General features: G+C 37.7%; 3 protein-coding genes, 1 non-coding gene and 3 pseudogenes across 9 annotated transcripts; 4 read left to right on the forward strand and 3 right to left on the reverse strand.

The window, feature by feature from the left end:
• The window catches only part of LOC132440229 (malate dehydrogenase, cytoplasmic pseudogene), a 1,053-nt pseudogene extending 573 nt beyond the window's left edge, over positions 1 to 480 (forward strand).
• A 10,418-nt stretch (positions 481 to 10,898) lies between these two features.
• Positions 10,899 to 132,432, forward strand: WWP1 (WW domain containing E3 ubiquitin protein ligase 1). 3 transcript variants are annotated; one of them, XM_059994847.1, is made up of 26 exons: positions 10,899 to 11,107; positions 16,842 to 16,992; positions 34,639 to 34,733; positions 43,709 to 43,799; positions 54,224 to 54,362; positions 55,010 to 55,134; positions 64,171 to 64,308; positions 64,405 to 64,471; positions 67,510 to 67,694; positions 72,632 to 72,968; positions 82,116 to 82,211; positions 83,562 to 83,736; positions 93,239 to 93,293; positions 93,378 to 93,462; positions 93,593 to 93,721; positions 98,874 to 98,949; positions 99,058 to 99,129; positions 101,495 to 101,583; positions 105,614 to 105,773; positions 109,333 to 109,466; positions 109,552 to 109,692; positions 110,395 to 110,515; positions 117,019 to 117,123; positions 119,650 to 119,746; positions 120,162 to 120,234; positions 125,973 to 132,432. In XM_059994847.1, exons 4-26 carry the CDS (start codon positions 43,730 to 43,732, stop codon positions 126,070 to 126,072), a joined length of 2,769 nt encoding a protein of 922 aa, XP_059850830.1. In that variant the 5' UTR covers positions 10,899 to 11,107; positions 16,842 to 16,992; positions 34,639 to 34,733; positions 43,709 to 43,729; the 3' UTR covers positions 126,073 to 132,432. The 3 variants fall into 3 exon arrangements, with proteins under 3 accessions (XP_059850830.1, XP_059850829.1, XP_059850831.1); XM_059994846.1 differs by lacking the exon at positions 16,842 to 16,992; XM_059994848.1 differs by lacking the exons at positions 16,842 to 16,992; positions 34,639 to 34,733.
• LOC132440308 (eukaryotic translation initiation factor 4B pseudogene) lies at positions 39,259 to 41,967 on the reverse strand (annotated as a pseudogene).
• Positions 48,156 to 48,265, forward strand: LOC132413427 (U6 spliceosomal RNA). The gene has a single exon (XR_009516725.1). It is a non-coding gene; the product is annotated as a U6 spliceosomal RNA (small nuclear RNA).
• A 520-nt stretch (positions 132,433 to 132,952) lies between the features above and the next one.
• RMDN1 (regulator of microtubule dynamics 1) lies at positions 132,953 to 170,592 on the reverse strand. Of its 2 annotated transcripts, none has more exons than XM_059994850.1 (10): positions 170,365 to 170,592; positions 155,542 to 155,659; positions 150,288 to 150,384; positions 148,501 to 148,660; positions 142,776 to 142,865; positions 138,903 to 138,958; positions 137,463 to 137,550; positions 135,975 to 136,005; positions 133,515 to 133,609; positions 132,953 to 133,078 (listed from the first exon to the last, which is right to left on the reverse strand). In XM_059994850.1, the coding sequence occupies exons 1-10, from the start codon at positions 170,491 to 170,493 to the stop codon at positions 133,028 to 133,030; spliced, it is 915 nt and encodes a 304-aa protein (XP_059850833.1). In that variant the 5' UTR covers positions 170,494 to 170,592; the 3' UTR covers positions 132,953 to 133,027. The 2 variants fall into 2 exon arrangements, with proteins under 2 accessions (XP_059850833.1, XP_059850832.1); XM_059994849.1 differs by having other exon boundaries at positions 133,515 to 133,648; positions 170,365 to 170,591.
• LOC132413099 (L-lactate dehydrogenase A-like 6A) lies at positions 150,393 to 154,327 on the reverse strand (annotated as a pseudogene).
• A 146-nt stretch (positions 170,593 to 170,738) lies between the features above and the next one.
• Positions 170,739 to 222,457, forward strand: CPNE3 (copine 3). Of its 3 annotated transcripts, none has more exons than XM_059994852.1 (17): positions 170,739 to 170,844; positions 176,492 to 176,928; positions 190,628 to 190,767; positions 191,040 to 191,219; positions 192,636 to 192,710; positions 193,946 to 194,017; positions 197,938 to 198,021; positions 200,008 to 200,097; positions 204,089 to 204,187; positions 206,808 to 206,894; positions 207,807 to 207,866; positions 208,417 to 208,550; positions 212,614 to 212,668; positions 212,751 to 212,802; positions 215,556 to 215,689; positions 217,208 to 217,444; positions 219,036 to 222,457. In XM_059994852.1, the coding sequence occupies exons 3-17, from the start codon at positions 190,636 to 190,638 to the stop codon at positions 219,144 to 219,146; spliced, it is 1,602 nt and encodes a 533-aa protein (XP_059850835.1). In that variant the 5' UTR covers positions 170,739 to 170,844; positions 176,492 to 176,928; positions 190,628 to 190,635; the 3' UTR covers positions 219,147 to 222,457. The 3 variants fall into 3 exon arrangements, with proteins under 3 accessions (XP_059850835.1, XP_059850834.1, XP_059850836.1); XM_059994851.1 differs by having other exon boundaries at positions 176,492 to 176,785; XM_059994853.1 differs by lacking the exon at positions 170,739 to 170,844 and adding an exon at positions 171,081 to 171,168 and having other exon boundaries at positions 176,492 to 176,785.
• Positions 222,458 to 253,737: the final 31,280 nt, after the last annotated feature.

The raw sequence follows: 253,737 nt of genomic DNA on the forward strand, positions 1-253,737 counted from the left end.
CATGCCAAGGTGAAACTGCAAGGAAAGGAAGATGGTACTTATGCAGCTCTGGAAGATGACAGCTGGCTCAAGGGAGAATTCATCACGGCTGTGCAGCAGTGTGGTACTGCTGTCATCGAGGCTTGAAACCTAACCAGTGCAATGGCGGCTGCAAAAGCCATCTGTGACCACATCAGAGACACCTGGTTTGGAATCCCAGAGGGAGAATCTGTGTCCATGAGTGTTATCTCTTATGGCAACTTCTATAGTATTACCAGTGGTCTGCTCAATTCATTCCCTGTTATAATCAAGAACAAGACCTGGAAGGTTGTTGAAGTTCTCCCTATTAATGATTTCTCAGGAGAGGAGATGGATCTTTCTGCAAGGGAACTGGCAAAAAGAAAAGAAACTGCATATGAATTTCTTTCCTCTGTCTAACTAGACAATCATTTTGATGTTACTAAGTACCCCAACACTGAAGAATCTAAACGTTGTCTTTGACTCTAGTACCAAATAATAATAATGCTATACTTAAATTACTTATGAAAATGACACATTTTAAAGATTGTGTGTTTCTTGATACAAATCTGTGACAGTTTATCATCATGCTGTTAGTGCTGCATTCTAAATAAAATATGTATTCCAAAAAAATCTAGACAATTATCAAGTAATCTAGCTAACAGAACAAAATTTCAGTTTAGCATTCTTTCAAAAAAAAGATAAAGAAACAAAACCCAGAACTCAGCAAGCTCACACTTATGATGTCCAGCATGCAATTAAAATTTACTAGACATGCAGAGAAGCATGAACATGTTTCTCATCCCAGAAGAATAATGTGACAATAGAAACAAACTAGGAAATGATATAAATGATGGTATTAGCAGACAAGAATGACAAAAGAACTATTGTAAACATGTTCAAGTATTTAAAGGAAAATGTGAATATAAAGAAGAGGAAAAGAGAAGATATTTTTAAAAACACCAAGTGTACTTTTCTAGGGTTGAAAAATACAATATCTGAAATAAGAATTTTACTGGGTGGTCTTAATAGTAGATTAGATACTACAAAAGAAAAAAATCAGTGAAATTCAAGATATAGCAATCAAAAGTATCCAAACTGAAATGCAGACAGGAAAAAAAAAAATCTCTAGAAATAAACAAGTTGAAATATCAACAACAACAAAAACAGAACCTCAGTGGCCTACAGGAAAAAATTAAGTAGTAATTATTTAAATTATGTTATATATGTTTAATTACAATATATGTAATTGGAGTCCCAGGAGGAGCTAGAAAGAGGAGGCAGGAAAAAGCATTGGAAGAAACAACAGCCAAAACTTTTCTAAATAAAACAAAATATAAACCCACAATTCAAGAAGTTTATCAAATCTTATGCAAAGTAAATACATAGTAAATTACACAAAAACACATAATAATCAGGTCGCTCAAAACCACTGATAAAGAAACACATTCTAAAAGAAATAATAACGACAAAAGGTGCATTACTACAAAGAAATAAAAATTACTTCAGGCTCTTCATCAGAAACTATCCAACCCAGAAGACAATGTATGGCATTTTCAGAGAACTGACGTAAAAAAAAAGTGATCAAACTAGAATTCTTTTCCAGCAAAAACATTCCTTTGAAAAATGAAAAGAGAAATAAAACTTTTTGGGCAAATGAAATCAGAGATATTTATTGCCAGTAGAACTTTACTACAAGAAATATTAAAGGAAGTCCTTTAGGATGAAGGAAATTGAAATCAATTTGTAATTCAGATCCACACAAAGCAGTGAATATCACTGGAAATGGTATATAAAAAGTTTTTTCATTTTTTAATTTTTCAAATGATAATTATTTAACACAAAAATGCTAAGAATATATTATAGAGGTTATAATATGTGCTGAACTTAAAATAACTATGACAACAATAGCACTAAGAAGAGAAAGGGAGAAATGGAAGTATACTATTGTAAATTTCTTACATTAAACACAAAGTGGTGTAATATTATCTGGAGTTAGACTGCATAAATTAAAGATGCATACTATAAACCCTAAGACAACCACTAAAAAACTACTAAGAGCTACAGCTAATAACTTAATAATGGAGATAAAATTGAACATTAAAAACTACTTGTCTAATCGAAAATAAGGAGGAAAAGAGGAAAAAGAAACAAGATGGTACAAATAGAAAAGAAAATTTAAAAGGTAAATGGCATATACCCTGAGAAAACCATGATTCAAAATGAGACATGTACCACAATGTTCACTGCAGCACTGTTTACAATAGCCAGGACATGGAAGCAACCTAAATGCCCATCAACAGATGAATGGATAAAGAAGATGTGGCACATATATACAGTAGAATATTACTCAGCCATAAAAAGAAATGAAATTGAGTTATTTATAATGAGGTGGATGGACCTAGGGTCGATCATGCAGAGTGAAGTAAGTCAGAAAGAGAAAAACAAAAGCCGTATACTAATGTATATATATGGAATCTAAAAAAAAAAAAAAAATGGTACTGATGAACCTAGCAGCAGGGCAGGAATAAAGACGTAGACATAGAGAATGGATTTGAGGACATGGGGTGGGGAGGAGGAAGCTGGGGCAAAGTGAGAGTAGCATTGACATATATACACTACAAAATGTAAAATAGATAGCTAGTGGGAAGCAGCAGCATAGCACAGGGAGATCAGCTTGGTGCTTTGCGATGACCTAGAGGGGCGGGATAGGGAGAGTGGGAGGGAGGCTCAAGAGAGAGGGGATATAGGGATATATGTATGCATATGGTGATTCACTTTGTTGTACAACAGAAACTATGGCTAAAATATCGAGGCTCAATTAATGCTGTCTACAAGAAAACTACTTTAAATATGAAGACACTGAATCATTAAAGAAAAAGATGGAAAAAGGTACCACACAAACACTAATCATAAGAAATCTGGAGTGGATATATTAGTATAAGAAAAATTAAATTTCAGAACAAGTAACCCGAACAGAGATTAAGAGGGAAATTATGTAATGATAAAGACTCCATAACAATCTTAATGTGTAAACACCTAATAATAGATCTACAAAATACATGAATTGAGAGCTGAAAGAATTGAAAGGACAAAAAAGTACATCTAGATTTATAGAGATTTCTTTATTCCTCTCAGTAATTGATAGAACAAGTAGACAAAACTCAGTAAAACTATAGAAAGCTTGAACAATACTGTCATCCAACTTGATCTAATAGCCATTTATAGAATAATCTTCACTCTCCCCAACAAGAGAATACACACTATTCATGTGCAAATGAAAAATTCACCAAGAATACTGGGGGATAAAACAAGTATCAATAATTTGAAAAGATAGAAATGCTAGAGTATATACTCTGACCATAATGGAGTTAAATTAGAAAACAATAACAAAAAGATATCTGGGAAATTCCCAAATATTTGGAAAATGTACAACAGATTTCCTAATAACTCATGGGTCAAAGAAGAAATCACAAGGACTATCAGGAAATATTTAGAACTAAATGAAAATTGAGATAAAATATATCTAAATTTTGGAGGTACATCTAAAGCAGTGATCAGAAGGAAATCTGTGCTCTAAATGCTTATGGTAGAAAAGCAATGAGATCCCAAGTGAATAATGTAAGCTTTCACCTTAATGAGCTAGAAAAAGAAGAGCAAATAAGTCCCAAGTAAGTACAAATGTGGCAATAATGATGATAAAAGCTGAAATAAATAAAAGAGGAACAGGCAGTAGAATTAATGATACTGAAGCTTCTTTTTTGAAGAGATCAATCAAATGAAATACCTTTCACTAAGCTTTCAAGTGAAAAAGAGAGAAAACATAAAATACTAACATGAGGAATAAACAATGAGATATCCAATATTAAACAAATGTTAAAGAATAATATATATTATAAATAACTTTAGGCGAATAAATCTGACAACTTAAATGAAATGGAAAAAATCCTTGACAGACACAAATTTCCAAAACTGGCAGAAGAAGAAATCAAAAATTAAATTGTCTTTTATCTAGAAACAAAATTAAATTCATAATTTAAATTTTCTCAAAAAGGAGACTCCTGGCCTGGATAGCTTCATTGATGAAAGCGTTCATGTAAATCAACCATATTTCAATAAAAAATAAGCTAAAAATTGAAAAAACCTTTCAAACCTTTAGGAAATAGATAATAAAAATCTTATACAACTTCTTCAGAAAGTAGATAAGGAGCTTCCAAACTCATTTTATTGGGCCAGACTTACCCTGATAACAAACCTAGAAAAAGACATTACAAGAAAACTACAGACCAGTATTCCCAATGAACTTGGATTTCTTAATATTTTTAAAGTTTAGCTAGTAGAATCCAGCAACCTATAAAAAGTATAATACACCAAGAACAAGTTTGGTTTATCTCAGGAATGTAAGGTTGGTTTAATATTTGAAAATCAATCAATTTAATCCATCATCTCAACAATCTAAAAAGGAAAAAAAAAAACAAAAACATAAGATCATCTCAATAGATGTCCCTTGAAAGCATTTGGTAAAATTTAACACTCATTCATAATAAAAACTCTCAGCAAATTAAGGAAAGGAAGGGAACTTCCTCAACCTGGCAAAGGACATATGCAAAAAATCTAGAGATAACATCATATTTAATGGTACAACACTGAATGCTTTCCCTTAAAATCAGGAACAAGGCAAGGATGCTCTTTCTTACTACTTCTGTTCACATTATACTATGTGTTCTAGTCAGTGGAATAAAATGGGAAAGGTAAATAAAAGCATACAGAATGGAAAGGAAAAAGTAAAACTCTCTTTATTTGCAGAGGTATGATAGTGAACATGAAAACTCCCAAGAAATTTATAAAACACTACTAGAACTAATAAATTCATTAGCAAGTTCTCAACACACTCTGCCAATATTAAATAAAATCAAGTGTATTTAAATATACTATCAATGAACCATTAGAAAATGAAATTAAGAATCCATTTACAATAGCATTAAAAGCATAAAATACTTCAGGATAAGTATATGCAATACCAGTACTATCAAAAATACAAAACATTGCTAAGAGAATTTAGAGGAGACCTGAGTAAACTGAGATCTATACCATATTCATGGATGAGAAGACTCAGTACTGTTAATGTGTCAGTTCTTCCTAAATTGATCTACGTATTAGCAATCCCAAATTCCTGGAGGTATTTTTTCAAAAATAAAAATTAAATAGCTAATTCTAAAATTCATGTGCAAATGCAAAGAACCTGGTAGAGTCAAAATCATTTTGAAAAAGAACAGATTTGGAAGATTTACACTTCCTGGTTTCAACACTTTCTAAAGTTATAGTAATCAATACAGTGTAATAAAGATAGGCTTATAGTTAAATGGAATGGATTAAAGAGTCCAAAAATAGACACTGAGTTTTCACCAGAGTTGCTAAAGCTAGTTCAGGGGGGAAAGGACTGTCTTTTCAACAAATGGTGTTGAAACAATATTATATCCATTTAGAAAAAAATTAACATTGACTCTTTCCTCATACCTTATGCAAAAATTAATTTGAAATGTATTATAGTCTCAAATGAAAAAGTTAAAACTAAATTTCAAGAAGAAAACATATTAAAAAATCTTTTCTCTATAGGAGTAGGTAAACTTTCTTACATATGTCATAAAAAGCATGAGTCACAAGACAAAGAGATGATAAGTTGAACTTTGGCAAAATAAAAACTCTGTTCTTCAAAGGATATTGTTGAGAAAATTAAATGCGAGTTTAACTGTTCCTGTGTAAAAAATTTCTCCAAAGCCTAGTGACTGAAAACTACAATAAAAAATTATTATTTCTCACAGTGTTTATGGATTAGGAATATGTGAATTGCTTGGCTGGCCAGTTCTGGCTTGGAGTGTCACATGAGATTGCAGTCATCTGAAGGCTTGACAGAGGCTGGAGGATTCATTTCTAAGATGCTGCATATGGCTGGTAAGTTGCTGCTGACTGTTTATCAATAGGTCTTAGTTCCTCTCTGTATGGATCCTCCCAAAGACATTCTCTAGAGCAAGCAATCCGAGAGGGCAGGGTGCAAGCTACAATGACTCTTGTGACCTAGTCTTAGAAGTCACATGCCATCACTTTCACAATTCCTCTTGGAAAATCTGATATGGGTCCGCTCTAAAGGGGAGGAGACTGTATAAAAGTATAGACACTGGAAGCCAAGATCAGTGGGGTCCTTCTTGGAGGCTGACCACAGCAAGCCACATTCTGAGAGAAAAGATTCACAACAAATGTATCTGACAAAGGATTGGTATATAGAACACAAACTGAAGAGACAAAAACAATTTGAAATGGACAAAACATTTGAACAAACACTTCACAAAAGAAAATATACAAATGAGCCATAATCACATGAGAAGATGCTCAACATCATTAGTTATCAGAGAAATAGAAATTAAAACACAGTGACTTACTGCTACACACCTACTAGAATGGCTAAAATCAGAAAGGACTGACATTACCAAGTGTTTGAAAGGAAATAGAAAACTGGAACTCCCGTACATTGGTGGTGGGAATGTAAAATGGCACAACCACTTTGGAGAGCAGTTTGGCAATTTCTTATAATTAAATATATACTTACCATGTGACCCAACAATTCCATTCCTTGGCATTATTTACCCAAGAAAAATGAAAACATATGTCATCACAAAGAACTTTAACCCAATGTTCATAGCATCTTCAGTCTTTATAGCCAAAAGCTGGAAACAAATTAAATGTTCAGCAATAAGACAAATATAAAAAAATTTGGCAAATCTATACAATAGAAATAATAGTCAGCAATAAGAAAAGAAGCAACTACTGCTACACAGAACAACAGGAATGAATCTTTAAAATATGCTGAGCTGAAGAAGCCAGACACGAAAAAGTGCACACTGTCTGATTCCATTTACACCAATCCTTTGAAAAAGTAAAGTTATTCTCTAGTGACAGAGAGCAGATTGGTGGTTGCCTAGGACCAGGGGTAAAACACGGTAAAGCAGCAACCAGATGAGCAAAGGATATGAAACAAGTGTATGTGAAAGAAAGAAAATTTAAGGTGCAGGGAAAACAGGTTAGTGAAGGTTTTCTCATCTTCAGTATTATTGCCATTTTGGATCTGATAATTCTTTGCTTGTGTGTGTGTGTGTGTGTGTGTGTGTGTGTGTGTGTGTGTGTGTGCTGGCCTGTGCACTGAAGGATGTTTAGCACTCTCTGGCCTCTACCCACAAAATGCCAGTGGAAATCTCCACCAGCTCCCTAGCTGAGATAATCAAAAATGTCTCACAACATTTACAAATGTCCCCTGGGATACAAGATAGTCCCCAGTTGAGAACCACTGGGTTAGTGTATTTATTATGTATTGCTGCATAACAAATTATCCCCCAAATTTAGTGGCTTAAAACAATGAACATTTATTACCTCACAGTTACTATGGGTCAGGTATTTGAGAATGATTTAGTTGGGGTTTCTGGTTCAAGGTCTCTAACGAGGTTGCAGCCAAGATGTCTGTATTATCCAAAGCCTGACTGAGGCTGGTGGATCCACTTCCAGGATTGCTTCATATACATGGAGATTGGCAGGAGGCCTCATATCCTTGCTGGTTGTTGGCAAGATATTCAGTTCCTTGCTATGTGGGCCTCTGATAAGGCTACTTGATATGTCTTCATGACACGGTAACTGCCTTCTTCAGAGCAAGTGATCTGAGAGAGAGTAGAGAGGAGCCACAATACATTTTTAAGACCTGCTCTTGGAAAGTACATACTGTCACTTTTGCTGTATTGTACTCATTAGAAATAAGTCACTAGCGCACTAATGCCTTTCCTTATATAATCATGTGTGGGAGAAGAGGATGAACTCAGAGTAATGGCACTGCAATCCTGTTTCTACTTGAGAGTAAAATTCTGATGAAAGAAAGAAAAATAAGTTGCTAAGTACAGCCCACATTCATTTGAAAGGGAATTAGACTCCACTTTTTGAAGGGGGGAGTATTGATGAAGTTGTGGGTGTATTTTAAAACCATCATAGTTGGAGAAAGATTCTTTAACAAATGAGCTGGGGGAGACCATGAGAAAGAAAAGGTAGATCATCACACCAAAATAAATCTGAAAGGATTAAATTATTTAATGGATAAAGCAAAATTATCAAACATGTAGAAAAAAGTAAAGGCAGATAAATAACATGATCTCAGGATGGCAATGAAGTTGCAAAGCAAAAAATAATAGAAGAAAACAAAAATGGAAAAGACTAATAATTTTATTTTGGATCAATATCTACATTGTATAAAGCAACTTTTTGTGAATATCCTAGCAAGAAAATGGACAATGGACAAACAATGAGATACCATATTTGCCCTGTGATGAGAATATACCAAGATGAGAATATACCATGATGATTTTGGCACAGTGAAGAAGGACAATCACATATTCTCATATAGTGCTGTGGGACAATTGAGAATGACAATTATAATATCAGTAATTTATTGATCGTGTGCCACATAGTTCTAGGTATTTTATTTGTAGCAACTCATTTTCTTTTAATGACAACATCATATGGTAGCATTATACCTATTTTCTGGTTGAGGCACAGATTAAGGACTTTGGCCAAACCTCATAGCTCATAGGTGGCAGAAGTGTTGACTTACCCAGCTGCCATGATAGGCACAGCGCCTCAGGCTCACCATACTTTTAGAGGCCCATAAAATGTTTTAATTTCTTTTAAAATCAGAAAGAAAAAAATGAATGCTTAGGTCAAAGAAAATGTTTTAATGTACAATATCAGTATGTTGTCTTTATAACAATTCAGTTATAAATATAATTTTAAATATTATTTTATGGAAGAAGAGATCCACAAAGTAAAAGTATCTAGGATCCATGAAAATAGGAATCTGGCCCCAGGTGGCAGAGCTGGGTTTTTATCCCAGGCAGTGTGAACCTAGGCCTAAGTTCTTCCTGGAAGGTAACTTGCCAATATGTTTCAAGAGGGCTAAAATTGTTCACACTTTCTATTACTTTTAAGGATGTAAATTAAGGCAGTAAGTAAGGACATGGGCAATGATGGATGAAAAGATATTTGTAATAGTGTTCATTTGAACACCAAAGAAATATTTAATAATGAAAGGCTGGTCCAATGTTTGCTGTCAACGTAAGGGCCTAGGTGAGTACAAGGAACTGCTGAATGGAGCTCACCTGAGGCAGAAACTGAGGACTTGGGAGAGCTGGAAGTAGAGCGGGAAGTGAGAGGAGGCATGTGTGCACTCTGCAGATGGAGTGCAGACCTCTGCTGGGTATGCATAGGTTATGTCTGAGAGTGCACTTGGGAGCATGTTCTTGAATTTATTTTTAAAGGAGCTGGACAAGCAAAAAGGTGAGGGAAAGGTTAGAGGAAACAGTACCCTTCAAAGTAGAGATGAGTGAGCACAATCAGGAACTCTGAAGAGTTTGTCATAACAGGAGAGACAGAGCATGTGAGCATGAAAGAAGCCTTGAAGACCATGTTAACTTTTGTCTTGAAAGCTCTGATGAGCCAATGAAAGATTTTAAGCAGTGGAGTGATGGGCTCAGATGTATGTTTTAGAATAATCATTGTGGATACAGTATGCATCAGACCCAGGTAGGAAGTCAGAGGGTAGAAGCTGATGGAGTGGAGAGGAAGAGAATGTGCATTTGCATTTATTCAGTCAAGAGATATTTATTGAATCCTACAAATACTCACGAATGCCAATGTTCTTGGTACACAATTCTTTCAAAGGTTTAGTTATGACGGAAGAAGAGAGAGAACTAGAAAGAGGTTTAAAGGCAAGGGAAAGTTTCATACAGAAAAGTCTTAAACATGATTATGCGGAAGAGTTGTACTCAACAGAAAGGATGAGGTTAAAGATATGCCAGGGAGGGCCTTACAGGAGGGAGCAGTCAGTGGAGAGTTTTGGTTGGAGGGGAGCAGGGGCAGCCAGCCTGAGATAGAGGAAAACTAGTAAGCTTGGGTGTGGGTGTAGGTAATTTGTGGGGTTTGGGTGAAGCATCTGGCAAAAATTGTAGAAATCCATGCTGGATGACCTTTTTTATCTCTCTGAAGTAGAGGAACAGGTCATATGATGAGTAACGTGGTCGGTACTGATTTCTATTTGCAGGGTGGCCTTGGTTCTAAAAGCAAGGCACAGAACCAAGAGCTCTTCTCCAGGCTAATTGACTCATTTGTATAAATGGGGATAATAGGCCCTTCTTTATGGAACTGCTGTATTCATTAATTGCACAGACACATGCACTTGCTCAGTATTAGTTCTATCATTGTACTCATGTGGGGTTGGGGTAGTGAACGTTTTGGTTACCCGTAAAAGTGGACTGGAACTCTTCTGGTATGACCATCTGCTAAATGCAATTATTTACTCTTGCAATGGGTTGTAAGTCAAACACTCAGCTAGGTCAAGGAGTATTTCTTAACAGCCTCCTTTTGCCGTAAAGCGTTCAAGAAAAGAACGCCAGTGCCTCAAGGACCTTACTGAAAGTCATGAGCGGGTCTGGCCGCGAACCGGAAAGTCAAGTCAGCGGCAACCACCAAGACTTACTGAAGCCTCTTCCCAAATCTCGGCGACGTCTCCTCCCCTTCCACAGGTTCAGGCCTCGCCCCCTCCCTCCCATTGGCTGGCTCTCCCCCTCCCTCGACCGCTCCGAAGACCCGGAGAAGCGGAGTCTTCCAAAGGCATCCTCGGGTCTCCCTCGCTGCGCATGCTCGCGGGAAGCCGGATTCCGGGTCCGGAGTTGGAGGCTCTGGGAGGCCGCGTCGCTGAACGCGGGGTCGAGCCGGCAGGGAGGCGCGCGCTCCGGGCGCGGCGCGCTCCCGAGGAGGGAGGCGTGGGGTCGGCCGGAGGTGGCGCGTGGCCGGGGTGGGGGTGGGGGGAGGGTCGGGTGTCGGCGAGCGCGGCAAGCGGGTTCCGAGTGGCTGCAGGCGGCCTGGGCTGCCGGGGCCGACGCCTGGGTGGCTGTCGCCGCCGCGCCTGCTGCGAGATGGCGATCTTGGGCACGGAAGGGTGAGGGCGCCCGCCGGTGGAGGAGGCGCCGCTGCCGTGGCCGCCGGGCCGCCGGGCCGCCGGGAGCCGACGGCTTCGCGCCGGGTAAGGACGCCGCGGCGCTGGGCTAGGGGCTGGGGTCGCGGGCGGGGCGGGGGCTCCGGGGGCGCGGGCCGGGAGCCTCTGCGGCGGTGCCCTGAGCCCGGCACGGTCCGCCGCGGGGCGGGACCCTCCGAGGGCAGTCGGGGGCCGTCCGCGTCGCCCTGGCTGCCGACTCCAGCCCGGGGGCTGGGAGTTTTCTGGGGTGGGGTCACGGGTCCTGCCCCGAGTTGGCCCTGGCACAGGCCTGAGCTAATGATACTGGAGCGGAGAAAAGTGTTTCCGTGACTCGGCAGCCGCAGTTCTCAAGCTTCCTTCCCTTCTTTCAACCTTCCTTCCTTTCTCTAACACCTCTCCAAGAAAACCCTAATATATGGACTTACTCCCAGTGCCCTGACTTTCCCCGCAGTCCCACCGTCCCAAACCAAGGACTCCCCGCCTTAGAACGTCTTTTTCTGCCGTGTTTTTATCACTCCTGGTTCTTCACTGACTCTGCAGCCGCCCCCCCTACCCCCCGCCCAACACAACCCCCACCTCCACCTTTGTGACCTGGTAGATCCCAGTGACCTTGCAGTTTTCGCTAGTCCTTATCTAATCTGTGACTTGGACCTTCTCCTTTCATCCTTTAGACATTTAAAAAATTTTGTACTTTACCCGTTGCTTTTACAGGCTTTAAATGATTACTCTTGTGCACAGCCCTTTCTTTGCTCCATCAATACGGAGTTGAGCCCCCTTTGCTCCCGCGATTATATGAAACCTTCATTACCAAAGAAGAGAAGTATCTGTTATTTTGACATTTTTACTCTTCCAGGATAAAATATTTTCCAGGGGCTTGATGTGGCTTTCTTTTTCTGTTTGATTGGTTTTTATCTTTTTGTGTAGTTAGTGTGCAAAATGTGAGTTCCTGCCTTAAAATGTTGTTGGTAATAATAGTGTAAAAGAATAACGTCCAGAGTTATCTTCCCCCTCTTTGGTTTCTTTTGCCTGAAATACCTGGTGTACAGTTGTATGCAGGTTTCTGCAAGAGTTCATGCTTATGTATAAACCCACTTTACCTGTCTAGTTAAGTCTCTGTATGTATTATGCAAGCGAAATGGACCTTTTAAAGAAGAAAAGCATTCTTTTATTTATGTGACTTGTTTTTACTCATAAAATAGATAATTATCGGTGGCTGAAATTATCACTTTTCATAAATGTTTCATAAATATTTCATAAATATCACTTTTTAAAATTGAATACTTAGTGGCCAAGTATTGGAAGCTCTTCAAATTGAGAAGTGTAAAGTATGTGGGGGAACAGATCTTTCTGAAGTGGCTTATTAACACTTTAAAATAGTTCTTCCCTTCAAATGCACTTATATGACCTATAACATAAGGGCTTTGAAAAGCAGTAACTAAAGGTTATGTTTTTGGAAGCCTGGTATGATAGAGGATGTTGCATGTAAGGTCTCTGCTTCAAGAGATAGTAATCTGCTTACCCCGCGAAGGCTGAAATTTCTTCTACTGCCTTACACAATTATTAAGCATCTACTGCATGACTGCGATGGATTTGGGGGAATATAAAGATGAGGGTGATAACAGTTTCTGCCCTCACAGACTAGTTAGGCAGGTAAGACTATACACAAATGCCTCATTTGTCTTTTAAGACATAGTTACGTTTCATACTGAATTCACATTCAGAGGATGTAGGGCTCACATCTCATGGGGGGTTATTTCATAGAGCTTCTGGTTTTTGAAATCTTTGGGTTGAAGTATGACTATAGACTTTCGATAGGCTGGGAAAGGTAATCCAGGCAGAGAGAAGGGACTAAGAGAGCACAGAGTTCATACATTTAGGGAGAGGCAAGTATGTTTGGATGGAATATAACGTATTTGTACCAGTATAATGGGTGGTAAAGCTTAAAGTAAAAATTTGGACCAGTTTATGGATTGCTTTTGGTGCTGGGCTTATGACCTTGGATTTAGTAGGCGATGAGGGTTATACAGATGATTTTTTGAGTTGGGAATGAAACGATTAAACCTTTGTTTTCATAGGATTAATCTGGCAGCAGCTTGTAGTGTGAATTGAAGTAGAGGGAACCTGGAGGTAGAACGACTTCTTTCTTCATTGCTGTGGTCATAGGTGTGAGGGTCTGAACTCTGGAGGCAGTAATAGGAATTGAGGAAGGAATGGAGGAAGGAAGGACAATAGACAGAATTTGATGATGAGAGAGAAAATGAAGAAAGTAAAAATAACTGAGATTCTGGTCCAGGTTGATTGGGAGAATAGTGGTACATTTTGAGCAACATCAATTGGAAGCTTTATCTTCAGCGTATGTGTGGCACTTTACAGCAGTAGTTCTCAGCCTCTGGGGGATTAGTAACTCTTGGTGAAACTAAAGAAATCTGCTGGCCTGGAAAATTTCCATATGCACCTGTGCTTTGTGGATATAATTTTAGGGGAGTCTCTGGACCACCTAAATCTCATCCATGGAACCCAATGGGTTGAAGCAGTGCTTAGAATTACTGGGGGCCTTTTAAAACTATTGAACCTTCAAATGCTTCCATTTACCAATAAGAACCTCTGCTGTAGAGACATATTGTATGTACACCTAGAGACAATATCTCCTTAGACTTGTGTTGTGGTTTACAGCTTACAGAGAATTTTGACTAACTTATCTTATTTGCTATTCTATTACAGAACAGACTAATCCAAGAGGTTAAATGATTTGTCCCAAGCATTTCAGTTAGCAGGTGGGTAAAGTAGAATCAGGAGTTGATTGACAGTGATGGTTTTCTTGTATGGAGACATGTGCAACAGATTTACCATCAATTGGATGTAGTCACTGCCTTTAAGTGACCTCATCAGCAGGGACTAGATGATCCTGGGAGGTTCCCTTCAGTTCTTAACATTTTGTGATTCTTGGGTTTTAGATTTTTATTGGACTATCTGTACCTTTCTTGTTTTCCATGTGCAGGAGAACTGGTGAGGCTGAGGGATGAATTGGGTGTATGGAGAGCGGATAGAAATATCAGAACAGTCATGTTCTCATTTATTTCCTTTGTATCTCAGTTTGGATTGGAGAGGTGGGGCTGGAGGGGAAGTAAGTGAAATAAGAAACTTTAAGAACTTTTATCTTCTCTGTTCAGGTATTCCCTGAAACTACTTCTTCATTCAGGAACGCTTTATCAAGTAAAAAGTAAAACTTTACAGAATAATGAAGTGCAGAGACCTAGTCAGTGAATTTTTTCATTGGATTAAGTAGCTAACTCTGGTTAAATTATTACAGAGGAAGGCTGAGAACTACCGCTGTAAAGTGCCACACATACGCTGAAGATAAAAATTCCAATTGATGTTGCTCAAAATGTACCACTATTCTCCCAATCAACCTGGACCAGAATCTCAGTTATTTTTACTTTCTTCATTTTCTCTTTCATCATCAAATTCTGTCTATTGTCCTTCCTTCCTCCATTCCTTCCTCAATTCCTATTACTGCCTCCAGAGTTCAGACCCTCACACCTATGACCATAGCAATGAAGAAAGAAGTCGTTCTACCTTCAGGTTCCCTCTACTTCAGTTCACACTACAAACTGCTGCCAGATTAATCCTCTGAAAACTAATTATGGTTAAAGCATAATTTGATTAGTAAACAGTTGACTTTTCTGCATCTATAGGATTGTCTTCCTGGTAGGGAACCAGAGCAGGTTATTACATAGTATCTGTTATAGCCCTAGAAAGTTTGATTCTGTAATTATTAGAAAGGCTAGGATCTTTTTTACTCTTTCTGTAAAAATATGATGTACTTATAACAAGCAGTGGAAGGCAATAAATTAGCCTTAATAGTGGTTTTTGAAGTAACCAGTTACTAATACATAGTGGAGAGAAAATGTCTAACAAAAAGCACATACATAGATGATTTTTTACTCTTTGCTGGCGTTAAGAAGAATATTATATTTTATATATTACAGTATATTACACTTTTTCAGCATGGTTGCATATATGTCATCATTTGATTCTCATGAAAATTGATCAGTAGGTGTGTAAGGAGATAATTCCTTTTTAGATGAAGACACTGGAGCTCAAAGAAATTAAAAAATGTAAAATTTCCAGGGTATATGGCTAGCAAGTGGCCAAAATTAGAACTAGAGCTAAAACCTATTTTTTTTGTTCCTGAGTCAGTATTCTTTTCCCACCAACTCTTCATCTAAAATGGGAATTTAACTGAAGGCTCTGTGTGAGAAGTTTGAATTTACCTGTTTGGAATCTGTGTTAAACTTTTTTACGGTGTAGATCTGAGCTTGTTTATTTCCTCCTTTGTGTGAAAATGGTAACCTCATTGTAGTGGCTATCGGTAGGTAAATTTGAAAATTTTAAGTATTTATCACAGTTATCCTCCTATCAAGGAAAAAGCAAAAGGTGATTTCTTGTCTGCAAAAGTACATTGGTGAAATGTAGGGATTAATACCCTTTTGAAAATTTGTTGATTTTTAATTCAGGTGTTTTTACAGATGGAGTTTGTTCGTTTATAAAAGTTTTGTCTATGAAAATTTGTATTTTTGGAGCAATCAGGATCTGATTTTCAAAAGTACATATCATGATATTCCGTGGTTGTTACCAGTACATAAAAAGCTTTATCATTTAAAAAGAAATTTACCTTAAAAAGCTCTTAGTATACATTTTAAATTCATATGTTTAAATGACTTTTTTTGGAGTATGTTTTGTAAAACTATTTGTCAGATAGTTCCTAAGGTATAAGAAAGACCAGCATCTGTCTTGATGTTCCTTAAATCATTTGTTCATAACCCATTGTGGTGTCCCTGCTGCCTGTCATTACACCCCTCCTTTTTTCCTGGATTTTGAACAAATTAGGCAAAAAGACAAGGAACGAGGTGAGCATTGTTTTGGTTATTTATCGCTGTGTGACAAAAAAACCTGAAACTAAGTGACTTAAAACAACCAGGATTTTTGGCTTTTTGTTTTGTTTTGTTTTTGGCTCACAGGTTTGCTTTCCTGGGCTGGGCTCATTTGGGCAGTTCTGCTGGTTTTGCGGGTGGTCACTTTAATAGCTGGCTTTCAGCTGCATGCTAGTCTTCTCTCTCTTTCTTTCTCTCTTTCTCTTTCTCTTTCTCTTTTACCACATAGTCTTGTCTCAAGGTCACTTCTCTCCATGTGGCCTTTCCAGAAGGATTGCTGGCCTTACATGGTGGCTTAGGGCTTCCAGGAGTGCAAAAACAGAGGCAACCAGGCCTTCTTAAGACATAGGCTTGGAACCAGCATAGCCTCATTTCTGCCACATTCTGTTGGTTAAAGCAAGTCATGGGTCTAGCCCAGATTCAAGGGAAAGGGACTAGACAAAATATCTGAATCCCGGGATTACACCACACAGCTGTATTACCCCAAAATGGGGCTTCTGGAAGAACTGTTTTGGAAGCTGAGACTTGAGCTGCCTGGTACTTTTAGTACTTTGAGTCTAGGCCTGTCAGAGGGAAAGCTGAATCTAAAGTGCAAATGATAGCATGTTTGGCTTATTACACAAATAGGAATAGTCAGCACTCCTGGGGTAGAGAAGAGGAGAAAGTTTTGGGTCTCTGGGGTTTGACCCAGTATGTTACCATAATGGGGCAGGATTGACTTGCCGTACTTGAGGGCAAGAAAGTGCAGGACCCAGAGCCCAGGCTGCTCTGAAACGGTTCACTCTGGCCTTAACTTTAACTAGCCTTGAGCAAACTGGTGCCTCACAAATAGTATTTTCTGTTTGCAGTGTCTGGGAAAGTTTGGGATAAGCCACCCTTCCTTGGGGAAGAGTCATTATAGTGGAGAAAATATTCTTTCCTTGTGGAGACTGGAATGGAAATCCTGTCTGCTTAGCGAAATGTAAGGAATGAGGCAATGCTCATCCTTCCCAGGAACAGGTAGGTTAATTGATTGCTAGCTGGTGTTTTCTCACCTTATCGTTATCTCATTATCACTTTATCTCAGCAGTATCTTTTTTTTAGTGCAAGTTATATGCTGAATAATGTTATGGCTAACTGTGGCATGAAGAAAATGTGTGTTTTGTTGTTATTACATTATAGCTTTTGAGTGGAATAATGAATCAGTATATTACATTTAAAGAATTTAGGTGTAGATTTGGAGCACTTTTGAATTTTGAATAGATGAAAAGATGGGCCCCTGCCTCCTAGTGCAAAACTCTTTGCAGATTTCTGAATATAGTAGTATGTTGGCTGTTGTGGGCAGGACTTGGTGATTGAGTGTACTGAGAAACATTATTTATATATATAGGAGAGGCTAGGGCACAAAAAAAGGTGTAGATAGAGTTACCTTAAGGTGTTTCTTCATGGCTCTCCTCCCTGCCCTAAATTACAGGAGTGGTTTAAAAATGTACTAGCATTAACAGAATTGTAGGTGTGATACCTTTTTAACTAAGGAAAACAAGATCTTTTGATAGCTGTTTAGTATACCCATAATTAGGACTACATAGGATGAGTAGAAGCAAACTGACTTGAGTCCTGACTTGACGTGGGATATTCCTGTTAAACCTTAGCTCCAACTTGCCAAGATGAACTGCTCTTTGTGTTTAGTTAGCGTGGGGAGGAGAATTAGTCAAATGAACTTGCTGTGTATAAATTAGGGCATACTTTATCTTAGAAGTAAATAAACTACATCGTTCTGCTCTTAAAGTTTAAGAATTAAAGACGTTCCTGCATGTGGGTCAAGAGCTGTAGCTTTAAAGCCAGGCACAGCTGACTTCTGTCAGTGGTGCTTAATAGCAGTGTTGCCTCAGTTTCTCTTCTGTAAAAGGTAAAGAATATCTTCTGTACTGGATTTTTGTAAGGATTCATTGAAAGAATGTTTTAAAGCAGAAAATGGGATCCCTTGGACATGAACAGCCCTTAAATCATTTTTATTGCTCTTAGTTCATTATTATTAACAAGTTGAAAATTCAAACAAGTAGTCCAGTTCTCTGTGAGCCACTCATTTCTCAAGGACAGTTGTAGTTTAGTTTGGCATGAGCAGAGCTGCATATCAAATCTCACCTCTTAGCTTAAAAAATAGGTTGCCGAAAGGTTAAGAATGTCTCTGAGAAAGATACTGACTCAACATGGCTGCAGTTATCAGCTGGTGATGGTTTGGCCGTACAGTCTGGGAACAAGAAATTGTTAACACCGTCATTGGATGAAATACAGGGTAGATAAGTATTTGTCAAAGTGCAGTCCCTGCATCATGGTCATCTGGGATATTGGTTAAATGTGTAGATTCTTGAGTACTCTTCAAGATCTATGGTATGGTCCTTGATAGTGGAGTTCAGGAGTCTTCATTTTTAGTAAATACCTCAGATGATTTTATACACATTAGTTTGAGAACTGCTGGTATAAACTGAATTGGTAATTTGGGGTTCTGGTGTTCTCTGAGACCATTTTTTAAGCTACACTGTTCAGTAAATACACATGTATAATGTAAATACAAAGGGAGCTTAACATCTGAACCTTTCAGATATTTAAAGAGGCTTAAGATAATTGCCAAGGACTTGATCCAAACTATAGAAACCTGATAGTTGGTGATTACAGTAAGAAGTAGGCAAGAGAAGTAACCCTGCAAGAGGCACCCATCAGGACTCCTTGTTCAAAAAATTACCCTATACTTCTACAAAATACATTTTTATGAGTGAAGATGTTTCTTTTTAAAAAACGCTTTAGCTGAAACAAATTAGATATTGGATTATTTATCTGATAATCTTATGCTTTTCACTTAAGATAAGCTACTCAGAAATTGAGATTTTGATTGAAGTGTGTCTAATTTGGTTGGATGGGGACCATGATCTGTCTCTTGTGGGGAAAAGCCATTGCTTAGAATAAGGATATTGATTTGAGAAGAAAGTCGTAAGAGAAGGTTTAAATTTTAGATCGATCAATCCAAAAGAAAAAAAACAAAACCTTGAAGCTTATTTTCTCTAACTTTTGCTTAGGACAGTGGTAGTGACAGCCTGCATCTACGTCACTTTAACCCTCAGTCCTGTGATCATATCTGTCATTGGAACGGCAGATCTTTAAATTGGGGCTGTACTTGGAAAAACTTAACCTATGTTTGTATCAGCCTTATTTTTATTGTGTTAGTACATTCTGTGGTAAAAAAAAAACAACATGCTAAACCCATGATTCTTTCTAAATTTGAGTAGAAAGGATTAGTTGGCATTTGTTTGAGGAGGCTGTTGTTTTTGTTTGTTTTCCCTGCCTGTGGCCAGTTCTTTGGGAAGAAAAGCAACAATAAACTCATCTCTTTTTGTCCTTCGAGCTGTGAAATATGGTGTTGATGTTTAGGTATGAATACCCAGAATGGAAAGTATACATCATACTCAGGAATTTCATTGTTCTACATTAAAACGTTTGGTAATTATAATTTGTTTTAAAACTTTCTTTGTGATTTAATTTTCCTGTGAACTATTAGCTGTTTAAGAGCTTAGGCCTTCAAGTAAGACAAGCCTAGACTTGATTTCTGGCACTTAACTTATTGGCTAAGTGATCTTGGTAAAGGTAACCTTAGATTAAGCCCTAGTTTTATCATATGTAAAGTGGATATTCACATGTAAAGTGGTAATAATAATACCTATTCATAGATTTATTGCACGGCTTAAACCTAACACTTAGTATTGAGTAAATAGTCACTAGGATGGGTTTATAAGACCTTGTTTTTGGTGTCAGATGTGTTACAGAAATAATTCTTTTTTAAAATTTTAGAAACGTAATACACTCCACATTTTGTGTTACATAAAACCCCAATGAAGTCTTAGGGCAGCACTCTGTACTTTCCTTGGCAATTGTTTAATTATGGATAAATAAGGACAGTAAATAGTCACACATCTGTTCAGATGCTGCTGCCAAATGAGTTCAGGTCAGTTCAGTTTTTGTCACCGTATGAGTTAAGAAGGAGCTTTAAGTTTGTATAGTTTTTGGAGTTTTGGATTTGTGGATTGTGTCCCTGTGTTTTAAACTTGAGAAGAATTACATTCTAGGAATAAAGTCTTAGCTGTTTAACTGATTATCTCATTTTGGAAGGTTTCTGTGTATTTTGGATTCTAATATTTTCCTCTAAGAGTGAGGATATCTGAAAGTTCATACTTAGCAGCCTGCTTTAAAATGCTTAGGAAGAGTATTTGTAAATAGTAAATTAATATTGTGTTCTGTTACTGGAGTAGCTTTAAAATATCTTGAAATTGTGTATTTACAACAAAGAATTTAGCAGTACTATACTCCTCTCAAGTGTTAAAACGTAATTTTTTAACATCTTTATTAGAGTATAATTGCTTTACAGTGGTGTGTTAGTTTCTGCTTTATAACAAAGTGAATCAGCTATACATATACATATATCCCCATATCTCTTCCCTCTTGTGTCTCCCTCCCTCTCACCCTCCCTATCGCACCCCTCTAGGTGGTCACAAAGCACTGAGCTGATCTCCCCGTGCCATCCAGCTGCTTCCCACTAGGTATCTGTTTTACGTTTGGTAGTGTATATATGTCCATGCCACTCTCTCACTTCGTCCCAGCTTACGCTTCCCCCTCCCCACGTCCTCAAGTCCATTCTCTACGTCTGTGTCTTTATTCCTGTCCTGCCCCTAGGTTCTTCAGAACCTTTTTTTTTTTTTTAGGTTCCATATATATGTGTTAGCATATGGTATTTATTTTTCTCTTTCTGACTTACTTCACTCTGTATGACAGTCTCTAGGTCCATCCACCTCACTACAGATAACTCAATTTTGTTTCTTTTTATGGCTGAGTAATATTCCATTGTATACATGTGCCACATCTTCTTTATCCATTCATGTGTTGATGGACACTTAGGTTGCTTCCATGTTCTGACTATTGTAAATAGTGCTGCAGTGAACATTGTGGTACATGACTCTTTTTGAATTATGGTTTTCTCAGGGTATATGCCCAGGAGTGGGATTGCTGGGTCATATGGTAGTTCTATTTTTAGTTTTTTAAGGAACCTCCATACTGTTCTCCATAGTGGCCGGATCAATTTACATTCCCAGCAACTGTGCAAGAGGGTTCCCTTTTCTCCACACCCTCTCCAGCATTTATTATTTGTAGATTTTTTGATGATGGCCATTCTGACTGGTGTGAGGTGATACATCATTGTAGTTTTGATATGCATTTCTCTAATGATTAGTGATGTTGAGCATCCTTTCATGTGTTTGTTGGCAGTCTGTATATCGTCTCTGGAGAAATGTCTATTTAGGTCTTCTGCTCATTTTTGGATTGGGTTGTTTTTTTGATACTGAGCTGCATGAGCTGCTTGTAAATTTTGGAGATTAATCCTTTGTCAGTTGTTTCATTTGCAAATATTTTCTCCCATTCTGAGGGTTGTCTTTTCATCTTGTTTATGGTTTCCTTTGCTGTGCAAAAGATTTAAGTTTCATTACGTCCCATTTGTTTATTTATGTTTTTATTTCCATTTCTCTAGGAGGTGGGTCAAAAAGGATCTTGGTGTGATTTATGTCATAGAGTGTTCTGCCTATGTTTTCTTCTAAGAGTTTTATAGTGTCTGGCCTTACATTTAGGTCTTTAATCCTAAATGTGATTTTCATCTGATTCTTACTGTGGATGTGGAAGTTTGCTTTGTATCACTTTGCAGCATGGGCATGTGATGGAAGTGCTTCTTAACCTGCTGTCCTCTGTATTGTTGTGGAAGTATGGTAGAAAAATGTTGGAGCTTCTCAGAGTAATTGAGAGTGTGACTGGGGTGGTGGCGGTGATGGGAGGGTGTTAGGAAGTTATCAGTTATTGGGCACTTTCTATATTCCATTCTAGAAATAGTTCTGATTTCCTAGAGTTGATGTTAGCACTTCTTTTCCCCTTCACAAAACGGAGTTGGTATTTACATTGCTCAGTAAGAAAACAGACTCAGAGAGGTTAAATACACCTGAATAGCAAAATTGAAGTTTGGACCTAGGTTTGTTCAACTCTCTTACATTACCCAACATGCTCTTCTCACACTAGGGATTGGCACTTTGGAGTTGAAGAGTTAGCAAATCTCCATGGCTACTTAAATGCTGGAAAATTAGAAGCCTTAATATATTTAGAAACAGTCAGAACATGTTTTGAGGCGAATGTAACTTTGGGTCATGCTATCCTAGTGACCAGTGCAGTGTAGAAAAGAGTGCTGGCCTTGTTAGCAGACCCAGGTTTGGCCTGACATTAAGAAGCTTTGTGTCCCTCAGTGAGTCTCGTAATCAGCTCTCAGCCTCATCTTCAGCTCTAATTAATGACTCTGTGCTTTCTGCTCCTTCATGAGATGTAGCAAATACTGTGTATTTGAAGAATACCAAACCTTTAAAATTTTTGGATTTGAAGGAAAAAAGTCTGGTAAGCACATATTATATTAAATACCACACTTTGAAACAAATGACAGGTTATTTATGGAAATGTTTGTGTCATTTTGAAATATGAGATGTTACATGATGTAATTACATGAAATTTGATCTTTGCAGAGTGAGAATGTTATGTTGCCCTGGATGTTTTTCCCAGAATACATGGAAATGATTTATTAAACACAGCCTGAGCAGCCTACCTTCTTCATTGTTAGTGTGTTTATGCTTTTACACATTCGCTGTTTTAGATTACTTTCTCAACCTTCAGGAAAAACGTTTTCAATGACCTAGCTTACAAGCCCCACAAAACCACCCTACTCTGAAGTTGCTTAAGTGATAAAAGAATGGGAACATCAGATTGGTACAGCAAACTGCTTATTTTAAGGTTTGGGTTTAGCTCAGCGTTTCTTTTTTATATTCTGTGTTTGTAGCGCAAATGTAGTGAAAAGAGCATTGGCTTTGAGCCCAGGAGATCTGGATTCAAAATCCTGACTTTCACCAGTTTTGTGACCTTGGGCAATTTACTTACATTCCTGAAACCTCATTTTTCTTACCTGTTAGTAGAAATAATGACTCTGAAGGGTGATTGATAACATTAGAGATAGTTTTTTTGGGCAAATAATAGGAGCCTAATAAATGGTCACTGTGATTTTTACTATTTTTGGAGTCAGAGACCTGATTCAGATTCCAGGTTTAAGATTGGCCATGTTTCTGTGTCACTTAGGCACCATACGTAAGTGCTGCCAGTCCCAGGTAGTTACGCTCTGTCATCTTATTCTTCTGCTTAGGGAGTATTTACGCAGCTCTTTTTACATGTTAACTTAAGTTGATTCTGTAGGTCTGGAGCTCAAGTTTTAAGATGCTGTTATTTGATTTTTCTTTTTAATTGACATTATATAAGCACCACAGGAATGGGAAACCTTCCTTCTACTGATACTTGCTAAGGTATGGGGAAAATGACCAACTGCAAACATTTTCTGAGTGAAAAGCTTTGGTAATTTGCCATTATAAACATAATATTGTACATTATAAGAAATTGAGAAATTATAGCGAATTAGAAAAGAAATGATTTCATTTTCATTTTGCTATAGTTTACTTTTGTTGATGGAAATACATTTGAGTATCAATTCTTTTAAAACAGGGAAATAGGAATTATCTCTCTAAATTAAGAATAATTATGAAAAAGTCAATGAATAAGTGAAAATGTAATTTTTTTTTTTTATGACCTGAGGAAGGAAGGGGATGGAGCAGAGAGGGAAGGAAAGATTCCTGTGATAAAAGACACAGTGATAGTGCCAGAGTCCTGTGTTTTTGTTTTGTTTTTAAGGACCATAACTGTTTAGCTTGAAAATTAGAACAGTTGCTGTTAAATTTGATGAATATATTTTCTTCCTCATTAATGTTTTCTATTAAATAGAGTACAAGCATTTTTTTATATCTTTTACTTGAAGTGGAGGAAAACTATTAATTTCATTTTTTGGAAAGTTGGTATTAAGTTATTCGATTATATTTTTAAAAGGTGCATTTTATGGAGCAACATCACCATCTTGTGGCCTTCTAGAATATTGTTGCCAAAGGTATGTTGTAAAAACTACAAGCGTAAATTAAATTGTTCTCTGATGTTGGCCAAGGGCTCAATCAAATTTGTATTCAGCAGTTCTTACTGTAAATGGGAGGTGGGAGTTAGAAAATAAAATGATTTGTACACTAGGATTTCAACTTTGTAAAAAAAAAATCTGTATTGGAGGAAAATAATGGTACAAAACTGGAAACAGTTGTGAGTTAGGTTGATGCAAAGATTGTGGATGGTTGTTACTCTCACGTTTTCATGAAATATGCAGTGTTTATAGTCAAGCAGTTCTAAGCTAGAAAATATCAATATGTTCTGTCCTCCATTTCTTAATCAATAGGATTACCAAGGCCCAAAGAAGTTTAGATGCCCTGTCTCATTCAGCCATTTAGTGAGACTGTTATCTAGAGCAGTGTTTTCCAAGCTGGTGACTCTTGGAGGAATATTTTCTACCTGAATTTTTACACTTTTTCCTTCATTTTGATGGTAGTTTTAAAAGAAAAAAAAATCAATTTGAGAAGTACCGTAGTTCATTTAAAAGAGCACCTAAAAACTAAATGAGGCTATTTGGTTTTAAGCCTGTGTTTACTTAGTTGTTTTTAAGATTCAAATCGTTGACAACAAGTATCCAAATATAATCATCTAAATAGTATTAAACACTCCTGTGTGCCAGGCTTTGGGGGAGACATGGTGGATACAATGGCCAATGGCCAGGATTTGTCCTGCATGCTTGGAATTTATCGTCTAGAATGCAGTGAGAAAAATAAAGCTATTTTGATGAACACAGAAGTTTGAAATCAGGGATTCTGGGAGAAAACAACTATAACTTACGGCAAATACTCATATTTACCATGTATTAGGCACCATGCAAAGTGCTTTTGGTACTTTTTCTCAGTGTCAACTATTTATTTTGGAATTTTGCTTTCATTTTTGCATATGCACACAAATATGTATTTGTGGAAGGTCTGAAACACCTCTGTGGACAGTACCAGTGGTCTGGCTCTTAATGGGTTTGGTAGGCTTTTGTGCCTTGGTCTTGGTATCTCACCACCATTTATAACATTCCTATTGGGAAAATCTGTACCGTGTTCTAAGTAGCCGTCTTTCCCCCAGACTTTGAGAGTCCAATTGATATATAATTTGGGGATTAATTTAAGACTTCTGAATTATTTTGAATATTTAGTTAGGGACAGAAAGTGTCCAAGTTTAATGAGCTTTTCTCTTGTATATATACTGTTGGACATTTGAGTATTTAATAAGTCAAATGAACATTTTAGGTAACACTTATCCTTTACTTTTGTATTGGACATTTTTGTATTGAGCCTTTACTGTGGGCTGTGGAGATAAAATCACATTGGTAAGGTGGACATGGACTTGGTGCTCAGAATTATCAAAGCAAAGATGGGAGAGTGTATAGATGGTTTATCCCACCTGTATAGGATTTTCTTTATAATATTTTAAAGTTTTAGTTCTGTGCTATATAGGTACATTTTTTTTAACATAACTACTCTAACCATTTCTACAGGTTAAATGTTTTATTGATTGTGAATCTTCATTTAACACATTTTTAAAGTATATAGTAAGGGCTGAGCAATGGGCTAGGGGCTGGAATTATAAAGATGAGTAGTAATAAAGAAATTTCTGGTGTAATGGGGAGATAAAGAAATAACATGGTTATAGTGCTGTGTTTGCTTGAGCTGAATCTTTAGGGATGATTAGAAATTAGGTAGATGAGCAGTGGGAATAACATGTAGGAAGTCATGGGTGCCTAGATGTGTATGTGAGAATCACTTGGGGCCCCTGGTGGAGTCCCCAGGTAATTCTGACATGCAGCCAGGTTGAGGAAAACTGGTAGTGGATTAGAAATATGTGTCATTAGTGAGCTTTGGGTAAAGAGCTTTTTTGGAGAATACCAGTTATTTTATTTTCTCTAGCTGAATTTTAATGAACGAAGGTGGCAGAGAGTGTGTGTGTACGTAATGCATCTGAAGAACCGGAAGTAGTTTGGTAGTAGCTAGAGTATGCCTTTTTCTCTTCTGGATCCTATGTTCTAAACAGCTCTAACATATCTTTGCTTCTAAACGTGAACTATAAAGGTGAGTTGGAAAAAAAAAATCACACATCTGTGGGGATTGGTGCTGCTACTACTGTCCTGGGCCCAAGTCTCTGCTCTGTCTGCCTTGAATTCCTTACCTACCACATCCCTGTTGAAACAGGGAATTTGGTCTGTTTATTGACCATTGTATTCCCAATGCCTCCTTCACCAAAGGAATTGGCAGGTAAAACCTCCTTACCTTTCTTCCCAGACAATGTCAGAGATATCTGCACTTTCACTCATTCTTTTCTCTTTCTAGTCTCAGTGTAAGAACTATGTCTGTACCTCTGCATTAAATCTCAACCAATCCTGACTTCTCAGAGATCTTGTCGTAGTAATCATTGTCTTTTCTGTGACGTCAGCTGCTTGCTGCCTGAAAGCATGTTCAGGGTCTCTTCTGTCTTCAAAAACAAACCTATGTACGCCTCCCTTTAAGGCTATATCTCTTTTCCTATACAATCATACATCTGAACAGAGGTTTCTGGCTGTTAATTTACTTCTGAAGCCTCTGGCCTCTGGGCCCCTACCACTCCATTAAAATTGCTCTTGCTAAAGGCCTGGTAACATCCATACAGTCCAGTAAACAGTTTTCTCTTTTTACTGATCTTGCTGGGGTGCTTGGTGGGTCTAGCCACTCTTCTTTTCCTTGAAATTCTTTCTTGAAGTTTTCTTCAACCCTGTGCATGGTTCTCCTCTACCGTTCAGCCTTTCAGTACTGCTCTTCCCTGCTAATTGTATGCAATAGGCCTTTTCTGGATGAAAGACCACCTGTCGCAGCAGGTGGCTTCAGTTCACTCTTGCAGTTCACTTTTGAACTCTGCTTACGTTTACCTCCAGTATCTATTTTCTGAGGTCTGTTTCAGTCAGTCAGTAATACTTCTGGGGGGCCTTCCCTCGGCCAGGCTTTAGCCTGGGTTCTGGGAATAAATAAGATGGAGTCGCTGCCCTTGGAGGTCGGCGTGGGTTGGAGACAGAAGTAAGAGGTTCAGATAACTGAACGTAAATCATTGAGAATGATAAAATAGGGTGAGGTGGTAGAGTTGATGGAGTGAGGCTTTGGCTGTGCCTGGGCTGACTAGAGATTCTTTCTGAACGGGTCATACTTGAGTGGAGCCCTAAGGCTGAGAAGGTAGCCAAGGGACTGTCAGATGGAGAGTGAAAACAGAGGTCTCTCAGCAGCACAAGGTATTCAGGTTAGGGATGGCAGGAATGCCAGTGAGAGAGAAAAGAGGGGAGGAGAGAGGTAGGAAATGTAGGGGCAGCAGGTCACGTGGGGCCATGTATGAGTTTGGATTTCTTGTAGTTAAAAGGAGAGAACATTGGGTGTGAAACAGTTTTTGTGGCGCGTACTGTTTTGGAAAGCCCACTCCGACCACTGGTAGAGGATGGATGTGGTGTGGGAGCAGGGAGACCATGTGCCTGTAGTTTAGATGAGCATTTACGAAGCTTGAGAAGAGGGTTGTGTTGCGGTTGTTGAGAAGTACTCTCCCTTGCTTTTATCCCTGCTTTTATCTCTGCTTCTCCTGCCCTCCCCTCCCCTGCCCTCCCCTCCCCTCCCTTCCCCTCCCTTCCCATTTCTCGTTTTGTCTTCTTGTTGTTTTTTAATAATACACAAACCCCAAGTCTGTTTGGTGCCCAAAAGAAGAGGGTATAAATGTGGGGAGGGAGTATATCTTAGGAGGTGAAAGTTGTGTAGGTAGTTGGTCACTTTGGAAAGTAGGAGGGTATACTTCATTTTCAGAGACTTATACTAGGACAGGGTTATGTAGTATATTTTTATAAGAATCTCCATCAGAAATTATTTAAAATAAGGTAGATGGCATGAGTGTCTCAGAAGGTTGAAGTGTTAGGTTTCTAAGTAACCTCCGTATTCAGAAAAATTAGCTGATAAAATTGCAATATAGTAAGACTGTGTTTTTCTATAAATGCTTTATTTTTCATTCTCATATTTAATATTGTTTTTTCATGTTATATTCTTAATAATTTAGCATTTATACAGCACTTTATAATTCACAAACTGCTTATATGATACTAATTTCTTCTAAGACATCTGCTGCTGAGAGAGGTTAAGTTACTTGTCCAAGGTCATGTCAATTTATTTATTAAGCATTTGTGTGCCAGGGAGTTTTCTTAGCGATTTGTCAATATTAACTCATTTAATTCTCTTAATAACTCTGTGAGGTAGGTACTGTTGTCTTTGTCTTTTTTTTTTTGCCATACGGGGGCCTCTCACTGTTGTGGCCTGTCCCATTGTGGAGCACAGGCTCTGGACGCACAGGCTTAGTGGCCATGGCTCACGGGCCCAGCCACTCCACGGCATGTGGGATCTTCCTGGACCCGGGCATGAACCCGTGTCCCCTGCATCGGCAGGCAGACTCTCAACCACTGTGCCACCAGGGAAGCCCGTCTTTGTCATTTTATAGATATAAAAACTGAGGCACTGGGACTTCCCTGGTGGCACAGTGCTTAAGAATCCGCCTGCCGATGCAGGGGACACGGGTTCGAGCCCTGGTCCAGGACAATCCCACATGCCACGGAGCAACTAAGCCCGTGTGCGCCACAACTACTGAGCCTGTGTGCTGCAACTACGGAAGCCCATGCACCTAGAGCCCGTGATCTGCAACAAAGAGTAACCCCCTGCTCGCCCAACTAGAGAAAGCCCATGCGCGGCAATGAAGACCCAACGCAGCCAAAAAATAAATAAAATTAGAAAAAAAGCAACAAACAAACAAAAAAAACCTGAGGCACTGTGGGGTAAAGGAGCTTGCCAGTAGTGGAACTGGGATTTGAACCCAGGCAGTCTGGCTGCAGAATTTACTCTCTCAACCACTGTTATGCTGCCTCTTAGTAAATGTGGGAGCAGAAGTTCAAATCCTGATTCACACTGGACTCTGGCACATGATGGTTTCTTCTTTTCAATTATTTGTTTCTACCCCCACCCCACCTGTCAGCCAGGCTGCAGATCTTCTATAAGCAAAAGCTTACTTGTTGACAGGATCTGACTTGGGTTTCTTTAATTTCTAACATTACTAGATATTGAGAGTTTTATATTCACTTTGCAGTAAATTAATTTTTTTAAATCTGCCAACCTCTGACGTGGAAAAGAGCAAAAACCAGTACTTCTGTCAGCTCAGAATAGAAGTATCTTTGATATTTGATCTCCGGACTGGCCTTTACTTTGGTATGTTGTAGTTACTGCTAGCTTAGCCTCCAGTCCTCTGTCCAAAGTCTATTATTAATTATTTATTGCTTTTCTGGGAAGGAATTTGCATTCTGTATGGAAGAAGACCTTGTAAATTTTGCTGGCTTGACGTTCACATGAAACACGTTTTATTTGAAACGGTGCGTTGTTAGTTTTGCTTGGGTAGGTAATTGTAACTATTATTAATTGGGGGCAAACACCTTGATAGGAAAATCAGAGCAAGTTAAGTTGCTCTGATTGTGTTTTGTGCTGTGACTGGAGCCTTACTGTGATGGAAAGCTGTTTTAAGGCAAAGAAGTAGATAGAATTTAAGGTACCCAGAATCAAGAATTACCTTGGTTAGAATTTACGAGAATGAGGAAGAGAACTGAGTAAGTAGTTTGACCAGCTATTGGATGTGAATTTTTAGTGAATAAATAAATTGCAGGAAATAAACTAGGAAATAAATTGCAGGGAATTAATGGGCAGCGGGTATAAGGGTGTGTGCCATGATAATTTGAGGAGGCATAAGGTTAAATTCAGCAAGGCTTTTGACTGTTACAGCAAGGGGCATGCAGTAACAATACAAATGTTTGTAGATTTGAGAAAGGAAAAGAAATTTGTTTTAATTATGTAACTGATAGTTTAAGAGCAGATTGATTACACAGAACAATTTTGAGAGCAAGGTGGTCACATAGTTTGGAAATGGTTAAAATTGGCAGTTAAAAGGAAATCTATAGATGGATCAAGATTTAGTGCTTAAAAAATTAAAATTGTGATGTGTATGGTGCATTTCAGTGTAAAATTATTTTGCTTATTAGCTTGAGGTGGCAGCAGATACATATATATATATATATTTTAATTATTTAATTAATTTATTTATTTTTGGCTGTGTTAGGTCTTCATTTCTGTGCGAGGGCTTTATCTAGTTGTGGCGAGTGGGGGCCAGCCACTCTTTATTGCGATGCACGGGCCTCTCACTATCGCGGCCTCTCTTGTTGTGGAGCACAGGCTGCAGATGCGCAGACTCAGTAGTTGTGGCTCACGGGCCTAGTTGCTCCGCAGCATGTGGGATCTTTCCAGACCAGGGCTCGAACCCGTGTCCCCTGCATTGGCAGGCAGATTCTCAACCACTGCACCACCAGGGAAGCCCAGATACATACATTAATGAGAGGCAAATTTTGAGACAAGTTAACTATAAAGCAGACTTTCTATGTAATTGTTTGAGAGGAATAACACTTAAAAATAAAATAATACGATTGATTATAAACTCATTGGACACAAGAAAGTGAGATAGGTAAAGACTAAGAAGAGAATGAACTTGCAAAAGGGGAGATATGAGATACAGCTGAAAAAGAAAAGTCAAGGAAAGAGGCCTAGATTTGTGTTGCTGGAAAAGTACAGGTAAAAATTGGAAGATGATTGAAAACGGAACCAGAAGGCTTTTGGAAAATTAATATATTTATTTACCTCCTCTGGTTGAAAATCCGAAAATGGGTGGGGATAAATAATAAGAGTTGGATATTAATACTGACAGGAAATTTGGCATTTTGAAGATAAATACATTTTCCTCATAAAAAATACTTCCTGTGTTCTTCCCATAAACTGACATATATTGTGCACTAAAAGGAACTTTGAAATTTACTGAAAGTGCAGAAAGATGGAAGAGAGAAAGTTGTGGTTATTAGATCCTATGATTAGATAGGCATTTTTCATATCATTTTTTTTTTGCTGTACGCGGGCCTCTCACTGTTGTGGCCTCTCCCGTTGCAGAGCACAGGCTCCGGATGCGCAGGCTCAGCGGCCATGGCTCATGGGCCCAGCCGCTCCGCGGCATGTGGGATCTTCCCGGACCGGGGCATGAACCCATGTCCCCTGCATCGGCAGGCGGACTTTCAACCACTGTGCCACCAGGGAAGCCCTAGATAGGCATTTTCACATGAAAATAAACACCCAGACTGTAGTTGGAGGATAAAAAGTACCTGTGGATGCCTGTCTTCATTTGTCCTTTGTCTGGTAGGTAATGCAAGTGCTCTTCAAGTCACTGGAATGGCACAGTTTTAAAGTGTTATTCCTTTTCACCCAGTGGCACTTGTAAATTATCAGGAGGGTAAAATTCCTAGGTTTTGTATTAAGAGGATTAATCAGTGAAGTTTATACAGAGAGGTCAGTGTGGACAAGTAAACTTTTTAAGAAATCACCTAGCTTCTATCCCAAACAATTAAAAGTATGTATTGAGACCTTAACACCAAGTTTATTTGAAGGTAGAGGAAGAGGCACAGTGGTTGAGAGATCCTGGTAAGAAAAGCTCCATGGGAGATAGAGTAGGAATTAAAAATAATGTTAATGTTACAGTATTAAAATTTGAAATGGTTGTACTTGGCCTACTTCCTTGAGATGAGAATGTTAAAATTTGGAACTGTGAAGTGCTGTGCAGGCATAAACTAGGGATGGTATCACCACTAGGTGCTACTAGGACAGAGGAGAGCTGGGGGGACTGAAGGCAGACAGAATCTGAAGAGAGAGCGCAGTGCTGGAGATAACTGCTCGGAGATGCCGAGCAGAGTAGCGCCTGCCAGTCCAGCATGGGGTCATCCCTGCTAGTCAGTGGAATGGAAGTGCGCAAGATACAGTATTGGCACAGAAGCGGAGACTGGAGTGAGGGTGACTGCATGAGGTGAGGAAGAACAGTTGGACTCAGTGTTTGGAGGCTACGCAGGAAGTTGGAAGTGTCTTCAAATCTGTAGGGTACCAGAGTGGTGATTATTTGGAGAGTTTGGTAAAAGTAAACAATTCTGAAGTTTAAAGGCATTGGGTATTGAGAAAGTTTTTGCTCCTTCCTCTTCCCTTCTCCCTACATGTAGTCCCCAGGGTTGTGAAATTGAGGCCTAATGATGAGTAGTCCCTATAAAATTGATTTTTCATTTCTGAATATTTAGGTCATACAGAAATTGTAAAGTCTAACAGAATTATGCTTTATTATAACAGGATTCCACTAGAAAAATACCCTTGAGATACATCCAAAAAGCTGTCTATGTAGTTAGAGCCATTACATCGTTTACTAAGGTTACCCTTAGTAAAAGATCTCAGCGTGCCCAGAAATGAGAGGTTCCCAAGAAGCAGAACTCAAAACCTAGATGGTCCTGTGCAAATCAGGATGAGTTGTTTACTGTCCTGTTCTATAAATTCATTGAAATGATCAACAGTATATTTTTATAAATGATCTCTATATAGAAGTAATATTCTTTTATTGTTTAAAATTAAATCCCCTATTTTGTAGTTTATTTTTTTTCAAGGGGTAAGTTTTTGGTACTTTTTTTTTTTTTTTTGGCTACGTCGGGTCTTAGTTGAGGCACGCGGGATCTTCATTATGGTGAGCAGGCTCTTTGTTGCAGTGCGTGGGCTTCTCTCTAGTTGTGGCACGCGGGCTGCAGAGCGTGGGGGCTCGCTAGTTGTGGCACACGGGCTCTAGAGTGGGCGGGCTCAGTAGTTGTGGCATGCGGGCTTGGTTGCCCCGTAGCATGTGGGATCTTAGTTCCCCGACCAGGGATCAAACCCACGTCCCCTGCATTGGAAGGTGGACTCTTAACCACTGGACCACCAGGGAAGTCCCTAGTTTATGATTTTATGAAATACTTATTTTCTGCTTTAGAGTTGTTGAATCTTGGATATTTTAGGGAGAGAGAGGCTTTGTTCATCTATCTTTATCTTTGCCACACTCACTGAATTTTAAATTTTGTGCTGTTGTCTAAATGGAGGCTTTCTAACCTTTCAAGTTCCACATTCATTGGACTAAACTTCTTTAGCAACTGGTATGTACCATCCTGTCTTGTTACTGAGATGTTACCTGTGTATTAATATCATCTTTAAAACTAGAGTACCCGTATGGAAACGGGGGCTTTGTCTTGTACCATTTTTGTGTCCTTGCCATACCCACTTTACAGACTAGGCAGTCAGTATGTTTATTAATTGATCCAGGCAGATAGATATATGATGATATTTCTCTGTCTTTTCCAGTCTTTAATGCTATGCATAGTATGCAAAATGGATCAGATCTTTTGATATTTTTTTTAAAATTTTGCTTCTGACTTAAGAATGACATCATGAAGTAAGCAGACAATTAAGATGTACCTTCTAAGTGAGGAGTTGGTAGGTCTGTAACCTTGGAGGACTGGAAATGTATTTTATTATCTACATTCAGGACTCTTACTCTGTTCTTTGCAGTTGAATAATAATGAACCCATATTCAACTTTGTGGCATTTTTAAAGGGTTGAGCTGGACATAATCAGCTTACATATAACTGGCCATATCCTCTGGGCATAGGTTATGACCTAAATTCATTTGGATGAATAACCAATTCACTTCAAAGTTTGTTAAAACTCAGGCTTTGTTTTTTCTTTTGTCACACTTGGTCACACAGCTGTTAAGTGGCAGAATTGGAAATGAAATTCAAGTAGTCTAACTGCAGAATTGGCTCTTGAAAACTTTGAGCCATATTGTCTCCTACAATTTGCTTCACTTCTGTTCCCTATCCTGGTTATGGCTCCATCACCCACCCAGATAGTGAAGTGGGAAATTTTGGTTGTTCAGAATCCTTCTTCTTTCTAAGCCTCAGCTATCCCATAATCATCTGTCAGAGATCTTATACATATGCTGAGTTTTTTCCTTCACATTACCAGTGCTCTGGTTCAGATAAACTGAATTTTTTTTTTTTTTTCTGTACGCGGGCCTCTTACTGTTGTGGTCTCTCCCGTTGCGGAGCACAGGCTCCGGATGCGCAGGCTCCGCGGCCATGGCTCACAGGCCCAGCTGCTCCGCAGCATGTGGGATCTTCCCGGACCGGGGCACAAACCCGTGTCCCTTGCATCGGCAGGTGCGCTCTCTACCACTGCGCCACCAGGGAGGCCCTAAACTGATTATTTTAAATCTAGACCCTTGCTACCAAAGTTATTCTTCTAAAATGCGGTTCTTGCTGTGGAAACCTATCAGTGTCTATCAGTTACCTTCAGGATAAGCTTTAAACTACTGTGCTTGGTATACTTTAGATACCATATGAACTATCCCATAGGATCCTATACAGTTTAGATTACCGTTTGCCTGTTGGCCTCATCACTTTGCACCAACCTTACCAACAGTTCTCCAGCGCGCCATACTTTCCATAATTCTTTCTTGAAGAATTATACTTTAAGGCACAGTTCATTCAAATGTTACCTTATCTGTGAACCTTTTCCTGATTCCTGTAGGTTGGATTATCCATTTCTCTTGTGAACCTCAGATGTACTAGTTGACATTTTGCATCTATTTTAGTAACTGTCACACTGAAAGCTGTTTATTTGTTTATAGGTTGTCTCCTCACTAGACTATGAGCTCCTTGAAAGAAGGAATCGTGTCTTACTCATCTTTCTGTCTCCAGTATCTAGAACAGTTCCTGGTACAAAGTAAGTGATTAACAACTTTATTTAACTAAGACTGTATTTAGGAGTTAAACTCCATACATGCTGACAGTTAATTATACCTATGTAGACTGAGAAATACATTGTCATAAAAAATATGGTTATAGATCTTTAACACTTCTGAGCCACAGTTTCCTCATCTATAAGATGGAAATAGTACCTCCCTACTCATATAGTGTTATTATAATGCTCAGATAAAAGAATATATAGATATGGAAGCAACCTAAGTGTCCATCAGCAGATGAGTGGATTAAGAAGATATGGCATAGGGCTTCCCTGGTGGCGCAGTGGTTGAGAGTCCGCCTGCTGATGCACGGGACACGGGTTCGTGCCCTGGTCCGGGAAGATCCCACATGCTGTGGAGTGGCTGAGCCCGTGAGCCTTGGCCGCTGAGCCTGCGCGTCCGGAGCCTGTGCTCCGCAACGGGAGAGGCCACAACAGTGAGAGGCCCATGTACCGCAAAAAAAAAAAAAAAGAAGATATGGCATATAAATACAGTGGAATATTTTATGCAGCTATAAAAAAGAATGAAATTTTGCCATTTGTAGCAGCGGATGGACTTGGAGGGTAATATGCTAAGTGAAATAAGTCAGACAGAGAAAGACATGCTGTATGATATCACTTATATGTGGAATTAAAAAATACAACAAACTAGTGAGTATAACAAAAAAGAAACAGACTCATAGAGAACAAACTAGTGGTTACTGTTGTTAAGAGGGAAGGGGGAGGGGCAATGTAGGGGCAGGGGATTGATTAAGAGGTATAAACTATTATGTATAAAATAAGCTACAAGGATATATTTGTACAAACTGGGAATACAGCCAATATTTTATGATAACTATAAATGGAGTATAATCTTTAAAAATTATAAGTCACTACACTGTACACCTGTAACATATAATATTGTACATCAACTATACTTCAATAAAAAATTATCATATTAAAAAAAGAATGTATGTAACAGTACATTACATGTATTTTAAGTGCCGTAACATCTTTGTTATTAAATGAAGTGTGAGAACTAATTGCATGTTGAAGTAGATGATTTTGTTTGCTGTGTATCTTCCCTTTTAAGGCAAAATAGCACCATTTTTGAAGGATCTTTATCATTTGCAGTTTAAATTTGCAGTTATTGGTGACTGGAGGCATGCACTCTTGAGTCTGAGGGCTGGTTTATATAAGACAAAGGGAGAAGTAGCTTGGAGGTGAGAATCTGGATACAGAAAAAGTTTTAAGCTGTTAGAGCGAACAGTCTTTTGCCTAGTTGGCATTTTCCCAGTCTGCACAGCATTTTAAACTTTACAATTCTTTTTATGTACCTTATTCTCAACCTCAGCAATTACCTTTCTGTCTAATTCACTAATAAAGTCCCTCAATTTTCTTTTAATCTACCTCCAAATGAATTCTTATATTCACTTATCCTTAGGTCCATCATTTACTGTTCAGAGGAAGAAGTGCCTTTTTCGTGGAAGACTAATTACACATCATCTGTATGAAAGCTCTAGCTTTTCTTTCTTTTTCTTAGGCTGCAGACATACTCCCTTACCACCACATTTGATGAATTAGTGCTCTACACTTTCCTGTGTCTACTTCCTTGCCTTCCATGCATTCTTTACATTTTTAAAAATTCTGTAATTTGAACATGCCAATTCCAGATTATATGTAACATATGGAATTTAATAATAGAAACAAACATTTGGGAACCAACCATTCGACTTAGAACTAGGTCAATACTAACACAGTTAAAGAGCTACCTGTGAGTACCTCTGTAACCCCATATTCCTGTCTTTCCCCAGCCCCTGAAGTAACTGCTATTTTGAATTTTTTTTTAAATTTCTTTTTTAAAAATAGTATTACCACAAATACAGTTCTTTGTTTTGAGTTTAATGTTTTGTTTAGAGTCTTTTTAAAGCTTGCACAAATGGTATTTTATTATAGAGAAATGTCTATAAATCTTTATACATTTCAAAGAAAACATTCAACCATCATAAAAGAATAATAGAAAAATCTCAGAATGCATATTCAAATTTATGACAAGAAAATAATCATGGAGACTTATTTTTGTACTGTGTGGGTATTGAATAAGAAAGCTCCTTATTCAGAGTGTAGCAGGTATATTTCCACACACTAATTTCTTGAGTTTGGCAGAAGTGTTTCAGTTAGATTGATGGTGTACTCCTTGGAGGAGTCACAGCTTGTCATTTGGTTGCCCTTTGGACCTCAGCAGTTCTTCAGTGGGCTTCATTCAATTGTTTATTGATAGTATAAGCTTTTGAGACTCAGGATCCACAATCCCCCCATGTTTCTGGATTTTTTTCAATCATGGAATCATGGCATTTTCAAAATAAATGCATAGCAAAAGATGAGGCCATGATAACCGCCAGAAGAATACATTTCTTTCTTCTTTGTCATTAGGAGTTGGAAGCATTTCTTGATGCTCAATGTAGAACGTAGAACGTTAAATCTTGGAGGGTGGGACTAAGTGAGAGGAAGATGTTAATACCTAGAACTCCTGTTTGTCTTTTTTCATTTACTATTGTATTTCTAAGATACATTCATGTTGTTGCTTACAGCTATAGTTCATTCATTCTCACTACTTTTCCATTGTGTGTTAGCCTAATTCTTTTAACCATGGTTCTACCAGTGGACATTTGAGCATTTTTGTTGTTGTTGTTATTATGAAGAATGCTTATACTTGGCACACAAGTACAAAAATTTTTATAGTATGTATCTAGAATTGCTTATTGAAGGACATGCAAATGTTCAACTTTACATAATAATGCCAAATTGTTTTCCAACAATTTTACCAAATTTAACACCTACCAGCAGGACTTTACCAATTTAAACACCTAGTAGCAATGTGTAAGAGCCATTTTTGGAGCCACTGCTCCATTTTTTTTTTTTTTTTTTTGCTGTTATTTGGTACTGTCAAAACTTCTAGTTATTACCATTCTAGTGAGTTTGAAAATAACATCTCATGTGGTCTTAGCTAGTATTTCTCTGATGAATAATGAGATTCTATATCTTTTAAAATACTTATTGGCCAAACAAGTTTCCTGTGTATAAAATTTCTGTTCAGGTTTTTTTGCCCATTTGCTTCCTGTGTTTTTATTTTTTGTGTTTTTTTGAGGTTCTTAAATAGTTTAAATAATAATCTTTAATCAGTTTTAAGTTTTGTAAATATCTCCCAGTTTGTGGCTTGTCTTTTAGGTTTTTTTTTTTTTTAATGATGTTTTATGGTAAACAGAAGTTCTCAGTTTCCACATAGTTAAAATACTTATTCTTTTCTTCTTTGGTTAGTATGCTTGTTTAAGAAATCTTTCCTTCTGGGAGGACACAAAACAACAGTTTTCTGCTGTAATTTCTTAAAGTTTTAAAGTTTGCCTTTCATATAATATCACTAGTCCATCTTGAATTGATTTTGTATGTGAGGTAGAGATCCAGTTTAATTCTTTCCATATTGATAATATTAGGACCATTTAATTGTCCCTCCTTTCCCACAGATCTGCATTGCTACATCTGTTACCTGAGTATGTCCTTAGATACTTGGTCTTTTGGGGAACTCTTTATGTTGTTTCATTTTATTTACCCTTCTTCAGTCTTGCCAGGCATTTATTTGTTTTAGTGTTTTCTAAGAACTATGATTTTGTTGATCCTTTCTGTTACCTTTTTTCTACTTCATTAGTTTCTGTTCTTTATTATCTCCTACATTCTTTGGATTTACTCGTGATTATCTTTCTAACTTAACAGACTGGCCTGTCAACTCATTCATTTTCAACCTTTCTTCTTTTCCTAGTATAAGTCATTAAGGCTATAGATTTGCCTCTAAGTATAACTTTTACTGTATTCCAAAAATGTTTGTATGTGGTATTTTTATCATTTAGTTTTTAGTATTTTTAGAAAAATTTCCAATGTGGTTTCTGATGACTCATGAAATATTTAGAAGTGTTATTATTTTCTATTTGTATTTTAAAAATTTATCTTTCATTATTGATTTTTAACTTAATTGCATTTTGATCAGAGCCTGGGAACAGTATGATACATATTCTTTGAAATTTAGTGACATTTTCATTATCTCCCAGTGTGTGTATTATTTTTCTGTATGTCTCATGTATACTTAGAAGAATGTTTATTTTCTAGTAATTGGATGTAAGGTTCTGTTAATTAAGTCCTGCTTGTTAATCATTTTGTTTTTATTTATTTATTTTTTCAAAAAAATTTTTAAATTGGAGTATAGTTGCTTTACAGTGTTGCGCTAGCTCCTACCGCACAGCAAAGTGAACCAGCCATATGTATACACATATCCCCTCCCTTTTGGATTTCCTTCCCATTCAGGTCACCACAGAGCACTGAGTAGAATTCCCCATGCTATACAGCAGTTCCTCACTAGATAATCTATTTCATACCCAGCGGTTTATATATGTCAATCCCAGTCTCCCAATTCATCCCACCCAGCATTTCCCCCGCTAGTGTCCACGTGTTTATTCTCTTCATCATGTCTCTATTTCTGCTTTGCAAATAGTTTCATCTGTTTTGGTCCACTTGATCCATGGAAAATTAGTGTGTGTTGAAATCGCCCAAGGCAATGGTCAATTTGTCAGTTTCTTTCTGTGGTTCTAACAATCTTTGGAGGCTTTTCTCCCCCCAGGAGATGGTGAATTTTATTTTGCCTTGTATGGATAGAGATTTGATTTGCTTAGAAATGTTCCATGGTAAAGAGAGACCAGGAGAAAGCACAGTATGTAGAATTCTATTTTAATTTTCACTGTCAACTGGGAGAGCAGCATACTCACAGTACTGAACTCAGAAGCTGGATTCTTCAGGGTTCTTTGGCTCAGCTGCAGATTGGAGTTCTTGATCCTTTGTTATGTTTCCTTTCAGACTTCTTCCATTAGTCTTTGTTCCTTCATCTCTTGGTCCATGCTTGAGTTCCCACTTTCACCTTTTGGGACACTCACCAAATCTGTTTTATTTTCATCTTTCCAGGTTTCATCTTTCCTGAGATGTTGAGCTGGAGTGACTTTTCCTTCATCACTTGTAGGGGATTGCTGCTCTATGTTTGAGCTCTGAGATCAAGTAGAAAGATTAGCACTTCACTTCACCCAAGCATTCTCTGTTGATGGAGGGGCCAGCATTACCTTTAGTAGCTAATCAGGTTTGGGAAGCTTAGAAGTTGGAGAGTGACAGTCTTTTGCCTTAGTGAGTATTTCATTTTCCAGAGACATCTCACTCTCCTTCATGCATCCCCATCTGACTTCTGGCAGATGTGGCAAGGTCCCAATCTGAGATGACGCACTTCCTGTCTTTGACCATTACTGTTCTAAATTTTCTTCACTCTGCCAGTTTGGGTGTCTCTCCTGAGGCTGTCATTCTAGTTTTGGTTCATCGAACTGATGCTGCGATTTCTCCCTTTCCTCCTGTAGCTGGTCTTCTACTTGCTGTCTCACAGGTGGGTCAGCAGGCTTTGCTGCTCCAAAGATGGAAGCTGCTTGACTAAACTGGGAAGTACCAGCAGAGGAGTCATCTTCCTTAGGACTACTCTGAGGCTTTAGATTCAGTTTGGGTCTCTGGGAGGGTCCTCTATCATCACACCTGTAATCATCTGGAGAGCAGTTGTCTTTGGTGCTCTACGACTGAATGTCCTGTCTATCCATCTTCACAGTGGTCCTGCTTCCTCTGTAGTCGTCATCCCTATAGTACCCACTACGACTTGCATTTCTGCCATTGTTTATCCTGAAGTCATAGCCTCTACCATGGTCTCTGCTGCCTTAGTCATGATAGCAGTCCTGGCCTCCGTAGTGATCACAGTGTTTGCCTTCAAAGCTCTCTTCACCTCTCCTAGGTGGATAGTCAAATCCAAGCTGTCTATGGCAGGACAGTTCCTCAAGTCTGTATCGATTTTGTGAGAAAGCTGATTTCTTTTTCAGCCCAAAGAATGATCATCCTTGTCTTTTTCCCGTGCTTGATTAGCAGTGTCCCCTGGAATTCTGTTACCTAGAGATTTTTTTATTGAGGTTGAGGACACAGAGCAGGGACTCCAGGTTCTCAAACTCAGCATTATTGAAACCTTTCAACCTCTCTGGATTACTGGGTTCGCATGGTAAATACGCTGCACTGATACTTAATCCTCTAAAGAATTCCTTAATGGAGACTTCTGTCTATCACAAGTTGGGTTCCCCAGAAAAGCAGTGTAGGGTGGCAGATGGGGAAATGGCTCTGGTTCCCAGGCAGCCTGTGGAGCAGTGGGCAGGATGTATTGGTTAGTTGCAGGTGCCTTATACATGTTGTCATCCTAACTGTGCCAAGTGCTTGAAACATCCTCCAGATCATCTGTTCTATCAGTCCAGCTGACTGGTTTGGGGATATAGATGCTGCTTCCACCAGTGTTACTACCATCCTCAGCCTGTAAGCCTGTTAGGGAGATAGGGTTCCCATTCTTCTTGGCTCAGGTCACTTTGCTGGGCTAGGGGAAAGAACCAAAACGAGGCTTTTTTTCTTTTTTTTTTTTTTAAGCATGCAAATTTGGAGTTTTATTTCTACTTACTAGATTGGATCTTGTATCATTTTCTTTGTTCTCCCTAATAATGCTCTTTTTCTGCTATTATAACTAATCCCAGCTTTCTTTTTGTTTATATTTGCCTAATATGTCCTTCTCCATATTTTTGCTTTCATCCAATCAGCATCTTTATTTTGTAGGTGTCTCTTGTCTTACTTTTGAATTTGTCCGTATACATTTATTGTGATTATTTCTATATTTGAACTCTCTTTGTGCTTTCTGATAGTCCGGGTTGCTTTATGCCTTTTTTTTTTCCTTTCCTTTTCTAGCCTTTTTTTGGGAATTGATTTTTTTTTTTTAAATTGTATTCTCTTCTCTACTAGTTTGGAAATTACACTCACTTATTTCTATTCTTTTATGATTACCCTTGAAATTCTGCTGACATACTATTAATATATAGGCTAAAGTTAAACCAGATCATAATCCCTCTGCTGGACAATGCAAGAATTTACATCACCAACTCCTATCCTCTCTCTTCCTACCCTGCTCCTCCATTATATGCTTCTGTTCCTTATTCCATATTTGAACGGTTTATACGGGTTTTATTTAAATACCATAATAAGATGTTGTTATTGTTATTTTATTCAGACAATGTTTATTTAGATTTATTTGTATGCTTACTAATTTCTTTACTCGTCTTTTCCTTCTTGCATCTGAGATCATCCTTGTGTGTAATTTTACTCTTTTATGAAACATGTCCTTTAGATTTTGTTGAAGTAAAGGTCTGCTGCCGGTAAACTCTCTTTTGGTTTATCTGGCAAAGTCTTAATGCCTTCTGTGTCCCAGAGAGAGTTTTAGTGGTTGAATAATTTTTGTCTCAGTTCTTTGCACATAGATGCTTGTTCTACGTTTTGTGCTTCCATTGCTGCTGTTGAGAATTCTGCTATCACTTTACTCTCTTCTTTTATATGTAATCACTTTTCTTTCTGGCTGCTTTTAACATGCTCTCTTTTGGTGTTCTGCAGTTTGACTGCTTTGTGTCCAAATGTGAGTGTCTTTATGTTTATCCTGCCTCTTTTATATATATTGTATTTCTTAGAATTGTGAATAAATGTTTTTCATGACTCCAGAAAATTAAGTCATTTTCTCTCCTGGTATGACCTCCTCTTTCTTCATTTTCTGAGATTATGAGTAGAAATATATTTCAGGTCACGTTTTATCTTTCACGTCTTTTAGCTTCTTTTTCATATTTTCAAGCTGTTTATTTCAGCATTACTTCTAAATGATTTTTTTAGGTTTATGTTCAAGTTTACTGATTCTTAAGTTCTGTCTAATCTGAATAAACTATGGATTTTAATTAATAATATATTGATATTGGTTCATTGATTATGACAAGTGTAGCATACTAATATAAGAAATTAATAGTAGGGGAAACTGGGTATAGGGTATATGAGAACTCTGTTATCTTCACAACTTTTCTGTAAATCTGAAACTATTCTAAAATGAAGAGTTTAAACAAATTCTATATGATTCTTTTTCAGATATGCAATGCCATTTTCATAGTCTCTTTGCTTGACCATGTTTTATTTTATCTTTTATTGCTAAAACTAATTTTTAAAAGTTTGTTTAATAATCATAATATGTAAAGTTCATAAAGGGTAAGAAACATATTTGTTAATATTTCTCAATCTTGCCCTGAATGTTCTACTTTATGTTAGTAGGTTAAAAGTGTATAGAAGGTTAGCCTTAAAATATTTGCCATGCAGAAGAAAGCTGCTTTGTATTTTATTTAAAAACTAAAAATTGGGTGGAGCAGTGAAACAGAACTTGAAAAAAATTATCTATAAAAAGAAACATGCAGGATTTACTGGGGACATGACAACTTAATGTAATATATAAACCTGCTCTAGGTACTGTATTTAAAGATTATGATAAAGGACATTGTTGGGACAGGTGATGAAATTATAGTATATGGACTGTATATTAGATAATAATAATGTACTAGCTAAGTTCCTGAATTCTATTATTGTATTGTATTGTGAGAATATTTTTATTCATAGGAAATACATACTAAAGTATTAAAGAGTAAAGGGACAGTTTACTTAGGTGGTTCAGGTAGTAAATTAATACTGTATAATATTATATAATATGTAAAAATAAACATATAAAAATTATTTGTGTATTTGTTTGATTTATAAATCAACACATGACCCTGGATTCTTAGTACCATCATTTATTTTGTTGCTCAAGTTGACCTAGATATGGTTACTTAGCCATATTCTCTTGTAGTTCTTACAATAATAATAAGTCTTAATTTTAAATGGGGGACAGCTGTGGCTATATCAACATGTGATGGGTTGAAAATATTCTCTTAAGTGTGGTTTCTTAGTTAATTCAAGTAAACAGTGTTAATCATATTGAAAATTATAATCTCTAATATATGAATAAATTAACTTTTTTGTAGGTTTAAGCTGAATTTTGGGACATGGCCACTGCTTCACCAAGGTCTGATACTAGTAATAATGACAGTGGAAGGTTACAGTTACAGGTAACTGGTAAGTTATTTGCACAATAATTTAAAATAGTAGTTCCTTGATGAAACTTTCTTTTTAATACCTAATTCAGCAGACTTATTTCATAAGTATATTTTCTTTTAGATTCATGCCATGGTGTATTTGTTGCAATAGGCCTCAAAGCTAGAAACCCTCTAAAAATATTTTATGTGTTCAGTAAGTGTTTATTGAACCTGTGCTGGATGCAGAGAAGCTATATCCTCTGGTGGTGGGAGAATTTGTGTATTGGAATAAACACCATTGAGCTGGTCCTTAAATGATTATTAGGATGGAGAAGGATGCTAAAAGCCTTTTTTCATCCATTTAAGCTATTCATTTAATCATTGGGCAAATATTTGTTAAGTGGAATTCTATATATGAAAACACAGGCCCTAGTACTCCAGGAACTTACTATATAATGTTGAGACAGATTTGTTTTGCATGGACAGTTACCATGCAAAGTGATCATTAACTGGATGCAGTGAGAACTTAGAGGAAAGTGTCATAGGTCTGCTTGGGATTGGAGATGGCCTATAGATCTAGGAGAATAGGGTAAGAGAAAGACTCACAGAGGGTAACACTTTGACTCTTGTAGGAGGGCTCAGAGTTCATTTCAAATTAGATTGGCAGCTAAAAGCATGAGAGAGAGAGGGAACAGCATATGTAAAAGCATGAAAGAGCCTTTTTTTAGGTGACTTCAGACAATTTATTTTAGCTAGTTGGAATAATGATTCAAGGAGTGGTCCTTAAACCAGCAATTTTACTAGTAGAAATTTATTTTGTAGGTATTTATATTATTTATTAATGCATATAAATAATGTCCATATATAATATATGTATATAGTTTTTTTATATATAAATATCTACAAGATGAATTAGTAGAAGTAACAGAGAGAGAGTGAGAGAGAGTTTTTAATAGCAAAAGACTGACAGTGGAATTCTAGATAAACAATGACATGAAATAAATGAATATGGGTACCAGTAAGAGCCAAGTTCTAAGATAATATTAAGTGAAAGAGCAAGTTGTGGAATAGTGTGTTTAGTATGTGACCATATGGATGTGAAAAAGGAGGGGTGTTTGTATGTGCCTCTATGCTTATAACATTAGAAATAATATTTGCCTTAGGTGGGGCAGGATTGAGCTTAGAATAAGAAGGAGATATTACTGTAATTCCCGTGGTACTCATTACTGTGAGGTCAGTTGTTTCTAGGAGTTTTCAGTGAACGAGAACTAGGAAATGTTTATTGTCTTAGAAAGCAAAAAACAAATCCTGAGTTCATGCTGATATTTGCAATTCAAAATAATAGCTATAGCCTCTAAGTAACCATTTTCCACTAAAAGGAGCAAAAAGTTATTTTTACTTCATTTGACTTTATATTTCTATCTCTTTTCTCTTAACCTCAGAATTTTAATTCTAAATGATGTTAACACAGTTATATCTGTTTTATCCTAACATACACAGAATAGCAAAGTTAAAATTACCGAAAGTAACAGGCCCACTCATCACAGTTTTAAGATTTCTTTGTGAGCTTCCCCTCCTTAGGATGTATAGTCAGAGTACCATGTTTCAAAGTAACTTAATTTTCTATTTGGTTATGCCACCAACTGGACTAGTTAGATTCACTGCTTTTAGTTATTTACTTTTTATTTAATTTTGTTTTATCACCATACAAAACATTTATACAGTTCTGGAGTCAAAATTATTAAATTAAGGTATATTTGGAGAAGTCTGGCTACTTTATCCCATTCCTCCCCCGTCTCTCCCTTGCCCTTTTGGTAAACATTTTTATTTATTTTCATTTATCCTTCCATTTCTTCTTTTTGAAAATATAAGCAGATATGCACAGTGTATGTATTCACATCTCTCCTCCCAACCCTCTAGTTCTTAGCACCTAGTTTCTGCACCTTGCTTTTCTTCATTTAACAGTAATATCCTGGAGTAATATCTGTAGCAGGGTATTCCATACACCTTTTTATCGCTACACAGCACTCTATTGACTAGATATACCAAAATTAATTCAGCTAGCCCCCTATTGATGGACATTGGGTACCATGTTTTGTTATTGCAGATAGTCCTATGCTACAGTAAAGAGCTTCGTGCGAATGTCATTTCTTATTTTTGGTCGTGTCATTAGGATAGAATCCTAGAATGAGATTGCTGGGTCAGAGAGTAAGCACGTGTAATAATGTCAATCACAGTTGATCCCTGAACTGCAGGGTTTATGGGTGCTGACTCCTGTGCAGTTGAAAATCCGTGTATAACTTTACAGTCAGCCCTCAGTGTCCATGGTTGCACACCCATGGATTCAACCAACCGCTGATCGTGTAGTACTGCGATATGTCCTTATTTTAAAAAAACCTGCGTGTAAGCGGATCCACGCAGTTCAAACCCCTGTTGGTCAAAGGCCAACTATGTTGCCAAGTTCCTCTCCATAGGATCTGTACTATTTCTGTGTTCCCACCAGCTGTCTATGAGAATGCCTGTTTTCCTATAGCCTCATCAAGATATGCTGTCAGGCATGTTGACAGGTCAGAAGTGGTATCGTGTCATTTTAAATATCATTTCTCTCATTATAAGTGAGGTTGAGCCATGTTTAAGGGATATTTGTATTTAGTTTTCTGTGAACTGAGAACTTACATGTTTTGAAGCAATTTCCTGGTGATTCTGATGTGTATTGCACTTAAGAACCAGTTATACGTGTAATTTCTAATACTTCTGCTTTTGCTCTGCATAAGCTTAGAGCCGTATATTTGGTTACAGTGTTGCTTGTGCAGGACCTGTGGCCTACATATCTGAGGTGTGACTTTCTTCCTGTTCTTTACCTAATGTATGAGTACTTAATTGAAGTAGCAAAGACCTGATCTAGCTGATTTGAGCCAAAAGGCAACTTACAGAGAAGCTATCAGGTAGCTAATAGAATCACCGGAAGTCTAGAGAACCAATTGGAAAATAGGTATGGACCAAAGGAATGTAATTAGCCAAGATAGTGCCTCCACAGTATTTATCATTTCACATATCAGTTATTATTCTCCTTTGAAATACAGTGATGCTCTTGGGAAACCAAACTTGGACCTGTGCTAAATGGCACCAGGTTTTAGTGCCTTGCTTTTCCTCTCTTTTTTCCTTGCCTTTGCCTTTCTTTCATTTTGTTGATCTGGTTTTTTAAATTACAAAACACCTTAAAATCCACAATCTTATTGATCTAACAGTACCTTATGTAATAAATATGTACTCCAGTTTTACCAAGGAAGGAACTGAGAATCAGATTAAATGCCTTCCATTAGTAATAAGAAACTAACCAAGGTCTTATGTTGTTGCTCCTTTTATTAGGTAACAGTGACCTCTGTATTGATTTTTCTTTAATTTTTTTTTTTTTTTTTGTGGTACGTGGGTCTCTCCCTGTTGTGGCCTCTCCCGTTGCGGAGCACAGGCTCCAGACGTGCAGGCTCGGCGGCCATGGCTCACGGGCCCAGCCACTCCACGGCATGTGGGATCTTCCCGGACCGGGGCATGAACCCATGTCCCCTGCATCGGCAGGCGGACTCTCAACCACTGCGCCCCAGGGAAGCCCTAGCTTATATATTTTTATTCTTATTTCTCTTCGTAACCCATATCTGATTGGCAGCAACAGATAAGAATAAGAATATTGGTCATGAAAGCAGGAAAACTGTAACAGAAAAAAGCCAAAGTGAAAACTACCTACCATAACATGCTATAATGTGTACTATAGAGAAGCAGCTGTACATAAGAGTTAATAGTACACAGAAGTGTTATCATCTTCATTAGTCTAGATTTCAGGCTTTCTACAGGAAAGTGACAGAAACAAAGTGTGCAAGATGGATAAGAAGATAAGATTTGAGATTGAAAAACTAATGGGCTGTTATATTCACATTTATAATTTTTTAACTATAGTGTCTTATAGTACCTTAATAGTTTAATTTTAAAATTAAAAAATGTAACGATACGTATCATATTTTTGTAAGAGTGCTGTGAATTATGGGTTTAACTTTATTCTTTTCAGACGCTTCAGCATTTATGGAATAATCTATCTTTTCCCATTGATTTGAAATGCTACCATTATCATGTACTAACATCTTATTTGTTCTTTTCTTTTCACCTCTGCCCTTATAGCACAGTCAGGCTGTTTTATTTTCATTTTACAGTACTTTTAAGAAATACATTGGGGGAGAAATCTATTATTACTTTACATTTTAAATTATGCCTTTATTATTCTCTAATTTTCTTTACATTTCATTTGAATTTTAGAGTTTTCTTCCCTTCTCCTCTGTCCTCCCCGCCCCCCAAAAATCCCAATATTAGTGTTTTCATTTAGGTCATTTAAAAATAATGTATTAAAGTGCTCGCTTCAGCAGCACATATACTAAAAAAATTGGAACGATGTAAAGAAGATTAGCATGGCCCCTGAACAAGGATGACATGCAAATTCGTGAAGTGTTCCATATTTTTAGTTTATCAGTTGTAACAAAGGTACCACTTTGGTAACAGGGAAGGCTGTGCGTATGTGGGAGCAGAGAGTTTATGAAAAATCCCCCTCAATTTTGCTGCCAACCTAAGCTGCTCAAAAAATAAAGGTTTAAAGTAAAATGAAAAAAAAAAGTATTAAATTGGCGATATTGAAATCTTTCAGTGTTAAAATTTCTAAATCCAGGGATAATCATGTCATTCCCTTCAAGTTTTTTATGTTCATCAGTAAAGTTTTATAGTTATCTTCATGTATGTACATTTCTTATGTTTATTACTAGATTTTAGGGGGGTGGTATTATTATGAATGGGATTGTTATATTAAATTCTAACACATGCACAGAGGACTCTTTTTCTGATAGATTTCCCATATTTATATAACCTTACAATAGAGGATATTCTGGTATAACACCAAAGGAAACTCATGAAATAGGAAAATAAAATCTATCTTATGTATTCCACTAATTAGAATTCTTATTTGAATTAATGCGGTTATCTTTTGGTTATTTAAAATCATAGTATTCTCGTTATTTATTATATATGCACATTTTTGCCAGCATGTTATGAATTCCTTGTGAGATTAAAAATTAGCTTTTAAAAATTACTTTCCTTACCCTGCCAGCATCTGGTATTATTGAAGACTGTGCCAATTAAAAATATACAATGGATATATTTTGAATATGTCTGCAATTAACTCAGAAGAGTTAATACTATACAGTAAGTCATAATAGTTATAGAGTAATAGTCACTATTGTTGGGTGCTAGGCATTCACTGATAAGAATGGTACTTTGGACCCCTTCACTCACCAATCCTAAGAATCAGGTACTGTTTATTGTTCCCCTATTTTTCAGATGAGAAAATTGAGGGTCAGGGAGGTTAATTGACTTACTTAAAGTCAGACGTCTAGCCAAGTGGCAGAGTTAAAATATGAACCCAGATGTGTCCAACACTTTTTTTTTTAAGAGGAGCTTTGGAACCACAGCAAAATTGAGAGGAAAGTACAGAGACTTCCAGATATGCCAACCCCCACACATGCATAGCTTCCCCCATTATCAACATCCCTCACCAGAGTGCTACATTCATTACAAATGATGAACCTACATAGTCACCTAAGTTCATAGTTTACAGTAGGGTGCACACTTGGTGGCGTACATTCTGTGGGTTTGGACAAAAGTCTAATGACATGTATCCATCATTATAGTATTATACGAAGTACTTTCACTGCCCTAAAAATCCTCTGTGCTCCATCTATTCATCCCTCACCCATGCTTCCCCAGTCCCTAGCAACCGCTGATCTTTATACAGTCTTCATAGTTTTGCCTTTTCCAAAATGTTATATAATTGGAATCATGCAAGATACAGCCTTTTCAGATTGGCTTTTTTCACTTAGTATTATGCATTTAAATTTTCTCCGTGTCTCTCCATGACTTGATGACATTTCTTTTTAGCAGTGAATGATATTCCATTGTTTGGATATACCAGTCGTTTATCCATTCACCTACTGAAGAACATGGTGGTTACTTAGAAGTTTTGGCAGTTATATAAATAAAACTGCTATAAATATCCACGTGGAGGTTTTTGTATGGACATAAGTTTTCAACTCCTTTGGGTAAATACCAAGGAGTGCAATTATCGGATCATATGGTAAGCCTATGTTTAATTTTTAAGAAACCGTCAAACTGTCTTCCGAAGTGGCTGAACCATTTTGCATCCCCACCAGCGATGAATAAGAGTTCCTGTTGTTCCACATCCTCCCCAGCATTTGGTGTGGTCAGTGTTCCAGATTTTGACCATTCTAATAGGTGTGTAATGGTATCTCATTGTTGTTTTAGTTTATATTTCCCTGATGACATATGATGTTGAGCTTTTCATATGCATATCTATATATCTTCTTTGGTGAGGTGTCTGTTAGGGTCTTTGGCCCATGGGGTTGTTTTCTTACTGTTGACTTTTAAGAGTTCTTTGTGTTTTTTTGTCAGTAGTTCTTTATCAGATATGTCTTTTGCAAATATTTTCTCCCTGTCTGTGGCTTACGTTTTCACTCTCTTGACATTGTCTTTCATAGCGCAGAAGTTTTGAATTTTAATGAAGTGCACCTTATCTGATATTTCTTTCATGGATCATGCCTTTGGTGTTGTATCTAAAATGGCATCCATTGCCATGCCCAAGGTCATCTAAATTTTCTCCTGTGTTATCTTAGAGTTTTATAGTTTTGTGTTTTGCATTTAGGTCTATGATGCATTTTGAGTTAATTTTTATGAAGGGTATAAGGTCTGTGTTTAGATTTATTTGTTTGCATGTGCATGTCCAGTTGTTCCAGCACCATTTATTGAAAAGATATCCTGTTCTTTTAACACCATCCAGTAGTGCCTTCCCCTTCTTCCCCTTCTTCTAGTGTGTAGATAAGTCCTGCATATACTGAGGAAATGACTTTTATTTGGAGTGAAGAACTTTGATTGGGGGATTTCTTGGGAGAGGTCTGTGCCTTCTGTCACTTCAATGGTGTTGAATTTAATGCAGTTTGGAACAGAGAAGGATGGAAGTGAGTTTTGCCAAGACCCTGAGAGTAACACTTCAGACATAACATTGAACACTCTTTGATTACTTTATGTTGCCAGTACTTAAGTAGAGTATTTCCTTTGAATCTTTTCCTGTTCTTCAAATGTGAATTAAGGACTACTGTATTTCAGATACTCTACTTCTGCTGCAGCGTTTTTCATATCCTATTTTGGTGGTTTATTTGTGCGACTACTGATTTACATTACTGTTCGCTCACAGTAGAATGGAAGCTTACATCAGCTTGTTAATGTTCATATTCTTAACATGGGGTACATGTATGGCATGGAGGGGGCTTTCTCCTTTCTCATCTCAGACCCACAGTGTTCATAGGTAGTTGATTATAGATGTGATCTTGCTAAGTTATTACTACTTGGTAGTCATTACTTTTCCCTGCAAGTATGTATTCCCCATTTGAATTAGTAGTTGTAAAAATTATTTAAAAATCAAATGCTTAGCCTAAATTAAACAAGTCTTCCTCCAAGTCAGGTAAATTCAGTTTAAAATTCACTTTCTGTAAAGGGTTATGATTAACTTCTAGTGACATTTTGATTTTAAAGTTTTTCTTTGAAAAGGCAGATACCTCCTCCTTTTTTTGAAATCAACTTTCTAGGAAGAGCATTTTTTAAAAAATTGCCAAAGTTTATGTAATTTCAGATAGGTAAGTTATGAATTCTACCTGGCAGAGAAGTTCATAGGCAAATTGAATCTGAAGACACTTCCCTTTCTCTTGATGCTTGATGCAGTTCAGTATTAAGTTCAAATGGTTGGCAAGGATGTGGAGAAATCAGAACTCTTATACACTGCTGCTGGGTGTGTAAAATGGTACAGACACTGTGGAAAATAGCCTGGCATTTATTCAACAGAGTTACCATATGACCTAGCAATTCCACTCCTAGGTATATGCCAAGAAAATGAAAACATACGTCCACACAAAAACTTGTACGTGAATGTTTTTTTTTGTTTGTTTGTTTTCCATAACTACTCATTTTATTTATCTCACAACACACACATAGGACAGTCTCATAATAATAGTATTAATACTATCATGATGCATAAGATTATTGAAGACACTTGTGTCTGCCAGGCATCCTGAAAAAACCTGGTTAACTTCTAGGGCTGTTCTTTTTTTCAATTTTTTTTTTTTTTTTTACTCTGCAAAACAGTCATAACATAAAATTTATCGTCTTATCCATTTTTAGTGTACATTCAGTGGTATTAATTACATTCATAATGTTGTGCAACCATCATCACCATCCATCTTCATAACTCTTCATTTGTAAAACTGAAACTCTACATGCATTAAACAATAACTCCCCATGCTCGCCCCCAGCCCTTGGTGGCTACCATTCTACTTTCTGTCTCTGTGATTTTGACTACTCTCAGTATCTCATGTAAGTGGAATCATATAGTGTTTGTCTTTTTGTGACTGGCTTACTTCATTTAGCATAATGTCCTTAAGGTTCATGCATGTTGTAACATATTGCAGAATTTCCTTCCTATTTAAGGCTATGTATATCCCATGTTTTGCTCTTTCATCCTTCTTTTGATGAACAATTGTGTTGCTTCCACATTTTAGCTATTGTGAATAAAGCTCTTATGAACATAGGTGTGCAAACATCTCTTTGGGACCCTGCTTTTGATTCTTTTAGGTCTATACCTAGAAGTGGAATTGCTGGATGATATGGTAATATGTACAGTATACAAAGGTTCTAATTTCTCTACATCCTCACCAGTACTTGTTTCTGTTTTTTCGATAGTAGCCATTCTAATGGATGTGAGGTGGTATCTCATTTTGGTTTTGATTTGCGTTTCCCTAATGATTGGTGACACTGAACATTTTTTTCATGTGCTTACTGGCCATTCATATATCTTCTTTAGAGAAATGTCTGTTCAAGCCCTTGTTTTTGAATCAGGTTGTTTGTCTTTCTGTTGTTATATTTTTGGTGTCCTCTATATATTCTGGATATTAATTTTTTTTTTTTTTCCTACTGAAGGCCCAGCCCTTTCCTCTACTGACCATCTTGTTCCCTCCCTCCTTTTTTTTTTTTTTAACATCTTTATTGGGGTATATTGCTTTACAATGGTGTGTTAGTTTCTGCTTTACAACAAAGTGAATCAGTCATACATAAACATATGTTCCCATATGTCTTCCCTCTTGCGTCTCTCTCCCTCCCACCCTCCCTACCCCACCCCTCCAGGCTGTCACAAAGCACCGAGCCAATATCCCTGTGCCATGCGGCTGCTTCCCACTAGCTATCTCCCTTACTACGTTTGTTAGTGTGTATATGTCCATGACTCTCTCTCGCCCTGTCACAGCTCACCCTTCCCCCTCCTCATAACCTCAAGTCCGTTCTCTAGGAGGTCTGCGTCTTTATTCCTGCCTTACCCCTAGGTTCTTCATGACATTTTTTTTTTTCTTAAATTCCATATATATGTGTTAGCATATGGTATTTGTCTTTTTCTTTCTGACTTACTTCACTCTGTATGACAGACTCTAGGTCTATCCACCTCATTACAAATAGCTCAATTTCGTTTCTTTTTATGGCTGAGTAATATTCCATTGTATATATGTGCCACATCTTCTTTATCCATTCATCTGATGATGGGCACTTAGGTTGTTTCCATCTCCGGGCTATTGTAAATAGAGCTGCAATGAACATTTTGGTACATGACTCTTTTTGAATTTTGGTTTTCTCAGGGTATATGCCCAGTAGTGGGATTGCTGGGTCATATGGTAGTTCTATTTGTACGTGAATGTTTATAGCAGTATTATACACAGTAGCCCAAAAGTGGAAACAACCCAAATGTCTATATCAACTGCTGAGTGGATAAATAAAAAGTGGTATGCCTATACAGTGGAATATTATTTGTCAATAAAATGAATGAAAATACTGGTACATACTACAACATGGATGAACTTTGAAAGTATGCTAAGTGAAAGAAGCCAGTCACAAAAGACCATTTCATTTATATGAATTGTCCAGAATAGGCAAATCTATAGAGACAGAATAGGTTAATAGTTGCCTAGGGCTGGTGGGGAGGAAGTGGGATGGAATAGGAGGGTGACTGCTTAATGATATGGGGTTTCTTTTGGGGGTAATGAATATGTTTTAAAATTACTTACGGTGATGGTTGCACAACTCTGTGAATATATTAAAACTATTGTGCAGTTTAAATGGGTGAATTATATGCTATGTGAATTACTTCAATAAAGCTGTTAAAGTCAAATGGTTCTCAGGCATTAACAGTAGCCCTTTTATATTGTTTCTCCATCCTGCCAGTGAAAATAGTTTGAGTTGCACAAGACGCACAATTCCATTTTTATTGATTTATACTACTTTGTGGCTAAATATATTCACTAGTGATTATCATGTTTCTGTTAGTTTCTAGTGCCAAACTAAAAAGAAAAAAGAACTGGTTTGGAACAGCAATATATACAGAAGTAGTTGTAGATGGAGAAAGTAAGAAAACAGCAAAATCCAGTAGTTCTTCTAATCCAAAATGGGATGAACAGCTAACTGTGTAAGTATCTGGTATATAAAGAATGCAAAATTTTTAAAAGAGAGTGTGCTTCTTGGAATGTTTTTCTTTTGGTGGTATTTTTTGGGTTTTTTTGGTAAGATGACTTCAGAGTAAGGAATGCTATTTTTTAGTGTGACTAGACAATTTTAAGTATGAAAAAAATTTTGGTTTCTTTGATTTTATTTAGAAATGAAGCGTAATAGTCCTTGTTTTTGCTTTACAAACTAATGTTTTCCATATAGCGATATTTTTTCTTATTGTCTTATAAAAATAAATAGGGTAGAAAATCATTTGGCATTTCTGAAATATAATGTTATAAATTTGTGTATAGTAAAAGTGTTATAACCAATGCAATCAACTGTCTTAAATCTTTAGGTATTAGTTCGAGTAGAAATTGTGTTATTTTGAAGTCTTAATAAGACATTTGATGTATTGCTGGTGCTTTGGTTTGTTAATTACAAAAACTTTTAATCTGGGTATTAAAGTCCTAATGTACTTGAAAGTAAATATTTGTTTTTATTTATAATTCATGTGGTTTACTGTTTCATATAATATTTTTTCCTCAAATAAACTGAATTTATGGCTTTTCAGAATTATTGAAGTAAACCGAACTCTCCTGTATATTTGTTATAATTTTACTCTTACAGAAATGTGACCCCACAGACTACATTGGAATTTCGAGTTTGGAGTCATCACACTTTAAAAGCAGATGCTTTATTAGGAAGAGCAACAATAGATTTGAAACAAGCTCTGTTAATACACAATAGAAAATGTAAGTTTTTTGTTCTAGTCTTTGTTTCTTTAAAAGTTTATTTTAGACACTTTGAAAATATTCTGAAGTCCAAAAGCAAAAAAAAAAAAGTTTTGTATTTATAAAGGAGGACTTCGTTTATTGCCTATGATTGCTTTTAAGTTTATAGCATTATATGAAATAGGAAATATTTACCCTGGCATTTCTCTGTCCAACAAATTTATACAAAATAATCCCAGCCATCCATGAGTATACCCAGTTATCAGTGACCATCAGTGATTTATTATATACATAAAGACTTGAAAAAAATGATCATTATCTGAACCTACTCTACTTTGTTTCTTGGCTAATAACAATTTTGTTTGTACAAAATAAATTCTAACTCTTAAAGTTTCTTTTTTTATTATCTAACTAGTTCATTTTAGAAAATATGGAGAATATAGAAAATCACAGAGGAATATAAAAATTATCTGTAATTTTTACTATCCAAGGATAACCCTTCCCAATAATTTGGTCTCTCATTCATAGATGTAAATTTTTTTTCTTCTTTGTATCTACTGGTTTATTCTCTTCTTTTTTTCATTTAAAAATATAATATGAGCGTTATGTTTCCATCATATTAAATTTTTCTAGTGTGAGGATTCTTAAAGTAGTTTAAGCTTCAATTATTTGTAAACTCCCTATCATGGTATGCAAAACCTTGGGGATATATACATGTATTTCTGATTCTGAGGAGAGTTCATTGCTTTTATCAAATTCTCAAAATACTGTGTTATCCAAAGAATATTAAAAACTGGACTCATAGTTTATGATTTAACTAACTTATTATTTGATATTTAGGTTTCTAATAGTTCACTCAAACTAATACCGCTCTAAATCTTTATGTTCATCTTATTTCCTTGGAAGTTTTCTTACTCCTAACAGATGTGCTAGGTTAAGGGTTAAAATGCTAATTTTTAAGATAAGTTAATTTTTTGAAAGTTTTTAACAAAAAAACATTCATGTGTAACTGAAAAATCTGTTTTTGGACATAAAGAGTTATATGAGTCAAGAAAATGTAAAAGCCATACTAGTTTTTATGTACAGTGATTTTTAAAAAAAAATCTTCTTTTAAGCACTGAAAGTTTAATTCCCTGCTATGTCATGGCTTTTGGTCATTCAATTCATCTTGGTTACAGAAATAAGTAGTAGGTCTTGTAAGCATACAGTACCTTGCTTGGTCTGATGGTGGCTGGATTTGTACTTTTTTCCGGGCTCTATGACATTATTGGTATAAATATGTCATACTTCAGTTAACCTATGTTATTTCAGAATTGATTATTTGGTTTCAACTATTTATATGCTATTTCTGCTCTGGATTAAGCTTTTGCATGGGACCTCTTTTCTAGTACAAAAGTTATTTCTCATAATCTCACAACCCAGAGATAATGAGTGCTAATATTTTGATGAATTTTTGTCTACACGTGTATGTGTATAATAATCGAGATCATACTCAGTTTCATGTTCTTCTTAGCTCTCAGTGTTATATCATGTGCATTTCTCTGTGTAATTTAGTGGTATTCTTTGAAAGCTAATTTAGTAGTTTCATAATGTTTTATCACAAACTGTAATTTTTAAACCATGCTCATACTGTTGCCATTTAGATTGTTTCCAAATCTGTTATATTAGACTGTACTGAACCTTCATAACAAAGATTATAATATTTATCTGCCAAAGTAATTTTGTAGGAAGGTTGTAATGTCTATATACTTGGAATTGAAACTCTTATAAATTGTATAAACTTAAAGCTATCTCTCATGATTTAATTGAGCAGAATATGCTCAGAGGAAAAACAAAATTTTATAAACATTCGTACATGTCTGAAGTCAGTGGCTTCAGAAATCGTAGTAGCAGCATCTTATACACCTTAGGCAGTCAGTAATTTTTTTTTCTTTTGAAAATTGAAAAGTGTATTAGTTTTCCAGGGCTGCCATACCAAAATACCACAGACTGGGTCGCCTAAACCAGGGGTCCCCAACCCCTGGGCCACGGACCAGTAGCGGTCCGTGGCCTCTTAGGAACCGGGCCTCACAGCAGGAGGTGAGTGGTGGACGAGCGAACGAAGCTTCATCTGCTGCTCCCCATGGCTCGCATTATTGCCTGGACCATACCCCCACCCCCACCCCCACCCCCCCAGTCTGTGGAAAAATTGTCTTCCATGAAACTGGTCCCTGGTGCCAAAAAGGTTGGGGACCGCTGGCCTAAACAACAGAAATGTACTTTCTCACAGTTCTGGAAGCTAGAAGTCTGAGATCAAGGTGTTGACAGGGTTGGTTTTTTCAGAAGACTCTCTTCTTTGCTGGTAGATAGCCATCTTTGCCTTATATCGTCACATTGTCTTCCCTGTGCGTGTGTGTATCCATATCCAAATTACCTGTTCTTAAAAGGACACCAGTCATATTGGATTAGGGCCACCGTGATGACCTCATTTTAACTTAATTATCTCTTTAAAGATCGTGTTTCCAAATAAAGTCACCTTCTGAGGTACCAGAGGTTAGGACTTAAACATATGATAAACATATGAATGGGATGGGGTTGGGGGGGGACACAATTCAGCCTATAACAAAAGGGAAGTAAATTAATTTCAAAAATTTAAAGCTGTGATAGAATCATAGTGCTTTAAAGGCAGACTTAAATGCCTGTGGGCATTAATCCCAGTCACTTATTTCACTGATTAAATAAATTAATCTAAGTGAATTGCTCAAGCAAGAAGTAATTGCAGTTTTGACTAGAGCACAGGTTTTCTTATTCTTAGTTGCTTAATTTTGAATAGAAGTAATGGGAAGTTAACATGGTTCTAGACAACCTGTAGAATTTATAAACGTACTCATAATTGATAAAATCCTTGGTTGTCTTTGATTCAGCCTCTTGGTTTAGCACTTGAACATGTCTCTCTTCAAATTTATGAGGCTAATTTCTTCCTATACTCAGGGCCTTGACATTTTTTCTCATAAGTTCATGTTTTGATGTATCCCTTCTCCTGATATATTTGGGGTAAGGGCAGAGGATTAATTCATTTGAATAGGTTGTTTTTTTCTGAATATATTTACTTTCAACCTTCATGGTATAGTATGAATTGTTACAGTCATCCATAGCCTTAAATAAAATTCTCAGCTAATCCAATATAAAACCATCTGTATTTTCCCAGTAAAAATCCGACTGCAACTTACTAGGGAAGTTCTTTCACTTCTTCACATTTAAATCCTAGCGAGCCTTCAAGTCCTTAACCTGAATTTGTTTTGTGTAATAAGCCTAGTTGGATGGCGTCCAAACCCATGCAATCCTCTGATACTTTGTCTCAGAACTTCTGTGGATTTAAGCCATCATTTGCACCTCAGCCTTTAGTTAGTTATGTGTTGGGATCACTTGAACACTGTTCTAAATTATGGAAATTATTTCATTGGCTTTGCAGAAATATGTGGTATTTTTAGCTCTTTTTTTTATGTCAGTAGCATTAGATACTGATATATGAGGTATATTTCTTTCTCTCAAATCTACTATTTCTTAAATTGCAAAGGAAAAATCCTTGTGTTGTCAAAGAAAAAGCCAAACACTAGTGGTAAGGACATATTTTAATCAGTAATATACTTTTGCAATAAGGAAGAGGGTCCAGCTTGATCTGAACTCAGCTTCAGTTTATACAGAGGTAATTGGGCCTTTCAAAGGAAGAATGAAGGAGTAGAAAGAGGGGTGAATGGAAGCTAAGTGGAGTTAGGGAAGTGAAAAATTACAAGAGTTGATCAGTGTGAATGCAGTTAGGCCAGCTTTCTCTATTATTGAGAACTTTATTCTCCCACAGAGACTAAGACTGACTAAGATCCATCCTTCCTGATGATTACATTTCAGACAAACAGCTTTCAGGTCCCTGAGTAGGAGACACATATACATCTTAAAGGGACAGAGGAAGGATCCACCATTATAAGCTGTTTTAATAAATGCTTTTAGAAAGGGTGGCCTGTCACAGGTGTTGCCTTGATCAAACAGTAAATTCTTTCAAGGCTGGCTAGGGTCTCCTTGAGTTGTTAGAAGTCTTTTAACTTTGGGGAGAGTAGGGTGGATAAAATCTTTTGTGCTGAGAGTTTGCAGTATTTATGGGCCAAGGTTGAGGCCTAGTGGAGAAGGTGCCTCAGAGGAGCCTGAATTGAATTTGGGCCAGGAGAAAATCTTTGTCATCATATTCATGGGTGAACAGTGTAAGAATAGTGTAGCTAATTCCAAGGTTGAAGTGAATACAGAACTTCATTTTATATTTCAATTTTGAAACTGACAGAGCCACTTTAAACATTCCAGAGAGGAGTCAGATGGCTGCCTTTCAAACACTGGAATTGCACTGTTTTTTTTTTTTTATTTTTTAATTTTTTATGGTGTTAGTAGCTTTTGTCAACAAAAGTATTTTGAAATCCATTAAAATCACTTCAAATTGAATTATGTCCAAAATGATTTTACAGTGAAAATTATCTCTTTACATTAAATGGTAGGGAAACAGAGCAGAGAAATGTGTCATTTATGATAGAAGACAGAGCATAGTCAAATTTAAGTTTATTAAAGCAGTTTCTTTTAGCCTTATTTACTTAGTCAATACTAGTTATTTGTTTAGTTTACTAAGTCTTAAGTTCTCTTTTTAAAATTCACTTAGCATCAGCACAAACTAAGATATTTTAAGCCAAGGTTTTGAACAAACAGTTTTTTCATTACTGGTGATAAATGCATTTCTGTTCTTTAGAAAGATTTTTAGGATTGAAATTACTAGGTGAAAGGGAATGAACAGTTTTAAGCCTCTAGCTATGCATGGCTGTCTAGTTGCTTTCCTGAAAAGTTACAATAATTTGTACACAAAATGTAGCATCTGAGAGTGCCCATTTGGAAATATACGCCCCACTAATAGATTAAAAAAATGTATATTTTTCTTACCAGAGTATTTCTTTAACTATTAATAAAGTCAGATGTTTATTGATCATTCGTATTTCATCATTTGTGATTGTCATGTTCTTTGTACATTTTTTATTGATTTCGTTTTTTCCTCACTGATTTATAAAAGCTCTTAGTTTTTTCTCCCAATCATTTGCCTCTATATTTGTCCCCAGTTTTGATTTATAGAAGTTTAATATTATTTCAGTCATTAAAGTTTATTCATTTTCCCTTGTTATTATTCTCAAAGAATCCTTTCCAGTCCTTATATTTAATAGTTATCTATTTTCTTCCACATTTTTTACTTTATTTTTACTTTAATTTCTTTTATAAATTCTGAAATTTATTTTGTTACATGATAGAAGATGGGAACCTAACACATTGACTCATAGTATGATATAATAGAAAGACTTAGGATTCAGAAGACTTGGTTATTCCTGGGATTGTTACTACAAGCTTTTGTAGCCTAATGTACTCGTTCTTTTCTCAAATTCTGTTATAATACATTCCTATATTATATAATGTATATAATACATTCTGTTATAATACATTCCTATCTTCTGCTATTTCGTACATTTGTGTAGTCCCCTCCCACGTTGAAACAGAGATGGTCTGTATGACCAATAGAATATGCAGAAGTAATGGTATACGACCTCCAAGACTTGGTCAGTGAAGACATTTCAGCTTTGCCCTGGTCTCTTAGATTACTCACTCCGGGAAGAAAGTCACTGCTGTGAAGACTCTCCACAGGTCTGTAGAGGGGCCCAAGTGGAGAGGAACTGAGGCTTCTTCTCAGCAGTCAATCCCAAATTGTCAGCTCTGTGTACGAGCTACCCTTTAGGCAGATTTTCCCACCCCTCCCAAATTCCTGGCCCACAGAAACTGTGAGCAGTATTAAGTGACTCTTGTTATTTTAAGTGACTGAATTTTAGGATAATTTGTTACTTAGCAGTAGATAATACTGTGTGCAAGAAAAAAATAGCTTCAGAATGTGACTCTGAGTTAAATCTAATTCTGTAAAATGTCTTGAAAACCAAGATTTTTGAAGATCTGTTGTTTTCTGTGGGGACAGAGAGAGTGTGTGTTTTTGACAAGTCCGTGATGAAAGAATAAATTGTCTAGTCATATATGTAGCTTCCTAGAAACTCAGGTTCAGACTGTTCTTTTCCCCAATTAAAACTAAGGAAGAATGTCCAGGAGGTAGGAAATAATCAGCTACTGCCTGCCTTGTAAGTTTCCTGAGGATGGCTCTATCTTAATAGTTTATTTTAAATTTTATTAAGCACCTACCTTCTGTCAGATACTGAGGATACATCACTGAATTAGCTGAATAAGATCTCTGCTCTATTGGAGACTGCAGTTTAGTTGGGGAGATGGACCCCGCTGCGCCCCCCCCCCCCAATTCTGGTGGTAAGTCCATTGAAGGAAATAAGTGGAGTAATGGTAGGGAGGAGGTCCACTTTAGGCTGGTCAGGGTTTATCCTGCTTTCCCAGATTGCACTATCCGCCACACACTAGGCAATCACATATTGAATGGATGAATATGTCTGAGTTGGCTTGTTTATACTGTAATAGAATAATACCCTCATATTCCAGCCCCTCTCAACACACACGTAGAGAGAATTATTTATGTGATAAGTCCTCCCAATTTTATGACTCAGAAATGTTATATCCCAATCTTCCATGTTATAATTGTGAAAGGCTAGATGTTATGAACAACCTCCCACTGCAGAACAGTTAGGTCCTGGATAGGACGAGTTTCTGTGGCATTGATGAGTTTTGCAAAGAGGCAGGGGTGGTCTCCAACGGCCCCGTTCTTCTGGAAAAAAAAAAAAAAAAAAAAGACAAAACCTTATGAACTAGAGTTAGTTTAGTGGATGATGCTGTTAGCACTTTTGGCTGACAGCCAGCTAGGGGAGCTGAGCTTAGACTCCTGTAGTCTTGACTCTTGGGGTGCCCTCACACCACTGAAAGAATAAGAAACTGACCCCGCCTGTACTAAAGCCCAAAGATTACCCTTAGATTAATATCAGAAAATGAACTCAGCATCAAAGATCACAAATTGTAAGAAGCCACCCATAAGCAGAAGTTGGCAAACATTTTCTGTAAAGGACCAGATGGTAAATATTTAGGCCTTGCAGGTCATATAATCTCTGTTGCACCTATTCGGCTCTTCCATTGTAGTTGGAAAGCAGCCGTAGAAAATATGTACATGAATGAGCATGGCTGTGTTCAACTAAAACCTTATTTACAAAAACAGGTAATGGGCCAGATTTGGCCTATGGTCTATAGTTTGCTGGCCCCTGGATTCATTGATATCCAAAGAAGGATGATAAAGAGGAGGTCATGCTTTCATCAAAGTGAAATTCATGACACCAAAGACAAAAAAAAGCAGCTATGGAGAAAAACAGGTCATTTGCAAAGATTTGTAAATCAGGCTTACATAATTAGCAGTAATAGGATAAGATGGTGGAAAAATATCTTCAAAGAGTTGAGAGATCATTATCAATACAAAGTCGGCATGTCCAACAAATCTTGCAGGATGAGACTCCAAACATTTACAGATTTTAAAAAAATGAGAGAATTTACTACCAAGAGACCTACTTTAAAGTGATTTTGTAAGGCTATTCTTTTTTTTTTTAAATTTTTATTGGAGTATGGTTGATCTACAATGTAGTGTTAGTTTCAGGTGTACAGCAAAGTGAATACATATATCCACTCTTTTTTAGATTCTTTTCCCATATAGGCCATTCTTTAAGAATCTACTCAAAGCCTATTGAGTAAAAGGCTATTCTTTAAGAATCTACTCAAATAGCTAAATATTTTAGGAACGAGAGCTGAACCTCCAAATTCCAGATACTTTAAATAGAGAAAGGTGACAAAAATGAAATAGAATGGTAGTCAATATAGTTTTCTTCAGACATAGATTATTAGAATCTAGATAAAACTGAAATTCATGGTTTTGTAGGGTTGGGGTTTTTTTTTTTTTTGGTACTTTAATATTAATATGTCCTCTAGTTTCTCTGTTTTTATTAATGTTGATTTTGTGATGTGGAGTGGAAATGAGGTTTATGGTGGTGAAAATGGTTGGGGTAGGTCTTCTACAAGGTTTTCTTTATTACATGGTTTTTAAATTTTTTGCAAAGAATTCCTGTCTAATGGTTAGTTGTTACAGATTTTTTTTTTGTCTTATATTTTCTGTACTTGGGTAATTAGTCAATATGTTTGTGCTAGACATTTGGTAAATGGAAAAAAAACCCCAACAAATTTGTTAAATATAGGAGAGACCAAAGTCAAGGACATAATCTAAGAAGAAATATGTTTCATGATTTCAGAAGTGAAGATCAGATTGAAGTAACTGGCCTCATTTTGGATAATAATGGGATCACTAATACTTTTGATATGTATTCTGTGGGATAGGAGAAGTTGAAGCAAAATGACTTTGAGTTTAAGTAAGAATTAGATATCCTAATAATAGGAAGAAATATTTGGCCTTATATGAAAAAGAAATAATAAACTATTACCATTTATTGAGCACTTACTGTGTGTCAGATGTGGTGCTAAGAACTTTCTCTGTGGCTTTGCATTTGGACCTTATGACAGTTCCTTTAGTTTGATGCTTCTATTATCTCCATTTTGTAATGAGGAAACTGAGGCTTTAGGTAGCTTGACTACTTTGACTACTTACTCAAATACAGCTAGAAGTTCCTGAGCTGGGATTAAGAACCAAACCCCCTGACTCTCCTGCAGAAATTTTGCCTTAACCACAAGTCTTATGTGGTACCTTGGGACAAAGAACAAGTTTAGGCAATTGCTGAGCTTATTATCTAGATATATTTGTATATTCTCAGAGGTTTATGCTGTGCAAAGGGGCAATTAAAGGTGATATTGAAAGTATGTAGTAGAGGGAAAGGAGTTATTCAACTAGGTGAGAAAGGAAGTGATTCTGGTGTAGTATAGAAGGGCCCATAGATAAAAACACATATAATTCTTTCCACATGTAGCCGTCAAGCACTGAATTAGAGTAATTCTTGATATGTAGTTTTGATTTCTAAAACATATTTTTGTATATAACAAAAGTGTTTAAATTAGGGGTTTTTTTCCCCCTAGTGGAAAGAGTGAAAGAACAATTAAAACTTTCCTTGGAAACCAAGAATGGTGTTGTGCAAACTGGTGAATTAACAGTTGTGCTTGATGGACTGGTGATTGAGCAAGAAAATAGAACAAACTGCAGCTCATCCCCAACCAGTAAGCTAATAACTTCATGTGTTTTCAAAATTTGAAGGAAAAAAAAAACAGCAAGAAGTATATAAGAACCTAGTGTCTTTCTTTTTTGTCATTCAGTGGAAATACAGCAAAATGGTGATGCCTTACATGAAAATGGAGACCCTTCGGCAAGGACAACCACCAGGTAGAATGTTTTATTTTAGTATTTGTGACAAAGTAATTAACATTTCCCACATATGAAGTTTTAAACCTTAGTTTAGAGTTTGCCATAGAATTTAAAAGCTTGTATCTAAGCATATCATTTGGTTGAATTCTTATCAAAGTAGTTTTTAGAAAAATAACAGCTTTAATGAGATAATACACATATCATAAGAATAACGTGTATATTTCAGTGGTTTTTAGGTTAACAGAGTTGGGTAACCATCACTGCTGTCTAATTTCAGAACATTCTTACCATCTTCAAAAAGAAACTCTGTACACATGAACATTCTCTCTCCATCCCTCTTTCCTCCCAGCTCCTGCAGCCACTAATCTTCTGTCTCAGTGGATTTGCCTGTTCTGGCCATTTCTTGTAAATGGTATCATATAATATATGATATTTTGTTACTGGCTTCTTTTACTTAGCATAAGGTTCATCCATGTTGTAGCAAGTGTCAGAACTTCATTCTTTTTTATTGGAAATGTATTTTAAAAATCTGTATTTAGGCATATTTTATCAGTAAATAGAGTCAGATAATGTGGGGAAATGGTCATCTTATTGCTGTCTGAATTGGCAGCTTCCTGTAATCACTAGAAGATAGATGGTGCACAGATTGCGGTCTCCCCTCAGAGATCATTCTGCCATCTCTGTGATTCCCATATGTTCACATTTGATGACAGTTAATAGAGACTTCCTGTTTGAAATAATTTGTATTAGAATAAAAGCATGTAATAGCTCAAATATAGTGGAATGAACACCTGAAAATATGAAAATATATTGCTGTAAAATTGACTTGTTGCATTTGAAAAAGCATGCCAGTATATGACAAAGTGTGACTTTCATTAATCTGCAGTTACTAATATTACTCCTAAATTGCCATTAAATGATTTTCATAGAGCACTTGAACAGATCAGTATGTCTTCTGAATATATATTTGGCTTAAATTTATTTAGTATCCACATTATAATTTACACTGAGAAAATTCAGGACTGAAAGGGTACAACAGGTAGATTAAAATGCATTAGCGTGTGTGCATCTATATATATGTACATATATATATCTGTTCTTAATAATTTTTGAAATACAATTTTAGATGGATAAAGGAGCTTGAATCACTACCAAGCTAAAACCTAATATTGTTTATTGTATAGTAACACATTTTGAATCAAAGATTAGTTCTACAAGCACCAGGAGAACTTGAGTTGGGTTCTTTTACTTGGACTGCCAGATCACTGATCCTTACTGGGTGTCTTGGGAGGGGTGTACAAATCAAAATCACTTGGGAAATTTTTCAAAACCTCACCTGCCTGAAGTTCCTCAACACATCTCATTCCAAATATGTAGGTGACAAGGGAAAGTATCGTTTATCGTCCAGATACTTACTGAGTGCCTGTTTGGTGCCAGACACTAGTCTAGGCACTAAGGATACAGTCCTGTTCCTGTGAAATTTTCATTCTGGTGGGATAGAGGTAGTCAGTAAACAAGTGAAGAAATAAATTAGCTAATTGGAGATAGCAATAAGAACTATGAAGTCATTGAAACACAGGACAGGGTGACAGGAATGTAAAGAAGCCTGTTTTAAAGAGAAATGTCAGGGGATCATCTCTGAGGAAGTGCCATTTGAACTAAAATTAAAAGGCCAAAAATGTACCATCCATGGAGAGATTTCAGGGAAGAGCATTCCAGACAGAGGAAATAACAAGTAAAAAGACCCTATTTCTAGTTAATTTATGCTCTGCAGACTCTTATAACTCTAGAATATATTTAACCTTTCTTTGATAATCTTCTAAGTCATTATAATTTTACTCCCTGTGTCTAATAATTTATAATAAACATTTGAAGACTTTTCAGCATGATTTTCATATAAAATTAATTTACTAGTATGTCTCCTGCAAGGTGGGCAAGGAAGAACTTGGAGAGAAATAGATCAGAGAGATAGATGGGGTGGGACAAACAACTGAGATGTGATCTGATTTATATTTTTTTTAAAATTAAGGCTGCTCTCTGGAGAAGAGATACAGGGTGACCTGTGTATATGGAAAAGCTCTCTTGGTCACTTACATGGTATTGCCTAACTCCCTGCCGAAGTGTTTGATTTTGTAGTTGTAGATACATTTATTGCAGTATGAATGCACTGTAAATTCTTCTAACTCTGGGATATAATATTTCGCTTTTTCTGATCATCATGTACTCATTATTTTAGTGCTAGTACATAATAACTTGTGATCAATTTTTTAAGAATTTTTTGGTCTTTCAGTATTCAATAAAGTTCCAATAAACAGTTTGGAATTGATTTTTATAAGTTTCATGACCTTTTTGAAAATACTTTCAGAGCATTTTAAAATAAATATTAATATTCTTCAGGCTATTTAAGTCTATTTAAGACTATTTAAAATGTACAAATTGAACATTGGTTTGAGGGACTGAATTCATTTTGACTTAGTATATTTGTATATCTCAATATATTGATACATTTATCTTATAGTGTGTATACACTTAGAACCGAAAGTAATTTAAACTTTAATATAGCAAAGTATGTAATAAAATGTAAAAAATAACCTGTTAGAAAAGTAATCAGGGTATCTTTTGTTCATTACTCTTTATACCTATCATTTTGCTTCAATGTTAAGAGCTTGGTAAATATTTCTTATGAAACTTCTGATGAAAAGTTATTTAATTGTGGACTTCCCTGGTGGCACAGTGGTTGGGAGTCCGCCTGCCAATGCGGGGGACACAGGTTTGAGCTCTGGTCCAGGAAGATCCCACGTGCCGCAGAGCAACTAAGCCCGTGCGCCACAACTACTGAAGCCTCTGTGCCTAGAGCCTGTGCTCCGCAACAAGAGAAGCCACTGCAATGAGGAGCCCATGCACTGCAACGAAGAGTAACCCCCGCTCGCCGCAACTAGAGAAAGCCCACACGCAGCAATGGAAACCCAACGTGGCCAAAAATAAATAAATAGATAGGTTATTTAATTGTACTTAATTCATTGAAGTAAGGCTTTTTTTCTTTTTTTTTTTTATAGGTTGGCTGCTGAAGGTACTAATGGAATAGATAATCACGTACCTACAAACACTGTAGTACAAAACTCATGCTGTTCATATGTAATTAATGGAGACAACACACCTTCATCTCCATCTCAGGTTGCTGCCAGACCCCAAAACACACCAGCTCCAAAACCACTCACATCTGAGCCTGCCAATGACACTGGTAAGCATGGCTGCTTATGACACATTGTTTAAATGAAAATGAAATTAAATTTTATTATCTATACCTGTACTTTTCTTATCGTACAATCTTTCTCAATCTTCAGTTTTATAAAATGAATGTGAAGATTGCAATACCTGAAATTTTTTCTAGTAATTTGAATTTTTCTAGATTATTTAGGAAGATATTCCAAAAATGTATTAGTTTAGAAATAACCACACATTTCACTAAGCAAGTACTTACTTGATAGCTAGATTCTTAGGCTGTATGCTACAAAAAATACTATTTAATTCATAATATAGAATATATTTCTAAAAGAACTTGAGGGAATTCATTGATTTGTTAGTAATGAATGGTTCCTAACCTTTTACCATACAAATATTTACTTCTTGGCACATAACTTAGTAGTAAAATGTACTGTGAACTGATGTAACTCTCCAAAAGTTTTATATTTTCTAAGAGTAACTGTTATTCTATTATAGAAGGACTGCCTAAGGAAGACTTTTTTCTATAATCCTGTCTTTCGATGGATTCAGCTGTAATATTCATAAATCATTTTTTGTTTGATCTTTATAAATTAACTCAGATGAATTTCTTTCTTTTTTTTTTTTGCGATACTCGGGCCTCTCACTGTTGTGGCCTCCCCCGCAGCGGAGCACAGGCTCCAGACGCGCAGGCTCCGTGGCCATGCCTCACGGGCCCAGCCGCTCCGCGGCATGTGGGACCCTCCCGGACCGGGGCACAAACCCATGTCCCCTGCATGGCAGGCGGACTCTCAACCACTGCGCCACCAGGGAAGCCCCAGATGAATTTCTTGAAACTCAAATCTTAGGACTTGCTTCAGATTACTAGCGTATGTCTTGGGGCTAGAGTTGGAATCCTTTTTTTTTTCATTCCGGAGCCTATATTCTTTCCTTCATCTCTTTATGGGAAAGTATTAAAAAGTAGAAACATGTAAGGAAGTAATTTAGTAATTAAATGAAAATAGATGGGTTTATAGATAAGACTATTGTATATTTATACCCAAGATTGGGGGGATATTTACCATGCATTTGGTGAGTTTTTTGTAAATGTGGGAACTGACATGAATGGTTTTTTGAAAATGTAATTTATTAATGCTGCCCTTTTTATAAAAAAGATAGACTTAAAGATCCTAAGTACCCACAATAAGTAGACTTATTAGTCATTAATTTAAGGTGTCTGGAAAATGCAGAGAAGATAAACACAGATAAACAGGGTGAAATTAGTGAGCAGAATGCATTTATTTTCTGATTCTGGTATCCTTTCTGGTAAGAACATTTGCCTCAGATTTATTAGCAAAAGGGAAAAGGAAACATTTTAGATTATTCAGGATTGTCTCTAAATTAAGAACAGACCAGTTAAAATAGCTCCTATTGGGAATTTCTGGGCGGTCCAGTGGTTAAGATTCGGCGCTCTCACTGCCGGGGCCCTATTTGATCCCTGGTCGGGGAACTAAGATCCCACAAGGCTTGCGGCCAAGAAAAACCAAAAAGCAAAGAAAAAAACCGGCTCCTATTCCTGATATTCCATCTTTTTTTTTTTTTTTTTTTTTTTTTTCCTGTGGTACGCGGGCCTGTCACTGTTGTGGCCTCTCCCGTTGCGGAGCACAGGCTCTGGACGTGCAGGCTTAGCGGCCGTGGCTCACAGGCCCAGCCACTCCGCGGCATGTGGGATCTTCCCGGACCGGGGCATGAACCCATGTCCCCTGCATCGGCAGGCGGACTCTCAACCACTGCGCCACCAATTGGAAGCCCAATTTCCTTATATCGAGCCATCTTTTAATTTATTCAGTTTCAGTTTTAGGGTTATATTACCCTTGCAGAATAAATTAAGGAACTCCTTTTTTCTTTTTCTCTACCAATGTACTATCACACGTCAGACAACATGGGGGTAATCTGTTCATTGAAGGCTTCAAAAAACTAACTGAGCCTGGTGCCCTTTGGAAGGATAGTATTAGATCTTTCATCACCTTTTCCATTTCTACTCTCATCTTTTCAATTTTTCTTTCTCCTGAGTGAGTTTAGTTAATATAGTTTAGACTTGTTGATATAAAGTTGTACATGGTATTCCAAACTATATTTTTCTTTATAAAATTTGGAAACGTTTATTTCATGGTTTCTCCAACTTTTCTGGTAAGAATTCATCTGAAGCATTTGTTAAAAATACAGATTCCCAGCCCCTTCCCTAGAGAATTCCCCTAGAGATTCAGTAATTCTAGAATGGAAACTGAGACCTGTACTTTTTATAAGATCCCAACTGATTCTGATCAGGTAAGTTAGGAAATTCTGATCTATTGTTCCTTTAATTCCTTTCCTTCTACCATTTTCCCCTAGCTCTGGAATTGAATGCTAAGCTCATTTATTGCTATTTGTTCTTATATCCTTGGATACTTCTTTTGCCATGTCAAATATTTGATACAAATATTTTCATTGCCCTTAGTTTCCCTAAAGTTTGTGATTTCATTATTTTTTTTTCTTTAACTTAATAATTAGTTTTCTTTTTAATCTTCTAAGCAAAATTGATTGTGGGTGGGGGAGAACTGTCATTTTTATGGACATATAAGCATCAATTTTCTCACCAGTAAAATGGGAATAATGCTGGTATCTGCCTCATAGCATTGTTCTGTTAAATAAGATAATCCTTAAAAAAATGTTTAACAAACTCTGCCAGACTTTTAGTAAACATTTCAATAAGTTGTATTTTGTTTTGTTTCTAGTTTTATTGAATTATAGTCAGAATGTCACCTTCTGATTATAGAATTGGGATTTTCCTTTGGTCCCTTACATGTCATTTTTTTCTAAGAATTCTTAGATTGTTTGGATGGAATATATATATAATGGAAACTCAAAACTACCTCTCTAACCCTGTAATTTAGAACAGGTGTATTGACTGTGTTATTAAATCCTTCATATACTTAATATTTCTACTAATGCTCTTTTTATCTGCCTAGTTTTGACAGAGGTATGTTCACTTTTTTCTCTGTGATTTGTCTTTATTTAACATTTATTGTTTTAGTATGCCAGGCATGTTGTAACTGTTGAAAATACAAAAGTGAACAAGTCTGACAGTGTTTGCATTCTGAACTCAATAAAAAAGAAATAAAAACAAATAAAATATTTCAGAACGTGAGAAAACAGTCTAATATGTAGCCTGGAGGGACGGTGGGGCAGGTTCAGCATTAAGTAAGATACCCCAGCACTGCCTTTCTGAAGGAGCGGTTGAGTCTGGACTCTGTGTGATAAGAAGCAGCTAGTCAGGAGCTATTCTGAGACGGTGGGAACAGCAAGTGCACGTCCCTGAATGGGAGGGCGTTTGTTCTATTCAAGGAACAGAAAGGAGACCATTTTGAGAAGTCAGGTGTACCTGTGGAGTAGACTGTGTAGAGTCTTTGTCATGAGCTGTGGTAAAGAGTTTGGAATTTATTCTGGTTGTAATGGGTATGTTTAATTACGGCGTGAAAACATCTGTGTATGCTTTTATAAGATTATTTTGGCTGCTGTTTGGAGAATGGATTGGAGTTGGACCGGAGAGGAAGCAGGCAGACCAATTAGGACGCTATTGCAGTAGAGTAAACAAGGAACGGTGGACAGAGGGGTAGTGGTGTAGACGGAGAGAAGAGCTGAGAGCACTTGCAGTTGAATTGTTGTAGGAGAGAAGTTTTTGCCTTGAACAACTGAAAGGTGCTATTTAATAATTAATTTTCTTCCTCTGTTTTTAACAGTTTGTGTAGCATGTGCTATGTTTTAGTAAGCCTAAGAGTTTATGATTCTTTCTTATTGGACTGGATTGTCTTTTGTCAAATATTCCTCTTTTCCCATTTAGTGTTATTTTGCTTTGAAAATACTATTGCTAATCTTTTCTTTTTTTGGAAATTAATTTCTGCATTGTTGAAGAGTGAAAATTAAATAAGTAAATTCACTTTGACTATCATATATCAATTCTGAACATCATGTAAGAGACCCAGAATTTAGTCTCTCTGCACATTCTCTTTTCTTTTCTTCATGTTATCTAACAGTGTTGAGTACCGGTAGCACTATAAACATTTTATTTTTTATATTTTGTTATTGATTTTTTTTCTCCCAAAGCTACTCTCCCCTGTAGTTGGTACAGAACTTCATTGGTTCTGTTGTTTTTTGTGCTTACTGTTTGATTCCTTTAATAGTACTCGTTTCTGTCCTTCCCACTATTTAAATCTCTTTCTTTAAAAATCCACCTGAACGTTCCATTACTCTTAATTATGTCTCCCTTTTCTGTTTCAGTTAAAACTTTGATGTGTGATTTTCTAATAGATTTTGTTCAATAATTTATTCTCTTTCCAGTTTTAATTTGACTCACTTTTATAGTGACACGTAGTTGAAATGGATGAATCACATTTGAAATGAAAATAAAGAAAATTATATCGCTGGATCCCAGTGCTGGGTTATTTCTTTAGCAAGTGTAGAACGAGTTCCTGGATCTTTTTGTAGTCCCCTGTAGTACTTTCTTAAGAATTAATGCCACTTTATATTTGGCAAGAGTTCTTTTGATATTAGCTGCATTTTGCATAGGAAAGGGAGCTTGAATGGGGTCATTTTAAGGTTTTTATATAACCCATGCAGATATTCAGAATTGATTCTTTGGAGGAAAAACGTTTGTTCATGTTGTTTTCTCTTTCTCTAAGTTAGGGTTATTGGTATATACGTATACATATATATATATATATATATATGTATATATACATATATATATATAGTCTTAAGTTTTATTATTTTAACGTTCATCTCTAAAATGTGAACAACAAAAATTATTGTCTGTCTTATTTCTGTCCATACCTGATATGTTGCTCAGTATAAATTAGGCTCTGAATAAATGTAATTGATGGGTTAACTGGTTGCTTTGTCATTCCTTGATAGATCATCTTACTAATTTTCCCCTTTCAGTTAATGGAGAATCATCCTCATCTGCACCAACTGATAATGCTTCCACCACGGGTACTGCAATAGTATCTGGAGAAACCGCCTTGTCTTCAAATTGCACTAGTACTACTGTCGAAGATCCTCCAGTTCAAGAAATACTGACCTCCTCAGAAAACAATGAATGTATTCTTTCTAACAGTGCAGCATTTGGGTCTGAAGCTAGAAGTACATTAGATCCTTCTACCTCCAGTTCTGGAAGTAGCTCTGCCTTCGAAGCAGCCAAATTAAGACAGCCAGATGTTTGTGTGGAACCTGTCCGGCAGCAGTCTGGAAATGCCAACACAGAAACTCTGCCATCCGGGTATGTTAAATTAATGATCGATTGTCTCTGCCTCCAAGAAGCTTGTTTAGTGGCTCAGGTTTTTAAACATACATACAATACAGTTTGAGAATGCTGTGATGAAAGTACGGTGTATACAGTGCTGTCTTGCACAGCTTACAGCAGTTAGAATTTCTACTCTCTAGCTGTGGAAACTGCACCTCTAGAGGTCTCTACCTCATTGCCATCATTTGCTCATCACAGTCACTGTGTCCATACCCTTTCTTACTTTCTGAACTGTTTTTTCTCAGTGCTCTTTACTGGCTCATCTGATTTTGCCTATTGCCTAATCGTGGTTTCAGCCTTTGGTCTTCTCCTGAATGTGCTGCCTCTGTTGAATCTTATACTCTCCCATCATTTTAACTATTAAATCTATATATCCAGACCAGAGCTTTCTCTGGGCTTATTTTTTTCTACTTACTGGAAATCTCCACTGCTTCCTGCAAGCATTTCTTCCCTTTCCTCTCAAAAATCTCTCATTTTCCCTTTGTCTTCTGTCTTTGGCAACTTAGTCATTTATCTTAGTCTCATGTGTCTGCCATTATGACACCAATATATAAGAAGCTCTTCTTACTGTCAAGAACCTCATGATCTGATGTGGGGGTAAAGATAAATAAATAGTCATTGTCTATACAGTTCAATTAAAGCTAAGCAAGAGGTGTGTAAGTTTAGGGTGCTGTGGGAGGGAACATATGTAGAGGGAAGTTAGTGGGGAGTAACCTGCTATACTGAGATAAAGAGTACTTTCTGGAAGAGGTGACCCTTGAGTGGATTTCTGAAAGAGGCGTAGGAGTTAGCACAGCAATAATGGAGGCACAAGTGGTGAAAGGTTTCATTCTTAGTGGCGCCAACTGCACATTCGGATTTCTAACATCCATAAACGAGTAAACTGAACTCAGGAAATGGTATTTTTTTACAGCTTGAGTTGAGCGTTGGAGGAAGCAAGCTATGTAGTACTGAAGAATAAACAGTCCTCTGAAGAATTTTGTATACCTGCTAAAATTTTGGGAGTTTTTTCCTGAAAACCATGAATAAACATTAAAGAATTTTAAGCAGGGGAGTGCCACAGTCATATTTGCATTTTAGTAAAATTATTCTAGGAGTGGTATAGACAGATTAGGAGTTAAGGGACAAGCTAGAATAGCAGCTAGGTTGTTTCATACATGAGAGAAGTGGGCATATTCCTGTTTAAAGTGGTAAGTACATAAACGTAATTCTGTGTGGCCAAGTACATGCTTCAGCATGCCTGTAGCCACTGTATGTGATCTTTGCATTAGGAGAATTTTGTAGGGATCTAGATGAGTGATTTTCAAATTGCAAGTTGCAGCCTATTAATAGATTGTGACCAGCATTTGAAAACATAATAAAGTAAGTCAACATGGACTAGAATAGAAAACTGAAGTGTGTTAGGTAAACACTGTTTTGGGAAAGTTTGTTTTTCTGATGTGTGCTTATGTGTGTAAAATCTGTAGGTAAATAGCAGTCTAGGGTGAACAGAGGCATTTATGTAAAGTGTATTCTTAACTCTGTGAGCTGTTACCTAGAAGGTTGAGATGCTACTAATCCAGGTGAGAAGTAAAAACAGCCTGCACTAAGGTAGATGCTAGTCTCCTGGGGCGACGTTACGATGGGTGTGGTAATTAGCTGTGGGAGGTAGAGTCGGAGGCTGGAGGCAAGGGTGACCCCTCTGGCTTATGCAGCACTTGGCTTGTGTGACCATCTGAGCCAGCAGTTTCCAATCTGCGTCATCTTCCCTCTTTCCGCAACAATCTTCTTAGTTCCCGTGTGTCCGCTCTTGGGTAACTTATGTGGCTAACTACACAGTACAGTCGTAGATGCTAGAATCACGAGTGTTCTGAAGGAAGCGTATTCCAGCCCCAGTGAGTGTTATGCCAAGCGTCGTCTTGCCTAGAGCCCTTTCTTTGCTTGTACTCTGACTGTTGTGCGGAGTGTTATTCCTCAGATAGCTGCGTGTCTCTGCTCAAATGTTACCTTGCTCCAGAGGCCTTTCCTGATTCCCTCTGTCCAAATCAGGTCCCTCTGAACCCCATCCCCTGCCTTATTTTTTCCCAACCTTCTGTTATGAAAATTTACAAACATGCAGAAAAATTTAAAGAATTTTACAGTGAACACCCATATATCTATCTACCACTAGGTTCTGTAGTTGACATTTTACTCTGCCTGCTTTATCACACATCTCTTCATCTCTCCATTTGTCTAATGTTTAAATATAATTTCCTGATAACTAAGTTGCAGATACCAGTACATTTTGCCCCTCAAAACTTCGGCTTGCATATCATTAACTAGAATTCAATATTTGCTTAAAGATTTTTTGGTAAAGTTTACATAGAAGGAAATGCATGAGTCTTAAATGTACCATTTTGATGAGTTTTGACAAATGCTCATTTGTCACTCCTTTATTAAGATTAGAGTATTATCATCACCTCAGAAAGTTCTCTCAAGCTTTCAGTCAGTCCCTGTCCCTACTTGGAGGGGGGCAGCCACTGTTCCTCCTTAAAAGCTTTTTTCCACAATAGATTATAGATTAGTTTTCCCTGTTGTAGAACTTAACATAAATAGAATCAGTATGTACTCTTTTGACTAGGGTTCTTTTAATCAGCATGATGTTATTTGTATTACTTTTCTTTATAACACTTAAATCACCATGAGACATACATTTTTGTGTTTTTGTCAGTTTTCTCTCCACTAGACTGAAAAGGGGGCTTTATTTTGTCCATTTCTGTATTCCTTGTGCCTAAAACTATGCCTGCCATATAGCAGGTACTCAATAAATATTTATAAGTGAATTAGTGCTTGATTAAATGATTTTGAGTGAGTGAGCAATTGGGCAAAGGCCCTGGCTTGTAAATGATTCGGAGGAAATGGTAACAAGGTCAAAAGCTACTGAAAATTCAAGTAAGGTAACTGAAAGGCACCCATTGCATTTAACAACAAAGAGATTATTTATTGTTGATCTCTGACAGAATGATTTCTGGGAAATAGAGCTGTATTCAGACTGCTGTGTGATGGAGTGAATGGAAGGGATGGAAGTGTGATAGAAAACTCTTTGAAAGAGTGAGAACTAATGCATAAAACTTTTTCCCTGTGAACACACAGGGAGAGAGGAGTGTTTGGTAGAGGTGAGCAAGAAAAGATACAGTATTGAGGAGTAGTTTTTTTGTTTTAAAAAATGGCAGTGACCTAATAATGGTGGTCAGTTGCTGATGGGCAGGAGCCAGGAGAGAGATTGGCAAGCCATACAGGAGAGAGGGGCAACTGTTGGTCGTGGTTTATGAGAAGGCAAGTCTTACCACCTACCCCATTATCCAAGTTTGAAACCAGTAGTTACCCACTCAGCAACTAAATTCTATCATTTTTATTGTAATATATTTAACAAAATTCTTCCACATTTATTATTATTTTAACAAGGTCTTTCTTCAGCAGTAGGTTTTGGAAATTTATGAGAAAGGGAAGCTACATCTGAATACTAGGAAGGGAGAGTATTATGGTTGAAGGTGAGGTGTAGCGGTTATAAGTTAGCACTTATCCCTGTGAAATTAAAGAATTCTATTGAGAAGTCTCATCAATCGACCTGGTAATTTGCAACTAGTTGAGGGGTACTCATGAATTTCCACTGCAGGGATAATCTAGTCTCTGGCCAGTTCCAGCTCATCACTTTTATAGTACCCCCGGGTACAGCTCTAGTTGGCTATCACTGTGAGTCTCCCACATCAAGCCTGAGACCACGCCCCTTTATCCCGGTACCCGCCTTTTTCCCCGCCAGCACCTTCCTTCCTCATTGCTGCCCAAGGATTGCTCTGGTCACCACTCACACACTGGGGACTCATTCTTGGCAACCGTCATGCCCCCAAAGGTAGACTCTCTGGGAGTAAAAACTCAGCAAGCTGCCTTCCTGTGAATCGGCTGTCAGGGCAGGGGAGAAAAGCACACTGGGATCCTAGAGTCACTGGGTCAGGTGGTGAAACTGACCAGGCTCCTCCCCTGTGGGCCAGGAGTTCTTTGTCCCAAGAACGTTGTCAGCAGAGGGCAACTGGGTACATGGCATGTCCACGACCTGGGATGCCCTACCCCAGGAAGACAGGGTGGGGCATGACAGGAGTTTGTTTGTTTGCAGCACGCAGGCTTCCCACTGTTGTGGCCTCTCCCGTTGCGGAGCACAGGCTCCAGACGCTCAGGATCAGTGGCCATGGCTCACAGGCCCAGCCGCTCAACGGCATGTGGGATCTTCCCGGACCGGGGCACGAACCCGTGTCCCCTGCATCGGCAGGCGGACTCTCAACCACTGCGCCACCAGGGAAGCCGTCCCCTAATTTAAAATTTGTTTCTGATCACAAAATTAAGACATGACCAAATAAAACATTTAAATGATACAGAAACTTTTAAAATACCCCTTAAGCTTACCACAGAGAGAGTGGTGTCTAAATATTATTCCAGTGGCATATATTTGCGAGCTTCTCTCGGTCATTGTTCCAGGCACTGGGTGTTCAGAGGGGCAAGAGAGCCCAAGACTCTGCTGCTGTGGAGCTAGTGTTACAGCAGGCTGACCAGCAGTGGCCTTGCATTAAAAACCTACTCAATAATGTCAGATAGTGACAGGTTCTATGAGAGGAAGGATAAAAGTAGGTGAAAAGGATAAAGAACAACTATGTGAATTACTATTTTGCAAAGACTTGTAGAATTATTTTAAGAAAATGGAATCACACTCTACATACTATTTTTCAGTTGCTTTTTAAAACTTGGTCATATTTCCATGTCAGTACAAGTAGGTGCACACATTCACCAAATATTAATAAATGTTTAGTAAGCATCTCTTCTGTGGCAGACACTGTGCTATGTGCTATTAGTACACTGATGAGCAATATTGATCAAGGCCCAACCTTCGTGAAGCTTTTCGTCTAAATGTGTAGGCTTAACCCTAATCCTTTTGAATGGGTTTATAGTATTTCCTTTTGTATTAATTATTGCTGTGTAACAAAGTACCCTAAAATTTAGCAATTTACAACAACAAACATAATCTTACACAGTTTCTGAGGCTCAGGAATCTGGAAGTGGTTTAGCTGGGTGCTTTTGTGCAGTGTCGCTCATGAGGTTGCAGTCATCTGGAGGATGACTTTGCAAATCCAAGAGAGCTGAATTCTGGCCTGTCAGTGGGGAAAGCCAGTTCTACGCATTGGAGCCCCTGAAACTCCTTTCAGGCTTCCACCCTGAAGGCCCAGGAATTGGCAGCATCAGATACCTTTGGAAGTGGCTGTGAAGACAGCACTGTAAACAGCAAGATTGTTTGAAAGTCACATTGAGAAATGAATCCCTACTTTTCCTTCCTGCAGCTAGGACTGCTACCTTGCCTAGGGGTTTCTTCTCTGGAGGTTCTCTGCATTTGGAACACCAGGCACAATTGAGGGCAAGGTACTGTACTACACCAGGGGACATAAGTGAACCTTTATGATGTTAATAATTGAATAAAGTTATAAGTGAATTTCCAAGCCCACATTCTTCTTTCATACCCAAATCCCAAAATACTGACAACCAGGATTTTACTATTCCACCCAGGAGACTGGAAGTGTCTTCTGTCAAAGCCCCGCCCACGCCGCTGCCCAAAGACTAAAATACTGATAATCTGTTTGTTCACCAACAAAGTAGCCTCATTATATTGCCCTTCAATTAATTCCACAATCCACAAGCCCCACCTACAAAGCTCCTGGTCAGTTTTTTTGGTGCCCTACTCATTAGACATCTGAGGGAAACCTTTTAATGTGAAGGGTAAAGATCAAAACAAACAACCTAGAAAATGCTCTTGAAGAAAACAGACTATTTTAATATTCTAAGAGGGACAAGAGTAGATGTAACATATTAAGGAAGAATGAGGTTTGTAAAAAGCTCTTGGAAATGTAATTCACTGGAAGATGTGGCTAATAAAGGTAAATGAATTTCCCAGAAAGTAGAACATAAATTTATAAAGTAAAAGAAATAAAATAGAAAAATTAGAGGACCAGTTCAGAAGGTCTGATAAGAGAAGTTCCAGAAAGAGAAAATAGGAGATATTTAACAAAATAACCAAAAATAACCCACCTTTTACAAACAAGAAGGAGGAACTTCTTATGGAAAGGGGTCACCAAAACTCAGGATAATAAGTGAAAATAAATCTATATTAAGATAACTTGTTATGAAAATTTTAGTACATTGGGGCCAAAGGAAAAAATTATAAACATTTCCAGAGATTTAAAAAAAATGGAAAAAAGCAAATCTCATAATCATCAAATCTCATAAAGCATTAGACTTCTCAGAATCAACACAAGAAGCTAGGAGACAATATACCTTAAATGCTGAGGGAAATTATATTCAGCCTAGAATTCTGGATCTAGTCTCACTGTTAGTGTGCACACAGAATAAATACATTTCAGACATCCTGGGTTTCCAAAAGTTTACTTCCCATGTAAGTTTACTCTCTGAGGAGGCTACCAGGATGCCTGTTCCTCCAAATTTAGGTAAATAAAAGTGAAGGACGGGGGATCCAAGTGAAAGGAGTTACCAGCAAGATGATGAAAGGAAAGCTTGATGGCAGGTGTGACTGATAAAATACCCAATGAGCTTGAATTTTTTTTTTTTTTTTTTGTGGTACGCGGGCCTCTCACTGTTGTGGCCTCTCCTGTTGCAGAGCACAGGCTCCGGACGCGCAGGTTCAGCGGCCATGGCTCACGGGCCCAGCCGCTCCGTGGCATGTGGGATCTTCCCGGACCGGGGTACGAACCCGCGTCACCTGCATTGGCAGACGGACTCTCAACCACTGCGCCACCAGGGAAGCCCAGAGCTTGAATATTTTGAGAGGAGATTTATGCAACTAGAAAGTATTTGTAGTTAAATTAATAAGTACGAAGAAAATAAGGAAATGGGAGGAAAGGAGACAAATCATGGTGTGTTCATAGCTCAGCTGTCAGGAGGGTTTACACAGTCATAATAATTATAAGGGAAGGACACAGCATATGTGTGTATTTGGAAGAGTTGGAAGGAGGGTCCAGGTTACAGTGTATATGCGTACATCTGTGCAGGAAAGAGACTTACAGCTTCACCTTTCATAGTGAGAAATCAATAAATTATGCTTGAAATTAAATTAGTAGAGTAAGCTTGTTAATAAGAAAAAAGAGGTAAATACTAAAAGAATTGGCTAAAACAGTTGAAAATGTTGCCTTCGGGGAGTAGAAAATGAGATTAGGGGACAGTAGGCACTATTGTTTTTTTGTAATGAGCCTCATAGACTATCTGATTGTTTAAACTGTGTGGAGGTTACATAATTATATAACTGTGAGATATATATTAAATAGTATGTGAAAGTATATATAATTTTGATAAAAATTAAAGCTAAATTAAAAGTAGTAAAGAGTATTTGTAAAGAAAGTTTGGAAACCAGGAAATTTTGATATAGAATAGCAGTACAAATTCAAGAACTGATTATAGGAATTAATACCTAAAAATAGCAAAAGTACCATTATCAGGAAGTTCTTGAAACGATATATTTTGTAGGTATTTGTTTTTGGCTGTTAAGCTTTCCTACAAATAAGTAACCCACTGGTTTGTGTCCTAGGTATTCCAGAAATGTCTTTAAAATGAAATTACATATTTAAATCCTGCCTTCCCATGAACATTTATTATTATATAAAAACATATGAATTAAATCTGAAATTTCAGGTTATTATTTTTAGTAAAATACTTATGAGGAATATCTAAATTTTTGTAGTTACAGGGTAGCATGAATGTTCCAGTGTAGGATTTTATACCACTGTTTCATAATAGATACTTTTAATAATCTATATGATCCTGAATCGGTTGTGAACTTGGGCATCTTTATTGTTCATGGTTACTGTTTAAGCTTGTTGTGGCTAATGTTTGTCAGATGCAGCTTAAACAAATGATTATTTTTTGCATGCCATTTAAGATATGTATGTATGTGTACACCTTGTTAGGGAATAACTTTAATACGGTCATTGTGTAGGAAAATAATTTAAAAATTAAAGGCCTCTCTAATCAAAAAGAAGTCAAATTAAATTGGATCCTTGTGTTTAAGCGAAAGGAAAATACTTTCCATTTATTCTACTTTCAGGTGAAAACAAGAATATTAAACTCAGAAATACCAGGTTTTTATTTTTTATGTTTAAAATTTTTCTTCTATACCATTTTAAGGAAAGACTGGAAAGGAAGAAACAGGGATCACAGAGGAGAAAATGAGGGTGGGGAAAATCAGAGATTGAGTGTCTTTGAGATAGAACAGAAAAAGATAAAATTGGATGTCCATAAACTCCGAGGCTTACCAAAGACAAGAGAGGGATAGTGTGCACAAAAAGAAGACACTATATGCAGATAGAAGAAAGAATTTTCATGGAGCTGTGTCACAACATACTTTAAGGAGATTTCTGCTAAAATCTTTTAGATGTGTATTTTCTAAATTGCAAAAATGGATATTACTTCATTGACATTTTGTGCTCTGGGCATGATACTAGGCTGAAAGTTCCTCTGCTCTTGATTGAATTTGTGTTTTCTGATGATTTGGAATTCTGTAAATTAGTAACTTTTAAAAACTTTACGTATTATTCTGTCTTCCTCTGCTAACTGTACTTACTGAGTTGCCAGTACTGTTGATGAAAGGTGAATAATTAAGAACTTAAAAGGCAACAATAGGGACTTCCCTGGTGGTGAAGTGGTTGAGACTCCACACTCCCAATGCTGGGGGCTGGAGTTCCATCCCTGGTCAGGGAACTAGATCCCACATGCATGTCTCAACTAAGAGTTCGCATGACACAACTAAGGAGCCTACGTGCCTCAACTAAGGAGCCAGTGAGCCTCAACTGAGGAGCCCTCAAGCCACAACTGAGGAGCCCACCTGCCACAACTAAGACCCAGTGCAACTAAATAAATACATATGTAAATAAATATTTTTTTAAAAAAGATATCTTCTTTAAAAAAAAGCACAATAATTGAAAAAAGAAACAACTTTATTTTATGTATATCTGTGACCTTTTAAAGTAAAACTTATCTGTAATTTTTTGGATTATAAGAAGGAACCATTTTTCAGATTGTCTTAGTTTGTTATCTTTTATTTTTGCTTTTTCATTGAAGGTGGGAACAGAGAAAAGATCCTCATGGTAGAACCTATTATGTGGATCATAACACTCGAACGACCACATGGGAGAGGCCACAACCTTTACCTCCAGGGTAATGTAGCATCTTATGCATCTTCAGTTGTGTTTTATACATGTAATTTTAAAAGTTTATTTAATACATTATAAAATGATTCATTCTACATGTTATGTTTCCTTGATTTACTTTTGTGAGTAATGAATGTTCAGTAGATGAAATTTGTTACATTGTGTCTCTTTTACAGGTAGTCTGAAGGGCTTCCAAGAGATTGTCAAACATTGGCATGAGTTTACTGAGAGTAGTTGTAGAATTTTGATCCAATTTCAGTCCTTGTTATTTTTTAAGGAATGAAAGTCATATTTAGGATAGTTTATATGTATGGTTCTCCATAGATAGGGATCTAAACTATGCTATTGAATGACACTTACGTAATAAATATTAGTATCATTCAAAATTATTATCTAAAAGATTGCTGCAAGTAAAATTGTATTACATTATGACTAAAATAATAGAGGGTTTTAAATGAAAAAGCATTTCTGTTACATACTAAATAAAGTTTATGCTCTTAAGTGGTCATTCAAGGTCATTCACAAACTGTCTTTCCAGATGCAACTCAGGGTCCACCAATATAAAACATATTCAAAGTCCAGAAACTTCAGACAAGAACTATGTTATTTTTGTGAGATTGGTTGCTGAAAGGATACTGAAATCATATAAATTAATGACATAAATTGGCTTAAGGTGAACTAAACTGGAGGATGGGGAGAATTCTGGCTGGTAGAGAAGGGCATTCTGTTCTGAGGGGATATTAAAACAAAGGCATGACAGAATGAAACATATGACACATTTGGGGCCAGCAAGTAATTGATTTGGCTCTCATATGGGTCCCTTGAAAGACCTTAAGGGAGTTAAGGCTGAAATGGCGAATGGGTTCATTTTTATGCCATGCCAGAGAACGGTGATAGGTGGAACAGCATGGCTCGATCTGCACTTTAGTTCAGCAGCAGTGTAACCGTGAAAGGTAGGTTAAAAAGCTATATAAGTTGAGTTAAAACCCTTTACGTGGGCAGGAATGATAGAGGCAGATTGCCAGGTATACAGTAAACACTCAGTAAATGTTTATCAAAAAAAGAGGGAGAAAGTATAGTCATACTGTTACTGTTCAGTCTATGGCCTCTTTTTTAGACAGCCCTTAGAAATCATATAGGGAAGAATGGGAAGGTAGTTTAGCTAAAATAGATAGCAAGTGTTACATGTTCATAATTTTTCTGAGGAGTATCAGTATTTACATTCTTTTAAACTTAGCTCTTGGACTTGATTTTTAAATTATTTAAGTGAAGTATTACCTAACTACTTTCCAGTTTCTTATAGTAAGAGATTATTCTTTATTTTCATTTTTACTATTGCTTATTTTATTTTTGGTAGTTGGGAAAGAAGAGTTGATGATCGGGGAAGAGTTTATTATGTAGATCATAACACCAGGACAACAACCTGGCAGCGGCCTACCATGGAATCTGTGCGGAATTTTGAACAGTGGCAGTCTCAGCGGAACCAACTGCAGGGAGCTATGCAACAGTTCAACCAACGATACCTCTACTCGGTAATTAGGAAATTATAAGATGTTAATACAGCTTTTCCTCCAGGCTTTTCCCTTTTCTATCTTCGTGATTTTTCTTAAATGTTATACATTACAAGGTATTTTTTAGTTGATCTTTAGTAAATAATTAGCATTTCCGATATACATAAGCAGTTTTTTTTTTTTTTTTTTTTTTTTTGCGGTATGCGGGCCTCTCACTGTTGTAGCCTCTCCTGTTGCGGAGCACAGGCTCCGGACGCGCAGGCTCAGCAGCCATGGCTCATGGGCCCAGCCGCTCCGCAGCATGTGGGATCCTCCCGGACCCGGGCACAAACTGTGTCCCTTGCATCGGCAGGCGGACTCTCAACCACTGCGCCACCAGGGAAGCCCATACATAAGCACTTTTAACATTTTTTTTTTAAATTCTAGTTTACTATCATAACTATACAATCAGGTTTTCTCCTTATTAAGTGGTAGTTTCATAAATGCAATTTCTTAATAAAATAACTTGTCGTTACCAGTTCCTAGTCTTCTACTTTTAGTTATAATCATTTGGTTTGCTTTAAACAAAACCAGTTACCTCCTGATTTTACTTAAGGCCAGTTTTGCATATTCCAGCTATTCTGATTCCCATTCCAGATTCTCAGAAATGCTTTCATCTGTTTTGGACCACCAAATATATATTCTTGGGATTGGGGGTAGTTTTGTTCCAAAAAAAATCTAATGCTGTCTGAAACTTTGACCAATTGGTGATCATTTATTGTCATAAGCAAACATCCATAAGAATGGGGGGTGGAGGGGACTTCTGTTAAATAGGTTTGATCGCAAGAAGTAGAAAATATAAATTTTAAATATTGGCATAGATAGTGTTTTGAGGCAACTTGAAACCCCAAAATGTAGAAAGGAATTAGGAAAGATACAAAAAGAAAACTCTTCAGAATCCTACCTCAGGATGGCTCATTCAACTCCACTTTCTTTGGAGGTTAAATAATAAGTTCTCATTTGCAGGTTGATCCACTCTCCTGGTTGTCTATAGCCAGCAGAGAGACAGTGGGCCAACTCAGCTTGCACAGCATCTTGTGCTGTAAATTTCTGGTTCTTTAGCAACTTATACAGAAGTCTGTGGTCAGGTTCCATTGTTAGCTGTATATAGTAAACAAATTATGTACTGTGTGTGTGTTTTGGTTGGACTTTGTTGTATGTATGAAAATCTTAGGGAAACAGGGCAGAATTAGGCAAGCTGTGTATCAGAAGTGTGTTCTACACGTAACAGAACATCTTTAGCCAGATTGAGGTTTATTATCTAAATAATATTGAGTACAATTAAAAGTATCTATTAAAAGGTTATAAAATATTTATCAAGATACATACACTTTATCATTAAGAAATGATTTTTCAGGTAATGATTTTTATATTTGACATTCTTTAAAAATTGATGGTAAAATGTTTATATTTCCTTTTGAATGTATTTCTGGGTTGTAATAATGTATATGCATTACTGTATGTATGAATATATAAAAGCTATTAATACTAAGGTAAAAGTTTACTTATATAAAGACAATTCTAGTGTTTAATATTTATTAATAGGCATTTGTTTTTTTTGTGTTTTTTTAAATTTTTTTTAACATCTTTAAAGCAGTATAATTGCTTTACAATGCTGTGTTAGTTTCTGCTTTATAACAAAGTGAATCAGTTATACATATACATATGTTCCCATATCTCTTCCCATTTGCGTCTCCCTCCCTCCCACCCTCCCTATCCCACTCCTCTAGGTGGTCACAAACCACCTAGCTGATCTCCCTGTGCTATGCGGCTGCTTCCCACTAGCTATCTGTTTTACGTTTGGTAGTGTATATGTCCATGCCACTCTCTCACTTTGTCACAGCTTACCCTTCCTCCTCCCCATATCCTCAAGTCCATGCTCTAGTAGGTCTGTGTCTTTATTCCCATCTTACCGCTAGGTTCTTCATGACATTTTTTTTTTCCCTAAGATTCCATATATATGTATTAGCATACAGTATTTGTTTTTCTCCTTCTGACTTACTTCACTTTGTATGACAGACAGAGGTCTATCCACCTCATTACAAATAACTCAGTTTTGTTTCTTTTTATGGCTGAGTAATATTCCATTGTATATATGTGCCACATCTTCTTTATCCATTTATCTGTTGATGGACACTAAGGTTGCTTCCATGTCCTGGCTATTGTCAATAGAGCTGCAGTGAACATTTTGGTACATGACTCTTTTTGAATTATGGTTTTCTCAGGGTATATGCCCAGTAGTGGGATTGCTGGGCCATATGGTGGTTCTATTTTTAGTTTTTTAAGGAACCTCCGTACTGTTCTCCATAGTGGCTGTATCAATTTACATTCCCACCAACAGTGCAAGAGTGTTCCCTTTACTCCACAGCCTCTCCAGCATTTATTTTTTTCTAGATTTTTTGTTGATGGCCATTCTGACCGGTGTGAGATGATATCTCATTGTAGTTTTGATTTGCATTTCTCTAATGATTAATGATGTTGAACATTCTTTCATGTGTTTGTTGGCAGTCTGTATATCTTCTTTGGAGAAATGTCTATTTAGGTCTTCTGCCTATTTTTGGATTGGGTTGTTTTTTTGTTATTGAGCTGCTTGTAGATTTTGGAGATTAATCCTTTGTCAGTTGTTTCATTTGCAAATACTTTCTCCCATTCTGAGGGTTTTCTTTTCACCTTTTTAATGGTTTCCTTCGCTGTGCAAAAGCTTTGAAGTTTCATTAGGTCCCATTTGTTTATTTTTGTTTCTATTTCCATTTTTCTAGGAGGTGGGTCAAAAAGGATCTTGCTGTGATTTATGTCATAGAGTGTTCTGCCTATGTTTTCCTCTAAGAGTTTGATAGTTTCTGGCCTTACATTTAGGTCTGTAATCCATTTTGAGCTTATTTTTGTGTATGGTGTTAGGGAGTGTTCTAATCTCATACTTTTACATGTACCTGTCCAGTTTTCCCAGCACCACTTATTGAAGAGGCTGTCTTTTCTCTACTATATATTCTTGCCTCCTTTATCAAAGATAAGGTGACCATATATGCGTGGGTTTATCTCTGGGCTTTCTATCCTGTTCCATTGATCTGTCTTTCCATTTTTGTGCCAGTACCATACTGTCTTGATTACTGTAGCTTTGTAGTATAGTCTGAAGTCAGGGAGCCTGATTCCTCCATCTCCATTTTTCGTTCTCAAGGTTTCTTTGACTATTAGGGGTCTTTTGTGTTTCCATACAAATTGTGAAATGTTTTGTTCTAGTTCTGTGAAAAATGCCAGTGGTAGTTTGATAGGGATTGCATTGAATCTGTAGATTGCTTTGGGTAGTAGAGTCATTTTCACAATGTTGATTCTTCCAATCCAAGAACATGGTATATCTCTCCATCTATTTGTATCATCTTTAATTTCTTTCATCAGTGTCTTATAATTTTCTGCATACAGGTCTTTTGTCTCCTTAGGTAGGTTTATTCCTAGATATTTTATTCTTTTTGTTGCAGTGGTAAATGGGAGTGTTTTCTTAATTTCTTTTTCAGATTTTTCATCATTAGTGTATAGGAATGCCAGAGATATCTGTGCATTAATTTTGTATCCTGCTGCTTTACCAAATTCATTGATTAGCTCTAGTAGTTTTCTGGTAGCATCTTTAGGATACTTTATGTAGAGTATCATGTCATCTGCAAACAGTGACAGCTTTACTTCCTTTCCAATTTGGATTCCTTTTATTTCTTTTTCTTCTCGGATTGCTGTGGCTAAAACTTCCAAAACTATGTTGAATAATAGTGGCGAGAGTGGGCAACCTTGTCTTGTTCCTGATCTTAGTGGAAATGCTTTCAGTTTTTCACCATTGAGGATGATGTTTGCTGTGGGCTTGTCATATATGGCCTTTATTATGTTGAGGAAAGTTCCCTCTATGTCTACTTTCTGCAGGGTTTTTATCATAAATGGGTGTTGAATTTTGTCAAAAGCTTTCTCTGCATCTATTGAGATGATCATTTGGTTTTTCTCCTTCAATTTGTTAATATGGTGTATCACGTTGATTGATTTGTGTATATTGAAGAATCCTTGCATTTCTGGAATAAACCCCACTTGATCATGGGGTATGGTTCTTTTAATGTGCTGTTGGATTCTGTTTGCTAGTATTTTGTTGAGGATATTCGCATCTATGTTCATCAGTGATATTGGCCTGTAGTTTTCTTTCTTTGTGACATCTTTGTCTGGTTTTGGTATCAGGGTGATGGTGGCCTCGTAGAATGAGTTTGGGAGTGTTCTTCCCTCTGCTATATTTTGGAAGAGTTTGAGAAGGATAGGTGTTATCTCTTCTCTAAATGTTTGATAGAATTCGCCTGTGAAGCCATCTGGTCCTGAGCTTTTGTTTGTTGAAAGATTTTTAATCACAGTTTCAATTTAGGTGCTTGTGATTGGTGTGTTCATATTTTCTATTTCTTCCTGGTTCAGTCTCGGCAGGTTGTGGAATTCTAAGAATTTGTCCATTTCTTCCAGGTTGTCCGTTTTATTGGCATAGAGTTGCTTGTAGAAATCTCTCATGATCCTTTGTCTTTCTGCAGTGTCATTTGTTACTTCTCCTTTTTCATTTCTAATTCTGTTGATTTGAGTCTTCTCCCTTTTTTTCTTGATGAGTCTGGCTAATGGTTTATCAATTTTGTTTATCTTCTCAAAGAACCAGCTTTTAGTTTTATTGATCTTTGCAATTGTTTCCTTCATTTCTTTTTCATTTATTTCTGATCTGATTTTTATGATTTCTTTCCTTCTGCTAACTTTGGGGTTTTTTTGTTCTTCTTTCTCTGATTGTATCAGGTGCAAGGTTAGGTTGTTTATTTGAGATGTTTCCTGTTTCTTAAGGTAGGATTGTATTGCTATAAACTTCCCTCTTAGAACTGCTTTTGCTGCATTCCATAGGTATTGGGTGGTCGTGTCTCCATTGTCATTTGTTTCTACGTCTTTTTTGATTTCCTCTTTGATTTCTTCAGGGACCACTTCGTTATTAAGTAGTGTATTGTTTAGCCTCCACGTGTTTGTAATTTTTACAGATATTTTCATGTAAGTGATATCTAGTCTCATAGCGTTGTGGTCGGAAAAGATACTTGATACGATTTCAGTTTTCTTAAATTTACCAAGGCTTGACTTGTGACCCAAGATATAATCTATCCTAGAGAATGTTCCATGAGCACTTGAGAAAAATGTGTATTCTGCTGTTTTTGGATGGAATGTCCTATAAATATCAATTAAGTCCATCTTGTTTAATGTATCATTTAGAGCTTGTGTTTCCTTATTTATTTTCATTTTGAATGATCTGTCCATTGGTGAAAGTGGGGTATTAAAGTCCCCTACTATGATTGTGTTACTGTCGATTTCCCCTATTATGGCTGTTAGTATTTGCCTTATGTATTGAGGTGATCCTATGTTGGGTGCATAAATATTTACAATTGTTATATCTTCTTCCATTGATCCCTTGATCATTATGTAGTGTCCTTCTTTGTCTCTTTTAGTAGTCTTTGTTTTAAAGTCTATTTTGTCTGATATGAGAATTGCTACTCCAGCTTTCTTTTTGTTTTTTTTCTGCGGTATGCGGGCCTCTCACTGTTGTGGCCTCTCCCGTTGCAGAGCACAGGCTCTGGACACGCAGGCTCAGCGGCCATGGCTCATGGGCCTAGCTGCTCCGTGGCATGTGGGATCCTCCCGGACCGGGGCACGAACTTGGGTCCCCTGCATCGGCAGGCAGACTCCCAACCACTACCCCACCAGGGAAGCCCTCCAGCTTTCTTTTGATTTCCATTTGCATGGAATATCTTTTTCCATCCCTTCACTTTCAGTCTGTATGTGTCCCTAGGTCTGAAGTGGGTCTCCTGTAGACAGCATATATATGGGTCTTGTTTTTGTATCCAGTCAGCCAGTCTGTGTCTTTTGGTGGGAGCATTTAATTCATTTATATTTAAGGTAATTATCAATATGTATGTTCCTATTCCCATAATACTTAATTGTTTTGGGTTTGTTATTGTAGGTCTTTTCCTTCTCTTGTGTTTCTTGCCTAGAGAAGTTCCTTTAGCATTTGTTGTAAAGCTGGTTTGGTGGTGCTGAACTCTTTCAGCTTTTGCTTGTCTGTAAAGGTTTTAATTTCTTCATCAAATCTGATTGAGAACCTTGCTGGGTAGAGTAATCTTGGTTGTAGGTTTTTCTTCTTCATCACTTTAAATATGTCCTGCCACTCCCTTCTGGCTTGCAGAGTTTCTGCTGAAAGATCATCTGTTAACCTTATGGGGATTCCCTTGTGTGTTATTTGTTGTTTTTCCCTTGCTGCTTTTAATATGTTTTCTTTGTATTTAATTTTTGATAGTTTGATTAATATGTGTCTTGGCATGTTTCTCCTTGGATTTATCCTGTATGGGACTCTCTGTCCTTCCTGGACTTGATTAACTATTTCCTTTCTCATATTAGGGAAGTTTTCAACTATAATCTCTTCAAATATTCTCTCAGTCCCTTTCTTTTTCTCTTCCTCTTCTGGGACCCCTATAATTCGAATGTTGGTGCATTTAATGTTAACCCAGAGGTCTCTGAGACTGTCCTCAATTCTTTTCATTCTTTTTTCTTTATTCTGCTCTGCTGTAGTTATTTCCACTATTTTATCTTCCAGGTCACTTGACCGCTCTTTTGCCTCAGTTTTTCTGCTATTGATCCCTTCTAGAGTATTTTTAATTTCATTTATTGTGTTGTTCATCATTGCTTGTTTCCTCTTTAGTTTTTCTAGGTCCTTGTTAAATGTTTCTTGCATTTTCTGTACTCTATTTCCAAGATTTTGGATCATCTTTACTATCATTATTCTGAATTATTTTTCAGGTAGACTCCCTATTTCCTCTTCATTTGTTAGGTCTGGTGGGTTTTTATCTTGCTCCTTCATCTGCTGTGTGTTTTTCTGTCTTCTCATTTTGCTTATCTTACTGTGTTTGGGGTCTCCTTTTTGCAGGCTGCAGGTTCGTAGTTCCCGTTGATTTTGGTGTCTGTCCCCAGTAAGCTAAAGTGGGTTCAGTGGGTTGTGTAGGCTTCCTGGTGGAGGGGACTAGTGCCTGTGTTCTGGTGGATGAGGCTGGATCTTGTCTTTCTGGCGGGCAAGTCCACGTCTGGTGGTGTGTTTTGGGGTGTCTGTGGTCTTATTATGATTTTAGGCAGCCTCTCTGCTAATGGGTGGGGTTGTGTTCCTGTCTTGCTAGTTGTTTGGCATAGGGTGTCCAGCACTGTAGCTTGCTGGTTGTTGAGTGAAGCTGGGTGCTGGTGTTGAGTTGGAGATCTCTGGGAGATTTTTGCCGTTTGATATTATGTGGAGCTGTGAGGTCTCTTGTGGACCAGTGTCCTGAAGTTGGCTCTCCCACCTCAGAGGCACAGCACTGACTCTTGGCTGGAGCACCACGAGCCTTTCAGCCACATGGCTCAGGATAAAAGGGAGAAAAAGTTGAAAGAAAGAAAGAAAGAAAGAGTGAGAGGGGGAGGGGGAGGGGGAGAGGGAGAGAAAGAAAGAAAGGGGATAAAGTAAAATAAAGTACGATAAAATAAAATAAAGTTACTAAAATAAAAATAAATTATTAAGAAAAAAAAGTTTTTAAGTAAAAAAACAAAGAGAAACAGACGGACAGAACCCTAGGACAAATGGTGAAGGCAAAGCTATACAGACAAAATCTTACATAGAAGCATACACATACCCATTCACAAAAAGAGAAAAAGGGGAAAAAATAATATATCTTGCTCTCAAAGTTCACCTCCTCAGTTTGGGATGATTCGTTGTCTATTCATGTATTCCACAGATGCAGGGTACAGCAAGTTGATTGTGTAGCTTTAATCCGCTGCTTCTGAGGCTGCTGGGAGAGATTTCCCTTTCTCTTCTTTGTTCTCACAGCTCCCGGGGCTCAGCTTTGGATTTGGCCCCGCCTGTGCGTGTAGATCGCCTGAGGGCGTCTGTTCTTTGCTCAGACAGGACGGGGTTAAAGGAGCCGCTGGTTCGGGGGCTCTGGTTCCCTCAGGCCAGGGGGAGGGAGGGGTACGGATGCGGGGCGAGCCTGTGGCGGCAGAGGCCGCCGTGACGTTGCACCAGCTGAGGCCCCGCCGTGCGTTCTCCCGGGGAAGTTGTCCCTGGATCACGGAACCCTGGTGGGCTGCACAGGGTCCCGGCGGGGGAGGTGTGGAGAGTGACCTGTGCTCTCACACAGGCTTCTTGGTGGCGGCAGCAGCAGCCTTAGCGTCTCATGCCCGTCTCTGGGGTCCCCACTTTTAGCTGCGGCTCGTGCCCACCTCTGGAGCTCCTTTAAGCAGCGCCCCTTATCCCCTCTCCTCGCTCACCAGGAAACAAAGAGGGAAGAAAAAGTCCCTTGCCTCTTCGGCAGGTCCAGACTTTTCCCTGGACTCCCTCCCAGCTAGCCGTAGTGCACTAACCCCTTCAGGCTGTGTACACGCAGCCAGTCCTCTCCCTGCCCTCCGACCAAAGTCCGAAGTCCAAGCCTCAGCTCCCAGCCCCCTCCCGCCCCAGCGTGTGAGCAGAGAAGCCTCTGGGGCTGGTGAGTGCCGGTCTGCACGGATCCTCTGTGCGGGAATCTCTCCGCTTTGCCCTCCACACCCCTGTTGCTGTGCCCTCGTCTGTGCCTCCGAAGCTCCCCCCCTCTCCCCCCCACCCCAGTCTCTGCCCACGAATGGGCTTCCTAGTGTGTGGAAACCTTTCCTCCTTCACGGCTCCCTCCCACTGGTGCAGGTCCCGTCCCTATTCTTTTGTCTGTTTATTCTTTTTTCTTTTGCCCTACCCAGGTACGTGGGGGGTTTCTTGCCTTGTGGGAGGTCTGAGGTCTTCTGCCAGCGTTCAGTAGGTGTTCTATAGGAGGAGTTCCACGTGTAGATGTATTTCTGATGTATCTGTGGGGAGGAAGGTGATCTCTGCGTCTTACTCTTCCGCCATCTTCCTCCCAATCTAGGCATTTGTTTTAAAAAGAACTGTGATAATTATTTTATTTTTAAACAAATAATGTTACCTCATTTTAACACTACAGTTTTCTTTCTTTTTTTTTTCTTCCATTTTTAAAGTCTTTATTTAATTCGTTACAGTATTGCTTCTGTTTTATGTTTTGGTTTTTTGGCGGCAAGGCATGTGGGATCCTAGCTCCCCGATCAGGGATCCAACCCACACCCCTTAACACTATAATTTTCTATATGCTCTTTTCTCATGTCATTTCACTCCTGTGGACTATTATGGAAGGGCTAAGAGATTAAAGTACTGATGTCGATATATTATTTCTAAATCATTTTAGAAAAACTATTAATTTTATCACTTAATTGACTCCTCTTAATTCATGACAGTTTTAGGACTTTGTGTCTTGAAATTATTATATTCACATTCCTTTATCGTGTTTTTTAGAAAATTATTATAAAATGTGATTCTGCCAAGTGCTTAAGTTTATGCTTTTATATTAAAAACCTGTTCTTTAAATTTCTCCTCCCAACCCTTTTCTCCAATTAGGCTTCAATGTTAGCTGCAGAAAATGACCCATATGGGCCTTTGCCACCAGGCTGGGGTAAGCTAATATGTTGTTGGTAAAAATACCTGAAATGTATATATAGCAAATAGTTATTAAATGCTACGCTCACTCTGTTTTTAGAAAAAAGAGTGGATTCAACAGACAGAGTTTACTTTGTGAATCATAACACAAAAACAACCCAGTGGGAGGATCCCAGAACTCAAGGGTATGTATATACTGCAGCCTTACTTAAGTGATCTTAACACATGTCTGAAGATGAAATCAAGTAAACCTTGATTCAGACATTTTTAGCACCTAGAAAATGATCACCTTGTGACTGTAACTTTATCTTTTAGCCTACAGAATGAAGAACCCCTGCCAGAAGGCTGGGAAATTAGGTATACCCGGGAAGGCGTTAGGTACTTTGTTGATCATAACACAAGAACAACAACATTCAAAGATCCTCGCAATGGGAAGTCATCTGTGTAAGTGAAGTTCTTAAATGCTGTTTAATGAGTATATAAAGTTTCATTTCTAATTTAGCGTCAAGTTTAGCAACAAATTTTACTTTGTGTATTAAGAAAATCTACACAAGTAATACCCTAGTATACCTGCCTTTGCCCTACTTTATTACAGAATGGATTTGTGGCACATAATTCCTTAATAAGAACAATAGCAAATATTTAGTGATTACTATGTGCCAAGGATTCTTTTAAGCACTTTATATAAATTAGCTTTTTATCTTCCAAAAATTCCTTGAAGTAGATACTGTTATTTTCCAAGTGTAGAAACAGGCTTAGGGAGCATAACTAACTTTTGCAAAATCATAACGGCAAGTAATGGAAGTGGTTTCAGACCAAGGCAGTCTGTCCACAGAGTGTGCTCTTAAGAGATGCAACGTCAGAGAATGAGACATTCAACAAAATTGAATTTTCCAGGTAAAAAATAGCTTAATTATTTGAAAGATCTCTCCTTCATCCTTACTCTTAGGTGTGATATCTTTGCATCACTAAGAAAATAGAAGCAGCCATAAAGTTTTTTACAAATTCCTACCATTACATCTATCTGCCTACCAGTATCTGTTTTCCCTCTTCGTTCTAAAGATGAACTGTCATTGTTCCTATCAAAGGCCAGTCCCTCTGGTGGCACACTAGATCTTCCCCCTCTTTTCCAATTAACTGCTCCATGAGTGATCATATTTCTGTCTTCCATCTTTCTCTGATGAATTATTCTCATCATCTATTAATTCTCTTAGATTGAAAATGAACAAGTAGAAAGCCATAACTCGTCAACTTATAAATCCATTCAGTGAAAATTCATTTTTATTGCCACCCTTTACAAGAAAACTAACTGAATGAGTTGTCTCTATATTGCTATTTCTAATTTCTCTCTCAGACTGACAACAAGGAAGTTTCACTGACCCTGACCTTACTAAGGGTACCAGTGACCTCCACATAGTTGAGGGGTTGTTTTGCAGTTCTGTTTTGACACAATAAGGAGGATTTGACAAAAATTTCTCTCTCCTGGCAAAAGTATCAATAGTACAGGGACTCAACTTTCATGATTTCCTTCTGCCTTTTTGGTCTTACTTCTTCCTCTGTTTTTTGGGGTCCTCCTTTTCTCTTTAGCCTGTTAACATTGAAGTACCCAGAGCTCTGTCCTTAGATCTCTTTCCTTTTTTGTCCGTGCTCATTCTCTTGGTGAATCTTATCCAGTGTCATGCTTTTAAAAAAATTTCTATATGCTGATGACTCACAAATGTTATCTCTAGCTTTTCACTTCTCACTTGAAATTTTGTTTCATATATTCAGCTGCTTACTTGATAACTCTGTTCATAACTTTTTCCTGATAACTGCCGTCAATCAGGCTTGTTCTGCCTGGGCTATTTCCATCTCAGTTGAAGGCAACTCTTAGGTGTGCTTGAGCCAGAAATCTTGGAATTATCCTCGACTGCTCTTTCTCTCTTACCTCACATACAGTCCATCAAGAATTCTAGTTACCACACCTTCAGAAGGTATCCAGGACCAGCTGTGTCTCGCCACATCCACTGCCACCACTTTGGTCCAAGCTACCATGCTCTCTCACTTGGAGTGGTGCCTCTTAAGTATTGCTCTGCTTTCTACCCACACCTCATGTAATACTATTCTCCATAAAGCAGCAAGACTTTTTAATTTTTTTCTTTTAATTTAAGTAAAAAGTTATTCCTTTGCAGAAAACCCTTCAGTGGTTTCCATCTCAATCAGAGTGAAAAGCAAAGTACTTACAGTGGCCTCCAAGCCCTTATGGCATCTGACCCCTATTACCTCTTCAACCTCATCTCTGATATTTCTTCTCATTCACTCTGCTTCAGCTTCCCTGGCCACTTAGCTGTACCTCAGACATCTGAGGCTTCCACATCTCGGCTTTCATTTCCTCTGCTTGGTATGCTCTTTGCCTCAATATTATCTATATGGCTTATGCCCACCATGTTTTTGCTCAAATACTGCTTTATCTGTGAACACTACTCTGTTTACCCTTTTCACAATTTAAAAATTCTTCCCTACTTCACTCCTTGTCCTTTTTTTTTTTGCGGTACGCGGGCCTCTCACTGCCGCGGCCTCTCCCGCCGCGGAGCACAGGCTCCGGTCACGCAGGCTCAGCAGCCATGGCTCACGGGCCCAGCCGCTCCGTGGCAGGTGGGATCTTCCCGGACCGGAGCACGAACCCGTATCCCCTGCATCGGCAGGCGGACTCTCAACCACTGTGCCACCAGGGAAGCCCCACTGCTTGTCCTTTTACACTGCCTTTTCTTCCTTCTTGAGGAGCGGGAGTAGTGAGATATTTATCCCCTTCTAACACTGAATGTATATTGATAGTATACTTATTCATTCTATTTCTTGTCTATCTCCTTCACTAGTACATAGGCTGAACAAAACAGGTATTTTAGTCTGTTTTATTAACCAATAATACTCTCACTATCTAGAATAGTGCCAGATGCATACTGTGCATTCTGTAAATATTTGTTGAATGAATTCACTTGAACCTGACAACAAAAGAGAACATTTTCCATCCATTCCAAAATGTTCCCTAAGACTCTGAAAGTTCTTTATGCTTCTCTCTTGTGACTAGTCTCAATGTGACTAGAACCTATCCCTACGTGCCACCCACCCTGCTTCTTCCCTCGCTGACTAGCTGAACTGGGTGACTGGATATCACTTCTTCCTAGGAACTCAATTTTGCTTTGCTTACTCTCTCCAGCAATATTTGTTTCGATTTCAGATTAGTTTTAAGATGTGGTAGAATTTCGTTTCGTGTCTCTTCTATCTAGAGCCTTTCTCCTCCTTGGATTTAAGGGTTGTCAAGAAGCTTTTTTTGAAATAGTCAGGGGGGCTTCCCTGGTGTCGCAGTGGTTGAGAGTCCGCCTGCCGATTCACGGGACACGGGTTCGTGCCCCGGTCCGGGAAGATCCCACATGCCGCGGAGCGGCTAGGTCCATGAGCCATGGCCACGGGGCCTGTGCTCCGCAACGGGAGAGGCAACAGCAGTGAGAGGCCCACGTACCACAAAAAAAAAAAAAATAGTCAGTAGTAGACTTTAGTATTTTATTTAACTAACTTCTTTTTTTTTTTAAATAACATAGCTTTTTATTTTTGCAATCTAATATATGGTTGAAATCTAAAATGTGGCTGAAACCATGATCTCCCAAAAAGTGTAGAAAAAGCAACATATACCATCCACAGACAATTCCTGTTGCCAGTCCTGGTGTTACAACAAAATTCAATTTTATATTTTTATATTGTAGGTATCATGCCTACATGATGACATGTATCATGCCTGTTGGTTTTTTCCTCCCCCGTAATCTACATTCCTGCAAATCCTAATGTCAGTTTATTTTTGTTTTCTAATAAAAATCTCAATATGTTAGTGAGAATTAACCCTTTTTTTTTAGTCCAAGGCTTTTATTGAGCACATTATTATAATTTTTTAATCATTAAAGATCTAAAACCTATAATATGAGTAAGACTTTAGGAATTTATATTTCAAGTTTTTCCACCTACTTACATGTCCAACAATAAAGAATTGGTCCAATAAGAATTACGCCTTTGAAACATTTTTTTCCCCTACAGTACTCTGTTAGGACTGCTGGATTATTTGAAAATCTGTCAGGTTTTTTTTAATATCCTTTTAAAATTTTTTTAAATTTTATTTTATTTTGCAATATATTTGATGTACAATGTTGTGTTAGTTTCAGGTGTACAGCAAAGTGATTTAGTTATACATATACATGTATCTATTCTTTTTCAGATTCTTTTCCGATATAGGTTATTACAGAGTATTGAGTAGAGTTCCCTGTGCTGTACCCTTGTTGATTATCTATTTTATTTTTTTATATTTTTTTGCCAGGCAAAAGTATTTTTGTGTGGATTTACATTTTCCCCCCCAATGGAAAGGTAGCTTTAATGTGCTAAAAGGATTCTTTTGACCTCTAGCTAAATTTGGGGTGTTACAGAAGATCCCTGAAACATCTCAAAGAGAGAGATTAAACTAATTAGATTTATTTGGTATGTTGAATTACATGGGAAGCATTGTCAAATGAGTGATGATAAACTTTCTTAGGTTATATGGGTAAATGTTATTAATATAAATGTTCTAGAAATTATATGCAGTTCCTAAAATTGGATATGTCCTGGTATAATGTTATGTCATAACTTTAGTTATTATCTTAAGATGTTATATGTTGCATAAATAACCAAATTTCTTGGTCAATTGCATTGTAATCAGGTCTTTAACCATGCCATTTTAAGTCTTTGACATTTATATTACTCTGATGCTTTTACAAAAATGAAGATCTTCAAGAAGGTTCATAGAAAGGACTTTTTTACAAATACAGGTTTCTGATAACTTTTAAATCATACCACCAAACTGGGTAAGAAATTACAGAACTCTAATGGAAAACCTGATGGCTTCATAAACTGCTAACAAGAGATCAGGATCAATAAGAATTAATTACATGGGACTGAATGAACTGATGAGTACAATTGATGTTTTATGACTTTTGTCTGAAACAGTAGTGGCTTTTAATATTTTTTTCCAAATATGAGGAAACCTTTCCTGTTAAGCTAACTATGACTATGTATCATATACATAAATATTGATATTCTATCACATATTATCACTGTTTTATACATTTTTTATTTATTTTGAGTTACCAACATATTTAATTTTGTTGCTGCTTCTCCACTCTGTTATCTGGGATTGTACCCCTTCTCCTTAAAAAATACTTTTTACTATTATCCTTCAGTTTGTTATGCTAATGACAAATCTGTTTTTGATTTTCTATAAATGTTTTCATTTTTTTTCCAAAAGATGCTTTTGCTTGCATACAATTCTTAGGTTTGCTGTTACATCCTTTTGGCACATTAACTAACTTTCTTTACAAAAGATCCATCCATACACATAATCTCCCTCTTTGTGTATGTTGTGTGTCCTCATTGCTCAAGTCTCTGTTGGCCCACTAGATATATCTTTACTTCTCTCCCAACAAGTAACCTTCCTATGGTCATTTGTAGGACCCTGGTACACTCCAATTTCATGCTAAATGTTAAATATCTAGCTTTATTATGAATTAACATATGGTTTGTTTTTGTTTTTCTTTAGAACTAAAGGTGGTCCACAGATTGCTTATGAACGCAGCTTTAGGTGGAAACTTGCTCACTTCCGTTATTTGTGCCAGGTACTACGGTGGTAAATAAATCTTCTGTTCATAATCATTTAGTTTTATCTTTACCCAATACCTGTCCTATAACTTACATGATATTACGATGTTATTTTTTGTTTTTAGTCTAATGCACTACCCAGTCATGTAAAGATCAATGTGTCCCGGCAGACATTGTTCGAAGATTCCTTTCAACAGGTAAGAAAGATGTTATCAGAATAAAATTGTACAGTCAGCCCTCTGTATCGGCAGGTACAGCATCCATGGATTCAGCCAACAGTGGATAGAAAATATTCCAGGCTGGCTTGGAAGGGGGACTCCAGAAAGTTTCGAAAGGCAAAATTTGAACTTTCTGCAGCCAGCAAATTCAGGCATACCTTGCTTTATTGTGCTTTAGTTTATTTCGCTTTGCAGGTACTGTGTTTTTTTACAGATTGAAGGTTTATGACAGCCTTGTGTTGAGCAGGTCTCTTGGCACCATTTTTCCAACAGCATTTGCTCACTTGGTGTCTCTGTGTCACATTTTCATAATTTCTTGAAATATTCCAAACTTTTTCATTACTATTAATTTGTTATGGTGGTCTGTGATCAGTGATCTTTGATTTACTATTGCCAAAAGATTATGACTTGCTCAGATGATAGCATTTTTTTAACAATAAAGAATTTTTAAATTAAGGTATGTACGTTGTCTTTTTAGACAAAATGCTATTGCACAGTTAATAGACTATAATACAGTGTAAACATGACTTTTATATGCACTGGGAAGCCAACAAATTCGTGTAGATTGAGTTATTTTGATATTCTCTTTATTGCAGTGGTCTAGAACCAAACCTGTAATATCTCCAAGGCATGCCTGTATTCATGTAGTGTTTATATTGTATTAAGTATTATAAGTAATTTAGAGACGATTTAAAATATATGGGAAGATATGCATAGGTTGGGCATCCTTAGATTTTGGTACCTGTGGGGGTGTCCTGGAACCAATGTACCTCGGATACTGAGAGAGACTGTACAACTTGAGTCACTGTATTCTGTATATCTAAAGGGAGTTAGGGCTTAGAAATGTTAAACCATTCAGAACACAGCTGTAACAATGACTACCACTTACTGAGTGTCCATTACAATAATAATCATAATAAACCCCATCGTGCATTGAGTGACTGCCATATGCTTAGCACTGGCACCTTAGAGTTATCATTTCATTTACTTCATCCTCACAACGTCCCTTTGAGATGGCTCCTGTTATTATCTCCATTTTGCAGACACAGTACCTAGGCTGAGAGACAAAATCATCCTGCCGTGAATTAGATTACTAAAAGAAAGCTTAAAGAGCTTCTGGAACAAGTTGACACATTTTGACACTTATTTACTTTTCTAAGACTTTATTAACTCAAACAAAAAAGACATGATAATGCTACTAAACTATTTAAAATTAGATTGGTATAGGTACTGTATTCCATTTAAATGTTCCTCTAATAATCCTAGTGTTAATTCTTACCTCCTCTCGGTTTCTGTTTAAGCGTCATGATCTCAGACCTTGTTGGAGCACTCCATTTAAGATGATGAACTAAAATTCCCTTTGTGTACAGGTACATAGGGACTTCTATGTATACAAGCCAAAATGGAATAACAACTCTCTCAAGTCAGTGATGTTCAAACCTTAGCTTCATTTTAATAACTGTTGGAGTTTGGACAAGATACTAATATAGCTGTTTATTATCAAAACTTCTTTTGGTTTGAGTTGATAAATTCTTAGCTAGGCCCAAGCTCTGTGTGAACTTTGTTTTAGTAAGTAAGTGCACATCTAAATTCATGGTAGATTTTACTTTGCTTTGTCCCCTGGCCTGGGGAGAATCGTGCTGTGCAATTCTGAGCCAGTGACTTCCAGTGAAGTGGAGGCCTGCACAGGTGAGCTGTGCCCCAACCCAGACCAGTCTTGGCTTTGGGAAGTAATTCATTTTTATCCAGAATTAAAGCCTATTTACTAGTAACTTTAGTATAAGCCTTTAAGGATTATAAAAATTTGGTATAGATACTATTTTAAGATATACTTTTTTATGCTTAAATTTATAATCTTATAAATAATTCTTCACAATAGCTGAGTTCCTTTCCTACTGAGAAATGGAATGTGTGGTATAAGCAGGACCTCTAATAACTTTTGCTTCTCAGTAAGTGTTGCTAGCCAAAAAAACTTCCAAGTTACCTTTTACAAGATTCTGGTAAAATTTGGAGAGTGACAGAGGAGGGAATATTTTCTAACCTTAAAAACTTTTCTGTGTCAAACTGTTCCTCTCTGCTACTAACCCAAAGTAGGACTACCATTTAATACCAGAAGAGGGGAAAGAGATTTATGAAAATGTATCAGAGAAAGCTTAGGGGAGTAAGATACATCTTTGCTAGTTTGTGGAACAAACCTGTTATCTCTTGAGTTAAAAGCATTGTTGTATAAGGTAAGGAAATGTGTAATTTTTGAAAATACAGATGAAATTAAAATAAAATTGTTTTGGAGGAAACTTGTGTTATACGTGAGTGATTAAATATCCTTGTTTTTGTTTTTAATTAGATTATGGCATTAAAACCCTATGACTTGAGGAGGCGATTATATGTAATATTTAGAGGAGAAGAAGGACTTGATTATGGTGGTCTAGCAAGGTAAAATAAAAACCATATCTGCTTTGAAATAAGTGTATCTCCATTGTATGCAGTGGGTATATTCTTGAAATGATATATTTTTTCAACAGCAATCCAAAATTATTTTTAAAAACAAAAATTGAAATATTCACATAAGTCTAGCAGTAACCATTATTATTATTATGTTGGTTATCCAGTACATTTTCTCTGCCTATTAGGTTGACCCTTGAAAACATGGGGTTTAGGGATGCTGACCCCTACATTGTCAAAAATCTGCATACTGCTGTCTCTGCTTCAGAAACCAAGGAGTATAGGATTAATAGATACAAACTACTATACATAAAATAGATAAGCAACAAGGATTTACTGTATAGCACAGGAAATTATATTCAGTATCTTGTACAAACCTGTAATGGAATATAGTCTGAAAAAAATATAACTGAATCACTTTGCTGTACACCTTAAACTAACACAATATTGTAAATCAACTATATTTCAATTAAAAACAAAACAAAGGAATTGATAAGTGACTCACCCAAGGGCCGGAAGCTGAAGCAGTTTGGACAGAATCTGGACTCGAACCCTAGTTCTTTTGATTCCACACACTGTTATCTCTAATTGAACACAGACATTTCCCCACACGTAAAGATTTGTAAAATGAAAATACAGGTACCATGTTTATTGAAAACAATCCACATAAAAGGGGACCTGCAAAGTTCAAAAGCATGTTTTTCAAGGGTCAACTGTATATAAGTTTGAATATATGTGTGATATCGTACATACTTGCTGTTTTTTAAAACAGAATTGATCATACAATATGCACAATATAGCAGCCTGATTTTGTTATTTTTTTATATCATGGACATCTTTCCATATCATTTATAGAGCTAATACTAATGGTTGCACAGTACTCCATTGTCTGGAGATAGCATAATTAATGGATCAGCATCCATAAGGTTGTTTCTTATTCTTTGCTATTGTATCAGTTTATGCTGGTTTTATGTTTGTGTTTTTAATCCAGTCTGAGTCCTTTTGAGAATAAAGTTTTCCACATTCACTAAGTATATTGTTAACAGGCATTTGTGAAGCAATAAGAATGGGCAATCCTTTTTATTTAATTTTTTCCCCTCAATTGCTTTGCCCAAACCTAATTTGACAGCAATTTATTTTTTAGTAAAACACTTTCATTAAATATTTCCAAAGAATTAAACTTGCTTTTCATAGAAACAACTCTCTTTTTGAACTCATATTTCACAGGTGTACAGAATTACATAATCACAATTTTAGCACAGCTGGCTTTTAAAAAGAGTTGTGGGACTAGGTACAACTGGTGGAGGTATATATGTGGGATTATCAGAGCTGGTTGTATTAACATATTTTCTCATCTAAAACATTAAGTTTTTTCTGAAAAGAAACTACCTGTCACAATGGATATTCATATCACATCTATTGGGATTTGTCTCAATTTCAGAAATGTTCAGACATTAAAAAGAAAGGTACATCTTAGAAATGAAATACGGTATTATTTTTACAGTGTCTGACTTTATAACAGTCACATCCTTATCTGAACCCTTTATTACCTTAACTGTTTGGGTTTTATTTTATATTTTGACAGTTTTAATGCATATAATGTATGTAGTCAGTTACTCCACACCGTGATTTTCTTATTCCCAAATTCTTTATTTTGATTCATGTATTGGTTTTGGTTTAGTCAGGAGTTCACAAGGGTGACATATTCCTGTAGTTTTGCATGCTTGAGAACGTGTTTTCTGTTGCTTTTGTATTTAAACAACAACTTCACTAGATATAAGTTTCTCACACAACACTAGTTCCTCCAGTACTTTGTAGACATTGTTTTCCTGTCTTCTAGTATTGAATGTAAGCACTGTGAAGTGGGAGGCCAGCACCTTGTAGGAAGCTTTTTCCTCTGGGTGCCCACATAGGCCTTTTCTTTGAAGTTCATTAATTTCATTGTTGATTGTTTTATATCTTTTTTTAGAAACATATTAAGATCTTCCTTAATTTAAGGGAAATTTTCTTCTATTATGTCTTTGAATATTTTTTCTGTTCCATTTGTTCCATTTTTCTTCAGGAACATCAATCATGGGTATGTGGAATCTCCTTTGTCAGTCTTATATGTCTGTCATCTTTTCTCTGATCATTTTTATCTTTGTGCTTTTTCATTTTGTTTTGATTTTTCTGAAGCCTATCCTCATGTCACTGTTTGCAGTACTGCCCTACATTTTGCTGCTTCTAATGTGATTTTTCATTGTTAGTGGTTTTACTGTTTTCTTCTCTAGGCTCTGCTAGTTCATTTGTCGTCTAATAATTTTTTCAACCTCTTGTAACTCTTTAGTTCATTTGAGAGTGTGTGGAAGAATATGTTGAAAGGGAACTCTTTGCCTCTTGCTAGTTAGAATTTTTCTTTCTTTTTTCTTACCATTAGAGTATAGGTTAGATGCCATGTGGTAGTCATTCTTTTTTTGAATTTACTCAGTTTTCTCTGGGCTGTTGTTTGCTAAAAGTGATCTGCAACAACTGGGAATTTTATTTCTAGTTTTTGTGTCTAAACACATTCTCACTAGATCTGTTCAGTCCTCTTCCCTGGGTACATGTCTTACTTCTGCCTCATTACAGTGCGAAGTCGACTTGCTTCAGCTACTTATGTTGGGACTGGATTTCGTTTTATAAATTGGTGTTTATCATTTCTCAGTTGATTTAGACTCCCTTCTCTACCCTTCAGTAAGTCTCCAAGATTGTGTTTTAAAAGTTTTGGAAAAACATTTGTAAACAGGCTGCCAGGCCAGATCTAACCTGCACAGTGATGGCCCCCCATTGTGATTTTAAATTTTTCTATGTTACTTAACGACATTAAAGGAAATCACTAGATGCCTGTGAATCAAGATTTCTGGCTTATCTTTAAAATCACTTACCCAACTTCTCACATGGCATCAGTTGACCGAATCAGAGTAGCTTCTTCCCCTGTAGGGTAGCGTATACTCTTTTTCACTTCCTGTCCACCACTGCCAAGTTGTCTAATGACTATGATTATATGCCTGGAAGTAATTCTTCCTTAAGACTGATGATAACTTTTATCAGGGATACAATGAGGAATAGGGGGTTGTGGCTAAGTAGAGAATGTCAGCCCATGCAGAGAAGGAAACCCCTTGTACTCACTTACTGATACCTGTAGACATTTGAGTTTGGAACCCTGCATTAGAAGAAATTGCTGTTGAAGAGAGTCTTTGCAAATTGAGTTTATTTTGTAATATAAATTATTAATCTTTTATCTCGTTGGGTTTTGTATATTGGACTTTTTAAAATGAGGCAAACTAGGTGGTAATAAGTTAGAGAATGCCTTCACATTTAAAGATTTCATCTTTTAAAATTTTAGTTCCTTTTTTAATGCATTGGCAAGAAAAAAATGTAAACTGTTCCATAGCAGCAGTGCTTTGTCTCTCAGTATCACCAGCAAATATTTATTAAAACCTATTGCATATAGGTTGTAGGATGCCTATGAGAGTTAAAGATATAAAAAATATATAGAGGTATGGCTTTTGTTTTTGAGGAGCTTACAGTCTGGTGGATGTAGTGGTCAAGTGGGCCAGTCAAGTGCAGAAAAATGACTACTGTTGTGAGGTTGTTACCACAAAGTAAAGTATTCAGTGACTGAGACACTGAATACACTGAAAATTGCTTCAAAAAATTGCTAAAGTGGAATTGATCTAAGCTGGACTTGAAAGAGAAAGTGGGATCCCCATAGGCTAAGCTGACGTGGAGGATTCATACACAAACAAAAATATGGCATAGGAAGAAGCACGCTATATGTCAGAAACACCAAGTTTATAGTTTGGCAACTCAGGAACTGGCAGGTAACTTGGAATGGAGGGCTACATTGCAGAGAAACTTAAATGGAGGGCTAAGGAATTGGACAGCAGAGTTGTTAAAGGCTGTTGAGCAGAGGTATGATGTATGGATGGATGTATTTAAGATCTGTTTTTAAATTCATACGTATGGGTGCTAAAAATAATGTTGACCTATTTTCTTGTAGAGAATGGTTTTTCTTGCTTTCACATGAAGTTTTGAACCCCATGTATTGCTTGTTTGAGTATGCTGGCAAGAACAACTACTGTCTGCAGATAAATCCAGCATCAACCATTAATCCAGACCATCTTTCATACTTTTGTTTCATTGGTCGCTTTATTGCTATGGTGAGTCCTGACTTTCCATTACCTATTTATTTATTTAAACTTTGCTTATTTCAAAAGTATTTTAGAGAGGACTTTATAAAAAAATTATACACATTATCCTTGATTATGTGTGTTCACAAATTTTCTTACCAAGGAAGTTTGCCCAGAGAGTATCAATATATAGTTTATTTTTTGAGTACCTGTGTGAAATCAAGATTATGAGTATGAAGATTATTGATATAGCCACTTGGTCTTTAAAAGTTCTTTCATTTAAGCCTAATTATAGTATGACCACTTTTCTATAACAGGAAAATCTGAGTTGTATAATAATTGAACTCGATTAATGTTTTTGGAATTTTCAGAGCTTTGCAGAAGGTCTTGTGGGACTATGGCCTTCTTGAGAAGTGTTTGTATTTATTTATTTGCACTTTATTGTCTGTTCATTCACTTAGCAAATATTTATTGAGTGCCTACTGCTATGTGGTATCATAGTATGAGAGGGATGAAACCATGAAAAAAAGACACAGTCCCTGTTCTCAGGGATCTAGATTCTGTTAGAGGGAGGCAAAGAATAAATAAGTAGGTACTGAAGGAAAGGCAGTGTTGCTCTTTTATTTAATATGACTAGAGGAGGCCTCTGATGGGTAACACATGAACAGAAATAAGAAGAAAGTAAGGGGTTGAATCATGCAAATATTTTGGAGAACAATATTCTAGGCATAGGGAACAGCAAGAAAAATGGGTCTTAGGTGGAAGTACATTTCTGAATGAAAAATGTCGTGGCTGGAGCAGAGTATCTGAGAGAGAATGTGGTAGGAGATGAGGTTGAGAGGTAGTGTGTGGAATCTTTGAGAAATTCCCTTAAGCATTTTGAGCAGGGAGTGACATAGTCTAAGTAACATAATGTGACTTAGGTTTTGTTAAGCTGACTTTCCTGCTGTGTAGAAAGAGACTGTAGTTGAGGGCAGAGGAATGCAAGAGGAGGAGCAGGAAGACCACTTGCAGCAACCCAGGTGAGCGGCAGTAGTGGCTTGGACTTGAACGGTGTAGCAGTGGAGGTAGTGAGGCATGCTTTGGATTCTGAATATATTCTGCAGGTAGAGCCAACAGGGTCTCCTGACCATTTAGATGCAGGGTGTGAGGGAGAGTCAAGTACGGCACCAAGCTGTCTGGTTGCAGTTGCCGTTTCCCAGGACAGCAGGGTTGTGGCCAGAGGAAATGTGGGGGGTGGAGGGAGTCCAGAATTGGAATTCGGTTTGTTTAAGATGCCTGCAGACACTCAAGTGGAGATGTAGAATAGGTAGTTGGATATACAAGGCTGGCCATGAGGGGATATCAAGGTAAGGCGTGTGACCATTTAAAGAGTAAGTGTGGACAGAGAAGACATTTAAGGACACGTAAACTGGGGAGATAAGAAGGAACCAGCAAAAGAGCTGAGGCAGAGGAGGAGATAGGAGAATCAAATAAGAACGGTTTCCAGAAGACAGAGGAAGAAGGAAGTGTGTTTCCAGAAGGAAGAAGTGGTCAACTGTGTCCGATGCTGGTAGGCTGAGCAAGTTGAGGTCTGAGAAGTAACCCTTTGACTTGGCCAGGTGATTGATACTCAGGGGCAGTGGAGAGGAACGATTGGAGGGAGTGAAAGGAAGAGAGAATGCAAGGAAAAGTGGAGACAACAAATATAAGCAGATCTTTTTAAAGAAGCTTGCTATAAAGGACTATAGAGAAGTTGGGCAGTAACCAGAAGTACGTAAGGAACCAAGAATAGGAGGAGGATGAAACATCTTCTCTGTTGATGATAAGAGAAGAAAGAATTTGAGGATGTCAGCGAGATAGGGAATATGGGAGCAATGACCTTGAATAGGAGAGCAAGGAGGAGATCTGTTTAGTTGCACAGAGAAGCAATAGAGAGCTTCTCTGTAATAAGAGTACATAGATTCAGACGCTATCAGTGAGCAGATGTGGTGGAACACACAAAAGTTCTCTTACAATGGCTCTGTTTCCTCAGTGAAATAGAAAGCAAGATCATTAGCTCAGAGTGAGGAGGTACTTGAGGAATGAAGTAATCATCTGGGAGAGTGGGAGACTGTGAATGCAGTGGGCTCCCACCTGAGGGCGTTGGTCATGAACCAGTCAGCATGGTTGCATATACACTTCTGGCATGTTCCACTGCCCAGGCATAGGCGTGGAGTGGGTGGACAGTTGTATTTAGCTAGGCTTTGGATTTTGCCAGAAATACAAAGGTATTGATGTATTTTTATACCAGGGAGACAGGATTTGAAGGTACAAGGGAGGAATTTTGATGATTGAAGGTGGACTCTAAACTGAGTAAGGGGAGAGAGAACTTCACAAGGGGGCTGAGAGAGAGAGAGTGATAAGGTAACAGGTTCCCTGATTTGTTTAGATCCCAGTGGAGTCAAACGTTGCTGGTGTTATTACTAAGGGCAGTGAGCTGGAAAATTAGGTGTTTGGAACTGAGTTTATGCAGGATTGCAGCTAGCGCTAATCATAGTGTCTAGGGTATGGTGTTGAGAATGTTTAGCTAAGTTAGACACTAAGATCATGGAAAGGACTATAACTCCAGGGTAGTAAAAGAATCATCAGTGTAGATGTTGAAATCTTCAGAATGATGGTGGTCATGTCAAAAAACACAGCATTGAAGAGTAAAGGGGAGAAACCCGGAGACCTAAGGATGACTGCGGCAAGGAGGTTGGGGGTGGTGAGCCACGAAGGCAGTGAGGTGGCATGGGCTTGAAATTGAAAGCTGGGGCAGGTTAGGGAGGTGACATTAGTAATGAGAAGCAACACACACCCCACTCCTAGGCCTGGTGACATGAGGGAGGATAGGAGAGAAACGGCCATCCCTCTGAGAAGATTTGAAAGGAAGCAGGGTCCTCAGAAAAATGCCAGATTTGTGTTACAACAAGATGCTAAAGGATCTTCAAAGAATGAGTGGAGGATGTGGGGGATTTTGCTAATATGATGGATCATGAGCTTCAGAGGGCAAAACACAGTAGGTGGTTTTGAGAGTTTGGGGAGATGAGAGACATGGAATCAGATATCAAAGTGGACGGGCAGATCGTGGTGAGAGTCAAGGTACTGCAGGTCTGGGACTTCCTGCGTTGACTCTTGTGAATAGGAGTGAAGGCACCACGGGGTTAGTCTTGAAGATCTCTTAGGCAACTGTGAGATAAGAAAGCGGGGGTGGGGTCTTTCCAGGTGCATGCACGGTGGCCCTGAGATGCCTTCATTTCTCCATCCAGTGGGGTTAATGTAATTCGTGAAACATATTAGAAAGAGTGGGGGTTTGATAAAGCTCCATTATCATCCTCTTTTACAGTTTTTGATAGGACATGGTAAGCTAAGTGTTTGACCTCAGTTAAAGAGATGCTGTTTTAACTCTGTAAATTTGTTTTTCATACTTAGCATTTTATATAATATTTACGGTTTCATGATTTATGCTGATTACTTATTACTTTTTTTGTCTGTAAAGCCTCATGATTTCTCTGTTATCATTGTGCTCTGAATAAGAAAATTGTTACTCTGTAATTTTTTAAATAACATTTTTTGTTTTTCTTGGCAGGCACTTTTTCATGGAAAGTTCATTGATACTGGTTTCTCTTTACCCTTCTACAAGCGTATGCTAAGTAAAAAACTGACTATTAAGGATTTGGAATCTATTGATACTGAATTTTATAACTCCCTTATCTGGATAAGGTTTGAAGATTTATCTTTCAATAAGGTATTTTCTTGAAATCAGTTTTACATATTTTGTTAATTAGTGGTTGTATATATCACCCAGAGACAACAATATTGAAGAATGTGGCTTAGAAATGTACTTTTCTGTTGACATGGAGATTTTGGGAAAAGTTACTTCACATGACCTGAAGTTGGGAGGTTCCAATATCCTGGTGACGGAGGAGAATAAAGATGAATATATTGGGTAAGGTGATTACCTGATTGACCTTAATTTCTATAAGTACTAGAGCATGTTAGAACTATCTATACCCTTACCTTTATCCCTTGTTTGTGCCTCTGGGAAGATGTTCCACATTCATTCCCTCTTTCACTTAGCCTTTTTAATCATTTTTCTCTCTACTCAGTCTTCCTCTCAATTTATAAACATGCTCTGACACTGCTCAAAAATCAAATGTAGTAAAAAAAAACAACAACAAAAAACCCAGTTCCCTTGCCTCTGACATACATTTAAGTTCTTCTCAACAGTACCAGTGTTCTTGAAATAAGAGTATGTATGATGACCTTCACTTTCCCACTGCCACCCGCTGTATGCATCCTACTTTTGTCCCAATCAAAAATCAGAGAACATTGGCAGCCTCTTCATTTCTAGATGAGGAGACAGAGGTGCTCTGTTCGATAGTAACAAAACCAAGCCTGGAGCCACGCCTGCCTAAGCACTCTAATGCTCATTTCCTATTCCATCTCACTTTCCCTTTTTAACTGACTCTTAATAGTGCTCACCACAACTTCTGTTGTGAAACTGTGTTCTCTTGAATTCTGTACGATTCATACAGCATACTGATTTTCTTCACTTTCTTTTTTAATGATGGTTAAGAAGTACTCTGTGTTTTTAGCCTTTTACCTCACATACAAATTACCTGTTTTTAAATACCATCTTTATTTTCAGTTTAATGACAGAGTGGCGTTTTTCTCGAGGAGTACAAGAACAGACCAAAGCTTTCCTGGATGGTTTTAATGAGGTTGTTCCCCTTCAGTGGCTGCAGTACTTTGATGAAAAAGAATTGGAGGTTAGGATCTTTTATTATGCTATTATAGGGAATGTTAATGGGAGGAGGGACTGTTGTTACACACTTTTACAAAAGAATGTCCACAAGTTTTAAAATCATGTGGCACAATCTTCAATCCTCTCTCATTCATCCAAATGTTCAGGGGGTACTAAAATCCCAGCATTGGGTAAAGGTCTTAAGTTCTCCAACATGTGCTGATGTCATGAGCACAGAATCATCAATCAGTGCCAACTGTTAGGGCTCCTAAAGAGTGAGTGCAACCTTATTAATAATTTGGGGAACTCCTGGTTTAGTAGTGAGTTACCTCAAAGATTAGATTTCTAAGTCATGAGTTCTTAGTGGTCTTAACTGTACTTCAGAATTGTTAGAAGTACAATGTATCAGAAATGCTTTTTTTCTTTCTTTTCTTTTCTTTCCTTTTTTTTTTGTTTTGGTGATAAAATACACATAACATAAAATTTACCATCTTGAACGTTTTTAAGTGTACAGTTCAGTAATGTTACGTATATTCACAGTATTGTGCAGCCAATCTCCAGAACTTTTTCATTTTGCAAATCTGAAACTCTATACCTATTAAACAACTCCCCATTTCCTCTTCCTCCCTAGCCCCAGGCAGCTACCATTTTACTTTCTGTTTCTGAGTTTGACTAACTCTCATTACCTCATATAAGTGAAATCATACAGTATTTGTCTTATTGTGGCAGGCTTATTTCAGTTACCATAATGTCCTCATGGTTCATCCATATGGTAGCATATGTAAGAATTTCTGTCGTTTTTAAGACTGAGTAATATTCCGTTGTATGTATATACCACATTTTGTTTATCCATTCATCAGTCAATGGATCTTTGGGTTGCTTCCACCTTTTGGCTATCGTGAATAATGCTGCTATGAACATGGGTGTACAAATATCACTTTGAGACCCTGCTTTCAGTTCTTTTGGATATATACCCAGGAGTGGGATTGCTGGATCATATGGTAATTCTCTAGTTAACTTTTTGAGGAACTGCCACACTGTTTTCCATAGCGGCAGCACCATTTTACATTCCCACCAAAAGTATGTGAGGCTTCCAACTTTTCCACATCTTTGCCTATACTTGTTATTTTCTGTTTTTGTTTTTAATAATAGCCATTCTAATGGATGTGAGGTGATAGCTCACTGTGGTTTTGATTTGTATTTCCCTAATGATTAGTTATTGTGAATTCTCCAAGTCTTCTCCACATTAGATTAGAACACAGGCAGGGCGTTAGGAAGGTGCTTGCATTTCCCCCCACCTTCTTTGGGGGGCAGCCATCTTTGGTCCTCTATTAAGAAACTTGGTTTGTTCGTGTAATCAAATGTGCATATGAAATATTAGCATTTTAAATTTTATACAGTAATATCCCTACGTAGGAATTAGCCTTCTAGAAACTCTGACATGGCAAGTATATGAAAATCAGGACTCTGAGCCTGAATTACATGTAGACTCTGTAAACCTGGTTAACATCTCTTAATAGCTTGCTTACACAAATTAGCAGAAATGCATTAGTAGAATGGAAGATACTTTTTAGAGTAGTATTAATCATATTTTAAGTCACCGACTTCATTAAGAATCTGAAGAAAATTTTAAAACTTTGTATACTCAAAATGCGTATACCTAAAACATTCCATACCCCCGATTAAGAACTCCTGCTTTAGAGGCCCACTCAGTGAAGGAGGGATGTTACGGCAAGAGCCTGACATTCGAGCTGAGATGAAACTGAAACAGTAAATCGACAAGGATATTAATAGGTGCATACTTTATATCACCCTTGGCAGCATTTACAGTCTTTACATAGAGGCTTGTGAAATAGCTTGGCCATAAGATAATTTCCTTACACAGAGAAGGAGACTAAAGCCCTTATTGATTACTGATTTACCTTTAGCTCATAGTACAGAGCTGTGAGAAAATGGACATTCGTGTTGTTTTGTTTTGCTTTGCCTCGACTTTTCTCCTCTTGTTCTTTCTTTTACTCCCATTCATTGTCTCTCTTAACCATGAATAATACCACAATAAGGGATATTCACACCATTATCCAAAATAATGGTTATTCATAATCATGCCATGCCCCTTTTTATAGGTTAAAATCTGTTTTAACTTTAAGAAGATAAAACAGTCATTCTTTGTAAAAAAAAAAAAAAAGCTCTCATCACACTAGGAATAGAAGGCAACTTCCTCAGTTTGATAAAGGGCATCAACAAAAAAGATAAACCCTAACATCATTCTTAACGGTGATACCTTGAATATTTCTCATTGAGATTGGGAACAAGGCAAAGTTGTCCACTCTCACCACTTTTGTTCTACATTGTACCAGATTCCTGAGCCAATGCAGTAAGGCAAAAGTAGAAGCAAAAAGATTAAAAAGAAGTAAAACTGCCTTTATTCACAGATGATAACATGATTGTCGACTTAGAAAAATCCTAAGGGACCTACCAAAAAACTACTAGAAATAATAGTGAATTTAGTAAGACTGTAGAGTACAAGGTCAGTGATTTTAAAAATCAATTGTATGTCTTCTATATGCTAGCAGCAAACATTTAGAAATTGAAATTTCAAAGTTTCATTTACAAAGCATAAAAAAAATGAGCAAATTTAGCCAAAGGCCTGTAGGAACTCTACAGTAAAAACTTAAAACATTGCTCAGAAAAATTAAAGAAGATTTTAGTAAGTGGAGAGATATACCATGTTATGTATTGGAAGACTCAATATTGTAAATATGTCAATTTTCTCTAAATTGAGCTGTATATTCAACACAATCCCAGTTAATATCCCAGCAGAATTTTCTATAGAAACTGACAGGCTAGTTCTAAAATTACAAGGAAATGCAAAGGGTCTAGATTAACCAAAACAATTTTGAAAAGGACAAGCTTGTAGGATGTTAACTACCAGATTTCAAGACTTATTATAAAGCCATAGTAATTAAGATAGTGTGGTATTTGTGCAAGGATAGACAAAGAGATCAGTGGAACACTTAGAGAGTCCAGAAGTAGACCCATATGTATATTGTCAATTGGCTTTCATCAGAAGCAATATAGTTTGATGGAGAAAGGGGAAGTCTTTTAAACAAGTGATGCTGGATCAACTTGATATTCATATGGAAGAAAATCTTAACCCCTACTTCAGCTCATAAACAAAGATTAATTTAAAATAAATCATAAACATAAATATGAAAGTGAAAAAGAAAACATAGAAAAATCTTAGTGTGGACAGAAGTGTCTTAGGAAGAACACAGTAAAGCAGTAGACCACACACACCCACAAAGGATGTTGGACTTCATCAAAACTAAAAACTTCCTTTCAAAAGATGCTGTTAAGTAAATGAAAAGGCAACCTACATGCGGCGAGCCGTTTCTGACCGGCAGAATAACGAGCCGCCACACGCAAGATTCTTCTCGTATCACACTTTATTGGAGCACAGCTTGGTTGAAGAAAGATGGAAGGAAGACCCCGCAATCCTATAGCAGTCTGCTTATATAGGGATTAAGAACATGTGTCGCTCTGTGATTGGCTTTCGCCGATGGTGCGATTTGTGAGCCAGCATCGGATAGGTCGCTACTTTAAAACCTCATTAGTATACTTAGCGCAAGCGCAGTGGCCACAGGAAGGATGACTCAACTTATTTCAGCTTCCTGCCGCGTAGCAGTTAGCTGACCGCGCCCTACATCTCCCCCTTTTTTATTTATTAGAACACCAAGCAGAATGTAGCCCGTACAAGTGTTCACCTCATGATGTGCTCACTGTTCGAGGGCAGTTTTCCGTTGGCATGTTTGAGACACCTTCCTGCGTGCAATGCCAACAAGGGCTGCAGGGTGCAAAGGCTGACTCAGAATAATGGCTGATTCCCTATAGAGGTGCAATGGCAACAAGGCCTCTCTGTGCAAGGGCAATCAGGACAATGGCTGACTCCCTATAGAGGTGCGATGGCGACAAGGCCTCTCTGTGCAAGGGCAATCAGGACAATGAATGACTCCCTATAGAGGTGCAATGGCAACAAGGCCTCTCTGTGCAAGGGCTATCATTTCGAATTATTCAGGGCGGAGAGCCAGGCTGCGGGAGAATCTCCTTCATTAATAGCCAGAAGTGCCTGAGTGAGCAGGACCCTATCTCGATGTGCCCTAATGCGCACACGACAGACCAACCAGAGACACAGCATAATCCCAAATACACAGCAGACTCCAAAGATTCCTACCCCCACCCACTCCCCAAAGAAGGAAAAGGCAGAAGAGAGCCAAGAGGCAAAATCTCCAAAGGCAACGGGCTCCAGCCCGGCAGCACTCAGTTGCACAATCTGAATAATCCTTTGTGGAATTCCAACTAATACAAAGACTTCGATTAAGAATCATCAGGAACATCCAGCTCAGCATCTTCTCTGAAGTTTTCTTCAACAATTCTCGTCAGTCTTGATGGCACCCAGATCGGATCTTGATCCGACGGTTACCACTCCGTGTGTCGAGTTCTGAATCGGTCCTCCATGCAGGGCGCGAAGTTCCCGGGTTTCGGCACCACTTGCGGCGGGCCGCTTCCGACCAGCAGAATAACGAGCCGCCACACGCAAGATTCTTCTCGTATCACACTTTATTGGAGCACAGCTTGGTTGAAGAAAGATGGAAGGAAGACCCCGCAATCCTATAGCAGTCTGCTTATATAGGGATTAAGAACATGTGTCGCTCTGTGATTGGCTTTCGCCGATGGTGCGATTTGTGAGCCAGCATCGGATAGGTCGCTACTTTAAAACCTCATTAGTATACTTAGCGCAAGCGCAGTGGCCACAGGAAGGATGACTCAACTTATTTCAGCTTCCTGCCGCGTAGCAGTTAGCTGACCGCGCCCTACACCTACACACTGAGAGAAACTCTTGAGACAAAGGTCTTGTATCCAGAATATATTAAAAACTTGTAACTCAGTAAAAAGACAATTTTTTAAAAGTAAGTAAAGACTCACTTTACAAAAAGAAGCTATGTACTTTTTTTCTTTTTTAAATAAATTTATTTTATTTATTTTTGGCTGTGTTGGGTCTTCGTTGCTGCGTGCGGGCTTTCTCTAGTTGCGGCGAGCAGGAGCTACTCTTCGTTGCGGTGCGCAGGCTTCTTATTGCAGTGGTTTCTCTTGTTGTGGAACACGGGCTCTAGGCGCGCAGGCTTCAGTAGTTGTGGCTCGCAGGCTCTAGAGTGCAGGCTCAGGAGCTGTGGTGCATGGGTTTAGTTGCTCCGTGGCACATGGGATCTTCCCAGACTAGAGCTTGAACCCATGTCCCTTGCATTGGCAGGCGGATTCTTAACCACTGCACCACCAGGGAAGCCCAAGAAGCTATACTGATGGCACGTAAACATTCGATGCTCAGTAGTCATTGGGGAATTGCAAATTCAAACTAAATGAATTACCACTTTGGGATACTGTTGGTAGTTTCGTACAGTGTTAAATATACATCAGCCTTATGCCCTAGTAGTTCCACTAGTAGGTGTTTATTCATGTGGAAATGAAGTATATTTTCACACAAAGACTTTTCCATAAGTGTTTGTCACAACTTTATTCATCAAAATCAAAAATTTGAAGTAACCTAAATGTCCATCAACAAGGGAGAGGATAAATAAATTGTTGTATATTTATATAAGGAAATACCACTCAGCAATATGAAAGAAGTACTGGTACCCACAACAACATGGATGAATCTCATAAACATTGTGCTAAGCGGGAAAAGAAAACAGAAGAGAGAGGGGATATGTGTAGTATTGTCTCATATTCTCAAAAATCTAGTCTATGGTGAAATCGTTGATCACCTAGAGCCAAAGATAAGGATGGTGGTTTTAACTGCGACAAGGGACACGATGGAAATATTCTACCTATTGATTATGGTAGTGGTTACACCGGTGTATACATCTGTCAAAGCATCTAACTCTGTACTTAAAATATGCACATTTTATTGTATGTAAATTATAGATCATAGTTAACTTATGAGAAATAAAGTATTATACTTTTTTATCTTATTATGCCAAAAATAGTTTTCATCCCATATATAATAAACTGGAGTTAATTTGAAAATGTCACGTATGTAGAATATTTTATTCCCAAAGCCTGGATAGATGAATAACAAGAGGTTAGTATATTTTTAATTTTAAATAGATAAGGTAGCATAGATTTAAAAAAAAGAAGAACTAGAAATTTATTTGTAATCTGTATGTCTAATTTGGGATATATTTATAGTAAAAGAGATTGTTCTGGCACACAGCTGTTTTTCTTGATGAATAGTTACTTTAAATGTTTTCAGTTTAAGTTCAGTAAACATGGGTAAGATAAAGTGCCATAGAATTCTGCATGTTAAATTGCCACAGATTTTGTTGGATTTGCTTACTGTGACCTTTATTTGATGTACACATAGCTGTTTACATAATTATGCATGTGCATAGCTGGGCATTAGCAGATTTCAGTCATATGGTTACTCTCTTCACTAAATCTTTACTGTGACCTGATACTGTGCTCCTTTCCCAGGTCATGTTGTGTGGCATGCAGGAGGTTGACTTAGCAGATTGGCAGAGAAACACGGTGTATCGACATTATACCAGAAACAGCAAGCAGATCATCTGGTTTTGGCAGGTATTTGCTTTTATCTTTTTGAATCAAAGTACTCAAAGAAAATGTTTTCTAATGAAATGGGGGTTTGAAAACAGTTCACTTTTAAAGTTGAGACTGCTTTTAGACATGGTATTTAGTCTTTGAATTTTAAGTCGGAAGTGCATAGTGTGAATACTTGTTAAAGGATTTTCCATTGCTTTTTTCCTAAATGAAAGAATAAATGACTATCTTCTTTAAATAATAGCTTAATGGTAATAGTTGTAGGTATAACTTTTTTTTCTAGTAGTATGAAAGTATTCTATAAATTCCACTTAATTCTAGAAGTAAATGAGGAAGTATGTTTTTAATGAGAAAGTCAATGCAGATACTTAATTCCTCTAAAGGTGATAATATGCCAGGGAGTTAGAACAATCTAGAGGATAATGTCCAGGAATGACTTTTCTTTCCTCTCTCTCCTTTCTCTCTCTCTCTCTCTCTCACACACACTCTTTCTCTCTCTTTCCCTCTCCTTTCTTTTGTTTGTGTGTTGTTTGAAATTTAAAATCTCTAGGCCAGGGATATTATCCACATAAATTTACTAATTGAGACTCATTTGAGCAGCTTAGTAACTGAACATCTGGTTGTACTTGTGCTTAACTGTTTCACTTTCAGGTGAAAAGCCTGGGTTTTTCTGTTACTATAGAAAGATTTTCCAAAGGTTGCATCTTTTCATAAGGATATGTCATATGTTTATTGCTCCATACTTTAAAGAAGTGTGGACACTTCTAGAAATTTATCCTATGGATACACTTCACATATGCAAAATGGCTCATACCAGAGTATTTATTGCTACATTATTGGTACACTAGTGAAGACTTGAGACACCTAAATGTCCGTCAGGGGGAACTGAGTAAATAAATTGTAATATATCCATTATGTAATTCTGTACCTTGTCATCATTCTTTTTCTTAATGCAAATTAACAAAAATATTGGAGGATAATATTTTTCAATACAATATTAAGGGGAAAAAGGTGTGTATATTATTTGGTTAAAAGGAAAATATATATTCTGTATAGACAGAGTGTCTGCTAGTGTATGAATACAGCATCTGTAAAGGTAGAGGGCACGGGAGCAGCAGTTGCAGAGAGCTGACATTGAAGCAGAGGTGCATGTGTGGGCTGCTCTTCCTGCTGTGCCCTTCTACTGCCTTTGAGTTCCACACTATGTGCATGTATTATCTATTGTAAAAAAAAAATAAAGAAATAAACAAAAAGGTAAGAATAACTCTATTTTCAAGCCTGAAACATCAGAATTGCATCACATACAGAATGTGTGCAGGTATCTGTAATCTTCCCTTTTAGGCTTATTACCAGCTTCTTACTCCTTTTGTTCCCTGACTTTCCCTTTGGACTTTGTATTTATATACTCGAGGAGCTTAAGCCTTGAGTTATGTAAATCCAAATGAATAGTTGTGTTTTCTGAATTGGGTTTGTTTCGGGGACAGTGGTGAGGTTTATGCCAGACCTGGTAATAAGCTGTATTTCTTTGTCTTGATGAAATATGTTGCCTCAGCACAATTCTGTGCAGAAACATTTTTGGTCATAATTAGCACAACATTTTGTCCTATTGTTACCTAAAGTTTAGTCCCTGTTTTTAAGATACATTTCTACTCTCAGACTGTTCCCTAAGTTCCTTGCCTTCGGTTGTAAGATACTCAGACCAATTCAGATCAGTATTTCACATTACCCATTTATGTCCACTTTGAAAAGAGATAGTCTGTGAACTAGATATATTTTTAGAAGAATGCATACTTTAGATTTTCAAGTATGAAGAAGAGAGTTGGGAAAATGATGTTTAGTGGAAGAAAATACCACAAACTATTGAAAGTGGCAGTTGGGAAGTATTTGTTCATCTTTGGTAGCTTACAGCGGAGAAGGGTAGGTGGCTCGGGTCAGGATAACAGTGGTTTAGAGCTCAGCCAGACCTGAGTTCAAATGTTAGTTCTGCCACTTATTAGCAGTTTGAGAAGGACAAATTATTTCACCTCTCCAGGCCTCCATTTTCTTATATGTATACTGCGGACGCTAATGATAGTAACTATCTCATAATATTGTCGTAAGGGCCAAATACACAAAAAGCATATGGCACAGCACATGGCAGGAGGCCTCAACAGGTGACAGCTGTAATAGTGTAGCCCAGCCACAACATCTGCCCTGGTCAGCGGTCTGACCGTGGACAAATGACAACCTTTCTAGGCCTCCATTTCCTCTCTGTAAGATGGATATAATAATAACAATAGTGGCCAACCTATGGTGTGATTGTGAGGATTAACTGAAGTAAGATTGATAGTGTACCGAGCATAGTGCCTAGCCTGAATAAATGATGAATGCTGCAGCCACTTACCACATATATTTTAAAACTAGTTTGTGTTACATTTCTTCTCCTTCAAGTTAAATTCTTAAGTTTCCAGAAGAAATTTAAGAATAATTTAAGGCTCTGCTATTTTCACTATTGAAGATAATCTAGTATTTATTTTATATTAAAGTAAATTTGATTTTGTTACACAGTTTGTGAAAGAGACAGACAATGAAGTAAGAATGCGACTACTGCAGTTTGTCACTGGAACCTGCCGTTTACCTCTAGGAGGATTTGCTGAGCTCATGGGTAAATGCAGTTTCTCTGTAGATAATTTTGGGATAATAATGGCGTTTAGACATACAACAGACTTGAACCTAAGGATTCTTCTTCTGTGCTTTATGTAGGGCATCTACCAGAAGAAAGACAAATTAATGGTTAATATCGAATACACTTGTAACACAAAAATGAAAGTCTGCTCACAAAGCCTGGTTGGCCATTGCTTTGTGAAGGGAGCAAGATGCTGTAGAAATACTTATCTTTCCACTTTGTAATTCTTATTGCTGGATCTTTGCAGCAATAAGAAGTTTCTCTAGGCAGAAGTAACTTACATTGTAGTTTATTCTGTATCATTCAGGTTGACTATGTGACATGTTCTATTATTTGACTAGTTACCAAAAAGTGTAAAGGACCAGATAAATTTTGTCTTATTTTCCTGATTTAGGAAGTAATGGGCCTCAAAAATTTTGCATTGAAAAAGTCGGCAAAGATACCTGGTTACCAAGAAGCCACACATGGTAAGTTCAAGAATCTTAAATAGGAAGGTGAAAGCCAGAGTCTTTTTTTTTTTAATGTAAGACCCAGTATAATTTCTTATTCATTAAAGTAGTCAGAATTTCAATTTTGAGAACAGGCTGATTAACATAGTATTCTATAACTAAACACATTAGAATGATTGGTTAATATAAATACTTGAGAAATGTATCCATTGATTCAACAAATATTTAGCATACCCACTATGTACAGAATGAGATTGAAGTGCTCTCTGCCTTTTATGAAGTTTGCGCTCAATTGGGGATGGGGACACAAAAGACACACAGGTAAACAACTCTTTGCAAATGCTAGGAGTCCTTCAAAGGAAACCAAGAGAACAACTAGAGGGGACCCTCCTTTGGATTGGGTGGTCAAGGAGGTTTCTTGGAAACTGTGATGTTTAAGTTGAGTTTGATAAATAGCATGCTGTGGGAAGAAACAGGGGAAGTGCACTCTTTGTACAGGGTCGTTTTTCAAGGAAATGAAAGATGCCTTGGTGTGAATGGAACTTAATGAATCGGGGAGGGGATAAAAGAATTTGGAAATGTAGGCAGGGGCTAAATTATGGTGGAGCCTTATCGGCTATTATAAGGAATTTGTTTCTAAGAACAATTAGAAGGCTTTGAAGAGTTTTAAATAGCAGATAATGAGATCCAAGAAAAATCAGTCTGGCAACAGAGGAGAGAGGGAATTGGATGAGTGAGTGCGGGGAGATTAGTTATAGAACTCTTATAGTCATCCAGGCAAAAGATGGTGATGGCTTAAATGTACGTGGTTCTTTCAGGAGATCAAAACTATTTTCACACTAAGTCATTTTTGCCTTTTTATTGTTTTGACATTTGCACTTGTGGTACCAAAGTAATGGTGGGTCAACTGCTGGTGACTTAGCACAAGTCAAGGCAGTGGCACAAAACTGCTATCTCTGCATTTTTCAACACCACACATTTGAAGTTTAAAGCAAAAAAAAAGCCAGGCTTATTGAAGGTTGTTCTTTATGAAGTATTAAAAGCTATTAACTTTATTAAATCTTGTTGCTTGAAGTATGTATGTAGCTTTTTTAACATTCTGTATGACAAAATGGGAAGTCTGCATAAAGCACTTTGGTGGCTGTCTTGAGGGGAAGCTTTTAGGCAGTTGTTGAGTTGTAAGCTGAACAGCTTGCTTTCTTTTTGGAACACTTTTTCTACTTGAAAACATGACAGACAAACTGTTTATTCAGACTTTTTTCCTTGAGAATTAATGAAGTAAAACTTGTCACCTTAAGGAAAACCACTAACAGCATTTGTTGGTGATGATAAAATTGAGGTTTCATGCAAAAATCAGAATTTTGCAAAACCTGTATGTACCATCTTGAGCTTGACAGCTTCCCAAGACTTTTTTTAATATTTGAAAATTCTTTATAACTTGGTGAACCAGTATTTCCAAATGACCAATGCATGATGTTACAAACTCATGCATGGGTAAAACATGCATTCAAAGTGTAAAATAAACCAATGGATTTCATATAACAGAGTACAAAAAGTTATTTGATATGGTTTCAAAACCCATATTAGGCATAACCTTGTCAAATTTAGTATGCTATCAAAGAATAATATCCACAATTATCTGAAAAAAATGACTTGAGTACATCTCTGTTTTCTAACTGCATGTCTGTATGGGGACAGTTTTCATATGCTTAATCTAAAACAATATAGTCCCACAGAATAAATGCCCACATAGGTATCAGAATCCAGATGTCTTCTATTAAAATAGCCAGATATTAAAATGATTTGCAAAAATATGAAACAAGGTCACTCTTTTCACTGCTTTTTTGAAAATAGTCTTTTTTTTCATAAAAATTTTACTTTTATTTCAAAGTAAATTACTTTTAAAATTTGCTTTAACTTATAATATGGTAAATATCAACAGCTATAATTCACATAAACAAAAGCTCTTTGGGTTTCTCAGTATTTTTAGATGTGAAAAGGGATCCTGTGACCAAAAACATTTGAGAACACCAGGTTAGATTAAATTGGTGAATCCAATAGAGGAGAGATTGTTGAGGCAGGGACAGAGAGTTCATAACCAAAGAAGAAAATTCTTTAAGAAAGATGAAAAGAATTGGGATCTTGAGTGTGAGTTAAGGAATTCGCCTTTTATAAAAACAAGAACATTTCCTCTGTTGTAACAGAAGAGGAAGGAAAGTTGGATGTAAACTATAGATAGATTTGAGATTTTGTGAAAGAATAGAGTTTAATCCACCGTTGGTTTGTTTTCTCAGAGTATAAGGTTGAGGTCACTGGCTAACAGTGAAGAAAGGAAAGACTTGAGGAGAAAGAAAGGAGAGCTGTCATAGAGTAGAAATATGGCTGAGAATGCTGGATAACATTAGATTGTCCACTTGGATCTACTAGTTCATCTAAAGTGACAATAATCTACCTAAGCTGTCAGATTTTCCCTGCAGTAATTTTCAACTGTTAAGGTACAAGGAATGAGAAAGTAGAAGGTTGTATTCATTCAGGGTTTGAGTTTGAGTAAGTTCAAAAAGGAGAGAGAGGGTTTTAAAATATTTGCAAGGTAGTGATTATAATGATGGACCATGACCTCTAAAGTAATTATAATGATGGGCTGTGGCTTAAGTAAAAAGTGAAGATAGGAAGAGTCTGAGGACAAGATAGGATGGTGAGAAAGGTTGGCATTTTAATTGAAATAAGTTGGGAAAGACAGATAATCAGAGAATAGAGTGTTTTAATTAGTAACTTCCTTTACTGGTGATGACAAGGTTCAAGGTATGATACTGAAGTAGAGGAACAGGTCACTGAGGAAGGGCAAGAATTGAGAGGCTGTGGCATTGCATGTCACCCATGTGAATGAGAGGACTATGAAGAAGGTGCCAGAGATTTCACTGAGTGAAGGAACATGGTCAGCAGGTGATAGCAAAAAGTGCAGAAAGAAGGCTGCATAGCCAGACTGTGTTTGCCTCAGAGGAGGAAAGTTTGTTTACTGGCTGCAGAGGAAACAGAATATTTCAGACTAGCTGGATTTCAGTTAAGGCAAGAGAGGAGTTGTTAAGACTATAGAAGCCTGCAAATCATAAAATATAAGTCCAAAAGAATGGATTGGAAAGGTCTGACACAGGTGGGGATTTAATTCAGATCAGGGGAAATATGGTTGATCAGTATTGGGATGAGAATTTAGATGAAAATAGATGACCCAGAAAGACTTGAGTCTTCGGTAGTGACTGAGGTAAGCAGTGCCATAATCTATGGTGGAAGCATTCCTGATTATTCTCAGATTGGGTCCTACTGCTTTCATCCCCAGTGCTTTGCTTAGTGAGGTGGCAGCTTTCAGGGCAGGGGTGCTGCAGGCTATATACAGTGTATAGCAAGCCAATAGAGTACTGTTCCCTTAGAGTCCATGAGAAAAGTATTGATGTCTTCCCTTTTTATATATAAGAAAATAGAAGTAGCAAACTTTACTCAAAGCTGAAACTAAAACAAAAGCTAAAATAAAACTTAAAATAGTATTCTGATATTCACATAGTAAGTACTCAATAAAAGATGAATAGATTTTAGTATGTCTTTGTCCTTTTGTAAGCCAGCACAAAACATAATGGCTGATGTCTTAAAACAGAACCCTGTTTTGGATGTTTTAAAGTAATACATTTTCTTATGTGGTTCAACTCAACATTTACGAAATGTCTACTGTATACAGAATGGATCTGTGTTAGGAGAGTAGAGATGACTCTGCCCTTGTGGGTTTTGGAATCTAATGGAAAAAAAACAGTCAGTCATAATACAGAGTAAAGTAAATGCTAAAACAGAAGTAAAAAAAGCTTATGTATTACAAATGCCAACTCTCTACATATATTCACCTTCCATATTATATTCATGGATAAACATGACCATAGTTTGTGTATAATGTTTTAATTTTCACCAAATCCAAGAATTTACAGCATTTGCTAGGTCCTCACATGTGAAAAATAAAATTTTTACTTCGTCCTTCTGAAAAAAAAAAAAAAAGCTTATGGAGAGGGGAATTATTAAGTCTGTATAACATGTTCAAGGAGAATTCTTGGAGGAAGTTGTAGCATTTGGACTGATTCTTAATAATATTTTTATAGGCAGAAAAGGGTATTCCAGAACATAGGAGAGCCATAAGAGCATGGTCATAGAACAGAAAAGTGTGTGGTTTGCTTGGAGAACATTAAATAAGTTGATAGGGGCTATACCAAACAGCATAGGCTTCCTTGCCCACTTCCCCATCCTTAGTCATTAGAAGCAGCAGAGGTTTTTTAAACCATCATGTCTTTTTAAGAAAGTACCCCTGGCAATGATATAAGGCTATATAGGTTGTGAAGAAGTTAAAAAAAAAAAAAGGATGCAAGATCAGTAGGCAGGAAATACTGATGGTCTAGATAAAAGATGATGGGGAAGTATATATAGGAGAATATAGTAGCAATAGAAATGATCAGGAGGGAAAAGATGGGGGATATTTAGTAAATAGAATGACAATTTGACAGAGGCAGGTGACTGGTTAGTATAGGGCTCTATTGAAAAATTTTTTCCTGACCTCAGCTCAGAATCAGACTGTACCTTGAGGCATAGTTTAAAGGTGGGGGTGGGGAGGGGGCACACAATGGGAAGATATATAGTCCTCTTAACTGTTACTGTTAAATTAACAACTTTTCAAACAGAATAACATGGTCTGAGAAGAATACCATTTTAATTGGCTGCCTTGTTTCGAAAGGCTCTTTCTTGATTTACAGGTTTCCTGACTCTTATAAGGGCAGATAACTGGTAGGAGTAGTAGAAGGGAACTGGATAATCTATAGAAACCTTCCACATGAGAAAATGAAAGTACAGAAAGGTTTTGACTTCTCAGAGCTATTTCACTAGACACTAATAGTGGGGACCAAAATCCAAAACTCCTGAATCTTAACCCAGCTACTCAGTGCTGTATCTTAAAAAAATTAAATGTTATTTCACACCTTTGTAAATTGTAAAACAATACATTGATGTTTTAAGCATTTTCAATATTTTCTACATTTCATCAGTTAATCCCAGCAGGGAATCCTTTGAGTCTAGCAAGACTGTAAGCATATTATTTTAGAAACGGTTATACATATGATGAGATTATTTGAAAAGACAAAAATATATATTTGGTTATTGACTGTCTCCACCCTAGAATGTAAGTTCAGTGAGGACAAGCACTTTACTTTTTCATCATTGTATCACCAGCTCCTGGAAAAATACCTGATATATTAAAGATTCTCAATAAATAACTGATGAATGAATTGGTGGGTGAGTGAAAGAAATGGACTCTTTAACCCAAGAGAAGTTAGGGGGACTCATGACACAATGTAACAATAATAGTATAAAAAAGAGAAAAATTAGTGCTTCTTTAAAAAAAATTCCAGCAGTTTTATCCATATTGCTACAATTATTATTTTTAATTCTAGCTTTCTCTGGGAAACGTTAAAATATTTTTGTGACTAGGTCTTAAATTTGAATTGACTGCTGTAAGAAAATTTGTATATTTAATATTATATTTGTTAAGTAATAAATTAGTAAATAATAATAAATAATAAAGTAGTAAATTGTGTGTTAGAATACTTCTGGCAAAATTTTTACATTCTTCCAGTTAGTTTTTCAAATGTGCTTTAAAAAAATATTGTATTAGAAGTCTTTTCAGAGTTTGTTTTATTGAAAACACATCTGATTTTGTTTTTGTTTTTGTTCAGTTTTAATCGCTTGGATCTACCACCATATAAGAGTTATGAACAACTAAAGGAAAAACTTCTTTTTGCAATAGAAGAGACAGAGGGATTTGGACAAGAATGAATGTGGCTTCTTGTCTTGGAGGAGCTCTTGCATTTAAATACCCCAGCCAAGAAAAGTTGCACAGATAGTGTATATAAGCTGTTCATTCTGTACAGTGAATTTTCTGAACCCCTCAAAGTATAAATGTTTTCCGTTCTTCCACAGAAATATGCAAAACAGTTCATCCTTTTCTACTTTATTTATTGTTCCCTTGAAGTGACTGACTAGGAAAAAAATCATCCTTAAATTTTGAAGTTGAAGCAAGCAAGAGACTTTATTAAAAATAAGTATATATCTATATAAGCATATATGATAGTGGCTCTAGTTTTATAGAGCTCAGAGTGTATTAAACATGACAGCCGTTCATTCAAAAATAATATGGATTTGCTTTACCTTGTTTCTGTTATCCAGGGGAAGAAGTACAAATTACTCCATGTTTCTTTTCCCTTTGTAACACCTCTTGAGGGTGTTTTGTTGCATGGCTGTTCAGGAAGGTATTAAGGGCTTAGGCCAAAATCTTACTTTGAATATGTTAAAAAATGCTGCTGGCTTTTCTTAAGATGGGTGCTTGAACCTGTCAGTTTGTTTTAAATAAATACAGTAGTTGAAAATTTTCCCTCTTTGCTACATCTCTAATATAGTCAGAGTCATGAATGAAACCGTAACTTACATGAAAGTCATATACTAGATCTACTACCATTTAGTTTATTCTAGAAATTGGAGAGAATTCACTGAGTAGCATAGAGGTTTGTTTACATGTTACTTTGGGATGCTAGGTATTTGTGGAATTAAAAAGAATCAGGCACTTCTGTACTTTAGTTTTAAAATATGTGATGTTCTTTAAATTCATAATAAATTGATGCAATTTGATACTTAGGAACATATAAAAAGGTAATGTGAACTTTTCTGCTTTTGTTTGTGTTCAAAGTTTTGGTTTCATAAAACCAGATGGATTGAAGACTTACATAAGCATTTGAAAACTCAAGTCTACTGATTTTCTGTTACTGTTTGCATATCTTCATTCCTCTTAAATTCATGAAAATTCCATGTATCTGAATAAGCTTATAAAAAATACTTTGGTCTCCCCCCTCCTTTTTACATAGATTACTATTTTTGTTCCAATAACACTTTTTGTTTTTCATTATCAAGGACATTTACTGAACTACAAAAATGTATAACAAGTTAAAATCTGATGTGAATATTAATGCTGCTTTAGCAAGCTGGGCTTCCCTATTAATATAAAAATTTAAATTTCCACTTGTAGCATTATTTCAGTATGTACTGTAAATTTCATTAACTTAAAATTTTTTTTTTACAACCATGGAACTGACGTCTTAGAATGCTACCTGTAACATATTTCACTACTAAGTACATACAGAAGATACTAGTATACAATTTTAACTTCCCTAAACAGTAGTTTTTGTTTTGCCAAAATTTTATTTTTCTACATATTAATTTAGATGGTCTTCTGCATTTTTATTCAGAATCCATAGTAAAGATGAAATAAAGTCTGTGATCCACTCGCTTGAATAGACTGTTTTCCCAAATCCTCACTATTAATGTTCTAGTTATTTTCATGCCTAATGAATAAAAAACAAACAAAAAAACAAGAAAACTAATGTACAGAACAGACTATGCAATAGAGGGTGACTAGTCTTCAAAAGGGCTGCTTAAATTATACCATGAAAGTACCACAGCTGATGAAGTTTGCTGACAGAAGTTACTGTCATTCAGTAGAGGCATGAGAGAACATCATGTAGCACATTGGAATGAAGACAGGAAGCTTTCAGGGTGCCCATCCCCCCTTCTCACTTAAGGTAAGAAATTACCATACAACAGATGAGGCTACACAGAGCCTACGGAGAGACCAAACCAGCTTTCTGGAGAAGGCTGGTTTGGAGAACTTATCAGGTCCTTCTATCTTTCATATTAATTGTAGAAATCCAGACCTATAGGCAGGATTTATTGTCTTGATATACCTACTCAGTGTCAGTGAGAGAAACCTGAGACTTGTTTTTTCCCCCTCTTCCCATCCCTGTCCTGTGCTGGGCCAGGCAGAGAAATTAGAAGTGCAGGGCTCACTGTGCCTGAACACAGACACTTCATGAGGAAATCAGCAAACGAGGGAGGCTCAGAAACAGGTTCATACTGTCACTTCATTTCAGTGCCACTACCCACCACCACCACCACTAAACAGCCCAGTCAGTGGGTCACAGGCACAACACAGTTTCAGCAATCAGATTAGTTGTTTGTCTTCCAGGAAAAGAAGCTACAAGTGGTGTTTTTGTTTTTAGTACTTCCAGGGCAGTTAAAGTCAAAAGGGTTAACAAAACTCTTTGCCCTCCAGCCTTAGGTCAACCACCTAGCTTTTCCAGTTCTCAAAACTAGATAGGGTGGTATGGGCCAACAATGTCAGGCAATGCTGCTTCTGTTTAAAATGGCCCGACTGGTGTGTTGCATCTGGACTGGGAAAACTCCAGGCACTTAATACGAAACCATAGCTGTGGACTTCCCAGAATGTGGAAACTTGTAACTGTATTTCCCTTTGAGATTCCTGCGCTGTCACCTGGGGAGATGATACTCCTGGGAGCTGCATGGATATGCTGTAAGGTCATCTTTTGAATGTAAGGAGGCCTGACATTGACCTGCTGGGTGAGCTATGGTTTCTGTCCTTCTGAGTAAATTGGGGCCAGATGAAGCCTACTGTGGGCTTTTTGAGTCTTACTATTTGGCTGAACCTAAGATCCTCTAGTGGGCATTACAGAAGTCGAACAGAAATCATCTCCAGTTGAAATAGGCAGATGAGACAATAAAGGTTCTTTTATAAGTCCACTGAACTTAAAAGCCAAACTTGAAGTCTACTGGGGATTTGGTCTGTCTCTCAAGGGAAAAGCCCAGACCTCATCAGAGGAGCCTTTACCTTAATGAGGTTCCTTTGTACCTAGTGTATACTCTTCAGTCACAAGACAGAGAAACATACAGGGCAGTGCAATGGGCCAGAACAGGACATTCGTTAAATAAACTTCATGGCCCTTGCCAAAGTAATCAACCCCTCCTATTTTTTCTTCCCAGTAATGCCCAGGTACAGTCCAAACAGGTTGTATAGTGAACACCACATGAATACAACAAAAAAATAAAAGGGGAAACCCCCCCCCCCAATTAACAAAGAGTAAAAGTCCAAAAGGGCCTCACTTTGGCAGCACGTATACTGAAATTGGAACAGAAGAGGCATCTCCTAAATTCCAAATTTTCTCTCCCCAGTCTTGACCAAGGAGAACACAATCAGATGATAATAGCATTTTTAAATATTTACTGATACTCATGGTAAATACATGTTCTTTAATCCTCACAATTCCATTAGGTTATTGTTTTTTTGTTGTTTGCTCCTTGTAATTATGTTTATTTTAAAAAGTGAGTCTGAGATAAGTCATTTTTACAAAGTCCACAGCTGTTCCACAGTCTATGATTAAACACTCAGATAGGAAAATTTCTGGTAACGAGGAGTTAATTGAGAGCTTTCAGATTATAGTAGGATAACAGCCACATTCCAAATCAGATTTCTTCTCTCATTCTTAAAAGGAAACAGATGCATAAGAGGCAGTTATAATCACCCACAGCCCATGTCTGTAGTATGTTTAAAAGACAGAAAACTACAAACTTCTGTTTACATGTATGTGGAGAAAAAGGCATCTCAAACTAGCAGTCAGCTCTGGAACACTCAAGAACCAAGTCAAGTAGGGACTGCACAGGAAGGAGAATATAATGGGGTCTCAGGGTTCATTCCCAGAAGTAGTAGTTCCCACCCTGAGTGGAGAAATGCGAAGAACCAGTGTGAGAACTGGTAAATCAGACTCCTGGGAACTCAAAAGAAAGAGGTTGAGGAAGCACACATAATCAGAATCTTGGGAAAGTACCACGTTTTGGAGAAGGCAGCTATTGCATTGTAAAGAGAGAAAAAAGATAGCTCTATAAAAGACCCAGCAACCACACTTCTGGATGTTTATCCCACAGAGATTAAAATTTGTTGATATAGTTATATCAGCCTTAAGTTCATAGCAGCCAGACTGGAAACAGCTTAAATGGCCTAAGGTGGATAGTTAAATAAACTGGTACACCCATACAATGAAATATAATCAACAATAAAAAGGAACTACTGACTGAATTTAGATGCTTCTCAAAAAGGAGTTATGCTGAATGAAAAAATTCAATCCCAAAAGGTCACATTCTGTATGATCCATTTATATAATGTTCTTGAAATAACAAAATTATAAAGAACAGATAAGTGGTTGTCAGACCTAGGGATGATGGCAGGGAATGGGTTTGACTATAAAGGCATAGCACTAAGAATTTTTGTGATGGAACAGTTCTGTATCTTGATTGTGGCAGTTACAAAAATTTACACGTGACAAAACTGCACAGAACACACACACAAGTGAGATCACTTAAAAGTGGTAAAATCTGAATAAGGTCTGTGGACTGTACAGTTTCCTGGTTTTGATATTGTACCATAGTTACGTTACCACTGAGGCAAACTGAGGGACGGATACACAGGACCTCTCTGTGTACTATTTTTTGACAACTTCTTATGAATCTATATTTCAAAGCAAAAAAATTTTTTAAAGCCCTATATAATATCAAAGACAGAGCCTCCCCTCCATAAAAGGCTTTACTACTGAAAGATAGATACCTTATTTTACAAAAACTGTGTAGTACAGGATATTTATTACTGAACTAATCCAAACCCCTTACCTCCCCCATTTGATAACCTGGTGTTGCTGGTAACTCAGCACACACAAAAAGTCACACCTCCAAAAAATAACATTCAAAGTCACTCTAAATAAAGTGAAAACTGAAAATGAGGAAATTTCAGATGAAAATGCTCAACACAGAGAAAATTCTTAAGCACAATATACTAGTATGAATTAAATATAAATAAATAACTGCAGACACGAAAAACTCCAAATTAGAAATTCAAAACTGGACAAACAACATGAGGATGTGAAATGCCTGTTAACTGAAGTCAATCAGGAAAAAAAAATTGAAGAAAGACAAAAACATCTCAGAAGTGAAGACAAACAGTATCTAAGGAAGAAAACATAAAAAAAATAAGGGACATGGAAGATAGAAATGAAAGAAGCCAAGAAAATGAAACTGAGAGGTAAAAGAAAAATTAGAGAAGTGATAAATACAAAAGGCAAAGATCTAATATACATATAATTAACTTGAGTCCCTGAAAATAAGATGGAACACTTTTTTTGTGTGTGTGTGGTATGCGGGCCTCTCTGCTGCGGCCTCTCCCGTTGCGGAGCACAGGCTCCAGATGCGCAGGCTCAGCGGCTGTGGCTCACGGGCCCAGCCGCTCCGCAGCACGTGGGATCTTCCCAGACCAGGGCGTGAACTCGCGTCCCCTGCATTGGCAGGCAGACTCTCAACCACTGCGCCACCAGGGAAGCCCGGAACAGTGTTTCCTTAAGTGCTGTCAGTAAGGCCATTCTGGAATGAGGGACAATCTATAAGACAATTGGACTGGCCCCTTCAAAAAAGTCAATGCTGTGAGAAAAAAAAAGATGGGGTTACTGTTCTAGCTTTAAAAAACTAAGGCAGAAAATTAAATGCAATCTATGATCTTTGAATCTTGGTTTTTAGAAGTGTAAGACATTTTGGGACATTTGAGGATATTTGAATATGGTTGGATATTAGATGATGATAAAGAATTACTGTTAACATTCTAGTTGTGATATGGACTTGTATTTATTTAGAAGGATGTCCTTATTCTGAGATGATGAATGCTGAAGTATTTAGGGATGAAATATGTCTGCTATTAACTTTAAAAGTTTAGAAATATATATAAATAAGAATATCACACATAAGTAAAATATAGCAAAAGATTAGCAGTTGCTGAACCAGAGATGGGTTTATAAGAGTCCAATATTTTCAGTTTTCCCTTCTGTTTGAAAATATACATGATAAACTGAAACAGCACATACCCACATTACCTGTGTTTTCCCTTTGAGAAAAATCCACCTACACATACACTCTCAGATTTCTATAGGTGGCATTCAAGATACTACTTTTTACAAAACAAGATTTTTGTAGTGGTGGCATCCCCAGTATCACTGTCCTGCCTATTTAAAACATCTTAATTTCCATTTCCCCCTTGAGTTCTGTGATCCTTTCACCCCATTAGGGAATAGAATTTGAGCTCGCCTAGTGATAAAATCAAACCACTTGTAAGACTACCTCACATTTTAAAAAAGAAACCACTCCATTTTCAGTCCTCTCATGACTTATTTCCTTATGCAGGTTGGCTCCAAGATATATCATTTAACTACTTTATACCAAGAACTCTCATCATCCTAACCTCCTAACATTCACTGTACCTTCTCTGCAAGATCTCAGCTTTGAATCAATCCAGCTAGAAAATGCACTCCCCTCTGTCACCTCTTCCACAGAGCTTTCTTTTTTTTTTTTTTTTTTTGTGGTACGCAGACCTCTCACTGTTGTGGCCTCTCCCGTTGCAGAGCACAGGCTGCGGACGCGCAGGCTCATTGGCCATGGCTCACGAGCCCAGCCGCTCCGCAGCATGTGGGATCTTCCCAGACCGGGGCACGAACCCATGTTCCCTGCATCAGCAGGCGGACTCCCAACCACTGCGCCACCAGGGAAGCCCGAGCTTTCTTTTCTTGATCTCCCATCCTGATGTGATCCAATTCATACCCTTTGTATTGCTGGTGTCTCAGGTGCACAATAATCTCAGCCTCTAAGCCATGGATATCTCTCTACCACTCTTATAGCAATTATTTCTTTTGCCTTGTTATTTGTGAAGAAGTCTAGAATTTTGTATATTTAATTTGTTAAATGGTCCCGACATTAAAAGAACTGAGAAAACAGCCATAGAACAGTATGGTTAATGTATTTATTATCTTTATAATTTGATGAAAAGGCACTGCTTCTTAGATATTTCACTGAAAAATTCTCAGTTCTTGTCACTGAAACCTGTAAGCAACTGAGCAGCTTCTGTCTGTATCTAAAATGGAAGAATACATATTATAAAACAGTACAGCACAGAGATCAACTTGTGAAACAAGTTTATAAAGTAGTTTCTAAGAATTTCCAAAAAACCAGGATAGCACACTGTAAGAATAAAATTTCTTAGAGAACTCAAGAGATGACACTCTTAGAGAACTCGTCCACATTAGTACATGTCCCTTGCCTTTCATGTTTTAGAAATCTTTTTCTATCTGCTATATATATGTCAAACAGGAATAATTCTATATTGCAGCAAGTAATTCATACATGTTTGTTGATAGTAACTAAATATTTGCTATACACATTTGAAATAAACACTGTTATTTAACAATACACATTTGGACAATTACGTTTTTAAAGAAGTTCTTGATTCACCTTTACTTAATGTGCCTCAGTGGAAACCTATCTGCCTTACTTTATTGGAGATGTTTTACCTGTTTATCCTCCTCTGTGTGTGCTGCATAGTCCTTGGCTTTTGATAGCCAGAAAGCAGCAAGCTTTTTGTTGTGTAGCTTCAAATATGTCTTTCCTAGAAGGAGCAAGTTTTTGCTGTAGAAGTTTGGATCCACTGTACATAAGAAAAACAATTTAAATTTATCTCATATGAAATAGTATTGCTCTTATTTTTAAAGGCTTAATTTTTTTCATCTAAATTCCAGTAATATACTTGTGTGGTCAATAAATGATTAGGCTAATTAGAATTCTCTTTTGTTCAACTATACATATCTCAAAAAATTTTATAATTACCATTTATTGTCTACTGTGTGCCAGGCACTATATTACACACATTTCTCATTTTCACAGCAATTTTATAAAATTGGTACTCTATTTAATAGATGGAAAACAGGGTCCTGATAGAATATAAGCTCCAGAAGGATAAGGGGTTTCTTTTTATCATCTCTTTTGCTCCCTGCATCCGAAGTGCCTAGAACAGTGCCTAGAACTGTACTCAATATACATTTGCTGAATGAGTAAATGAAATCATGATGATATGTGTATGTGTGTATACACACACACATTTGGTCAACCTTTACTGAATGTGGGCTGTGTTTAAGCACAGATAAAGTCTCTGCTCTTTTGGAATTTATAATGAAAAGGAAAGACAAGCATGAGCACAACTAAATGTAATAAAGGAATAAAAGGAATGCTTTGATAGGTGTACAAATTTTAAAGTGCTATGAGAAACCAAAGAAAAAGTAACTAACTAAGAGGTTACACCTGGGCTAACGTGGAGGCTGAATAGAATTTTAGCAGGATTCTTGGCTGAAGAAAAAATGTGAACAGAAAGCCTATGAATGAAAGCATGGGACTGTCTCACTAACTTCATTAATTCTTTATACAGTTTCCTCCTGTCAACCTGGGACCCTTCTATATTCAAAGCATAATTCTTCCTGGATATAGTTTATGATTAACTCCATTTGCCCCTTAACCCAAAATTGTTTTATTTCTTTAATGTGAACATATTTGTGAGATGCCATGTTGATGTGCTTAAAGTTTCCTTGGAGTTAAGTAAATTCATTCCTTCATTCATTCGTCTACTTATTCAGCAAATTTGCCAAGCATTATGTGCTAAGCAATGAGGATTCAATTGTGAGCAAGAAGACAGAGTCCCCATCTTCCCTGAATTTAGTTTTAGACATGTAAACAAATATTCATACTATGTAGTGATAAGGGCCATGATGGAGGAAGTAAAAGGTACTAAAAGCATAGGAGGAGCTTCTAAACCAGACATAGGCCATAATAAGGAAAGGGCCCCCCCTAGAGGAAGTGACCTTGAAGGTAAAACCTGGAGGATGACTGGAATTACCAAGGATTATTTTAGTTCCACAAGAGTATGACCATGTTTTTTTCAACAACCCGAATCCTTAAACCTCTAAGGCCCTATTTTAACTTTGCAATTACACTTCTAAGTCTCTGAGGAAACTGCATTCCCAGATCATATCCATGATAGTAAAAGTACCATCTTGAGAGGATATCAATGGAAGGTAGTAACAGTAAATCAGAATTAATGTATTACAGATAGAGTTAAAATTCAGACAAAATTCTTCCTTTAGAAGAAATGCGTTTTAAAGAGTGCTTTGCTATCATGAAAACATTTGAACAAGTCCATATGAGTAGGCTCTAAAATTTAATAAATTGTCTTTAATTTTCTTCTGATTAAGTTTTATAGGAATATATTTGCAATGTTTTTTTCTGGGGGGTGTACTTGGTAACAAAGGCTTATGTCCCTTACTTCTCTAGTTTCTCCTATTAATATTAGGAAGGATAATCTTAGGATAGGCTGATGTTCTCTAGGCTGGCTATTTCTTCAAAGTAAGAGTGCAGGAAACTCTTTGTCACAAAAGACAGTTTTAAAACCAGAGAGTTCTCATTTCAGTGCCATCTGAAATTTGCTGAGAGAGTCCATCTTAAAAAAGTATTTTTCTGTAACTATATGTAAGGTGACAGGCGTTAACTAAATTTGGTGTTGTGATCGTTTCGCAAGGCATACAAAGCTAATACACGAAGCTAATACAATGTTATATGTCAATTATACTTCAATTAAAAAATAATAAAAACTTTAAATGAAAATAAATAAATGCCTCTGATTAGCTGTGTGATCTTACATAAACAGTTAATCTGTCAAAGCCTCCTCTCAAAAAGGAAGGTTGAATTACATCAAATGAAGGACCATTCCAGAATTACAGCTCTAAATTCAGTAGCAGTCTATTTCTTACTCAGGTGATCTTTACTAAATAAGGACTTTAAAAATTATTTGATAATGTCTAGCTCAAAAAGAAGTTTATGAAGTATATCAGAACAAATAACTTATTTCTGTTTAAAAAATTCCTATTATATGTGAAGCATTCATACAATTTTAAGTATATTAGTATGTGAAATAAAAAATTTGTTACCTTGCTCTGCCCTGTGAAAGTAGCCTAAGGCCTGTTAAAAAGACAAAAAAACCAAACTTAATGAAAAGTATTAAAACAGAGTCAATTTAAAATAAAGCATTTTCTCAAAAGATCTATTCCTATATTAAATATAAGACAGGAAGTAAATTAAAACATCTTAAAAAAAATCTTAAAATAATGGTCCCAAATGTAAAATAGACAGCTAATGGGAAGCAGCCACATAACACAGGGAGATCAGCTCGGTGCTTTGTGACCACCTAGAGGGGTGGGATAGGGAGGGTGGGAGGGAGATGCAAGAGGGAGGAGATACAGGGACATATGTATATGTATAGCTGATTCACTTTGTTATAAAGGAGAAACTAACATACCATTGTAAAGCAATTATACTCCAATAAAGATGCTAAAAAATAATAATGGTCAATTCATCAACAGTGAGAGGTTAATATAGCAAAATTGACCATAACACTATTAAAGCATCAGAATACGGATTACAATTATGTGGACCATTTCTAGTAATAACTTGACTACTACTTAGAACTCATACCAAACTGGCATCACATGCAGAGAGGAAAGAACATTATCATGTGCAACTCAGATACTTTGACCTTTCTCTTCTTAAATCATAACAGGGACTACCAATAAAAACTAGATAAAATCAAAAGCTGAGTTTATTCAGTGATACATAAGTCGTGCCAATGAATTTTTTAAGTCCTTTATTACTGAAATTCCTGTATAAAATTTTAAGGTCAGTCTGAAACTCCCTGCTGATCGTGTCTTTTTTTCTTAGAATGCACATTCTTTTTAATAACAAATATTTCCCAACTCTGTTCTAACTATACAACTAAATATTCTTTGCATCAAATTCTGTGCTATAGCTTCACAGAAAACATTATGATCCAAGTATTGGAACAACTTTTTCAACTGTCTGCTTTCTTACTCTGAAAATTTTGTGATGAGTAAACCCAAAATATTTGCCCAGAAATCCCTTTCAAATTTTCTTTTTAACAGGAGAAGCAAAAGGCCTTGGAAATATGAGAGACCATGAGCCTTTCAAACCTGCTGTGAAAAAAAAGTTATAATTACTTTTCATTTATCAATACAAACACGTTTTAATGTCCAGGTAAATGACTGTTATCTTACAGAATGTGTACCTAAAACATGCTAAGAAGCAAATGCTATATTTCTTGTTCTATTTTATGATTTTTATGTGGTATAGATTTCAAGCAGAAAATGAAGGTAGATTTTAGCCATGGGTTATTTTAGCTGACAATATACCAGAATTATCAGCCACTCACCTAAAACGGAAAAAAAAACACTCACCAGTCACAGATAATAATTATTAATAAGGCTTTCTGATAAGATAGTTGCACTGGATCATTAGAAACCTGCTCAAGTCCCTCACTGATCAGAACACCAGATGTGTGGACACTGTAGAGTGACAGAGCAGTTAAGAAATCAGTACTAACTTAACAAAGGACATCACACTACCTCCTCATAGGTGGAACTAGGAGGAGTTGCAAACAGCATTTCAGCAATTCTTCTTTGATACCAAGGCATTTCAGCAAATGTGTAACACCTATGGGGAAATAAAATGACACGTACATTCAAATTAGTTCTTAAAGAGAACTAAGCATCTTAACAGATATAAAAGGAATCTTCTATTATATGTTTAAACAGTCTGTACTTTCCATAATATCCAGTAGGTTAATATTTGTACTGAATTATCTAGGGACTGATTTATGTTGATCCATCAATTACAGTGTATACTGTGACAGTATAAATAGTAATATTTATAACAGTAATGATAATACAGTACATCATTCACCTTTTGAGTGCTCACTTTGTGCCAAGTGCTGAGCTAAGTGATTCTCTCATTACTCCTTACAATAACTAAATGAAATAGAATCGTTACCCCTATATTTTTACATAAAAATTAACTCAGAGAAGTTAAAAAAAATAACAAAACTAAACATGATATACCTAAATAACAATGGCAACCAACAATTTAAAGTCTACATATTTGAAAGGGTGTGGCAAATATTTACCATCCAAAGCTCTTGACAATTTTCTGAAATAAGTAGGAAAAAAAGTGTTGGATCTTTGATTAGGGTCTGAACTCCTTGAGGATGAAACTATTTCATTCATGTTTGCTTGCCAGCATCTTAATTACTGACTGTCCCTCAACTGTCATTAATTCTCAGTAAGTGTTTTCTTAGTTGAATGTGTCCTTTATCCTGAAGGATATTTACTTCTCTTTTAAAAGAGTTTGATATGGGACTTTGCACTGTTACCCCTCATAGAAGACAATAAATACTCAGCTCTGTAGACTACACCCAAAGAAAACAGTGGCAAACCTGTCTCAAGAAAGACTCTCAAAACAGTAAGCATTTAACACATTGGTTTACGCTCATACCAGCAAAATAATGATGTGCTCTGAACAAAGCTTACATAAAAATGGAAAGATACTGAAAGTCAGATTATATTATACCTCAGATGAATCAGACTGTATTTGACACACCTTGAAGATACCAAGACCCTCTTAGGGCATCCTAGTGTATTACTATAGTTAGATTAATCCAATTCCATTTAGTCTGGTAAATAAGAATAGTCTTTCCCAAAAAAAGGAATTTAAAGGTCTAATGAAAAGTTTCAATGCCTTTTTAGTCTTAGTATGTTTCTAAATGATCTGAATAACAATGTTTAACAAGATCACAATCAAATTTAGTTATTTTCTAAATACTAAACACTAAATAACCAGTACAACTGCTAGTTAATATAATGGATTAAACACTCTTGACTGCCAAATAATATTTTTAAACATTTTATATTTTGCTTTTTTATATACTACCAAACAAGATATGTATACATACTACAAAATAAGATCATACTAAAAACCACTGAAATATTTATTTAAAGAAATTTTCTTACCAAATACCCATAAGGTGAATTGCGGTAGCATCTTTAGGGTTGAGTTCAATTGCTTTCTAACAAGAAATGAGAAAATGAATCATATTTGTTTCCTAAACACCAATAAGTACTTTACTATGTTTGCTGAAGAAACCATGATTAAAAACAATTGCAACTCTGCATTTTAATTTTTCTGATAATCAACAGCAACTTTTTTCCTAATTTTTTTAACACCTTTATTGGAGTATAATTGCTTTACAGTGTTGTGTTAGTTTCTGTTGTATAACAAAGTGAATCATATATGTATACATATATCCCCCTAACCCCTCCCTCTTGCATCCCTCCTAATTTTTTAATTAAATTTATTTCAGTACACTATCAATGCCTTATACTAAGGTTACTATTTTATAAGATTCAGAGGGACTTCCCTGGTGGTCCAGTGGTTAAGATTCTGCCTGCCAATGCAGGCGACACAGGTTCAATCCCTGGTCCGGGAAGATCCCACATGCCGCCGGAGCAACTAAGCCCATACGCCACAACTACTGAGCCCATGCATCACAACTCCTGAGCCCACGTGCCTAGAGCCCATGCTCTGCAACAAGAGAAGCCACCGCAATGAGAAGCCCGTGCACTGCAACGAAGAGTAGCACCCCGTTCACCACAACTAGAGAAAGCCCGTGTGCAGCAACAAAGACCCAGCACAGCCAAAAATAATAAAATAAATAAAATTTTTAAAAAATAAAAAAAAGATTCAGAAAATGATAGGATTTATCAAGATGAAGAAAATACAAAATCTGTAAACAAATCTAATTTTGAAAACTAATAATCTATAGCTCTCAATATTTCTTCTAGATTAAAGGAAAAATAAATAAGAAAGTTCCTTTTTGGCAAATCCTGTATCACTATTGAGTAAAAGTATTCTTTGTTAAAAGAACAAAATACAAAATAATTTTAGAAAGTCTCTTCCTATGTGCAAATTTTGTTTAACTTCCCCATCTACACTTAACAAAGGAAAAATAAATACTACTTGTTCAGAGAATTTATTAATTATGTATAATATAAAATATATTGATAAAAGTCTCCCTAATTTCTATTTACTATGTGAAAGTCCTATGTGAACTAATGTAAAGCATAAACTACAGAATAACTTTAAAGAAATGACTCCTCCTTTTACATTATTTTGTTGAAAACCACTCAGGAAATCTCATAGATTAATGTTAATGCTACTAATGATAAAGAAAGTTTTAAAAAAATTAGGACTCCCTAGCTTATGCTTTTCTATAGACACATATTTTCACTTTCAGTTGATAATGTGTGAGATACACATTTTCAAATATCTGTACTGGTTACCAGAGTGGTTCTGAAGCCAGACCACCAAGGTTTAAATCACAGCTCAATGACTTCTTACTTTTTGACCTTGGCAAGTTCTATATTCTTTCCATGCCTGAGTTTGCTCTTGCATAGGATCAAGAAAGCAGTACACCTACCTTATAGGGTTGTGGTGAAAATTAAATGAACAAGTAACAGGAGGTGCTTAACACAGTAATATTTTCTATCATCAGGATCATCATTATTTTTACCTTTCATAAGTTTCAGACTCTTTATTACCACCACTGATCATAATGTTAGTAACGGAAGAGATAATAGCTAAAATAAGGCTAATCAAGTATGACTTAGCAGAAATCCTGTTATCAACAATATGGGTAAGAATCAGCACTGACCTAATTTTTACTTTTCTATAAATAGATATGATTTACATGGCAAAATATATTTTAAAGTATATACAACTTATATTCAAAGCAACCAACCGTTCCACTAGAAAATTAAGCCCTACAAAAAATTATATGAGTAACTACATTTTCCATTCTACCAAGAATGGTACAGAGCTAGTCCATTTTGATGCAAGGAAGAGAAGTTAATTCATCATATACAATCGATGCCTTGGGGCATTACAGTTTAATTTTCTTTTGGGATGGATTGAGAGGGGCTACTCTCAAACAAACCTTTTCTTTTGTAATTCTTTCTGCCATTAAACATCTTCAAAAACAATGCAAAGATAATAATTCCTTATGACTTTAGATGTAATAATGGAATCTGAATAGAAGTAGTATAAATGATCTTTTAGCGTGTAAATACTTAACACTGTCATTTTTAAATAACACATACTCATTTGAAAACTTATGAAAAACATTAGTTATTTTTAAATAATCTATAGCCTTCACTGTTTCTTTAAAGTATACATTAATATACTTTCTGCAGCATTTCATTATTCACATTGGAAGTTATCTGTCAGGTATTTCTACATCCCAAGGTACAAGTAATTTAAATGATTTATCTAATGACACTAAGTAAATTACTGTATTTCACTGAATCTAAGATACCATAAACGTTATGACACATCATTATTTTATATACCACTAAGAAAAAAGCACTGCCAATTATAAGATACCACTGATTATATATAATGCAATCTGATTTCAAAGGTCTTAAAACGTGAAAAATGTATGTTATTAAATTGAAATATATATGTATGTGTATCAATATATACGTATACATGTGTGTTTGTGTGTTTGTGTATATATATACACTACTGATGCCCAAATAAGAAGCTAGGTCTCCTGACTCCTAGTCCAATGTTCTTTTCCACTAGTCATTACATTAACTGGGAATTGAGACTATAATGATAAATATGTTTGTTTTCATCACTTTCTCTTCCTGTGTGTTTTTGAGATGGTCTATAATATCAAAAGACAGGGACTTCCCTGGTAGTGCAATGGTTAAGAATCCAAATGCCAATGCAGGGGACACGGGTTCGAGCCCCGGTCTGGGAAGATCCCACATGCCGCGGAGCAACTAAGCCCATGCGCCACAACTACTGAGCCTGCGCTCTAGAGCCCGCTAGCCACAACTACTGAGCCCATGTGCCACAACTACTGAAGCCTGCGTACCTACAGCCCGTGCTCCACAACAAAGAGAAGCTACCACAATAAGAAGCCCACACACCGCAACAAAGAGTAGCCCCCACTTGCTGCAACTAGAGAAACCCTGTGCATGGCAAGAAAGACCCAACCCAGCCAAAAATGAAAGAGAGAGAGAGAGAGGAAGAGGGAGAGAAAGAGAGAAAGAGAAAGAAAGAAAGAAAAAGAAAGAAAGAAAGAAAGAAAGAAAAAATACACTGCAGTTTTTTAGCTGCAGTTTTTTTGTTGTTTGTTTTTGGACAATGGAATAGTGTGTACGCACATCATGAAATATACAAACTCCTGGAGAATTTCTGGCACCTAAGAAAGAGCTTACTATAAATAAGTAAATTAACTTTGGGGGAAATATTAAAACACACACAGAGATCATAATCGTATACACTACTATTACCTTTGGGAGTGGTATGTCAATTATATTAGATTGTTAGATGAGACTACACCTCCTGGCACTCAGGACTTTGTATAAGCCTCTCCCACATTCTCTAGTCTTGGCCACGTTACTTGTTTAGGTCGACAGGTTATTACCAAGCGTGATGCAAACATCCTTGATAAAAGTTTGCACCATGGAAATTTTCCCTTGGAATGCTCACTCTTGGAAGCCAGCTACCATGCTATAAAGAAGCTTGGGCTACACTACTAAATGATGAGAAGAAAAGTAGAGAGAAACTGTTGTAGATGAGAGTGCATCTTCTATATTCCCATCCCAGCTGAGGGTCCAGGTGAATGTAGCCCTCTAAATGACCTCAGCCACAACAAGCAGAACAGAAGCACCACTGTGCACAGTTAATCCACAGAACTGTGAGAAATAAAGTCATTGTTTTAGGCCACTAAGTTTTAGGTGGTTTATTATACAGCAAGAGATAAGTGAAACAGAAATCAATTCAGAAAACTAATGGCTTTTAAAGTTCATCAGTACCTCAAAATGCTCCTTGATCTTGTAGGCATTTGCAATTTTAGCCCTGATTCCTTCATAATCTCCAACATCGCTAATACAGATTGCATACCACTAAAAATAGAAGGAAAAAAAGGAGTAAGAATAATAATACTCAATAGTATTCCATTCAATACAAGGTAAAACTGAATAACTATTGATATTTATTCCTCAGTAGTCATTTAACAAAAAGCAGAGGACAAAAATTGTATTAAATATACTGGAATATACAAGAAAAAGTAGACATGGCTCTCAAGGAACTTGGACATGTTTTTAGAGAACTATAATACAAGGCAGAGGGTAGTGAATCTCTAAGAAAGTTACCAACACAATGGGGAGATAACAATTCATATTTATGGTATGAATATAAATTTAGAGAAATGTGCAATTTAATAATTATCATTTTATTTTCTTATCCTATTTTATTGGAGCTGCTTCTTCTCCCACACCTGTGTTGTTATAGTAATAACAGCCACATTTGTCAATTGTGACCTTGTCCCCATACCCATAGCTGGATACAGACCCAAACTGAGATAATCTGAGTTTCTTCCCTAAGAACCAAAACCAAAATATCCAAGCTTCATAAACCCAGAAAGTCACAAAACTGAGGATGAGAAAAAAACTAAAGTAAAAAAAGATTTGCAGATAACAGCAAAGAGGAAAGACAATGAAGCCTCAGAGCAATTGAGCCAGTTTCTCCTGAAGCCTAAATGCATCTTGCCTTTGGGTTCTGTGAGATACAATAGTTTCTTATAAACACGCACCATTTCTTTTTGTTTGTGCTTATATCTGTGAAATTTTAATAATTATAACCATAAAAACGTTAATACTTAAATTTCTGTTTAAATCTATTCTCCACCAAAATCTTTTGTATCTTGATATTTTTATTGAAAATAAAAGAGTATAATTTAAAACCCACACTGACTATGCTCATTTAATCTCCATTGACAGTCACCCAGCTGCCCAAATTCAGATGACTAGAGGTGTCATACAGGGTTTCAAATTTGGTGCTCTGATCTCTTCCCACTTATCAGGGCTCTAGATAAAATCACCTTCTCTTATGCATTTAACTATCATCTATATCAAAGCAAACACAAACTTATGGATGAATCCTAAACATTCTGCTTAGATTGGCATTTAGTTACTACATAGGACTGTTAATTAATGATCATACTAGCAAGAGCTGATGGTAGGAGCTGTGATCATGGGTGATTTTTATTTCCATATTGGTACTTTTTTTCAATTTCCAAAATGTCTATTTTCTGTAATAAGTTTACATTATTTTTAAAGAAAACTTTTCTTTTATAACAGATAATCTAGCCAAGAGGGGGTAATAGATACTATACCTACCTTCTTGCCTGAAAGGCTAAAATAAGCAGACAAAATATAAGAAATAAAGACTCTCAAGATACTATACACATCAGACACAGTGACATCTCACAGACGAGAAACAAATGAGATGAGCCCTATGGCTGCCCTGGAGAAATTTCTAGGTTGAAGCCCAGGGAGGCAAAATAGGCCAAGCAGTGTCTCTGCTTTGAAGAGATGGAACTGGGAGTCTGGGGAAGCCCAGGTGTCTGGAGTTCACAGAGCAGAATACTGTAGAAGAAACAGCTGACCGGAGCTAGAACTCCAGATGAAGAACTGCAGAGGGTCACCCTTTTCAGCTGAGTAAAGATCATCGCTTGCATATGAAGAGACTATCCAAGGCTGAGAAAAGAACCACCCAAAAGGTTTGGAAATCAAGAGCTCACAAAGATCTAGGAATATCAGTTGTAAGGAAAACAACAACAACAAAAAAAGCCCTCCAAATTAAATGCTATTCTAGTCCTGCCTAAAAGCCTTCTCTCCTGCTGCTTCGAAGATCCTCTTTGACAGTTACTTGACGCTGAAAAATTACAAAACACTGATGAAAGAAAAAGACCTAAACAAAGGGAAAGAATGCATAAGTTCATGGATTGGAAGATATCGTTAAGATGGTGATAGTCCCCAAATTGATCTACAAATTCAATGAAATCTCTTTGAAAAATCCAACTGGCATCTTTGCAGAACTTTACAAGCTGATCCTAAAGTTCATACGGAAATTCAAGGGACTGAGAATAGTCAAAGAAAGTCAAAACAAAAGAAGAACAAAGTTGGAGGACTCACAATTCCTTGTTTCAAAACTTACTACCAAGCAATAGTAATCAAGACATTGTGGTACTAGCAAAAGGATACACACTGACCAATGGAATAGAACTGAGAGCTCAAAAATATACCCATACAGGGCTTCCCTGGTGGCGCAGTGGTTGAGGGTCTGCCTGCCGATGCAGGGGACGCGGGATCGTGCCCTGGTCTGGGAGGATCCCACGTGCCACAGAGCGGCTGGGCCCGTGAGCCATGGCCGCTGAGCCTGCGCGTCTGGAGCCTGTGCTCCGCAACGGGAGAGGCCACAGCGGTGAGAGGCCCACGTACCGCAAAAAAAAAACAAAAAAAAACCCCATACATTTATGTTGAACTGATTTTCATCAAGGATGCCAAGACCGTTCAGTGGAGAAAGAATAATCTTTTCAACAAATGGTAGTAGGACAACTGGATATATACATGCCAAAGAATGAATTTGGACTCCTACCTCTCACCATGCATAAAAGTTAAGTCCAAATGTACCAAAGACCTAAATGTAAGAACTAAAAAATACAAAACTCTTAGAAAGAAACATAGGTGAAAACGTCTGTAACACTGGATTGGGCAAGTTTTTTAGATATGACATCAAAAGCACAAGCAATCAAAGAACAATAAATATATTGGACCTTATCAAAATTAAAACCTTTTGCAAAGAACACTATTAAGAAAGTGAAGAGACAAGCCACAGGATGGGAGAAAATATTTGCAAGTCATATATCTAACAAGGGACTAGTATACAGAAAATATTCTCTTACAATTCAACAATAAAAAGACAAGTTTAAAAATGGGCAAAGGGCTTCCCTGGTGGCGCAGTGGTTGAGAGTCCGCCTGCCGATGCAGGGGACACAGGTTCGTGCCCTGGTCTGGGAAGATCCCACATGCTGCGGAGTGGCTAGGCCCATGAGCCATAGCCACTGAGCCTGCGCGTCCGGAGCCTGTGCTCCGCAACAGGAGAGGCCACAACAGTGAGAGGCCCGCGTACCGCAAAAAAATAAATAAATAAAAATGGGCAAAGAATTTAAATAGACATTTTCTCCAAGGAATATATACAAACGTCCGATAAGTATATGAAAAGATGTTCAATATCACTATTCATTAGGAAAATGCAAATCAAAACCATGATGAGATACCACTTCACATCTGCTAAGATGGCTATAATTTTTTAAAATGGACAATAACAAGTGTTGGCAAGGATGTGGAAAAACTGGAACCCTCATACACTGCTAGTGGCAATGTAAAATGGTACAGCTACTTTGGAAAATAATTTGACAGTTCCTCAAAAAGAATTACATAGAATGACCACATGAACCAGTAATTCCACTACTAGGTATATACTCAAAATAATTTAAAACAGATATTTAAACAAATACTTGTGCACGAATGTTGATAGCTACACTATAAGCAATAGCCAAAGGTGGAAATAAATGTTCATCAAGTAATGAATGGATAAACAAAATGTGGTATACAATGAAATATTATTCATCCATAAAAAAGAATAAAGTACTGATAAATGCTGCAAGGTGAATGGACTTCAAAAACAAGTGAAAGATGTCAGACACAAATTATCCCATATTGTATGATTCCACTTCTATGAAATATCCAGAGTAGGTAAAGCCATAGGGACAGAAAGCAGATTAGTGGTTGTCAGGAGCTGGGAATAAGAGGGAATAGAGAGTGACTGTTTAATGGGTAGAGGGTTTCCTTTTGAGGTGATGAAAATGTTTTGGAACTAGAGAGAGGTAACTATTGCATAACACTGTTAATGTATAAATGCCAATGGTATAAGAATGCGAAATGTATAAAATGGTTACTCTTATGTTATGTGAATTTACCTTAATTAAAAAAATAAATAAAAGCAGGTGTTCACACAAAAACTTGTAGGGAATTATTTATAGTAGCATTATTCATAATAGCCAAAAAGTGGAAACAACCCAAATGCCCATCAGCTGATAAATGAATAAACAAAAATGGTATTTCCATACAATGGAGTATCATTCAGCCATAAAAAGGAATGAAGTACTGTCATATACTCAGCATGGATGAACGTTGTTCATCCATGGCTAAGTGAAAGAAGCCAGACACACAAAGGCCACATACTGTATGATTTCATTTACATGAAATGTTCAGAATAGGCAAATTAATAGAGACAGAAAGTAGCTCAGTGCTTGCCAGGGGACAGGAGCAGGAGACAACTGGGACTAACTGGTTATAGATATGGGGTTTGTTTTGGGGGTAACTGACGTGTTCCGGAATTAGATAGTGGTGAAGGTTGAACAACATAGTAAAATATGCTACAAACCACTGAAGTGTATACATTACAATGGTGAATTTTATATAATGTGAAGAATATAAAACAAGTAAAAATAAAAGCAAGAATTAGCATCTCCTTACAAGAAGTATATGTTAAATATAAAGGCACAAATAAAAGTAGAAGGACAGAAAAGGATGTAACATGCTAACAATCAAAAGAAAACAAGAGTGGTTACATTAATATCAGACAAAGTAGACTATAAAACCAAGAATATTTCTAGAGATAAAGAAGATCATTTTACAATGATAAAGAGGTCAACACATCAAGAAAATATAACAATACTAAATGTTTATAGTCCTAATAACAGCACTTTAAAATACATGGTGCAAAAACTAAGAAAACTGCAAATAGAAACAGATAAATTTACAATTATACTTGGAGATTTCAGCATCCCTCTGTGAATAATTTATAGAAGTAGACAGAAAATCAGTAAGGATATAGAAGATTCAAACACCACTATCACTATCAACCAACTTGACCTGAATGACAACAGTTGAATAAATATTCTTTTCATGTGCAAAAAGAACATTTACAAATATGGACCATATTCTGGGCCATAAAACAAGTCTCAGCAAATTTAAAGGGTCTGTATGTTTAATCCTTAATATAAACAAGTAGTGGTGGAAGTGGGGGGTGGGGGGGAGACAGAACCATCCCCTAAAGGGAGCATCTGGAAATGCATGGAGACAGAATTTGGTTGTCACAATGACTTGGGGGCTCCACTGAGGACAGTCTACTATGATAAAGTGATGTCCTAATCCAAAATACCAATAATGTCCCCTAGTCTCCCCATAGTATCCACTGAATAACCAGTCAGGAAATCCAGAAGCTAGTGGAGTTACATGTAAAAAGTTATAATAGATCTCAGCTGTCCAGCTGCTATACTCCTAACTCCACATAAAACAAATATAATGTGAGGAAAAAGAGAAAACGTTTGTCCAGTGTTTGTACTACTATAAATAAAGACAGAGGTAATTCATGAAACTACTAACACTTTGGTTTAAAAATAAGCCTTCACAAAAGTAATTTATCAAACATACTAATGAACTTAGAATAAATGTTCAAGAATGCAAAGAACTACTTCTTTTTTAAAAAAAATGTTATAAAAATAAACCTCTTCCCTACTTCTTTAAAAGAGAACTATTTCTTTCCTATGTAAATTAGAGACAATAGATAAGTACAGACCAATGTCGCTCTCAGTACATGGTAACAGTTACAGTACTGTAAGCACCTCACCTTATGAGCTGCAAAACTTGATTCATTTTTTTCTAGTGCCCTTTTTGCATACTCTAGGGCTTCATACACCAAGAGCTTTTTCTCCTCTTCTGAGGTTCCACTGAGTTGAGCTATATCACGTGATGCCCGTGCCAAACGCCACAGTAACTCTGCATCTTCACTGATTTGAAATAATTATAAAACAACCATTTTAGCTCAATTTTAAAATTGTTAAAGGTCATATCACTAATGAATACATACGGTCTTTCAGGTCAGTGAGGATACAGCGAGCAATATGATATCAAAATCCATTTTTCATGTTAAATTTATTATTTTCTACCATACAAAAACTGTATTTGACAAAATTTCCTATAAAATATCCAATATTATACATAAACATTAACTTATAATATCTAAAATACTAACTTCCTTAGAAAATATCTGTATTTGAATTCTCTGAACACTTTCCCTACAAAATTCAACATATAACTTAAAGCTTGACTTCAGTGGCACTGTGCTTCTGACAGCTAACTGGTTCAGACAGTACTATAAAATACATAAATCTATAGACAAGATCATGCTCTATAAACAAAATGCTGTATCCATAGCTCCAAATACAGTACCTGGCACACAAAAAATATATGATAAATATCTGTGAATGAATGAATGATTAAATATAATGTAATCTCAAAATAAATCTTAACTTTGAATGTATCATCCATGCCATGATGCATGAAATATTTACAGCTTTGGACTCCTTGAAAAACTGCCACTTAAATATAGTTATATAAGACTTGAAATGGCTAATAAATAAAACAGAAACCAAGGTTAAAAGTTAGGGATATTTCTTTAAAAACTAACCTTAAATTCCTTTTTATTAAATGTTTGTCTTTAAGCCTACTACATTATACATTTCTTAACAAAAATACTATTCACATAAAGTTGAATGAAACTAAAGGTAGCAATAGTATATCTATAATTCAATGAATATGGAATAACTACCTTGTAGCTTACTTTTCAAGTAATTACTAAAATGACTATAAAATGCCAAGCTAACCACCTCAAGTTACTCAGGGGACAATGGAGAAGGAAAGTTGGATCCTATAGATATTTAGGAGGTAAAATTGATGGGTCTTGGGGGGAAAACTGGTTTGGGGAATATAAGAAAGGTAGTTGAAAATGACTCAATATTTTTAGTTCAGGAGATGAGGTAAATCAGTGATCTGGAAATGCCATCTAGCCTGATTTGACTTATTTTATTGGGCTGAGTCTCCCTCCTTCTCCATCCTTCCCCCAAAAATGAGGTCACATTAATACACCAGACTAAGCATGTAAGCTAATACTAAAAATAGAAAAAGGAGGTATTTTTAGTTCCTCTATGAGACTGTGCTTCACAGTGATAACACAGATATCATTCAATGGTGACAAAAAATCATCCTAGCTCATTCAAATCTTAAACCAATATGAAATTAATTTAGAATAAATGAGAAATATACAATATAGATAAGATAAACATCTATTCAATGACTACCTTGTATTCAAAGCAAAATAACAAAATGAAAAAAAATTTCAACATTCAACTAGAATAGGCAGAACCACCTTTTCTGAATCAATGAGATATATGTAGCACTTTTGAGTCACTTAACATTAAGAAAAAAATCATACTATAAATTAAACTCTAAGAAGTATTATTTTGAAGTAAAAACTTGTAAAAACTATAAAAATTCCAAGCACCAAGAATATTTTAATTGTTAAATAACAAAAAATTTCAGGAAACCGCAAACCCAGGCCTATCATACATAGCCCACCTTTCCTTGTACTGGGATAGCAACTGGTAAAGTTTTTCTGTTTCTCCACTTTCATATAGGTAGTCTGCTTGTTCAAGGATTTCTTCAACTCTGAAGACTATAAAAGAAAAAGGCTCAATAAAGTAGGTCTTCCCAAGCCAGATGGCAATAATTCTAAGAAACATGAACACTTTTATATAGAAGCAAAAGAAATTAGATACAGAAATCACCTATAAAGAAAGATCAGAAATTATGAACAACTGAGATGTAAGTATAGTAGAAATAAGTATGAAGCTATCACACATAATAAGTGATTTATTAAAACCTTGGAAAATAAAAAATTAGAAAACTTACTCTGGTACTAATTTAATATGACACATTTTAAAAAATGAAAAAAGTAATTTTCTGTGAGGAATTTATAGTACCCTTACCCTCCACACAAAGCCTTTGTTATTGTTGCCGCTGTGAAGTAAAAATCCACTGCAGAAAATGATATGATATCCACTTACAGCACGGAAAATTATTAATTTGAGTGGAATGCAACACACTGTTTTACTAGATTCTTTTTATGATCTAACTTATACAGACATTATTATGGGAAAAGAGTCAAATCTGTCATCAAAAAATTTAGATGAAGTTAACTACACAGAGGATCTGAAACTTAAATTAGAGGCACTATGCTCCAACCAACTCATTAATGAGTTTAGATATTACAACAAAAACCATAAAACTTATAGACAGTGTAATGTTCTAGAAAAGTTAACTAGTTACTAAAAAACCCAGTTAGTCTGAATTTCAGATATTCCAATTATTACTAATGAACATACACATTTAATTTTGTCTTCTATAAGGGTGCTGTATTACTTAGTCTTATGTATAAGCCAACATTCCAATATGTTCAGTAAAGTTACTTTATTATTTATCTCAGTATGCTTTAATCATAGTGTATGGGGCTAAAAAATTTTTTTTCATTGAAGTATAGTTGGTGTACAATATTATATGTTACATGTGCACTAAAATTTTTTTTAAGTTTATGAAAAATTAAAATCTAGACCAGCAAAAATAACCTCATAAATATATGACACAACTATGTAAACTGAAGTATTTTTTAAGTTAAAATCATCATGTAATTATACTAATTTAAGAAAAATTAAATAACAGCAAAGAAACCCTAAAGTAAAGATTTTTTTTCCTCTATAATCCTACTTCAGTCTGGTTAGGTGCTATAGTTTAGTAATATTCTCATGGCCGGTTAATTTTCTTAAGTTTGCTTTCATTCTATTCTATATTTTTATCAGTGGCTGATTTTCCATATTTGGGTTATAAAAAGCCAAAGATTCTTAAAGAGTAAGTAGTAGGAAGTAAATAGTCTCAGCATTCTTAGCCGATATTTGTGGTTGGCAAAATAATGGCCCCAGACAAGTCCATATCTCAACCCCTGGACCTGTGAAAACGTACAGGTTACTAGGGCAAAGGGGAATTAAGCTTGTAGATGGAATTAAGGTTGCTAATTAGCTAACCTTAAAATAGTAAATTATCTTAGCCAGGTGGGTCCAGTATAATCACAAGAGTCCTTAAAAGCAGAAGCAGGAAGCAGAAGAAGCAAGTCACAGCCGGTATGAAAATGGAAACAAAGTCAGATACACTTACTTAGGAATAGGAATAGTAAAAACAAAAAAATGTAAGTATCATCCACCATCTGGATGCTAAATAAAAAGCTGGAGGGCTAAATAAACAGGGGAGTCACTATACCCCATTTCCTTTTTCCAACTTTTACGAATTCAGGTTTATTCAAGTTTGTTATACAATCCTATAACTACTATCTCTTCAATAACTTCAGAATGGTAGCTTTAACAACTTTAAAGCATGAGCTCCTTCTGAATTTCCCAAAGTTTTTCTGCACTCTTTTTCAAACGGGCCTCCTCTTCAGAGGTCAGCTTTATCTTTGTAAGGTGTGCAATACCATTCTCTCCCAGAATACAAAGAACACTAAGGAACACTTCATTTATTCCATAGAGGTCCTTACTTACGGTGGAAACTCTCCTGAGACTCTTAAAAATGCTTTCTGTTAAATCAGCTAAAGTTAGGCCAATGGCCCAATTAATATAAACTTTCCTTTTAACCATTTCATAGCCATAGGTAATCACTTCTTTGTGGACATTTTTCCACTGTTCAGGATCTTTATCTGTTCCTATATCTGAGTTTAGATCCTTCAGAGGGACACGGCAATGTTAACTCCACTCCACACAGGTACACTTAAGTTTCCATGTTTACCAATGGTTATAGATCCATCTATAACAACTTTCACAGTGGATAGCAAGCCTTCGCCCAATGAAGAAATGGATATGGGTAGACTTCAGATTACAGCCACTTCCCAAAAACCATGTTGTTCCAGTAACATGGTTTTTGGGAAAGGCACTCAACTTCCAAGCTACGTAATTAAGATACCCACTGGATTGGAAGCAAATATCAGTTTGCAGCCAGGACTACACTGGGTAATACAAGAAATCATTATGCTAAAGATGGGCACATTTTACTTGACTACATCAAAGTGTGTTTCTCTTTTTCTTGGGTATGCACCTGCTGTGATAATCACTAGGTTGGAGTTTACAGTGACAAGGTAATCTTTGCTGGAAACAATATTTGGCATTTTCATGAAAGGGCTGCCATGTTGAAGAGCCAGTGTCTCACCCTTCAGTTTGCCTTCATCAACATCCACAAAGGCAAGTTCATCACTCAAGCCTTTTAATAAGATGCTATTAGCACAGGCCATGACAACTAATCCAGTTCCTACAATGGAGATCTTATTGTGATGAACGGTTTCCTCTGAAGTGAAATTCTTAATAAGTTCACACTTGACAGTAGCCATCTTGGAAACGGGAGTGAAGGGTCAGCCATTGCTCAGCAGGATGTGTGAGTCTGGCTAGGACACAGAGCAATCTCTGGGCAAGGGGGCCTACACATTTGGTGATCCACAGGACTCCTGTAGCCCAGTTCATGGCCATTCACTCAAGAGGTGGAGGAAGAAAATGGAGGAAAGCCACATCAAAGTACCTTGAAGTACAAAGTCAGGAAACAGTTGACGGTTTGACACTCCCCCTTACCCTCTACTACTGTGTCTGTGCAAGGCCACAGCCCAAATCATGCAGGCCTCACAGGGGCCTAGCACCTTACCAAATATGCAGTAATTTTCTGGCATTAGGACACTTCTGAAAAAACCAACTATGATCATTAAGGCTATAAATAATTTTGACTTTGCCTTTCAAAGTGCCATATTTTGTTCCCTAGGGAAGCCCTAAAACTTTGCACTCATTCCTGTAATGGTGCTAAAGCTCACTGAAACTAAGTGTGATAGACATGAAAAGAAATAGGTAAGGTCTCTGCTCTGGTACTTTGAAGAAGTTTAACTTTTTGAGCTCCTTTTCAAAAATTAATATAATGGGGCACACACACAGAAAAATCTTAAAAGTGCAACCACTGGGCACATCTCTCAAGGATGCTTTAAAAAAAATTAATATTGTAATGTGAAAATATGGCTCCTCCTAACTACTTTACAAGGTTGCTGTGAGAGTTAAAGTTATGATGAAAAGTCTAGGGAGCTTTAAAAAGCTGAGTTTTAAGTATTTGCCAAAATATGTCATTAAGCCAGTGATAAAACCAAGTCCTCTACTTTGTCTTTCATGAAAATAAATGATACATTAAACGAAAGAAAAGATAAAACAAAAACGTAGCAATTCAAGCATCTGCTTTTTTAAAAATATAAGAATAATCATGGGCAAATGAAATCAACAAATAACTAGTACTCTTTAGCTATTCTCAAATTCTTCATCTACTAGAACTTTAATAAGAACATCTATTCAAAATCAAGTCTCTTCTTTCCCAAGTACCTTCTTGATAGTTAAAAAGTGAGGACTGCGAAAAACAAAAAGGCTTATTAACTCATAAATTAAAAGTTTCTCTTGGGGCTTCCCTGGCGCAGTGGTTAAAAGTCCACCTGCTGATGCAGGGGACATGGGTTCGTGCCCCGGTCCGGGAAGATCCCACATGCTGCAGAGCGGCTGGGCCCGTGAGCCATAGCCGCTGACCCTGCGCGTCCGGAGCCTGTGCTCCGCAATGGGAGAGGCCACAACAGTGAGAGGCCTGCGTACCGCAAAAAAAAAAAAAAAAGTTTTTCTCTAATAGACTGAATTTTGGCTCTGTCTACACACACAACTGGTTTAACTAAACTTAATTTTTTAAATATGGCAAGTCTTATTTTATGTTTATATATCTATAGTTTTCTAAATTAAAAAATAAAAAATTTGATGGAATTTTTCTATTTTTCAGCCAGTTACTTGATATTTAGTACCAAATTGCATTCTGTTTATAAATAAAATGTTTTTATTTCAAAGTAATTGGACTTTTCTTAACTACATCAAGAAGAATTAACACCTCGGCATTAAGGAAACAAAAGAATCATTGTATCATTAAAAAGTAGGCACAGACAAATAAATACATAATAAATAAATATTAAAAAAAATAGAGGTTGGCAAACTTTTTCTATAAAGATCCAGAGAGTAAATATTTTAAGAGCAAATATTCTTTGTGGGCCAGATATGGTCTCTGTAGTATATTCTTCCCCCCCAGTCCCACAACCCCTCCACCCTTTAAAAATGTAAAAAACATTCTTAGCCCAAGGGTCCTATAAAACTATAAAGTACTGAGTATTTCTCACTGAAGGAGCTCTAGCTGCTGGAAGACATTTTATATATTTGAATAGATAATGCAACTAACATATTAGAGGCTAGATTATTTTCTGCTTTTCTCTAGTTGTCAGTCTGATATATATACATATACATATGTACACATACATATGTGTGTGTATATATATATATATATGTATATATGTCTGTCCACAATAGAGACATATAGACAAGTAGAGACAAGTAGAGAAAAGCAGAAAATAATCTAGCCTCTAACATGTTAGCTGCATTATCTATTCAAAAATAATAAGTTATAGGGCTTCCCTGGTGGTGCAGTGGTTGAGAGTCCGCCTGCCGATGCAGGGGACACGGGTTCGTGCCCCGGTCTGGGAGGATCCCACATGCCGCGGAGCGGCTGGGCCCGTGAGCCATGGCCGCTGAGTCTGCGCGTCCGGAGCCTGTGCTCCGCAACAGGAGAGGCCACAGCAGTGAGACACCCGCGTACCGCAAAAATAATAATAATAATAAGTTATTAACAAAATATAACAAACACAAACAACTCTAAGTGTTCCTGATGTTTACCTTAGGCTTACCTTTGGCTGTGGCGTGAACCACAGCAGCCTGGGAAATGACTTGATAAGTTTCAAAACCCAAATAAGACAAGGCAGAGAATAAAAGACTTCTTTTGAAAGCTCCTGGGTTTCCCATCACCTATGGAAAGAATTATGGTCAGGGTTAACAAACTTAGAAAATTTGAAGAAACTGCTATCCCAAGCAAAGATTACATCAATTTTCTCCTATCCCCAACACAATCAATCCTAAGAGTATTGGAAGCTCAAAATTTACTTTGTCAAATTCTTCAGTGAAACTATTTCACATAATTACTTTATAGGGACAGCATATCCTGCTAAGAAAAGATTCTTAACAACAGCTGATACTGGTAGCTTATGTAACAATCACAGTTATGCTGATAAGTGCTGGACTGGAATATCTACATTTTATTTGAGGAAGCATGGATATTATAATTTCTTGAAATAAAATAAGAGACACCAATATAATTAATATCAACCTTAAGAACAGACAAGATGAAAGATATCAAATATGGTAATTACACATAAAAAATATACATGGCTTTAAATAAAGCTATCTTCAAAAGTGATCCATGAAACCCAGTTTTAAAATAAACCATGAATAAAATAAAGAGCATATCAAAACAGATTTAGAAATTAATTTTCATAATTATGGCCAGAATTCTCAAGACCAATGGCAAAGGAGTATATGGATATCACTGCAGCAATTCTTCCCTTTTTTTCACATAGCGTCAATTTTTTCCTTTCTGTCAATTTATTCCCATCTGAATAAAAACAAGCTATACTATCTTTGTAAGCTGTAATTGTTCCCTTCTTAAAAAGAAAACAGGGCTTCCCTGGTGGCACAGTGGTTGAGCGTCCGCCTGCTGATGCAGGGGACATGGGTTCGTGCCCCGGTCCGGAAAGATCCCACATGCCAGCTAAGTGGCTGGGCCCGTGAGTCATGGGTGCTGACCCTGCGCGTCCAGAGCCTGTGCTCCACAACGGGAGAGGCCACAACAGTGAGAAGCCCGCAAACTGCAAAACAAACAAACAAACAAAAACAAAACAAAAAGCTTCCTTTTGACTTCACATCTCCCTTCAGTCTCATTTTCCAAATTCTCTTTTCAGCAAAACTCTTTCAAAAAGTTTTCTAGAGCTCTGTCTCCACTTCCTCTCTTCCCATTTTCTCTTGAACTCACACAAATCACTTTTATCCCCACAACTCCACTGATGGTATTCTAGTTAAGGCAACCAAGGATGCTACTTCCTAGTAAACTCTCATCTTACTTGATCTATCAACAGCAATTGACAGCTGTTCACTCCCTTTTAAAAAAAAAAAATCATAAATGGATGGTTAATATAAGAAATTTTTAAAATATCGCTTTATTGAGATATGTGACATAAAATAAACTGCATATTCATAATGTGTACCATGTGTTAAGATATATGTAAACCCGTAAAACTATCACCACAATCAAGATAATGAACATATCTGTCAATCCCCCAAATTTCCTCATCATTTTATAATTCATCCAATCCCTTTCCTCAGTACTTGCTGTGTTCTCTCACTCTTGAAGCACTCTTCGCTTAGCTTCTGTAACACTACTCTCTTGAATTTACTCCTATTTCAATAACTGCTCCTTCTCTTTTGTTGGTTCTTCATCTCCAAAACCTCACTGCCCAGGTGTGTCCTGGGTTTAATCCCAGACCTTCGTTTCTCTATACATATCATTTTGGTGATCTCATTTTGTTTCATGGCTTTAAATGCCATCAACATGCCAAAAACATGCAAATTTTAAAAAGCCCAGAGGTCTCCACTTAACTTCAGAATCATATATTCAGCTGCCCAAACATTTACCTCCACATGAAGTATAACAGGCATCTCAAGTATCAGCCAAAACAGCTATTGTTTCCCTCAAGCCCACTTCACTCAGTTTTCCCCTTCATGGTATTTAGCCATTACTCAGCACAATGCCTTCCATACAATGAATTCTGAAAAAATATTTGTTAAAAAAAAAATTTGTTGAACAAAAGAAGCAAGCTATCTCTTAGATATGTCTTTTCTTCAACACTGATTTATAATGATTTCAAGCTAGAAGGAATTCAAATATACAAACTCATCACTAGATGGAAAGGAATGTGTCACCACCATCTCCTGGTTTTTCTACTAACTTCTTGCCAGCTCCGCCTCCTCTTAAACGTTGGAATTCCTCTGTGATAGGCCTTCTTCTCATCTTACTATTAAATACATTTGACCCTCCAACAACACAGGTTTAAGCTGTGCGGGTCCACTTATATGTGGATATTCTTCAATAAATATGTACTACAGTACTAAACAGTTGAACCCACAGATACAGAGGACTGTAAAGTTATAAGCAGATTTTCGACTGCTTGGGGGGCCAGCACCCTTAACCCCTGCATTGTTCAGGGGTCAACTGTACTTTCAACTTCTACCATGGCATCATTTACAACCATATGCTAAAGTCTCCGAATCTCGATCTCCAGCCCAGGCATCAGAAGGTAAAAATCAGACCTATCAAACTACTGTCTATTCCACATTTTAACTTGGCTATCTCATCATATTCACCTTAATTACCCCAAAAGGTAACTCACCTCCTCCTTTAACCCTCCAAATTGTTTTCTTTGGTCCTATCCCAGGAAAGAGTACCACCATCCACACTGCTAGAGTAGCCAGAATACTGAGAATCATTCTTGACTTCTTCCTTTGAACTTCCACATCAAAGCTATCTTTCAGGTCCACTTAGTTTACATAATTAATATTCTTTTATTTCCATTTCCATGGCTACCACTAAAGTTCAAACCACCACATTATCTCACCTGTCCTGTAGTGATGATCTTTTATTTGGTTTCCAGCATCCACTCTAGCCTATCTATTCTTGACACTAGAAAAAGTTATTTTTTAACTCGAATCTGATCTTATGAATTCTCTGTTTAAAACTCTTTCATGATTTCCTATAACCTTTAGAATAAAATAAAAAATATTTAACATGGTCTACAAGGTTTTCAGAGTCTAGTTGTGGTAGGCAGCCTCTAAAATGGTCCCAAAGGGTGCTGGTTCAAGATGACAACATAGGAGGAAGCTAAACACACCTCCTCCCACAGACACACCAAATCTACAGCTACATATAGAACAATTTCCTCTGAAAGAAACCCCCAAACTAGCTGAGTGACTCCTCCACATCAGACAAAGGAGGAAAAAAACCACATCAAAACAGGTAGGAGAGACGCTGAGATAAAATTTTCCCGTAAACCACACCTTTGGTGTGGAGACCCAGTATTGGGAGCGAACTCACAACCCTGAGCTTCTCCCTGAGGAGCAAAGGGTTTGAACCTCACACTGGGCACCCCAACTTTAAAGACTTGTACCTGAGAGGTGAACCCCAAAATATCTAACTTAGAAAGCCAATGGAGCTTGTGTCCATGAGACCCACAAGGCTATAGCAAACTGAGAAAAAATTCTTTAAGCGCTTACGCAAACTCACCCATCCTAGAGCCCAGCACAGAGACAGTCAACTGAAAAGCACCCAGACTTTCTGTGAAAGACACTTATTTGCTTATCTTATCTTCAGCCAGAGGAGCAGGTATCTAACTTAACACACAGTAATCATTTCCAGAGATCTCAGAGGGTGGGCACTATCAAAGCACTCTTGCTTTGCCATGCTCCAGGTAACCAGTATCTCCCCCAAAAGCGTTTGTGCATACTTTTGGTGCTCCGGTTTTTGCAGCTGCCACCAGGGGACAACCCCTGTTCGCTTGACTCTGGTGACCAATGAGGCTTATGTTCATGAGTTTCACATAACTGTAACAAACAGAAAAACAGTTCTAAAGTGGCTAACTCCCCACCCCCACAGGTCACAGTACACTAAGTTCCCTACATACGAACATTCAAGTTGAGAACTTTCAAAGATTCGAACATGCGTTCTCATGTCCAATCATGTAAGTTAGTTCACATGTCTGGCGTACATTGTCATGTGTGGTCATCCTCTACAAGTGGTTGTGCTTTTGTGTACTTTACTATACAGTACTGTACACAATACAGTAGTACAGGATCTTTATTTCAAGCCCAGGATGTCCAGAAGCAAGTGTAAAAGCAGCAGTTATGCAGCTGGTACTGCTAAGAAGTGCCAAGCAATAACAATGGAAACAAAAGTGAAAATAATTGAGACAGTGGAGCAAGGCAAAAAAACTGTAGACATCACTCATTCTTATAACCCGAATGGTTCAACCATTGGCACAATTCTAAAGAACAAGGACAAGATCGTGGAACATATGAAGTCCACTGTGCCGATTATATCAACGATAATATTGAAGAAGCGTGGAAAAGTGATGGAGGAGATGGAGAAACTTCTCAGTGTGTGGACGCAGGATCAGCATCAGCGCTGAGTCTCATTAAGCTTAATGCTTATTCAAAAGAAATGTAAAAGCCTTTATGAAGACTTGAAGAAACATGGCAAAGAACCAGAGGGCACATCTTTTAATGCCAGCCAATGCTGATTTCATCGGTTCAAGTCTAGAGCCAACTTTCACAACATAAAAGTAAGTGGCAAGGTAGAGGGTGCAGATACGGTAGCTGCCCAGGAATTTCCTGAAATGCTTTGAGAAATTACTGATGAAGGTACATATTTACCCAAGCAGGTTTTTAATGTGGATGAGACAGGACCGTACTGGAAGAGGATGCCAGACCGAAATTACATCAGTAAGGAGGAAAAGTTGATGCCAGATTGTAAAGCAACAAAGGATAGGCTAACTCTGTTGTTTGGTGGCAATGCTTCCAGCGATATGAAGCTGAAGTCTCTCTTAGTTTATCATTCAGAGAACCCAAGAGCCCTTAAAAATATAGCCAAGGGCTCTCTTCTTGTTGTGTGGAAGAGTAACTCCAAAGTCCAGGTTGCACAGGCCATTTTCCAGGATTGGTTTACCACCACTTTATCCCAGAGGTAGAGAAATATTGCTTGGAGAAGGATGTCCTATTCAACATTCTTCTGTTGCTCAACAATGCTCCAGGCCACCCCCCATTCATGGGTGACTTTCATCCCAAAGTCAAAGTAGTGCATCTGCCACCAAATACTATGTCACTCTTCCAACCTGTGGACCAGGGAGTTACAGTGACTTTCAAGAAACATTATCTACGTCACACTTTTTGTCAGGCAGTAAAGGTGCGTGATCAATCAGGAACAATCTTGTGACAATTTTGGAAGGACTATAGATCTACAAGGCCATAAAAAGTACTGACTTTGCTTGGCATGAGGTTATGGGGTTTGGAAGAACCTTTGCTCACAGTTTGTTCATGGTTTTCATGGATTTGAGAAGGTGGATGAGGAGTCCAAAGAGGTCTTCAGCAACTTAGTGACTCTCAGTGAGAAGCTGGAGCTAGATCTGCAAGAGGACAATTTCACTGAGCTCCTTGCTGTGCAACACAAGGAGCTTACTAACGAAGACCTGGTGGAATTGGAGGCCCAGAGGAAGGACAAAGAGAGACAAGAGGAAGAAGTAACTGAAGAATGAAAGAGATTCACGATGCAGGGAATGGCAAGGGGATTTTCTTTATGTGAGGAGTCACTGTTAGCTTTTGAGGCACAGGACCCGAACACAGAACAGTACACAAAGGTTGCAGCAGCCATTCAGAATGCAATCCAGTGCTACCGTGTCATTTATGATAAGAAAAAAAGAGCTACTACCCAGACATCACTGGATAATTTTTTCAAAAGGGTAGATAGAATTGAATCCAGCGAGGAACCAGAACATGTGCCATCAATGGCAGGCATGAGTGAAACTGCAGCTTGCCCTCTGTCTCCTGTTGCTGATGATCCTTCAGCTCTACCATCTCCCACCTCCTCTCCCTCCTCCAGTCAGTAACTCTTCTTGCCTGTTCACTCGATGCCAGCCCCTGTATGCCAGCTGTTGTACTGTGCTACTGTATTTTTCAAGGTACTATAGTGTAAGATTTTAAATGTTTTCTTTATTTTTTTGTGTTTGTTTTTTATGTATTATTTGTGTGAAAAATATTATAAATCTATTACAGTACGGTACTATGTAGCCGATTGTGTTAGCTGGATACCTAGGCTAAGTTTGGTGGACTTAACGAACAAATTGAACTGATGAATGTGCTCTCAGAACAGAACTTGTTCGTATGTAGGGGACTTACTGTACAGAGAAAACAGACTGAAATGCACCTCCAGGCCTTCTGTGACAGAGGCCTAGTAGCTTATCTTCATAGCTAGGCCTAAATGGAAGGTTGCTAATTAAATACACATATTAGGGGCCAATTACAATCCTTTCCAATTACAAAACCTCAGAAAAAGACCTTAATAAAATGGAAACCAGTGATTTACCTGATAAAGTGTTCAAAATAAGCCACAAAGATGCTCACTGATCTCAGAGGAAGAATGATGAACAAAGTGAGAATTTCAACAAAGGGACAGAAAATATAAGAAAGTACCAAACAGAAATCATAGAGCTGAAGAATACAATAAATGAAATGAAAAATACAACAGAGTGGTTCAACAGCAGACTAGAAGAAGTGAAAGAAAGTATCAGTGAACTTGAAGACAGGGCAATGGAACTCATCCAATCAGAGCAGCACAAAGGAAAAAAAAAAGAATAAAGAAGAGTGAAGATAGCTTAAGGGACTTAAGGGACAACATCAAACAAACCAATATTTGTATTATAGATGTCCCAGAAGGAGAAGAGAAAGGGGTAGAAAACTTATTTGAAGAAACAGTGGCTGAAAACTTCCCTAATCCAGGGAAGAAAACAGACATCCAGATCCAGAAAGCCCAGAGAATTCAAAAAAAGATGAACCCAAAGAGACCCACACCATGACACATGAAAATTAAAGAGTCAAGACAAGAACCTTAAAAGCAGCAAGAGAAAAGCAACGTGTTACATACAAGGGATTTCCCTCCCACCCCAAGATTTATTAGCAGATATTTCAGCAGAAACTTTTCAGGCCAGAAGGAAGTTGGGCACAATATATTTAAAGTCCTGAAAGGAAAAACTGCCAACTAAGAACACTCTACCTGGTAAAGTTGTCCTTCAGAATTGAAGGAGAGATTAACAGTTCTCCAGACAAGCAAAACCTAAAGAAGTTTATCATCACTAGAATGGTCTTACAAGAAACCTTAAAGGGACTTCCTTAATTTAAAATGAAAGGGTGCTGATTAGTAACAGGAAAACATATGAAAGTACAAATCTCACCAATAAAGGTAAATACATATGAAAATTGGGAAAATCTAATGTTGTAAAGGTGGTGAGTTAATTGACTATAAAGCTAGTAGTAAAAATAATTTGTTAACGGACACACAAAATAAAAAGAAATAAACTGCAACATCAAAACATAAAATGTGGGGGGAGGGGAGAAGTAAAAACATACAGCTTTAGAATGCATTCAAATTTAAGTTGCTATCAACTTAAAGTAGACTGTTAAAACTCTAAGATGTTTTATGTAAGCCTCACGGTAACCACAAAGCAAAAACCTATAGGAGGGGCTGCCCTGGTGGTACAGTGGTTAAGAATCTGCCTGCCAATGCATGGGACATGGGTTCAAGCCCTGGTCTGGGAAGATCCCACATGCCGCAGAGCAACTGAGCCCGTGCGCCACAACTACTGAGCCTGCACTCTAGAGCCTGCGAGCCACAACTACTGAGCCCGCATGCCTAGAGCCCATGCTCTATAACAAGCCACCGCAATAAGAAGCCTGTGTACCACAACGAAGAGTAGCCCGCGCTCGCCACAACTAGAGAAAGCCCGTGCACAGCAACAAAGACCCAACACAACCAAAAATAAAAAGAAAATAAATTAATTAAAAAAAAACTATAGGAGGGCTTCCCTGGTGGCGCAGTGGTTGAGAGTCCACCTGCAGATGCAGGGGACACGGGTTCGTGCCCTGGTCCGGGAAGATCCCACATGCTGAAGAGCAGCTGGGCCCGTGAGCCATGGCAGCTGAGCTTGTCCGGAGCCTGTGCTCCACAATGGGAGAGGCCACAACAGTGAGAGGCCCGCATACCGCAAAAAAAAAAAAAAAAAAAAAAACTATAGGAGATACACCAAAGAGAAAGAGAAAAGAATAAGCATTCCACTTCAGAAAATAAACAAATCACAAAGGAAGAGAGCAAAAGCAGAGGAAAGGAACAAAAGAATTACAAAACAACCAAAAACCAATTAACAAAATGGCAATAGTAAATCCATACCTATCAGTAATTACTTTAAATGTAAATGGACCAAATTCTCCAACCAAAAGACACAGAGTGGTTGAATGGATTAAAAAAAAAAGCAAGAAAAAAACAGACTCAACTATATGCTGCCTACAACGAAAACAATTCAGCTTTAAGGACACACAAAGACTGAAAATGAAGAATGAAGGGATGGTAAAAATATTCCATGCAAATGGAAACCAAAAGGAAGTTGGGGTAGCTGTGTCAGACAAAACAGACAATAAGATAAAGACTGTAATAAGAAACAAAGAATGTCATTATATGACGATAAAGGGCTAAATCCAACAAGACGATATAAGGTTTGTAAATATGCATCCAACATAGGAGGACCTAAATATATAAAGCAATTATCAACAGATCTAAACACAGAAATAGATGGCAATACAATAGTAGTAAGGGACTTCAATACCCCACTTTCATCAATGGATAGATCATCCAGAAAGAAAATCAATAAGGAAACACTGGCCTCAAACAACATGTTTAACCAGATGGACTTAATGGGCATATATAGAACATGCCATCCCAAAGCAACAGAATATACAAGCGTACAGGAAACATTCTTCAGGACAGATCATAATGTTAGGTCACAAAATAAGTCTTAATAAATGTAAGAAGATTAAAATCATATCACGCATTTTTTCTAACCACAATGGTATGAAACTAGAAATCAATTACAAGCAGAAAATTCACATATATATGAAGATTAAACAACATGCTACTGTACAACCAATGCTTCAAAGAAGAAATGATGAGAAATTTTTTAAAAAAACACCTTGAAAAAACTGAAAATGGCAATACAGCATACCAAAACCTGTAGGATATAGCAAAAGCAGTTCTAAGAGGGAAGTTCATAGTGATAAATGCCTATGTTAACAAACATGAAAGATTTCAATTAAACAACTCACTTTACACCTCAAGGAGCTGGGAAAAAAAAAAAAAAAAGAAAAACAAACAAAACCCCAAATTAGCAGAAGGAAGGAATAACTAAAATCAGAGGGGGAACAAATGAAATAGAGACTAAAAAGACAAGAGAAATGATCAATAAAATGAAGACCCGGGTTTTTTGGTTTTTTTTTTTCTTTTAAGGTACACAAAATAGACAAACATTAACTAGATTCACCAAGTGAAAAAGAGAGGACTCAAATAAATAAAATTATAAATGAAAGACGAGACAGCACAACCAATACCACAGAAGTACAAAGGACCATACGAGTCTACTATGAACAATTATACACCGACAAATTGAGCAAACTAGAAGAAATGGATAAATTCCTAACATACAACCTACCAAGACTGTATCATGAAGAAACAGAAAATCTGAACAGACCAATTACCAATTGAGGCAATTGAATCAGTAATCAAAAGCCTCCCAACAAAGAATGGCCTAGGACTAGATGGATTCAATGGTGAATTCTATCAAACATTTAAGGAATGAATACCAATGCTTCTCAAACTCTTTCAAAAATAGAAGAGGAAAAACTTCCAAACTCATTTTATGAGGCTAGCATTACCCTAATACCAAAGTCAGAAAAGAACATTACAAGAAAAAAAAAAGTACAGGCCAATATCCCTGATGAACACAGATGCAAAAATCTTCAACAGAATTAGCAAATGAAATTCAATAATACACTAAAAGAATCATAAGCCAAGATCAAGTGGGATTTATTTTAGGGATGCAAAGATGGTTTAACATCTGCAAATCAATCTGATTCACCATATTAACAAAATGAATGCCAAAAAATCATATGATCATCTCAATAGGTGCAGAAAAAGCATTTGTCAAAAATTCAGTATCTATTTATGATAAAATTCTGAACAAAGAGGGTATAGAGGGAATGTACCTCAACGTAGTAAAGGCCATAAATGACAAACCCATGGCTAACATCACAGTCAATAGTGAAAAGTTGAAAGCTTCTCCTCTAAGATGAGAAACAAGACAAGGATACCCTCTCTTGCCACTTTTATTCAGTATAGTATTGGAAGTCCTAGCCAGAGCAATTAGGCAAGAAAAAAAAAAAAGGTGTGGGGCATACAAATTGGAAAAGAAGTAAAATTATCAGTACATGCAGATGACATGATGGCATACACAGAAAACCCTAAAGACTCCACAAAAAAACTGTTAGAAGTAATATACGAATTAAGTAAAGTTGCAGCATATAAAATCAATACACAAAAAATGTTTTTATATACTAATAACAAACTATTAAAAATAGAAGTTGAGAAAATAATCCCATTTACAGTTTCGCCAAAAAGAATAAAACACCTAGGAATAAATTTAACCAAGGAGGTAAAAGACCTGTACACTGAAAACTATAAGACACTGATGAAAGAAATTGAAGAGGACATAATGGAAATATATTCCATGCTCATGGTTTAGAGGAATTAATATTGTTAAAAGGTCCATACTACCCAAAGCAATCTTTAGGTTCAGTACAATCCCTATAAAAACTCCAATGGTGTTTTCCACAGAAATAGAACAATCCTAAGGTTTTTATGGAATTACAAAAGACCCCAAATAGCCAAAGCAATCCTGAGAAAAAAAGAGCAAAGCTGAAGGCATCATGCTCCCTGATATCAAACTAAATTATAAACCTATAGTGATCAAAACAGTATGGTATTCACATAAAAAACAGACACATAGATCAATGAAACAGAGTAGAGAGTCCAGAAATAACCCCACGCCTATGTTGTCAGTAATTATTGACAAAAGAGTCAAGAATATATAATGGGGGAAGGACAGTCTTTTTGGTGTTGGGAAAACTGGACAGCCACATGCAAAAGAATGAAACTGGACCACTACCTTATACTCCATACACAAAAATTAACTCAAAATGGATTAAAGACTTCATTGTAAGACCTGAAACCATAAAACTCCTAGAAGGAAACATAGAGGTAAGCTCCACGACACTGGTCTTGGCAATGACTTTGAATTTGACACCAAAAACAAAGGCAACAAAAGCAAAAACAAACAAGTGGGACTTCATCAAACTGAAATGTTTCTGCACAGCAAAGGAAACAATGAACAAAATGAAAAGGCATCCTACCAAAAGGGAAAAAATATTTGCAAATCATATATCTGATAAGGGGTTAGTATCTAAAATATATTAAGAACTCATACAACTCAACAGCAAAAAAACAAACATCCAATTAAAAAAGTGGGTAGAGGATCTGAAGAAACATTTTTCCAAAGAAGACATACAGAGAGCCAAGAGGTACATGAAAAGGTACTCAACATCACTAATCACCAGGGAAATGCAAATCAGAACCATAATGAAATCTCACCTCACACCTGTTAGAATGGCCATTATGAAAAAGACAAGATATAACCAGTGCTGGAGAGGATTTGAGAAAAGGGCACTCTGTGCGCCATTGTTGGGAATGTAAATTGGTGCAGCCACTATGGAAAACAGTATGGTGGTTCTTCCAAAAATTGAAAATAGAACGTCAATATGATCCACCGATTCCACTTCTGGGTATTTATCCAAAGGAAACAAAAACACTAACTTGAAAAAATATATGCACCCCATGTTGCACTGCAATATTATTTACAATGGCCAAGACATGAAAGCAACCTAAGTGTCCATCAATGAATGAACAACAACAAAATGATACACACACAAAATGGAATATTATTCAACCATTGGAAAAAAAAGAAATCTTGCCATTTGCAACAACATGGACCTTGAGGGCATTAGGCTAAGTGAAACAAATGAGAGAGAAAAAGACAAATACAGTATGATCTAACTTATATGTGGAATCTAAAAAAAAAAATCCAAACTCATATACAAGAGTTTGGTGGTTGCCAGAGGCAAGGGAAGAGGGGCTGGGGGTGTGTGGAAGAGGTAGGTGAAATGGGTGAAGGTGGACAAACTTCCAGTTATAAAATAAATACATCCTGAGGATATAATGTACAGCACGGTGACTATAATTAATAATACTGTATTGTATATGTGAAAGTAGCTGAGAGAAGAAATCTTAAAAGTTCTCATCACCAGAAAAAAATTGTAACTATGTGTGGAGATTGATATTAACTAGCCTTATTGTGGTGATCATTTCACAATATATACAAATACTGAATCATCATGTTGTACACCTGAAACTAATACATGTCAATTATCTCTCAATTTAAAAATACATAAAATAAAATGGCCCTCAATGAGCCCTGCTTTCTACTATTCACTCCCTTGTGCAATCCCCTCCCATTAAATGTAGGCTGAACTTACTGACTCCCTTGTAAGAAACAGAATATGCAGAAGTGAAAAGATGTTACTTCTAAGATTAGGTTATAAAAAGACTGTGGCTTCCATCTTTGATACTCACTCTCTCACGTGTTCCTTCTGACTGCATGCCTGCCATGGGGGAATCTAGCTACTGTGTCTTAAGGCAGCCCTGAGAAGCCTTCCTGGTGAGTAACAGAGGCCTGCCTACAGGCACATGATGAGCTTGGAAGCAGAATTTTCCCTTTACCCTCAAGTTGAGCCTTGGCAGGAGCCCTTAGCAACTGAACAGGCTGATTCAACCTTATGAGAGATCTTCAGCTAGAGGCACCCAGATAAATCTCATGTGGATTCCTAATCAACAGAAACCATGAGATAATAAACGTTTGTTGCTTTAAGACATTATGCTTCGTGATAATTTGTTATCAATAATAGATAACTAATAAACTGGTACTTGCCTAACTTTTCAGCCTTGGTTTATTTCAGTTTACTCTTCCACTCCAGGCTTCAGTCATACTTTCAGTTCCTCAAAAATGCCACCTTTTCTTACCTCAAAGCCTCATGCTACTCTCTCTACAGGCATATTCTTTTGTCCTCATCTTCCCTTTATCAAGTCTTTATATCACATCTCTAACCACTTACACACTTTCCCTTTTCCCTTTAAGATCAGATTAGGTGTAATTTTGCTTCCCTTTTCCTAACACTTAGCATTCATTACATTTACTCAATAACTACCTTTCCTTCTGTCAGATCAGTGAGAAAAGGGTTGTTTCTCACGTTCAATATACCCCCAGAGCTTAGAATAGTCTTGCTCATAGTAAGCACTCAGTACAAATTCGCTGAAAAATAAACGTTCGAGATGAGTGTTTTGTAGTGTAGATTACAAATTGAAAAAGACAGAAAAATGAAGTCTGAGCTACTGAAAAGTAGCCTCCAATCTCTGCAAACCCCTGGGGATTAAATACCTCAAACTCAACTTATTGACATCAAGCAGGGAGGAAGGTCTAGGAAAAAGAAAAACAGAAATGATAAGGCTATGAAAACACATGAAAAATTGGAAATCTGGTAATAATAAATAGTTCCACCTCCCTAAAAATTCAATATACTTAGAGGGAGGAAAGAATTTTCATTATTGCCTTTGGCTTAGAGCAGAGTTTTATTACCTACAAGTCTCTCTAGTATCTCGTTACTGTGATTTTTTTCTGTCCTTTTCTATCTTGCTTCTCTAGTTTTCAGTTTTTTAGCACAATGGCCATATGCAGCTCATGTGCTCTGTAGATACTCGGAGTATCTGGAGATACATCTTTCTAGCTGTGTGACTTGAATACATTATTTAAGCTTATTTCAGTTTCTCTTCTAAAAAAATGGATAAAATAACAGTTCTTATTTCATAGGGTGCATGGAAACATTTCAGTACACAATTAAACCAGGTAATGCTTAACACAATGCCTGGTTATAGTAAGCCTTCAATAAATGTTATTATTATCTAATAATAGTGGATCATTCCACTAAAATGAAATTTTTAACTCACCAAAGCTCTAATTTGGAAACTTGAGGCTAGTTTCATACTTAGTACTTCTCCCATTCCTCTGCTCATATCATCTAACATCAACCCATCTGGCTATAAGCTCTTCCAAGGAAAGGGATCAAGCCTTACTGTCTTTCAACCCTCCCCCACCCCACAACTCTGAACACATTGCAGGCAGTCAAAAATGTATATTTAAAATAATTTAAAATAATGAAGCACCTAGTTCAAATGATATATATCCAATGCACACCCTCACGCTTCAATCCCCTTTCAGAGATAAACCTAGGCCAATCAGTCTAACAGAAATGTGAAAATTGGGATGACAAGCTAACATCCCAACATCCTTCCTTAACGTTATGCAGATGAAACAAGAAACTCAAAAATAATTTTTAAACCTAAATAGTGCATAAATCTCTGGTTCTGAGCCGTAGGAATTTTCAAGATCACACCGCAAACTTCCCAAAGTCCTGTAGACTGCCAGCCTCAGGTGCTATTACCGTATCTGGCCGTCACCGAAAGTTAAAATTATCTCACAGAGGTCAAGGTCTTTTTCCCCCCTACAGTTCTCCTTGCATTTACACAGGAAAGACAGGCATAAGGCAGATTCTCCGGAGTGATGGGAAGGGCTGGGGGGGACTCACTCTTCCTCCGACCCCAGTTTTCAGAGAGGAACTGGGCTTGCGAAAGGGAGAGGACCTGTCCGTCGCGGTCACCGGGAGAGCTCCAGGCACACCAGGCCCCGAACTCCTTCCTCAGTTCACCACATACCCTAAGGTGACACGGGGCCACCGAGCCTGAAGAAGGAAGGGGCCGCCGGAGCCCAGCCGGTAGGGGAGGAAAGGGGGAGCCAGGACGGCGAGGGTACCTCAGCACCGCGGAGTCGCCAAAGAACGCACTGCTCCCTGCTGCCAGCAGCACCCGTCGGGAGCCGAGGTCCCGGGGCAGCGCTACGTCCCAAAGGAAGGGAGCGCCAGAGTCGCAAGGCTAGCGCCATGATCCGCAGCTCGCAAGCCTGACCCCTCACCCCTTTGGCTTCTACGAAGCGGGGCGGAGCGAAAGGCGCCCCAGTCTCTCCACAGAGAGCAGCACTGACTGGCTTCCGGCCCCGCTCCTCTTCCTCTCCGCAGCTTCCGGTCCACGGTTTCTGGGGGCGGGAAATACCTCGATTGGGCGGGACTTAGTGGCCTTGCTGCGCCTGCGCCGAGTGGACTGGGGCAGGGAAATAGCGCCCTTCGGGCTGCTGGCTTTTGGCCGTCCTGGGGGTCTGTTTTGGCTTTGGCTAAAGGATAGATCACCAGAACAGACTTGAAAGCTCTGAAACAGACCCAAGGATTTCCGTATGCAAGTAAATAATGATTTGTTATTTATAGTTCTCTGCTGCCTTCAAAGGTGGGGAGAATCCTGGTACTGGAGGGTCCTTTTAGGAAATAAACGCTTGTTAGAATTAAACTGTTCTACATAAAGAAGGGAATGGAAGAGATTGAGAGACTGGAGGGGGAGTTTCTCGGGGAGAAGGGAGAAGCCAGAGACGGGCAAAGAGTGACCAACCCACAGTGATCCAACAAGAAAGACTAGGGAGAGGAGGCCTCTTGACAGAAGGTTGATGGCGTTGTATGCTTTGGGATGTGTCGTATAAAACCCCTGGCTTCCCCTCAGAATATTCAGTAAGGTCGGTATTGCTTTTTCACTGGACTGGAACTCTTTTGGAGAGGATGAAGAGGTTTTGAATCCTACTTCAGATTTGATGTGGGAGAAAACACAAGCTGCAAACCTACTATATGGATTATATGAAATTTTTTTATGGGCAATACGGGAAGACAGTTATAGTTTTTTAAAAAATAGGTTACATTTATGTAGTACTTTCAATACTATGTAGTGAATTAACAAACACTTTTATTTCATTTGATCTTCCCAACGACCTTGTGAAGTAAGTGGTATCCCAAGTTAATAAACAAGTGAACTATAGCTCAAAGAGATTTATTAACCAAGGTTACCTAGCTGGTAGGTATTGGTAGAAGACTAGAATCCATGTCTTCTAACAATAAGTCCAATGCTTCTTCTATTGATTGCTCCTTCCACCACTTCCCGTTAAATCAACCATATTTCTTTAGGATTACATCAGTGATATCCCTATTTTCTTTGTTTTTAACATATATTTTAAAAGATATATAGATCCTCTTCCAAACTTTCTTTTTTTACATATTTCTACTGGTAGTTTTCTCAGTATTGCTAAATAATATGTTTATACCACTGAATGCCATCATAATCCTGAGACTGAGTTTCTAATATGTCAGCCAGAGTAAAATTTTAATTAAAATTTTCATTTTGAAAAAAAATTTAGATCCTTAGGAAAGTTGTAGGAAATCCCATATATTCTTCACCTAGATTCATCCATTGTTAACATATTGCCACATATTCTTTATCTTTCTTTACATATAATATGCATATTCTATTCCTATTATCATTTTCTGTTGTTGAACCTTTTTAGAATAGATTACAGATATCATGACTCTTCCTGCCCAGAAACAAAGATGTTCTCTTATTTAGTCCCAGTACAGTTACCAAATTCAGGAAATTGAAATTGATAGAATACTATTATTTACTATACAAGTTTTGCTTATTGTCCCAATGCTGTCCTTTATAACAACCATTTTTTCCCCAACTCGTTTCAAATCCTGATTATGTGTTGCATTTAATTGTCCTGTTTCTTTAGTCTCTTTAACTCTGTAGTATTTCTCTCTTGGCTCCAGGCACAGTACCTTTTCTTGCCTCCCATGAGCCTCAGACTTCCCTATGTGATATTGTTTCTTTCAGGATTCCTTCCCATTTCACTACCCTAGCACTCTCCCCCTTCCCCCTACCCCACTCCACTATTCCTGACCTAGCTGATTCCTATTCACCTTTCAGCTCTCAGTCCAAACGTTACTTCCTCAGAGAAATTTTTCTTGATTCCCCTTAATATATTTTCATTTTCTTTATAGCTCTAAGCACATTTTATAATTTCATTTTTATATTTGTGATTATTTGTCGATCGAGTATATTTTAGAGGTAGAGTTGATAAGAATTAGTAATGTGTGCCTTCACTGTACTATAAACTCAATGACATGTCTGCTTTTGCCTATAACAGGGCCTGGCACAATTTCTTCATTCACTAATGAAATATATTTTGCTTATCTATAATATGCCTCGTATTCTTCTAGATGTGAATTCCTAGTGGAGCATATATTCCAGTTGGGGAAAGATAGTAAGCAAAGTAAATGATATAATAAATCATAAAAGATATAATAAATGATGATAAATGCTGAAAAAGGAAGATAAAGCAGAAAGGGGTATAGAGTGTATTTCTGCGTAGGCATTACAGTTTTAAATAGGGTGGTGGCCACAGAAGAACTCACTGAGGGGGAAGAGGGAATGAGCCATGAAAATATCTGGGGGCAGAGCATATCACGCCAAGTGAAATGAAAGTGCAAAGGCATAAATTGGGAAGGCAAGTGGCATTTTCTCTGAACATAAGTCCACTCTAGATTGAGTGAGCAAGAAGGAGACTCTTAAGGTCTCGAGTGAACTTAAGAGATAAGGTCAAAGAGGAGATGGGGACCAAGTAATGTAGGACCTTGTAGGCAATTGTAAGGACTTTGGCTTTCGTTCTTTGTATGATCATGTGGGACACAGTCTAATTTACATTTTAATTAGATCCTTATGACTGTTTTGAAAATAGACTGAAGGGGAGCGGGAAGGGAAGCAGTTACTGGGTATTACAGAAATGTAGAAAGAAATAGAGGTGACTCAGGCTAGGCTGGAAAATAGGAGTAGTCAGAATCCAGGTGTATTTTGAAGGTAGAGTTGACAGGATTAGCCAACACAGTGGACCAGTTAGGGTGGGGTATGAGAGAGGCAAAGATGTCTCCAAGTGTTTTGGCCCAAACAACTGGAAGAAGCTTTGCCATTACTTGAGATAAAGAGGATTGTGGGAGATACGGATTTGGGAAGGAAGATCAGGAGGGTTTACTTGTACATTGAAATTTGAAATGATTATTAGGCATCTGTGGTAGCCAGCCTTCAAGATGGCCCCCAGTGGTTCTTACCTCCTGGATTTACTCCTTTGTGGGATTTCCTCTGACATTAGATATAGGCTTGTCTATTTGACCAGTAGAATACTGCAAATGTGATGGTATATGACTTCTGAGGCTAAATCATAAAACTCACGAAGCTTCTCCCTTGATCTCTCAGATTGTTTGCCTTGGGGGAAGCCAGAGGCCATGCCATTAGGGTACTCAAGCAGCTCTAGTAAGAGGTACACGTTGGAGAGGGAACCGAGGTCTCCCACCAACAAAGAGCACTACTGTTAACGTGTGAGTAAGCCACCTTGGAAGTAGCTCCTCCAGCCCCATAAGATGACTGCAACTCTGCATAATACCTGATTGCAACTCTTATGAGAGATGATAAGCCAGAACCCAGCTAAGCCTCTCTGAAATTCCTGAAACAAAGAAGCTATATATAATAAATGGCTACTTAGTTGTTAAGTCCCTAAGTTTGATATAATCTGTTATGGAACAGTAGATAACTAATACAACTCACAAGTAGGGAGTTGGAATCTAGAGTTTCAGGATTTGGAAATTTCGGAGCCTTTAGAATATAGATGGATTTCAAAGCTGTAAGGCTAGATGAGGTAACTAAAGGTGTGGAAGAAGACAGAAAAAAGAAAAGTCAAGAACTAAACCCTGGGGTACTCCAGTGTAAGAACTGGGAATATGAGGATCAAAAAGCACAGGAGATAAAAAGGAACAACCAGTGAGGTAGAAGAACGCCAAGAGACTATTTTGTGAATATCTCATTCATTTTAGCATCCCTTTAAATCTCCACCAGGTGTTAAGTCCCATGCCTGTTTGTTCTTTGTTTTTAGAACCTTGTTATGCCTGATACATAGTATGCATTCAGTATGTGTTGACTAAATGGGCGAATGAATAAGTAAAAAAGTAGAATGGAATTTAGACTATAGTTTGAGGAAAATGAATAAGTACATTGAATAGCTATGGCACTGTCTATTTAATTGAGAGATTGCTTATTGGGTACTAAAAGTACAAAACCATTTCATTGTCTCTACTCCCTATTTTAGTGGAGACAAAGGTGATGAAAATTGGGTATTGATACTATGTATTCTGGAAATTTTGAAACTCGTAACTAAATTAGTGGTACCTGAGGACCTTCGCTTTAATGTAAAAACAGAATCAAAAATAAAACAAAAAGGTTATTTTTACCAACCTTTAGTAAAAACAAAATAAAACACTTCTCTTTCCTCCCTACTATGTTCCAACCACAAAGGCCTTGTTTCTGTTCCTGCAGTTTGCTAAGTCTATTCCTGCCTTTGTCCCTGCTATCATTCCTCTGCCTTCAGATCTTTGCAGGACTGGGTCTTTCTTATTTTTCAGTTCTCACATAAAATATCACCACCTTTTTTTTTTTTTTTTTGCGGTACGCGGGCCTCTCCCGTTGCGTAGCACAGACTCCGGACGCGCAGGCTCAGTGGCCATGGCTCACGGGCCCAGCCGTTCCGTGGCATGTGGGATCTTCCCGGACCGGGGCACGAACCTGTGTCCCCTGCATCGGCAGGCGAACTCTCAACCACTGCGCCACTAGGGAAGCCTAAAATATCACTACCTTTGAGAGACCTTCCCTGTCTGAAAAGTTTCTTATTATCCCCAAGTCCCTTTCTATCACATTACCCTGTATTACTTTCCTCATGGTACTGTGAACAATAATCAATATCAAGGTTGCAATGAACAAAGAGCTTTATTTGGGGGTCTTAGTAATTGCAATTTGGGAGATACAGACTTGAGTAAAACCGGAAGAGTGTTTCTGGAAAGAGAAAGAGACAGGGGCTTATAAAGGCAGAAACTACGAGGTGGTTTAAGTTGTCTGGCAAGAATTATGGTTGATTCTGATGCAGAAAAGAAGATACTTGTTCTTAATGGATAGGCTATCACAAGGGTCTAATAAGTATCTTGATTTTCATGAACATTGGGCAGATGTTCTGGATGTGCCTATTAAGATTCCACCTGAGCTGAGATATGCATAAGTCACACTCCCTCAGTGGATTCCTGGCTCCATTTTAGAAAGCTCTTTTAGCAATACTGACTCCATTTTGATTTTCCTTTCACAGTACTTATGGCTATCTGAAATCATTTTGCTTCTTTTTAATAACTTATTATTTGTTCTCCCTCTAGGGTAGAAGCTTTTGTCTGTCACTGTTTTATCACAAGTCTCTATAGAACAATATTTATAGAACAATGTTTGGCACATAACAGGCACCTAGGAGGTGTTGAATAAAGGAATGAATCTTCACTTGCACTGATACGATTACTTAAAAGTGTTTACTTCGCATTTTTTGGATTAAAAGAAAAGTTTGGCTTAGAAAAGTCTATATTTCTTCTTTGGTTCATTTTTCCATTTCTTCTGTAATTAAAAAAGTTATCTTTTGCCCATTTTTCAATTTTTAAAGGCAATTATACTTAAGATACTAACCCTTGTTTTTGAATGTCAGGTTTGTGGCAAATATTTTTTCCCATATGTTTGCCTATTGATTTTGTCCCTGTTTTTTTGGACAGAAATTCAAACTTCAAGCAGTCAGATGGAGCAATATTTTCCGTAGTAGTTTAATCTCAAGCAGCATCAAGTCGCAGTCAAGTGCGGCGCTTAGAGGTTACTCTGAATCTGTGACTTTGGGCAAATAGGCCAATTACTTAGCTATCAAATCTCCAGTTAGTCATATTTTTCTCACTTGCGAAATGGGGATAATGGCACTAATCCGTTACAAACTTGTGAGGATTAAATGAAATTAAGAATATCAAATGACTCTGATAGTTGCACATTGAAAGCGCTCTAAATAAGAATGGTTAGTAGTTAGCATTTCACTACTTTCATGCTGAAGCTGGTTCTTTCCTGGTTCAGCCTGTGGTATAAATTTTCTCAAATATAACTTCTTTTATTTTCAGGAACTTATTTTGGTGCACCAAATAACTTACTTAAACGCCTTAAGTCAACTTGGAGTTTTCGGTAAGCAAGCGATCTACTACCCCTGAAGCATCAACCTACAGGAACAGATCAGTGTCTACGAGCTCTGGGCAGGCAGTGGCCGGGATGGGCGGAGCCGGCCTCAGCCCTGCCCCGCCCCTCCCCTCAACCGGATCCGCCCCAGGTTTCCGTGAATCCCAGGCGACCGGGAGGTTCCGCGGTGTGTACCTGCCTGGTCTCTACCTTGGAGCGACTTCTACACCTTAGACGGAGAAGTGAGTGCGGACTTCTTTCTGTTTCGGGCCCGGAGTGGCGGGCCACCCGCAACCCACCGATCCACTGGGGCAGGAGAAGAGTCCGGGCCGGGAGAATTGGGCCCGCAGGCTCCGCGCGACTCGGCCCGCCCTGACCTCGCGCTGTAAGTGCATCCTGGGCTACGCGCGGCCAGGGATAGGCCGGGGCGCGCGGGGCCTCTGGATCCGCTGGACTCGAGGTCGGCGGCCTGCCGAGACCCAGGGTTGCCCCGCGCCTCCCGGTGTAGCCAGAGTTCCGGGCTCAGCTCCGGGCCGCGAGGCGCCTCTTGGACCTGGTGCTAGTGCACCTGGGCGGGCGGTGCCCGGGATCCTCCAGGCGGGGAGTCAGGCCTGCGGCCCAGGGAAGGGGGACACGCCCAGAAATTGCCGCAGCTCCTAGCCCGGAGAGGTACTGGGTCACGCGTCCCGCTCTGCCTTAGCGAATACCCAGAGGAATGGGGTGGGCCTCAGAGTAGGCGATGGTTCCAGGGGAAGCTGCTAGGTAGGTGGGGTGGGCAAGGTGATTCTTAATTTTGGTGTAAAGCAGGAGGTTGCGAGATGGCGTATCCTAGCGGCTCCAGTTCAGGCTCCAGCTACGAATTTCTTCTGTTTGGGGCTCACCGCAACCAGGGGCGTGGAGGAAGTGCGGTTACATTAGTTTTGCAGTGCCAGAACCTCTGGGAGACCGAGCAAGCCTACCACTGACGTTGTGCTTGATGATGATCCACAATTTTTGCTTATCCTTGGTGTTATCTTTTCGTGGCTGCCTCTATAACTGATAATCAAATAGAAGGAAGGGTGGGATTGAACGCAGTGAGTATTGATTACAGTATCCCACAAGCACTGCCCGACAACTTTTATATATGTTAGCTCATTTAGTGCTCACAGCCACCAACTTAAGTGGTATTGCTATTCCATTTCATACTCGAGGAAACTCAGATTGAATAATTTACCAAACTGCACAAATGGTAAGTGGTAGCATTAGAGTTGAAATTCACATCTGTATGATTTCTGAGCACAGGCTTTATGGCTTAATGTAAAGAACATTATTACTCTTTGGGATAAGATGGATACCTAGGTATGAGATCTATACGTTGAGATTTGTTAGCTGTATGACCTTGGGCAGGTTACTTAATCTTTTACGGCCTGTTTCTGCATTTGTAAAATGGAGATAAAATACCTCCTATGTCATAGGGTTGTTATAAGGATTAAATAAGATCATTTTTGGACTACACTTAACAAAGTGTCAGGCACATAGTGATAAGCTATATATAGCTACATATATCCTGCTGTTGTCATTAATTGAGGACAGCAAACTCCAGCTCTGAGTGCTGCCAGCTAGAGCCAAACACAATTTGTGTGGGCCTAGAGCATAGGTAGAGGGAGGCAGAAAAGGATAAGAAAAGAATGGTGAACTGAGAACAGATGACATGTATGATGGCAATTATAGGCACATCAATAGATTAATCTATGGTACCCAGGGCCACTCTTTTGCCTTTGTGAGAATTTTTAAAAAGGCAGTTCCTTTTAGCTGATGAATTGGAGAAATGCATCCCACTCTGGGCTGAAAACATTCTGAGAGGTAGGTGTCTGGGACTGGACCATGCTGAGGCTCTCTGCCTCTGAGGGGGAGCCGCATTTCAGCACTGCACAGCATTCAGCACAGTGCCTGGCATAACCCCACAGTCAAGTGTGCAGTTCTCTTTCAGGATTTCTTCTCTCAGACTGAGCGCCTAAGAAAGGAGAAGGACAGGAGATTTCAGGAAGGGGGAAACAAAATGGTTTTTTGCCTTTTAAGGGTTGCTTAATGACTGAACGCCTCTCCTAATTTTACCTATAGCTGTGAACACTTTATAGACAATGGTCTTCATTTCCACATAAATTTAAGGCAACCTAAGTATTACGTATTTTTATATACTCTTTACAGTGGTATCACTCTTGCCCTGAATATTTCCTTTGTAGCCTGGGTTCAGATACCCAATTCATACTGTACCCTAACTCCTGTCAGTTTTTGGTATAGCTTTAGACATAGTGTTCCTTGCCCTCTTTCTTTCTTGGTGATTGCTGTGCTTTTTTCTTACTATTAGAGTTTTCTTTTCTGTTTCTTTTTCAAAACTTTCTTTAGCCAGTGATGTATTATGCTAGAAAGTATGCCTGTCAGCAAAACCAAGAGAGTTAGTGTAGGATGTGAAATATGATTAAATAACATTTGACCTTCAAGGATTTGTGACTAGCCACCACTGCTCATCAAAAGCATGATCTTTTAGGTGGATCTTTTAGCAAGGATAAATACTACTTTCATTGGTGGCACTCAACAAGTTTGAAGAGTCCAAACTTGGCCATTCCTTTAATGTACCCATTATTACCTACAGGCCAGCTTCCTTCCCACCAATATTTTCCCTTTATGTTCTTACTTACCTTATAAGGATTGCTAATCGGGTTAAAGTCCAAACAATTAGGTAGAATACTTGGTAGAAGATTTGTTAAAAGACTGGCTAGAAGGAGGTTTAAATTAGTACCTAAAAGTAAAGTATCATAGATTTTATTTGACTACATTATTTAAGTTTCTAATATGATGATCGAAGGCAGACATTATGTATATGTTTTATTTATTTATTTATTTATTTATTCAATTGAAGTATTACAATATGATGAAGTGCTACTAAACTGAAGTACTACAATACTATGTTAGTTCTAGGTGCAACAGTGATTTGATATTTTTATACTTTACAGAATGATCACCACTCTACTTTTTGATAAGATTATGATAACTACATTTAAGCCAGTTATGCTGGTTTAAATATAGTTGAGGAAGCTGTGGGGGCAGGGTATTGGGATTCTTTTGGAGAGACTGTTTATTCTTTTAATCTATAACATCTTATGAGTATGCAATCATAATTTTTAAAAAGACATTAAAATAGTCAATGTAATAGTCAAATTTACCAATATAAATTAGATGGATAGCATACTAACGCTGTTTCTCCATGAAAAATGTGACATACTGCCTATTAATCTTGGCAAATAATTTTGAAATATCCTCTTACCAAGTGGATGTATTATGTCTGGTTCCTGTGAAAATTACCAAAGCAGCAGTGTGGTTGCAATATGCATTGTCATCAGGCTACTTGAATACTCTGAGCATTTAGTTTACCATGCCTCTAGACCCTAAGGTGATAGTAGATGTTAAAATAGATATCTGCAACTGTAAGGAGAAATTTGTCTGCTCCCTCTCCCCCCTTTCTTGGTATTTGGCTTACTTTATAAAAATACACAACTTAAATATATATGACACTCTCTATATTAGACAAACAACTGTTAGATTTAATATTTTCAGTTATTTCAACTGAAAGCAAATATGTAAATTACATCTTAAGAGCAAAGGGTTTCTTTAGAGATTCTGCGTTCCTGGTCCACAGGAAGAACACCCCTTGAGCGATCCATGCAGGAGCTCACCCAAACCTCCAACTTTCCAACAGGTCATTTCACCATCAGGGCCTTTATCGCATGGCTTCATAATGCACTGCTTGGTAGACACAATCTAACTTATCCACACCCCAAGTTTAAGCTTTTGTCTTCTCTAGAAACACTTAGTGGAAAAACCAATGTACAATCTGCTTAGGGGTCAGAATTTTTTAAAAAGAAGGGAAAATTTTAAAAAGTATTTTTCAATGGTATTGTCAAAATAAGTCGATAAAATACTAAAATGACACTCCACCTTCAATACTTCTTGCTTCCCTTCTGTGCTTTGTTTTTCTCTTTAGCCCTTACCATCACCTATCATACTATATATCTCCCTACAGTGTAACCACATGAGGGCAGGGATATTTGTCTGTTTTGTTCATTGTTGACTCCTAATCCCTTAGAACAGTGTCTGACACACAGGCATTCTGTAAGTATTTATTGAATGAGTGTTGAGTGAATGAATAGTACTATTAAACTGTTCATGATTGGGAAATATAAAGCGATTTGCCAGAAAGTTAAAAACAGCTGGAATGTGTATACTAAGCAAACATAAAATGAATATTCTTGAAATCAGGAAGTGTATAAACATCTCAACAGTTCTTTCTCAACATACAAACTTTTAAACCCTGAGGACAAACCAAGCTTTTAAACTCTGTAATTGTTGCAGTTTTAAGTGGAAAGAATTTTCATGTCATTGTTCACCATGAACTAGAGAGGAGCATGTAGTATTAAAATGTGAAATGCCTGTCTTGCCCAATTAGATAGTACATGTGCCCAGCTGAGAAGAGGAGGGAGCCAAGTTTTAGAAAGCATTCTTTCAGAGTTGGGCATAGTTGGATAATAAGGGTAGGTGAGACATTCTGATTTCTGGTCCAACATCTGGGAGATTGCAGAAGGTGGGAAGTTCTTAAAATGCCCTGAGGGGAATGAGAACCCCAAGGGAATTCAATCTGAGCAGGTTGCTGTGCCTTAATATAATGTCTAACTGCCTGCTGCACAGCTGGCCAGCAGATTTACTGAGTCTTTATTGTAACTTAACAAAATTTTCAATTGAGCATCCTGGAATTTTCTCCTAGGGGATGTAGCTCTGATTTTTATCAAGGCAGTTTTTGGTAAAAGATGATTCACTTAAGTAGGTGAGGTATGTACTGTGTAGCTAACTTTGCCAAGATGCATGTTTCGTAAGGTGAGGCAATACTGAGATGTTGTCACTTTTTTTGCACAGGCTCGGGATGCGCAGGCTCAGCGGCCACGGCCCACGAGCCCAGCCGCTCCGCGGCATGTGGGATCCCCCCGGACCGGGGCACGAACCCATGTCCCCGGCAGGCGGACTCTCAACCACTGCGCCAGCAGGGAAGCCCACTGCTTCTAACTTTTATTAACACATCACTCAGTGCACCTATGATGAACTGTTCATTTGATACGCTTGAAAATATAATCAGTTAATTTCTAAAATGTATACACAGCAGCCAAGGGATTAGTAAAGCAGTATAACCTGAAACACATGTTAAGTAAATTCTGTAGCCTGTTATGAATCATAGAACAGGTGAGATTTCATAGAGAAATCAAGGAAGGGGCCTTAGTTGATTGCTTACTTTGTAGCAATGAGGACAGGGTAGAACTGCACTTACTCCTTGTGTTCAAGGAAAGAGAAGAGTGATCAAGCGTCAACACTTTCATATTAACTCCTGCTGTCTCCAATTCTGCATGTTCAGGTATCAGCAATAGATCTATTTAGATTTTGTTCAGTATAACTGAAGAATCTGGAAATTCATTTAAAAAACACACGGTGGCCAAAAGCTGATTCCCTTTGCTGCCATGATATGAACTGAGAGTTTAATAATGTGAAATTCCATGGATGGTAGTAAAATTTACTTCCTTACTATGCTGCATGTACCTAATAGACTGGGCCCTCTGTTTTGTTTGTTGATATGCATTATTTTTTCCAGTCATCTTGGGTTGGGGGATTGAATAACAATTTCAAGCAAAGGTACCTCCTTCAGTGCGAGAGTAACTGAATAAATAATTTTTTCAGATACAACTTTTTCAATAGTGGGAGATAGAGGTTGAGTTTGGAAAACTTTATCCTTTTCCTTTTATTTCTCTCCTTGGTTATTATAAACTTTCTCTTCCCCCCTTTTAAAAAGTTTTTTTTCCTACTACTTAACTACCAGTTCCTAAACAAGTGTCATGTTCACTGTAATTAAATTAAGGTCATAGAACACTAATTGGAAGCAGCCTTACAGGTTAAAGTGATTGACTCACTCTTAGATTTAACGATTGAAAAACCCTGAGGCCTAGAGAAGCTGCAGCATTTACCCACCTATGGTGTGACTGACACAGAACTGTAGTCCAGATTTTCTGACTCCTGAGCCAGTGACCTCTTGTGGTCCCTTTTGCACATTGAAAAGAAAGCATGCCCCTTTCTCTGTTTTTTGTGCTTCTGTATTTGACCTAATTCCCTATGCCCATCTCTAGTGTCCCATGGTTGGGATTAAGTAACAATGTGGGCATCACCATCTTCTGAATACTGGTCAAACGTAGTGTAATTTTCTTTATTGTAAGTTTTTCGATACCAGAGTCTTGGATATTAAGTGTGGTGTATTCCTGAGAATTAGTTTTGCTCCCTTAAGATGGTCCAGCAGTGTGCTCAGAGAACACTGAGATCCAGTGACCCCCATGTAGATCTGTGTGTGTGGAGACTGTCTAGCACAGAGCAAATACTTTCTTAGCTTTAAGTAATTTACAATCTAATGGGCTCTCTTGAAGAGGAACTGCTATGATGTAAATATAAACCATTCAGCTCTTATTCTGGTTACATTTGTTTAAGAAAGATAGTGATATGGACTTCCCCGGTGGCGCAGTGGTTGAGAGTTCACCTGCCAATGCAGGGGACACAGGTTTGTGCCCCAGTCCGGGAGGATCCCACATGCTGCGGAGTGGCTGGGCCCGTGAGCCTATGGCCGCTGAGCCTGCGCGTCAAGGCCACAACAGTGAGAGACCCGCATACTGCATAAAAAAAAAAAAAAAAAAAGATAGTGATAGTTATGGTATAAATATTAATCTTGTAATTTTTAAGATCCTATTCATTAAGTTGTATCAGGCTGAATATAACATTTGATATACTAACTAAAAAGTCATAAGGAAATTAATTAGAAAATATTGCTGTTATATTAAGTAATGATTAATTAGACGCTTTAGTGCCCTCAGGGCATTCTGGCATGAGGGGAAAAAAACCTGGGTTCTTGCCCCGGCCTTGCCGCTTATTAGCTTGTTTATGTTGGGTAACTAAGTTAACCTTTTTGGAGAAATTCATTTTTTTAATAGACACTATGCATTGTTTTGAAAATTAACAATGTGCTGAAAATTATGAACATATTTTGGGGCAATCCAGATATTTTCATGCTTAGTATTATAGTTATAGCTATGATGTATTGACCTCTTACCATATAGTAGTATTCCTTAGCCTGGCCAATTCTCTAGGGTTTTTTGGTAAAGCACAGAATATAATATATTATTTGGAAGCACTTTGAAAATTGCAAAAAGCAAACCCCAAAATTATCCAGATGTATGGAAGTAACTATCTTTCCTTTCCCTCTTTCCTCTCTTTCTTTGTTCCCACACTCTCTACCTTTAAGTTTAAGGGGAAAGAAAATCCAGTAGCAAGTGACAATATGAATGCAAATTCATTTGTAATGGAATATACTTTTAATCCTCGGTTTCTGAGGATTAAAAACCTCTGAGGGGCTTCCCTGGTGGCGCACTGGTTGAGAGTCTGCCTGCTAATGCAGGGGACGCGAGTTCGTGCCCCGGTCCGGGAAGATCCCACAGGCCGCGGAGCGGCTGGGCCCGTGAGCCATGGCCACTGAGCCTGCGCGTCCGGAGCCTGTGCTCTGCAACGGGAGAGGCCACAACAGTGAGAGGCCCGCGTACCGCAAAAACAAAGCAAAACAAAACCTCTGAGGCCTTTTGTTGCTCTCTGTCTGCACCATACAGTTTTATACTTCTATGTATACAGAGATAGCTAGGTACTTATTTCGCCTTTTTTTTTTTTTTTTTTTGCATCCCTTCACCCTCTGTATTTACAACGTGTAGAAGATATTCAGTGTTGAGTGATTGGATCACCTGGTACACTTATAATGAGCACTAAGGTCTTATATTGTTGTATCATGCCCCTCACCCCCATCCTTAGCATAGTAATGGGTATACAGTAACCTCTTAATATATACACCTGTTGATTTGGCTTGGGACTTACAAGTAGTGTAGCAGCTCTTGGATTTACTGACATATTACCCTTTCCCACTTTTTTTAGGAGGGGGATACCTATTACTGTTGTGAGCCACACAATTTGAGAAACACTGTAGGCATGTACTGCTGATGTTGCTGGGCCGCATTCCAGCTGCCCTAGGGGGACCCCAGCTCGCTTTCAGTGGAGGTCATGCAGGACACACTATGGATAGCAATTAGTGAGTCATGGTATTAGAACCAGAAGAAACCTTTGAGCACATTTTAATATTGCCAAACTTCTCATCAGCTAAAGACTGATGTTTACTAAAGGCATTGGTGGATGGGCACCGACTTTTCCCTCCCAATTGTTTTAGGGCAAATAATGAGTCATTGTCACTGGTCACTGGTCCCCATGCAGCAACTATGAAGTAGCTCAGATAAATAAACTCTACTGAGAGAATTTAGGACAATTACACTTATGTATAGTCAAGGCTGACTACTTTGGCAAATTCATTTTGTGTAAATCCCAGAGGTTCTTTTATTATTATTTCAAGAAGATTTTTATGAACAAGGATGAAAAAAGTGCTTTGAGTCTTACTATTTAATAATAGGCCATCAATGCTGAGACAGTCAATTAAAATATTTGACTACAATAAAATAATAATTGCTACAATTCGTAGTGTGCCGTATATGCTGAGCATGCTACAAACCTGTCATTATCAGAGGTAGCTGCTTGGGTAGGCTGGGGCAGATGTAGACAGAGCCATACATTCTAGGTGTAGCTGATTGGACTAGGGTACACCCTGGGCAGCCAGTAATGATTTTTTTTGTTTTTTGTTTTGTTTTGTTTTGTTTTTGCGGTACGTGGGCCTCTCACTGTTGTGGCCTCTCCCGTTGCGGAGCACAGGCTCCGGACACGCAGGCTTAGCGGCCATGGCTCACGGGCCCAGCCGCTCCGCGGCCTGTGGGATCTTCCCAGACCGGGGCACGAACCCGTGTCCCCTGCATCGGCAGACTGACTCTCAATCACTGCGCCACCAGGGAAGCCCTGATTTTTTTTTTTTAATCAAAAGTGATAAAATCATAACGTGAATTGAAAGAAAATGGCAGTGGGAATACCAGTTGGGAGACTATTATAGTAGGCAGGTGAGAGCTACAGAAGACATGACATAGTTGTGACTGTGGGTATAGGGAAGGTTCTGCACCTCTACATTGGAGAGATTTGGGGTTATAGTAGGCAGAATCTCCTTTACTGAAGAGATCTAAGGAGTGAGTCTAAGGGGAGATGGGAAAAGAGGAAGCAGACAGGACTTGAGGATTTTCAGCTAGGGCATGGGAATAACCATATGCCTTAAATTTCACACATGAGGTCCTACTTCAGATATTAGGTCTTAATTTTTAATTCCTTTGAATTATCTGTGTTATGTTGATTCAGGAAAGTTAGGGTGACTGGGAGAATGGTTCATACGCTTTCTAAGGGTTAATTGCATTTAGAAACCGAACAATTCTACAGTAAGTAATCTATACAGTAGAGAAGCTGTTGTCTAATCCTAGAGGCTATTTCTGTCTTTTCTCTCCAGCATCCTGCTCTTTGAGGAGTGAAATACATAGAATTGCTCTTTAGTTGCACATGCATTCCTCTGCCTGGCCACTCATCCCAGCCAAATCTCCTATTTTCCATATTAAAGGCTATAAAACATTTGTTTTGTTTTCTTCCATCATAAAAGAATACCTATTGCTCTTTTAAAAACTGGATATTTTAATATAATAAAAATTATCCTGTGCTGGGTAATTACTTAGAAAGGAAATGAAAAGAAAATCTTCATAAATGTGGCTATTAAGAACATTTCAGACCCAAGTGTTTATGTAATTTCTTCCATTTGCCATTCAGCCATAATGGGTTTCTAGATAAAAACGATGCTGCCCTAAGAGTCATTTTCAGGGGGGGATTGCTGCTAATAGAGGAAATTTGTGTCCCAGCTACAATGCAGTAATGTAACTGTCAGCAATTTACTAAATAATCAGATGTGCCTGGCACGTTATTTTTGTAGCTCTTGTATGAGCATGTTTAAGGAAAAAAAAATAATGCTCTTCTGATGTGTTGTGTCTCTTTGCTATGAGACTGACATTACACATAGGTATTATCTTCATTCTCTGTTCCCATCCTTGGAAATTTGAGGGCTTTCTGGCTGCTAGTAGAGAATTCTTTACAAGTTGTTTTGTGGGAGCCTTAGAGGTCCTTGCTCATTCTAAGTCTCTCCGCAAGATACTACATTATCCATGCAGCTTATGAGACTCTAAACTACCTTATGCAAAAGAAAAAAAATTACACAATTAACATTTATTCCATAGATTCTGTGTTAAATATGAAAAGCAAGATGCCTGGCACATGTCAGATTCGCGAATTCACTTGCAGTGTCTTTATTTTTACTGATGAGGAAATCTAGGTTCTGAAAGTAACCTATACGAGGTCACACAGCTAGCGCCAGATGCAGGATTCGACCCAGGTGTGTATTGCTCCAAATTTGATATTGTGCTGTACTGTAGTAATCTGTTACTATTAATGCAGCAGTAACTCAAACAAGGGACTTGGTGCGGGTTGGAATAATTGGGAAACATGGAATGGAATAATAAAAAATATGAAACATGGGATAGATAGGAGAGGATCAGACCCTGGAGGCAGGTAGTCTTAAAATAAAAAAAAAAAATAATAATAATGATAAAACAACTTTTACCATGTTCTAGTCACTGTTTAAATATATTAATTCATTTAGTCCTTACAATAACCCTATGAACAGTTATTATTTTCATTTTGTAGATGAGGAAATGGAGAGGTTAAGCTCTTGCCTAAGGTCACACGTTAAGCCAGTGGTGGGATCCAAATGAGAACTCAGCAGTCTGATTCCAGAGCCTATGAAATGAGGCAATGAAGAGGAAGGGGCCAATCAAGGGAGGATGCTTCAGGGCTGAAAACAGTACATGTAAAATAGGGTAAAAGTAATTGTGCATAGGGACAGGGGTGAAAGATATAGGTTTGGGAGTACCTTATGCCAAGTGGATGGCTGAAGCCTTGAGAGGGGTCAGGTCAAAGAAGTAAAGGTAGCCAAAGGTCAGGAGGTGACAGAGCCTAAAGGGATGCTCACAGTTTCTTGGATGGGAGGGGAAGAGGTACTAGTCAAAGGCACAGAAGAGGAGAATTAGGCATGCACAATCTAAAGGAAGAAGAGATTGAGGATGAGGCCCCAGTGTCAATATGCCAGAGACTTCATGGATGTGCATAGCTTCAAAGTCCCTGGACCATTGTCTCTGTGCTTTTGAGTTTTGAGGTATCTGCCCTTTCCTACTAGTTTCTTCTTGCCTCTTATTATGTTTTTAGCACTTTTTCTTTTTTCATAAATCAAAGTGAGAAAGAATGGTGATTGTATTCACACTATTATTGCAAATACCTCTAGTATTGTATATATTTCAGAAAATAAATAACTAATCTTCTGAATTAAATTGGTGTGAAGACATGCTAATTTTGGTAAATTCTGTATTTTGTGTATTACTAGATGAAGAGACTTTCTTTATATGTTGGAGTGTTCTAAATTCCAAGATAAAATTAGAAGAGGTTTGACACAAGTGACATTTTATTTTGAATTTTATTTATTTTTTTATACAGCAGGTTCTTATTAGTTATCCATTTTATACATATCAGTGTATACATGTCAATCCCAGTCTCCCAATTCATCCCACCACCACCACCACCACCACCTGCCACTTTCCCCACTTGGTGTCTGTGTCTCAATTTCTGCTCTGCAAACCGGTTCATCTGTACCATTTTTCTAGGTTCCGTGTATATGCGTTAGTATACGATATTTGTTTTTCTCTTTCTGACTTCACTCTGTGTGACAGTCTCTAGATTCATCCACGTCTCTATAAATGACCCAATTTTGTTCCTTTTTATGGCTGAGTAATATTCCATTGTATATATGTACCACATCTTCTTTATCCATTTGTCTGTTGAATTTATTTTATTTACTTTTATTTTATTTTAAAATAAACCATTCCATCCTGTTATCCCCAGTTTGAGAACTTGCAGTAGTGCCTTATTACGCACCTACTGAGTCCTTCAGCCTGGCTCTCAGGACACTCTAAACTTGCCCCGCTTTCTGTCTTGCTTGGCTTTCCCTGACACAGATGCTCGCTTCTCTTGTCTTGTTCTTTCCTGTCCCTGTGCTGTTTCCCTCTTCATCTGTTTAAATGAGATTTCAAAGCCTGGGCAGTGTCAGTCTCACCTGCACTCTTAGTACTATTAATTCTCCTCTGTCTGCTTTATTGATTTCTCCTTGACCTTAGTATCTTTCGTACAGGTTGTCAGTACTGTGTATTTTACCACTTAATAATTTTGATGCATGTAAAGTAGCCAAAAAAAAAAAAAATCTGACTTCATAGTAAAAGGCCATAGTAGTTTTAGTCTTACTACAACATCCCTATGTAGGGAATTTAGGAAGCAAATTGGGAATTTGTGAAGTTTGTTGCTTATTAGGGAATAATTCTCTTCTCAGGTGAAGGGACATACAAATATCATGGCTTTTAAAAGGAATTTTTAACTACTAAGACTACAAAACCTACCTTATTATTCTGTTTAATTTAGGAATCTTAAATGCTAGTATTGCATTTTTTGACACACATTGAGGATTGCTGCTGTTTTTAGAGTCTAACAGAGTATTTAGTTTCTATAAGATATGAGTTGTTTTTTGACACTGCCAAAGAGCTCTTCTAATAGTGATCCTTATTATTTCAGAACTGATCACACATTTTGTACAGCACAGAAATCCTGTTTGAATCTAACAAGATGATGAGTAGATTTGTTCCTGTAGTCCCAGAATGTAAGCTAAATCTCAGAGTGGAAGACAAGGGCACTAACTACTTACTCCACATTCTAAGGATGTTGCCAGCAGCTCTAGGGGAGGAGGTACCTTTCTGCCTCCAGAACCTGCAACCTCCACTTTGCTTTAGACAGGTGGCTAAGTGGACTTCCAGCTGGGGCATGTAATGTCTGCTTCCTCTTCTTGGTGACACCTGCAGGCCCTTTCTTTCCCTGGGTTCAGGAAGGAAAGTAGCTCACCCTCAACACTGCATCATGTCTCAGGGCCAGCCCCCAGCTAATCCTCTGTCTTCCCAGTCTTCTTCATATAATGATTGGAGATTGGGGCAAGGAGGGCTGGGTGAAAGTTAGGCTAACTCTGGTCTTTCTTAGCAAGTCTTGACGAAAGATGAGCCATGCCTATTTGCTGGATGCTCTCTGTAGAATGGTGGGTTTGTCAACCTTGTCTGCACATGGAAATCATCCAAGGAGCCGATGCCCAGGTTGCACTCTAAACCAATTAGATTACATCTCTTTGTGTGGGACACCAGCATCCGTGGCTTTGAAAGCTCCCCAGGTGATTCCAAAAGCAGCAAAGCTTGAGAACCACTGCTGTAAAATGTGCGGGGATGGGGTGAGGAGGGGAGGGGTGTTTGGGGTCTTTTATTCCCCAGGCTTGGGTCTTAGCCAAAATTTCCTTGAAAATGGCAAATATCTTACTCAGTATCTTGTCAGATAAACAAAGATAAAATTAAGGTTGAGGTTTAATCTGTTTTGTTTTGTAGCAGAAGGCTATGTTTAAAAGAAGGATCAAGATTATACTTGAACTTTTTCTGAATGGTAAAATTTGTAGTGATGAAAAGATTAATATGTCTTTTTTGCCATCTTCAAAGCTTCATTTTATTGTCACACAGTAAATGAGTTTTATCCCAGCAAGAGAATCTGACTGAAACAATATCACTGGCATGGGCTAATAAGACATCTGAATTGCCTGGAAGCACATATAACAAAGTCTTATTCTAGCAAGTTCACTCTGTTATCCTATTCTGACAATTTGTCTTAAGAATTCAGATACTTCATTAGGAATGCATGTGCCTCTTTTTTTTTTTTTGGCCATGCCACGCAGCTTGCAGGATCTTAGTTCCCTGACCAGGGACCGAACCCAGGCCCTGGCAGTGAAAGTGTCGAGTCCTAACCACTGGACTGCCAGGGAATTCCCAAGGAATGCATGTGCTTCTTAAAGGCACCATTTCACCAGCTTTCTCATTTCTTTGTTTTTCTTCCAGCTCAAGAGATGGCTGCCCAGTGTGTCACAAAGGTGGAACTGAATATTTCCTGTGACAATCTTTTGGATAAAGATGTAGGGTCAAAGTCAGACCCTTTGTGTGTGTTATTTTTGAATACGAGTGGTCAACAGTGGTATGAGGTAATGTTAAATACTTGTAGGTGAAAAGCAATCTGTATTGCTCTTTTGATAATATGAAGAGTTTATTAAAAATGTTAAAAATAATAAAACCATCTCATCTGTTATTGCAGTTTTTTGGGCAAGTTTGTCCTTGATTGTGAAGTTTTTCATACACATATAAACACTTCCTTTAGCTACCATGCCTGTATTTAGTTACATGTAGTATGTAAAGATATTAAACACATGCACTTTTGATCTGAAGAAACTTTTTTATTTTGGGGGAGTGAATATAGGTTGACCGCACAGAAAGGATTAAGAATTGCTTGAATCCCAAATTTTCCAAGACATTTATTATTGATTACTACTTTGAAGTGGTTCAGAAATTGAAATTTGGGCTTTATGACATTGACAACAAAACTATCGAGCTGAGTGATGATGACTTCCTAGGAGAATGTGAATGTACCCTTGGACAAGTGAGTATATATAGTATAAATGTTTTGTCTAAATTTGAACCAAAGAATTGGGTGTTTCTGATAAGTGTTCATTAGTTTAATTGCTAAAGTTGAAAAACGCTGTAATTATTTTAAAGACTGAGTTCATATATGAGTATGTTTTGCTTGAACATTATAGAATTTATCTTATTTTTCATGAGAGTAGGGACCATGTGTATATCGGTGTTTCATTCAACATTTCAATAAATAATACCATTGCTCTACCTGCTTGTCTGCTGTTTGCAGATTTCAGTACAGTATTGTTCTTTTGTTTAAGTCATAAATGCTGTCAAAGTAACAGCAGCTTCTCCGATGTTCTAACTAGCATGACTGGTGCCCCTTGAGCCCACCCTCCCCACCTCCCCCCCCCACCCCCCATCCCGGCCCCAGCACCATCCCTTTACCTGGCTTGCTCCTCCTCTAACCTTAGGTATGGACCTTACTCCCCCTAGCAAGCCTTCTCTGACGCCCTAGAGTAGTTTGGATCACCTCCATGTGCTCGCTTGGTCCTCTCTACCCCTTCTACCTTAACACTGACCATATTTTATTGTAGTTGCTTAATTGTCTGTCTTTTTAGGATATTACAGGTTGGGTCAGAGCAGGGGTGTGTCTGTGGGCTCACCATTGTGCTTCTAGCTCAGTTTGACTTGTAAGGAGAGATCATGACCATTTATGATAGAATAGGGAAGGCTTCAGGAGGGAGGAGTCATTTTTTTTCAGTGGGTGACATCTATTTCTAAGATTTGTCTTTTATGAGTTTATTTTTTAGTGTTGAATTTTTTGGAGGTCATGTTATTTCCTATGTCTCAAGGACAACATGGAGCTGATCAATTTTCTCAAACTTTGATAAATAGTATCAAAGAGAAAATTAAAGAAGTATTGATTGGAAAAAAATCACAGTGTATCTAAAATTATAATAAATTTGAGAAATGGATCTATTTGAGAGTACCTAGGTCTACTATATTATTTTAATCAAAATGATATCTTGTGGGGATTATATACTGAAGTTATGTTTCAGCTGAAAAATTGAATTCCATTTATTGAGTATTCTAAGACCCACCTTTTACCTACAGGGGTTTCATTTCAGCTCAGTGATTTGTATATGATGAGAATCTGGCCCTCTTTTTTCATTACAAGGAAGGATTTAACTTTGAAGTAGTTGATAAAGAAACTAGTGGGTGGGGAGATTTTATCTATCCAGATTGGCTCCTTGGAAATCTTTTGCAGTGGGTGTAGATGTGTTTTATAATCTCTAAGTCTTTAAGGAATGGACTTAATGTTTCCATTTCTAATGACTTTAAGTGAACTTTATACTCAACCCTTTTTGAAACCATTTCAGTCTAAACATTCACATGTTGAAGTGAAATAGCTCTTTCTATCACTTTCCAATTTTAACAGATTGTTTCCAGTAAGAAACTAACTCGACCACTGGTGCTTAAAAATGGCAGACCTGCAGGGAAAGGAAGCATTACGGTAACGATAAGATATTTGTCTTTTTTCCTCCGAAGATTTAGCATAATAGGACGTGCTAAAACTGTGTATATCAGACAAATATTCCACAGCCATGATTTATCATTTGATCCCGAATGTTGCCTTGCCTTAAAGTGATCACAACTGGAAATTGTGTTGTGCGAAAAAGAAAGAAAAATGCAGTGTGGGAATCCCTTCTTTGAGTTTTTTAAGCTGCCTATAGAGTCAGGCACATCTTGGTAATGCTTGCCTCTTCCCGATGGAAGCGTAAATTCCCAAGTGGGAAGCAAATTACTTAATAATCTGAATGGATCAATTTGGCTCTCAACAAAGCAAACATGGCAGAGACTTTCCGTAATGGTTTTGATTCCAGAATGATCTTGTATTATGACATGGCCATTGAACCTGTTAACTCTTAACCATGTTTCTTTTGTGCTTGCACTTTGCTGTCCAAATTTTCCATTGCTGATTACTGGACCTGTGCAAATGAATATATGCATTATCTTGTTTCAGATTTCAAATTACATAATGCCATGCTTTTACATATTTTATCTTCTAGAGTTCTGTCCAGGTAATCACTGCCTGAAGAGATAGTTGTTTTACTTTAGCTCTGCCGGAGAAGGCTGGCTCTCTGAGAAAACCGTGTTTGAAGATTATTACGATTATCAAACACATTTCTCTGAGCAGCTGTTTTGCCCTAGTTTAGATTCCTGAGGCATAAGAATGTTCAGTCTTTTGAGGGTGTTGACTTCTGTGTGTGGGACAGAGATCATTATCAGTAGTTAGCTTTATTGCTTTTGGGGTCATGATAGCCTGGAATTTATTTTTAGTAGAATAAGTCTTTCAGTTACCTTGGATGAAAATATTGATCCGATATTTGAATTTATAGTGTGTGATTTACTCATGCTTCTCAATGTTTGGAGAGCTCTCACTAGTGTTGTGCAATCTTCCAGGGCTTTGATTTTTCACTGGAAGAGGGAAGATCCAGTTTGGTCAACAGCATTAAAAAGGAAGTTGCATAATGCAGACTAGGCATATTTTGGGAAAATATTTATTTCACATGCATAAAAGAAATAGTGATAAATCATTCTTAATGGTACCATTTTGTTATTAAACCTTTTAGAATTCACATATTAGTATAGACTTTATATACCATTAGATAACAGAATAATTCAGTACTTCCCGAGTATATCAAAATCCCCAAAACATGTTCTTTCACTTACCTTGTCTACTCATAGATTTCAGCTGAAGAAATAAAGGATAACAGAGTTGTCTTGTTTGAAATGGAAGCAAGAAAACTTGATAATAAGGTAGGTAGGTGATGCAGATTTCAACAAGGGTATCATGTTTTGCCTCACATTGATTCCTTTTTGAGAAAATAATAATGGAATTAATATTATGAACTCTGTCATCTAAGCATCACTTTGAGTGTTAGTTACTTCCGAATTCTGCTTTCTGTTTGTGTGTGTGTTTAAGCAGAAGCCATTTCTCTTTACCTCTTTCCTCTAGAGGTAATCAAGGTGTTTGTATAGCTTAAAAGAAGAATTAATACAATCATTAATGTTACTGTAAGAGGCATTTGAGAGTGTATTTGGATTACTTAAGGAAAAAAGTGAAAATTCCATGCTTTATTAATTAGATTTTCCTCTCTGCGTTCAAAAGTCAATTTTTCTTGAAGGATGAGTACCAGTACATAAGAACACAGCAGTTTAGTTTATAGCATGGTTTGGAATAATTCTTTGAGTGATTTTTGTATGTAATCCTGTAATCCAATCATTAGTCTTCATCATTTTCATATACCTTACAATTCAGTGTGCAAATATCTTAGACTAGTAGCCAGTATCTTTTTTTTTTGGACAAGTTTAAACATATACAAAAATAGAAAAGTATTTTTTTAAAAATTCCATGTTCCCACCACCTATCTTTAACAGTTTTAACTCATGACCAATTTTGTCTCATCCCTACCCCTATCTACTTTCTCTCCTCCCAGACGTCACATCATTTCATCCATATATGTTTTGGTGTATCTCTAAGGACTTTTAAAATAATATAATTGGTTAATATGTCTCTTAAATTTTTTTAATCTATAAATTCTCCTCTTCCTTTTGCTTCTTCCCTTCCTCCCTCTCTTCCTCTCTTATTCCCTTTCTCTCTCCCCCTCCCTCCTATCCATCCATGGAATTTATTCAATAAACTGACTCCTTTGTCCTATAGAAGTTTCCACACACTGTATAAGCTAATTAAATCCCTGTGGTGTCATGTAACATGTTCATCTCTCCACCTTTATTTCCTGATTTCTGTAAGCTGGAATTGAATCTAAGGTATGATCTGGTGGTATCTTGAATTGGTATGAGTTTCATAGGTGGTGGCATTAATTCCATCAAGAGGCACACATTGTCAAGTTCTGTCTTTTGGGGTATTAGTGACCATTGATGACAACTACCTAGATATATTATTTTATTAAGGGTCTTAAAATAGTGATATTCTCATGCTATCATCGCTTCTTCATTTACTTGTGAGAATACTTCTACAGAGAGAAATATTCTTCTTCACATTAGGTATTTATTTATTCTGAGATACAGTTTGTCCAGAAAAGGCAAGTTGAAATGTTTGATTTTTTTAATCATATTTACCATTTTTCAAAATAATAAATTCCTCTATATGTGACCAATGAGGACTTTAAAAAAAGTTTTTAGTATTGCTGTGAACTATATTGATTAATTCTTATTGATGCCTAAAGTATCCCAACTTTAGCCTATGGGAGGGAACCTATTTAAGTTTGTTCATGAGACCATTTGGCATGACCCCAGAGGTCTCTGGATAGCTTCCTGCTCTGTGGCATGACGAATGTTCCAGGCTTATTTTATCTGATTTCTGCTCCAGATTGACAGATCAAAGGGAGCCTTTCTACAATGAGTCCACAATGTGGTACTAGAAGTGCTTAATATTTATTGATTGTTGTCACTCATTATTTCTAGGATTTTTCAGTGGACAGATATAGGAAAGTCTTTTCTTTTTTAAGGGAAACTAAATCATAAATTTGTACAACGATTTCCAATTTAGATGTAGAATTACAAGGCTGTATTTCTTTAATTCTGTAGTCAGCACCTCTTTTCACTTATGTCAAAAATGTTGATTCCCAAAGATACTAACATAATTGCTTATCTGTTTTGTCCTATATAATATCTAATAGTTTAAGAATATAAATATTCATGTTACAATTAAAATATTTTTACTGAAAACAGTTTGAGCTTTCTTTGAAGTTCTTTTTGTCTTTAGGCTTATATATTCCACTTGAGTTCTACAGTTCAACTCTTGTGTTTCAAATAATTCTTCTCTGAATGGTTATGCTGTAACATTAACACATAATCGAATTTTGCTTTTGGTATTTAGGGATTGCTTTACAATTTTTTTTTGATTTAATTTTGTTTTACAATCATGTATAAGATGGTTCCAAAGCCAAATCTAGGCATCAGTAGGCATTAGGCATCAATAAGAATTAATGAAAACAAGGTATGTTCAAGAAATTTAGCTTCTTTCCCTGTCCGCTCTATATTTTTTTCTCTTTCCTGACTGTATGTAATACTTTTTTAAAATTTATATTTTATGGTTTAATCCTTCATTTTCCAAAAAAACTAAGTTTTTTTGTGTGTGTCTATACAGGTGCATATGCATATGTATGTCTGTGTGTATATATAAACATACAAATAGACATACATGTGTATATCTATATACATAGATATGTGTGTGCATGTGTGTATGTATGTATTTGTATTTATATTCCCCAGCCTCAGCCCATGAGTAAGTGTAGCATAATATATTATGCATACGTTCCTCTACCTTGCTTTTTTGACTTAACTTATCCCAGAGTCAGGGACTTTTAATTCTTATTTTAGTTCTACTACTGTCATATTAATGAACTTTCAAACAAGGTCTGTTTTCTGACCTTCAATATGGTAATAATGATATTCTGCCTTTCTCAAAAGATTATTTCTAAGATAAGTGAGACAGGGCATGTTAATGTGTTTTTGGAAAGTTAACTCCTCTATGTATAATGCTGTTCTTAGTTTTATAAAATGGGGCATAGAGAGGCTTATTACATTACTTAAGGTTCTTCTTAAAGATAAGATTAAATTTTAAAAGTTCTGCTTAGTCTTTGTGTTTACATTTTTGACTGTGCCAAATGTGTTACTTTCTTAACATTAGATTGTGCTGAGGAAGGAAGTAATATTATCTTCTTAATTTAATACTGAGGTAAATTCAGGACTGAAAAAAATCTTCAGTTTAGCGACATATCTGTGTATATTACTGTGAGATTAACAGGTGTCCTTTCTATTTCACAAATAATAAGTAATATATGCTAAGGAGTATAGAAATTTCAAAATGAAGATAAAATAAAAATGAGAAAATAAAATCATCCACAATCTTACTATCTGAGTTTTACCTCTGGGAACGATTTGTACATTCTTCCAGAAATTTTATCTCCCTGTGTAAGAGTGTGTGTGTGTGTGTGTGTGTGTGTGTGTGTAAGATGGCGATAAGGGTATTTTTGAACACTCATTGTGCTTGAGCATTATACAGGAGTGCTGTGATGTGGTGAATTACAGAGGAAATAGGGGATGTACTTTGTGCCCTTGAAGTACTTCTGTTGTGCATTCCACATATCTACTTGTGTGTGTTCCTTTGTGTGTGTAAAGAAATGTGCGGGATTGCTGAAGGAGTATTGGACACAGAAGGGTAAGATATGAACTCAAAGCTCAGATCCATCAATTAATTAGTTGTATGATCTTGGCAAAGTCATTTAACTCCTCTGAATCCATTTTCTCGTTCTGTCTCTCATGGAGTTAGTATGACTAATGTATGGGATCATTTATATAAAACTACTCAGTGCTATGTGAATGAATGAACACTGTTAATAATGAAAACAAGCTAAAAACATATTGTATTGATAACGGGTCCTATTGGTCACTGTATTTTAAAGCCATCATGTAAGGGTGTGATACACAGGATTATGAGCATTTATCACAAGTGCCTTAAAAGTTCTCCTGGTAGACTTGAGCAGGTTCATATGTTTGTGAGGAAGGTGTTGGGATTTGTATTTACTGCTGTATTGTACTGTATATATCTTTACTATAGAGTTAAACTTCAGGTACTGCTGACATGTAACATGTATAAAGTGTGGTTTCACATGGTTTAAGAGGAGAATAATTGCTTTTTTATTTTAATGTAGGATCTATTTGGAAAGTCAGATCCATACCTGGAATTCCACAAGCAGATGTCTGATGGAAACTGGCTAATGGTTCATCGAACAGAGGTGAATATCTGAATTTGAAAAGTAGGGTTGAGGTTTCCTTTGGAATTGTAGTAATCTGAATTTTTAAAAATTATGATTGGCGCAGTGGTTGAGAGTCCGCCTGCCGATGCAGGGGACACGGGTTCGTGTCCCGGTCTGGGAAGATCCCACATGCCACGGAGCGGCTGGGCCCATGAGCCATGGCCGCTGAGCCTGCGCGTCCGGAGCCTGTGCTCCACAACGGGAGAGGCCACAACAGTGAGAGGCCCGCATACCGCAAAAAAAAAAAAGAAAAATTATGTATTTATAAAAATATTAATCTGAGTTCAGACATATATAATTGCCAGAGACACAAAGTCAGCATGCTCATTTTTTTTCTTTTAATGAGGAGGTGCTACTATGCTTAATTTTTAAAACCCTATAAAGAACACTAAAATGTATACCAGTGTATCCCTCACCTAGATTGATCAAATGGTCATAACTGCATACATGTGTGTTCTCTCTCTCTCTCACACACATATCCATGCCCTTTTGTAAAACTGTCCTAATGTAGGCTGCAGACATCATGACTTTTCACCTTTAAATGCTACAGTAGGTATTTCTCAAGAACAAGGGCATTTCTCTACACCTCCATAACTGAGAGCATTAACATTGATTTAGTAATATCATCTAATATACCATTCATCTTCAGATCTCCCCAATTTTTCCACGTTTTATATATGTTTTGTTTTGTTTAATACAGGATCCAATCGAGGTTCACGTTTTGCATTTGGCTATTACGTTCCCAATATAGTCCTCTTCTCCCTACCTCCCTTATACCTTCAGACTATGAATCTCTTGAGTAATCAAGATCAGTATGTCTAACATACTGGATTCTTTTGTTTCCTCACAATTAGGTCCAGATCAAACATTTCCATCTAGAACACAGTATGTGTATCTTCCATCATCAAGGTGTGTCAGGATGCCCAATACTGATGATTCCAGTCTGGGCTACTAGGTTAATCCGGTGACCACCAGATTGTGCCATGATAAAGTCTCACCTTTTTCCCTTTGTAATTAATAAATGATTGCAGTGTGATTCTTTGAGACTGCATGAATAACCTCCATTTCGCCCAGTGGTCTTAGCATGCATTGATGATCCATACCTGAATCACTTATATTGGAGGTTGCAGATACTCTTATTTCTCTCACTTTTATTTTTAGAATCATTATAGACCCATGGATTGTTATAGTATATTCACTGTGTTTATAATTCATTACTGTCATGAATTTTGCTGCTCATATTAATCCAAATTTGACCAGGAAGAGCTCCTTCAAATGGTTCTTGGGTTCTTTTAACAAGACTCCATTAGTCTTTAAGCAGTCTCTTATTTTATGTGAAATTATGTTCTTAATTCAACATGTACCTAGCCTGTCCCAAGTCTGGAATGAGCTATTTCTCTTATGGAACCCTATTCCTTTAAGAGTGTAGTAGTATTTGGACAGTAGGGTATATGAGTGCTCATTCTACTGGGATGTTATTGCTTTTAGACCTTTTCAATGGACACAACTGAGAAATATGTATATTTGTGTATATATGTTTATTATATATACATATTTTAAAATTTTTAAATTATGAATGTAGACTATTTTTCCACTTCACAACCAACATAGCAAGGTTCTTTCTGAGCCTTTCTTATTCCATATTTGAATCTTATGTCCTGCTGTGAAAACTCTGGTTTCCAACAAAACCAATAATCTTCTCTAATTTTTAAGTGCACCTTAAAAAGAGTGGATATATTTCCCTGTTTTTTTCTTTCTCACAGTGTATCACAATTAGACAATCTATCACATTTTTCATATAACAGGTGTATAATATTATCCTAGCTAGGTTTTCATTGACAAAGTTGTGTGGGTGAAGAGGTGAAGGATGAATGGTGAGAGTGGTGGGAATCTAGGAAAGGCAAGAACAAAGCATTAATGAATGGAATATTTTTCTAACTTGTCTTTAAATCTTTTTTTTTATAGGTTATTAAAAACAACTTGAATCCTGTTTGGAGGCCTTTTAAAATCTCTCTTAACTCCCTGTGCTATGGAGATATGGATAAAACTATTAAGGTAATTTGAAATTATACATATATATACACACACACTCACTGCTTTTATAAATTATTTCATTAGATAGTATTTAAAGAAAGAAATGTTTGAATTTTATTTACATTATGAATAATAAAATAGAAATGTTTCTGGTAAGTAGTCAGTTTGAAGGAGCAGACATTTTGAGTGATCTGTTGACCTAATCCTTAATCAAACATTGTGATTTTTATTTTTTTAAATAAAATACTTAATTTAAGTCTTCCTTTTAATAAGATTCCTCTGCTCTGTGAATAGGAACCTTTAACTACACTCTTTGCCTTTAGTGTGTTCTTTGCAGATAAAAACAGATGTTACTTTAACTGAGAACCCAGAGCTTCCTCCTGCCCTTAGCACAGAGCAGAATAGTGGTGACATTTTCTGTCACTGATATTTTCAGAGTAAGGTAAAATTTATTAAAACATTTAGATGGCTTTAGTTTTAGAGTTTTTAGAGGAAAGCAGAGTGGGAACAGGGAGCAGAAGCAGATAGCTAAGAATTTCTTTTAATGTTTTCACTTATAGCCGTTTATCAAAATAGATACATTATTTTTAAGACACTTTTATACTAGAGTCACTTCGTTACGTAAGATTCCAGGTAGAACCCCTTTCTTATGTTCAGAAGTCAGCAAACTGAGGTGAGTTGTTTGTTTATTTGTTTCATTTTTGTTGTTTTTTTTTTTTTTTTTGATAATTAGTATGGTGAAAGCAGGAAAGGTGATGGCCTGGAACAAGCAAAGGACTTAAAGAGTCAAACCGTAGTCCAAGACTTGACTTAGGTCCTTAACCAGCTAAGGGTTCTTGGGCAGATTATCTAACTTCTTTACTTATATAGTAGAGAAAATAATGTCTACGTAACAAAATAACATAAGGATTAAATTAATAAAAGTGAAAAGTTTTATAAACTCCTAAACACAGTAGAGGTGCTGTTATTATTGAAAACTACTTCATTTCTTAGATCCATAAATTTTGTCCTCAGTTTGCAGAGAACTTTAAAAATCAATGAGTGTGATTTGTGTGATATTTCAAATAGCAGTGAATGTCTAGGTACAAAGTAAATACTAGAAAAGTAGCTTTACAAATTACTTTTTACTGTTATTAAATCTAGAACTTTTGCTTTTCACATTAAAAATAGTAAGTTGAAGCTTCATTAGATCTGAGAAGCAAGAAAGGCTGGGGAAAAAAGATGCCTAAACTGTAACTATTTGACTGATTGTAATAATATGTTAACAATGAAACAATGTTTTTTTAAACTTTTTTTTTTATGCACAGTGGCATGCTTACAGGGCTATTTTGTTATAGTAAGTAAATTGATTTTCTGAGCTTTCTCTGATGAATGTCTTCCAATTCTTAAAAGTTTCTCCATTTGTTTTGACTATATACAACTTGGTTTGCCACACCATCACTGTCTTTATTTCTTTAGTTCTGTATTTCTTTGCAATATCAGAAAGTCATACATCAGTGATTCTCTTGGTATTTGGAAATTGGTTAGAGGTGTAGTAAAGAGTTATAGAGCAGAGAGTAGAGTCAGAATCATCACTTTCTTTGCTGCAGTATGAATGTGCCAGTGTTATCACTCTAGCATGTATTATTATTTTCATAAAATCGTGCAAATAAGAAAAATAATCATGCATGCCTAAACGGGGAATGCCTTAGTGAATGTAGTATTGTGTGATGTGTGCATTCTTTTACATGTATACATATGCACATATGTGTATATGCATACATTTCAGTTTCACAAACATTGCTGATGGTGTTGTTTAAAACAGCCAATATTACTAGTTTTTAAATTCTTGAGAAGAGAAATTAAATGACACAAATCATTACATCATTTACCTCAAGCTGTATCTGAACATATGCCAGCATTATAAATGTCACATTTTCCTTTAGCATCAAACATTTGCCTTTAATGAGGCAACAGTGAACTTTTCTTATATATTTATTGTAGTGAGTTATTGGGAATTACATTTTAAAAATGTTTTTACACTCCCTGAAGTTTCGGACAGTCTAAACATGAATAGTTTTAGCTCCTGCATAAGCTTTGTTTAAATAAAATCTTGGCCTTATCAGAGCTTGATCTTGTTGTCTTAGGTATAAATTGGAGTTTCCTGAGTGCAAGTCTAAAATGTAACATTCTGTTTTCCATAATAAAAAAAAAAACTCTTAAAAATGAAATTATTAAAATATTAAGATTGTTTTGACTTTATCTTAATTTTAGTTCCTCTAGAAAAAATTATTAAGGTCATTAATTTTCTTTTCTGTCAGATAAAGGGCTTTTGGTTTAAAAATTGAGTATCGGATATGTAGGGCAAGAGTTAGCAGGTCAGAATTGATCAGTGACTGAAGTGCTGGGAACAAATAAAAACCCTTACTGTTGCTCAAAATTGCAATTCTAGACCTTGTTTGTTTTATTTATTGATTGTTTGATTTTAAGTCTTCCTGAATAATAATGAAAATATAAGGGGTGAAAGACTTCCTGTTATGATAAGCACTCAATTCACCTCTTAGAGAACTGAGAAGAAAATAAATCACTTTGCTAGGTGAATATATATAAATCCTGAGCATTTTAGCTTGGTGATTAATATAACTTTGTAAAGGATTATAGCAGGATGGAAGATTGGCATAGGGTAAGATGCAAATTGCTTCTAAGGTACAGGCTTTTATTTTAAATCATAGGCTATAGAAGGATTCAAAAGTTTCCTTGGAACAGATTTACATTGTTGGTTACCACACAAGATATGTCATCTTCTAAGACTATTTAATTCTTCTCCTACCTGACAAGCCTCAGTAGATATTGTGTGCAATGCATGTAATAAATGTTTGCAGAAAGAAATGTTTGAAATTACAAAGCACTATAAAAACATCGGGGCTTCCCTGTTGGCGCAGTGGTTGAGAGTCTGCCTGCCGATGCAGGGGACACGGGTTCGTGCCCCAGTCCGGGAAGATCCCACATGCCGCGCAGTGGCTGGGCCCGTGAGCCATGGCCGCTGAGCCTGCGCGTCCGGAGCCTGTGCTCTGCAACGGGAGAGGCTGCAATGGGAGAGGCCACAGCAGTGAGAGGCCCGCGTACCGCAAAAAAAAAAAAAAAAAAAAAAAAATCGTTTTTTTATGATCACAGTGAACACCTCTGTTTGCTAAGAGTTCACATCACCTTATTTTCTCATTGCAATGAATATTCAGGTATGCTTGTGAATATTTACTCTTTGGCTACATCTGTCAACCTGGTGCAAAACTATACGGAAATCAAATACCCTCAGCTCTCTTCTGTCTGCTTCAAGAGAGAGCGAGCCTTTAATGAGAGCCATAGCCAAGATTCCTGTCTTACGTGGAAATAAAATAATTATGACCCAGTATAGATACTTCCTCAGTGTATAAAAAACTGTTTTCCTGGAATTTTCCTTTTCATTGTGAGAGTTGTGATCCTCAGAATGATGCAAATCTGACTTCATCATATCTAACTCCTAATAGAAGCCTAACCTCACCAAACTGCAACTAATGAAATATGTTTTCCGTAGTTACTAATCATCTAGAATTTAATTATACAATTTTTAGCTGCCTAGGATACTGACTTCCTTTCTTCCTCCAGATAGATAGTGGCTTTAGCCATTGTAAAATGATAACAAGGTAAAAAGCAGATGAGAAAGAAGGTCTAATTCCATTTTGATTTTATCAGCACTTGTAAAGGGCATGTACAGGAACTGGAAACTGCTTAATGTGGAATTTGAACAGTATTTGTGTTTTTCATCTGCCTGTGATGTGTCCTAGAACCCCATTCCAAGGATAGCGAGTGTTTGAAAGTGTTTCAGTATTGTTCCTCTAGGAAGTTAGTTCCTACTTCTCCAAGTAGGACTGTATGTTAAACATTTTCACTAATTTTAATTAAAAGTACACTTCTTGGTAAGTCCCATTTATTGCAGCCAATACTTTTTAACAAAATTATATTGATTTTTATATATTTTTATTATACTTACTTCTAGGTAGAGTGTTATGATTATGACAATGATGGATCCCATGATCTCATTGGAACATTTCAAACCACCATGACAAAACTGAAAGAAGCCTCCAGAAATTCACCTGTAAGTTGCATCCTTGTCATTTGCATATACCTTATAGTTTGGCCCTGTATTTATTCATTTTTTCTCTTGGCATAGAAAATAGTTTTCCATGCTTTTACTCTATATTATGTAATGCTCTGAAGTCTGTGGATTTTATTTGTTTAGTAGTTGGATGATCCAAAATTCTTACTTGGGATGAGTTTTCATTTATGTTTTGAGGTTTGGTTTCCTTTGTCTTCAGACAGTTTATATGGTTTGATTGAAAATCCTTTGTTTTAAAGATCTTGGCATTTCACTGGTCACAGTAATTAATATCTACACTAGACAAGTACCTGGACTTGAATTGGGTTCATTTATTCTCCTTTTGGACATTTTACAAATTGGCTTTTACATTCTGCCTGTGGCTTTCCTCTGACTTGTCCTCACCCAAGGGAATGATAAAAGCATAGTTACACTATTTCAAATTATGTAATATTAAGCTGCCATCTAATGGTACTAATTTTGTTAAGATCATTTGTCTGCCTTAACTACGTTCAGTTTATTTATTTATTTATTTTTTGCGGTACGCGGGCCTCTCACTGTTGTGGCCTCTCCCGTTGCGGAGCACAGGCTCCGGACGCGCAGGCCCAGCGGCCATGGCCCACGGGCCCAGCCGCTCTGCGGCACATGGGATTCTCCCAGACTGGGGCACGAACCCGCATCCCCCGCATCGGCTGGCGGACTCCCAACCACTGCGCCACCAGGGAAGCCCTACGTTCAGTTTATTAGTTATCATCCCCACATATTTCTAAGATTGCTTCTTGAAACTTTTCTGTCTGTAAGGCAAAGTGCCTAAAAACTATTCCAGAGTGTTGTTTCCCTCTTACTTACCTTTCTAGTTTGAATGAAATAAGTTGTTAATTCTCTTTATAGCTTACTTAGAATAATATGAAATGTTTATTACCTGCTTAGAGACCTGAATAATGCTCCTGTATATAGCATTTGCTTCTGAAAATCTAAACATGAGGTTTAAAAGGTAAGAGATTATGGTCAGGTGGGAAGTTCTTTTTTACGAAGTCATGTAGGTGAGGTGACCCAAAAGAGGATACTGATAGTTTTAGATCAAAACTTAAAAGCTAAATGAATAAATAAACCTTATCAGCTATTTGATTTAAATAATTGGGAGAAATGAGTTTTGAACAAACGTAGTGGGACTAGAATTTTCAGTAGGTCATGTAGAGATCTCTAGTCCTGTTCCTACACCCTGGTCACAAAGCCCAGATACTAGAAATAACAGAAGTGCTTGTGTGAAGTAAGGAAGGCTTTCAAATCACACTCAGTGGTTTAAATGCAGAGATTGAATTAGGTTAACAGTTTGAATTAAAACAACAGCAAAATTCAGCTGTAAATATTCTATTTAAAGATTTTTTTTTTATTTTTAAAGGCAGAAATAATGGAAAATAATGAAAATCTGAACATTTAAAATAAAGCAAGCTACCTAAAAGAACTAAATATGAAGAGTGATCTGGATTGTTGTTTCACTGGTTTCAGCGGGCCTCTCACTGTTGTGGCCTCTCCCGTTGCGGAGCACAGGCTCCGGACGCGCAGGCTCAGCGGCCATGGCTCACGGGCCTAGCCGCTCCGTGGCATGTGGGATCTTCCCACACCGAGGCACGAACCCGTGTCCCCTGCATCGGCAGGCAGACTCTCAACCACTGCGCCACCAGGGAAGCCCCTCAAGGAGTTTTTTTAACATCATTTTGTTTTGTATCAAAAGTATTTTTAAATGTTTGATTCTTCGAAAATTAGTAATGCCTCTGTCCAAAGTATATAAGTTGCTTTCTGTTAACCAGAAAAGGTGACTTATCCAGTATTCATTGAGTATCTCTTATTATTAGGCAAGGCAGTGAGAATTTGAAGGTATAACTTGGAAGTGATTATACCCTAGCCATGGAAAATAATTAATGAAATGAAATAATTGACAACAATACCAAGTATGTAACTAAATTTTATGTGGTTGTAGAAGTTTAATGAGATAGTTGGAGATCAGAGAAGCCTAGAACAGGAGTTGATGTTATAGAGGAGGATAACTTTAGCCAAGCCTTACAGAGGGATAACTGGATAGGAGGTGGAAAGGAAGATGATCTGTTTGGAGGAAGAAACTATACTGAGAAGATGTAAGATACTAGATCGATTTCTACACATATTCCCAATGGAAAGAGATGATCTTTGCTGCATATTTTACCATAGAGTTGGGCTTCATATATTTCTGTTTTCTGATGGTTGTTTTTTTTTTCTTTTCTAAGCAGTGTATTTTTGTACTTTGTGTGGGTAACAGCTAGAAGTAATGTTTTATATTCTTTATTATAAAGAAAAAAGCTTATTACTCGGAGCATTTATAAGGAAATGATCTACAGAGGCAAAATTTATACTTAGGAACTATTTTAAAAGGTACACAATTTTAGAAGTCCTTTTTGGAAATATCACTGATAAATATTTCATATATATGACATAGTATGCAGTTGTTTCAGAGTTGTGTTTTATAACAGACCTACATCAGTAGGTGGTTTGATTCCAAGAGAAAAAAGTCATTCATTTAAATTTACATTGATATTTCTTATATCACTAGTAATAATGAACATTTTTGTCTTTCTTCCTACAGGTTGAATTTGAGTGCATAAATGAAAAAAAGAGGCAAAAGAAGAAAAGCTACAAGAATTCAGGTGTTATCAGTGTGAAACAGTGTGAGGTCAGTTTCTCTTGACCACTTATAGTGTAATGAGATCACATTTCGAGTTCTTCTAAACAAACAGTTTGTGTGGACAGTTGAAAATTACATGAGCAACTGGGCACCTTTAGGGAAAAGAAGAGAATAGGAAATAGTAGAGAAATCTTCCAAGTAACTTTGCTTCCAAGGTTTGACAACTTTTTAGGAAAGGACAAAGAATATCAAAGTTTTTCATTATCTTAGGAAATATAAGGCACCGTTGGCATCTGTCCAGCACATTAGTGGAAATGGCTTGACTTAGTGCATCTATCCTGGTCATTATTTCAAGATGAGATGTTATGAGTGAAGGGGAAAAAATCCAAGAGATTTCTTATAAACAAGTGGGAGTTTTTGTTTTTAATCTTGCTTATTATACTTAATTAAAGCTCTCAACATATTAGACTCATTACTAGTTTCTTAAAACTTACCGTGTGTGTATTTCATCATTGGCCATTAATATTCTAATCTTCACATTGCTATAATTATCTTGAAGTAAAATCTTACAGATTCATGACATGTAGGGGCAGGGTGCCTTAAATTCAAATGCAGGGATGTTTTCCATATGTTTATATCATGTGCTGTTCAGTTTATAGATGGTTAAAAATATATGCCAGGGCTTCCCTGGTGGCGCAGTGGTTGAGAGTCCGCCTGCCGATCCAGGGGACACGGGTTCGTGCCCCAGTCCGGGAAGATCCCACATGCTGCGGAGCGGCTAGGCCCGTGAGCCATGGCCGCTGAGCCTGCGCGTCCGGAGCCTGTGCTCCACAACGGGAGAGGCCACAACAGTGAGAGGCCCACGTACCGCAAAAAAAAAAAAAAAAAAATGCCGGAGAGCTATTTGCTTTTCTTATGTAGTAGGAGAGTTTTAATTTTAAGTTTACTATTTGTTTTTAGATTACAGTGGAATGTACATTCCTTGACTATATCATGGGAGGATGTCAACTGAATTTTACTGTGAGTAACACACTGAATTTTTCAAAATAGGGCTGTAATGTGATTTTTTTTTCCCCTCCATTTTGCAGTGTTCCTTCTTTCACTGCCAAATTGACTTTGTGATGAAATTTATACAATCTGTTGAGTATGGTCTCCTCAGAGAGTTTGTTTAGGTTCACCCTGAAGCTTTTGGCCTTGTTAAATATTTTCTACTGCAAGAAAGCAGATATGTACAAATCAGTGATTATCCTGCAGTAATTTAAATAATAAAAAGCATAATCAAACAAACATACAAAAAAAACAAGCCCTATGCCTAAAGCCATGGATGTAATAATCCATGATTTAAGACATCTAGAAAAACAGGGGTAGCGGGTTGCTTCATGCTGTGGCTTTAATTGTTTAATTGTGTCTGGAAATACCCATAGGCTCAGGCATTCGTTAGGAAATGGCAGTAGCAGGCTCTGGGATGAATGTTTCGATCTCAAAATTCAATGTTTGTGTTTTCCTGGACATCAAGCAAGGGTGTCCCTGCCTTCATCTCAGTAAGGGCTGCAATTTTGTTATTTGGCAGGTGGGCGTGGACTTCACTGGCTCCAATGGTGATCCAAGGTCTCCCGACTCCCTTCATTACATCAGCCCCAATGGTGTTAATGAGTATTTGACTGCAATCTGGTCTGTGGGACTGGTCATTCAAGATTATGATGCGTGAGTATGACTCCAACACATAACTCCCCAGAAAGGGCAGTTTCTGTATCATCTGCTGGTTCTCTGATGTAGTTGATGGGATAAGGATGCTGGGGAGGAATAGCTTTCTCCCTAAAATTTCTTGTCTTATCTTTTCTATTTTTCCCTTTGTGACAGTCTTAGTTAGTGTTTACCTTTGACCTCTAATCTCTGGCTGTGGTTAGTTATAATGTATTATATATAGCTTGCTTCTTTAACAGCTGACTGAAGTTGGCAAGGCTTTTAGTTTCTTTGATCTGGTTTCCTTGGGGTTTACTCATTTGGGATAAGTTATCTGTGTAATTGAAGTCCAGAAGACACATTTTGTAAACACTCATAGATGCTATTTCTTAACATGTCTATTTCCTTGGCAGTCATTGTCAAATTATTTTCTTAATGGTGATTTTCAACAAGTGTTGAAGGATAACTTGACATAATTGCTATAAAATATTTAGAATAGATTCTCAATGGATAGATTTTGAATAGATTTAAATAGGTCTTCTTGAAGGTTTAGTAAACAATAGGAAAAAATCCACATTATTAACTTTTTGTTCTCAATCTATTAGGGCACAGTAAAAATTTTCACCTATTATTTTATGATAAAAGCCCTTACATATTTGATGGAGCTTTTCATTAATTTGTTATGACATTTAAAGAGACGAAATTTTCAGGCAAATGCAAACAAGTCTAAAGCAGGGGTAGCAGTTTCAGTATCAGCCTAATAGAATTTAAGACAAAATTCATTAAATATAATTTAAAAATTACTTTATAGGACACCTTATTATATAATCCAAAATGAAAATATAACAGTGGACATGTTTAGTAACAGACTATCAAAATATTTCAATTGAAAATAGCTAGAAATATAATAAAAATTTCAAAGTAACACAGTTGTAATGGGACTTAGATAAAAAGTAGAAAATTTATAGGGTTACTTTCTCAGCCTGGTTCCTGGAAGGTAAAACAAAAGGTTAACTAAAAAAAGTTTACCACATGGAAATTAAAAAAACTCTTAAGTAGTTCTTAGATCAAAGAGGAAATCAAAGTGTAATAACAGACTATCTAGAAATAAAGGGTAATGAGACGACTGTACATGGTCCTGTCTTTATAGAGGAAAATTTCTGGCTTTATGTGTTTTATTTTTAAACAAGAATTGAATATAGAATGAACTAGCTTTTCAACAGAATAAAATTAAAGAATAGGAAGAAAAATATAGATATTGCAATAGTAGGAGATTCCATATACATGTTAGCTATTATGTGTCAGAGAAAATTTTAAATCCTTTTTATATGGTATTCATCAAATCCTCATACTTAGTTGTGAAATAGGTGCTGTTATCATCTTCATTTTACAGGTGAGAAAACTGAGGCATAGGTGATAAAGTAACTTGTCCAGGGTCACTCAGCTGGTAATTGGCAGAGACAGGACTGAACCTGGGCTGTCTGGCTCCAGGGACATGCCCTCACAACTCTGCTGTGCTGTGCTTCCTCCAAACACACAAAATAATGACTTGGAAAGTCACCAAATTAATAAATTAAATGGAGAGATGATTCTTTGCAAGTTCAGCAAAGCTTAGGCAAACCTTTGGCAACACTGACCCCCCGAGAAAAAGAGAAAATGTGTAGAATATTAGTTATGAGACAGATTATAAGCATAAATTCAGAAAAAAAATTATGTTAATGTTCTGTAAAAGCTTATGCTATTTCATTGAAAAATCTAGGTTAAAGGATGATTTTTTTTAGAAAGCTGTAAATTACCAAATTTGACTCAAAGAAGCAGAGAACCTGTATAGCCCAGGAACCGTGGAAGGAATGGAGTGGCTGGTCAAAGAGCCTCTCCTCACGAAGGCACCGGCCAGGACAGCCTTCATACATAAATTCTACCAAACCTATGAGGAATGAATTCAAACCTGAGAGAATCAAGTGAAAAATATTAGAAAGTGTGAAAGTTTAAAAGGTGGTCAGATACAACATAAAATAAAAAATCAACAAGTTTTCACTAACCAGCAAAAACCAAATGAAGAAATTATAGTGGATAAAAGATCACAATTCATAATGCAAAAAAAAATGAGAGTGAATTTAGTAAAAGGTCTAGGATCTTTAGTGAGGAAAAACTACAGAATTGTACTGAGGGACAAAGAAGGAAACTTGTTTAAATGGAAAGATATACCACGATTCTAGATAGGCAGATGTCACAATGATGTAAAATATAACATTTCTCCCTGTATTAGTCAGTTTTAATCAGAATTGCAGTGAAACCCTGACAAAATGATTCTTAAAATTTTCTAGAGGGTAAAATGAATCAGAATAGTCAAGAAGTTTTTCAGGGAAAAAGAATAAAGGGGAATTTGTTCTAGCAGGTACTAAAATTTATTTTAAAGGTATATATATATATATATATATATATATATATATAAAATTTAATTTAATTTTTTAGTGGTTTATAACATTATATCAGTTTCATATATACAGTATTATATATTAATTGAGTATGGGACTAGTACATGACCAGTAAAAACAAGTAAGCAGTCTTGAAATAGACCCAAAAGTGTATGTGAATTTAGTATATGATAGAGATGGCATTTGCGGGGAAAGGGGTTGTAACAGCTGTCAAACAGGACAGGAACTGGATTTGGATCCCTGACTCATACCTGTGTATGTTAGGATACTATTCTGTATAGACCACAGACAAAATTGCTGAAATGGCTACCCCAAAACAAAGTGGTTTTGACAAAATAGAGGTTTATGTCTGTTTCATGTTGCATCTCTAGAGGTAAGTAGTTCAGGACTGAGAGGGCAGTTCTGCCTCTTATAGCTTCCACCCTGGGTCCGACGCAGCTGCTGTGATTCTCATCCTCTCTAGCCAGTGGGAAGAGGACCAAGGAACTGAGAATGCATGTGGTTTCCCTTTTAGAGTGTGATTGAGAAGTGGCTGACAAATCATTCTACTCACACCTCCAGCCACCTAACCACTGCCAGCCCAGAGAAGCTAGAGTACAGCTAGTGTGGTTGCCAGTAGCCCAGGGGATCCATAATTAAAAAGGAAGAGAATGGATACTGGTGTAGAGCAGCAGTTTCTGCTTCATATCCTACTCCAGATGAATTTCAAGTTTAACATCAAAAGCAAAGCTTGGAAGTTCTAGGAGAAAATATATATGAATTGTTTATAATCTTGCAGTGAGGACAGCCTTTAAGCAAGACAGAGAAGGCAAAAATCATGAAAGAATTTTTATGTGTTCACATTTATTAATATTAATAACTAAAAAAGGGAAGATATTTTAAACAAAGTTAAAGACAGACTATCAACCGGGAAAAATATCGTGACATATAAGATATAGGTTCTATCCTCAATGCAAAAAGAACCATTAAGAATTAATATAAAAAAGAATATCCCTAGTAGAAAAATTAGTGTAATCATTACAGTGTTTTATAATGGCAAGACATAGGGTGTCTATCATTTGGGGGAGAATATCTATACAGTGGAATACTTAACAGCCATTCACATGGTGTTATATATTCTGGTCCATAATTATCTCTAAACACTTGGGCTGAATATTCATACATTTTGCTGCAGAAATGTGAGAGTTTTACAATGTATGGCATTTGTACCATGTTTCTGTGGCTATAAATGTATGAATATTCATATTAAGCGGCATAAATAAAGGCTATAGATAACTTCATGTCAGTTGAGGTCAGGTTTTGCTGCCAAATGAGTGTTTTTGTAAACAAATGAAAAAACTTGTGCTTTTTAAAACTTTACGGATTTATTTATATATTTATCTAGTGAAACGATAAACTGTATAAATAAAAAAGAGTATGTTATAAAATATTAATATAAAGTCCATTTTAATATATATAGAGAGACATTTTTCTCCTTCAATGCACAGAAAAATATTTAGAATGAGAGCTGCCAAATGTTAACATTGGTTCTAATCTTTGTTTTATATTTTTCTAAGATTTCAAATTTTTAGAAAATAAGCTCATATTGGTTTTATTATGAATAAAGATAAAAATGACCTTTTTCTGTTTTCAAATTTTCTTTTCAGTGATAAGATGTTTCCAGCTTTTGGTTTTGGAGCTCAGATCCCACCTCAGTGGCAGGTAAGAGGAACTCTCATTGCGAAGCTTTGCCTCCTAGCAAAGCAAAACAAGCCTCATCAGTCCTTCTTTCATCTTTTGACAGGTTTCTCATGAATTTCCAATAAACTTTAATCCGTCCAATCCCTACTGTAATGGTAAGTTAAAAATAAACATGAATTTTTAAACTGAAAAAAGCTACTCAAATTTCCTCTCTAGGTTTCTTTTTGTGACACATTGAATTTTCTATCATGTAAAGTAGTAGAATTTTGCCCCAAGTTGGTGGTTAGCATGGTAATGATAATAATGCAGATCACTATGATGATGATGAAGATTGCAGGCTAAATTCTTCTACCTTAAGAGTTTTACTAGAACAAAAGATTCTCAATCTTGAGGGTAGATCCATAAGAATATGCATATTATTTTCACATATAAGTTGATTTTAAAATAAACCTTCAATGAAAACAGGTCATTCAGTATACAGATGCTTTTCTCAGATTAGCAGTTAACTCTCTTTGAAGAAAAAGTGTCTAGCATCAAATTACTTGTTACACAGGGTTCTGTAAGGAGATGGGGTGGGCTAAAGAAACACAGAACTAAGCTCCAAGAGTAGCTTTCCTTTGTGTGGAAAACAGGGACAGGCATTTCTTTCATTTCACTTTTCTGTTTATCCCTCAAATATTCCAGTGCCTCTTCCTTTTTGCCACATTGAGCAATCAACCTAAAATGCCAAATCTCCCACAAAAGTATATAAGACTGAACAGTTTGGAGGAGGAAAAGATATAGGGGCAGAGGCATAAAATTGTAGACAATAAGCTAATTTTCTGCAAAGGGTCCTTTTAACAATTATAAAACAGAAGAGAGTGTTCTTTCCTTCCCTTCTTAAATAATATCCATAAAGTAGAAGAGCATGACCATTTTGTTGGGAGTAGTTTGTATTAGGATTTTCTCCTTTTTTCTGAAACTCTTTTCTTGTACTAATTCAGTGTTCTTTTATGCACTTTCAGTGGCTGGTTGTGACCTTTTGTATCCCTAGGCATATGAAACTGGGAATCTTTTTCTTTTCAAGAAATGTGCTTCATGCTTATGATGAAATTGGAACAATTTTTGGAATTTGTTGTAATTAGATTTTATTTATTGCAAGTAAATATGGATGACATACCATGGGATAATTCATTTTAGAAGTTCATTTACTCTGTGAGTAACATGAGCCCGTCTTTGGGCTGCCACCAAGCAGAGCTTTTCTGCTTTTGGTTTAGTCTGGAAAAAACAATCAATTTGATGTTAGACAGAGGAAATACTACACAGAAAAAATACAGCTTTATTTTAAGACAAGGAAGTTTAATCCCGTTTTCCTAATTAATCATCCACCTTAGTTGCCCAGAAAGAATATGTCTAACTTGTTCCCTTGATGTAGTGGAAAGATTTTAGCATAATTTAGTTTTAGTTGAGGAATGGAAGGCAATTGATGTTTATGAAGAAATTTAATTAACAGTTTTGTATACCTTGAGATTGACAAGCAAGCTAGATGATAAAAATGGAAGAAAATATTACTATTGCTGTGGTTATGGGTTAAATTTTTCTAGAGCATATATCATTACAGTAAGATCCTGCTGCTGGCCTATGTTAATATTATTTTTGTAACTACTGGACTGACTAACCTCTAGTTCCAGCCTCACCTTATGCATGTAAAATCACCTCTATGTATAAATTAGTTACATTCTCAAAGGTTGTTCATAAGACCACTTATTCCTAAACTCAAAGTGCCTAAGAGGAGTTTATTGGCAAGTGGAGAGACTTGGTCTTGTGAAGCTTTTAAACCAAGTATATGCTTTTCCTCCTTATTGATCTATGTCCTGCTGGACATTTTTTAAGCAAGAGACCTGTTTTGGTTTACATTAGAAGTCTTTTAAGATTTTCTTATTAATCTTAGCAAGGCACTCTTGGGAATTTCTAGGATTTCTAGTCTCTTACTTACATCCCAGACACTCTGTTGTGTATTAGGGGCAGATTCATCAGCAGTGCTTTAATCAGGAATGCCATTCAACTTTTGATAGGTTGTGCTATTGTAATCAACAGTCTCTAAATCTCAGTAACTTGTAATGACAATAATTTATTTCTTGCTCACTTTACAAATCACTTGGTGCTTGGCTAGACTGCTGCGCTGCTCTGTTTCTACTCATTCTGGGTCTCGGGCTGTCTGGGATATGCTGTTCCCATGGCAGAGGGGAAAAAGCAAGAAAGCTGGCAAAAACAGGCCGTGATTCTTAAAACATCTGCTTAGACATGGATGTCATATCCATTCATATGCACTGGACAAAGCTAGTCAAATGGGCCTGCCCAGTCTTCCATTACATAATGCCCAGCAGGCCTAAGGTGCACCCCATAAACAAATGCTTTAGTGTTTCTGCAGCAAAATGTGATAAATAACCTGGAAGTGAATATTTGCAATTAATAGAGTCTACTGTACCATGCTTAACCTTATATGATATTTCTGTAGAACCTCTGGTCATATATGCAAAAGTTTTTCCATTTTCTCAGTTACGTTTTCTTACCTTGTCATCAGTTGTATGCTGCAGCATCTTTTGTATGGTTCTTTTTCCATCAGTCTTATTCCCAAAACATATCAAAATTAAGCAATATAACAACCCTACTTTAGACTAATGAATAATTTGGCTGAGGTGAAAACACATGCCTTCTAGTGGGGGAGAGCAAAGTTTATAGGGTTTTTTTGTGATAGAGCATAGCTATGGAGTTTTGTAATATTATATACCTTAGAGAACTCCTGAATATAGAACTTTTGACTGTTTAAAGCACTGTATGTTGATATATAAATTAAATTAGCCAGTATGGTGAATAGTAAACAATTAAATTGTGCTTGAGAATTTTTAATCCTGCTTTTTTTGTCTAGGAATTCAAGGCATTATAGAGGCATATCGGGCCTGCCTTCCTCAGATAAAACTCTATGGACCAACCAATTTTTCTCCAATCATAAATCATGTGGCCAGGTTTGCTGCTGCAGCCACACAACAACAGACAGCTTCTGTAAGTGCCCTGTCGCCAGGGGGCAGGGAGAATGTGGATTGGTTGTTGTTCCCAGAGCCATTTTTCTGTTTATTTGGTCTGCTGAGATACAAAGACAGGGCATGAAGCAATGATATATCATCCTTGGTTTGGGAGTAACATCTGTTGTTAAATTAGTGACCATTAAGAACAAGACAACAACTAAACAACCTGTATACTTATAAGTTTTTTCTCTGTCTTTTGAAAGAATTTTCTCAGGTAGGTTCTCAAAAAATTTTTTGAAGTAGCCTTAGCAAGTTTAGGCTTCAGGAGACCTACCACTTCAGTTGCTGTTGCAAAATTACTTAGCATACTAAAGAAGTTTGAATTAGAGAGTCATTACCTGTTGGACCCTGGATACCAAACCCCACTCAGCTTCAGTATCCTCAGAAATAAGCGATAAGTACCTCATGCAGTTGTTGAAAGAGTGAGAGAAGATAGTTCATATAAAGTGCACAGTGCCTGAGTCAGAGTAAACACTCAGCACGTGATAGCTACTATTATCAATCTTATTTCCATTTTAGACTTAAATGACCCAAAGGATGGAGTACAACTTTATGTAACATTTTACCACTCTCTAAAATGATTCATCAGAGATGATGGGATTGAGAGAAAGATTTCCTCACCTTGAACCATATCCACTTTTTAAAAAGTATGTTTTAGTTTGATGAACGATTCTACTTCCTCCGTATTTGATCTTTTAAGAACGGAGTTGCCACTTGCTCCCTTGATAGGTACTTTGACATATTCAGTACTTCAGGTAAATCAGAATGTTTCAGTGCTAACTGAAAGTTTAATCTCTGACATTTAGTTGTCTTGCTTCTGTGTATTTATGCCAGCCCTCTTTTGTGGTCTGTTGCACTTTTAATGAAACTACAGTTTTTGTATCAGTTAATTTCCTTGTCATCAGAGAATCTTAGAATATTTCATATAGATGGTATCCTGGGTAGAGACTGACAAGGAAAATGAGCAAGAAAGAGACTAAATGACTCATCAGGCTGGAGATGTCATTAACCATTGCTTTTTTTTTTTTTAACATCTTTATTGGAGTATAATCGCTTTACAGTATTGTGTTAGTTTTTGCTGTATAACAAAATGAATCAGCTATATGCATACGTATATCCTTATATCCCCTCCCTTTTGCATCTCCCTCCCACCCTCCCTATCCCACCCCTCTAGGTGGTCACAAAGCACTGAGCTGATCTCCCTGTGCCATGCAGCTGCTTCCCACTAGCTATCTATTTTACATTTGGTAGTGTATATATGTCAGTGCTATTCTCTCACTTCGTCCCAGCTTACCCTTTACCCTCCCCGTGTCCTCAAGTCCATTCTCTACATCTGTGTCTTATTCCTGTCCTGCCCCTAGGTTCATCAGAACCATTTTTTTTTTAAGATTCCATATATACCATGTTAGCATATGGTATTTATTAGAGTCTAACCATTGCTTTTATTGTTGGGGAGCTCGGCTGGCTCAGTGGACATAATTGTCTTTCTTGGCAGCAATATTTTGTGCTCTTAATCATTACCGATGGCGTGATCACAGACCTTGATGAGACCAGACAAGCTATCGTTAACGCTGCCAAGCTGCCTATGTCCATCATCATTGTCGGAGTCGGAGATGCTGACTTTGGTGCCATGGAGTTTCTGGATGGTGATGGTGGAAGTCTCCGCTCCCCGTCGGGCGAGATAGCCATCAGGGATATTGTCCAGTTTGTGCCTTTCAGACAGTTCCAGAGCGTGAGTACCACTCCTCCCTACTCTTCATGCACTCTAAGGTGTTTGAACACAGACCTTTGCCGGTCCATAACCAGGCAGTTGAGTAGGTGTCAGGGGTTGTTAGAGTGTGTGAATTTTCCATTTGAAGACCCTTGATTAAATTTGGCAGTTTTTTTTCAGGTTGTATACTTGTGTGCCTCTTGCAGTCCATGTGATAAATTGTTTAAAAAGATGTTGTTTTAGAATATATTTTATCTTTACCTGTGGAATAACAGAAAAACTCTATGCAAGTATATGATGAATTTACCAAACTACAAGTTGATTTGATGAAAATTGTAAACAGTAAACTGTTTTACCCAGTTTAATGGTAACATCTTGTAAAACTATAGGTCCAGAATCCTAACCAGGATATTGACTTTGATGCAGTCAAGGTCCAATATAGCAGGCTATCTCATGTAGCCCTTGTATAACCACATCCACTTCCTTCCCACCTTCATTCCCTCCTTAACCCCTGGCAACCACTAGTCTGTTCTCCATTTGTATATGTTTGTCATTTCAACAATGTTATATAAATGGAATCATACAGTATATAACCTTGACACTGGCTTTTTTTCACTCAGCTTTATTCTCTGAGAGTCTTCCCAGTTGTTAAATGTATTCCTTTTTGTTGCTAAGTAGTATTCCATGGTGTGGGTGTACCAGTTTGTTTGACCATTCACCCAGTGAAGGACATCTTCAGTTGTTTCCAGTTCTCATCTGTGACGTACAAAGGCTGCTGTAAACATTCGTGTACAGGTTGTTATGTGAACATAAGTTTTTATTTCTCTGGGATAAATACCCCGAAGTGCAGTTGCTGGGTTGTATGGTTGTTGCATTTTAGTTGTTAAAGAAACTGCTGAACTTTTCTGGCACAGTTATGTCATTTTACATTCCCACCAACCAATGTATGAGTGGGGGTGGGTGTGGGGAATGATGTGGGTGTGTATTAAAAAGGTGGTAATGTTAGGGATCTTTGTGATGATGAAACAGGTCTGTATCTTGATTGTGATGGTAGTTATACAGATCTACCCAGATGATAAAATTACATAGAACTACACTTGTGTGCACGCACACACACACACACACACAAATGAGTGCATGTAAAACTGGTGAAATCTGAATAAGTTCTGTGAACTATACCAATGTTGGTTTCCTGGTTTTGATATTGTACTAAAGTTATATAAGATGTTATCTTTGGAGGAAACTGGGTGATGGGTACGTGGGACCTTTCTGTACTATTTTTGCACCTTCCTATGAATCTGTAATTATTTCAAAATAAAAAGTTAAAAAACTTAATACCAAGTGAATGAAAGGCCCACATTTAAAAGTTAAAGAGCAAAAACATTATCATTAAATGCCAAAATGAGGGCAGCACAAAAGTACTTGATAAATGTTCGTGAGCATACTCAAGCATTCTTAAGTAACATTGCTTTATTCCATGTTTCATGGACAGTACCTGAGACAAGATACAAGCTAGGAATTGGGAACTAACTGCTTTTTCCTAGTCTTTTATCAAAGTGCCAGTAAAAATTTGGTTGCTAATAAAATTGCTTTGATTTTGTTTTTTCACAAGGCTCCAAAAGAAGCGCTTGCTCAATGTGTCTTGGCGGAGATCCCCCAGCAGGTGGTAGGCTACTTCAACACATACAAACTCCTTCCTCCCAAGAACCCGGCTACGAAATGAAAGGAGCTCTGGTCGCCTGAGCAGAGAGAAGTCTTTCGTGCTGTGTGGAGCAATGGATTTCCCTCTGACCCCAAATCATGAATCTGTCATTTTACACACTTCTCACGAACCCCAGCATTTATGATGCAAACCTAGTTCTCTATGGATTATGTCTATTTAAAGCATTCTTTTTTACTTTTTTTGGAGGAAAGTGCTAACTTAATCTTTGCCCAATCAATTCAGTGATTGCTAGTGATTTACAGTAATTGCAGTAAGGCTATTTGGATTAGAAACTGGTGTGAGAAAAGCGGATTTTGTTCTTGTGGTTGTTTACTTTCATATGACGAAAATGTTGTTTTTGAATGTTTGTAAATAAGAAAGAGTGGAAAATTGTTGGAATGATGCGAAGGTTGCTGTGCTTTGCTCTAGGCAATATGTGTTTTATAAGCCAATGTCCATGCCTGACAACAAGGGCTTCTTAAATTAGATGATATTGAATTTGTTTCTAGAACTATACTTAGTGCTATTCCATGGGATAAAACTACCTTTACTTGTGCCTGAATTTTGCTGCAATTTAGACATGCACAGTTCAAAACAGCATGCATCCTTATAGGACTTCATGAAAAGTACCGAATGAGAAGGAAAGGCACGTATTCAGTTCTTAAAATTGTACAATCAACAAGTAAAAGGAATCTCATGTAAGTAAGCCATTTTTATTTGCCTTCCTAGATCTTTCTTTTTCATTATTGAATACCATAAACATGGTCAGATTTGACCTTTTCATTGATTGTATGTGACACTCAGGATTCTGTATCTGCATTGATGATAGGTAGCCCTAGATTCAACATTATTAGATTATTTTAATTGGAGTTTGTTAAAATGGTTAGGATGGGTTTATCCAGGAAAACTGTAAGAACCAAACATATAAGGGGAAATTCAGAATTCTATTTCCTTTTAATCAATGAAAGACTTTACTTATTAAAAAAGGCAATGTTTATACTTTCCTTGTTAAGGTCCCATATATTGATTTGTACATTTGTGTAGATTCATTTAGATATTCTCTCTTTTTTTTTAAGTAACATTTTTAGTCTGATTTTTTTAAACTCATGATAGTGGTTATTAATCAAAATCATATCTTATGTTTTAATAATGAGCTATTTCCTAAATCCAGAATGTATTGTATTAAGCATAAAACCTGTTATAACTTTAAAAAAAAATCCAGTTGCTGCATAGGATAGAGTGCGTTTTTATTTTTTTAGTAGAATTTTTTTTCTGATTTTTATCCTTTAGAACATAATACTTAGCAAACATTACCTTTTCAGAATAGATTCAGTAACGTTTTATTGAGGAGCTGTGTGCCAAGTACTATGCATATCTGTGTATTGGCCAGTCATCTTGAACAATTTAACATTGAGAATTACGTGTTTATTATGGATCTGTAAATGGATGCACCCTAAGCCTATCGGTCTTACTGAAAACTTGCACCACAGCTCAGGTCTCTTGTTCCCTGAAATGTCTGAAGCAAGTGAGCTTTCAGCCACAAACAGCTTTTGGCTTCTCAGAAACTGCTCATTGCCAAGGTCAGTCTGAGAGGGGATCTGCTCGCCACAGTGTTTGCCTAGCCCAGCTGAGCAGTTAACATTTTCCCACTTAGCTCTCCTCTGGATATGTGTTGTTAACCTGAAGGTACCTAACTAGTAGTCTGTTGCTCTATAGTATGTCTCATTAGTTGACAAGTCATCTTGACATCAGTTAGGCGAGAAAAGAACTGATGATTCTTCCAATAGTTCGTTGTTGTCTAAGATGTCCTAATTTCAGTTCTCTTTGTGTGCTTGGAAACAGCATATATATGTTACAGTGGTTTTCAGAATTTTTTTTTTTAAACACATGAAGCCTTTAAAAGAAACGATTACATATGTTCTCAATGTATGGTAAAACAGAAGTAGAGGTTTTCCGTTTGAAGCTGGGGCAGGGTCCACAGCCCCACTCACTGGGCCTTCTCCCCACTCTCGGGAACCAGATCCTGGCAGCACCTGAGTCACCTGCACAGGACACCTGGAACCACTGGTCATGAGCATTCATTGTTTTTATTGGCCAAATGACAATACTTCTGTCACCACTGTCACATTGATTTGTTCTTCATAATTTTATATTCTGATTTTAACCAGAATTGTTCCCTTTTGAAAATTAATTTTGTATTATGCATTCTTGGTTTGGTTCATCAGTAGATGCTATTATTCATAAGACCTGTGATTCCAGCAACTTAGAGTAACTGATACCTTTTTGCAGTTTTGAATAAAAGCATTTATAATTTCCAAATTATCATTTTATAAAATTCTTATAGTGTCAACATTTTACCTCATCACATGCTGATATAGTATTGTTTTATATTAAAATAGTCCTTTTCCTTATTGTGCCACCATTCATTCAAGTGCCATTAGTTCTTTTTTTTTTTTTTTTGCCATTAGTTCTTAAAATGCATTTAAAGAAAAAATAAACAAGTTTACTTTCACACTTCATATAAACAGATATATTACAAACATATATTAGGGTGACAGTGCCCTGGATAGATGTAATATTTCTCACATCTGCCTGTACTGAGAAAATAGCAATTAGCATGGTCATGTCACCTTGTGCTTAGAATTGAAAAGTTTAAGATCATAAAAATTTAAAGTCAGATTAGGGATTTACAACTATCCGTTTGGTAGTGCCTTAGGCAGCCTTTCCAGAGCAAATTCAGGGCTGTGTTGCTGCCTCTGCCTTATTTGACATACTTTGCCTTTTTCATTTTGTAAATTTTCTGGAAAGTCATCTTCAGTCAATTTCTCCTAGTTTCTTTTTTTTTTTTTTTTGCGGTGCGCGGGCCTCTCACCGCTGTGGCCTCTCCCGTTGCGGAGCACAGGCTCCGGACGCGCAGGCTCAGCAGCCATGGCTCACGGGCCCAGCCGCTCCACGGCATATGGGATCTTCCCGGACCGGGGCACGAACCCGTGTCCCCTGCATCGGCAGGCGGACTCTCAACCACTGCGCCACCAGGGAAGCCCTCTCCTAGTTTCTTTATGTGTGTGATTGATAGTCGTGGAAGTGACACATAAGGTAAGCTAGAAGCTTGGTTGAGATCTCGAGAGACTATTTTATGCTTTTATGGATCTCATACTTGTTAATAAATGTATAAGTTACTAATATATGAATTGATGTTAAATGTATCTTGCATCTGAATTTCCTTTGGATAAAATTATTTTGTGGTGTGAGACAGTAGTGCCTTGTTTTCATTTTTATTCTTTCTCTAAATGTTATTCATTGAAAAGTTAGAAATAAAGTTAGTATTTTAATCAGCCTGTATTCCATATTTTACTGAATTAAACAGTTTGGGGTGTTTTATTATTTTATGGGATGTATTCACTTAAAAGATATTGAATGCATTCAAGATATTTTTCAGGGTGCAGAGGAACCAAGGGAAAGGTTCTCAGCTTAACGAGAGCAGCCGGAGAATTATGGTGCTCACATTTTATCAGTTGTGTTAAGCAGGACAGTATATTCACCTAACTTTTTTTGTTTGTTTGTTTGTTTTTGCGGTATGTGGGCCTCTCGCATACCAGAGTTGCCATCTTCATAGAAATAAAGGATTGGAGGAGAGAGAAAACATTAAATGAGTAATTGAGAGTCATGAGATTAGTGTGTGATATAACATATTGTAGGGGGGAGACCTGAACCATCTAGCTGTCAAGGAGCCCTTTCTTGAGGATGTGCTGAAAGATAAGAACTGAAAGTTCACTGGATAAAGTAAGTTTAAAGCATCTATGAACTATGGCATTGAATGTTTCAGGAATGGAAAGAATTTAAGTTTGCTGGAATACAAAGTGCAAGAGGGAAAGTGGTGAGAGGAGTGGAGAGGTGAGGTGGAGTGGTGGGTAGATGTTACATCCTGTGAGGGCCTCTGGGGCATACAGGGAGTTCATACTTAGGCTAAAAGTAATGGAATGCCACTGAATGGACTTGGCAAAGGACTGATGTGATCAGAGTTGTGTTTTTGAAAGACTGGAGGGCCTTACATTTTAGGGCAGATAGGAGGGATCCTGTTGCCAAAGTTGCATGGCCAAAATGGCTTTGTCTTGGTGAAGCCCTGATGTGGGATTTGGTGGTGGTCACCTTATGGCAGAAACTCAGCTGTTTGGTTACACACTTGCTAAGTTCTGGTTCTAGGTCAGTTTCTGAATTCTGGGCTTTTCCTGCCACAACCCTGCCTCCACATCAAATCACCTGTTAGCCCCATATCATCAATTCCTTAATGGTTCCAAGGCTCGCTCACACCTAATGATGACACAGATCTGCAGGATTGCCAAACCCTTGCTTGTAGCAAGACCATCACCGTTGTCATTTGTCACTAAGCATGGCTGTGTTCGGCCAAATTCTCCAGACTACTCACAGCAGATTGTAGTGTCCTTGGAGAATTATACTTTGTCTTGGCTATTGATTCTCTTCTTTCTTTCTTTTTTTTTTTTTTTTGCGGTACGCGGGCCTCTCACTGTTGCAGCCTCTCCCGTTGCGGAGCACAGCCTCCAGATGCGCAGGCTCAGCAGCCATGGCCCACGGGCCCAGCCGCTCCGTGGCATGTGGGATCTTCTTGGACCAGGGCACGAACCAGTGTCCCCCGCATCGGCAGGCGGACTCTCAACCACTGCGCCACCAGGGAAGCCCTGATTCTCTTCTTTCTAAAAGGAAATGATCAGTGAGGCAAATATTACAAGCAGAATTGTGACTTCTTACGATAGGGAAGGGAGAGCCCTAATATCTTTGGTTTTTTCATAAACTCACAGTGTGCCAGGTTTTATAACAGCACTTGGTCTTCTAGGACTGGACTCAAGAATGTCACGGGTTGGGGAGCTCTAGAGAGTTCTCAGAGATAAGACTAAATATGAAATTATTAGTCTTTTCAGCCATGCCTTCCATCCAGTAAAAAGTATTTACTTGTTTTTGAACAAATATTTATTGAATAGCTTAGTACTGGTAATCAACAGGTGAAGCCAAAGTGAGTAAAATTTCTTACTAACCTTAAAGAGCTTATGATCTAATATGAAAAAGGAGGCAGTATACGATGCTAAAACCAAGAAGGAATGAGCAAGGTGAGGCAGTCTTTTGTGCTTAGAGTGAGACTATACCTTATGCCTTCAGTCATCTATGGTCGAGAGTACAGAAGGGACCCTGAACACTGCTTCTGGCAAGATGCTCCTCCCTCCCCGCCCTCCAGCATTCGTTGCCCCCCACCACAGTACTAGGACCACCGGGATGGAGCCTGCCTGTCCTCACAAGAAGCTCGGTCATGATCTCCCTCCCTCTAATCTCCATATGGCTCCTCTGTGCAACCCATATTCTGACCACACCCTACTTCTCACAAACTCCCCAAACACTTTAACTCTGCCCTTAGGAACTGAGTCATTCATTAGCAAAATCTTTATGTCAGTGCTTTTTCTGAACAATCCCTTCATGTTTCTATTCTAATTAAAACCTGACTCTCTTGAAGAACCTTACTTCCTCTGCAACCCTCTCAAAGTGGTTATTTTCTCTTCCGGATCCACCACTGGGCTTGGAAGCAGGTTAAGTGTCCCCCTGTGTCCTCCTTTCTTCTTTCAGATAAACTTTCCCTACTCTTTAAAAACAACCGGCTCTGAATATCATATCCTTAGACTAGGCCATGCTCTATCCCTCCTCCTAATAATCTTATTCTCCCCCTTACCTCAGCCCTCACTCCTAAGGACATATACTAGACCTTATCATTATTGATTGCAAATCCCTCCCTAATCTCAATTTCAAGTATTCCATTTTCCAGTAAGAATCCACTTTCCAATTTACTCCCTCTAGTACTAAAACTCCAACAGATCATTCTCCATCAGTACCTTCAATCCACTAACCTAAGTGTTCAATGGCCTTCATGGTGTGACCTCCCCCCCACCCCACTTCTTTTCTAGACTTCTTTCTTGCTAGTCTTTGCCTTGGCCATTCTGCTGCAACCACCTGGGCTTTCTTGCTCTTATTTGAGTGTGCCTGGCATCCTCCTAGCTAAGGGCTTTTGCACTTGCTTGCTGTTCCCCTTCCAAAAGAACATTTCCTGATCACTTGTGAGCCTTGCTCCCTCACCTCTTATAAGTCTTCATTCCAGTATCAGCCAGTGAGTCCTTTGCTGATCACCCTAGTTAAAATTGTACCTCTTTCCTCAGGACATTCCTTTCCTCTTCCCTGTTTAGGTTTGTTTTTAAATTTTATTTTTACTTTATATTGCAGTATAGTTGATTTACAATATTGTGTTAGTTTCAGGTATACAGAAAAGTGATTCACTTATACATATACATACATCCATTCTTTTACAGATTCTTTTCCCATCTAGGTTATTATAGAATATGTAGAGTTCCCTGTGCTATACAGTAGGTCCTTGTTGATTATCTATTTTATATATAGTAGTTTTAATACGTTAATCCCAAACTCCTAATTTATCCCTTCCCCACACCTTTCTCCTTTGGTAACCATAAATTTGTTTTCAAAGTCTGTGAGTCTGTTTCTGTTTTGTAAATAAGTTCATTTGTATCATTTTTTTAGATTTCACATGTAAGTGATATATGTCTTTCTCTGTCTGACTTCACTTCATATGATAATCTCTAGTTGCAACCATGTTGCTGCAAATGGCATTTCATTCTTTTTTACGGCTGAGTAATATTCCATTGTATATATGTACCATACTATCTTTATCCATTCCTCTGTCAATGGACATTTAGGTTGCTTCCACGTCCTGGCTATTGTAAACAGTGCTGCAATGAATATTGGGGTGCATGTATCTTTTCAAATTGTGGTTTTCTCTGGATATATGCCCAGGAGTGGGATTGCTGGATCATATGGTAGCTCTATTTTGAGTTTCTTAAGGAACCTCCATACTGTTCTCCACAGTGGCTGTACCAATTTACGTTCCCAGCAACAGTATAGGAGGGTTCCCTTTTCTCCACACCCTCTCCAGCATTTATTGTTTGTAGGCTTTTTGATGATGGCCATTCTGACCAGTGTGAGGTGGTACCTCTTTGTAGCTTTGATTTGCATTTCTCTAATAATTTGTAATGTTGAGCATCTTTTCATATGCCTCTTGGCCCTCTGTATGTCTTCTTTGGAGAAATGTCTATTTAGGTCTTCCACCCATTTTTTGATTGGGTTGTTTGTTTTTTTGATATTGAGCTGCATGTGCTGTTTGTATATTTTGGAGATTAATCCTTTGTCCATCAATTCGTTTGCAAATATTTTCTCCCATTCTGAGGGTTGTCTTTTCATCTTGTTTATGGTTTCCTTTGCCGTGCAAAAGCTTTTAAGTTTAATTAGGTCCCATTTGTTTATTTTTGTTTTAATTTTCATTACTCTAGGAGGTGGATCCAAAAAGATCTTGCTGTGATTTATGTCAAACAGTGTTCTGCCAATGTTTTCCTCTAAGAGTTTTATAGTGTCTGGCCTTACATTTAGGTCTTTAATCCATTTTGAGTTTATTTTTCTGTATGGTGTTAGGGAGTGTTCTAATTTCATTCTTTTACATGTAGCTGTCCATTTTTCCCAGCACCACTTATTGAAGAGACTGTCTTTTTTCCATTGTATATTCTTGCCTCTTTTGTTGTAGATTAATTGACCATAGGTGCATGGGTTTATCTCTGGGCTTTCTATCCTGTTCTATTGATCTATATTTCTGTTTTTGTGCCAGTACCATACTGTTTTGATTACTATAGCTTTGTAGTATAATGTGAAGTCAGGGAGCCTGATTCCTCCAGCTCTGTTTTTCTTTCTCAGGGTTGCTTTGGCTATTCGGGGTCTTTCGTGTTTCCATACAAATTGTAAAATTTGTTGTTCTAGTTCTGTGAAAAATGCCATTGGTAATTTGATAAGGATTGCATTGAACCTGTAGATTGCCTTGGGTAGTAAGTAGGGTGAAAGTAGTAAGTAGGTAGAAGTAGGGTGAGCTGGGAACATTATTGGTACAGGGAAATGAATATGTACTTGTAATAATCCTTTTATTTCATAACTGAATCTCTTTACTCACTTTTACAAATGGCATATCAAAATTACAACTGTATTAATCTTTCACATCCCTATTTTAGTGAAATGTGTGGTTAGTCCATTTCTGAAGGACAAGCTAAATCTTAATGTTTCCTGTCAAATTTGGAATATAAATATGGTCCTAACATGGCAGACTTGACCATCACTTTGCTCCATAAAATCTCAGGAAATGTACTTGTTTATTGGAAAAAGTCCTTCTTCAGGTGGATGCTACTTTGATCGAGCTTGTCCATCATCTTCATGTTTGAAAAACAGTGTGGTATCTTTGCTCTTGGGCTCTGCCATCACACACAAACATCTGCTGATGTGATCCTGGACAGAGTATTTTGTTTTGTGTTTTGTATAATGGCAGCATGGAGTAGGAATCTCTAAATTTCTCTTCAAGTCTGAGGTTTTTGGAATAAACAACAGAGCCTGATTTATTTAGAGCTAGGTGCAAGAAACTACATCACGAGCCTGTTTAACAACTATTAGCACACACTGTGTGCTGAATTCTGTATTACATAGGAGTCCCAGCACAGAAAGTCCTTGTAAATTTGTAGCACAATCATTGCATGTAGTGGGCAGAGATGACCAGAGGAGCAAAGGGACAGTAAGAAGGGCTGTGACCTTTCAGGTATGCTTCTCTTTCCTCATCTGAGGAAGTTATTGTCTAGAAATATCAGGTTGTATTGCTTAATGATGCACATTTATTTGACCTTTGCACTGTCACTTCTAGTTACAAAAGTTATAGTGAGAGAAAATGAGCCAGTCATAAAAACTCATAGAGGAAAGCATCAAATTTTACTACAGTATATGGGTAAGGTGCTTAAAATATGACTTTCAGGTATCTTTGGCATGATTAGGTATAATAAATTCCAGGGTAGCATAATGATTAATACCTTCTGAAGATTTTTAAAAATTCCTCCTAGGTAGGTAAAAGAATTATTGTAAGTATAGGAGAGGTCCAAATTACAGAAAGTACAGACTCTTCTCTTGTTAGTGTTCAATGTGGCATTTTTTTCATCTAATGCATAACTGAAATGAAACATAGTCTGTTATATTTTATTTTAGGGGTAGTTAATACCAGTTAAGCCAAGATGGTTCCTAGACTGTGGAGAGGGGCCAAGTTACTCCTTTCCTGTGGGTATACTTAGAGCTTTTGGCTCATTTTAACACAACATTTGGTATAGTTGTACATTTTAAAAATAATTTCAAGTTCAAAGTTCTCTTTCTCCTTTAGATAAAGAAAGGGTTTATTTATTTTTGACACGGTCTGTGTGTAGGGTTGCCAGATTTAGCAAACAAAAATACAGGACATCAAGTTAAATTTGAATTTCAGGTAAACAAAGAATAATTTTTTAGTATAGACATGTCCTGAATATAGCATGGGACATACTTATACTAAAAAATTATTCATTAACCGGGTATCCTGTATTTTTTCTGGCAATCTACCTGGGTGACAGATTGTAAAAATGGCCCAAATCCTTCCTCTGTCTGTATCTACCCCTTTTGCAATGTGACTTTGCAGTTGTCCTCTCAAGAGGTGGATTTTATTTCCCCACCCCTTGTATCTAGGCTGGTCTTGTGACTTGGCTAGTAGAATCTGGCAGAAGTAATTATGTGCTAATTCTGGGCCTAGATCTCAAGAGCTTGCTCACTTCTGCTTTCTCCCTCTTGGAACCCTGTGCAGCCTCCAGGCCTAGGCTTGCCTTTTGGAGGATGGGAGACCACATGGATTAGAGACAAGCTGTCCCATGTGAGACTTCCGAGAGCAGCACCCCTGAGCCAGTCCAGCAGCTGACTATAGAGCGTCAATTACCCCAGCTAAGACCACAAGAACCATCAGCTGAACCTAGCCCAAATTGGCAACCTACAGAATCATGATTCCTATTTTAAGACCTTAAGTTTTAGTTAGCAAAGCAAATTGATACAGTCTAACAATGCAAAGTGGAGCTGGGCATTTTTTAAGACTACAGAACAGCTCATAGGTTGTGCTGAGTTTTGAGGGTCACAGATGAAAGTAATATAAGAGGTAATTTTTGTAATCCATTTTGAGCAAATAACACTTGTAATCAGAGGAAATTGCTTGTTGAGTAAACACTTGGGCCCACAGGGAAAAAAAATCACTTCTGTACAGAGACATTGTTTTGCTTCTTTAACCATTTAATGTTTATAAAGTGTAGAACGTCTGCTGAGTGCCTCCCTACTTTCTAGTTCCTTCTCTGCAGACCTTTTAGGATACCTTCCTTTTAACCAGCTTATTTTGCATTACACCTTTGGTGACTGATTATTGAAGTGAGATCCAGGTGGGGGTGGGGGAAGAACTTTCATATATCACTGCATCATCAGTTAGCCAGTTAGTCAACAGCTACTTGTTGACTAGTCAAATGATAAATGAACATGGGCTCTCAAGGGTCCAGAGAAGAGAGTTGTCTTAGCAGTAGTAGGAGAAGAAAGAAGAAATAGGAAAAAGCTCAGTCTTTATCTCTGGAGACCCCTAGATGTCTGGGTTTTGACTCTTGGTCAAGAAAAGGGCAGTAGGATTTTTGAGGTGGTATTTAAAGTGCTGAACTCTGCTGGTGACCCCCAGAATAATTTTCACTGAAGGTTTTCAAGTGGCCTAACTGGTTAGTCGGCCTGCCTTTAATCTGTGGCTCCAGGGGTATAAGACCCCCACTGGGAACCTCAGCTCTGAACTCTCCTGAAGCCTAGATTCCTTACAAAGTATGGGTAGTTCAGTCCTGAAACAATGTGATCAGATCCTTGTGTGACTAAGGACACTGGGAGCTTGTTCATGGGATGTTAGCCAGACCCCTCAGTGCTTGCCTGGGCTCTTTTTCTCTTTCTGCATTGTATTGATTACCTTTAAATAAAATCCCTGTTGAGTATGAGTACGCTCTGTGGAGTGTGATGAGCCCTTTCCAATATCCTAACTTAGGAAATCTTTGTACTTACAATGATCCAGGGCAAGTTAATGATTACCATGTCCCATTTTCCTCATCTGGAAAAGGATGAGGATGATAAAAATAATAACTACCTCATAAGGTTATTAAGATTAAATGAGTTAATAAAGGCACAGCACACAGAACAATATCTGGCACATATAAATGCTATAAATAATGTAAATGCTACATTATTAGTTTCAGCCTATCTGAAAACTTAACATGGAGGACTTACTTTTGCCTCAATTTTTTTTCTCATGTGTGTGTATATGGTAATTGTTTCCTGTTCACTCACGTATTATTTTTAAAAATCATGTTTGAAAATAGTTGCTTCTTAATTGTTCATATTAGTGGGTCACCCTGTGATGGGGCACATAATAATTAAAAATTAGTTTATTGTTTTTCTGCAATTCAACATTAGAATTTTTATTGGTCACATTCAAATGCCTTTGTGTGTGTTCAGAGAAATAGTACTAGGGTAACTTTTGCTTTCTTAATGATATTTGTGGGGGGTTTTGTTTGTTTTTTTCTGTTCTTCACATCTTTATTGGAGTATAAATGCTTTACAATGTTGTGTTAGTTTCTGCTGTACAACAAAGTGAATCAGCTATATGTATTCATATATCCCCATATCCCCTCCCTCTTGAGCCTCCCTCCTACCCTCCCTATCCCATCCCTCTAGGTTGTCACACAACACGGAGCTGATCTCCCTATACTATGCAGCAGCTTCCCACTAACCATCCATTTTGTTTGGTAGTGTATATATGTCAGTGCTACTCTCTCACTTCATCCCAGCTTCCCCTTCCCGCCCAGGCCCTCAAGTCTGTTCTCTACGTCTGCGTCTTTATTCCTGCCCTGCCACTAGGTTCATCCATACCTCTTCTTTAAATTCCATATATATGCGTTAGCACATGTTATTTGTTTTTCTTTTTCTGACTTACTTCACTCTGTATGACAGATTCTAGGTCCATCTACCTCACTACAGATAACTCAATTTCGTTCCGTTTTATGGCTGAGTAATATTCCATTGTATATATGTGCCACAGCTTCTTTATCCAGTCATCTGTTGATGGACATTTAGGTTGCTTCCATGTCCTGGCTATTGTAAATAGTGCTGCAATGAACACTGTGGTACATGTATCTTTTTGAATTATGATTTTCTCGGGGTATATGCCCAGTAGTGGGATTGCTGGGTCATATGGTAGTTCTATTTTTAGTTTCTTAAGGAACCTCCATACTGTTCTCCATAGTGGCTGTATCAATTTACATTCCCACCAACAGTGCAAGAGGGTTCCCTTTTCTCTGCACCCTCTCCAGCATTTGTTGTTTGTAGATTTTCTTACATTTTTTTAACATCTTTATTGGAGTATAATTGCTTTACAATGGTGTGTTAGTTTCTGCTTTATAACAAAGTGAATCAGTTATACATATACATATATCCCCATATCTCTTCCCTCTTGCATCTCCCTCCCTCCCACTCTCCCTATCCCATCCCTCTAGGTGGTCACAAACCACCAAGCTGATCTCCCTGTGCTATACGGCTGCTGGCTGCTTCCCACTAGCTATCTATTTTACGTTTGGTAGTGTATATATGTCCATGCCACTCTCTCACTTTGTCACAGCTTACCCTTTCCCCTCCCCATATCCTCAAGTCCATTCTCTAGTAGGTGTGTGTCTTTATTCCTGTCTTACCCCTAGGTTCTTCATGACCTTTTTATTTTTTTTCTTAGATTCCATATATATGTGTTAGCATACGGTATTTGTTTTTCTCTTTCTGACTTACTTCACTCTGTATGACAGACTCGAGGTCCATCCACCTCACTACAAATATCTCAATTTCGTTTCTTTTTATGGCTGAGTAATATTCCATTGTATATATGTGCCACATCTTCTTTATCCATTCATCCAATGATGGACACTTAGGTTGCTTCCTTGTCCTGGCTATTGTAAATAGAGCTGCAATGAACATTTTGGTACATGACTCTTTTTGAATTATGGTTTTCTCAGGGTATATGCCCAGTAGTGGGATTGCTGGATCATATGGTAATTCTATTTTTAGTTTTTTAAGGAACCTCCATACTGTTCTCCATAGTGGCTGTATCAATTTACATTCCCACCAACAGTGCAAGAGGGTTCCCTTTTCTCCACACCCTCTCCAGCATTTATTGTTTGTAGATTTTCTGATGATGCCCATTCTAACTGGTGTGAGGTGATACCTCATTGTAGTTTTGATTTGCATTTCTCTAATGATTAGTGATGTTGAGCATCTTTTCATGCATTTGTTGGCCATGAGTCTGTCTTCTTTGGAGAAATGTCTGTTTAGGCCTTCTGCCCATTTTTGGATTGGGTTGTTTGTTTTTGTGATATTGAGCTGCATGAGCTGCTTGTATATTTTGGAGATTAAGCCGTTGTCAGTTATTTCATTTGCAAGTACTTTCTCCCATTCTGAGGGTTGTCTTTTCGTCTTGTTTATGTTTTCCTTTGCTGTGCAAAAGGTTTTAAGTTTCATTAGGTACCGTTTGTTTATTTTTGTTTTTATTTCCCTTACTGTAGGACGTGGGTCAAAAAGGATCTTGCTGTGATTTATGTCACAGAGTGTTCTGCCTATGTTTTCTTCTAAGAGTTTTATAGTGTCTGGCCTTACATTTAGATCTTTAATTCATTCTGAATTTCTTTTTGTATATGATGTTACGGTGTGTTCTAATTTCATTCTTTTACATGTAGCTGTCCATTTTTCCCAGCTCCTCTTACTGAAGAGGCTGTCTTTTCTCCATTGTATATTCTTGCCTCCTTTGTCAAAGATAAGGTGACAATATGTGTGTGGGTTTATCTCTGGGCTCTCTGTCTTGTTCCATTGATCTATATTTCTGTCTTTGTGCCAGTACCATACTGTCTTGATTACTGTAGCTTTGTAATATAGTCTGAAGTCAGGGAGCCTGATTCCTCCAGCTCCGTTTTACTTCATGATTGCTTTGGCTATTCAGGGTCTTTTGTGTTTCCATACAAATTGTAAAATTTGTTGTTCTAGTTCTGTGAAAAGTGCCATTGGTAATTTGATAGGGATTTCATTGAACCTGTAGATTGCTTTGGGTAGTATGGTCATTTTCATGATATTGATTCTTCCAATCCAGGAGCATGGTATAACTCTCCATCTGTTTATGTTATCTTTGATTTCTTTCATCAGTGTTTTATAGTTTTCTAGGTACAGGTATTTTGTCTCTTTAGGTAGGTTTATTCCTAGGTATTTTATTCTTTTTGTTGAGATGGTAAATGGAATTGTTTCCTTAATTTCTCTTTCTGATCTTTCATTATTAGAGTATAGGAATGTAAGAGATTTCTGTGCATTAATTTTGTATCCTGCAATCTTACCAAATTCATTGATTAGTTCTAGTAGTTTTCTGGTGGCATCTTTAGGAATTTCTGTGTATAGTATCATGTCATCGGCAAACAGTGACAGTTTTACTTCTTCTTTTCCAATTTGTATTACTTTTATATCTTCTTTGATTGCTGGGGCTAGGACTTCCAATACTATGTTAAATTATAGTGGTGAGAGTGGACATCCTTGTCTTGTTCCTGATCTTAGAGGAAGTGCTTTCAGTTTTTCACCATTGAGAATAATGTTTCCTGTGTGTTTGTCATAAATGGCTTGTCTTATGTTGAGGTAGGTTCCCTCTAGGCCCACTTTCTGGAGAGTTTTTGTCATAAATGGGTGTTGAATTTTGTCAAAAGCTGTTTCTGCATCTATTGAGATGATTATGTGGTTTTTATTCTTCTGTTTGTTAATATGGTGTATCACATTGACTGTTTTGCATATATTGAAGAATCCTTGCATCCGTGGGATAAATCCCACTTGATCATGGTGTATGAGCCTTTTAATGTGCTGTTGGATTCTGTTTGCTAGTATTTTGTTGAGGATTTTTACATCCATGTTCATCAGTGATATTGGTCTATAATTTTCTTTTCTCGTGATATCTTTGTCTGGTTTTGGTATCAGGGTGATGATGAACTCGTAGAATTAGTTTGGGAGTGTTCCTCCCTCTACAATTTTTTGGAAGAGTTTGAGGAGAGGTGTTAACTCTTCTCTAAATGTTTGATAAAATTGGCCTGTGAAGCCATCTGGTCCTGGACTTTTGTTTGTTGGAAGATTTTTAATTAGAGTTTTAATTTCATTTCCTGTGATTGGTCTGTTTATATTTTCTAATTCTTCCTGGTTCAATCTTGGAAGGTTATACTTTTCTAAGAATTTGTCCATTTCTTTTGGGTTGTCCATTTTATTGGCATATAGTTGCTTGAAGTAAGTAGTCTCTTAAGATCTTTTGTATTTCTGTGGTGTCAGTTGTAATCTCTCCTTTTTCATTTCTCCTTTTGTTGATTTGAGTCCTCTCCCTTTTTTTCTTGATGAGTCTGGCTAAAGTTTTATCAATTTTGTTTACCTTCTCAAAGAACCAGCTTTTTGTTTTATTGATCTTGCTATTGTTTTCTTTGTTTCTATTTCATTTATTTCTGCTCTGATCTTTATGATTTCTTTCCTTTTACTAAGTTTGGGTTTTCTTTGTTCTTCTTTTTCTAGTTGCTTTAGGTGTAAGGTTACATTGCTTATTTGAGATTTTTCTTGTTTCTTGAGGTGAGCTTGAATTGCTACAAAATTCCCTCTTAGAACTGATTTTGCTGTGTCCCACAGGTTGTGGATTGTCATGTTTTTGTTGTCATTTGTTTCTAGGTACTTTTTGTTTTCCTCTCTGATTTCTTCAGTGATCTCTTGGTTATTTAGCAGTGCACTGTTTAGCCTCCATGTATTTGTGTTTTTTACTGTTTTCTTTTCTTGTAATTGATTTATAATCTCATAGTGTTGTGGTTTGAAAAGATGCTTGATACTATTTCAATTTTCTTTACTTTTCCAAGGTTTGATTAGTGACCCAAAATATGGTCTGTTCTGGAGAATGTTCCATGTGCACTTGCGAAGAAAGTGTATTCTTCCTCTTTCAAGGTAGAATGTCCTAAAAAAATCAATTTAGTCTATCTGGTCTATTGTGTCATTTAAAGCTTGTGTTTCCTTATTTATTTTCTGTCTGGATGATCTATCTCTTGGTGTAAGTGGGGTGTTAAAGTCCCACTATTATTGTGTTACTGTCTATTTCTCCTTTTATGGCTGTTCGCATTTGCCTTATGTATTGAGGTGCTGCTATGTTGGGTGCATATATATTTATAATTGTTACGTTTTCTTCTTGGACTTATCCCTTGATCATTATGTAGTGTCCTTCTTTATCTCTTGTAACACTCTTTATTTTAAAGTCTATTTTATCTGATATGAGTATTGCTATTACAGCTTTCTTTTGATTTCCATTTGCATGGAATATCTTTTTCCAGCCCCTCACTTTCAGTCTGTATGTGTCCCTAGGTCTGAAGTGGGTTTCTTGTAGACGGCATATATAAGGGTCTTGTTTTTGTATCCATTCAGCCAGTTTGTGTCTTTTGGTTGGAGCATTTAATCCATTTACAGTCGAGGTGATTATTGATATGTATGTTCCTATTAGCATTTTCTTAATTGATTTGGGGGTTTTTTGGTTGGTCTTTTTCTTCTCTTGTGTTTCCAGCTTAGAGAAGTTCCTTTAGCATTTGTTGTAAAGCTGGTTTGGTGGTGCTGAACTCTCGTAGCTTTTGCTTGCCTGTGAAGATTTTGATTTTTCCATCAAACCTGAATGAGATCCTTGCTGGGTAGAGTAATCTTGGTTATAGGTTTTCTCCTTTCATCACCTTAACTATGTCCTGCCACTCCCTTCTGGCTTGCAGAGTTTCTGCTGAAAGATCAGCTGTTAACATTATGGGGATTCCCTTGTATATTATTTGTTGCTTTTCCCTTGCTGCTTTTAATATTTTTTCTTTGTATTTAATCTTTGATAGTTTGATTAATATGTGTCTCAGCATGTTTCTCTTTGGGTTTATCCTGTATGGGACTCTGCGCTTCCTGGACTTGATTATTTCCTTTCCCATGTTAGGGAAGGTTTCTACTATAATCTCGTCAAATATTTTCTCAGACCCTTTCTTTTTCTCTTCTTCTTCTGGGACCCCTATAATTCAAATGTTGGTGTGTTTAATATTGTCCCAGTGGTCTCTGAGACTGTCCTCAATTCTTTTCATTCTTTTCTCTGTATTCTGCTCCCTGCAGTTATTTCCACCATTTTATCTTCCAGCTCACTTACTCATTCTTCTGCCTCAGTTATTCTGCTCTTGATTCCTTCTAGAGTATTTTTAATTTCAGTTATTGTGTTGTTCATCACTGTTTGTTTGCTCTTTAATTCTTCTAGATCCTCGTTAAAGGTTTCTTGTATTTTCTCCATTCTGTTTCCGAGATTTTGGATCATCTTTACTATCATTACTCTGATTTCTTTTTTAGGTTGGTTACCTATTTCATCTTTGTTTATTTGGTCTTGTAGGTTTTTACCTTGCTCCTTCGTCTGTAACGTATATTTTTGTCATTTCATTTCTTTTTTTTCTTTTTTTTGATGGTGGGGCTGTATTCCTGTCTTACTGGCCTGACCTCCAGCCTGGGAACCAAGATCCTGCAAGCCATGTGGCACAGAAAAAAAAAAAGAAAGAAAAGTAAAAAAGGGCAATACAATAACAAAGAATAAAAAACAAAATAAAATTAGAAAGATTAAAAAAGATATTAGGAAAAATAGAAATATAATTGAAACAACTGCAACAAGGTAAAATAAAACCACAACAGAAAAAAAAAAAAAAGGGTGGGGTGGGAGGGAAACAAGCCAAAAGGAGCAGAACAATAACAAAGTACAAAGAATAAAATAAAATTAGAAAAATCAAAGATTTATTAGAAAAAATATAAATGAATCAACAACAATGAATCAACAAGGTAAAACAGAACCCCATCTAAAAGAGGCAAAAAGAAAAAAAAAAGCCTTGGCTATGGGGGCGGAGTTTAGGCAGGGGTGGAACTTAGGCAGGGGTGGGATTTAGGGTGAGACAGGACCTAGGCTGGTGGGAGGTGATATTTGAGCGTGAGGTTGGGCCTAGGCTAAGGACCCACGCAGCTGGAAAAGGCCTTAGGGGTGGGGCCTAGGCGGGGCAACGTTCAAGCGTGGGGTGGGGCCTTTGCTTAGGACCTGCGTGGAAGGGGAGAGGCAGCATTTCCAAGGGTGGGGGGGGCCTCCTGAGTGTGGAGTTCCGGAGTTTGGAGGTAAGGCCCTGGGTGAGGGTGTGTGGGTGGAGTTTAGGCCCAGCGTGTTGGAGGGTGTCTCAGGGGGTCTCTGAGTATCGAGGTGGGGCCCTGGGTGCGGGTATAGGGGCGGGGCTTGGGCTCTGCGTGGCAGGAGGGAGGCTCCAAAGGCAGAGGATTAGGCCTGGGAGCCCAATAGGCTCCCTGGGTGCCTAAGTGGACAGAGAGAGCGCTGGCAGCATTCTCTTCTGTTCCTCTGCACTGCCCCTAGCCCCACCCCCGTCTCCCCCATCCCCACTGGACCCCTAACCATGGGTGGGCCCTGCTGGGTGTAGGAACTCCTCCCCTCCCCCAACCACCCTTCAGGGTTGCCAGTCCTGTAGGTCCGGCCTTTACTTTTGCTCCCCCTTCCCTCCCTCCCACTCCCTCAGGACCCATGCAGTTGGAGGGGGTGTAGGTGGGCAGAGGGTCAGGCCTGGGATCTCAGCAGCCTCCCAGGAGCTCAAGTGGGCAGGGGAAGCCTGGCCACGCTCCCTTCCGATCCTCTGTCCTCCCAGTAGTCCCCCAATTTCCCCCTTCGAGCATGGGATCCCTTTCCCTCCCCCAGTTGCCCCTCAGGGGCGCCAGTCCCATCCCGCCTCCACTTCCCCTCCCCCCTCACTCCCCTGCATGCCACATATCCTACCCGGTTGCTGAGGGTTCATCCGGTCCCCTTAGGTGTCCGTGGTCCCCCACCGGTGCCAGGTAGGTGCCCTAGCTGTTCAGAGATGCGAATTCCGTGTCCTTCTAGTCCACCATCTTGACTCTGCCCCCTCTTAATGATATTTGATTTAAGCTAATGTGAGATTTATTTTTTTTATTTTTTTTTTTAACATCTTTATTGGGGTATAATTACTTTACAATGGTGTGTTAGTTTCTGCTTTATAACAAAGTGAATCAGTTATACATATACATATGTTCCCATATCTCTTCCCTCTTGCGTCTCCCTCCCTCCCACCCTCCCTATCCCACCCCTCCAGGCTGTCACAGAGCACCGAGCCAATATCCCCGTGCCATGCGGCTGCTTCCCTCTAGCTATCTACCTTACTACGTTTGTTAGTGTGTATATGTCCATGACTCTCTCTCGCCCCGTCACAGCTCACCCTTCCCCCTCCCCATAACCTCAAGTCCGTTCTCTAGGAGGTCTGCGTCTTTATTCCTGCCTTACCCCTAGGTTCTTCATGACATTTTTTTTTTCTTAAATTCCATATATATGTGTTAGCATACTGTATTTGTCTTTTTCGTTCTGACTTACTTCACTGTGTATGACAGACTCTAGGTCTATCCACCTCATTACAAATAGCTCAATTTCGTTTCTTTTTATGGCTGAGTAATATTCCATTGTATATATGTGCCACATCTTCTTTATCCATTCATCCGATGATGGGCACTTAGGTTGTTTCCATCTCCGGGCTATTGTAAATAGAGCTGCGATGAACATTTTGGTACATGACTCTTTTTTAATTTCGGTTTTCTCAGGGTATATGCCCAGTAGTGGGATTGCTGGGTCATATGGTAGTTCTATTTGTAGTTTTTTAAGGAACCTCCATACTGTTCTCCATAGTGGCTGAACCAATTCACATTCCCACCAGCAGTGCAAGAGGGTTCCCTTTTCTCCACACCCTCTCCAGCATTTATTGTTTCTAGATTTATTGATGATGGCCATTCTGACTGGTGTGAGATGATATCTCATTGTAGTTTTGATTTGCATTTCTCTAATGATTAATGATGTTGAGCATTCTTTCATGTGTTTGTTGGCAGTCTGTATATCTTCTTTGGAGAAATGTCTATTTAGGTCTTCTGCCCATTTTTGGATTGGGTTGTTTGTTTTTTTGTTGTTGAGCTGCATGAGCTGCTTGTAAATTTTGGAGATTAATCCTTTGTCAGTTGCTTCATTTGCAAATATTTTCTCCCATTCTGAGGGTTGTCTTTTGGTCTTGTTTATGGTTTCCTTTGCTGTGCAAAAGCTTTGAAGTTTCATTAGGTCCCATTTGTTTATTTTTGTTTTTATTTCCATTACTCTAGGGGGTGGGTCAGAAAGAATCTTGCTGTGATTTATGTCATAGAGTGTTCTGCCTATGTTTTCCTCTAATAGTTTGATAGTTTCTGGCCTTATATTTAGGTCTTTAATCCATTTTGAGCTTATTTTTGTGTATGGTGTTAGGGAGTGTTCTAATTTCATTCTTTTACATGTACCTGTCCAGTTTTCCCAGCACCATTTATTGAAGAGGCTGTCCTTTTTCCACTGTACATTCCTGCCACCTTTATCAAAGATAAGGTGTCCATATGTGCATGGGTTTATCTCTGGGCTTTCTATCCTGTTCCATTGATCTATCTGTCTGTTTTTGTGCCAGTACCATACTGTCTTGATAACTGTAGCTTTGTAGTATAGTCTGAAGTCAGGGAGCCTGATTCCTCCAGTTCCTTTTTTTGTTCTCAAGATTGCTTTGGCTATTCGGGGTCTTTTGTGTTTCCATACAAATTGCGAGATTTTTTGTTCTAGTTCTGTGAAAAATGCCAGTGGTAGTTTGATAGGGATTGCATTGAATCTATAGATTGCTTTGGGTAGTAGAGTCATTTTCACAATGTTGATTCTTCCAATCCAAGAACATGGTATATGTCTCCATCTATTTGTATCATCTTTAATTTCTTTCATCAGTGTCTTATAGTTTTCTGCATACAGGTCTTTTGTCTCCTTAGGTAGGTTTATTCCTAGATATTTTATTCTTTTTGTTGCAATGGTAAATGGGAGTGTTTTCTTGATTTCACTTTCAGATTTTTCATCATTAGTATATAGGAATGCCAGAGATTTCTGTGCATTAATTTTGTATCCTGCTACTTTACCAAATTCATTGATTAGCTCTAGTAGTTTTCTGGTAGCATCTTTAGGATTCTCTATGTATAGGATCATGTCATCTGCAAACAGTGACAGCTTTACTTCTTCTTTTCCGATTTGTATTCCTTTTATTTCCTTCTCTTCTCTGATTGCTGTGGCTAAAACTTCCAAAACTATGTTGAATAAGAGTGGTGAGAGTGGGCACCCTTGTCTTGTTCCTGATCTTAGTGGAAATGCTTTCAGTTTTTCACCATTGAGGATGATGTTTGCTGTGGGCTTGTCGTATATGGCCTTTATTATGTTGAGGAAAGTTCCCTCTATGCCTACTTTCTGCAGGGTTTTTATCATAAATGGGTGTTGAATTTTGTCAAAAGCTTTCTCTGCATCTATTGAGATGATCATATGGTTTTTCTCCTTCAGTTTGTTAATATGGTTTATCACATTGATAGATTTGCGTATATTGAAGAATCCTTGCATTCCTGGAACAAACCCCACCTGATCATGGTGTATGATCCTTTTAATGTGCTGTTGGGTTCTGTTTGCTAGTATTTTGTTGAGGATTTTTGCATCTATGTTCATCAGTGATATTGGTCTGTAGTTTTCTTTCTTTGTGACATCCTTGCCTGGTTTTGGTATCAAGGTGATGGTGGCCTCGTAGAATGAGTTTGGGAGTGTTCCTCCCTCTGCTATATTTTGGAAGAGTTTGAGAAGGATAGGTGTTAGCTCTTCTCTAAATGTTTGATAGAATTCGCCTGTGAAGCCATCTGGTCCTGGGCTTTTCTTTGTTGGAAGATTTTTAATCACAGTTTCAATTTCAGTGCTTGTGATTGGTCTGTTCATATTTTCTATTTCTTCCTGATTCAGTCTTGGCAGGTTGTGCATTTCTAAGAATTTGTCCATTTCTTCCAGATTGTCCATTTTATTGGCATAGAGTTGCTTGTAGTAATCTCTCATGATCTCTTTTATTTCTGCAGTGTCAGTTGTTACCTCTCCTTTTTCATTTCTAATTCTATTGATTTGAGTCTTCTCCCTTTTTTTCTTGATAAGTCTGGCTAGTGGTTTATCTATTTTGTTTATCTTCTCAAAGAACCAGCTTTTAGTTTCATTGATCTTTGCTATTGTTTCCTTCATTTCTTTTTCATTTATTTCTGATCTGATTTTTATGATTTCTTTCCTTCTGCTAGCTTTGGGGTTTTTTTGTTCTTCTTTCTCTAATTGCTTGAGGTGCAAGGTTAGGTTGTTTATTCTAGATGTTTCCTGCTTCTTAAGGTGGGCTTGTATTGCTATAAACTTCCCCCTTAGAACTGCTTTTGCTGCATCCCACAGGTTTTGGGTCGTTGTGTCTCCATTGTCATTTGTTTCTAGGTATTTTTTGATTTCCTCTTTGATTTCTTCAGTGATCACTTCATTATTAAGTAGTGTATTGTTTAGCCTCCATGTGTTTGTATTTTTTACAGATCTTTTCCTGTAATTGATATCTAGTCTCATGGCGTTGTGGTCAGAAAAGATACTTGATACAATTTCAATTTTCTTAAATTTGCCAAGGCTTGATTTGTGACCCAAGATATGATCTATCCTGGAGAATGTTCCGTGAGCACTTGAGAGAAATGTGTATTCTGTTGTTTTTGGATGGAGTGTCCTATAAATATCAATTAAGTCCATCTTGTTTAATGTATCATTTAAAGCTTGTGTTTCCTTATTTATTTTCATTTTGGATGATCTGTCCATGGGTGAAAGTGGGGTGTTTAAGTCCCCTACTATGAATGTGTTACTGTCAATTTCCCCTTTTATGGCTGTTAGTATTTGCCTTATGTATTGAGGTGCTCCTATGTTGGGTGCATAAATATTTACAATTGTTATATCTTCTTCTTGGATCGATCCCTTGATCATTATGTAGTGTCCTTCTTTGTCTCTTTTAATAGTCCTTATTTTAAAGTCTATTTTGTCTGATATGAGAATTGCTACTCCAGCTTTCTTTTGGTTTCCATTTGCATGGAATATCTTTTTCCATCCCCTTACTTTTAGTCTGTATGTGTCTCTAGGTCTGAAGTGGGTCTCTTGTAGACAGCATATGTAAGGGTCTTGTTTTTGTATCCATTCAGCTAATCTGTGTCTTTTGGTGGGAGCATTTAGTCCATTTACATTTAAGGTAATTATCGATATGTATGTTCCTATTCCCATTTTCTATATTGTTTTGGGTTCGTTATTATAGGTCTTTTCCTTCTCTTGTGTTTCTTGCCTAGAGAAGATCCTTTAGCATTTGTTGTAAAGCTGGTTTGGTGGTGCTGAACTCTCTCAGCTTTTGCTTGTCTGTAAAGGTTTTTATTTCTCCATCAAATCTGAATGAGATCCTTGCTGGGTAGAGTAGTCTTGGTTGCAGGTTTTTCTCCTTCATCACTTTCAGTATGTCCTGCCACTCCCTTCTGGCTTGTAGGGTTTCTGCTGAAAGATCAGCTGTTAACCTTATGGGGATTCCCTTATGTGTTATTTGTTGTTTTTCCCTTGCTGCTTTTAATATGCTTTCTTTGTATTTAATTTTTGACAGTTTGATTAATATGTGTCTTGGCGTATTTCTCCTTGTATTTATCCTGTATGGGACTCTCTGTGCTTCCTGGACTTGATTAACTATTTCCTTTCCCATATTAGGGAAGTTTTCAACTATAATCTCTTCAAATATTTTCTCAGTCCCTTTCTTTTTCTCTTCTTCTTCTGGAACCCCTATAATGCGAATGTTGGTGCGTTTAATGTTGTCCCAGAGGTCTCTGAGACTGTCCTCAGTTCTTTTCATTCTTTTTTCTTTATTCTGCTCTGCAGTAGTTATTTCCACTATTTTATCTTCCAGGTCACTTATCCGTTCTTCTGCCTCAGTTATTCTGCTATTGATCCCATCTAGAGTATTTTTAATTTCATTTATTGTGTTGTTCATCATTGCTTGTTTCATCTTTAGTTCTTCTAGGTCCTTGTTAACTGATTCTTGCATTTTGTCCATTCTATTGTCCATTCTATCTCCAAGATTTCGGATCAACCTTACTATCATTATTCTGAATTCTTTTTCAGGTAGACTGCCTATTTCCTCTTCATTTGTTAGGTCTGGTGCATTTTTATCTTGCTCCTTTATCTGCTGTGTGTTTTTCTGTTTTCTCATTTTGCTTATCTTACTGTGTTTGGGGTCTCCTTTTTGCAGGCTGCAGGTTCGTAGTTCCTCCTGTTTTTGATGTCTGTCTCCAGTGGCTAAGGTTGGTTCAGTGGGTTGTGTAGGCTTCCTGGTGGAGGGGACTAGTGCCTGTGTTGTGGTGGAAGAGGCTGGATCTTGTCTCTCTAGTGGGCAGGTTCACGTCTGGTGGTGTGTTTTGGGGTGTCTGTGGCCTTATTATGATTTTAGGCAGCCTCTCTGCTAATGGGTGGGGTTGTGTTCCTGTTTTGCTAGTTGTTTGGCACAGGTTGTCCAGCACTGTGGCTTGCTGGTCGTTGAGTGAAGCTGGGTGCTGGTGTTAAGATGGAGGTCTCTGGGAGATTTTCACCGTTTGATATTATCTGGAGCTGGGAGGTCTCTTGTGAACCAGTGTCTTGAAGTTGGCTCTCCTACCTCAGAGGGAGAGCCCTGCCTCCTGGCTGGAGCACCAAGAGCCTTTCATCCACACGGCTCAGAATAAAAGGGAGAAAAAGTAGAGGGAATTAGTAGACGTATGAGGAAAGAAAGAAGGAAAGGAGGGAAGGAAGGAGGGAAGGAAGGAAGGAAGGAAGGAAGAAAGAAAGAAAGAAGCAAAGAAGGAAAGAAGGCAAGAAGGAACGAAAGGAGGGAGGGAGGGAGGGAGGAAGGAAGGAGGGAAAGAAGGAAAAACAAAAAGAAAGAAGATACAGTAAAAATAAAATAAAGTATAATAAAGTTATTGAATTAAAAAATTCTTAATTAGAAAAAAAAAAAAGGACGGATAGAACCTTAGGACAAATGTTGGAAGCAAAGCTGTACAGACAAAGTCTTACACAGAAGCGTACACATACACCCTCACAAAAAGAGGTAAAGGGGGAAAAATCATAAATCTTGCTGTCAGAGACCACCTCCTCAATTTGGGATGATTCGTTGTCTAAAGGAGGGAAGGAAGGAGGGAAGGAAGGAAGGAAGGAAGGAAGAAAGAAAGAAGCAAGGAAGGAAAGAAGGCAAGAAGGAACGAAAGGAGGGAGGGAGGAAGGAAGGAAGGAGGGAAAGAAGGGAAAACAGAAAGAAGATACAGTAAAAATAAAATAGAGTATAATAAAGTTATTGAATTAAAAAATTCTTAATTAGAAAAAAAAAAAGGGACGGATAGAACCTTAGGACAAATGTTGGAAGCAAAGCTATACAGACAAAGTCTTACACAGAAGCGTACACATACACCCTCACAAAAAGAGGTAAAGGGGGAAAAATCATAAATCTTGCTGTCAGAGACCACCTCCTCAATTTGGGATGATTCGTTGTCTAAAGGAGGGAAGGAAGGAAGGAAAGAAAGAAAGAAAGAAAGAAAGGACGAAGGTAAAGTATAATAACGTTCTTAAAATTAAAATTGATTATTAAGAAAAAAAATTTTAAGAAAAAAACATGGACGGATAGAACCTAGGACAAATGGTGGAAGCAAGACTATACAGACAAGATCTCACACAGAAGCATACACATACACATTCACAAAAAGAGGAATAGGGAGAAAAATCATAGATCTTGCTCCCAAAGTCCACCTCCTTAATTTGGGATGATTGGCTGTCTATTCATGTATTCCACAGATGCAGGGTACATCAAGTTGATTGTGGAGCTTTAATCCGCTGCTTCTGAGGCTGCTGGGAGAGATTTCCCTTTCTCTTCTTTGTTCTCACAGCTCCCAGGGGCTCAGCTTTGGATTTGGCCCTGCCTCTGCGTGTAGGTCGCTGGAGGGCGTCTGTTTTTTGCTCAGGCAGGACGGGGTTAAAGGAGCCGCTGATTCGGGGGTTCTGGCGTACGGAGGCCGGCGGCGGGGAGGGAGGGGCACGGAATGCGGGGCGGGCCTGCGGCGGCAAAGTCCGGCGTGACTCTGCACCAGCCCGAGGCCCGCCGTGCGCTCTCCCGGGGAAGTCGTCTCCGGATCCCGGGAACCCGGTAGTGGCGGGCTGCACAGGCTCCGCGGAAGAGGGGAGTGGAGAGCGACCTGCGCTCGCGCACAGGCCCCTTGGTGGCGGCAGCAGCAGCCCCAACGTCTCCCGCCCGCCTTGGGGTCCGCGCCTCCAGCCGCGGCTCGCGCCCGTCTCTGGGGTCCGCGCCCCCAGCCGCGGCTCGCGCCCGTCTCTGGGGTCCGCGCCCTCAGCCGCGGCTCGCGCCCGTCTCTGGGGTCCGCGCCCTCAGCCGCGGCTCGCGCCCGTCTCTGGGGTCCGCGCTTTCAGCCGCGGCTCGCGCCCGTCTCTGGGGTCCGCGCTTTCAGCCGCGGCTCGCGCCCGTCTCTGGGGTCCGCGCTTTCAGCCGCGGCTCGCGCCCGTCACTGGGGTTCGCGCTTTTAGCCGCGGCTCGCGCCCATCTCTGGAGTTCCTTTAAGCAGCGTTCTTAAACCCCTCTCCTCACGCACCAGGAAACAAAGAGGGAAGAAAAAGTCTCTTGCCTCTTCGGCAGGTGCCGGCTTTTCCCCGGACTCCCTCCCGGCTAGCTGTGGTGCACTAACCCCTTCAGGCTATGTTCAAGCCGCCAACCCCAGTCCTCTCCCTGCGCTCCGTCCGAAACCGAAACCCTAGCCTCAGAGCCTCAGCTCGCAGCCCCGCCCGTCCCGGCGGGTGAGCAGACAAGCCTCTCGGGCTGGTGAGTGCCGGTCGGCACCGATCCTCTGTGCGGGAATCTCCCCGCTTTGCCCTCCGCACCCGTTGCTGTGCACTCCTCCGCGGCTTCGAAGCTCCCCCCTCCGCCTCCCGCAGTCTCCGCCCGCGAAGGGGCTTCCTAGTGTGTGGAAACTTTTCCTCCTTCACAGCTCCCTCCCACTGGTGCAGGTGCCGTCCCTATTCTTTTGTCTCTGTTTTTTCTTTTTTTCTTTTGCCCTACCCAGGTACGTGGGGAGTTTCTTGCCTTTTGGGAGGTCTGAGGTCTTCTGCCAGCCTTCAGTAGGTGTTCTGCAGGAGTTGTTCCACGTGTAGATGTATTTCTGGTGTATCTGTGGAGAGGAAGGTGATCTCCGCGTCTTACTCTTCCGCCATCTTCCCCTCAGATCTCGTGAGATTTATTTTGAATTCCTTGGAGAGCACACTGTGTAGGCAAGGAGATGGGTGGAGGAAGGAGGTCCTGCAGGGAAGGATGTCAGTGCTGACTCATACCGAGCAAGTGGAAACCAGGGCTGCATCACTAATGCAGATAGTTGGCAGGAGACAGCACACCCTTGGGGAATTTTGGGACGAGGTTGGGTGGATGTTCTGCACCAATAGCATTTAGAAGACTTGGTCAACAGAAGTGAGACTTAGTTTTACTTGAAATCAAGTACAGAATGCTAGAAGATCAACCCTGCCTTTTGAGGGGATCTGGATGAGGAAAAGAAAGCTTGGGTGAGCAGTTCCTGGGAATTTATAAATCCTCAGCTGTGAAAAGTGAAGAGAACATAGAAGAAGGAGACCTGGAGGACTCCATGTGTGGCAAAGCCAGATTATTTCAGCAGAAAACTCAGCGGTAACACTGAGGCCTGGCAGAGTAATAAAGGCAGACTCAGGGAGGCTGGGGCTGGCTCCAGCACTGGGCAAAGGGGTATCACATTTACTTTGGAGATTCCATTCACTCAGCTACCTTTTATTGAATACACACTGTTAGTTATGCTATCCTGGGGAGGAGGGGGGAACCCCACCTTATAAAAAATTTTCATTTTTAATCAGAAAATATTTTTGAAATTCATAGGGGAAAATGTCTACCCCATCCATGTTTTACCATATTCCCACACTCCCCCTCACATATTTCACATCTTTAAGCAAAGTATGAAGTTAATATTATCGAGAGTGGGTTGTGGGCTTGGAGTCTATTAGGAAATAGATGATAATACCCTGGGGTTTTATGAAGACTGAATGAATGTAATATTAAGATTTGTTGAGAGAAGTATGGGCAACATCTATGGAGGTTGCAAATCCATATTTCAACTATTGTTCTTCCTCATAGCAAAGTTGCTGGGAACTCTGGCACGTACCTAACAAATGAGCTGATATAATTTAAGGCTGGGCCTCAGTACAGTCACTCACAGCTCCTGCCCGGGTATGGTTATTTTACATCTCCATGGGCCTGTCTTATCACTGCCTGCGGCGGGCCGCTTCCGACCAGCAGAATAACGAGCCGCCACACGCAAGATTCTTCTCGTATCACACTTTATTGGAGCACAGCTTGGTTGAAGAAAGATGGAAGGAAGACCCCGCAATCCTATAGCAGTCTGCTTATATAGGGATTAAGAACATGTGTCGCTCTGTGATTGGCTTTCGCCGATGGTGCGATTTGTGAGCCAGCATCGGATAGGTCGCTACTTTAAAACCTCATTAGTATACTTAGCGCAAGCGCAGTGGCCACAGGAAGGATGACTCAGCTTATTTCAGCTTCCTGCCACGTAGCAGTTAGCTGACCGCGCCCTACATCTCCCCCTTTTTTATTTATTAGAACACCAAGCAGAATGTAGCCCGTACAAGTGTTCACCTCATGATGTGCTCACTGTTCGAGGGCAGTTTTCCGTTGGCATGTTTGAGACACCTTCCTGCGTGCAATGCCAACAAGGGCTGCAGGGTGCAAAGGCTGACTCAGAATAATGGCTGATTCCCTATAGAGGTGCAATGGCAACAAGGCCTCTCTGTGCAAGGGCAATCAGGACAATGGCTGACTCCCTATAGAGGTGCAATGGCAACAAGGCCTCTCTGTGCAAGGGCAATCAGGACAATGAATGACTCCCTATAGAGGTGCAATGGCTACAAGGCCTCTCTGTGCAAGGGCAATCATTTCGAATTATTCAGGGCGGAGAGCCAGGCTGCGGGAGAATCTCCTTCATTAATAGCCAGAAGTGCCTGAGTGAGCAGGACCCTATCTCGATGTGCCCTAATGCGCACACGACAGACCAACCAGAGACACAGCATAATCCCAAATACACAGCAGACTCCAAAGATTCCTACCCCCACCCACTCCCCAAAGGAGGAAAAGGCAGAAGAGAGCCAAGAGGCAAAATCTCCAAAGGCAACGGGCTCCAGCCCGGCAGCACTCAGTTGCACAATTTGAATAATCCTTTGTGGAATTCCAACTAATACAAAGACTTCGATTAAGAATCATCAGGAACATCCAGCTCAGCATCTTCTCTGAAGTTTTCTTCAACAATTCTCGTCAGTCTTGATGGCACCCAGATCGGATCTTGATCCGACGGTTCACTCCGTGTGTCGAGTTCTGAATCGGTCCTCCATGCAGGGCGCGAAGTTCCCGGGTTTCGGCACCACTTGCGGCGGGCCGCTTCCGACCAGCAGAATAACGAGCCGCCACACGCAAGATTCTTCTCGTATCACACTTTATTGGAGCACAGCTTGGTTGAAGAAAGATGGAAGGAAGACCCCGCAATCCTATAGCAGTCTGCTTATATAGGGATTAAGAACATGTGTCGCTCTGTGATTGGCTTTCGCCGATGGTGCGATTTGTGAGCCAGCATCGGATAGGTCGCTACTTTAAAACCTCATTAGTATACTTAGCGCAAGCGCAGTGGCCACAGGAAGGATGACTCAGCTTATTTCAGCTTCCTTCCACGTAGCAGTTAGCTGACCGCGCCCTACAACTGCCTCTTGAATCTCCACAACGTATTCCTCATTCTTGTTTCCTGCTTCTCCAACCAACAGCTATTTTCAGCCATAGTTCATGAAACTAAGTGTATTAGTCTGCTGGTGTTGCCATACAGAATACCACAAAATAGGTATTTAACAATAGAAATTTATTTTCTCATAGTTTTGGAGGCTGGAAGTCCAAGATCAGGATACCTGAAGTTTTGGTTTCTCCTGAGGCTTCTCTCTTCTGCTTGCAACTGGCTGTTTTCTCACTGTATCTTTTTTTTTTTTTTTTTTTGGCTGCATGGCCCAGCATGTGGTATCTGAGTTCCCCAACCAGGGGACCCATGCCCCCTGCAGTGGAAGCTTGGAGTCCTAACCACTGGACTGCCAGGGAGTTCCCTCGCTGTGTCTTCACATGGCCTTTTTTCTGTGCACCAGCACCCCTGGTATCTCTCCCTCTTCTTATAAAAACAAGGACACCAATCCTATTGGATTAGGACCCCACCCTTATGCCCTTATGACCTAGTTTAACCTTAATTACCTCCTTAAAGACCCTGTCTCCAGATTTGGTCACATTAGGGTTTAGGCCTTCAACCCATGAATTTGAAGAGGATACAATTCAGTCCCTAACACTAAGCATGGTTAGTAGTCTCTGCTGGTCCCTAAGCATGCTTAGTAGTCTCTGCTGGGGTCAAGTGGAGACCTGCCCACATGCAGAAGAAAAGCCTCATTGGCAGGACAGGCCCCAGAGAGCAGATGAAGTAGCAGCTGTATCTATAGTGGCTGCCTGTGTGGCTCAGATGTAACAGAGGCTGAAGGAAAGACCCTTGATTAATGGGTGTCTCACTTCTCCACTAGCCTATTTCTAGACACAACACTGAACTCAAGTCCATAAAATTGAGTTAATCGTGCTTCTCAGTTCATGGCACATTATCCTCATTAGTTGAGGCTCTTGATTTATTATTTTTTCTCACTTCATCTATTCCTATTACCACTTCCACGTTCCTTTCTCCCCATGGCCATCATCTCTAATGCATTTAACATAGTTTCTTAGACATGTATATATTTTTGAAATACATAGTGTTTTGTATATTTTTAATTTGTGAAACTGTAAACACCACTTTTGCTAATCAACAAAGAGACACAGTGCTGAGAAACTTTGTTCCCTAAAATCACAGATTGTTAGAAACTTTTCTATTTGAAATCTTATCAGTCAGACTGAAACATTCCACGTTTGCCTGGAGAATCTAAGTCATTCTGACACGAGAAGCAGCCAGGTATACACCTTCAGATAAGGGGTTTCTGGACACAACAGTCTATGTTTATCTTAACTGAGTAGTTTCCAAGAAAACAGGACCCTGAGTCTGCTTGTTGGCCCAGGGCTGATGTTAACCCCTTTACATACAGTCTTGCTTTAATCTGAGCCTCAAAACATCACTTCATTTAAACTCTACCTAACCTCTACCTTTCTCCAATATCCTATCGTAACTTGTCCTTTCCTGTGTTTGGTGGGACACTCACGTTTCCTCTGGTGAACGGTCTCCCTTGTTGCCGCAGGTTAATAAACTTGGCTTTGTTGGGCTACGGATTTGTCCCTGATAGTCTTGATCAGATAGGCTTAATAAAAATATACATGCATGGTATGACTAAAGATCTCATTATTTTTTCTTAAGAAAATCTGCACTAGTTTTTCAAAGAGATCTATCCGTGTTGTTATGTGTAAATCTAATTCATTATTTCCAATGACTGAATAGAATTTCATGTTAAAAACACATCCGTATGCCACATGCCATATTATTTTTATCCATTCTCCTAGAGTAGACACCCCAGTTGCCTTCCGTTCCTTTGTACTACAAACAATGCATTTCCTGTTGCATTTTCTTTTACGGCCCTGCTTGAGGATTTTCTGGGATATGTATCTGAAGTAGTATTGCCAAGTTCTAAGGTGTACTGCCAGAATAGTTGCTTCAATTTACATCCTTGCCAGCACTTGGTATTATTGTCTACTTTCAAATATTTTCCAGTTTGATAAGTATAAAGTAGTATTCCATTTTGTTTTTTTGGGTTTTTTTTGTGGTATGCGGGCCTCTCACTGTTGTGACCTCTACTGCTGCGGAGCACAGGCTCCGGATGTGCAGGCCCAGCGGCCATGGCTCATGGGCCCAGCCGCTCCGCGGCATGTGGGATCTTCCCGGACCGGGGCACGAACCTATGTCCCCTGCATCGGCAGGCGGACCCCCAACCACTGCGCCACCAGGGAAGCCCAGTATTCCATTTTTGTTCTGATTTGTATTTCTTTAAGTACAAGTAAAGTCAAGCATCTTTTCTATGTTGGTATCCTATTTATTTTGCTTCCATGAGTTGACTATTACTATCCTTGCTCCTTTAAAAAAAACCCTGGGCTTTCTGTCTTTATATTTACAAATAAAGCATAAGAGCTAGTCTTTGCCTTGTTATAATTTAAAATTAAGCAGAAGTTAGAGAACAGTGGAATGCTGTACTATGTGATAATCCCTTGAAATTAGAACTATCATGGGTTGATGTTTTTAGAGGCAGTGGGAGAGATTTGGAAGCATAGAAAGAGGTGAGTGATGGAGGAGAGACACACTCTATACTGTGGTAGGTAGCATGGACAAATGCCAGAGGAAGAAAGGTAGGTGGTGGTTCCAGAAAAAGCAAGACGACCAGCTTCAGTGGAGGGTATGGTTGGGATAGTGGTAATTAAATTTGGACAAATAAGATTTAATCACTAGGAGGGATTAATAGGTCCCTGAGCAGAGAAGTAACATGGTCAAAAGTGGTTGCTATGGTTTGAATGTTAGGGTCCCTCACCTCTGCCTCTCCCCCTCCCCAGCAACTTTATGTATTGAAATCCTAACCCCAAAGATGATAGTATTAGGAGGTGGGGCCTTTGGGAGGTGTTCTGCCCTCATGAAACAGGCTCCAGAGAGACCCCTTGCCCCTTCCACCATGTGAGGTCACAGTGAGAAGGAGCTTGCTGTGAGCCATGCTGGGCCATGATCCTGGACTTCCCAGCCTCCAGAACTGTGAGAAGTAAATTTCTGTTGTTTATAACATACCCAATCTGTGGTATTCTTGTTATAGCAGCCTGAATGGACTAAGATAGTTGTATTTTATAAAGCTCTAATTTTACCCATGGCAAAAGGATTGAGAAAGGTAGACAAGTGATTAGAGTTGATAGTTGGTAAAAAGTGATCATCTATTTGAATTGAACAGAAAATATGAACTGAGTTGTTAATATTGAAGTTGAAAAAGAAAAGACAATTAGAAAGATTTAAGAAAGAAAAAGGATTTGGTGACACTAAGCAAAGGAAGAGTTACTACTTATTCTTAGATTTGAGTCTGAGAGACTGGAAGAATGAAGATATCTAAAAAAGGATAGTTTGGGAGGGGAAATAAATGACAGGGGAAGAACATAGAATGTAAGAAGAGAACATATTATTCACAAGTTCGGGACTTTTCTCCTTTGTTTTTTTTTTTTTCCTATTATCAGACTTTTTTCAGGCCCTATTTTTACCTTTTCTTTCTGGCTCTTCTAATCACTCTTGATAAACTCCCATTTATAAAGTAAACACTATTTAACAGTTTCTCTCCATTCCCTTAAATCCTGAAAAACACCACCCAACCTTTTGTAAAAGTTGTCATGTTTCTGTGATACTTGAACACTATATTAAAAAATGGTGAGTACCAAATGATACATTTTATTCTAGTGATTAATTTTATATGGTTTGCTGAATGCATCTATGTTGTAGGCTTTTTGGCTAATATAATTTGTTAAAACACTCTGCAAAGTGCTGTCGCAATGACCATCTTCTGGGACTTGGAAATGGCCTTATTATACAGAATTTAATATTATTCCCTAAGGGCATTTATTAGAATGGAATTCTATATGTATTATTACTTCTGACAGCAGCCTGGCTCTTTTAGCCTCTTCACAGCTTGAGACTTTGGTAATTATGCTAATGCTAGCTGATTCATGAGGACAACTTCCTAAAGTGCACTTAATTAACTCGGAGATTTTGTAAACAGCTGTACATGTAGTTTCTGCAAATTGCAGGGATATGTCAATCTGACATGTGTACAGTCTGCCTTCCTAACCTCGTTACTTTTTACTAAAGCTGAAAACAAGAAGCTCAAATCTGACGTCTTCTGAAGTGAATGCTTGCAAAAGTTTCTGAGAAATGTCACTTTAGCCTCCATGAAGATGGGGACAATCTGATTCCTCCTGTTTGAGTCTGTTGAGCCAGATGAGCCTTTTAAGTTGATATGAGGGAAAATATTAAAGTTTGTTTCTTTAGCAAAGGGTACAGTTTTTCCAACATGTTGCTGCAATGTGATTTTGCTTGTGGGTTTGTTAGTAATGCTGACCAGCAGTGCTCTTCAGGGGACTCCTCTGCAAGTTGGGTTTTACATCCATCGGCTCCCTTGTTTGCTTCCCTTCAGTCCCAGCTGCTGGGTTGATTTGATACTTGACTGACTCATCACCCTACCTTGAATGAAAGTCACCCAACTTTTGACATTTTATTAAAATCTCATACTCCCAAAGTAAGAGACAAATTCATATACATGGAACATTTAACCAAGACTAACAGTGCGATGCAAGACTTTAACACACACACACAATCACACACACACACACACACACACACACAATTAAGAGAAAAAGTTAGTGAATCATTTCAGAGCCAAGACCAACCTAATCAAAATGGAGAGAAGAAACATCATCAAGAAAGAACGGAAGAAAAATAACCTACTATATGCAATTAGGAGAAATACCAATTGTGCAAAGCTAATGAC

This window comes from Delphinus delphis, chromosome 17, assembly GCF_949987515.2.
Source record: "Delphinus delphis chromosome 17, mDelDel1.2, whole genome shotgun sequence".
NCBI classification, from domain to species: Eukaryota; Metazoa; Chordata; class Mammalia; order Artiodactyla; family Delphinidae; genus Delphinus; species Delphinus delphis.

Coding starts and splice junctions, on each gene's coding strand:
- WWP1 (XM_059994847.1), top strand. CDS start 43,730: ATGGCCACTGCTTCACCAAGGTCTGATACTAGTAATAATGACAGTGGA. Junction 67,695..72,631: donor TGAGCCTGCCAATGACACTG/GTAAGCATGGCT, acceptor TTCCCCTTTCAG/TTAATGGAGAATCATCCTCA. Junction 119,747..120,161: donor AGGATTTGCTGAGCTCATGG/GTAAATGCAGTT, acceptor TTCCTGATTTAG/GAAGTAATGGGCCTCAAAAA.
- RMDN1 (XM_059994849.1), bottom strand. CDS start 170,493: ATGGCGCTAGCCTTGCGACTCTGGCGCTCCCTTCCTTTGGGACGTAGC. Junction 138,959..142,775: donor AGATCAAGGAGCATTTTGAG/GTACTGATGAAC, acceptor ATTTCTTGTTAG/AAAGCAATTGAACTCAACCC. Junction 136,006..137,462: donor CTAGTTCCACCTATGAGGAG/GTAGTGTGATGT, acceptor TCTTTTTAACAG/GCCTTAGGCTACTTTCACAG.
- CPNE3 (XM_059994852.1), top strand. CDS start 190,636: ATGGCTGCCCAGTGTGTCACAAAGGTGGAACTGAATATTTCCTGTGAC. Junction 204,188..206,807: donor AAGCCTCCAGAAATTCACCT/GTAAGTTGCATC, acceptor TTCTTCCTACAG/GTTGAATTTGAGTGCATAAA. Junction 208,551..212,613: donor GTCATTCAAGATTATGATGC/GTGAGTATGACT, acceptor TTTTCTTTTCAG/TGATAAGATGTTTCCAGCTT.